At 36.2% G+C, this 288,358-nt stretch overlaps 2 protein-coding genes across 3 annotated transcripts; one reads left to right on the top strand and one right to left on the bottom strand.

Annotated features, from left to right (window-relative positions):
- Window positions 1-61,554: 61,554 nt before the first annotated feature.
- On the bottom strand, window positions 61,555-262,333 carry LOC128858506 (uncharacterized). 2 transcript variants are annotated; one of them, XM_054094858.1, is made up of 5 exons: window positions 262,028-262,333; window positions 177,742-177,845; window positions 160,129-162,842; window positions 119,205-120,315; window positions 61,555-72,386 (listed from the first exon to the last, which is right to left on the bottom strand). In XM_054094858.1, the coding sequence occupies exons 3-4, from the start codon at window positions 162,245-162,247 to the stop codon at window positions 119,312-119,314; spliced, it is 3,123 nt and encodes a 1,040-aa protein (XP_053950833.1). In that variant the 5' UTR covers window positions 162,248-162,842; window positions 177,742-177,845; window positions 262,028-262,333; the 3' UTR covers window positions 61,555-72,386; window positions 119,205-119,311. The 2 variants fall into 2 exon arrangements, with proteins under 2 accessions (XP_053950833.1, XP_053950834.1); XM_054094859.1 differs by having other exon boundaries at window positions 262,116-262,333.
- Window positions 262,334-266,269: 3,936 nt separating this feature from the next.
- Window positions 266,270-266,881, top strand: LOC128857607 (40S ribosomal protein S12-like). The gene has a single exon (XM_054093358.1). The coding sequence runs from the start codon at window positions 266,318-266,320 to the stop codon at window positions 266,879-266,881; it is 564 nt and encodes a 187-aa protein (XP_053949333.1). The 5' UTR covers window positions 266,270-266,317.
- Window positions 266,882-288,358: the final 21,477 nt, after the last annotated feature.

The following is a 288,358-nucleotide window of genomic DNA, read 5'->3' as shown; positions in this document are numbered from 1 at the left end:
ATTCCGCTTTTTCTTTAACTATTTGCGATATATTCTTTATTCTATGTCAGCTACTTTTGATTTGTTTTCCTCGCTTTCATATTTTATTTCATTTGCGTGATTTCAATGCTGAATTACAGCCAATATATTATATAATGCGACAAAGTTCCACACCACAATACCAGTCGCTTAATGAAAGTGAAAGAAAAATACAAAGAGAACCCTCCCAAACCCTCCCACACTTTCAAATGTGGTGACAACGGTTGGTTAGTCTACTTTGTTTATTACGCTTAGTGGGTGCGTATGTGTTTGCGTCTTTATCCCTGTTATCTTCACTTTATACCCCAGCAGCGCATTTAACGACCGTCACGTTTTGACTTTGATTTCATCTTCAGGTTTACAAGTAGTTAGATTGAAGTCACGAATACCACCAACTATCCGCCTTTGATATAGAGCAACAACTTCCCTCACCATTGCAACTTGAACACGCAGACATATGTATATGTATGCACATAAGGGCTGCATCAATAAATCAGGATGCTTCGTATCATCTGTTTGCCGCCCAGCATTTCGGTTTCTTCTTCACTCCGACACCGCGCTCCTATCGTGCCACTGTCGTGCATATCAAGTACATACATACACCATCTAACCATCGTAACCATGTGGCTTAATGTGTCGTTCATCGTAGTAGAAGAGCCATTCACAGCAGGTGCGACACATAAATGCATACGTATGCACATCGAAATGTATTTGGTCTAACCTCAACGTCAATATGTGGCTTCGGAATTGTCATTCCAGTTAACTGGAAATGGAGTTCGATGAGGCTAAGCTATTTGAAATGAAAATATCACCATGAATGAGACGAAAAATTTAAATAGAGCCACGAGTATTACGTATTTAAACTCTTTTATAAATACCACAGAATTTGCATCTACTCAGCCCCAAGGTGATAAATTCGAAGCACTGAGAAATTGAGTATGTGGCTGCAAGGCGATAGAAATTTAACAACTCGAAGTACCTATAACTCCTAAAGAAGTTTAAAGAATTTAATATTATTTCATAGCAGAATAATTAGTCATTTCAATTTGTTACTTTAGACTTAAATTGGCTTATATTTCTAATCATTTAACAAAGCAACGATTATAACTGATATTCACCACTGATCACTATCATACTGCTCTAGGAAATTTTTCAAAGGGTCCGAACTAAAATGATTTAGGGAGCTCACATAAACTTATGTAGCTGAAGGGTAAAATAAAAGTAAAATGAACGACTTGGTTGGTTGTTTAAGTGGTGATTCGTCCAGAATTATCAACTTGTTTGACGGTTATTTACAGAATGTCAATGTATTCAGTATGTGCGGTTCAGGAACATTTTCAGGTTGTTGACATCTAAGCCGAGACTCTCAAACAGTTCGAGACTCTCCAACAGCGGTTTGCCAAGGGTTGACATTCTGTCCTTCCATAAGGCAGGGCATTCACTGTGGAAATGCCTTCCTTTTTCTCCGGTTATATACAACTGGTTGCTTGTTCTCTGACAGACCAAAAGCCAGTTATCACTAACGGCAGTAAGTCGTTTCATGTTTATCAATGTTGACGATTGCTTAAGGTGGGCAATAACGTTCTGCTAATTTTGCAATTCGTCTACTCTCCATCTACAATCCGCAATTTGGAGGTATTTTAGGGAAATTATATTTTTGACTACACCTAATGGTGTGAATACCGATCCTATCAGATATTTATTCATGGCAGATTGCCTTCTTTCCAGTTCATTACCTTCAATGCTCCGATGTTCCGGGACCTAGATTAAGGTAACTTTATGGTTTTCACTCAAGGTGGTAAGGCTGTACCTACTTTTTTCCACCAGTTTAGAGGTTGTTGTGGATGAATCCAGTGCCTGGATTGCAGCTTGGCTATCCGAGAGAATAGCGATATTGCCCTTAAAACAGAAATATACGATTAGTAACCTACAGGCTTCCCCAATTGCCAGTACTTCCGCCTGAAAGCCACTGCAGGTATTAGGGAGACGCACAGATTTTTCAATTTTATGTCTATCAGAATATATATCTGCTCCAACACCACATTCCATCTGTATATACTGTAGTATCGAAGTTCTTTAGTGAGAATCCCTTATTCCTCCCTAGTGGAAAGAGAGGGGCGAAGTTCCTATTGAATGTTACCGTCGGGGCGACGTGGTCAGCCCTCTACGAGGTGTAATGGGTTTGTCGCTTTATGGCATGACCATAAGGTTTTCCCTTCCAGCAAGCCGCTTCATTTAACCTAAATGCACTCATGATTTCCACCTCCTTGATATGTAGATCTACCGGAATAACGTGTGCCAGTACGTTAAGAGCCTCCCTATGACATGGTCTGATTGCACCGACTGTTATTGCACAGGCTGGTCTTTGTATTCTGCCAAGCAATTTGATATTGCATTGTCTTTCTAGAGCTTTCCCTCTAACCCCCGAGCATTACGATACAATTGGTCGTATAACTGCCTTATACAACCATAGTGTATACTTGGGTTGCAGAGCCCATCTTCTTCCTACCATACGTTTACAGGCATATAAAGCGATTTCTGCTTTCTTTACCCGTTCTTCAATGTTTAATTTCCAGCTAAGTTTGGAGTCCAGAATTACCCCTAAGTACTTTGCACTGGGTGAAAGTGAGAGGGTTTGTTCGTTAATATATTTCGTTAATTGGTACCTAATATCAGGTGGTAAATAGCATACGTTTTGTTTTACGCGCATTTAAACTTTAGCCACAGCCTGTAGCTCAAGAGTTGAGCTCGCTTAGCGCCCTTTGGAACACAGTCCTGATCCCATTAGCACCACATCATCAGCGTACGCAATCTCTTTTTCTCCACCTCCATTATGTTTTATTAAGATTTTGCTAATCACACATAACCAAAGAAGTGGAGATAGTACTCCTTCCTATGGAGTACCCCTATGGACCCTTTAGTTATGTTGATATTACCCATTTTAGGAGGGTGCAGAGTTCGTGACAGCAGCCCTGAAGAAAATCTTCTCGGCATGCCTGGCACTGGCTTACATACCACGCTCTTGGAGGATGGTGAGGGTCGCTTTCATCCCAAAGGTTGGAAAAGACGGCTACACCAGCCCCAAAAGCTTTAGACCAATCAGCATGACCTCTTTCATGCTGAAAAGTCTCGAACGACTGGTTGAATTGCGCATACGTCAGAAGTCGCAGAAGGCTCACTCACTCTCTCCATTTCAGCATGCCTATCAGAGTGGAAAATCCTGCGAGTCGGCACTGCAAAACCTTGTTGCTAGGGTAGAGCTGGCCATCGACAGGAGGGACTACGCTATGGGTATCTTTTTAGACATAGAGGGGGCGTTTGATAATGCCACTTTTGATAGTATGTGTAACTCTGCTAGTAGGCACGGCGTAGACCGGGTGCTAGTAAATTGGATTCGTTCGATGCTGGCCCAAAGAATCGTTTCGGTGCGAGCAGAGGAAGATCTGCTGGTGTCATCTGGGGTTAACAGAGGCTGCCCCCAAGGCGCTGTGCTGTCTCCATTGCTCTGGTGCATGGTAATCGATCCTCTACTCACCACCTTAAACGATTCGGGAGTCTACGCACAACCATATGCGGACGATGTTGCTTGTTTGGTAACAGGCTTTTCGCTTATGAACATCTGCAGGAAAGTGCAGAAAACTCTGGATCGGATTGACACTTGGTGCTGTGCGAACGGGCTGTCGGCAAATCCCGCCAAGACTGGTATTGTCCTCTTTACCAGAAGGAGGAAGCTTGACGGACTCGTTCTGCCAAGGCTAAAAGGAGTCACAATCCAGCTATCCAAGGAAATTAAATATCTAGGAGTAATCCTCGATAGTAAGCTCCTATGGAAATCACACGTTGAGACAAAGGCATCCAAAGCGCTGACAGCTTTCTGGCAGTGCAAAGGTGTCTTTGGGAAAACGTGGGGTCTCTCTCCTAGCAAGGTCCTATGGATCTACACGGCTATGATAAGACCCATTATCACTAATGCATCAGTGGTCTGGATGAGTAGACTCTCCCTAGTGGGAGTCAGGAGGACCTTATCGAGACTACAACGCACTGTGGCCATCTATTGCACCAGAGCTTTTCCGACTACTTCAGGCCCGGCACTAGATGCTCTGCTTTCATCCAAGGAGAGGCCTTGAAGGCCATCTGCAGACTGAAACACAATGGGAACTGGTACGGCCCTTGTCCGGCATCGGAACACAGAGAAGGCATGGACATCGATCCAACGATTCTCTCCACGCCCCTTGACTCCATGCCATCAAGAGACGTAGTTGAAAAGACATACTGTGTAGTGCTACCAGAGGCTCAGTTGTGGGAAGACTCAGAAAATGAGCCCGGCAAACACTGTTTTCGCATTTTTACGGATGGCTCCAGGACCGAGCATGGCTACGGCTCTGGGGTCTACGTGGAATCCCGCGGGACAAAACTGCACTTTGCTCTTGGAATGCATGCATCTGTGTTTCAAGCGGAGGTGTATGCAGTTCAAAAAGCGATGAACTTTGTTGTGGAAAAACGATGGAGAGGCAGATCTATATGTGTCTGCAGCGACAGCCAAGCTGCGCTTATGGCCTTAGACATCCCTCCAACCACATCAGGGGTAGTAAAGTCCTGTAAATCCAGGCTGCACTATGTCGGTAGACATTATAGCCTGATGCTAACATGGGTCCCGGGACACGTGGGTATTGCGGGTAACGAGATCTCTGACGCCTTAGCTAAGCTTTGCCACTCCCTTCTGCGGTCATCACAGCCACGGTTAGCAAATGGGTAACTACCACCCACAAGCGAGCTTGGCAGGCTGAGAGAGGCTGCAGATAGACTAAACTGATGTTACCTGTCAAGTCCGATCGACTGTCGCACACCCTTCTGTCATTAAGCAGAGGGGAGTGCAGACGGCTGGTTGGACTGATGACAGGCCACTTTCTGTGGGCAAAGCACATGAAAAGGTTGGGCATCTCAGACAGTGTACTCTACCCAGCTTGTGAAGAGGAGGATGAGACGGCGGACCACTTCCTGTGTGTCTGCCCCGCCTTCGCTCGAATCAGGTTTGAGGTCTTTGGCACTGATGTGTTAAGAAGCGACCATCTTGGCTCCTTGGCACCACAAGATCTACTCAGATTTCTTCGGAGATCGGATAGATTTAAAGAAAATTAAAAGGGAATCCAAGTGTAGTACAATGGACTCAATTAATGTCTGAGTGCTGCACTTCCTAGTTGTCCCGACAAACAAACAAAAAAAACAAAACCCCCATATTAGCTATAATGATACTGGTTTCTAGCATAGAGATGATGCAATTGCTGATACAATTTTCTATTCCTAAGTCTACCAACGCGTGTTGGATAGCATCAGTGCTAACGTTATTAAATGCGCCTTGTATGTCAAGAAAATCTGCTATGGTATACTGTTTGCTTACTATAGATCCCTCTATTATTCAGATTACCTCGTGGGGCGCTGTCTCCGTAGATTTGAAAAAGATCGGATTGCCCATGCAACCTTCTCTTTTGTGACTTTTACATCGGCAAGACTCTGTCATAGCGGCTCCGCCGGAAAATGAGTTTTTAAGAGAAGTTCTAGAGATTCTTCTTCCTTAGACGTCCAAGTACCATCTGACCTCTTGATCTTTGGACAAAATACGGCTGAGCCTCGCAGAATTTCTTGAAGATTTGATCTCTCTTCTGCTCTCTTTCTTGACGGCCCTAACTGCTTTTTTGTACTGCCTCCCGCTTTCTGTGTAGAGTTGCCAATTACCTGTTGAGTAGCTGAGATTAAAATTTGATCTGGCTTCTTCCCTTAATTTCGAGAGCTCATTTCTCCACCAAAAATGATACGATTTTTTGCTATGTTTAATTGGACATTACGTTTTGTAGGCCCTACTGAATGTCTTCTCTAATGTTGTAAGCGTACACTCAAGGTTTTCCGTGAGAATGATTTGGTTGATCGGAATTCTTCCTAACCTATTATTTAATACATTTCGGAACCTTTTCCAGTTGGTTTTTAATCGGTTTCGATACAGTAAGGGTGGATCCACCCTCATATCCAGCTCATAAAGAATCAAGCTGTAATCCGAGAAAGAATTTTTGGTGCGGATCCTTCATTTGTCTACCCTTACTGAACTATTTTCGGACAATAAAGTAACATCAATCACTTCCGCCCATCCCGTAATTTACTCCGTACTAGGAACGGTGAAAGTGGGAATATTACCTCTGTTGCATACCGTCTGGTTAGTACTAATAATATAATTGTTAAAGGACTCACCTCGATCGTTCGTCTCCGAGCTGCCCATAGAGAGTGCCTCCCGTTGGCGTGGCATACGAGTAGCAGGTTTAACTTCTTAGCTTCAAGCACAAGCCGACCATATGCCATGTAGATGGAAGCAAGTATTATGCCGACACGGCTTAGCGGCTTCAGCGGCTTCCACCTCAGCAACCGTTACGTCCTGTGAACAATATGATGGGATTAAAATATATTCAAATGTTTCTTAGCCACGATACAAGATCTTGAGTTACCTTCAATTCCGTTTGTAGAACAGGTTATGGTTATTTCCAGTAAACGCCTTCACCTCGGTGCTCCGCAACCAGGGTTCCTGTATTAATGTGATGTCGGCGTCCTCCTCCAGCAGGGCAACGCTAAGCTTGTACTTTGCAGTCAGCGAGTGTATCTGGACAAACTTGAGACCCATGCCTGCTGGTCATTTTACAGCTTATTGACGTCGTCGAGCTGCTGGTGCTGCTCGTTAACGTCATCATTTTTGGTAGAAGCGACGTCGTCGAGCTGCATGTCTGTGAACAACTCGTTGGCACTGTTAACCTCGTCTTGCTCATCCTCCGGATTTTTAGAGCACAATATCTTGAGTTGCGCTTTCCTCACGCCGAACCGAAGTTTGTTGCCCACTTTTTCCAGTTGCTCGATGCTCTTCTCCGATATTTGGAGAAGGAAGGATGCGATGTTCTTTTGTGAAGCCTCCGCTTTTATGATGCTCCAGTCATCCATCGGAATATTGGGGTCTCAAACTCCATGTTTGGTATCCAGAAGCGAATCCTCGGCCGTCGAGGGATCTCGCTGACCGAGATTAGTTTGAGCCTCAAAACTTTCCCAGTTATTCTGGATCTTGCCAACATCTGTTTGCAGGAAATCAGGGGTGAGCAGATCAGCGCATTTGATCGCCCTGTATCCGCGGACCACCTCCATCGAGTAAAATCCTGGCTCTTGACCCTCCGGGTATGCCACTTTGTGCTTGGAACGCCAGGTAGTCATCGACCACCTTTTGGCACCTTGCCTTATCGGCCGCGTCCTTTGGATGAGTTTTTCTTTCGCTTAATTTTTGCTTATTCTGCTGTGAATAGTCAGAGACCTCTGGAAAAGCGTATACCAGGAGGGGCCTTTTTTACGTTTTGACGCTTTTTGGCATCAGCGGCTGTGGATGGTTGTTTTAAAGTTGATGGCGTGTTATGGCCCACAGCTTCATCAACTGTCTCTTGACTGGAGGCCAAGAGTTCGTCCTCTGAGGAAGCTCCGAGTTTCCGAAGTAGTCCATTTGTCCATCTGTTTTGTCATTGGGTACTTCCGCTTCTATATTCGCTTTGGTTTTGTGTCTGTGCGTTTGTGGATGCTATCCAATTTTTTAGTTTTTTCTTTGTTCCTTTCTGTTTCGTAGGGTCACCTGCACATGTCGTCATGTGCGATAACCAAAGAGGATATCGGGGAAATAACTGGTCAGTCATGGCAGCGTTCCGTACCACGGTAAGGCCACTGTTACAACCTGAGGCGGTGTGTTATCAGAACGGCTCCGTTAGGAGACAGCCTAATTCTTTGCCTCGGCTGCCAAACCCACCCAATAGGCACGGGCCATATCGCACCTTGGATTGAGGGAGTTTTTTAACGAAGTTTACACCTCCGACCTGTGTAGTTCGCAGGAGATGTTCTCCTACTGCCCATGTCTGGAAGTCATTTCCTAATCCTGGAGGCGCGCCCTCTAGGGATAACAAGTTCCCCCAAGGGAATATAGTTTGAATATATGCAAATCGAAAACGATTAGTGAACGTTATTTAATCTCCGCGTTTTTTATAGTTAATAGTACGACAAAATTTAACGGTGAATTAAAAAGTTTGTTCCTCTTAATTATGGTGAAAAGATTTTAAAAAATTTTCTTAGCCTCTGCATAAAATAATTATTATTCTTATAGTTTCGAAAGAATGATAGAAACAAGATTGCGCCCATCAGAGAGCGCCCAACATAGTGCAGTTGCATGACGGAGATGTGAATATGGGAACAAGAATGCAAGAAGAAGAATTAATTACACAAAAAACACACGAATAAATTACACACACAGCGATTATCTCAAATTCGCTGAGAGTAAATTAGCGGGGCTACGATCAGCGCCCCCTTATTGTTCTCTCTGTCGTGACAGTTTTTACTCACCAACGAATCAAGCAATGAGAATATTATTGGCTACTTGCCCTGAGCAAATTTTTGTGAAAGTGTTGAGTAGCCGTTTGCAGTTTTTTGACCATCATTTGTTACACAATTTGCACACCTCAGATGATACTTAAGTATACAATAGGGTGATTGTGATCTCCAGTGAGCAAGCCACTCTGTATTGCAATGATGTGATAAATCGTAGGTAGAGGAAGATGAAAGGGACGAGCAACTCCCTGTAGATGTTACATCTCATCAAGGGATGCAAATCCGATCATAAATTCGGGGGTATACACTTTTGATTACGCTTAATACTTTTAGATTGCAACCGAGGAAGCTGCCAACTGATTGCGCGAAATGGAGCCAAAACAGTTTGGCTAGGAAGGTCCACAATCAGGCACAAGTGACGGGTACAATATACCGTGTGTGCACCTAATAACTGCGTACCTATCATGCGCAGCTGACATTGAAAAATAAAAGCTTCTGGACCTCATCATCAGCTAAAACTGATGACTCTGTTCACACCTGTGGAAAGTACTCACCAAAACAAAGCTAAAATCTCGGAAAATATTAGCAATAAACATGAACAAAAGTAATTAAGGAGAGCAACTAGCGTCGGAATATGTGCAAAATAAGAGTGCAAAAGTTTCTTCCGAATTCCCTATGACGTCGCCGTCGAAATTGCTCTCATAATTTTGCCTCGTTTGACCGAGTCTTGAAATCCATCATCCTTGCATATGAAAATATCGGTTTTACTTGGCTATGAAGGACATAAGTTAGAGAAGGGGGCAGTTAGTTGAATGGGCAAATCATGGCTATCATGCAAGTGCGCTGACATTGAGCAGCGAGTAGAATATTGTAGATTGAAGAAGGGTGGAAAATGAACTGAAATAAAAACGCGCGCTAAAAATGATAAATGAGGAAATCTTGTGACCGCAGTAGGTAGTGTAGTAGGGACATTAGAGAACAGATATGCTTAAAGATACTCCTCACTCCCACATATGCATACGACAGTGATAAAATATATAACCTTGTGGTTTTTATAGCTCATTAATGCGAAGAATGACGGTTTATGGTATTGGCGAACGAAGACTCATACGACACTGAATTTACATATAAAAGCTACTTCAGTTTAACTTTGATAAGTGCATGCTAGTGAGATTCAGTGCCACTTGAAACATTTTTTTTTAAACTATAATCTCGATTTTGCGCGATAAAAAATTTTTCTCAGTAAGAAATTTGCAGCGAAGTAGAATTAAAGGTAAGCTCAAAATATCTGTTCGCATTGATATTAAGCTCCAGAGCAACATATTTGGATGCAATCAAATGGCCGAGGGCATTCAGCTGCTAATGCTTGAAATTAAATTTAAATTTGTGATTTATTTATTAAATAAAAAATAATAATAATAATAAAAAATGGCAGAAATTCTAAAATGAGTGGATTGGATTTTCATCAGTGTACTTATGTCAAACGTAATAGGACTATGAATAAGTTCGTGCGGTTTTTTTTCGAAATTTGAAACTTTATTGACGTAAAATGGTTACAAATTTAATATTCAAAATATTGTCCATCGCTTACTACTACTTTTTCCCATCTTTCTGGCAATTCACGGATTCCCTTTGTGAAAAATTCGGTCGGTTTTGCCGCAATCCACGAATCGATCCATTTATTGACTTCATCGTAATTACGGAAGTGCTGGTCAGCCAGGCCATGTTGCATCGATCGGAAGAGATAGTAATCGGATGGCGCAAGGTCTGGACTATACGGCGGGTGGGGTAGGACATCCCATTTGAGCGTTTCTAAGTATGTTTTGACCACTTGTGCAACATGTGGCCGAGCATTGTCATGTTGCAAAATAACTTTGTCGTGTCTATCGGCGTATTGCGGCCGTTTTTCTCGCAGTGCTCGGCTCAAACGCATCAATTGTCGTCGGTAGACATCCCCCGTAATCGTTTCATTCGGTTTCAGTAGCTCATAATACACAACACCCAGCTGGTCCCACCAGATACACAGCATAACCTTCAGGCCATGAATATTCTGCGCCGACGTCGATGTTGAAGCATGGCCAGGGTATCCATACGTTGCCCGACGTTTTGGATTGTCGTAATGGACCCACTTTTCATCGCCAGTCACAATTCGATGCAAAAAACCCTTTCTTTTGTGCCGTTGAAGCAGTTGTTCGCATGCCATAAAACGGCGTTCAACGTCTCTTGGCTTCAATTCATACGGCACCCAATGGCCTACCTTTCGGATCATTCCCATGGCTTTTAAACGTTTGGAAATGGTTGATTGATCAACTCCCAAAGTTTTTGCAACCTCTTCTTGCGTTTGAGCCGGATCTTGATCGAGCAATTCCTCCAATTCGGTATCCATGAACTTTGGCGGCGCACCCTCGCGTTCTTCGTCTTCCAAGCCAAAATCACCACTTTTAAAGCGTGCAAACCACTTCTGGCACGTTCGCTCAGATAGAGCATGCTCACCATAAACTTCCACCAAGATACGATGACTTTCGGCTGCTTTTTTCTTCATATTAAAATAATGAAGAAGAATTCCCCGCAAAAACACATTATTTGGCACGAAATTCGACATTTTCAAGTGTGGTAAAAATATTGTTGTTTACGCTTCAAATAAAAAACTTATACTGACGTTTGTGCCTTACGACAGTAGCTCTCCAATGAATGTTTGGAAATGTGGATCGATGGAATAATAATCAAGTTACGCCATCTGTTGTAAAACCGCACGAACTTATAAATAGACCTATTATTTACAAGGTGCGGATATGTACCCTATGATTAGCCCTTTCCGACCTATGGCAAATCTAGCCAACCAATTGGTTGTTGGTCCCTATCACTTTGGTCAGTGTAGAAAATAGCTAAAAAGTTTATTTCCCGAATCTTCGGTGTGTCCTTTATTTCCAGGATACGCACAATTGTTGCGTTTCGGCCTGAATACAAATAAAAATCTATAAATAGATATAAATGCACGTTGCTAGAAATGTTAATTTATTTTATTTTTATTACGCACTTTTATTATTTTTCTGTATGATATTTCGCAAAACAATTTTGTCTTTTATTTAAACACAAATAAACTTTACATTTGGTACAAAATAAACGTGTGCAAGATTTACAACCAACACGCCTGCAACATCTTGCTGATGACAAATCATGCTCCTCTGGTATATGATTGTACCTATCAAGCCTCTTATCAATGCATGGCTGTTCAGATGGTCGATATTTTTTAAGTACACTTGGAGTTTCTTCTTCTTCGGTATCGGAGATATGCTCTTCACGTGGCCTTTTCGCAACAGCTATAAGTTGCTCAGCTAATGCTAAACTAAAACTTAGTAAGTCATGAGAATTCGCTCGAGATATCGAATTTATTTTGCAAGGTTCTCTGTACTGTAGCCAAGAGTTGCAGCATGCAAGATCAATAAAATGAATGAAAACTTTCAACGTTCAACGTTCAAACGTAGAGTTTTGAAAAACGAACGGTATGCCTACATTAATTGATCACATATATCTACCCCTCTCATAGACTTGTTGTATTCTCGCACTATCCTTGGAGCCGGTACTTTAGCATACCTCTTTTCCTTTTTTTCCCTGCGTTTTACATTGGAAACGAGCCCGCAACCATAAGCTGATGATGCCAAGATTACCGCTTTGGAATCCTTCCACTGGACCACGACAATATTATCCTCGCTATGACAAAATTCTTCCATATCACCCCTTTTCATTTGCCTTTCATTGGTAAGATGGATGTTTTTTATTCTGTTCCTCATTAGAGTCCCTGTAGCATAAATACCACGGTTTAGTAAAGCCTGAAGGAGTGGTACTGTCGTAAGTATCGGTCAAAAAACACTTTTGAACCTTCTGGAAGTGTTTCAACCAAACGTAAAACGAAGGCTGGACCTACGCCTAAGTTTGTATTCAAAAGAGGTGTCGTCTTTCCTTGGTAGATTTCAAAATCGAGTACCAGCCCTTCAGATGTCATTAATACTTCGTTCTTTAATCCCACTCCTCTAGGTTTGTTAGGAAAGCTTTGTCTCACGGGGCAACGACCAGTAAATGGGATCATGGCCTTCAGCTCCCTCGTCACATTCTCTTTGATCTCCTCTATCGACTGAAATCTCCTTCCACGAAGTGGTAACTTCAACTTGGGAAACAAAAAGAAGTCGCACGGGGCCATATCAGGTGAATACGGTGCTTGCTCGATGGTATTTACTTGGTGTTTGGTCAAATTATCCAGCACAATTTGGGCTCGGAGCGATGGCGCGTTATCATCATGCAAAATCCAAGAATTGTGCGACGTACAGCATCTCTCAAACGCTTCAAAACGGTTAAATAATATCCTTTATCGACTGTCTCGCCCAATGGATGGTACTCATGGTGATCATAGGGTATGTGTGCAAGGGTATGGTGGATATGTACAAGGTGTGTGAAATGAGACTGACCCAGCTATGAAAGAGTGCGGACGCGCCATATACCCAAAGATGATAGATTACAAGGTTTAGCCAATAACTGTGATGAAAACCAAATTCTGAGAGGTACTTTGGCTGCCACGTCCCGGGGGTGATTCGCCTGCCTAATTGTGCCCACATTCACTGACGTTATCGTGGTCTCGGTCTGCATCCTGTGAAATACACAAAATTGAGCAAAACTTCATCCCGTAGAAGACAACTGCTTTCTTTTGGTTCCATACTTGCACAATACATCAGTTTGTGTGGGTTTGTGTTTGGCTGCATCGACACAATGTTGCCATTGATATTTTTATATACACACTTTTACACACATCCGCTTTATCAGTTACAATTTTTCATTGTATAATAAGCCAAAGCCAAAAACCAACAAATGCAAATAGTTCATTTATCTATAATTAACATTATTCAAAATTGTTTTTAAGTTTTTAATCAAAATTGAAATTTTTCTAACTCTAGAGAGAGCAATCAGTTGACACATTTTTTCGGAACAATCCGATTCATTCATTTACCCACGTACACGATCTACGATACTACGTAACTGAATGATAGAGAGTTTTCATTTACATGGGGCTCTCATTAGTTTGATCGTGTCAGCTGACGTAAGTTTACGTTGGTGAGTGAAAGAACCATAATTCTGGATGATCATTTCACATATATTTACACACTCGTCCAGTCAGTCATTGCACAATAGCAACGAAGACTGTGTTGATTTTTATCATATATCACTAATACAATATTATCGTCAGCCGAAATTTGTACTATAATTTCACACATATGCACACAATCGTCCAATCAGTCGCTGTTCAGACGGCAATGAAGTAACATTTTGTGAATTTTGTTCGTATATCACTAAGATATTCTCAGTTTTTTCGTAAAAAACTGATTCATTACCCCTGCTACGTTAGCCCCATCAACTGATTCTGCCCAATTCGCTGAAGACCTTCCGCTTTTGTAAACAAACCAATATAGATGGTCCTTTTTTTTAATTTTTTTTTAATATTAAAACACCTGCTTAAATACTCATGACGTTCCTTTATTGAGCTCTGACAATACAAAGAATGATCTTATTACTTAGATGAAAAATATGCGTAAGGTAAGACGCTTAATGATTTAACGGAAATTCCTTGCTAATTCACCTTTTACAATGCTCAGATCATCTATCGTGTGATTTGCTGAGATAGCAGGTGAAATGAGCGAAAATAGTCTGAAAAAATAATTCACTCTACAGTATTATTGGGGTAGCAACAATTCATAAAGGAATGTGAGTTAAATGCAGAGATGGAATGAGCGTTAGAACAAGACTGATTTATTCAAAATATAAAAAATCTTATCTCACTTAAGTTAAGTGGGGAGAAAGTTAGGAGTTGGAGAGAATGTGGTGTATGAGTGTGGGATGTTGGGGATGTGGAAGTTGGGCAGAGTGAGAATATGTTGTAACAGTAATATATACAAAAAGAAAAGAGAAAATATATCTAACTTGTGCGAATATAGTGCGGATGTAAGCGGGAGCTCCAACGAAAACAATAGCAACTTTAGCGATGACAACAAGAACTGCAGTGATGAGCGAGCGTAAATACGAATTCATTCGCAGTCCCCTAAGGTTCATAAAAAAAATTTGTATAAAGAGAAAATAAATTTTCAGTTCGTTGTAGCTGTGAAAAACAAAGCAGTCCGCGTCCTGAAGGAACAGTCAAAAGAAGACTTCCAGCGCTATTTCAAACAATGAAGGACTCGCATAGTGTGATGTAAGTTTCAAAGATTGGTGTTGAAAGTAATAACGAGTACCCCTGAAATTAATTTGAAGGCAGCACATATTGTCAAGATATAGTTCATTCTATAAAAATACTATAATAATCCGCGTTTCAAACTTTGTACCAGACTACATCGAAATCTCAAAAATTTTAATAAAATTTGTTTAAAAATTTTAGTACGTAATTCTATTGCCCATCAAAGTGTAGTATAACAAAGAGCAAGTTTGACGCCACTCAAAATTTTTTCCCATGAAGGCATTGCGCATTTTCTCTATACATCGAATGTGTATATTGATATACATATGAATTGGGGTAGGTGATTTGCTTTCAAGTACTTTTTTAATTATCTAGTTGACTTTGTCGCTTATTTCTTGCTGCTAAGTATTGGTATTTGCCTTGCATTAATGTGTCAACATTACGTGACTAATCAGTTCAAGTTGTTAACTTGCACTCGGCACTAATTTCTTTATTAGCTAATGATAACTCTTAGTGTTGCACCACTATAAAAAACTTTATAACCCGGTATTAAGGTACGGTAGGGTAGGACGTGCTTATCGATGTTACCACATTTAACATATATGTATAAGTGTATGAATTCAAAATAAAATATTTTTCATCGTCAATCTAGCCAATCGCCGTAACAGAGTGGGCGTATAAGTGTATACAATTCAATAGATAGGCGTTTGGAGAACACTTTATATGTCGGCAAATCTCCGAGTGCATTTCTCACATGAAAAATGTTCTCCTAATATCATCTGCCCTCCGGAGGCATAACACCGCAACTAGGTCCCAACGCAAAACAACGAAAAAATTTGGAGTAGCTGAAATATCTAATAAAGCAAAAAAAATGACGCTATCAGAAGATTTACAACTTTTGTAAATGGATTTGAACGTCAATCATATTTGGCACTTGTGAAATAGGCGACTGCATTATAAAAAATGGAATATGCAGAGGTCAAAATAAAGATTTCCATGAATAAAAATCGTTTCTTTCATTTAGTATAAAGTTATTTAATACCCATCATAAGTCATTTGCACCATTTACATGTAGCGATTCTCATTATATAGTAGCTTTGTTTAGTTCCAGTTCTTTTTTAGCAACAACCATTCTCAAAAACAAATGTTACAATTTAGTAAAAGTAATAATGATACAGTGATTTTTGCAATATAACTGTGTTAATATTTTATGATAAGTTTTTTGAACCAGTTTTTGATGGTATTAGGAGATACGAGTATTCATTATATGCAGGATTTAACAATTTTTTAGGAATAAAATACTAAACCTCTGATGACAATATAGGTCTCTCAATGAACATAGTTACAATAAAATGAGCTCAAGAATAAAATTCTCTTACGTTCAGTGATATTCTTCGCAGTAAAACAATAACTACTCGTAACGATGCCTCGAGTTCCATTTTTTATGTGACCATAGCTGAGTTCTGGTAGGCTTGCTTGTGATGATGCTCTGCCACTGCGCCGTGTGCACTCGCTTGTGTTCCGGAGTTTCAGTACGTGGGTTCGAAAACGCAGCAGCAGAACCAAGCTGCCATCATAACTATCGCCTCACAAGATAAACTAAATAGATTTCAAGCGGAGAAAATTAAAAACTGCCAACATACAGTTCTAAAAGGCCTAGGAATCCTTAAGCCTGGCAGCGCATGCGTATGTCGTGTGGCTGCTCTATACTCGTACCCACACTACCTTGGCTTTATAGATGTAAATAAAGCCCTATTTGATCATCTACACTTCCTCCGCAATCAGACCAAAATTATGCAAATGAATTACTTGCATTACAATATTGACGTGATAACGTCTTATAATTCGATTTAGCCGGCTGCACGCACGAAAAAATGTGTCGTTACCTTGCTCATTTGTCGTTACCTTGCTCATTAGTGTTACCTTGCTCATTAGTGTTACCTTGCTCATTAGTGTTACCTTGCTCATTTGTCGTTACCTTGCGCATTTGTCGTTACCTTGCTTATTTGGCGTTACCTTACCCATTGTCGTTACCTTACTCATTGTCGTTACCTTGAATGAACTGCAAGCGAAAGCGCGGAACGAACGACAAACCAAGCCAAGCAAACGAACGGTAACGATCGACATCTTGCTCTCTCCTACTTAAGTGAGCATATATATGTATGTATATGCGCATACGTACATATATAAATTCACGTATTTGTATTTGCATATGCCTTCTTATTGATTATTATTAATTTGATTTACTTGAAGAATTTAAAATAAAACCAAGTTTGTTAATAATACCTGTTGTTTAAATGTTATTATTATTAATTTTTTTATTATGTATGAAGGAAAAAATGGATGGTATATTAATATTTAACACATACCTTATAAGATATGTTGTATACTACAATAATATATGTATGTATATAAACATGCATATACATATACAATTTCGCGCAATTTTCAAAAAGAACAAATCTATATGTAAAGATGCATACAAATCATATGGACATATCAAATATACGAATCTATTCCGTACGCAAGCAAATGTAAGCTAATGTGCTTGAACTGCAAGCGAGAGCGCGGAACGAACGACAAAGAGCACAATCGGCCCTCGCGTTCGGCAACGTTCGGCATCTGGCTCTGACCTACTTGAGTGAGCATATATATGTATGTATATGTATGTATATGCGCATTTGTATATAAATTCACATACTTGTATTTGCATATGCCTTCCTCCTGTGTGCATGGTAATGAACCATTTCTCTGTTGAGAATAGGACGATGATAGAAAAAGTAAGAAATGAAAGGGAGTGTTTCGAGTGTAAAGTGTCTTGAAAAAGGCAAATCGATGATGGTGCCTCTTAGTGTTGTTGACTTATTAACGTCTGATGCACAATCGAAATTGAAGATATCTTTCATGAATTTGATAAATCTTTCGTCATTTTTCACGTTTGTGTAAATGTAACTTGACCTATTCCATTGCGATTCCATTTACCTCCTCCTCTATATCCATACAAAATATCTATCAAACAAATAAAATTAAAATTTTGATTTGAAAATTGCAATCATTCCATCAATATTTTCTTATGACGTTGTCACGTTAAACTATCGTCAGTAAACCGACTTTACAGACAACCTCTTTTTATTAACACTATCAGAGCATAACAACCCACGTATTCAAACCTAATATATAAGAATATTTCAAACAATGGTGTACTAACATTATTTTGTGGGTGTACATTAACTAACTTAAACTGCCCTAGCTCAACATTTTCTGTAATATATATATGTGGTCATTAACCGAAAAGATCAAGGCGCATATATACGTACGTATGGATGTACATTATTGTGCATAAATAGGTTCTCTCGAACGAAAAAAACTGTCATTGCAAGTTGCTACATACTATACATCCATACATACGTCTACATGAATTTAGATGAGAGAGAGAGAGTGAACATTAATATACAAAAAAAGAATTAGCAATTGCACTTACATATTTTTGGTGTCGATATAGCAGTCCAACGACGCGTGGAAGGTCTTCTCGCTAAACTAATTCACGAGTTTCATAACTTTCGGAATGGATGCAAAATATTTACCCTTTTAATAATATTAATCAAAATGAAAATCTTGTTAAGATCCGACATTCACATTAAACAAATATGTATTGAAAAAATAATATTATGCACCCTTTTTTATTTAAATGTTGTAATTATTCTAGTGTGAATAGACCCAGTGACATTTAGTTATTTAAAATATATCGTGTGGCAACTACTTATTCCAGACGACTTACTACATTCTTCAGCTGAATGGAAACCGTGGACGATAGCTTGAACTAACGGCAGAGCTATTCAAATATTTATGATCTTTTAAAGCTCACTGTTTCGAGTTAAAAAAAAAAGTATATTGTACCGTTATATATATATATATGATTGGCGCTTTCACCCTTTCTGGGTATTTGGCCGAGTTCCTCCTCCTATTTGTGGCGTCAAGGAAGATGTTTTTACTCCAACACATACAGATGCACAACATAACCTTTGAAGGATCAGCATTCTTTTTCGCTGTCAATGGACCCTGGTTTCAACTGGCAGACTCCAAAATTTTTCACTTAGGGTCATGATAATAGACCCATTTTTCATCGCCAGTGACGATGCGATAAGGAAACCTTTTTTTAATATTTTTTTATTTTTTGCAGTTGGAAAAGCATATCACACGTCGCCAAACGTCTCTCGATATCCCTCGAAACCACTCTTTACAAGTTGTATTTGATGCGGCGTGATTACCGTAAATATTGATCAATGTACGACACGTTTCAGCTGAACTTTTCTTTAAAAGGTAATAATGAAGCATAACTTCCCGCCCATGCTGTTTTTTTCGGGACGAACACAGAAATATTTGATGTCAGATAAAAAATGATCTTTACGCTTCAAAGGAATGACAGCTACTGCGACGGGGACCTCGCATATACACCTTCAAATCAGCAGTATATTATTAGAGCGAACACAAAAATACTATCAGCAGTGACACCTCTTTTACGAGGACGGAAACTTATTCCCATACCCAATATAAACATTAAAATATGTCACTGGAAGTTGAATTAAAACGCTTTGTGTACGAGGATGGAAAACAATATTTTAAAAAGCATATTTTCCGCAGTACAATTTTCACTCCATTAAATTTTTATCAACTTCATTTTAGTGTATATGATAAACGAGTCTTAGCTCACAGTATTGGCTTAGTTTTTATCTTTGCAGCGCTTAATTATTCATAGTTTTATTAATCTGTGAATTCTCCGTTTTACAAATCATTTATTTTTAAGGACTCCAAATTTAGGCAATTTAAAATTGCATTCCCAATGTCTTAGGAACTTTTCATACCTCGTATTTTACATGCATTTGCACAATTTTTTATTTATTTTTTTTGAATAAATTTATTGGATTTTGCTCATGGAACATACCCTGTTGTGTAAAAATATTAAAATATTGTATAAAGGTATGTGCATATAGGTATGTGTAGATATGTGTGCTCATGTTATTTCAGTACAGAGAAATTGATTTTCTTTCTATTTTTCTCACTCCCACGTTTAACATTACCATATGGTACCGAAAATAAAAACAGAAACTGGCCGCACAGCTGTGTAAATAGAAAATATTTTTTTTTTTCGTCACCGACAGCAAAATCTGCTTGTTACAATCACAAAAACTTCCCTGTAGGGAAATATCTATTGAATTTATAATCGTTATTTTGTCTTTGCTATTGGTATTCTCAGGAAATATTTTCTTTGAGATCGATTTCTATGTACAGCTGTTATGACTTAATCATTTGAGGAAAACGATTTCTGCGCATGAATTTGTTTAGGTCTGGAAACAGATGGAAGTCACTAGGGGTCAAATCTGATCAATACGGTGGATGCTCCAACAATTCGAACTTTAATTCATGGATCTTAGCCATTCCCAAAATGCTGGGTCTTTTTTCACGAACTTTTTTTCAGCTGGTCCAAAATGTTACAATAATATTCAGAACTTATTATTTTACCACTTTGCAAGTAATCCACAAACAAAATTTCTTTCCTTCGCATCCCAAAATCTGATGCTTACTCCTTCTTGCCCGATTTCTGACACGAACTCTTTTCGAACCCAAAGAACCAGGGCTCTTTGCCCTTAGAACCATCACTTTTTAGCCGCTTGTTTTCATTTAAGATGATGGTGATATACCATAGCAATGAACCCATGCACAAAATCCACTGTATCCTTTCGAAAACGCGCTAAATGTTGATGAGAAAGTTATTTTCAAATGTACACACTTTTGGTCCATTGCTAGTGAATGCAGCACGCATTGTGCCCACAGCTTTCTAAAGGCCAATACTTTAGTCTAAATATTACTTACACTGCCCAATGAGACAATGAGATACCGTGTGGGATGATATGGGTTTCACTAGACAGGGCTAGGGCTAGTATACTGGGGCGGCAGCCCTTGGTCGGGAAAAATCCGAGTCATTCCGGTACGTAGAATCGGCTGCCATGGGAATGTAACCTACTGGACCGGACAGTATTTAGACAGTCTATAAACGACATTCACCGGGAGACAGTTACCACCTTCTTGAGCTCCCGTCCTGTGAATGCCGTAATCGGAGTCCAACCACCACCTGTCGCAGATGAAGAGCTCCACCTTCCCCGTGAGACCCGTGTAACACTGGCACAACTACGTTCTGGATACTGTAGCAGGTTAAACTCCTACATATCCAAAATCGACCCCGACATACCAAACACATGTCCGGCATGTGAAGGTACCCCGCACGACACTAACCACCTCTTCACATGCCCCCTCAAACCGACTCATCTAACACCCCTCTCCCTCTGGACCCAACCTGTCGAAACAGCATGTTTCCTGGGCCTACCTCTAGATGAGCTAGACGAAGACGAACGATGATATGCCTACACTGACAGGGCTACCTATGCTGTTAACAACAACAACAACAACAATGAGATACCAAAGGATTTAACTAAATCTCTGTCACTGGACGATTTACCAATACGATATCCCATATTTTTTTTTACGATTTCTGGTGTTTTCGCTGTTTTTGGAAGCCCTTCACGTGGATCGATCTCGAGGCTTGTAGTGCCAGGATTAAATTCAGCAACCCATCTTTCTAGTGTACTAATTGATGGTGAAAAGTCCAGTACACTTTCAACATTCATTCATAAATTTCCTTTGCTTTAGAGACATAAACGCATTGAGGACGCATTTATTCAAAGAAGTATATAAGTATATTAATATTGCTTTAGAATGAAGCCGACCACACCTTCTTGATTGGCGCGATTACAGAGTAAGCGATTTTGGTTGAGTTTTAGAAAGTGCATCAGTCGCTTCTTCTCTTCACCTGATCGTTCCTAAGGAAAGATATTCCTCTTTTCCTGCTACCACTAGCAGGTACTGTACCAAATATGATATCTTTTGATTGCCCAGCTTGAGATTTCTCTGCAGGGTTCCGAGTGACGATTTGAATGAAGACTAAAATGAAACAAGTTGAAAAGTAGAAAATTCAGTAAATATTCCAACTGATGATGAGCTTGTAAATAACTGTATAATATCTTCTTATTTTATTATTAGAATCGAACTTCAACACATCATTCATAGCAGCATTTTTTGGCAATGCCATATTGCAGGTACAGTTTATATTAACTAGTAAAAACGGCTATGAAACACATTCGTTGGCACTTACACATTTAAAAATGTACAAAACGCACCTAAACTCCTCCCAGACAACTCGAAACGCCGCTTCACGCCTCCCAATTAATGGTCTTATATATTCTCTTTCGTATTGCTTTTAGTAAATATGAGAAAGCGCAAAAGTTGTCAGCATAAAGTATTTATCGCAGTTTTGCATCAGCCTAAACAACCTGAGATTACTTACAGTTGTTTAGTTGGCAGAAACACTAAAGAAAATTTTTAGCTTTACTTAAAACTAGCGAAATTTATTCACTCTTCTGAGTTTTCTATGAACAGTGCATGACACTTGCATTTGCTTAAACTTCTCCTCTTTTACTGTTTGCTCACCGCTTGTTGCGCAGGCAAGGCATTTTCACATTACGTATACGCAGTGTGCTCCCAACAAATCAACTTTGTTTCTACTCAAGTATTCATAAGTAATTGTAGCGGTGCATACAATTTAAACTTTTACTTATTACTACTATTACTCTGTCATTTTTCATTTCCCTTCCTCATCTTCAAGGTGTCTTAGAATTCATTGTAACAGCCACTGCTAATGTATGCCACTTTTTGCTATAAAATGGCATTTTGATCAAGCTGCAACAGTTAAAAATTGAATGAATCGACTGAATTTTAACATCTGCCAGGTTTGATAACACAAAAATTTGTAATAGTTGTTCCTTAACTTTTGCAAGCAAACGTTCGTTAACGCCATAAAATTATCCACGCTAAAATTGAGAGAGTAAAAGGCATTTTAGCCAGCCACCACGAAAACATATGAGCTAAAAGCATGTGATTGAGTTTGTAAAGAAATAAATTTGTTTTGTGGAAATGTAATGTCTTCTTCATGGACAGCAGTGCTCCTGCCCTGCGTCTGACTTGCGTATGTTTGCAATTTGGAGTTTATAATCAGAAACGATAAAATGGAAAATTTGTAAACAAACCCAGTTTTCTACCAGTTTTTGCAAGTGATGGATTATTTTCCGTTTGTTAAAGTTTTTGATTTTTTTCTCCTTGGTAAAGAATTTTCGCTTACGTCTATATTTATCTCTTATCTCATTTGTTTCCTCTTGTTCGATAACTTGTTCCTTTTTCAAAGTTAGCTTCATAAATCTTGGAAAGCTCACGTACTCCTAAAAATGTATTACTTGAATTGTTAAATAAAACTTGACCCTCTCATTTTCATAAGCCTGCAACACGCTTCATATCCAACCATTTCCGGTTAATGGTCTGCTACAATATAGCCAGTTTTTGACAGCAATTCGTTATTGAGGCCAAGCTCATGCAGATGATTCCAAACGATTTGCATTCATTCATTTTTTCGTCTAAACATCTGAACCGAATTTGATTTTTGGCCAGCTCCTTTATCTCCAGCCATGATTTTCCAGCATTCTCTGCTTCCTTAAAAACAGTGTGACGCCATGACGTTTTAGGCCTTCTCCTTTTCCGGCTGCCCTGGTAATTCCAGTCGTGTGCGGTGCGACAGATTTCTCCGGGAGGTTTCCGTAAAATGTGTCCGATCCAGCCACTTCTTATTATTGTAGCGTCTGGCTCGATGTTACAGTATTGATATAATTATGAGTTGCTTAAAGTGTTGGACCACCAAATTTTGCTCCAGCGATTTTTGCTAATCTGAACTCTATGTCTTTCGCTGTCCGAATGGCAGTGTTTTGGCGTGTCTGGAGCTTTATCCACTGCGTGTCATTGGCTCCAGGCGACCAAACAGGCGCAGCAAAGTTTAGAACCGGCCGGCCAATCGCCTTAAATGTCGATAGCCACAATTCTTTGTTTTTGCCCCAAGTGCTGTCGGCAAGCGATTTGAGGAGCTTGTTGCGATTTTTTACTTTAGTGGCAATTGCGGCTGTGAGCAAGCGAGAAAGGTCACTTTGGAGCACAGGCCATCGATGTCATTTCCCGAGGACATTATCGTGCAGTCGTCAGCGAATGTGACCAGGGAGACTCCCTCTGGTGGTTGGGGGAGTTTCGAGATGTAGAAGTTGAACAGCAAGGGTGAAAGGACCCCACCCTGTGGAACACCTTGCTTAATCTTCCTCTGTTTAGATGTATGGTCACGAAAAATCACTGACGAGTGACAACCGCTCAGATAGGTGGCGGACCTCTTCAGCCCTAGCGGTGTGTTGACTGATAAATGTCATATAGTAGCGTGGAATGGTTGACTGTGTCGAAAGCCTTCTTCAAGTCCAACGCTACTAGGACAGTCCTCTCGCAGGGGCGGTTTTGGTTAAGCCCGCGGTTTATCTGGGCGCTTATGACAGTTAGTGCAGTGATGATGCTATGCACTCGTCGGAAACCATGCTGATGTGGAGCTGGGTCCAGGTTTTTCGTGAAGAGTGGGAGTAAGATGGATTCAAGTGTCTTCACTACTGGGGAAAGGAGAGTTATCGGATGATAAGATTCCCCTTGGTTGGAGGGTTTCCCAGGTTTCAGTAGTGGGACCACTCTCCCTGCTTTCCACTTGCCAGGGATGATGTGAATGGCCAAGGACAAATTGAAGACCCTTGCGAGAAATCCTACTCCCAATGGTCCTAGATGCTCCAACATCAGCATTTTCAGTCCGTCAGGGTCAATGGCTTTCAATGATTTTGCTTTATTGATGGCCCCTGAACCTCATCACTGTCGTTCGTCAGTTTGTGCAGCCGTCTGGTGGCACGACGCTTGGTTCTGTCGGCCGGAGGATGCAGCGTAAAAAGTCCGTCGAAGTACAACCGTTGTCGTTGTGTTTCGTCGGGTTCGATAGGGGCCTAACAGTGGACCAGAGCTTACTCACACAAGTGGTGAAATTGCAGGTCTTCAGATGCTTTACCCATTCGGTCCGCTTATGTTGGTCTACTAGTTGCCAGATCTCTAAATTGAGATCCCTTATGCGGGGATCCCCTGGATCGACCTGGCGTAGGTGGTCACGCTCGTTTGCTAAACTGGCTGATTCTGCTGGGAAACCGGTGGGTGCGGGGGACCAAAAGCTGCTGGTTTGTGCCCGCACTGGGGTTGGAGCTGGAGGGAAGAGGATCCGGTGTGTTGGGGGAGTTCTGCTGCTCCGTATGAGACTTAAGGCCTGAAAGGTCTTAAGGTGGCTCCACCCGTTGGACTTGTTGCACCAAACCGAGGTGGAGTTCAGTTGGAGCCGTTTATGGCATACATAGCAATAGAATACCACTGGCACAGGGTTGGATTCGATACCAGCCCCGAAGAGAAGTATTTGGAGTAAGATTGCGGCGAGGAGTTGCTCCTGTGACGTAAGGGGTGGGGTGATAGACTGTTCACAAGATAGGGCTAGTTTACTGGGGCGGCGGCCCTTGGTCGGGAAAAACCCAAGTCAATCCGGTAACGTAGAACCGGTTGCCATGGGAATGTGAACTGTGCGCTGAAAAAAAGAGAATTTTTGTACGGGGCCTTCTTGTAGTCTACTACCACTGTTGGTCTACTAGTTACCACTGGGAATATAAAATACCGAAGAGATAAATAAAAAGATGTTTCCAACATCGGTTGTTTCTCTGTAGGTGGTGCCAGGCTTGTGTGTAAATTTTTGGAAAATCTTTGTCAAATGGGTGGAAATGATTTGTTAGTATTATAAATTGCAAAGTCAGGGTGTGACTTAAATATTGCGTCTATAGCAAGTGATGTCTCCATAGGGAAAATTGGAAAAGTCATCATTCCATCCAAAATGTTACATAATTGTGCTTGCAGTTTTTTCTTCTTATTTTTATTGTTATCCATATCTGTCATTTCTATATTCATCAGCCAAAAGATTCACAAACCCTTCAACTCTGGCAGATGCCTGTTTGTGCATTTGTACTTGTTTTGTAGCTAGGCAACTTAGAATCACTGTTGAAAACAAGTATGTAAGTAAAAATGTATTAACTGTGCCTCACGCATACACTTACCTGTTGGTATAAATAAAAAACCCTCTACGAGTAAGACAACAAGCACAATATGCTGGTACATTGTCATATTCACATCTTCTTATTTATATAGGGTTTTTCAGTAAGAGCGCTTCAACTTTTGAACTGTTTTGAATAAAACACAAACGGTTTGACTTTTTTAATTAATTTTTTTTTTATTATCGAGTTTGAACATATACATTTAAGTATGAAATTCGATTTCTTTTGCATGACCACCGCGTGCACGTTTTACGAAGTCCAATCGTTGAACCCAATTTTCGACCACTCTTTTGCATAAATCGCCCGAAATTCCAGCAGTTTCACGTTCAATATTGGCTCTGAGCTCACAAATCGTCGCCGGCTTGTTACTGTAGACCAATGACTTCACATAACCCCAAAACGGGACGGCTTGTCAAATGGACCGTAAAATGGCCGTAATGCTCTTAAAGTAGCAGGAACAGAACGATTATTTTCATAAAAAATTTGCACGATTTGCAATCGTTGCTCAAGTGTGTAGCGTTCCATGATGAAATGTATACTAATGAAGTTTACAAATGACAAGCGAAAAATAAAAAATATTGCGTCGTTCGCCCTCCCTATCGGAAAAAAGTTGAAGCGCACCTATTGAATAAGCCTATATATATGTGCGTATGTATTTATAGCAGACTGTATGTAAAGTGTTGCAACTTGGCACTGCACCAGAGATGAAACTCTAGTGGCACATACACACGCGTACCACTTTACACACTGCTAACTGTATCTCATTGCCTTGCTCGCGTTGCCGCGATTACTCTCGTCGCAATAGTCCCTTTGGCTGTTGCTATTTATATTACTGCTATTTTGTTGTTGCTCTCTTCCACTTGTAACACATTTGCATTGCAATTGCTCGTTGCGGAGCAGAAGAAATTGCTTAGTACCTGTGGTGTTCAACGTGCATATTTTGAACGCAAAGCAACAACTTTTCGCTGTCATGTCTTTGTCGTTAGCGTTGTCGCCAACCATTTTGAACGCATCTCCTACACCTTCCAATGCTCTACTTCATAGTGCGCTGCTCAGGTCACTAGTTTCTTTTCTCTGCTTCTTCTTCGCATGCGTTCTTTTTTAGTTTTATACTAAACGTAACTTTTTGTAACAATTTGCAACTTTCTTCGAAGAAATGCAGCAGCCAGGGTTTGCAGCCGCTGTAGCTTAACTGTCACTTTGTACTCCTTATTTTTCTTTGGAATACATACATACATACATTTGCACTTTCTTATATGTTCGTATAATGTAGACTTATTGTTCTACCGTTAGGTTGCGCGGCTTTCCCAAGTTGCACTTGTTCCACTTTCTTGTCTACTTTTGCATTTAAAATGTTCTATGAAAATTGCATTAAACTTCAATTTGCTCGAAAAATCGAGTAACGAAGTAATGCGTAGGTATAAAATGTATTAAAACATTCGCGTATGCACTTGAAAACTGAATGCATTTTAAGAGAGAAGCTCCCCACCATTGCGGGGGAGTAGCATTAGAAATGAGGGAATGCACTCAGATGTACTTGCAGATGCGGAAAACTGGAATATCTCAAATAATATCATTTCATATCATTTTTTCGAGAATGGCACCTGTCCACTTGCATACGTACATATCTAACTACATAAAATTTATTAAGAGAGCAAGCATTTTATTTTTGTACGTTGGGCTAGACCAATGTGTATTGAGTTGTTGTTGTTGTAAGAGTATAAACATTCCTCATAAAAGTATTCCCCATACTTGAGTGATAGTCCTTGGCCGATGTGTATGAACCCCCCAGAAGGCGAGCTATGAGCAATTTGCCCACGCAATTTTGAAATTGTGGGATTTTCATTATTTACTGTTAACTTTAGAATAAAGGCTCTTAGTACCGTTAAGTAACTGCTTTTTCTGTGTGTCCACAAGCATTTGACGTAGATGGTGTGCGAATAGATATCAAAGAAAGTGGGTTATCTTCTCTCGCATTTTGCTCAGTGCGCGCCTAACGACGTTAGAGTTTTTTCTCTTTTGTAATTAATGCGTATAACTGGTCCTTATATAAGTTAAGCCACAATAGCCCAGCAGCCACCCTCGTAGATATTTCTGTACTCATTAACACCTAGCAGCATCGCCAACACTTGCAAGGGAGAGAGTTGTTTGGCTGGTATGTTGAGCAGAGTCAGATAACTTAACTTCTGAGTTACTCTGGTAGAGCAAGCAAACGATCAACGGATTCTTATTGGAATTGAATAAGTAATTACTGTTGCGGTTAACAGCGGAGATTGAGTAGGCGGTATGATTATTCTTGTTGGATCGTTTTTCCAATCAGAGTATGGTTGCAATTGGACTACGCAGGTCATACAACGTGAAGTAGCGATTAGATTAATAAATTTAATTAATATAAATAAAAATAATTAAGAGTTTTATTCACTTATACAATTGAATTATTTTCCAACACTATAATGGAACTCAATAACAAGCGTCGTATTATGGCAAATAATACTCAACAAATTGCATCTCGGTTGGCGAAAATTTTCGATGACGAGAGCGAGGTGAAAAAGAATTTTGACGAAAGCGACTGTTAACGTATATGGTAGACACTTATCACAAAAGTGAGTCCAGTGAGTGAGTCGAGAGGGGTTGTAATCAATATGAAAAATAAAGCAAGTAAAGATAAGTGCACAAACGTACACCAAAAAGAAGGGGTTAGGTTATGTAGTGATGGTTTCCCCGAGAGTAGGGCCACTAGGACCAAAGAAGTTTGGTTCATCCTTTGTGATACCATTGCAAAAGGGGGAAAAGAGGTGAAGAAAAAAGGGGGCGCAGAAAAGAAGTGAGAACCAAGAAGCTTAAGTCTTAGTCCCGCACAAGCTGGGCAGCTAAGGAGCAGGTGCTGAGATGATTCCACCTCATCCTCCATGCAACTGACGTAAAAAGGACTCGAAGTAATTTCGAGCATGTATACCTCGCGGACAGCGCCCCGTGAGGATGCCCACGAAATTTGAGAGATGAGATTTTGTCATCCCCAAAATATCCCTCGAACGCCTCCTGTCGAAACGTGGCCAGAAGGATTTTGCGACCTTACATGTTCGTATACTTGCCCAGCGCTCGCTGAGTTGGTGCAAAGCCCATCCTTCCAGGAGTAGAGCGCAGGTTATCAGGCGATCCCGGATCTCTCCTTTTGCAGGCAAACTAATTAATTCCCTGTATAATACCTTGCATCTCATATTTGTATGTGATAACATAAACTACAAGATCAATGAATGTTCTTCTTTCAAGATCGAAATATCATCTTTTGCAACATAAACCTGATATCTCGTCTGTTGAAATGTAGAAACAGAAAAAGGTGAACTTCTTTACCATGGTAAAAATAGTTTAAACAAACAATATAGTTCAAATCTGCAGAATAATCATTCCCCGAACATCACACAATTATTTCTGCACCATTACCAGTTTATTAAATTTTTTGAAGCATTAATCGAAAATATTAATAATTTTATTTATAATCGGCCTTTAACCCATCTTCGGCCGCTACAAGAATTCGACATAATTTTTCCATTTCCTTTTTAGTCAGTGCTTATAGGACCATAATCAAGAAAAATTAAAAAAAAAAAAAATTCTGACCATCGGTGTTTTAGATATGGACTGGTCGAAAAATCGACCGCTGGCCAAAAACCGTCAAATATATTAAAAAAAAAATACAACATTTATGAAAAAAATTTAGCGTACGAAGTCAATTTATTTCGTTTTATTTCAAATACAAATATTTTTTTGTTGTTTTATTGATAAAAAAGTCAGCTTACAAATTTTTATGATAATCATCAAAACATTTAGTATGTAAATGAATATTGCATTTTTTGCAAGTAAAAATAGTATGTTTCTTGCAAAATTTACACCGTTGAAATTTGTTTTCTATGCTTCTTATGACGACATGTACCCTTTCATTGATCCGAGGAAGGTTCGATGGACCTTCATCTCCATGTTCGTTTTCATACTCGTCTTCGTCCTTGTCGTAATTCAATAATTCTGCTGTGACTTTGGAACGAAAATCAGTTTGTGACAGTGGCTTATCTTTTCAATTTTTGCCATCATACAATGAAGTTTCCATGCATTGACCATTGCGTTACCAAGAGCATTTGTCCATATTGGCCACCACCATTTTTTTCCTCTCATACATATTCTATAATTTGCCACCGCATTATCATGGAGATCCACACCACCCATGCCGTGAAGATATTTCGTTAAATAACGGGTGATTTTTTAGCTATTATCTTTTTAAACAGTTGGTTTAAACAGTTGACGCTCATTTCGTGTTTTGTTTCACTGTCAAACATCATTCTTCGACCAAGCTGTTTTTGAGTTTGCCAGCATCACTACAGCGGGTGTTATTAGCCTGAGCTTGTGCCGATTTAATACAACTGTTAAACAATTGGTTTGATACCCTCAAAATTCAAAAATATACATCGAAAGGAAATGGCTTCAGTTATGACACACCCCATATTTGCAATGGAAACCTGTATAGCACCATTTCAAAGAAGCACAATTGGCACGTTACACCACTTTAGATTTATACAACAATGTTCAGCAAAAAAGTTAAAATGATATACAACTTGTAAAAAGCGCGGAAAAGATGGAGCCCCATTTCTGCTTGTGGTACTTCGAAAACCCTTTGGCCTCAGTACAATATCTGGAGGACTCAGAAAGTCCCGGGGACTCTTCGCCATTCAATTTCCACACTCGTAGCTGTGTTTAAAGGTCACACGCGAAAGGCTAGGTTTACCATTTCACCCCATTGCAGAAGCTGTTGGGGCCTTTCAGAGAAGGAGACTGTTAAACACTTTCTCTGTAAATGTCTGGCTTTGCCTGCTAGACGATTAAGGTCACTGAGTGCTCCTTTCTTCGACAGCCTGGGGCAGTGCGCCACCCTAAACCCATCAATCTTCTCCATTACATCAATAGATCTGGCTGGCTTTAGATACCTGCCTGTTGGAGGTCTCATAATGGTATCAAAACGGCGCGTCAGTGCTACTTGGGTACTGCTGGAGTGGTACTTCCATCATTTCACTTACCTACCTACCTAAAACTTTTGGAAAATTTATTTTTAGAAATTAACGGAAGCATAATTAGCACTACTAGAAAGAAGCAGCAAGTCACAATTGGCATAGATGTAAAAAGGTTTTTGTTCAAAAGCAAGATTAATTTGTAAACCAAGCATTTGAACAAAGTTTTCAAGCAAAATCAATGCAAAAACAAAACAAAATTACTATAAATAAACAACTTTTTAAGATATTTACGAGAGTTTTATTTAGAACGAATTTTTTGCATTATTTTACAAAATTTAGCTTCTTTTACCCAATTTGCTTCTTACTAGCATACACAAATTGTGACAATTGTGGCAAGTTTCCAATGGCTGGCAGCCTGTATACATTATATCCAGCATTACAAGGTATTCATTAGAGCGCAAGCAAATGTCATGTAAAAACAAAAAAAAAAAATATAAATATAAAATTAAAAATAAATTAATTTAAAATTTTTACGTGACATTGATTTTGAATCTACATGTGTTATTGTTATTCCAAACGAATAAAAAATAAAATGACCTGCAGTTATTATATATATATATATATATATATAATTGGCGCGTACACCCTTTTTTGGTTGTTTGGCCAAGCTCCTTCTCCCATCCTACAGTTTTAAGCCGACTCTTTCATGGCAGAAATACACTCGGAGGCTTGCCATTGCCTGCCGAGGGGCGACCGCTATTAGAAAAATGTTTTTCTTAATTTTGGTGTTTCACCGAGATTCGAACCTACGTTCTCTCTGTGAATTCCGAATGGTAGTGGTGCAGCAACCCATTCGGGTATGGCGGCCGCCCGCAGTTATTAGGGATGCACACATAACAAACGCTATAAAAAAATGTAGAAAACCATCACAAAAAGTGCTCGAGGAAACCGTTTTATTTCCCAAAGGATACATAACAATCTTTAAATACAAATGCACATACATAAATAAATTTTAAAATAAATGCACAGGCGTGAAGAACTAACCAAAGAATTTGGCGGTACTTTAATATGTGCAAAAACGTGCCAGAAACTCTATTGCAATAAGCCACTCACCTTACACGGAAGTGGCTAGGCTTCTTGTAGTGGTGAACATTGGATCCCCCCTTGTTTAGAGTAGATATGGTGCTAAAGAATTCGGCGCCCATTGGGCTCAACTTTCAATTATGTACACAATTATATAAACCCATTTACTTGAAGCTAAAATTCATCAGGTGGTTGTCCGAATTTGACGCTAAATTTAACTAAACTAACAAAATTTGTTTAAAAATGTTTTTGATTATTAACTTATTTGAAATTTATTTATTGAAAACCAAAACCAGAACAAGTAATAAAAATGAGAGTGAGAGTCTAAAGTCAAAGCAATAAAGCAAAGGGTACCTTTGTACCTGTAAAAGGACTCACTAGGAGCCATGCTACCAGCAAAAAGATCGTTAAGAAATTTCAGGTAACAGTTTTATAAACAATAAGGGTATTTTTCCAATAGGGTTTTTTTGACAGATCACGCGTGACTACTGTCTAACTAAATACATAATTTTTTCAGTATTCAGTTACACTTCATCATGGACAGGCTTACGCCACTACAACGTTTACAAACCGTGCAATTGTATTACGAAAATCGACGCTCTATGGAAAGTGTTCATCGCACGCTCTGGCCAACTTATGGTATTCAGCTATGAGGCCCATTTTGGGTTATATGATTTCGCACCATAATAAACGGTTCTTTGATGGCGGAAATTGAAGCCCGTGACATACACAAAATTTGATTGATTGGTTCTAACAAGAAGGCACTACTTGCCATAAAGCCCGCGAAATAATGGATTTACTGCGTCGTCGTTTCGGTGAGGAATTTATCTCTCGTCTCGGACCAGTGGATTGGCCACCAAGATCGTGTGATATTACACCTTTGGACTTCTTTTTGTGGGGGTATGTAAAGCCTACATGCTTTGTGGCTAAACCAAATTGAGGTATTGGAAGCCAACATTTCCAAAGTTATTCACGAGATACCGACCGAAGTCCTCCAGTGAGTCACTCAAAAGTGGTAAACACCATACATAGCCGAATTAAGGCTTATTCAGCTTACATATATCACATATATATTTAATTGGCGCGAGGGCGTTTGGCCGAGCTCCTCCTCCTATGTTTGTAATGTGCGTCTTAATGCGGTTTTACAAATGGAGTTTCAAGGCAACTCCGAACGGTAAATATTTTTTATGAAGAACTTTTTCATGGCAGAAATACACTTAGAGGCTTACCATTCGAACCTACGCTCTCTCTGAACTCCAAATGGTAGTGGCGCAGCAACCCATTCGGCTAATGGCAAATTGTGTTGACATATCTGTTCAGTAAGGCTTGTCCAGTCATCATAAATCGTTTAGCGCCAGAACAATACTTCCGAATTGTGGAAATTTAGCTACTCCACGGTAAATAGTGAGCACTTTAGTTCCATGATAACTTCATTTGAGCTACCAAAAATTAATCAGCAAAATATCGATGGTGTTTTGTTGTCTATTGACGCCATACGGTCAGTTTTATTGGAAAAGGTAGTCAACAATTGGGCTGATCGAATGGACCATGCAAATCGTAGCCACGAAGGACATATACCGGATATCATATTCAAAAAATAAACGCCATGAAACAATATTTCCGTTTTGTACTATTTTAAGTTCTGAAACCCTTAAAAAAGAACCCGATGTACATAATTCGCGCTTACACCCTTTGTTGGGTGTTTGGTCAAACTTCTCCTCCTCCTATCTTCATGTTGATGATGAAGTTGAGGTTTCATCGAAAAGCATCAACAAACACTCCGAATTTATTTATATGAAAGTGGTCGCATTTGTGTGTGCATATAATACATTCGCACATAGTACTCGTACATTCATGAAGATTTGTTTTTTTTTTACTGCACTGTTCGTGTGTGTTTTCGCGCAACATTTGTTTTGCTATTTCGCGCTTTAATAAATGTCATCGTTATTCCGCACGTCCGATCTTACTTTTTTGGGGTTTTTATTGCACACGCCAACACCGCGATGTCATACGAATATATTCGTAAAAATTCAAACACATAAATGAATATACACTTTAGAATTCAATTGCATTGTAAATTCACAATTTTATTTGTTCATATGTTCAAATTTCATATGCTCTCTATTACATGGCAATTCAGATTAGTCACCGATTCAGAAGAATTTAAGCGGGTAGGTAAAAATATATTTCACTTAAATTGTTTTGATCTCTGCTTGCTTATAAATCTCAAATTTTATATTGGAAGCATTCTAATGGGGGAGGTATAAATGAGACTTTGAGGTCTGGTGTGCGCTTTAAAAAATTTACTTTATTAAAATTTAAAGTATGAATTAAAATAAATCTGGAAAAAAGTATTGGTAAGTTTTAATATAAATGGAATTTCTTAAAAGAATGCTAATGTTGTATGAGCTAACCGAGTTTCACCAAGTCGGCAAATGCTTTTTTATTTTATTTGTTTAAGCAAAGCCTATTCGAAACTATGTCTCAAGGCAAGATCTAAGTCACTCCAATGGATAAGAGAGATAATCAGTTCTACATCACTATCACTATTTTATCTGACCTAGCCAGCGAATCTTTTGGTACTTCAAAGATATTTGGGTCCAAGATGTGTTGCATACGGATTAAGTTGTAAATTATATTTGATGGTACGTGGTCACGTGGGAACCGGTCCATATTTTTTTTTATATGTTGGTAGGATTGTAAGGCACAGATCTGTCACTTTTTAGCGTCATCGCATCATAAATGTCGGCCTGGCCAGCCGGAAATGTAATCAAACAATTCTTGGATTTTGCAAGATGATAACGCGCCATCGCACCGAGCCTAAATTGTGCTGGATTATTTGACCAAACACCAAGTAAGTACCATCGTACAAGCACCGTATTCACCTGATATGGCCCCGTGCGACTTCTTTTTGTTTCGCAAGTTGAAGTTACCACTTCGCGGAAGGAGAATTACATGAATCAGTATTAAATTCTCTTCTATTTCAACTCACAAAATAGATAAACAAAAATTTTTCAAGATTTTTATACCAAGTTGAAGTGAATTTTTTTTTTATAGAAAGGCATTTTTTTCTTTAAAACCTCCAAAAAGTTGAAATTTTGGAATTTCTCTCAGTTTTCTTAGTTCATCTAGAATAAAAAATCATGATAATTAGAATTTTGAATTTTTTGCTTTAGATAATAATTACGAGCTGTATCTTGTACGCCAGTTGGAAACTCCAGCGTTGCAGCGCTCTACTAATTTCTATGTTAAACCTTTTTTTCAACTTATTTTAACCAGTACAAACATTTTTTATACTTTTTAAATGTTCATTAAAAGATAGAAAAAACTTTGCAGTGCTAAATTAATTTTTTCCTTAAAAAAAAATCGCAAAGAGATGCAATTTTTAGACCTCATAAACCAGGTTCCCCCCTTAAACATTCCCGTTACTTTCTGGTCATAGGGTATTAACAAAAGTTTGATAGATCTTTATGTGCTATATTAAAGACCCTGATTAGCACAGTTTAGGTGGTCGTCAACTATTTACCTAGGTTCCGGTTCGTTCTCTTGCTAACAATAAGCGAACGCAGTATTTATGAGAGTTTATTTCATAAAAAAACCCCAAAGCGACTAAGGATCTGCGTAGTATAAACTCACTTTATATCTCTATTAAAGGCACACGACATACCCTCTCGCCGGCATCTTTTAATTTTTCATATAAATAGTAAATTTTCTCTCTTAATGGTCACAAACGCTCCCAATATTTACCACCAACCATACACAAGCCTCCAATAAAAACAAATTCCAACAAATGGGCTAGAACAAGCAAAGAAAAGGCTGAAACATTAGCTGACCACTTTAAAACAATATTTACAAATAGCATGGATAATAAAGACATTGAGATGCCGAACACAATTGAGAATGCAGACCACACATTACAAAACACGACAAAAAGGCACCGGGATATGACCAAATAAATGGAAAAATACTAAAGGAGCTACCAGATACTATAATAAAATACATACGAGACCTCTTCTACGGAATAATTAGGTTACAATACTTCCCAAAAGCATGGAAAGTGGCACAAGTTATAGCGATCCCCAAGCCAAACAAGAAAGCCACTGTTGCTCGCTCGTACAGACCAATTAGCTTGCTGCCCATAGTCTCTAAATTGTTTGAGAAAATACTGCTTGACAGAATTGACCCGATTCTGAAACAAAAAGACGCTATCCCCTCACACCAATTCGGTTTCCGAAAACAACATTCAACTGTGCAACAGATTCAGTAAACAAAATTACAGACGACTTCGATAAGAAGAAATATTGCATTGCCGTGTATTTGGACATCGCAAAAGCTTTTGACAGAGTATGGCACAAAGATCTTCTATACAAGCTAAAAACATTTTACTACTTCACAAATTTAATATCCTTAAAAGGTACATAACTGATAGGCACTACTTCATAAAATACGACGATGAGTGCTCTGAAATCTTGACGGCGACAGCTGGAGTACCTCAAGGAAGCGTACTGGGCCCCATACTATACTTAGTATACACAGCAGATATACCAACGCCAACTACTTGAGGATCAATGATAGCTACATTTGCAGACGACACAGTTTTAATGTCAGCTAACCACAATGAAGAAGCAGCAACAAAAACACTGCAAGATACGCTATCAGCTACAACACAATGGTTTGAAAAATGGGGCATTGAGGTCAATAAAGACAAAACACAACATGTAATATACGCGAAGAGAAAATCTGCAAGATATCCAATGCAAATTAACGGGAAAGACATAAAAATACACTGAAGTGCAAAATACTTAGGCATAACGATTGACTCAAAACTCACATGGAAAAAACACATACTGAACAAGAGAAACGAGATGAAAAACAAATTCCGACAACTCTACTGGCTACTAGGAAAACAATCAACCCTAAGCTTACTTAATAAACAAATGATATACAAATCAATAATCAGACCGACATGAACCTACGGACTAGAAATTTGGGGGACTGCCAGTAAATCAAACCTACAAATCATTCAAAGAAGTCAATCTAAGATGCTAAGGACAATCACAAACGCAAATTGGTACATAAAAAATGACGGCATTCACCGCGACCTCGGCATAGACTCTGTCACTGAAGCAGTAAAAAGAAGCAGCAGTAAGCACATCTTGCGTCTATTAGAGCACAAAAACCATGAGATGAGACTGATACCGGAAATAGAACTTAAACCAAGAAGACTAAAGCGCAAAACACCCACAGATCTTGCTCGTACTGTAATATAAAATAAAATATAATAATATAAAATTATAGAAAACTATGTATTAGTAAAATTGTAACTAAATACCACCAAAGACAATAATGTTCTCTTTCAAAGGGACATTTTAATTCCAAACCCTAACACCAATTACTTATTGTTAATATTAACAGATCGTAATTTATAATGGAAATAAAAAAAAAAATAAAAAAATTTGGATGGATAAAGAAACTTCAGCTACGTTGTCAACGACTAGGGAAAAGGGGTTTTCCTGCATATTTATGTTCTGTGATATCCACTCCAATCACTATTTAGCAGGTGGGCCATAACTTAAGCGCGCTTTGGACGTACGCCACCAGATCTCCATCATTGTTCTTACGTTAAATAGCCTGCATCTTTCAATTTCCTGTAATATGCTTCTATCATAAAGAATTTTTGGGTGTTTCTTCTTCCACCAACATCTCAAGCCCTTCGCACTCACATATTACGGTCTCTCTTTTCTTAATTCATATAATATATTTGCTGTGCCAGCTATAGATATCGGTCGACTTGTGGCAGCGTGTAAATAAAGAAACAGCACATCTGCTAAGGTTTTTGTTACAATTCCAGCGTTTAAATATGTGACATAATTGGCGCGTACGCCCTATTTGTGGCTCGTATCTTCACGTTGTTCAAAAACTGGAAGGAACTACAGTTTCAGGCAGATTTCTAATGGCAGTAGATATCTGCCTGGAAAATGGAACTTTTTCATGGCAGAAATACACTCGGCGGTTTGCCATTGCCTGCCGAGGGGCGACCGCTATTAGAAAACACGTTTTCTTAATTTTGGTGTTTCACCGAGATTCGAACCAACGTTCTCTCTGTGAATTCCGAATGGTAGTCACGCACCAACCCATTCGGCTACTGCGGCCGACTTACCATGTGAAATTAGATATACCTGTTTTGTTTCATAAAAGCCAGTGAAAAATGTATCAGTTGTTGTATCAGAAAAGGGACTGAACTAAAACTACTTATGCATATAAAGGGTGTTGATGGCTTACTAAAAAACAGTGTATTTCCCTATGTCACTTATTAAAGTGCATGAGTCTTACGCCTGTACTGTAAATAACTAAACGTTTACTCTTTAACGTAAAAATAATTTTGTGCTACACTGCGTATGAGTGCTTTTTATTTACGAGTGTTCGGGCATGTTTATATGCTGCGCTCACTTTTGCGTCAATGCGCACGCGAGTTTTGTGTTTATGCTTGCAAAACAGCGCGTGTGTGTGCGTGTTTGCTTATCGGTTTTAATTATTGACATTTTTGTAGGTAACTGAGGAGAGAAAGTGGCTAGCAGGAGGCGAGAATGGCGGCGGTTAACGGCTGGCATGTGCATGCAATGCTTTATTGAAAAATGAGCATTTACGTATTTTTGCAATTTCGCCGCAATTTCCCATAGAAAATTTGTTCTTTTCTCTGGCACTATTTTGTTTCCACCCCCTTTTGTGTTTACCCCACAATATTTTCCATGGCTAATGGCTGTCGGCAACTTTCGCTTGCCGGAAAATACCCGCGAACAGTTTGTTGATGGCATTGCATTGCACTTTACCATACTATGTAGTAGTCAAGGACACGTTGCTGCAGTTGTGGTTCCATTAAAATTGATACGCACAACAACTACTCACACACATACTTCATATATGAGCACAAATGCACAGAAACAAACACTTCCACCACATAACAGCCTTTTGTTGCATTACATATACACATGTATCGGGTGTTTTTTTAGCTGCATGAGAACTCTCCATGAGAATGGTAGAGTGTGTTGATATCTCTGTTCAGTAAGATTTGGCAAGTCATCGTTTAACACCAGAAAACACTTCCAAATTATGGAAATTTTCCTTGAAAGAAAACACAAATCTGTTCGCAAAGTTCATAGAGCGAAGTGTTGAAGAAAATGCCGAAATGTTGATCCGTCGACGTTCTCAACTTGCTGGCCTTTGCCCTTAGACCACGTGGAAAACTTTACACAAGGATCTTAGCTTATGGACTGGAATTGAAGCCAAATGACTGATGATTTGATTGAGCTAATTTACATTCATTATCAAGATTTATAGGATATATCTGTTTTGTACGAACACTTTAAGTTCTCAAGCTCTCAAACAACACCCTTTGTATACAATGTCCATACAGTATAATTATAAGTGCGCAATATATTGATAAAATATTGCAAAATTTCAACTTGTATACAAAAACCAAAAAACAATATAAATGAAGCATTCGTCCTTTACTGTATGTGAATGGAATTTAGAGATATTTACACGCAAACATTTTCAAACGCTTTGAATTTTTTACCGACTTCAAATGCTTCATAACAATAGCAATTTAGTAGGAATTTAGTTTATTTTAATTATCTATTCATTTTAGCTTCAATCAAATTATATAGAACAAAGTATAGATTTTCTATTTCAATACAGTGTCAACAAATTCACGCGTTATATGGATGTGGTCTAACTAACTATGACAAAGCGCGCGTGAAAAATTGCTTCTGGTTCAATTTTACTATGCACTTTTTTGAAGGGGAATACTTCTTTCTAATTAAATTTTGAATAAATAGTTTTCGATTTGTGCTTTAGTCATTTTATAAGTCGCTTTAATTGATTTTTTGTTTGGTTGCTTACCGAAATAAAAATAAAGTGATAATATTGTCACTTTGCACTAAATATACATATTAAAAACAATGATGGTAGATTGGCGAAACAATCGATAACAATAATTGCAACCTACGTTATGTTGTTTTGTTATAAATTACACCGCGTTACACCGCGTGGTCCTATGAACCAAATATACTTTTTCAGAAAGGAGATAAAAACTAAAAATACACGTGTATCGGCGATTTTCATGTACACGTCACAATTTTTTTTTCGTATTTTATAACTTTAAACGAGCAATTCTTGTATGCATATCTGTATATCCACACGATCTCAGGATTAGCTTAACGGATTTCAATGAAATTGGGAACACAGATAGTGTATCACATTTCTAGACTTTTCACCTTGGTGTTGGCACTGTAAATGTTTCACAGGGTTGCTACCTGTTCGAAATTAAAAAAAAAAATGCATGAGATATGCCGATGTGGGTATCAAAAGAAAGGTATTTCACTCCGCATTACAATAGAGATATAAAACCACGAATTTTTTTATTAATTTTATTATATTAAAATTAAAAATTGTTACATTAAAAATTTCAATGCTTTTAAAGAAACTTAGGCCTTTTATTTTTTCCCCGATCTTCGTGCAATTTAAAAAATTCGTCATATGGAATACTGCTACGTCGGTCACGAGCGGCTGTTATTTTAAAATCAGCCGCCACTATATTCCACTGCTTAAAGCGTGATGCAAAGAGTTCGGCTGTTCTGTTTGACAAATTTCATTCTCGTACAAGGTCATTGAAGTCGGCTTGCGTTACTAAATGCGGCACTGCAGTCCCAAGTTCACTGGGTGCTGGTATAAATTCCGATACTTCTGGCTCCCCGCATCTCGCATTCGATGCAAGAAATGTTGATAGCATTGTTGGTGCTACTGTTGGTTCTCCATCCCTTAATTCGGGAACATCATCAAAAATCTCCACTGAAGCCGCTATACGTTCTTCTGGTGAGTATAGAACCGCTGGAATAACCGATTCTACATTAGCGTAGCGAATTTTGTGGCGGCGAAAGTATTGGTGCCCTTTAGTTTGAGTAAAAGTTACGCAAAAGTAGCACATTTCACTGCAGTGCTCCGTACGTGGTAGCCAAATCGTTGGTACAGAGTACTTTATTGTTGACCTTCCATCAGTAAACTTGCATAAATTTCTATAGCAATAGTCGCACACGACTTCCGGAGTATACCACAAGTAAGGAACATAAGCAGTCTTGAATATTTTCTGAAACGAATTAATCACTGTTTTCGTAATATTTTTAAAATTTTTACTTGGTGCGAATAGGCCACAAACGTAACAAAAGTTATTTCGAGTCGGGTACTGCATTTTTCGTAAGATGAAATATACAGAAAGACGTTTTCGCGCAACAGAAGTAAAAACAATTTTCAAAGTATACGTCTCCTAGTAGCGCAACTGTCAGATGATCGGAACTTCCGGAATTGTAACAAACACACAAACGGCACAGAGTGTTATTAAAGGTTAATAAGTTGTTTAAAAATTTGGAGTCCCTTCAAGTTATGCCGAAAATTTAGAAAAAAAAATTTTTTTTTAGAAAAAAAAAATTTAAGAAAATCCGAGAATTGATAAAATTTTTTTTTTAATTTTACATAATAAAAACATTTTCACGAGTCTGCCTGCAGAAATTCAACGCGATTGGATCACGGAAAAAGGGTTAAAAATTGATCCAAAGTTTTTCACACAGGCGGACTACGAGCTCTATATTTTATATATAAAAAGAAATTCTGACGTGTACATGAAAATCGCCGATACACGTTATTTTTATTTTTTCTCCCCTTTCCGAAAATGTATATTTGGTTCATAGGACAGAAAAAAAGTTCGTTTTTGTATCGCAGTGTTATTCAGCCCCACTACAGAAACTCGGAGCAGGCCGCCGAGGAAATGTATGCAAAAGGCGGGAGGTGATTCCAGCGGTTTCGTTCTGGTTGACCACTCATGAAAATAGCTATTAAAATCATGGACATGGTCGAGTCAGAATGGCATGTGAGCACTTGTTCCAATCACCAAGATTTGACCAGGAATTGAAGACCTGGTCATTTTATTTAAGTATCAAAAACGAATTCTGTGGCATAAATGTTTAAATATTCTTACAAACTGTATATCGATTAGCATAAAACTTGAGCTTTTGCAGGCCCTTATTGTTCCTTAGTTATTGTTTTCTCAGTTAGAGTTGTCTTAGATTTAGCTCTAACAATGTTGGCCGATTTATATATTTCAAACGAAAGTTTGATCTTGTCAACGAAACATATAAACATATATTACAATATAATAATATATATATAAACAAATTTCTTGAACTCAGCTGGAAAAACCACCTTACCGCCCGAAAAATCTTGTTCCTATTTAAAAAAAAAAAAAGATACCGCCAAAAATTTCTTCTTCGAAAATTTAACTTGGTTCAGTCATTTCGCACACACACAAAATATCTTTATTCCGAAAGACAAAACATAAGCAGCCTCTGATTGTTCTTTGTTAGTGCCGACAGGCTACATAATTCTTTAGCAGTGTCAATTAGAAGCTTCAAAACGGCAGTTACAAACCTCGTTAAGAGCAACCTTTTTTCCTCTCCCCTCTTATTCTTTGCCTCTTCTCTATTATTTTACTTTTCTGTTATTGTTAATTTTTAGGCCAAGCTTTTGCAAATGCTAATTTAAGTTAGTTTTTGAAATTCAATTGTCAAATTATATTAAGACTTTTGTACTTATTAATTAAGGAACATTTTTTTAAAGAATTTTATTTACACATACATATGGAGGGGGGTATTTAATAAAAAATAGGTACAGTAGAAACTCGCTTCTGACAGTACTCGATACTAGCCCACCTCGATATTTATGACACAATTTATTTCTCATTGCGTACTCAGTACTTACGACATTAGAAAATTTTTGCCTCGATACTTACAACATATTTCGATTTGTCTTTCCCTTTGCTTTTTTTATGTTGTATTTTTGAGAATATACAGTTAGTTACATAAATAAGTATACAGGAGCCTGATTTATGGAATTGTTTGACGCTAACGCTTTCCTTAATATGTAATCAAAATATTTTACACATGGTAATTGAGTACTGGGATAAGCTTTCATATGCGCCTTAATTTAGCTGTAAATTTTAGTTACCGTTATCCACGCTTTGCTTTGTCTTTGATGCCAGCAAAATTTATGTCACGAAAGTTTGTATACAGCAAACGATTTTTCAGTTAACATAACATTTATTTTCACGTATTGATTAAAAAAGTTAAAGCTATTAAAAGGAAATAATTAAAGTAAGTATAAAAATTTAGGGAAGTACGTTTTGTATTAATTGCGACATTTTTAGTAATGGCACCAGGAAGAAAAGAACTTTCTGATGGTTTAAAAAAACTGATTATAAAATATCACAAGGAACATAAATCATTACGAGAAATCGGTCGTTTGATAGATAGGAGTTTTGCTGCAGTTCAAAAGATTGTGAATAAATATAAAAGCGCGGGAAGCACCACTAATAAAGAGCGTTGTGGGCGTCCGCCGCTCTTAAGTCCCAGAGAAATAAGCTTAGTCGTACGGAAAATCAGGACAAACCACAAAATAAGTGCCCCCAAATTGGAATCTGAAGTTGAAAATGAGACTGGGAAACAATTAAGCACCCAAACTATTCGCCGGGTTTTGCATAGTGCTGGTTATCATGGGTGCAGTGTTAGGAAATAGTCCTTCGTGCGTAGTGTCAATCGGAGTAAACGGATTTCATTCGCAAAAGGTCATGAAAAATATGACCAAATGTTTTGGAACCAAGTCATATTTTCTGATGAGTGTAAGTTTAGTTTCTGTGGATCTGATAGCAGTGAAAAAGTTTGGAGAAAAGTTAACGCGGAATTGGATCCAAACAATATGACCGGCACTGTGAAGCATGGAGGGCTCTGTGATGGTTTGGGGATGTATGGCTGCGAACGGGGCTGGAAACATGGTATTTATCGAAAATATTATGGACTGATATGGTTACTTAAATATTTTAAAAGATAGCGTTACGAAATTGGGCGTTGCAGCAACGTTTATCTTCTAGCAGGATAATGACCCCAAGCACACATCCGACATTGTACGAGAGTGGCTGAAAACACCCCCACAGTCCCCGGATACCAACCCAATCGAACATTTATGGGAACATTTAAAGCAGCAAATACGTAAACATTCGATTAGAAATAAGGAACAACTGAAAAACGTCCTTCAAGAGGAATTGAATAAAATACCACCAGCTGTAACTGAAAACTTGGTGAAATCAATGACATCACGACTTAAAGCGATTGTAAAGTCTAATGGTTATCCTACCAAATACTAGGACTTGATTTTAATTATGTTTTTACACAAATTAATAATATGATGAACTCTATACTTACTTTTGAGACATGAATTTTTATAAAGTTTTATATAAAAAGCTATAATTTGGTTGCTTTTTAAAGTTTTGTCATTATTTAGATTAAATATGATTTTTGTATTTCATTCATGTAAATAAAACACAATTTTGTTATAAGTTAGGTTGTTTGAAGGAATCGATTGGGGGAAAATTGAAAACGTATCCGGTGTATACTTACTTCTGTTACTAACTGTAGGTCGGGGAAGTACCATTTATGTCATTCTGACATTTTTTGAGTTGAATCAGGGGTATGAATTAGGGAAAGTACGGTCTAATGCATTTGTTTACGAAATTACAGTTTTACCTTAACTCTTGCACGTTGTGACCTCATAATGGCAAAGAGAAAATTTACGCTGCATACAATGAAGGAAAAGGTGACGTTCTGAATAAATTAAATTCATTAGCTAAATATTTTCACGTGCGTAGAGCAAATGTTTTAAAAAACGAAAGAAAAGTTTATTACGAGATCTGAACCCGGTCCAGGTAAATGGAAAACTCTTAAGATTTCTGAGTTTCCAAAACTGAAAAAGGCGTTGCTCAATTGCTTGCAGATCGATGGGCCCTAAATTTACCACTTGCAAGTGATATTCTCAAAGAGAAATCCACAATTTCGCTAAAGTCTGAAGGCTCCTATGCTAGCATTGATTGGGTTGTAAACTTAAAAAAGGCATGGAATACGATGGCTAAAAATTTACGGAGTAAAACTATCAAACAACATTAACTCCATCAACATATTTTTGGTCGAGTTTAACAAAGCAATTATGAATTTAAGATTGACAGAAGAGCAGGAGAGCAGAAACTCTCGCGCGATAAAACCCTTGTGTGCTCAAAAAAGAAACCTCGGCTCCGTGACATGCGATCAGTAAGCAGAGAATAACGTTCCTTGCTTGTACAAATGCTGCTGGGAATCATAAAGCTAAAGTAATGGTTATTAGAAAAACGCGCGAATCTGATTTCATAAAGTTTTTGTACTGATAAGCCTGTTGTCGACAAAGGAAATAAATGTGATTGGAAGGCTTTAGCCTTGTTTGAAGAGAAGTTACTTACTCAGGAATCTTGATTTAATCCAAAATTACTTAAATAAATAAGGACTAGAGTTCTTTCATGCTCAAAATCTTCCGCAAACGCCACTTCTTCATATTATATTTCTCCATGTCAACCCAAAGAGGGCGAGTTAAAGTGCTACGATGACCCATTATCGGTAATGTGCTTTCCTTCACATTGTACGGCTGTCATACATGGGTCATAACGCTATAAGGCTTACTAAATTGAACTACAAAAACTTAAATTTAGTCATCGCTCCAAAAACTGTTTGAGAAAGTGTCTGACTGGGATTGTGCCGATATCATCATTCTTTTGGAGTTACGATTACAGATAGCTGATGATACATCCAATATTCAATTCATTGCAACTTTGCTTCGGGAACTAGAACCATTGCAGCAAGTCTCACAATCTAAAATTGGGCAATGGATTGTTGAATCTCATTCGGAACCCACTGCTTTAAATAAGGAAACCTGTTACGACGACGACGACACATTAGACGAAGGAACTAAGGACGTGAACTAAATACGAATAAAATTACATCGTAGGAGGCAATATCAGCATTCAGTATATGATTGGGTTGTGCAGAACAAAACAATGCCTGCTTAAACGATGCTATGACGCTGCAGAGGCTTAGAAGCAGTGCGGTACTGAACCAGCGAGCGCGTACAAAGCAAACCAAAATTTAAAACTTCTTTAATGTCAAATGAAACTTATCGCTTTAAACTGCGATAAACACTGCGCTAATTTTGATCCCAGTTTGTTGGTATTTTTTTGTACTTTGTACACCTTGAACACCAAACAATAATAGAGTCACCCTAAGAGTCACATCATAGTAGCACTGTATTTTTTTATTCAAATTCAGCGTTAGGTTTACAGCTCAAGTACGCTCGTCGGTCGGCCATTTCAAGTTGAACTTGCTCACCCTAGTATAAAAGAGCTATTAAGAATTAGTTGACATCAGATTGTTGTCCAAAAATAAGAAGAAAGAAAGAAAGAAGGAATATTCTCTCTCTCCATTTCGTTTTCGATTTGATAAGTGGTACGGTTGACTCTCCATCGCCACTTGAGAAACTTATTTTCAATATTCCTCAGGAACTGATGGCATTTTCTGGTTAGGGATGGTTAGAACTTTATGCTTCCATTGCGAGAATTTAACTCACTTTCAAATACTATTAGCCTTAATTTTTCTTCCACAAAGTACTAAAGGGTTTTCCAATAAGAGGTGTTATTTTGATATTCAAAGAAAAAAGCTATTTTTTAATATAAATGATCGCATTTTTCGGGATGTTGGCGTAGACCTTCGCTTTCACGGGGCCTCAAAGAAAAAAGTCACAAGGTGTTACGAGGGGTGCCTTTTATGTGTCGGGATTTGGCAACCCTGGTGTTGCAATCTGGCAACTGACAGCTGTATCGCAAAGTTTGACATTTTTTGGCTTTTATGTACTCAGAACGTTTTGAAATACCAGCGCTATTTGTGTTGTTTACAGTAACTTAAAAGATTCATCTCGGTCCAAATATGGAATTAAATCGTGAACGTTTTCGTGCGATTATTTTTTACAACTTTCGACGTGGATTAACTCAGCAACGTTGCATGGATGAACTTAATTCATTTTTTGGCAATGAAGCTCCATTAAGGACCAGTGTTTATTGAGGGTATGGTGAATTCAATCGTGGTCGTAGTTCACTCCAAGACGAATTTCGTGAAGGTCGTCGAAAATCAGTTGTTGTTCCGAAAACCATTGATGCTGTGCGCGAACTGATATTGCAAGATCGTCATGTGACCTATCGTGAGATTGAGACAATCTTAGGCATTAGTGGAACCAGCATACATTCATTATTGCATAAACATTTGACTGAAATGCTCAAAAAATACGATCGCGGGGCTTCGAAACATGTCTATGACATCGTGACATGGATTTACTCGTATGTGCCCGAAAGTAAACAGCAGTTGACTGTATCGGTGTTTCAAGATGAGCCAAATCCAACAAAAGTTGTTCGCGCACGAATCACTTCCAAGCAAATGGTCGCCTGGTTTTTCGGAAAAACTGGACATGTCGCAACCATACCACTAGGACAACGCAGAACAGTAAATTCTGAGTGGTACACAACCATTTGTTTGCCGGTTGTCTTCCAAGAAATTAGGAAAACCAATCGCCAAAGACGGATCGCTCTTCATCAAGACAATGCGAGCTCTCACAAATCGGCTCAAACAACTGCATTTGCAGCACCCAAAACATCGAATTAAGGGTCATCCGCCGTATAGTCCTGACTTCTTCTTCTTTTTTTTCCCGTACGTAAAAAACAAACTGAGAGGTCAACGTTTTTCGACACCTGAAGAAGCGGTTGCGGCATTCAGAATGCATGTTTTGGAGGTACCTCATTCAGAGTGGCAAAAGTGCTTCGACAATTGGTTCAAACGCTGCAAAAGTGTATAGATCTTCATGGAGAATATTTTGAAAAACAATAAAGTGATTTTCGATGATTAAAATTTGTTTTTGTTCTCTAATCCCGACATATAAAAGGCACCCCTCGTAAATCACAAGATCTCGGTGGCCAATTGTGATCAGTTCTTCGAGGGATAACACGGGCGGAAACTTTTCCCGTAAAAGATCATTAGTTTCGTTGCTTTTCCAGATCAATACAATCCAGTTCCGGCCATACAAAATCGTTCATCATCTCTCGATAGCGCAATCCATTCACCAATAACACCTGTTATTGGAAAACGCTTTACTTCAAAATGGTACTATATGAAATTTTTAACTAGATTCTAAGTATTATATAATATTCTTTCTCTGTAAACTGAAAGAAATGGTAATCATATGTGCGCAATACTTTCCGAATGATTTTGATAGTTCCGGCGCATTTTACGAAGAGTTTTTGCGAACTCCGAAAAGTAGTCGAGTTTCGTCGTGACTGCCAAATATGGTTCCTTGACGAATTGGCGGTCTATCTTGTACTGGGAACTCAATATTGCATGGTTTTGTAACTCCGTGAACGGCTGACGATTTCTTCCAACCTTTTATGCAGCCACACTTACCGCCACAGTAATTCGGCGCTGAAGAAGCCTGGCCGATGTAATGGAAGAAAATTGAACGTTTTCCTCTTGTTCACTTACAAAATGACAATTATACTACCAACATCATAAAATACCAGACACTTGTGCTAACGCCTTAAAAATGATGCTTACGTGGCGTTACTGTTAAGATAATTAAGCCACTCCAGCCATCAAATAACCCAGCCATTGCATATTAAGTACATTTTGGAAGTCAACGGTTTGACTTCCTCTTGCGGTAGACTACAAGGGTCGATACTACAAAAACAGAAACGATTGCAGGCTTCTAAGCCTAACATTTCTGCAATTATTGGCAAACTTGAGATGCTAAATCAATAAAGTTGAACATCAATTAATATGCATACTACCGTAAATAGAGAGAGAACAGCTTGCGCTTTTAATAAAATATTTAGTTTCGTAATGTCATTTATGTATCGAGAAAAAAATATATTTGCATACAAATTCCGATCAGCATTTTTCCTATGTTCCGCTTGTATGCGACGTAAAAATTTGCAACCATTTCCTTAGCATACAGTGGATTTGGTAAATAAAACAAAAACAAACATGACCAATACAGACAACAGCAATCGAAATATGTAGCTGCATAACAATCGTAACATGCGAGCGATTTTTCATTTCCCTTCCCGAAATTATGCAACTTCAAATTCACCCGCCTCGCGAGCAGCACTACAACTTTTTCAGAGAAAATACTGCTCAATGATTTTCACTGCTTTCTGTGCTCCGCTTTTTTCTTTTGCATTTAGTTTAGTTGTATCCTTATAGGCACTATGTCAAGTTAAGTTCCCATATACGTGCAGGCATCAGCGAACATCGATCGAACAAAAGCAGGAATGCAAACTTCATTAGGAATATGTCACTGCAGCTTTGCCATTTTGCATAACTAACATTTCAGCTGCAACTTCATTCCTTTTTAGTTCACTTCACTTCGATGTCTTCTCCTTTTGTTTGTATTGAATTTACATACGTAATGGGTATTTATTTGCATATTTCTATTTAAAACTGACAATGGCGCACATTCGCAATTTTTTGCTTTTCAATGTTTTTCCCTACAATGTTGTCTCAGCTGCATCGTGCAATCGATGGCGTGCTGCACAGTTGCCTTGGAACGTGCGTTATTTGTTCAAGCTGCTGTTGCGGATACCACATTGGAAACTGGAAAGGACCCCTTAAACTAGAAAACTACAACCCAAAATATTTTATGCTCTTCGCATTTGTCTCGCATTTTAATGCACGACTGCATCGCTTCATATGTTATTGTTGTAAGCACAAATAACGTGGAACGACAACTACTGCTGTTGCGGTTAATGACAGCAGCGTGTTTGCAAAGAAGGTTTAATATATTGGGTAGGCGAAAAATTCTTTTCGTATTTCTAATCAAACTTCAACTCATTTTTTTTGTATTTATAATGAACTTTTTAAACCAAATATGTACAATACCATTTTGGTCGACCACCTTTTGCCATTTTTTTCTAGAGACATTATTCCATCAGTGTAAAACTTTTGTGGTTTCTCCGCGAAAAACTCTGACAAGTAATTTTCACAGGCTTCTCTTGAAGACAACTCTAATCCATTAAGAGAGTTCTCCACATACCTAAACAAAGGGTAGTCCGATGGTGCAAGGTCGGGGCTATATGGTGGATGCATCAAAACTTCCCAGCCAAGCTCTCCCAGTTTTTGCCGAGTCATCAAAGATGTGTGGCCTAGCGTTGTCCTGATGGAAGACGACGCCCTTTCTGCTGATCAGTTCTGGCCTTTTTTTTTTTGATTGCTTGCTTCAATCTCTTCAGTTGTTGACAGTAAAGTGTAGAATAAATCGTTCGAGCAGGCTGGAGCAGCTCATAGAGGATGATTCCTTTCCAATCCCACCAAACACACAGCATAACCTTTCGAGGCGTCAATCCTGGCTTTCCGACCATTTGTTGAGCTTCACCACTCTTGCACCATGATCTTTTTCGCACATTATTGTTGTATTTGATCCGCTTTCCGTCTCCTGTTACCATTCGCTTCAGAAATGGTTCGATTTCATTTCGTTCCAGCAAAGAATCGCAGATTTTAATTCGGTCCATTAAATTTTTCACAGACAATTCATGTGGTACCCAAACATCGAGCTTCTTTTTGTTACCAGCCTTTTTTAAATGGTTCAAAACCGTTTGATGATGAATTTTTAGTGCCTTGGCGATGTCATGGCAGCTTATGTGACGGTCATGGTCAATCTTTTCCATAATTTCGTCGACTTTTTCAACGACAGGTCGACCGGAGGGAGGTGTATCTTTCACATCGAAATTTCCAGAACGGAAGCGAGCGAACCATTGTTGTGCTACACGAACTGATACAGCATCGTCTCCGTAAACTTCACAAATTTCATTGGTGGCTTGCGTGGCATTCTTCCCTTTTTTATACAAAAATTTCAAAATATAGCGAATTTCTTCATTATTTTCACTCATTTTTGAACAGCTATAACTTTTTTTCAACTTCTTCGAATTTAATTTTTTTTTTTTGGTGAAATGAAGCTTAAAATATCACCTTTCTAACCCCTTATGATATGACACAATGTGATTGGTAGCACTGGGGATAGATGACTCCAACGACATCTATTGACAAAATTCGAAAAGACCTTTTCGACTACCCAATATTTAGTGCTCAAAAATATAAAAATAAAAGAAGATGAGGTATTTGTGGATTACGAACGGTGACTAATTTGCGGTTGTGATAGCCGCTTTGTGCTGCTGATGAAGTTCATCAGATTTTTTATATCAAGGCCTGCTATGTCGGCAGGCGTAAAAAGGTTCTCACCAAGATGCTTAAATCTTAGTCCCACAAGAGCGGAGTAGCTAAGCAGAAGGTGCGGAGATGGTTCCACCTCATCACGCATACAGTTGACGCAAAAAGGACTCGATGTAATTCCGAGTCCCACGGCATGTATACCTCGCGGATAGTGCCCCGTGAAAACGCCAACGAAATTTGAGAGCTGAGATTTTATCATCCTCAGAATATCCCTCGAACGCCTCCGATCTACCTGTGGCCAGAAGGGTTCCGCGACTTTACACGTTTGTGTACTTGCCCAGCGCTCGCTGAGCTCCCATCTTTTCAGGAGCAGAGCGCAGCTTGTCAAGGGGACCCCGATTCTCTCCTTTCGCGAGGACAATACCTCACAAGTTCCTTGTCTGTCTAGTTCATCGGCTTCGCAGTTAGCCTTATGCCAAAGAGTTCGGTTGCAGTCGAAAGTGAAATCAGACATGCCCTGACCAGTTTGGAGTGCACCATAACAGAGTCCTGGCCGCTTGGCTATCGGAGTAGATGTTTACCTTCTTAACAGTTATTTCGCAAGTAAGTAGCCAATCAGCTGCTTCTTTGATTGCGTCCACTTCTGCGTGCAACACACTGCGGTGGTCCCCTAACCTGTCGTAAGTTAAATGAAAACACAATCCACGAAACAATCACAAACTGTAGCACAAACCACAACCAAAACGTGCAAATGCGTAAAAAAGTACCGGCAGCAAATATCAAGCGAAGATTAAAACGACTCACACCGAGTCGTTTAACTACAAGATTTACAAGGCAATTAAAAAAATACAGTTCTTTTATTGGTAAAAGAGTATAACATATCCTAATTGTACAAAGATTTTTAATATTTAACAGATTGTAATAAATAAGAGGATAGTAAAAAAATTTGTTGGTTACCCAAATAAATAAAAGATATGTAATGTAAAAGAAAAATAGCATATTTCACACTAATTTACCTTTCGGGATATAATTCCAACACTTTTCAATTACATACCATCACATAATAAAGTTGAGATGTTACGCAAACAATCAGACCCCGTACTCAGGAATAAAAAGTCGTTCACCTTCCAATAGCGTAATATTTATAAAAAACTTTTCTTTCAGTTAGGAAAAATTGATCAGTGAATATATTCTTACTGCTCTATTAGTTCGATTTTCGGCATCTCAATGTACAATTTTTAGAGAAATATTTCTGGTAACTACTTGAGATTCGATATTTGCTATGCACCAGAAAGTGTAGAAAAGCGAAAACCATTACTGGAATATTTTTAATCTTTTCGACATGAAATTTTAAAGTATATTATTAGAATTTTTCAGTATTAGTTAGTATTAGCAGATATTGGCAGATAATTCAACAAAAGAAAAAAATATAAGTAGATATATTATTGTCAAAATTGTTATTTATAGTCCGGCGTGGTGGGAAGTCCCGGAACAAATAAGCAAATAATCTGAGTTGCGAAATCACATACAAAAGTTTTATTACAGAAAAGATGTTTGTTTATCTAGCAAAGTATTTATTAATCATCAACATCTATTTCCCCCCTTCAAAGAAAACCTTCATTCAACCATAGCGTTAATAGTTGGGTATAACAAGAATCTTAGTAAAGGGCAAAGAGTAAGGTGAATTTGGTTGTAAAATGAAAAATCTTTATTTATTCTTGTAAATCAATTTCATCCCCTTCAAAATAATCCCCTCTCGATGAAATACACTTATGTCAACGATTTTTTCAATCCCCGAAACATGTCAAATAGTCCATTTCCGGTATAGCCATCAGCACCTTCTTCGAATTAGCTTTTATCTCCTCAATCGACTCGAAGCGCGTTCCCCGGAGTAGTCTCTTGAGTTTTGCGAATAGCCAGAAGTCACACGGAGCCAAATCAGGCGAATACGGTGGTTGCGGAACGATATGCGTGGAATTTTTGGCGAAATGGTCACGAAGAACGAGTGCAGTGTGAGACGGTGCATTATCGTGATGCAAAGCCAAGAGTTGTTGGCCCATAATTCAGGTGGAAGGAATTCATAGTGCACCACACCACGAAAATCGAAAAAAAAACTGTCATCATGACCTTTATTTTTGAACGACTTTGACGTGCTCTTTTCGGTCTGGCCTCGCCTCTAGCATGATATTCGGTTGATTGGTCGGTTGTTTCAGGGTCGTAAGCATAAGTTCAAGTCTCATCTCCCGTAATGATGCATTTGAGCTTGTCCTGATAGTCTGAAAGAATTGTTTCACACACATCAACGCGACGACTTTTTTCCAAGAAATTGAGAGTTTTCGGTACCAAACGAGATTTGACTTTTCGTAGGCCCAAATGGGCCAAAATGGTTTTCACAGATCCTTCTGATATTCCGATCATATCAATAAGGTCTTTAACAGTCAACCGACGATTTTTAAGCACTAAGTCCTTCACTTTATTGACGTGTTGGTCATCTGTTGACGTCGATGGTCGTCCGGAGCGCTCCAAGTCATCAACACGTTCTCGACACTCTTTGAAGTCTTTGTACCACTTATAAACATTTTTCTGCGACATGGTCGAATCGGGAAATGCCTTCTGCAGCATGCTAAACGTTTCCGCAGCCGAAATTTCACTCCGCAAACAAAATTTGATGGCACTTCTCTGCTCAATCAAATCAGACATTGTAAAAATCGAAAAATGCCCTCTTGGTCGTTTGGTAAACACAAGCGTAAATATTATATATTACTGATAATGACATTCACATGAAAGTTGGCCCAGATGTTATTAACAGTGCTGCCAACTCATGAAAAAAATAACTAGACCGAAATTTTAATCCCGCGAAGTTTGACAATATAAATTCACCTTACTTTTTGCCCACAGTAGGGGTCATTTATGCAGTGCCAACACCTGCGAAACATCCAACTGTTTCCTGAAAAGACCTGATAGGGTGGTAGTAAAATTTCTTTTCAAAAAGAGCAGAGAGCTACGAGCATTAATTGCACTGATTACGAGGCACAATCCTTGGGGATGACATACTCGTATGGTCAGCATAAGCATCATCGGTGATCCACTGTGTGGATCCTCATTTAGAGGATCAGGATAGTAAGAAATATTTTCCCTGCCGCTGCACGACTTTCGCCAGACTCAGATGATAGAATTTTCGGTAGAATACTATATACAGGGTAAACGATATGAATTACCTATTCAAAACACCATAACTTTTTGTGTGAAATTAGTTTTTATTGATTTCCAAGAAAAAATGGTTCAAAAATGATTACAATTTTAACATATATTCACTTTAGCTCGATATGACCACCTTTTGCCTTGACTATAGCCTTCAAACGGTCAAAAAATGAGTTGCATGCTGCACGAATGTGGTCTTGAGGTATTTTGGCCCAATCTCGTTTCAGCGCATCCATACTGGCATATTTTTTAGTCCTCACCTTGCTCTCCAAAATGGACCAGTTGGAGTAGTCCATCGGTTTTGCGTCTGACGAATTCGAAAGTCATTGTGTGGACGAAATGAAGTGTGGAGCATGATTCTTTAACCATTCGTGGTTCACACGAGCTTTATGAGACGGTGCCGAGTCCTGTTGGAACGTCCAAGGACTACGACCGAAATGTTTGCGTGTCCACGGCTCTAAAGCAGCTTCTAAAACATTTTCCCGATAATAAGTCGCATTCATTTTGACACCAGCCTCGATAAAAACGATTGGAGAGCGTCCATCAGCGGTCACTGCGGCCCAAACCATTACTTCGATGGGAAATTGCTTCGAGTGGACATACGTAGGCTCAAATTCTCATTTGAGCGTTCGGTCAGGTAAACACGATCGTTTTGAGTGTTTATGAACTGCACAATTGGGAAATTTGTTTCATCAGAAAACACAATGTTAGGAAATTCGCCACGTTCGTGCAAGCGCAACAACTCCTTTGCTCTTTCGCACCGAACTTTTTTTTTGCTGGGGTGAAAGATCGTGTGTTTTTTAGAACTTGTAAGCCTTGACTTTGAGCTCATATTTCAATACGCGTCGAATGCTGTCTTGCGATATTTTCAGTTCTTTGGCCATTTTTCTTCCACTTCGACGTGGATTTCGTTCAAGTCGAGCCTTCACTTTCCGAACCATTTATGGCGTTGTTTGCGGTTTTTTTTTTTGGTCCACCTCCATAGCGGCTTGCAATACTACCAGTATCATTGTAACGTTTTGTAGTGCGATACACAAACATTTTTTCACTTTGAGGTGACTGAGCTCACGAACAATGGCTGGTTGTGATTTTCCAGCCAAATATAACGCAATCACACTATTACGTTTGAATTCCATCATAGAAAAAAAAATTCAACAAAACTGAGACGCAAATGCTTTTGACGTTGATGTCATGAGCTGTTTTACAGAAACAAGCAGTGTGAAGTTGCTAACACTTCATATCGTTCACCCTGTATTATATTTAAAATGGGCGATCCACATTCTCAATGCAAATTTTTGGGTTGGATGGTTTGAGAATAAGCAAGCTAATTCTCTTCCCTTGAATAACTGTTATGATTCATAAAACAATCTTTGAAGTTTGCAGAGGAGTAATGAGTCCCCAGTTTTCCTGTCTTTTACATCTTTTCTCTTGGCTTCAGCGCAATGCTCTTGGTTAAGTATGGTCTGAGTACCTGAACAAATTTGCGAGCTATCCACAGTTCTTTTTCATTTCATTCCAATCCTTCATCCAGACATAACATACTTCCGCCAGCGCTTTCTCAATCCTCATAGAACAATTGTAGGGCGCTTTTTGGTGTGGTCTTGACTTCTTCATCCGATGTGGTCTTTATTCTTAAAATTCTTGGCTTCAAATTGAATACATCTCTGCCATTTAAATGCATTCGGTTATCAGACTGAGACAACTTTAGAGAACAGCAGCTTTCATTCCTCAGGGCACCAAAATTAAGCTTGTTAAAACACTATTCGTGTCTATAATATTATATCATATAGCGAGTTGGTATATGGCTACTAATATACAGCTTCCATGAAGAAATTACAATTATAAATTCATAAAGAAGTCAGATATGCAAATCGGAAATGAGAATTTGACCACATTTCTGAGTTATCTATACAAATTCGAAATTGCCTACTAGTCCGAATTATCTAATTATTCTTATATAATTCACTCACTGAAGTTACAGGCAGATGTATGAATTTTGTCAATGCTTGTGCTGTTTGAAATCAAATTATTTGTGAGAAGCTATTAAATATGTGAACACATATGATGACGCGATGGGCGTCGAGTTGTCACCGTTGGTGCAGCCTGGATTCATCATTACACACCAAGAACTAAGCAACAATCAAAACAATGGATTTATCCCGGGGAATCTAATCCAAAGAAGGCGAAGACAAGCCCATCGGCCAAAAAGGCCATGGCGACGATTTTTGGGATGCGAACGGCATCATCCTCATGGATTTTTTAGAAAATAGAAGAACGATCGCTGAACAATACTACACTACTAATACGTAAAAGAAGGTGCTCTTTCACCATAATAACGCACCAACACATTCATCCGGAGTTTTCGCCGCCAAACTGCATGAATTGCGTTATGAATTGCTGCCGCACCCGCCGTATTCACCCGATCTGGCTTTCTGCGACTTTTTCTTGTTCCCTAACATGAAGAAATGACTCGCGGGAAAAAATTTAGTTCAAACGAGGAAGTCATCGCCGAGACAGAGACGTATTTGGGAGAGTTCAACAAATCCTATTTTTTGGAGGGCGTATTGTATTTTTCTAAACGGGGACTATGTTGAAAAATAAAAAACTAAAAAAAAATTAAAATTAAAAAAATGGTGTCTTATATTGAACCCCCGCCGCCGCTTAGATTAATTGACGGTGTAGATGAAGACGCAGGTTTGGGATTTCGGAAATGGAAGAGGCACGCGTGAAACCGAGGCAATTGGAGGCATATGCTGCAGCAGGCGAAAACTCGACCAGGGAGGTCCAGCCAACAATCATGCTGATGCCACAAATAAATTACATGCTAAAGAAAGAATATAACTTATTTTTTATAATTAAAAGATTGTCTTCATGTAGAGTAAAAGTGACTTCAAAGTAGCAAATCATCCACTGAAATCTACGACTAGTTTTGTAACGCAAAAGAGTGAAACAATAAAAAAAGACAAAAAAAAGTGATAAATCAACACTTATTTTATGTTGTATTTCAATTTATAGTTTAGGTACCATATTCGACGGCAAATTACATACACATGCCCCACAAAGTCTGCGTTCACCCTACAATAACTTTTTAGTGAATGAAACACACAACCTTATATGTTTAAGTTTCAAAAACAAAAATAAATTTCAAGATTCCTCACATAAGTTTTTAGATAACGGTGAATAATGGATGTAACAAGTAAATAAAGCGACCATAAAGTCTGCGTTCAGTCTTAAAGTCTAATACAAAAACATGATATGCTATATGCAAAAATGAAATCTAATATTTAGTTGGATATCCACGTTGCTTCAGAACTTCACTCAACCTATTTGGCATTGAACTTCTAGTTTCTCTGTTTCCTCTGCTGTTATCTTCCTCCATTCTGCCTGCATGACACCCCGCAAAACCTCTTTACTAGTAATCACTTGCTGACGAATTCTTTTTTCCAATAGATCCCACAGATGATCCATGGGGCTAAGATCTGGGGACTGTGGCGGTGTTTTAAGCTGTTTTGGGGCGTTGTACAAGAGCCAAAGCTTAACGATCTCGGCTGTGTGCTTCGGGTCATTATCTTGTGGAAACCAAAATGTTCTTGATAAGCCGAGATTTTCTGCACTTTGCTTTAAATTCCGTTTTAGTATGTTCAAGTATCCCCATTTATCCATTGTCGAATCAATAAATTCTAACTGACCCACCCCATTTGCCGCCATGCAGCCCCAAACTATAACCCCGCCACCTCCGTGCTTAACCGTGCCAACAAGACTTTGCTTTTCAAGTGCAGTTCCAGGCTTTCGCCAAACAATTTAACGGCCTTTTATTCCGAATATACAAATTTTACTTTCGTCTGAAAATATTACTTTTTTCCAGAACTCGGGAGGCTTATTTATGTACTCATTAGCAAACTGAATGCGTTTACGTCTGTTCACAAGAGAAATGAAAAACTTTCTTCGGGCGACTCTACCACGGTGTCCAGCTTGACGTAGAACTTTTCTGGCAGTTTCAGCGCAAATACTTTTTTTAAATGTTTGATTTATGTTTTCAACTAATTTTGAGGGGGTTAACCTTTGCCAAGTTGATTATAGAACGCTCTTCCCGGGTCGATAATTTTTTCGGACGCCCTGACCTGGGCTTAGATGTAAAAATTCCAGTTTACCGAAAATTTGTTACAACTCGCTGAATAGAGGAATACGTTCTCCCAATAGATTTTCCAATATTTCGGAAACTTTTTCCGTCTTTCCACATTTTTATAATTATTTTCCTCTCAGAAATGCTTCTTTCTTTTCCCTTTCCTTCCATGTTCTTTAATTATCTCCAGTTATAAATAAAATGTTCGACTAAGCTTTGTTAACATTCAGTCGAAGTAATGCGCGGTCAAAAATTAATATAAACAAGGAAAAATATCTTAAAGTTAACGGTATCATTAAAATAAACAGGTTGAACGCAGACCTTTTGGTGTCACATTTACATGCTGGTGAAATTATTTTCCTAAAAAGTGAATCTTGTTTTTTTTTGTCCTTGAAAGCTGGGAATGTAGTGAATAAACAAATTGTAAAGATTTCAATTTAATCATAATATTCTATTTTGTTTTTAATAAATTTAAGAAGGCTATTCGGGTGAACGCGGATTTTGTGGGGCATGTGTATATATGTATGTACATTTGTATATGAAAAACAATAAGGTAAAGGGTTATTCAATAGGTGCGCTTCAACTTTTTTCCGATAGGGCGGGCGAACGACGCAATATTTTTTTATTTTTCGCTTGTCATTTGTAAACTTCATTAGTATACATTTCATCATGGAACGCTACACACTTGAGCAACGATTGCAAATCGTGCAATTTTTTTATGAAAATAATCGTTCTGTTGCTGCTACTTTAAGAGCATTACGGCCATTTAACAAGCCGTCCCGTTTTGGTGTTATGTGAAGTCATTGGTCTATAGTAACAAGCCGGCGACGATTTGTGAGCTTAGAGCCAATATTGAACGCGAAATTGCTGGAATTTCGGCCGATTTATGCAAAAGAGTGGTCGTAAATTGGGTTCAACGATTGGACTTCGTAAAACGTGCACGCGGTGGTCATGCAAAAGAAATCGAATTTCATACTTAAATGCATATGTTCAAACTCGATAATAAAAAAAAAATTAGTTAAAAAAGTCAAACCGTTTGTGTTTTATTCAAAAAAGTTCAAAAGTTGAAGCGCTCTTACTGAAAACCCTATACAAGGGACGCAGGGACACCATCTTCCTTTCATATGTACATATGCATGTATGCCCAACTAACCTTGACTTATTTATTCACATGTCACAGCACATCACATTCCCACAAGAAATCAGATACACATGCCCACTAGTGAACGAGTTTCTTCCTAACAAGTTCAAAAACAATTCTGCACTAAAGCCCATGTAGGTGTGTATGTATATATACCCACTTCAACTCCTAGCATGCATACATACACACATACCTACTTGCCTTCTAAGCTTCATACATTATAATTGTATTCATATGTAACTATCATACATCCATGCACGTTCAAACACACATGCATATATGCGCGAGCAAAGCGCTCCCTTCTTGCTTCCGTGTATTTTTGTCTTGCACCAGTCAATATACCGAATATTGCACTTACAAAAACAAAATACCTTGATTGAGGCAAAAGGAGCAGCAAGCGCAACGCGAAGGCCGCTTTGGCACCATGCATTCCAAAATGTTCTAGAACACAATAAAAGCACAGCGCATACACTTCATGCCTCAGGATGTGTATGTCGTCCAAGCCCAGAATCTATGCGTAGCGACTACGAAAACAAAATACATTCGTAGACGCAGTCGCAGCGGCTATGGTTCTTTTAGTCGCGACGGCGCTGAACAATTTAGAATATTATGTGGTACAAAGAGGTTGTCTGTAAAGTCGGTTTACTGGCGATAGTTTATCGTGACAACGTCATAAGAAAATACTGATGTAAGGGTTGCAATTTTCAAAACAAAATTTTAATTTTATTTGTTTGATAGATATTTTGTATGGATATAGAGGAGGAGGTAAATGGAATTGCAATGGAATAGGTCAAGTTATATTACATTTACACAAACGTGAAAAATTATGAAACATTTATCAAATTCATGAAAGATATCTTCAATTTCGATTACCATGCACACAGGAAGAAGCCATATGCAAATACAAATATGTATGTGAATTTATACACATATGCGCATATACATAAGTACATATATATATGTTCACTCAAGTAGGACAGTGCCAGATGTCGAACGTTGCCGAACGCGGGGGCCGATTGTGCTCTTTGTCGTTCGTTCCGCGCTTTCGCTTGCAGTTCAAGCAAGGTAACGACGAATAAGCAAGATAACGACGATTGAGCAAGATAAATATATATATTAGGTCGGGTCGATTTGTGGGGAGGCAAAAAAATCGCCCATTGCTCTGTGAAAATCGTATTCTAGGGATTAAAATAAGAAACTTTGCCGAAGGAACCATACCTCTAAAACGAATTCTGATGTCCCCCAATTTGGGTCGGACTTTTATGGTAGTTTCTTTTGTGGTGAGGCAAAAAAATCGGCCATTGCTCTGTGAAAATCATATTCTAGGGTTCAAAGTAAGAAACTTTGCCGAAGGAACCATACCTCTAAAACGAATTCTGATGTCTCCCAATTTGGGTCGCTGAATATATGTATATAATATTTGGATTCCTAGAATACGATTTTCACAGAGCAATTAGCGATTTTTAAATCGACCCGCCCTAATATATTATGTATATATATATTAATTGGCGCGTACACCCTTTTTGGGTGTTTCGCCGAGCTCCTCCTTCTATTTGTAGTGTGCGTCTTGACGTTGTTCCACAAATGGAGGGACCTACAGTTTCAAGACGACTCCGAACAGCAGATATTTTTATGAGGAGCTTTTTCATGGCAGAAATACAATCGGAGGTTTGCCATTGCCTGCCGAGGGGCGACCGCTATTAGAAAAAACTTTTTCTTAATTTTTTTTTTTTGATTTTTCACCGAGATTCGAACCGACTTTCACTCTTCTGAATTCCGAATGGTAGTCACGCACCAACCCAGTCGGCCATGGATGGATATAAGACATTATCACGTCAAAACAAAAACAAGGGAGACGTGAATAGCCTAAAGTGTATCTAAGATATATATAAGGTATAGCTCTCTCTCTCCTTTTCCTCTATTTATATCTTTTTTTTCTCTCGCGGAACGAAAATGCCCAAAACTTTGCATGGCCTTGAAAGCTTACTCTCCATTCTCGCTCGCCCATAGATGCCTAAGGAGTTTCACTTCAATAAAAAAAAATTTGTTTATTACTTACCTTAAAGTTGACGCCAAATCTAGCTTAGAAGTTTTGAAATAAAATGCGCTCGTCATATTTATTCGAGGAAAATATACTGTTTATTCGACTTTCAATTTCAATGCAATTAATTTCTTTCCATATTTTTTTCTTACATGACATACAGATTTTATTTAATTTTTTTGCACTCACATGCAAAAAATGTTCGATAAACTTTTTCCGCTTACATATTTATTAGTTTTTACTTTAAATATAATTAATTGTCACCTAAATTTCATTTATAACATAAAATTTACTTTTACCACAATTACTACTAAATTGTTTATTTTTTTAATTATTTAATTATTATTATTTTTTTATTCTCCTGAATAATTGTTTTTTGCTGATTTATTGACTATAGTTACAAAACTTATGTTCTACAATTTAAACACGAGTACAGATGTGTTTTCTATAATTACATTACAATAGATATAAGTATGCAATAATGTGTACATATGTACATAGATATACATAAGTATATGTATATATAATATAGTAGTTATGTACTTTCGCTTGCGTAGGTATTTACGTAAGTCTTTAGTCTTTTGAAGTGGTAACTATTGCTATGAATTACTTCTAAATTACAACTAAGCTATGGGTGATGCGATATGAAGCTAATTCTAACCGGTTAAAATATAAACAGCAAATTATAATAAAAAAAAATTTATAAGAACAGAACATTGCTTTTTTCTAGTTTTTCTTTTATTGTAAAATTAAAAGCTTACATAAATATTTTACTTATTAGCTTAGCGAAAGTTTAATATTGATAATAATCAAAATTTAAATTAATACCGCAGAAATAAAGCTTTAGCTGCTGGTGGTTTTGGCTTAACTCTTACACCTCATGGCGTAGAATATAATATACAATGGAATTTTCATATTTACTACAAGGAAAAAACGGTTTATTGTTAAATATTTATTTTACTATATCCTCTAAAAAAATATCGCACTGTGGCAGGATTTGAATTTTCCGATTTAATTAAAAGACTCTTCTAGGCCATGAAATTTATTTAAGAAATCTTCACTTCTGATAGCCAACATAATTCCTTATAAATGAATGGGAAAGCAAATATATACTTACTAAATGCTTGATAAATTAAAAAAATTAATAAAATACAAATAAAATTAAAAATGTTTCCTTTGCAAAGATTCATCGCATATTTGGTTTTTCTTGTAAGTATAAAATTGAATACTTGGATTTATCTACTTTATATTGATTTCCTTTTATTCGAACAAATATTTACTTAAAATATATTTTTCTATATTCCATAAATTTATTTTACTATAACTAGACTTAAATGTACGTATATTATATATATATAATATATATATATACATATTTAACGGGTGGGCCATATAGCGTTTGCTTTTATTTTTTGCCACCTATTTTTTTGAGAATGGTAACACAAATGTCATGTCAAATGTGCTCGTAATTTACTTACAGGTTTGACATTTACGAAATGGGACGCTATACGCTTGAACAAAATTGGGAAATATGGAAAACCTATTTCCAAAGTGATGAGTCTTCTTCTTCTTCTGTGAGAAATTTGAAAAAAAAATTCCAAAAAAAAAGATTTGCCAACAAGACACTTTGTGGATCAATTTGTTAATCGTGTTCGTGAAAGTGGATCGTTAATGGATAAAACAACACGTGAACGTGCTCCTACAGTGCGTACACCCGAAAACTCGTCATCGTTCTCAAGAATTGAACATTTCACGCTCTTCTTTAAGGAGAATTTTGCATAAAGATCTCGGTATGAAAACTTACAAAGTTCAATTGGTGCAAGAACTGATGCCTAATGACCATCCAATGCGTTTACACTCGAACTTTTGGCTACCGTTTTTGAATTCCGATATCAATTGGCCACCTCGGAGCTGTGATTTAAGCCCGTTGGACTATTTTTTGTGGGGAGCCGTTAAGGACAGATGCTATGCGAACCATCCAGAGACGATTGATGCTTTAAAACACGAAATCGAAGTTGCCATTCATGAATTTGGAGCCCAAACAATCGAAAATGTGCCTAAAAAAGTGGGTTGATCGAATGGCCTACTGTAAAGCCAGTCGTGGCAGTTATTTGAACGATATTATTTTTCATTCATAAACGACAATGTTCAATCTTCAAAATAAAAGAAAAAAGTTTGAAAAAATACTGATTAGTTTTTTTTTATAGCCGAATCAAAAAGCAAATTTTACGTGGCCCACCCTGTACATATACAAGTAAGTAAGGATATGTACATAACGAGTGTTTTGAGGTGCACAAAAAACTTTTGATAGGCATACCTATAAAACCAGCTGACAAAATGAACACACCCAAGGGACGTTTAAATATTTTCAAAATGTATTTTGGAAATCAGTAAAAATGTTTAAATTGTTAAATTGCGCTTCTCAATGATTCTCATTTCAGAGACTGTGGAAATAAGCAAAATTTTAGCAGAGTGGAGTGACCAGTAAATGATTCACCTCAACTAACTTATTTAGTGTGAGTTGCAGGTATCAGTGGAACTTTTAAAAACTGAAGATTGGGAGCGCGACAGACACGTGATTCGCGACTTTTTGATTCAGGTCTATAGCGCGTGCAACCAATCACATATCGCGTGCAAACTTTGGTTACTCTATCATCTCCAGAAACTGATCTGAAACTGTAAATTCGTTACTTAAGTCACGTGCTTTCACACTTTTTTGTTTGCAAAATAAGTCCAGTTGGCAAAAGTGGTATCACCAATCGAGAGTGTAATGTAAACCGAATTATTTATAAATATTTTATGTACAAAATACACTAAAACGTTACCAATTTTATTGGTTTTTGTAAATTATTTAAAAGCAAATTCTTCAACTTTAAGAAAACACCCGTTGTATATGCTATATCCGTATATGTATGCAGACATAAATAATTAAATTATTTAAATAAGTGTTTTTTAGATTTCTATGTTCAAAATTTATATGACTACATTTTTTTATATCTTTGCATGGATTTTATTTTCAACAATATATACATACAGTAATGTTTTTAAAGGTTCGATATTCTATATACAATAATATAATTAATTTGAAATAATTCTTAAATATACATTAAAACAATTATTAAATATATATTTGGCCAGCAATGCATTTTCCTCTTTTTGTTGGCTGGCCAGGCTTTAGCGCAAACTTTTAGAATTGAATTCTCCAAATTCTCTATCATTTTTTATGCGAGATATACCTATTTTATATGCCTTTCAAAATCTCGTTTAAATTAAGGGGTATTCCTATATATTAAAAGGAATAGATCCTGGAAAATCTTTACTTGGTTGAAATTTCCTTCGAGAATTTAAAAGCTCCAAACTAATGGCCCACGCCCCGACGGAAGAGAAGGACGATGCGACCAAAGATTCTTTCTATGAGCGCCTGGAACGTTCCTATGAGCGCTGCCCCCGCCACGACATAAAAATCGTGCTTGGCGACTTCAACGTCAGGGTGGGCAAGGAGGGAATTTTTGGTCCCACAGTCGGAAAATTCAGCCTACACAACGAAACATCCGGTAACGGACAGAGGCTGATCGACTTCGCCGGGGCCCGAAACATGGTAGTCTGCAGCACCAGATTCCAGCATAAAAAGATACACCAAGCTACCTGGCTGTCCCCTGATCGAAAACCGCGAAACCAGATCGATCATGTTGTGATAGATGGAAGACACGCTTCTAGTGTATTAGATGTACGTACGATCCGAGGACCCAACATTGACTCGGATCACTACCTTGTTGCAACCAAACTGCGCACGCGCCTCTGTGCAGCAAAAAACGTGCATCTACCTACGCAAAGAATGTTCGACCTCGAAAAGCTGCAATCACAACAGACAGCCAGAAGATTCGCCACTCGACTCTCACTCCTGCTCTCAGAGAGTACTGCCCAACAAACCGGAATCCACGAACAATGGAGCAACATTTCTCGTTCTCTACGTACCGCCGCCGAAGAAGAAATCGGATTCCGGCGAGCCCGAAAAAACAATTGGTACGACGAGGAATGTCATGCTGCCGCAGAAAGAAAGGATGCCGCCTATAGAGCCACGCTGCGATCGGGCGCAACGCGAGCCATGTGGGATCGCTACAGAGAGCTGAAAAAGGAAGAGAGACGTATTATCCGACAGAAGAAACGAGAGGCCGAAATACGTGAGTGCGAAGAGCTTGAAATGCTGGCCAACAGGAACAACGCCCGAAAATTCTACCAGAAAGTTCGGCAGCTTACAGAAGGTTTTAAGACCGGGGCGTTTTCCTGTAAGAACAAAGACGGCGAACTGGTGACCGACGTACAGAGCAATCTTAAATTATGGAGGGAACACTTCTCGAACCTATTAAACAGTGACAGCTGCGCATGTCACCGAGAAAGTGAAGATCCCGATACCCCAATCGTTGACGACGGAATTGTCGTTCCGCTACCCGATCATGACGAGGTGAGAATAGCGATAACGCGGCTAACGAACAACAAAGCCGCGGGCGCCGACGGACTGCCGGCTGAGCTATTCAAACATGGCGGCGAGGAGCTGGTAAGGTGCATGCATCAGCTCCTATGCAAAATATGGTCGGATGAAAACATGCCTGCCGATTGGAATTTAAGTGTGCTCTGCCCAATCCATAAGAAGGGCGATCCTGCAATTTGTGCCAATTACCGCGGGATTAGTCTTCTAAATATCGCCTATAAGGTTCTAGCGAGCGTATTGTGTGAAAGGCTGAAGCCCACCGTCAACCAACTGATTGGACCTTATCAGTGTGGCTTCAGACCTGGAAAGTCTACCATCGACCAAATATTCTCAATACGCCAAATCTTGGAAAAGACCCATGAAAGGAGAATCGACACACACCATCTTTTCGTCGACTTCAAAGCTGCATTCGACAGTACGGAAAGGAGTTACCTGTATGCCGCGATGTCTGAATTTGGTATCCCCGCAAAACTAATACGGCTATGTAAGATGACGTTGCTCAACACCAACAGCGCCGTCAGAATTGGAAAGGACCTCTCCGAGCCGTTTGATACCAAGCGAGGTTTCAGACAGGGTGACACCCTGTCGTGTGACTTCTTTAACCTGATGTTGGAGAGCATCGTGCGAGCCGCAGAACTTAATCGCTCAGGCACAATTTTTTATAAGAGCGTACAATTGTTGGCGTATGCCGATGATATTGACATCATCGGCCTTAACAACCGCGCTGTTAGTTCTGCCTTATCCAAACTGGATAAAGAGGCAAAGCGAATGGGTCTGGTGGTGAACGAGGACAAAACGAAGTACCTCCTGTCTTCAAACAAACAGTCGGCGCACTCGCGTATCGGCACCCACGTCACTGTTGACAGTTATAATTTTGAGGTTGTAAAAGACTTCGTCTATTTAGGAACCAGCATTAACACCGATAACAATGTCAGCCTTGAAATCCAACGTAGAATCTCTCTTGCCAACAAGTGCTACTTTGGACTAAGTAGGCAACTGAGCAGTAAAGTCCTCTCTCGACGAACAAAACTAACACTCTACAAGACTCTCATCATGCCCGTCCTAACGAATGGCGCAGAAGCTTGGACGATGACAACATCCGATGAAGCGACGCTTGGAGTGTTCGAGAGAAAGATTCTGCGTAAGATTTATGGACCTTTGCACGTTGGCAACGGCGAATATCGCAGACGATGGAACGATGAGCTGTATGAGCTTTACGACGACATAGACATAGCGCAGCGAATAAAGATCCAGCGGCTACGTTGGCTGGGTCATGTCGTCCGAATGGATACAAACGCTCCGGCTTTGAAAGTATTCGATGCGGTACCAGCTGGTGGTAGCAGAGGAAGAGGGCGGCCTCCTCTGCGTTGGAAAGATCAGATGGAGAAGGACTTGGCTTCACTTGGTGTGTCCAACTGGCGCCGGTTAGCACGAGAAAGAAACGACTGGCGCGCTTTGTTAAACTCGGCCAAAATCGCGTAAGCGGTTATAGCGCCAATTAAGAAGAAGAAGAAACTAATGGCTATTTTCCTTAGTCAACAGCAAAGTCACGCGATACTGTTTTTATTATTCTATGAAGAACTTTTTGGCAAAATCATTGGCTATGTGGATCAAAGAGATTATCTTCATTGCAACATTTTCATGTGTGAAGTATGAAGCACATCACAGCACATAAATATGTGTCCATGGTGGAATTATACAGGTGGAGTAATGAGAGCAGTACGAACGATTTTACTGCACCTTGTTGGAAGTGTATAAACTTTCTAAAAAGACTAAAGAACAGAAATATGAACAATTATTACCCGTTTTGTCTATTAAATATGCAATTCCTTGACTTTTTCCTAAAATAAATATGGGGTTTCCTTTACCAAGATCGAACTTTAATCAACGATAAATAAATAACTCGAACTGAAGTTTGAAGGAATATTGCATTTAATGATTTTAATTAAAATTATTTAGGAACCTGCATTAACACCGATAAAAATATCAGCCTTGAAATCCAACGGAGAATGTCTCTTTCCAACAAGTGCTACTTTGGACTAAGAAGGCAACCGAGTGGTAAAGTCCTCTCTCAATGAACAAAACTAATCTCTATAAGGCTCTCATCATGCCCGGCCTATCGCATGGCGGCGCAGGAGCTTGGACGATGACAACATGAGGCGTCCTTTGGAGTGTATGCGAAAAGATTCTGCGAAAGATTTTTGAACCTTTGCACGTTGGTGACGGCGAGTACCGCAGGTGATGGAACAGTGAGCTGTATGAGCTCTACAACAACATAGACATAAAATAAAATAAATAATTGGCGCGTACACTTCTGTTAGGTGTTTGGCCGAGCTCCTCCTCCTATTTGTGGTGTGCGTCTTGATGTTGTTCCACAAATGGAGGGACCTACAGTTTCAAGCCGATTCCGAACGGCAGATATTTTTATGAGGAGCTTTTTCATGGCAGAAATACACTCGGAGGTTTGCCATTGCCTGCCGAGGGGCGACCGCTATTAGAAAAATGTTTTTATTAATTTTGCTTTCACCGAGATTCGAACCAACGACCTCTCTGTGAATTCCGAATGGTAATCACGCACCAACCCATTCGGCTACGGCGGCCGCCTAACAACATAGGCATAGCGCAGGGAATAAAGATCCAGCGGCTGCGTTGGCTGGGTCATGTCGTCGGAACAGATACAAAAGTATTCGATGCGGTACCAGCTGGTAGTAGCAGAGGAAGAGGAACGGCTCCTCTGCGTTTGAAACATCAGGTGGATAAGGGCTAGGCTTCACTTGGTGTGTCTAACTGGCGCTGATTAGCACGAGAAACAAACAACTGGCGCGCTTTGTTAAACGCGGCCAAAATGGCGTAAGCGGTTATCGCGCCAATCAAGAAAAAAAGGAGGAATTAAAACAGGTATAGAATGAAACTCAAACTCGTCGTTAAGCTGCACGTTTTCGCTGGGGTCTCTTTGCCTCCCCACTAAACTTCACTCTCGTCGCACATTCAAAATATTGTCACCTTGCAGCCATTCTTCACCTTTGAACTCCCACATAAATATTTATCACTTTTAGGGTTACAGAAAAAATTATCTTTCGAATTAGATGTGAGCTAGTCAATTTAGTGAATTACTCTTGTATTTAGTACTGAAAAACAAATACTATTGTAACAATATCAAAAGGACTTTGAAGCTTTTCAGCGAATGTTACAAAAAATAATTTGTAGAAACTTTCTTATAGAATTTCACACTATTAAAAGTAATATCATTTTCTAAATCCATGGAATAATTATACCAATTTAAAGAATTTAATTCACAGAAACAGAAGAATCAATTGCGAGTCCTGATAATGGGAACTTTCGAGCGTGAAGACAGTTCAGAGTTGGAAGTATACATATTCTCGCATCCCAGATAAAAGACCTTACTGCGGCTTAAAAATACTCTAAGACTTTAGTTAAGAAAACTTATCAAAAAAGGGAAATTAGTAAAAAAGATTTAACAAAATAATCCCATAAGACTCACAGAATGCGTAAACAAAAACTTGATCATTTCATGAAGCGATGCACTTATCTGCAACCAGAATTTCACCACATGCACTTATACGCGTCAGAACTATGCAAAACAAAGATTGCATTTTTAAACAGTTGGTGTAGTTTATTTTATTTCAAAATCCTAAGGAAATCAAAACACTATCTTTTCCTAGGAAGATGTCTCAACACCCCCAGGGGGTTTCCAGCATAGGCCCTAGCGATCGATAGACAAGGAGTCATTACCACCAGAGATTGCCGTTTTGAGCGCCGCAAACCAGAAACCAGACACGCCAGAAACCTATTTTTTTATATGGAGTAGCAATAGCACCTACAAAAGCTACGCAAGATTTGTAATAATGACTGCCTATGAGATGTGTAATGAAGAATATGGAATGACAAACTGTAAGTACGCTCTAGTGAAATAAATAACAATTAACAGCTTACTGGAGCCAGTCAAGTCATGGTATGAATGATAATTCTCATAACAGGTGGCGCTAAAGTAATCCTCCTATCAGAAAATGCTATACATTTTGCGATTGGCCCCTAATGTCAGTTCTGTTTTGACATTTGTGTAGTAAACACATGTGAAATACACGTTAATAAACAATGTTACGCTACACTGCTCCAGAACGCGGAATATTGCTGACTATTTATTTCACCAATAATCGGTCGGTGACTTTGGCACAACGTGAATTTGGTCGCAGATTTCCCCGCCGTCCAACGCCTACTGGTGAAACACTGCAACGTTTAGCCGCTCGCCTCGAAGAGACTGGCACAACACGAGATGCTGCCAGGCGTGGCAGACCCCGGAGTAGCCGTTCTGCAGAGAATATTGCTGCTGTAGCCGAGGATGTCATGAAAGCGCAGTCGACATCGACCAGACGACGTGCCACGCAAATGGGTATCAGTCGACGGTCTTTACAGCGAATTTTGGTACAAGATTTGAAGATGTTTCCGTACAAAGTCCAGACGGTGCATCACCGCCAATCGCGTCTAACATACGCTCAAGCCATCCTTAATCACCACCAAGAGGAAGACGATTTTTCATCAAAAATAATCATGAGTGCTGAGGCCCATTTCCATCTTAGCGGGCACGTAAATAAGCAAAATTTACGCTTCTGGGGCACTGAAAATCTGCGTGTAACCCACGAAGAGCCATTACACCCGCTCAAAGTCACTGTATGGTGTGCTGTTTTCGCTGGAGGAGTCATCGGACCTTTTTCTTCGAAAACGTCGCGGGCCAAACGGTTACTGTGAATGGTGAGCGCTACAGAGCAATGGTCAACGAGTTCTTTTTGCCGCAACTTGATGAATTGGGATTGGAAAACATGTGGTTCCAACAGGACGGTGCAACGGCACACACTGCCCGTGCCACAACCGATATGCTGAAGGATGCATTTCCCGGGGACTTGCACTGGGCAGCAAGATCGCCTGATTTGACCGCTCCAGACTTCTTTTTGTAGGGCTTTTTGAAGTAGCGGGTTTATGTCAACAAGCCTCAGACTCTTGCAGCTCTTAAAGACAATATCCGTCAAGAATGTGAGGACCTATCGCCGGAAGTTTTGGCCAAAGTGATGGAAAATGCCATAAAAAGGGCTCAAATGGCAATCAACTGTGGCGGCGGCCATTTACCTGACATCATATTCTCGGCTTGATGTAAAAAAAATTAAAAGACCAAATAAAAATAATCCACAAGAAGAATCAAAGTTTTTCATTTTTTTTTTTAATTACAGCCAAAAAACATCGCAAGGTTACTTTTGCGCCACCTTGTATAAAAGCGTCCTTCGAGTTGGCATCCATTTGCCACAATGAAAAGGATGAAATAGTACAATTATTTACACATAGGATTGATAGCTAATGCATCTTCGTAAAAAAAGAGGTGAGTGGCGAAATTTCTGCATTTTAAAGTAAACTCGCAATGCCATCCAGAACCTTCATTTCTAGTACTCATTTCAAGGGTATGAAGAAAAGTAGGTACATAAAAAGTAACTGGTGAGATTGATTTTCGGATTAGATGTTAACGATTACATTTGTTGGTAGCTAATTGATATCATTATGATGTGTTCAAAACACAAGACTAATCTTCATATTTCGCGGTCTACGTACATTCGACTTTCGATTATTATTTTTATTTTTATGTTGGTACACTTTTGTCGAAGATATGTTCAGGGTTTCAGCAATATAGACGGTCTAGTTTGCTTGTGGGAGACATAAATAAGACAAGTGTTTTGCGTGTTCGGCGATTTTCTGCTATCGACTCTTGGCTCTTCTGGACTCTTCCATTGGGACGATTGGGCTTTGGTTTCGATGTCATAACTCATTCGTGACCAGCTATAACCCTTTTAAGCAAATCTGGATCATCGTGGATGTTATTCAACAATTCCTGCATAAAAAATACTAATTATCGAAAGTTGAATGTACGTTTGAAGATTAGCCTTATTTTTTGAACCCACCTTGTATTTTGAAAAGAGAAGTATTTTTGAGAACATAAGGAAGTAATTTTTAGCCATGATTTTTTCTAATGCGAAACTACCCCTTAAAGTCAAATTTCTTTCAATTCGATGGAATTACTTTCTATGCGACACAATTTTTTTATCTTTACTAGTTACATTTTCTGCTGGGATTTATAAATACATAAACAAACATTTCAAATGTATAAAAATAATTCAAATAAGATAAGCATTTCTATACTGAATATTGAATAATGACTTTAAGATTTACTTTGTAAAATTGTTTACAAAACAAAAACTTCGATAACAATTTTTTTAGAATTTCATTGTGACACCCAAACCTTTACGTGCACAAAATATTTATATTCCGATACAATTTACAGTAATTCGTTTCCATACAATTTTTATCCTTCCGGCGGCGTTGTCTAAGAAACTCAGTTCGCAAATTTTCCATATTGCATAATCAGCTGGACACCTGTAAAATATTTTATATTTTGTAAATACGAATTTCCATGAATATCTAAATTAAAACTTAAGTACTAAAATGGAGTTATGATATTAATATATGTATTTATGTATGTAAATGACTTTCTTAGCAGATAAGCTTGACCTGTAATATATATTTTAAAAAATTAATGCTCAGAAGCACGTCATCAACGTGACACTTATGTAATGAAAGAATTCAGTATTTCTTAAAAATAAAGTCAAATGAACGAAAATTAATTGTTGCATCATCCCCATTACAATTTCAAGTCACCCCGCATTTTCGAAATATTTTCATCTTGTTTAATGATAGAAATGAGTTATCTGGTTCACTTCATTTTATATTCTCAACTGACGTTTCCTTAATAAATAAAAAAAAAAAAAATAATTGGCGCGTACACTTCTGTTAGGTGTTTGGCCAAACTCCTCCTCCTTTTTGTCGTGTGCATCTTGATGTTATTCCACAAATGGAGGGACCTACAGTTTCAAGCCGACTCCGAACGGCAGATATTTTTATGAGGAGCTTTTTCATGGCAGAAATACACTCGGAGGTTTGCCATTGCCTGCCGAGGGGCGACCGCTATTAGAAAAATGTTTTTATTATTTTAGAAAAATGTTAATAGGAGTACTGAACAACAAAAAAAAATAACTCACGCTCAATTTCGACCCACCCTATTGGAAAACTGTTGAAAAATAAAGGTCGATTGTGGATGGATATGGAATCAGTTGAGTTCGATGAAGGTATTGAAGATTTTAGTAGTGGTGATCTTTTGGTGGATTTACAGGAGCAGGAATGTCTTCTTTATTGAGCACCGAGTTGTGGAACGGCAATATAACCCTACGATTGGCATCGACTTATGGTGGAGCCTGACCTCCATTTAGAGGAGCAAATGAAAATAAGCAACCTGATTAAATGTGAAATGCTACGATCGAAAAGTAAAACGGCACTTATGTAGGTGTCGATTGTCAAGAGTTGAACAGTCCAATAAAGTAATATCGGCGGAGTGGACTTAATAGTCGGTCTAATAGGGCGTCACCACATTCAAGTTAAAGCTCGATATCGAATAACACGACTTTTCATTGCCTGGCTTTCCTAAAATGTAAATAAGGAAAAACAGTGCAAGCCCTGCTTAGCTTCAGAGCTATTTACAATGTTTTTGTCTCAAATATATTTTTTGATTAGTTTTTATTGACTGAAACCGGCAAGGCTGCTCTGTGGTGGACTTCACTTTTTTCCATTGTTAGCCCAGTCATATTAGGGGTTTCACCTATGACTGTACGCTGCGCACTCTTCGCGTACTACCTCAAAAACGGTTGATCGTATAAAAAAAAAAGTTAAAGACAAAAGTTGTAGAGAATTTTATACTCTACAACTTTCATAACAGGTAAAAATATCATTTAAGCAGTAGGAACCGAGATATTCGCCAAAAATCGTTTTTTGTGACCTTTGACCTTCAATATCTTAAGACGCGGACACAATAGCATTTGTGACTTTTCAGACAATATTTAGTGCGACAAAACAAAGGTTTTTACCAATTTCCAGCTTATTATCTTTCATTCCGAGGATGACCCTTTTTTTACCTAATTTCACTGGGCTATGTAGGCTTCAAAAAACCAAAAAGCATTGGATAATGACTGACCTTTGACCTTTGGACCTTTTTTGGTCCCTCTTACACTAAAAAGATAACAACCAGACTTTTCCTTCAGGATCTCAATCGTGCCTGTCAGAGGGTTAAGGCGGATTCACCGTTCTTGTCTGGACAACTTTTAATTTACTCTTACCATTCTTTTGTCGGAGAGGGTACTGCAGTACAGTTCACCGTTCAGTTCGGCACATTTTATTTTCTTGTGAAGGCAGGTACACAAAAAAAAGATAATGGCAATCCTAACCAACAAGTCGTTCCAAAGATGATAGATTACTACGTTTGGTCAATCAGCTATGCTGAAAAACAAAATTGTGCGAGCAACTTCTATCGCCACGTCACCTGGTACTCATCAGTCGAAATATGCTACTCTTTCAATCGGCAACGAATCAACATAAGTGAAAACTATGTTAATTTTTTTCATATGTCACCAACACAATCTGAGTTTTTTTCTAAATAAGCCGCTGGAAGAAAAGGAACACTAAACAAAAATACAGCCTCTAAATATATTTACTATACTCCAATAAGCAAATAATTAAATTAAAATAATCACATTAAAAAAATGTATTATTATTATTTTACGAGTATTCAAAATATGTACGTAGTATAAGCAGAAAATTTGACCAAATGAAAAAAATCTGTCGGGCTCAACACTTGCTGAATAGTCATTTTGTTAATGAGCCTTATCTCTATATTAATATACAATACAATATATTTCAACTGCTTTTAGCATAAGTCGGATAAGTTTTTCGATTTAAAAAAGTTCGCATATATTATTATTATTATTATTATTATTATAGAGTTACTCCATCTCGGTAGGGTTCGCAAATACCGGAGATAACATGTGTCCTGGATATCGGTATCAAGGGACAATGCTCTGTTGTTTTGTGTTACGATGTAGTAATGTTGTAGAAATGTAAAATTTTAATAGATCTGGTTTAAAAAGGACCTTACTATATTACAAGTTTTCAGTATAACGGCTTTTTGTATTTGTGCGTGCGTTTTTTCGTTTATATTTATTGATTTTAGGTTTTGTATGAAAGTGTTGTGCAATATTCCTGTTGCTGAAATAATGATTGGTACTATTTTCACTTCATTTTGTTTCCATATGTTTTCGATTTCTTGCGCAAGCTCTATGTATTTTTCAATTTTTTCTATATATTTGCTGTGTATATTACTGTCATTAGGGACACTTATTTCAATTAACTGTGTGGTTTTTTCTTTCTTATCTATTATTGTTATATCTGGTCTATTGCATATTATTGTCTTATCAGTGTATATGGTTCTGTCCCAGAATAGTTTAAAGTCCTCGTTTTCTAGTATGGTTTCAGGTGTATATTCATAATATGGTGCTGTGTCATTGGTTAAGTTGAGAAATGTGGCTATTTCCTTGTGGATGATTTTGGCTACTGTATTGTGTCTTTGTGTGTATTTTGTCCCAGCGAGCATTGGGCATCCCGCTGTTATGTGGTCTATAGTTTCTGTGTATATGTTACATTTACGGCATCTGTCGGATGTGATGGTTGAATCTTTTATTATGTATTTTCTGTAGTTTCTTGTGGCTATGATTTGGTCTTGCATTAAAATGATGAATCCTTCTGTTGTAGTCCTTCTGCTTGTAGATCTCCTTTTCTTAGCCACGTATATGTGTTTTGCTGATCTATGTTGACATTGTTAACTATATGTGGGTGTTTTCCGTGTATTTGTTTTTGTTTCCATGCTGCTATGGTTTCCTCTATTATATGTTTTGGTAGAAAAAGACTTTGGTTGTTGAGGTTAAGGGGCGTTAGTTCTTTGCCTGCTAGTACTATTGCTTTATGAAGGGAAGTGTCTTGGTTGTAGAAGTATGTTCTTAAGTTATTTATTTGGTTGTTGTGCAGCTGATGGATATCAATAAGTCCCCTTCCTCCATTTTTTCTGGGTATTATTATACGCTCTTTACATGAATGTGGGTGATGTTTATTATGTTTTGTTAATTTCGTTCTTGTGCCTATCTTTAGATTTTCGATATCTGTATTACTCCACTTGATTACTCCAAAAGAGTATGTTAACAACGGTATCGCATATGTATTCATGGCTTTAAAAAGGTTTTTCGAGCTCAAGTAGCTTTTCAGGATCTTATTTATACGCGCTAGATACGCAGCGGTTAATTCTTTTTTAGTTGTTGTATGGTATATTTTTATATTTTGTTTAAAACCTAGGTATTTATAAAACTCATTATCTTCCATATTTAGGAGAGTTTCATTATTTATTGTTTCTATTGTGTTTCTGTCCGTCCATTGTCCGCGTTCTATATGTTGGGTTTTGCATTTATCTATTCCAAATTCCATTTTTATGTCTATAGTAAATTTCTCAGTTATTTTTATTAATCTTTGTAGTTCTTGTTTATTTTTCGCATATAGTTTTATATCGTCCATGTATAATAGGTGATTTATTTTGTGAATATTTTGTTTTTGACTTTTTATATCAAATCCATATTTTGTTTTATTGAGTATGTTTGAGAGTGGATTCAGACATATGCAAAACCAAAGCGCACTTAGTGCATCTCCTTGAAATATTCCGGTTTTTATTTTAATTGCATCTGTTGTTATATTTATGGATGGGGTTTGTAAAAGTATTTTTGTTGTCCAGTTTTCCATATTTATTTTAAGGAATTGTATTTATTTTGGGTGTATTTTATATATTTTTAGAACTTGTAACAGCCAGCTATGTGGAATTTTGTCGAACGCTTTTTTGTAGTCAATATAACATGTATGTATATTAGATTTCGTCGTTCTTTAAGGGGGGAAGCTGGTCTAGAATTTTGAAAAAATCGAAAAATTTTTTTTTGTCTTAAAAGGTGCTTTAGGGTCTTAGAAATAATATACCAAATGAGGGATGCCAGCAAAAATGTCTAAATGCCCAAATTTTTCATTCGACGGCAGTGCCTCGCAGGTATGCCCCGAACGCTACTTACAACTTTAAACGCGTTTTTCTCGAAATCACTTTTTTTAAACTGGCCGAAGACATAACTCGAACAAATCTTTACCGATTCTTACGAAATTTTGACAATACATTCGAAATACCTTTCTCCGGAGACGTACGTAGGATTTTTTATTTATATGACATAGTTTTTTTTTTAATCAACAATTTTATGTCGTTCTTTATAGTGAAAATTGTAACTTTTTGTTCAAACGTGCACCATTTCGCGAAAAAACAAAATATCGAAAAAATCCTACGTACGTCTCTTTCTGTTGTTATATAGAAACTAAAAAAATTTTATTTTTTGATCCAGGACAAAAACTAAGGAGTTTACGTCTTCGGCAATGGACCCACTAGAGTCCTAGGCGCCTTAGGAGAACTGCTGGACAGCGGCCATTTTGAAATTAATTCAGACGAAAAATTTTGTATTTGTACCATGAAAGCTATTAAACCTATTTCACAGATTTTCGATTGATTCCTTTGTTGAGTCAAAATAAATTCATAAAATATGCCCATTTTTTGCGCTCTAGACCAGCTTCCCTCCTTAATGGCTTGTTGTGTGATTGTTTGGTCTATTATTATTTGTTCTTTATAGCCTTGACTTTGTTTTCTACATCCTTTTTGTTCACTTGTTAAAATGTTATTGTATTGTTTATTAGGTGCGTGTACATTTTTTGGGACATTAATGATGTGATAATTTTGTAAAGAATGGGTAAGCATGTGATTGGTCTGTAATTTGCTGGATTATTGGTTTGATCATTCTTTGGTTCAATAAATGTTATTCCTTGAGTAAGAAAAGCTGGTAGAGTGTTTGATTGGTTTATTGTATCGGTTATTAATTTTAGTAATATAGTCTATTGTGTGTCGATGTTATTGTTTTGTACCAATAGTTGTGGATGTGGTCTATTCCGGGATATTTCCAATTGTGTGTATTTTTGATAGTTCTTGTAAGTTCTGGTAGGGTCATTGTGATGTTTTTTTGTGTTGGGATAGTACTGTGTGTTTCTTCTTCCTCTTTTATCCATGTGTTATTGTTATTATGTTCTTCATATTTGGACCATATATCTTGCCAGTATGTTTGTATTTGCTGTTTTGTTGGAGGACTTATGTTTAATTGATGATTGTTTTCTGTTAGAGTTTTATAAAAGGTTTTTTCGTTGTACTTAAATATTATATTTTGTTTCTTCCGTTCGTTTGATTCTTTATATTTACGTAGCCTATATGCGTATACTTTTAATTTTTGTTTCAACGTATCCAGCGTGATTGGAAGGGATTCGCTCTTCCCTGTCAACCGCTTCAAGTGTTTGGTGACTTTCTTCGATGTATTTCCTCTATTGTATTGTGTGATTATTGCTATGTCTTTTCTTAATTTATTGATTTTTGTATTTAAGCGAGTTTGCCATTTTGGGGCTCGTTTTCTGGTTATTGTGTGTTTATTGTTGGATATTTTTTGTTGATTTAGTTCTATTACTGTTGTTGCGACTGTGTATATCAATGTTTGGTATTCTTCCAGGTTCTGTGTTTCTTCTAAATATGTTTGGTTGTCCGTTAGATATCGATTTATATAACATATATATGTGTTCGTGTATTCTTTAAAAATTAATTTTGGAAGTGAAGGTCTGGTTGTTGGGTCCGCATTTTTCCATTTTATTGTGTTTGTCATTAGTTTGTTTTCTATTTCTTCTGTTGTGTGGTGTGTGTTTGGGACCGGGATAGTACACTGTGTGGGATCGGCCATTGATGTGTTGTTATTATTTATTATATGTTACTTCGATTGCTTCGTGTTATTTTATTATTGATATTGCACGTGTTTGCGTTGGTTGTGTGTTTAGGTGTGTTGTTGCCTGTGGTTCATCTAATAAAGACTGAGTTTGTGTTGATGGTGGCTTAAAGTGTGCTACTACTGTTTGTTTGATGTTTTCAATTTCAATATCTGATAAACGCTTGTTTATTATTATTATTATTATTATTATTATTTATTGTTCGACTTTTTTAAAATAAACATTACATTTCATTTTTAATCATTAACATTAGAACGTACGCCAGTGACACTAGGTCGTTTGTCGGAAGAAAAAAGAAAAAAAAAAACAAAATCTTACATTTTACATATGTTAATTACTATGGTACTATGTATTGAATTCGTTTAAAATTAATTTTCTATATTCTATAGCACCAGTGATGAACTTAAATAAGTTATTATATCCAGAAGGGTCAATACCATTTAAAATGTCTATGATTTCATCTCGTGGTGGTCATTTGTCTGATGCTATTTTCCACTATTAATGGCATACCTTCCACTTCATAATGAAATAAACATCCGATCATTTATATTAAACTTTTCTTTGAATATCAAAATAACATCTGTGTTTGGAAATCCCTATATAATTTTTCAAGAGCTACTCAATTCAATTTTGCGATTTGTATACTATTTTGATGTCACATTTGTGCACACAGCTACAAACTAGCTTTCCTTTCCTTATTTTCTTCATACTCTAGCTTCCTACGTAGTAGAGCAGTAGAGTTATCATTTCCACTTTAGTACCACCTCAGTTTTTCTTTCTTACTGCAACTACTTTCCCCAACAGAGCAATAGCCTTTTGCTTACTCTATTTCCCTCATATTCTCTCTTCTCTCCAACTATGTTATCCCCAACGCTGCTGTCAATTATATTCAGATTTTCAACTGCCAATGCGTGTCACACATTTTTATGTTACTTTTGGCACAATGTTCCATGTAAGCGCATTCTAAATTTTTACAAGATAACCAAAAAACGTCCAAAAATTCACAGCACACCAAATTTGAATTCAATTGTCAACAAATGTTGCAAATGCGGGCGCAATAAAGTTCCTGCCCTATCTTTCGTTGTGATAGTTGGGACTGCTGATTTGGTTTTTACTCTCCGCCGCGTATCTGAAACCCTGGCAAAACGGTGCATCAACCGTTGCAGAATGAAAATCACATGGAATAAACCTACAACAAAAAAATTTTTTTTCCATCAGTGTATGAGTTTGTGTGTATCATTGCTGCTGTTTAGCAACCACAGCTGTGTACTCTCTTTTAGTGTCTTCTTGACTTTTACTACTGCGGCTGCAACTGCTTCTTGGTTATTATCATTGTTATTATTGTTTGTACTTTTGTGATGTTGTTGCTGCTGTACCCTTCAAATTTCTAATGCAGTGGACAACAAGATGTTGGCAACTTATATGATGCTTTAACAAATCCCTATTGGAAGACATGCATCCGCATGCACATGTCTTCTGTGTGCCCGCATGAGAAAGATCCTATTTTCCATTTCTCCTATTTGCATTGTTGCTTATGTACTTTTTGCCAGCAATTCGATTGTCATTTGAGCAAAGGGAACCGGCTAAAAAAACATTAAATGCCACATTTGCCAGCTCCGCTGCATATTAAAGCCCCCTCCTAACCCTTTTTACATTTCAATTCTCTGCTTACCCGACTTTTTGTCTCAGGGTTCGTTTTGATTTTTCAAGCAGCAAATTCAATTCAATTTAAAAGCTCATCACCAAGTCACGGAGAAAAATTTCCATTTCAAGTGAGTTTGCTCGATGAGAAAACCGACGAATCTATATATGTATGCATGTATGTATATGTGTGTCAATAAAAGCTTGTGTTGTAAAACTACTTTCTTGACTGTAACGCAGTTAAATTTTTTCTGCAATCCTTAACACCCGAATTGCTAGCAATTGATTAACTTTGCTCTTTGCCATGATAAGTGTTATTAGATATTTAGATGAATCTATGCGTATTTGTCACTCACAAAATACATCATGTAGGCAGCCATTGACAGTCATTTAGGGGTCAAAAAGAGAAGTGCATAAAGTAGATTTCAAGATACAATGAAATGAGAAAGAGGCAGCATTTTTTTTATTGTAGGTATGTAAAAGGAAATTGGATAATTGCACAAAAGGTTTTATTAATTCCAGTCTGTAATTTACCAGAGCATATTACTGTGGGCAAAAAGTAAGGTGAATTTGGTTGTGAAATGAAAAATCTTTGTTAATTCTTGTAAATCAATTTCATCCCCTTCAAAATAGTCCCCTCTCGATGAAATACACTTATGCCAACGATTTTTTCAATCCCCGAAACATGCCAAATAGTCCATTTCCAGTATAGCCATCAGCACCTTCTTCGATTCAGCTTTTATCTCCTCAATCGACTCGAAACGCGTTCCCCGGAGTGGTCTCTTGAGTTTTGGGAATAGCCAGAAGTCAGACGGAGCCAAATCAGGCGAATACGGTGGTTGCGGAACAATATGCGTGGAATTTTTGGCGAAATGGTCACGAAGAACGAGTGCAGTGATGCAAAAACCAAGAGTTGTTGGCTCATAATTCTGGTCTTTTTAGACGAATTGCTTCACGTAAACGACGCATAACGCTCAAATAATATTCCTTATTAACATTTTGGGCGGGTGGAAGGAATTCATAGTGCACCACACCACGAAAATCGAAAAAAACTGTTATCATGACCTTTATTTTTGAACGACTTTGGCGTGCTCTTTTCGGTCTGGCCTCGCCTTTAGAACGATATTCGCTTGATTGGTCGGTTGTTCCAGGGTCGTAAGCATAAATCCAAGTCTCATCTCCCGTAATGATGCATTTGAGCTTGTCCTGATGGTCTGAAAGCATTGTTTCACACACATCAACGCGTCGACTTTTTTCCCAGAAATTGAGAGTTTTCGGTACCAAACGAGATTTGACTTTTCATAGGCCCAAATGGTCTTTCAAAATGGTTTTCACAGATCATTCTGATATTCCGATCATATCAGTAAGGTCTTTAAAAGTCAACCGACGATTTTTGAGCACTAACTCCTTCACTTTATTGACGTGTTGGTCATCTGTTGACGTCGATGGTCGTCCGGAGCGCTCCAAGTCATCAACACGTTCTCAACCCTCTTCCCTCTTTGAAGTCTTTGTACCACTTATAAACATTTTTCTGCGACATGGGCGCATTACCAAATGCCTTCTGCATGCTAAACGTTTCTGCAGCCGAAATTTCATTCCGCAAACAAAATTTGTAAAAATCGAGAAATGCCCTTTGGTCGTTTGGTAAACACAAGCGTAAATATATTACTGATAATGACATTCACATGAAAGTTGGCCCAGATGTTATTAACAGTGCTGCCAACTCATGGGAAAATAACTAGAGCGAAATTTTAATCCCGCGAGGTTTGACAAATAAATTCACCTTACTTTTTGCCCACAGTTGGCTACTGCAGAATCCCTTCTGCCAACAAATGCTACTCTGAACAGAGTAGTCTTCTTGGATAAACAAAAGTCACTCTTGATGGGTTTCCCATGATTATGGAAATTCTTATAAGTACTTTCGAACGTGACGACACTTGGAGTACTCAAAAAAAGAGGGTTTTCATGACTTCCGTAGATTAGGGATAGGGCAAACATAATTCAAAAAATTTTATTACAGATGCTCACTTCGCTAAGTTATATTGTGCCAATGTGAGTGCCACAACACTTTCGAAACTATGAAATACAATAAGTTAAACTATAAATTTACTATCTCGACGGTCATCTGTATGGCGTACCAGCTATATTGAGGAATTCACTTTCACATTCCTTTAACCAAATTTATATTGTCTTCGATAATAAAATTTAAGGATTTCCATGGTTTTCATTGAGTGCCTCAGCACAGTAACTTAATACGTTCCCTGTCCGCTGAGCCACATATGGTTCAGGAAACGTGCGCCTGATAAGCACTGATACGTTCCACAGGTGTTTCATGAACGTGCAGAAGCAAAAATGTCCCTTTACGCTCATGGACCATATGTGTTTGAGGTAGAAACACCCTACATCCGTTTTTTTTTTTAATTATTATTATTACGAAAGCTATGACTACAAAAAAACTAATTATTCAAAAAACGCTGTTGGACTTGTCGGTCAATTTTGCATTTTTGTATTGGGACAGGGAACGTGTTAATATATGCACAGTAACCAGTATTAACTATTTGAAACAGTCAGTAACTTTCAAAATGCTATTAACGCTTTTGAAAATCTCTGTGTCAAATTATATTAACATTTCTACAATATTAACTCAATTCAGCCACTGGCTAAGTCGCTGAATAAAATAATAATATTTTTGAGATACTTTAATGCGCATTTCCTGTACTTTGACTTCCCTATTTCATAGCCCGCTGAGGCCAATACACGAATATTGGCATAATGTGTTAAGTAGCCAAAGTTTTGCGCCTATCGTTTATGTACTCTAGGAAGCACAGAAAATCCTCACAAAATCAAACAAAAAAAAAATAGATGAAAGCAAGTTGGAATATGAGATATAACAATAGACTATCTTTTCAAAAGTAAATAAGAAATAATATTAAAACAAATAATGTAAGAAACTTAAGCTACAGAAGACGTGCCTCAAAATTTCGGCGAGTATTTTTATTTAATATGCAAGCTGGGGCTGGTGGAATAAAAATTAAGTATTCCATTCAGATGAATAAAATATGCGATTTTAAAACATTTCAACATTTAACCTTCAGTAAACAACAAAAGTAGAGAAATTGCTTCTATCTTCGTTTCCTTCTTTCAGTTTCATGTGCCACTCTCTCCTTCCACATTTTTATTCATATTAGTACCTACACACAAAACTAACAATCTTCTGATACCGTTGGTCGCTGGCAGGCCACCGCAGTCGTAGAATAATAGCTACTAGACAAAGGAAGGCAATACCCTAGCGACTGTGCGCAGCAAAATTTGCAGTAAAAGTCAGGAAAAATGAACAGTCAGTCGGCAGACGGAAATTCACTTACATTCATACATACGTAGTATTACTTACGCGCACACTTAGTGTCACGCCCACACAGACATCGCAGGTTTATAAATTAAGGAAGATTGAAGGAAGTTTATTTGAATTTTTCATTTATCTGTTCGTATATATACGATTCACAGGCGCTTCGTATCTACTTTTTTTATTACAAACGCCAGCAAGTTTATACATTAAGTTATTTTTACTGTCTCCCACCTGTTTCCTCCGCATGAAGCACATTCATCATGCGATTTATTCCTTCCTCATATTTTGGTTTTCTGGCTTTCGAACTTCTTTCGTAGTTAACTTCTATTGCGATTTCTATTTTCTGCTATGCTGGTACTATACAATGATTATTTAATGTAAGCATTCGACGTGCCATTGCAAAAGGTGTTTCAATAAGACCGATTACTTTGAAATTGGAAAGAAACCTATGCTTATTTAGAAAGTTTTGTTGTTTTCTTTGCAATGAAAAGTACAGACATACAGGTTAAGTATCTTATAAGTCTGATAACAGGTTGCCTGGCAGAGTGTGAAGTTCTCATACAAGTAAACATGATTCAATTCAGCTCAATTTCGCCATGTGCTTTATTAGCTTATGCCGCGTCTAGCCCATTGTGAATGGGATGCAGTTTTTAAATTTTAACCAATTTTGATGAAATTTCGTTTACGCATTTATTTTAGCTGTAAAAGAATCCATTTCTTTTCGTTTCATAAAAGATTTCGGGTCTTTAATTTCTTCTTATCGGTTCATTTGTCTTTTGTTCACTAAGAAACACACTCCCGAAATAAGACGAATTGTCCCGCTGCCACGACAACCCCCTATAAAATTTAATGGAAGCAAATAATAAATATGAAGCAACCGTCTATGTTTTGCTTATATATAGTAATTTAGATTTCCTTCTATGATTTCGTTCATCGAAAAATGTATGATTTTCAATAATTCTTTGGTAGTCAATTGCTTTATTTTACAAAAATAAAAACATATTGTAGCATTAATACATCATGTTTCGACTTGTAGGTAGGTAGGTGAAATGGTTGCAGTGCCAGTCTGGCACTCCTCAAGTAGCACTAAAGCGCCGTTTTGATACCATTATGAGACATCCAACAGGCAGGTATCTACAGCCAGCCAGAGCTGTTGATATAATGCAGAAGATTGATGGGATTTAGGTTGACGCACTGCCCCCAGACTGTCGAAGAAAGGAGCACTCAGTGACCTTAATCGTCTAGCTGCCAAAGCCAGAAATTTGCAGAGAAAGTTTTTAACAGTCTCCTTCTCTGAAAGGTCCCCACACCTTCTGCAATGGGGGGTGAAATGGTAATTCTAGCTTTTCCGCGTGTGTGCCGATCGTCCAGTGACCGGTAAGCACAGCTACGAAAATTGAATGTCGAGGAGTCCAAAGGACTTTCTGAGTCCTCCGTATATTATACTGGGGCCAAAGGGTTTCCGAAATAGCACATGAAGAAATGGAGTTCCATCTTTTCTGTGCTTTCCTGAGAAATAATTTGTACAGTTCCCCTTTAACAACTGTCAGCGGGATGCCGATGACCGGTAGGAGGTCTATGAGGCCAATTCTACGTTCCTATGTCCTGGAACCCAGATCAGAGAAATGAGATTTGATCTCCTCTTTACAGGAGTTTACTAGTTTTGTTCAGCACCATGGCATCGTTAGTGCCTTGATCGCGGCTTGACTATCGGAGAAAATATTAATATCTCCCTTGCTTCCGCATTCCCTAAGCATTTTGCATTCCTGCAGGGTCGGAAAGACTTCTGCTTGAAAAACACTCGCAGTATTCGACAGTTGAAAGGACATAGATAAATTGGCTGATTTAAAGAAAACCCCTGCTCCCCTCGAGATTTCATCTTGGAACCGTCAGTGAAGACAGAGATGCAAGCTTCGGTGCAGATTTCACCCCTCGATCCAATCCTACCGATTTGGAAAGATTGCTCTAGCACGACCCGCAAACTCTAGTTTGCGGATAGAGAGATATGTTCGAAGTTCGGAAAAGTACGGTGTTAACTGCCGACTTGACTTCGGCTTGAGTTCGGGCTGTATGTTATTTATAATGCGTTTAATTTCGTTATTCAGCTCTGGCATTGTGTTAGTCTTATTGACATAGACCATATTTTCCATATAGACTTCAAATCGCAAGATCTCTCACACACTGTGTGTTAAGTGGCACCGTTCTGCTGAAACCATCTCTTTTCCATGACTTTGTTATCTAATTTAGGTCATAAAAGTTGTGTTATCACCTGTGGGTCCATAATTTTTTCTTGATCGAAATGTTGGTTTTTAGTACTCCAAATGTAACAGTTTTGCATATTAACGTTACCGTATAGGGGAAAAGTCAACGTTCGTGAATGCAATGCGCGAAAAGCACTCCTTGCAGAACAATCACTTTCATAAAACGTTTAGATAAATGTTATGCTTTGTGTGCTTTATCGCTCATTTACGTCTCTGCATCACCTTTTAGAAACTTCCCTGCACTCATTCACTTACTGGAAAACTGCATATTAATACTATTATAATCGATAAATAGAATTTTTCTACATTGTCGATTTGAAGTATGGAACACTAATTTATAAAAGTAAATGTCATTAGATTATATTAGTGTAGGATTGCGCAAAATATTTTTCTTATAAACAAGTCTAAATATTCTTAACGCATATATAATTAAGTATCTTAATTGTTGTACATTACTTCGCGCCAGTGCATAAGAGGGATCGGAACAGGCATCCAAAAAATGTGTGATATTTGTGGACTCAGTATCAAATGCATTAGCAAATCTGTGGTTCCAACTATCGCGTTAAGGTACTATGCGCGCCGAAAAGAGGAACGCTCTGGCCGATCGCCGTAAATATCGATAAAATAAAGAAAATCGTCGATCCGGGCCGGCATTTAACTCCTTATTTTATTTTCCAAAAACTAAATATTAGTCATATTGTAAAAGATAATTAAAACTTGAGTTCGGAGGCGTGGACGACGTGTCTCCGTGCATAAAAACCCAAGTGACAGAAAATTTCTTTTCTAATGGCGGTCGCCCCTCGGCAGGCAATGGCAAACCTCCGAGTGTATTTCTGCCATGAAAGAGCTTCTTATAAAAATATCTGTCGTTCGGAGTCGGCCTGAAACCGCAGGTCCCTCCATTTGTGGAACAACATCAAGACGCACACCACAAATACGAGGAGGAGCTCGGCCAAACACCCAAGAAGGGTGTACGCGTCAATTATATATGAATATTAGGCCGGGTCGATTTGTGGGGAGGCAAAAAAATCGCCCATTGCTCTGTGAAAATCATATTCTAGGGATCAAAATAAGAAACTTTGCCGAAGGAACCATACTTCTAAAACGAATTCTGATGTCCCCCAATTTGGGTCGCACGAAAAATCCAACTTTGACCCATTTAGAGTGCTCAAATCGAGTCCAAATGTATGACCGACCCCCACTAACTTTGGCTGGCCGATCCACCCATGCCAGTGGCACACCACCTGGAACTCCCCTGGGGGGTTCCCCATACAATCATTTCAAAATATCACCATTTTTGGCCATTACATGAGAAAAGAAACTAAAAAGTTCGACCCAAATTGGGGGACATCAGAATTCGTTTTAGAGGTATGGTTCCCTCGGCAAAATTTCTTATTTTGATCCCTAGAATATGATTTTCACAGAGCAATGGGCGATTTTTTTGCCTCCCCACAAATCGACCCGGCCTAATATATAGATATATGTATACATATGGCAGGTGAAGATCCTTAGTAACATACTCATTTCCTTAATAGCTTTCGAAGTAATACCTTTAAGTTCCAAAGAATTACTGTTTTCATTAATATTTAACCTGATTTTATCTTATAATTCAATAATTTCCAATTAATTTTATTTGTATTCATTTATTTATAAGAAATATAATTATGAATAAATATTTACTTTACGAAGGGCACTAGTAGCTAAGACTATCAGCCAACTTAATTATCATTTACATGAAGAAATTAAAACATTATACAGTAGGTTCTGTTTTTATCCGGCTTTTTTTTATGCGGTTTTGAAATAGTGCGGTTTTTTTTAAACTAAAAAATGCATGTCGACCTATCGGGAATTGTACACATAAACAAGATTCTAAACCAGCTAAGCAAAAACTCATCACAGATTACATCAGAAATGCTAACCCTACAAGTATAGAACCGCGCTAAACGAATGCGCACATGTGGGTATTGTCTGATTCTATTTCTGACGTAAATTTTTTTTTCGATTCTGACGTTCCTTAAATAATGATATAATTTTCAAAAATACAATATTTTGTTTGTGCGATTTTATTTAATTATTTCAGATTCATGCGGTCTATGGAACGTATCTATAGTAATAATATGGGACTAGTGCCCTTTTTTATGCGATTTTATTACATTATTTCAGATTTATGCGGCTTTAGCATTTGAAACGTATCTATAGTTTTACTATAGAACTAGTAGCTTTTTTTATGCTGTTTTTTTTTTATGCTGTTTCTTGCGGAACGTATCTACCGCATAAAAACAGAACCTACTGTACTTCTTATCGAAAATACTTTTTGTCGTCTCACGCGCAATGCATAGGCACCGGCTTCTTCTCCATAAGTCTTTGAGAAATTGATAATCTGAAATCAACGACAACTACAAGTAAATGCAAATATCTTAAGATTATTTGTCATATACATATGTATTAAACCTAAAAAGAAATCATCAACACACTGCCATTGTTTGTGTTAATTAAACAATATGTTTATCATCATCTTGGCAGGTTCTGGGAGTCCTAACGTAATTCACGACATAAATACATGCGTGATACCCACGTCTGAACTACGCTGAACCATTTGAGATGCATAACAGAGATTTTCTTTCAAAGCACAAACAATTTTATTTCGATTGTTCAACTAAATAAAAGAATTTTTGGTACATATGCATACCATTTTTGCTGGCCTTTTTAAAATACTTTATCAATTACATCTCATTCAAATAATTAATTAAATTTCTTTTGAAATATAATATCCTTTGCATTAAATATCACAGAAAGACTGTATTTATCTCCTTTGAGTTTTTGTCTGCATCACCCTTGTCTATGTCTAATTAGCAAATTCTTTGTTTTTACTGCAGAATCGCTTAGCAAAAGGGTCAAAGAAGGCACAAACAAAGGTATACTAAAATTGACTGATACGTATTAACAAGCGAAAATATTTTGAATGGCGGGTGATATTTTTTCGTCCCAATAATGTTCTTTTAGTTTAACTCTTGCTGGTTCGCGTGAGAATTCCAAAAAAGCTGATATATTTTCATGTATATATAGTATATAATTGGCGCGTACGACCTTTTTGGGTGTTTGACCGAGCCCCTCCTCCTATTTGTGCTGTGCGTCTTGATGTTGTTCCACAAATGGGGGACCTTCACTTTCAAGCCGACTCCGAACGGTAAATATTTTTATGGGGGGCTTTTTCATGGCAAAAATACACTCGGAGGTTTGCCATTGCCAGGAAAGGGGCGACCGCTATTAGAAAATGTTTTTCTTCATTTTAGTGTTTCACCGAGATTAGAACCGAAGTTCTCTCTTGATTGCGAATGGTAGTCACGCACCCACCCATTCGGCTAGGACGTTAAATATATTGGGTAGTCGAAAAAGTCTTTTCGTATTTTGTCAATAGATTTCGTTGGAGTCATCTATCTCCAGTGCTACCAATCACATTGTGTCATATCATAAGGTGTTAGAAAGGTGACATTTTAAGCTTCATTTAACCAAAAAAAATTAAATTCGGAGAAGTTGAAAAAAAGGTATAGCTGTTCAAAAATGAGTGAAAGTAATGAAGAAATTCGCTATATTTTGAAATTTTTGTATAAAAAAGGGAAGAATGCCACGTAAGCCACCAATGAAATTTGTGAAGTTTACGGAGACGATGCTGTATCAGTTCGTGTAGCACAACAATGGTTCGCTCGCTTCCGTTCTGGAAATTTCGATGTGAAAGATGCACCTCGCTCCAGTCGACCTATCGTTGAAAAAGTCGATTAAATTATGGAAAAGATTGACCAGGACCGTCACATAAGCTGCCATGACATCCCAAGGCACTAAACATTCATCATCAAACGGTTTTGAACCATTTAAAAAAGGCTGGTTACAAAATGAAGCTCGATGTTTAGGTACCACATGAATTGTCTGTGAAAAATTTAACGGACCGAATTAACATCTGCGATTCTTTGCTGAAACGAAATGAAACCGAACCATTTCTGAAGCGAATGGTAACAGGAGACGAAAGGTGGATCAAATACGACAATAATGTGCGAAAAAGATCATGGTGCATGGGTGGTGAAGCTCAACAAATGGTCGCAAAGCCAGAATTGACGCCTCGAAAGGTTATGCTGTGTGTTCGGTGGGATTGGAAAGGAATCATCCACTATGAGCTGCTCCAGCCTGCTCGAACGATTGAGTCTACACTCTACTGTCAACAACTGAAGAGATTGAAGCAAGCAATCAAAAAAAAAAAAGGCCAGAACTGATCAGCAGAAAGGGCGTCGTCTTCCATCGGGACAACGCTGGGCCACACAGATCTTTGATGACTCGGCAAAAACTGGGAGAGCTTGGCTAGGAAGTTTTGATGCATCCACCATATAGCCATGACCTTGCGCCATCGGACTACCATTTGTTTAGGTCAATGAAGAACTCCCTTAATGGAGAAAAGTTGGCTTCAAGAGAAGCCTATGAAAATTAATATACTTGTCGCAGTTTTTCGCCGAGAAACCACAAAAGTTTTACGCTGATGGAATTATGTCTCTAGGAGCAAAATGGCAAAAGGTGGTCGACCAAAATGGTACATATTTGGTTTAATAAAGTTCATTATAAAAAAAATTAGTTGAAATTTGATAAGAAATAAGAAAAGGCTTTTTCGACTACCCAATATTTACACCATTGTGTGTATGCCTGCGCGGCATATGAGCGGCAGGCTTTGAGTTACATTCCCTTTGCCGGCATTAAAGAACACAGACACAAGAAGGGTGCCAGTGCCAATTACATATAATATATATATATGACTTGACAGACAGTGTTTTTTGGTGAATTTGACTTCTCATTAAAGTTGGAGAAACATTTTTGAAGAAAGTTAAATCAAGAACATCAAATGTATTGAAGGAATAGATAGGGAATACCAACATTTAATATTACAATATTTTTTTTTTGCTTTCGTATATTCTGAGTTGTTCGAGAGCGCAGCAAAAAGCCCTGTGTTTCATCATTGTTTGAGGATGGCCTAATAGGCATCCGATACTTGTATGATTCAAACTATATGGGGAAAAACATACTAATAAGTATTAGAAACCTTTATATTCACCATTCGGAAAAAGTGCGAAACTGTGTAACTTTCTACCTGTATAAAAAATTATCAAATTATTTAAAAGAAAGGAGACATAAGATTATGGGCTACAGACATTATTAAGTGAGTATGTCCGCCATATTGTAAAGGTTGCATGCCATGCGCAACCCCAAGCTCTTCGTACACCTTCCACAACATGAGGGATCCACATACAAGGTACGGTAGTGGTAGTGGAGGTTTCGGCTACGCAGAAAAAGAGGGAGCTCTAGTAAAGCCACTGCAAAGTATGTATTTAGTTTGCACATAATCATGCTCTACAATACGCATTCACCACGCTAAACTCATTTCTAGCGGAAAGTCGAGAAATAGTGTACCGTATACAACTACGAACTCTGGCTGAGACACCACCAAATTGAGGCTATTCAACAGAACACTCATTAGCCGCAAGGTGTCTCTGTGGGAGCATGAAAAGCATGGAAAGAAATAAGAAGCATGCCTTCAATGAATATTACATGAATCTGAGAAAGAATGGATAAAATCAGAACAGATTATTTGATTGATTTGAAAAAAAAAGATACAAAATTAAATGTAATTACTCTACTGTGTCGAATGAAGCAGTAAGAATTAAATTCCAGATATCTTCCTTATATGAGCTAAAATCGAAAAAGGCCGCTTTCGACCGCATCTCACATTATTATTCAGACGTCAGGAAAGTTAGTTTTTTTAACGATGTTTATATCTCCGACCTGTGTGGTCCGCGGGACGTAATTCATATATCTCCTACCACCTACATCTGAAAGGCATTACCTTATCCGCCACCTGGGGACGCGCGCTCTAGGTATAACAGGCTCCCCCATAGGCCTCCTCCGCTCTATGCTACGACTAGGAACGACATTAAATTGTAACGTTACATTAGTTTTCTTATTCAATTTATTGTCGAAGAAATAAAAAATTGACAACTGACAGTGACAGTTTTCACTTGCAATTGATTTCACTCAATACAGGGCCAACAAGTTTAATTTTGTTACGTAGCATTATTTATAGCCTATGCCTTTGCAATACAGTGCAGGCTAATTAACAAAATTAATAATTTGTAAATAACTCGCTTTTAAATTGAGAGCGCCTAGCAAAAGGCACTAACACCTATTTTCTCTTTGTCAAATTTTAAGCTGCTCGGCTACGCAAAAAGCCGTTTGGTTATACTGTCAGTTCCATCAGAACTGAGGACATCGACTGGAGTAGCTAAACACAATCACAAGAAGATACTAAAGAAAAATTATACACAGCTGCCTATAACTTACCTTCGGAGAGCAATTAGAGTATAAAAAAATGGCATTCGCACTATCAGACTACTAATTACGCATTTCCCGAATTTTTCCCCCCTCACAGACTGCACAAGCATTTCGCAGAAAATAGTACAGCACTCGCTTTTGTGCAATGCGGAGAAACTTTTGCAATTCCACTTCGATAGACTCCGGGCAAACGAGCTTGGGTTTTGCATCGGCGGATGTTGCGCCTCTACATGCACAAATGCAGTCGCTTTAAGCATCGACGCTTTTTGAGTCTATTGCCAGCAACAAAAAGTGACCCAGTTTGGCAGATACTCGCTACAAAAGTCTAATAGAAACATCATCAGCAGTTCACTTCGCTTGATACACAACAGCAAAGGAAATATCAAAAGCAAAAGCATTCTTGCAGCTCTCGCCGTTTCGCACATCTAATCATAAAGACATACACACATGCAAATGCAAACGCATAAGCGAGTACGAGTACTACAACCGCAGCTAGACAATAATAGTTAGTAGCAGGATACGAGTCAATGGCTGGCGCTGCTAAATAGTGAGAGAGCTAAAGTGAAATATCGGAGTAAATAGTGACGCTATCGGAGTAGAATTTTGCTATGCTTGAGTGCATCAATGACAAATCAGCAGTTCACGTTGCAATCGAAATGTGCAACTATAGTCAAAACTCTGCAGATGACCATACACATTCCTACAAACATACATACACTCGCAATTGCACAGGAGCACTCGCGCATTGGAATAACTTGCATACTCAGCTGAACTGTCCTAAATATGAGCGAACAGCAGATGCAAATGCACTCATGTATATGTGCGTAGATAAGCGTCTGTAGATGTGTATTAAATACCGGAATGCAATCGTTAACAAAATGTTTGCCTGTTTGCTGCATGTAGCGGGGTGCAAAGCCTGAAACAAAAGCATATCGCCAAGTATTTAGAAGAAGCAAACGGTTATTGCACACTGCGGTTTTGGAGTAAATGATTTTATTCGAATATTTTTTATTTGCTTTTTTCGATCTTTGTAAACGTGACTATCCGAAGAGAAACTAACTGAACCATTTTTAGTCAACCACTATTAAAAAAGTCAACCAATAAACTTTGGAATTGATTGATAAAGTTTTTTTTATGAAAATACCAAACATTTATTGAATGAGACACACATACAACGGTGTTCAAAATAATAGATTCCGAAGGACTACCAAGTTTTAACTTTTTTATATGATGGCTTGTGTACGTTGGCGAACACGCAATGCTGCTAGGCCATTTTCACTTTGTTATCTATTTTTTAACTGGGCATGCAAATGTTTATTTATTTATTATTGATCACCTTATCTATATATATAAAAATTCAGCCGTTTTACGCGTTGTGATGAACTTTACGGAGAATGGCTCAACCGATTTTAACCAAACTTTGCCACATTGAAGAGACACATGTGGAGAAGGTTTGTATTCTGAAATTTTAACAATCCGATACCAGGGTCTCGAGAAATAGGCCAAAACGTGGACCCGGGTAACCCTAGGATGTGTTTGTATAATATGGGTAGAGGTAGGTTTTAGAGTGGATTTTGGAACAGTGAATAATTTCTTACGAAATTTGAGAATTTAATGTGAAATCCGAATGTTCAAATGAAATTATGTTTTGTGGATTTATTTTTTCGGTTCATATGCGATAAGCTACAACACACCATGAGTGAAAAAATGGTAAAAAAAAATAAAAAAACAAAAGAAATTGTTAAATGATGCAAAAGAAGAGCACGAAAAATGCGTAACTTTGATGAAAAAATTAATAGTCTTATCATGCAAATTGTCAACAATTTTCAGAAGAAAAGAGATGATTTAAGAAAATCACAACAAAATAAAATAATCCTGACCATGTGGACTTGGGCTTTTAAACACATATGCATCGAAAATATAATCCACAAAATTGAAAAAAAAACATGTTTTAAAATCTCAGAATACCATAATTACAATCATGTTTATTACAGTACAAATGCCAAGACAATCACGTAATCATATTGGTCGTTCGACAAATAATAATAGGCGCATGAGAAATGCCCGCAAATGCCCCGAAATGAAGTAGTCAAACGATTGACGAATAATGTTATCCAAGCAACTATTTTAATTGGCAAATTCAAGAATGAAGACGTTCTAATACCAAGAATTTCGATGATTCCACCTGAATCGCCATTTGAATTCAAGCGTTTGCAACTGCCCATTCGTTTAGCATTTGCAATAACTATCAATAAATCACAAGGGCAAACTTGCGGGATGAATTTAGAAGAACCAGTATTCACCAATGGTCAACTATACGTTGGCTGTTCACGTGTTGGGAAGCCAACAACATTATATATTTACTCAAAAACAAATAGAAAAACAAAAAATATTGTGTATGCCAAAGCGCTTGAATAAAGAATAAAGAAATAAATAATATGAAAACCATATATTTTCTGTTCTAAACCATATCTATTCTATTTTAGTGTGCCCAGCGAAGCGGGCCGGGTTTGCTAGTTTTTAATATATATTTAATACCAGTAGTATGTATATTCCGGACTACAAGACAATATCAAAAATGTTAAAATTTTAACATTTTTATCATTTTAACTCAAAAATTTAACATTTTTACCATTTAACTCATTTTTTTAACTTACAGTTACTCAAAATTTTAACATTTTTTAACATTTAACTCATTTTTTTAGCTTATATTATCTCAAAAAATAAACGTTTAAATTTTGATGTGGGTCGATGAGTCCAACCCTAAATTATAGTTACTCGTAGTTAATATTTTTAAGATATTAAAGATATCTATTTTTGATGTACTAGTAATCAATATTTAGGTTGGTACAGTTAAAATTTTGTGTTGAGTCGATGTCTATTAAGTGAAAAAATGTTAAAATATTGATTACAAAATATTTAAAGTAATCTATTCAAAAAAAAAAAAAACAAAAAAGGATACATTTATTTTTTAAAGTACCTTTCAAAAAAAACGACGAACTCCTCAAAACAAGAGTCTTTGAGTCAGATTTGAACTTGCAACAAAATTATTGTTATAATTCCAACTGCTTAACCAACTCATCTAAACATCATATTCTGAAGTAATGTAATTACAGCTGAGTAGTATGCAAAGCAAGCAATGCTGATCTTATCAACATTGCTCACAATCTATAAATAGAATAAGCATAAGCACAAGCCAAAAAAAAATGAAATACTGTTGAATACGAGTCACAAACTGCAAGATAAGCATAATATTTGATAAGCTTTTATACATCAACACATGTTTCGACTCTGTCGAAACCGTTTGACTTTGTCAAACATGGTTACAAGTGCAGTATGTATTTAGCGTTAGAAGAGGGTGGACGCAAAATAATTGAAACTTCAAATTTGAACTCTTTGAAGTTCAAATTTATAAAATTTACCCAATATTGGTTCATAACTTAAATCTCTTATTAAATATGTTATTGGATTAGATGGATAAATTTTACTAATATAAAATATTTCTCGAGTCCAATTATTTTTATATTTGTTTTCAAATTGTTTTTTATGTGATTGAATTCTTACTTTTTCTCCAATTTTAAAAACTGGTTTTTCTAAATTGTTTCTATTAATTTTAAAACAATTATCAAAAATTAATTGTTCATTTTTTTCATTTACTTCACATGGTTTCATACCAATAGTTCTATGTACATCTTTGTAATTATATTCATATAATATTTTATCAATTACATCAATCCAATTAGTATTTTTCTGAATTTCAAATCGTATTTTTAGTTTTTCATTAATGGTTCTATTAAATCTTTCTACAATTGATGATTTCTTTTCACTAAATGTTTGATACATGTTAATATTGTATTTATCTAAAACTTCTTGGAAATGTTTATTTAAAAATTCTTTACCAGAATCTGTATGAAGTAATTTTGGTGCACAACCTGCTTTTTTAATATATTAATATTTAAAAATGCTTCAGAAGTTGTTTTTCCATCTTTCTTTTTTAATGGTTCTATATAAGCAAATTTAGAAAATGTATCAATTACATTAAGCATATATTTGTATCCTCTATTAATTCTAACATTAACTGTTGTCATAATTAGTAAATCTGCTGCCCATAGTTCATTTATGCCTTTAGTAATAATTTTTCTTCTTTCAAAATTTTTTCTTACTGGTTTATGCAACTCTTTTGCTATTTTAAAATCATTATTTTTAGTATCAATAAATTCATCTTTATCCATTTCAAAAATATTTAAAATGTATTTTAATTAAATAACAATGATATCAGATAAAGTTTTAAAAGAATATATTAAAACACAAAAAGACTTAAAAAATGAACTTCAACAATTTAATTTAAACAAAGTAATAAAACAAGAAAAAATTAATGAAGATCTTCAAGCAATTATTCAACCATTAAATCAATCAGTTATTAATGTTCACAATTTAAATGATAGCTTTAAAAATTTAATAGTAGATTTAAATCAATCAAATCAATCATATAAAAAAACAATAGATGGACATTCACAAAGTGAACATGTTTCAACGGAGTCGAAACCGTTTGACAATGTCAAGCAAGTTTCCAAAAGAAACGACACTGAAAGTGAATATACTTCCAAAGGAAACGATTCACAACATGAATATAAACCACCTAACAATAATGTGAATTTACAAACTAATGAATTTAACGAAAAGCAACTATCACCAATTAGAAAAACAAACAAACAAAAATTAGTTGAAAGTACACCAACAACTAGCACAGGTTCACGGAGCGAACAGTTGACTCCATCAACATCAAAAGACGCTCTTTTGCGTAGTGCAAATGAAACGTTATCTACACCAGTACAATTTATTTCAGACAAAATTGGAAATATGGCAATGAAATATTTAAATTTAAATAATTCTGATATGAAATTATGTGACAATATTTTTGGTCTAAGATCTGAAGATGGAAAAGATTTATGGATTGGTAATACTGAAGTAAAAATTAGTAATAATGATATTATTTTAAGTAATAAAACTTATAATGGAACAAAAGGGTTATGGGAATTAATAACTTTAAAAGAACCATCAACAGCTGTAACAAATAATGATTTACAAAATTATGAAGAAATTATATTATCAACATATGCTTACATGCAAAATAATGACAAAAGTTCTAAACGTATTAAATCTAGCGTTGGAAATAAATATATGAATTTTATTAGACCAATATTGATTAAAAATAAAATTATAAAAGAAAAAGTAGGATCTGGTTTAAATTCAAAAAATAATCTTTCAAAATCATTACAAAATTTTAAAATTAAAACTAGTTTACCTACTGAATATGTTCGTTTTGCGAATCGTTCACAATGTGAACGTGTTTATTGGAATGATATTAATGAATTAAAAGATAGATTAAATTTGTTGTTAGGAGAGTATAATGCAGGAAATGATAGTCCAGAAATACATAATGAAATTATGAATATTATTGAGGAACTAAGAGAAGAAAATATGTTGACTCTCTCCGAAGGAAACGTATTAACTGTTTAATTAAATTACATATAAATTTAAATAAATTAAAAAATTTTTTTCTAATAAATGGGAATTGATAAGTTTGGACAAAAATCTTTTTCAGAAATAAATTCATCTAATGAATATTCTCTTAATAGAATAATATCATTAGAAAATGAAGTTGAAGAAATTCGTTCAAATAGTGATCAAATGAAAGATATTATTAGTAAATTAATGGAATTAAATCAACTACTTCAAAAAGAAGTTGAAAAACAAGAAAAAGATAATGTGGTAGCTTTTGGTGTTGTATATAAAGAAATAGAACAATTAGAAAATAATTTAAATCAAGATATTATTAACATAACTAAACAAGTAGATTTTATAGAAACAAATACTGAAAATTTTAAAAACAGTTTAGAAAAACAATTGGATAGTTATTCGGAAAAACAAATTTTAATTGATAATTATTTTAAAGATTTAGTTTTACAAAATAAAGACAATATTAATCAAAATAATATTACTAAACAAAATGATGAAACTAATAATAAGATTGATAAAAGTATTCAAGTAGATGAATATATAAAACAATTAAATATTGAAGAAAGTGAAACAGATATTGAAGAAAGTAAACTACAAATTGAAACAAATATAATTCAAAAATAATTTAAAAAATTCATACATATATAAATGATAAACAAAAATAATAAATCAAAATAAAAATTCAAATATTCAACATCGTTGAAATATGTTCACATCATATTTCATTTGAAATTAAAAAAAAAAACTTAATCTAATATAATTAATAATTTAATGTATAGTAAATAGGAGGGGTTCGTTTTAGTTACCTACATTTCCTATTTCATAATGTCCCCAGGGTAATTTGTAAGTCTTATTTAACTTATCGTTATCATTATTATTCAACTTTTTATTGAAATAAAACTTATCATCATAGGGTGACAATCCTATTTTATTCTCTTCTGTAGTATATAGTTTATTATCATATGATCTAATATTATGAACAGTTTCATTTTTATTTTTTAAATTAATTAAACAATTCTTATAATCTTCAATTGTTAACTTTTTAATATTATTTTTCTTTATTCCTTTACAAACTTTTTTATCACAAACATCGGTCTTAAATGCATACATTTTACTTCTAAGTCCACAAAATTCTCTAATTGGTATTCCATTATATTCATCTTTAAATTTTCCTGGTACTTTTTTATTAATATTAGATTTTAAATCTTCAATTGGAAAATTATCTATATAATCACTGGTATCATAATTATCTAGATCATCTTTCATTTCAGAATAAATATCAAAATCATCATCAATATGTTTACCTTCAAAATAAAGAATAAATGAATCAGTATCTGTTCCTAATAATTTCATTCTATTACCATATTTAGTTTTAAGTTGTACATACATTTTAAACATTAATAATTTTGATAAATCTAAAATATTTTGACCTCCAAAGATAGGTTTATTTAATTTAATATTTGTATTTTTACCAAACACTACACACATATTATGATCTATTATTTTTCTTGATTGATATGTATTTCTACTTATTAGTTTTCTCATAATTTTTTCAGTTTTAACTATTCTAACATTAAGTCTATTTCTAACATTTTCCATTTGCTTACCATATACACTATTATTCATAAGTTTGAAAAAATCTTTTTCAAAATCGTTTTTAGCTTCTTTTCTAAGTGTTGTATTTTTTTCAATATAATTTTTTAACCATGCTTCTTGTCTACATTTAATACCTCTATGAATTTTAGTTAAAATTACACCATTATTTAAATATTCTTTTAATAATCTTATATCAATTATATAATTTTTCTTTGGTAACAACGTACACATTAATTTTTTAATTTTATCATTTGGTTTACTACCAATCCCTTTATTAATTAAGTCTGTTTGATTTGGTGATAAATCTTCAAATAGTGGAACATAATGATGAGGTGCTGGAGCATAATCATTATAAAAGTTGTGTAATTCCGGAGGAATACTTATATCAACTTCTAATGTATATCCAATATTATTATCATCAAAATCTTTATTTAAAATATTATCAACATTACAAAAATATTTAATTTCATCTTCATTTAACCATTCATGATTACCAACACTTAATTTTTGTGACATGGCCCATCCATATAAATTATTTGCATCTAAATATAAAATATAACTTGTTAATTTTTTAGAATCGTATATACCTTTAAGAGAAGCTTCCTCTTTACTTAATTTATAAACTTGTTCTACAATATCAGCATGTTCCTTTCGGTAACCGTTGACATGGTCAATATGTTCACTCTGTGAACCGTTTCCTTCGGAAATGTAATAATAACAATTATTAGCTTTAGCATAGTTATGTGCAATTTGTGATATTCCACCTCTAGTTCCATTTTCATAAAATTCATACATATCTTGATCTGTTAATAATTCTAATTTTTGTTTGGTTAATTTTAAAGCAGATGAATTACTTAAATGTGGTGAACTTATATAATGTATAGGATCTAAATTATAATTTTTAAAACATTCTTTTCTAAAATTATCAAATACATCACTTAAAAGTATAACATCTAATTTCAAATACCAGTTATGATAGTCTCTAAATGTTTTACAATTAAAATGTTTCCAAAATTTATTTGCAAATTTATAATCGTTAATATTAATATTTCCATTTAATGATGAATTAAAATTTTCAAGATTTGGAAATTCTGTTATACTTAATTTTTTATAATCATCAATAAATTCATATGGATATACACCTTTTCTAAGTAAATAACATTTATCTTTCAATGATAAATCTTTAAAAACATTATTAAAGTTTTCTAAATGATCAAAATTAATAGGTTTTATATTTTTAGTATTACAAACTGAACAAATACTACAAGCATATATTTTATTCTCAGTATTTTTACCAACTTTATAAGATACATAATCTATATTTCTTATTTTCTTACATGTTACACAATATATATCATTAACATCTAATAAATTTTTAACAGCTTTATCTAATGAAGTATTTATAAATTCCATTGAATCTATAAATCTTAATTCTATTTTTTCGACAACTGTATATAATTCTAAATCTGTTGAATTACAATTACGACAAGTGTTTCTTGTCTTTAAATTATATTGATATTTACATTTTTCATTTTTACATTTTAAATATTTAGTTTCACCTACAATAACTGGTTTTTTAATTTGTTTAAATTTTTCAGTACTCGTTGCTAGAACACTAGTTTCAGTTTCAGGATGAAATTCATCTAAATAATAGGTCTATTTATAAGTTCGTGCGGTTTTACAACAGATGGCGTAACTTGATTATTATTCCATCGATCCACATTTCCAAACATTCATTGGAGAGCTACTGTCGTAAGGCACAAACGTCAGTATAAGTTTTTTATTTGAAGCGTAAACAACAATATTTTTACCACACTTGAAAATGTCGAATTTCGTGCCAAATAATGTGTTTTTGCGGGGAATTCTTCTTCATTATTTTAATATGAAGAAAAAAGCAGCCGAAAGTCATCGTATCTTGGTGGAAGTTTATGGTGAGCATGCTCTATCTGAGCGAACGTGCCAGAAGTGGTTTGGCTTTAAAAGTGGTGATTTTGGCTGGGAAGACGAAGAACGCGAGGGTGCGCCGCCAAAGTTCATGGATACCGAATTGGAGGAATTGCTCGATCAAGATCCGGCTCAAACGCAAGAAGAGGTTGCAAAAACTTTGGGAGTTGATCAATCAACCATTTCCAAACGTTTAAAAGCCATGGGAATGATCCGAAAGGTAGGCCATTGGGTGCCGTATGAATTGAAGCCAAGAGACGTTGAACGCCGTTTTATGGCATGCGAACAACTGCTTCAACGGCACAAAAGAAAGGGTTTTTTGCATCGAATTGTGACTGGCGATGAAAAGTGGGTCCATTACGACAATCCAAAACGTCGGGCAACGTATGGATACCCTGGCCATGCTTCAACATCGACGTCGGCGCAGAATATTCATGGCCTGAAGGTTATGCTGTGTATCTGGTGGGACCAGCTGGGTGTTGTGTATTATGAGCTACTGAAACCGAATGAAACGATTACGGGGGATGTCTACCGACGACAATTGATGCGTTTGAGCCGAGCACTGCGAGAAAAACGGCCGCAATACGCCGATAGACACGACAAAGTTATTTTGCAACATGACAATGCTCGGCCACATGTTGCACAAGTGGTCAAAACATACTTAGAAACGCTCAAATGGGATGTCCTACCCCACCCGCCGTATAGTCCAGACCTTGCGCCATCCGATTACTATCTCTTCCGATCGATGCAACATGGCCTGGCTGACCAGCACTTCCGTAATTACGATGAAGTCAAAAAATGGATCGATTCGTGGATTGCGGCAAAACCGACCGAATTTTTCACAAAGGGAATCCGTGAATTGCCAGAAAGATGGGAAAAAGTAGTAGTAAGCGATGGACAATATTTTGAATATTAAATTTGTAACCATTTTACGTCAATAAAGTTTCAAATTTCGAAAAAAAAACGCACGAACTTATTCATAGTCCTATTATTTTAGAAATAATTTTGAATCATAACCTTTTAAATTATGAATAATAATTGGTAAAAATTTTGGCATCTTTAACTTTAGATTACATTTATTACATAAAGCCATTCTATATTTACCAGTTGTATGGTCATGATCCCAACATTTTTTATTTTCTTCAGAAAATGGAATATCACAAATTTCACAATTGTTAGTATTATCAAACTTTAATATCGATTCTTTATCCTGAATTATATTATTCAATTTTCTTACTTCATAATAATCTTTAGCATATTTTATTAAATTATCTAAGAATGATTTCAATAGCACTTTTCTATTAGAAGTATTCTTTGAAATATATTGTTTGTTATAAGTGTTATAAATACCATAACTATTTGGAATGTGTTCATGAAGTAATATTGTATTTTTACATTTGCCAGATTTTTTTTTATTAATTTTTTCCAAAGTACATTCAAAATCAGCATATAAAGTATATGGATGAAATAATTCTGCACCATTAGATTTATATTTTAAAATATTTTCACCCTCTTTAGGTAACTTTATATTTTGTATTATATTATTATCATCTTTTAATAAATAACATGTTTTTATATGTTCTTCTAATTCATCAGATTTTTCAAAATGTTTAAAACATTTATTACAAATATGTAGATGTTCATGCTGATGATGAATTTTACCACTTAAAAATCCAGATAAATTTTTAAGTGGTACAAAGTGAGATTTGTATGTTTCTTCTGTAATATTTTCTTCTATATATATAATATTAACATGTTTTTTTGGCAAACCATTAACGAAATTACGAAAAGAGTTACTTTTATACATTAATTGAATTTGGTAATATTCATCATCATTTTTTTCTGAATCATAATGATAAAAATTCATGGTAATATTAAAATAATCTTCTAATTTTTTAACATTTTCTTCATTAATTATAAATGGAAATTCTAAATTTAGATTTTTAAATGTATCATCATTTTCTAAATCTTCAAGATATTTTTTATATTTTGTTGGTCTTTCTGGATGAATTTTTAACACATCTTGATAAATAGAATATAAGATACAATATAAAATACATTTATTATCAGTATTTTTAATATTAACACAATTTCTATTAGTAAATGGAATATATGATCCAGCAAGAATTTGAGACTTATCTCTACTAATATGTGTTTTTACTATTCTAACAAAGCTAGCTGTAGATCCTTTTGTACATTTTTCTGAGAATTTATTATTTATTTCCTCTATCATTAAATAAAATTCTTTTGTATAGTTTAATCTATTAACATAATGTATTTCTGATCTATACCAATATTCATAACTTTCTTTAATTTTATTAGTTTTTTTATCAATAATCACAATATTTACCGCTGTTGCTAAAGACACTTTAAAATTACTATATTTTTTAAAACCTTTGAAAAAATATTTGAAACAATTTCTTTTTATTAATTCTAAATGTCTTTTAATATTAAATTCTTCATTATTTGTAAACTCTAAATCAGCAACCATATTGTTAAAACATGAACCATTTAATTGTTTTTCTTGAATATCAATAATATCAAAATCATAATCATCAAAATTTTGAAATATATTTTGAATAACATCATTATTATGCTTTTCTATTAAAACATTTATTATGTTTAATAAACTATTTTTATTTTTATTATACCAATATTTTGGCAATTGAAAAATATGTTTATTTGCTCTAATATATTTTTTTAAATTTTTTAAATTTTTAGATTTCAATTCTTTAATATTAAATGGATTCATTTTTATTTGGTTGATATTTTTACTTAATTTTTCCTTATTTATATAGAAAAATTTTTTTTAATAATTTAACTTCGCACCTCAAACATTTTAATACTTTAAATTGTGATGTAAATACTAATTAAATTTATTTAACTTAATTAGAAATTAATTTTTATCAGAATTTTTTTCATTATTTTCTTTATTATTAATATATTTAATATGAAATTGAGATTTTAAATGACGTTGTTTATGTGGAAGAGTATAATTTACACCACATTCACACTCTACGTTTGTAGTTCTACTTGGTAATGAGTTACGATATGCGAATTTTTGATTGTAACATTTTTTACAATACCCCTTATTCAAATTAGAAATAGTTGTTTCTTCTAAGCATGAAAAACATATTTTTTTACCATCTATAATAGATAAACATATTTTTTCACCATTTATTATTTTATGATATAATCTTTGTTTTGGTATGTTTCCTTCGTGAATGGTTTCTTTTGAAAACATAATTTCACTCATTATTTCCAATTTATTAACAAATATTTTTTTTAAATTTATGTTAACTTTGTTAACTATTTTCTTCGAAAATATCAATTTACATTTCTAATATTTAATCTTATACTAATTTTTTCTTTTCTAAAATCAATGAAATTATTATCCTGATCAACTATATAAATAGTTATATTTCTAATAGTATTTGTATTTACTGGATAGTATATTAAATTTGTAGGTATTTCATTTATTTTTTCACCAGGTTTATCATTGATAAAAAATTCATGAATAATATTTGTTTGTTTATTATTTTCATAACTACCTCCTACAATATTACATTTTATTCTAATAGAATTAACATTCATAATATTTACTGGTAAATCAGATGATACTAATGTATTAGGTTGAATAATTTGTTCACTAAATCCTAGTAATGAAGCTATGGAATTTTTTTGTGTAAAATCAATAATATAATCACTTTTAATTTCAACTTTTAATGTTGTCATATTTGGTTTAATAGTAATACCCTTTATTTTCTCTTTTATAAAATTGTTTATATCATTTATTTCATATGAACCAGTTGGGAATGTAATTATTTTGTTAACACTGTTAATTGTTTGTAAATTATCTTGTGAATCATTTCCTTCGAAAATATGTTCACTTTGTGAACCAATGACAGAGTCAACATAATGTAAAATATTATTTTTTAATTTTTCAGATATGTTCGGTATAGAATTATAAGTAGAAAAATTAAGCAAACACATTTCAAAATCATGTTTAACTTCATTTGACTCTGTTGAAATATGTTTATTATCTAAAATTATTGGTTCATCAAAATTACATGAAATTATTGAAGTATTTCCATCTAATGATATAGTCGGCATTATTTAATTAAGTAAAAATTTTAAACATAGATGACCACAAATTATTTCATTTATTTCTTGATCAATATTATTATTAAAAATTACAGTATTTTCATTAGTTTTGAAATATTTTTCTATTAATATTGGTAATTTATTTATAGCAAAGGAATCATAGTAAAAAATATGATTATTATATTTTTTATATGCTACCCAGTGTGTACCATTACCATCATTATTATCTAAATTTATTATTCCACATTCTTTATCTTTTATCTTTTCTGGTAATCTATCTTTCATGAATACACCCCTAAAATTTGCTATATTAAATTTTCTAGCATATTTTTTTAAATCATAATTACTTAATGGTTTAATTGGAATTAATTCAAAATCAAATTTTTTTTAAGTAACATACCATTACCAGATTTTTTAAGTAACATACCATTACCAGATTTTATATTTTTTTCTTCTAATGCTTTATTATGACGTATTTTTTCTTCTAATAATTTATCGTTAGTTTTTTTATCATTATATGCTCTATATAATGTTGTTCCTGCAGTAACTGCAGCTCCTATTGCTGGAATAAGTGGTAATAGTGCTGGTAAAAATCCGCCAATTTTTTCATTATTAAAACTTTGTAACTGAGACATAGATAATTTTAATATAAAAATTTTAAAAGTAGTTTTATTATTATCTAAATGTTTTTTTATTGAATTAATTTGTTTTCTAGTTAATGGTAAATATGTTTCATTCATTACACTTTCTTTAGTTCTTTGTAATTGAATTGGTTCTAATTTTATAGTAATATCTGTTTTATTTTTCATAGCATCATAAACTTGTTTTTGTTGATCCTCATTTAGAGATATTGGATATTTAATATATCGTCCACATTTTGGAATAAAATTAATTTCATTTTCATTTGTATTATGTTCACTTTGTGAACCGTTAACAGAGTCAACATTTATCAATTCTTCAGTTAATGAATTGTGAGTTGTTAAACCCATACCCATTTTTCTTTTAAATTTCATAGCATTAGTAGTTAAATATGCATTTACTTTTTCTGATAAACTAGCATCTTTTGCTGAAACTCTTGACCATGCTTTATCTTCTAAAATTTTATCAGCTTCATGTCTTTTCTTTATATCGTTACTTTTAGAATATGCAATATCATGTTCTTTAGCTGCTTCATCTAATTTATTAATTGGATGTATATCTTTTTCAAGTTTTAATTCAAGATTAGTACCAGGTCCTAAATAATTATATCCTGGAGAATGTAATTCAAATGGAAGATTATTTATAAGATTATTTATAATACCACTACCATAATATCGCACCATTTATTATAATAGAAAATGTGATGTATTTATTTATTTATTTGGATAATTATTAATCATGAACTGAAGGTAAACTTGAAATATCATCATCAACTTTTTTATTAATATTAGACAATTCGTTTTTATTTTTCTTATTTATTTTAGTTACATTCTTTAAAAGTTCCTCTGTTAAACTATTTGATTTAGTCTGTCGAGAATTGTATTCATTTGTCGAGAATTGTCGAGAATTGTCTTCTTTTGTCGAGAATTGTCGAGAATTGTCTTCATTTTTAGTGTTTTTGCCAATAATTTCAATACCAAGTAATTTAAGTCCATTATTAAGAGAATCGCGTGAAATATGATTTTGTTCGCAAAATTTTACTTTAGTTAATTTTAAAGTACTAGCTTGTTCTAAATAATTAATAGCTAAATTTCTTTCTCTAATTTGTTTAAGTTCTTTAGCATTTTTTGGAATATGAATATTTTTTGAATTTCTAAAACTTTTTGTTTTCCCTTGTAGTGATACAAGTGGTGAAACAGTTCTAGTAGAAGGGCTTGGACGATTGTATAAATTAGTTATATTCTTATACATTTTATTAATTTTAATTTATTTATAAAAAAATTTTTTAAAATAATTATATTTTTCTTAGTGTTTCAATATAAAAAAATATTAAAAATTTTTATTATAATAAATGTCGAATATACATACAATTGAAGAATTTAAAACAAATACTGATGTGCCTATCTTGAAATTAAGAGGATCTAGTATAAAACTATTAAATAAAGAAGAAATAGAAAAAGAGGTTAAACAAACACAAGAATTTATTAGGCAACATAAATCTCAGTTTAATAATAGAAGTGGTTTTGTTCAATGTTTAAATGATGCACTTAAAAATAATGATCATGTATGGCATGAATATGCTGTTTGTATTATGAAAAGTGTTAAAAATATTAAAGATTATAATATTGAATTACATTCAGAATCAAATAAAATATTAGTAAATGAATTATTAAATGAGAAAGCTATATTAGAATTTAGTTTAATGAGTTATGAAGAAATTATTGGCAAATTAAATGATGATATGTATGAGTTACAAGTAAATTATGATATTCTTGAATCAGAACATAATAACCTTATAAATAGCATTGAAAATAAAAACGCTGCATTAGCTGAAAAATATAAGAACAATTTTATTAAAAGACAAAAAGCTATTGAAGAATCTAAAACAATGAAGATTGGACTAGTAAATAAAAAAATTACAACACAAAAACTCAATGATTTATTGAAAAGTGTAAGTAAAATGAAATAAAAAAAAAAATATTGTTAATAAATGAATACTTGTGTTAATATTATTCCATATCAAAATGATTGTATATCACAGTTATACATAATTGATGCTAATAATAAATATAATGGAGGATGTAGATGTGTCATAATGGATCCGTCTTTATTAAAATTAATTTCTATTGTAATTTTTATTGTAATTGCAATTCTTATATTTTATGCAATATATTTAGATATACAAAAAAAGGTAATTGAAAATGAATGTAAAAAGATTAACAAAAAAAAAAATATTAAAAATATTTAGGATTTTTTCTATTGCATTAAATGAATAATTGTAAAAACAATTTTGATAAAAATAATCAATTATCAAAAATAGATTTTATTATTTCAAATGGAATAGATAAAATAATGCAAAATGAATACATTTCAATGGTACTAATTATTATTCTATTAATAATGTTTTTTTATAATTTGATAAGACAATTAAATGCAAGACTACAATTATTTTAAACATTGGTTTCGACCTAGTCAAAACATATTAGTAAATTTTTAATAATATTTTTTAGTTAAATAAATGAAAGAAGAAAAAGGTATCGAATCTTATGACTTTTATGAACATTTGCCATCTAATTCTACACTATTAAATGAATATGGAAGACCAATAGAAATAAATATTAATAATCAAGACATTAAAACGTTACCATCAAAAAGTTTACTTAATATTAGAGGTCAAATTATTGCTAAAGATAAAGATGGTAAAATATTAGATAAACTTAATCCTGATAAAATAAATTTTGTGAATAATGGTATAATAAATCTGTTTAGTAAAATTACATATTTTATTAATTCAGTTGAAATTGATAAAATTGAAAATCCTGGAATAACAACAACAATTAAGGGCTTAGCATCATTTTCTAATGATTTATCATTAAATAATGCTGGTTGGCAAATTGTAAATAAAGGTAGTGTTTGTAATAAGAAAGGTTATTTTTCTGTTAGCATTCCATTGTGTATATTAATTGGGTTTTTTGATGATTACAAAAATTTCATTTTTAGAATTAATCAAAAATTAGAATTAATAAGATCAAATGATGATACAAATTGTTTAATTATTGATAGTAGTTTAAGTGATCATACTTTTTCTATTGATATTAATCAAATTATATGGAGAATGCCTCATGTTAAATTTTCAGTTGAAGTTGATCATGAAATTAATAAAAAAATTTCAAATAATACAAACTTTCAACTGTATTTTCGAAATTGGAGATACTATTGTACTACTGCAATTCCAGCTGTAAAGACTTATACCTGGAATATAACATCATCTAGTGCTAAACCTAGATATTTTCTTATTGCATTTCAAACATTAAGAAATCAGAATAATTATAAAGACAATAGTAAATTTGACCATTGTAATTTAGAAAATGTTGTAGTTAAATTAAATACAAATAGATATCCAAACTATGATATGCAACTATCTATTAATCAAAATAAATTTGATACATTATATAATATGTTTCTAGATTTTAAAAATTCATATTATGGTTCTAGTATAAATAATTTACCAATAGTTAATTATGATACATTTTTAAAAGAATATCCAATAATATGCATTGATACATCTAAACAGAATGAGGTAATTAAAGAGGCTGCTATTGATATTAAAATTGAATTTAAATGGACAGAAGATTTTCCATCAAATACAGTCATTCACTGTTTAATTATTAGTGATGATAGTTATTCATATAATCCACTAACAAATCAAGTAATGCATGTTTGACTTGTTTTTTTTTAATTTTTATAAAATTTAAATTAACTAAAAATTAATTGAAATAAATATGTAATTAATTATATTAATAGATTAAAAAAATTTGTCTAAAATTCTAAATTATGGATGGTCATTTAAAAGTTACTAAATTAAATAATAAAATTAAATTAACTATTCAAAATTTTGATACTCATAAACCAATAAAAAGATTAAATGAAATATTTCCGAATATTATTAGAGCAATTATTTGTGGACCAAGTAATTGCGGAAAAACAAATGTATTATTAAATATATTATCAAAGATTTATTATTCTGATATAATAATTTGTTCAAAAACTTGCTATCAAGAAAAATATAAATTTTTAGAAGATATGATAATTCAATTCAATAAATTGTGTGTTAAAAATGATTTGGAATCTAAAGATATAAAATGTTTATCAATTCAATCTCTACCAACACCTGAAAATATTAAACCATATTCTGTAATAATATTTGACGATATCTCTACAGAACAACAAGATAATATTGCCAATTATTTTGCTTATGGTAGACACAATAACATTTCTTGTTTTTATTTATGTCAAACATATTCAAAAATACCTAAACAATTGATAAGAGATAATGCAAACTATATAATTTTATTTAAACAAGATAAGACTAATCTGAAACACATATTTAATGATCATTGTAATGATATTGATTATGATATTTTAAAAAATATGTGTATTCAATGTTGGAAAGAACAGTTTGGATTTTTAGTAATAGATAAAGAACAAGAAACAAATGATGGTAGATATAAAAAAATGTTTGAATTTTTCTTTACAATATAAAAAAATGTTTGAATTTTTGTTTGAATAAGATTTTTATTTTTTATTATATCCAGTTATTTTGGAAATCTTTATATTTTTCATTTTTTTCATCAAAAACTATATCTAATATTTTTCTATATTTATATAATCCATCAATGGTTATATCTAAATTTTGCAATTTTTGGTATTGTGTTACCAAAAAGCCTATATAACGTAATTTACAAGCATAGCTTTCGCTTATCTTAAATTTTTTATATATATCTTTCATAGTTGTATATTTACATTTTACACCAATTTTTTTATAACCTTTTTCTAATTGCAATTTTCTTGCATATTCTTCTAAAATTAATCCTATTGTACAATTTATATAAAAAGTATTTTTCTTATTTTGTAATAATAATTTATTAATTTTATATAATTTTGTAATATTATCATCAATACTATCTTTTTGTAAATTTTGTATAAATTCATTATCAATTTTAAAATCTAAACCAACTGGTTTAGATTGGTTTACACGTTTTGATTCCAATAATTCTTTTAAATCGATGAAATCAAATTCTCTTTTATCTTTCTTATAATTTTTTTTATCTTTTTTATCCATAAACATATTATCCAAAAAATTTTTATATTTTTCATTTTTTAATTTTAGGCCATTGCCTTCAAATATATATTTTTCTTTTAGTTGATTAAAAGAAGAAATACGTTTTTCTATACAAAAACTGGTGAAGGTTTCAAGATCTTTAAAAAATTTTTCCCCTTCTTCATCAAATCCATCCTTGCTTTCATCGAAATCCATACTTTCTTCTGAAACAAATAAATAAATTAATAAAAACTTAAAAAATTACAAAAAAAAAAACTTACCAGCCATAGTTATAAAATCTTTTTGTTTTGTTTTTTTTTTTTTTGCGTCCACCCTCTTCTAACGCTAAATACATACTGCACTTGTAACCATGTTTGACAAAGTCAAACGGTTTCGACAGAGTCGAAACATGTGTTGATGTATAAAAGCTTATCAAATATTATGCTTATCTTGCAGTTTGTGACTCGTATTCAACAGTATTTCATTTTTTTTTGGTTTGTGCTTATGCTTATTCTATTTATAGATTGTGAGCAATGTTGATAAGATCAGCATTGCTTGCTTTGCATACTACTCAGCTGTAATTACATTACTTCAGAATATGATGTTTAGATGAGTTGGTTAAGCAGTTGGAATTATAACAATAATTTTGTTGCAAGTTCAAATCTGACTCAAAGACTCTTGTTTTGAGGAGTTCGTCGTTTTTTTTGAAAGGTACTTTAAAAAATAAATGTATCCTTTTTTGTTTTTTTTTTTTTTGAATAGATTACTTTAAATATTTTGTAATCAATATTTTAACATTTTTTCACTTAATAGACATCGACTCAACACAAAATTTTAACTGTACCAACCTAAATATTGATTACTAGTACATCAAAAATAGATATCTTTAATATCTTAAAAATATTAACTACGAGTAACTATAATTTAGGGTTGGACTCATCGACCCACATCAAAATTTAAACGTTTATTTTTTGAGATAATATAAGCTAAAAAAATGAGTTAAATGTTAAAAAATGTTAAAATTTTGAGTAACTGTAAGTTAAAAAAATGAGTTAAATGGTAAAAATGTTAAATTTTTGAGTTAAAATGATAAAAATGTTAAAATTTTAACATTTTTGATATTGTCTTGTAGTCCGGAATATACATACTACTAATACCATCAATAAATATCATTTCAATGAAAATATAAGAGTGCAATATAACTTGCTTCGCAGAATTGCTATATAAAGGAGTGTATAAAAATCCACGTTATTACCAAAGTCGAATAGATATAACAAAGAAACAAGCAACATAACAAATAAGATTAATTAATTATATTCATCACACTTCTCTTTTTGTTAGACTATGTTACAAGCAGACGTTGGTCTAACATTGCGCTAAAAAGTCCAGGCAAAGATTTCTTCGAATTGAACTGAGGCGCTATGAACTCTTCGTATTACATTCCGATCTGAACTTTTCTTAAAATACATCTGTATAAGGAGATCAATTACAAGGTTTTGCAACATAACTCCTTCAGTTTTACGGACATATACCCAGTAAGATTTGGTAGTTCATAGAGCATTGGTTGTATCATCGTTCCGTTGAAAGACGTACGCCATCGAGTCATGCTAACTGAATTTTTAGTTCCCAAAATTAGTCAGCTAAACATTGAGGGCATTTTGTTCAAAAAGACGGCGCAACTTGCCATACAGCGCCGCTATTGCCGCCATACGTAGCTTCGATGGACTTATAATATCAATGACATTAATTATCTACTAGATTAAAACAAAAAAAACATCATCCCAACAATATTTCTGCTTTGTGTTATCATTTTAAGTTCTCAAGCTCTTAAAAAACACCCGATAGTACAATAGTAGCTACATAAGGGATTAGGGCTGAGAGAGTGGTCTGTTCTTAAGTCTTACCCTATTTAAAATGTTTTACAACTATTCTGCGTGTCACAACACCCATGGCAGCGACAATGACACCTGTTTGGACATGCTATGTTTTCTTCATCCAACGCCAAAAAATTCAAAATTTTTTTTTATCAAATTGGTACCACAAAAGTTTGACGTGGGATTTAGGATTGTTTCCGTATATTTCGAAATAATTTACAAAATAAACTTAGAAAAAAAAATTCTAAGCAACATTTAAACAAAATTTTAATGCGTATTAAAATAACTTAAAAACAATGGTGAATAATGTTAATTTTAGATAAATGAACTATTTGCATTTGGTGGTTTTTGACTTTGACATAATATATAGGATGGGCCATGTAAAATTTGCTTTTTGAATCGGCTATAAAAAAAAAACTAATCAATATTTTTCCAAACTTTTTTTTTTGTTTTGAAGATTGAACATAGTCATTTATGAATAAAAAATAATATCGTTGAAATGACTGCCACGACTGGCTTTACAGTAGGCGAATGGCCCAACCCAATTAACCCAATTTTTAAGCACATTTTCGATTGTTTGGGCTCCAATTTCATGAATGGCAACTACGATTTCGTGTTTTAAAGCATCAATCGTCTCTGGATAGTTCGCATAGCATTTGTTCTTAACGGCTCCCCACAAAAATCAGTCCAACGGGCTTAAATCACAGCTCCGAGGCGGCCAATTGATATCGAAATTTCGGCTGATTATTCGATTTTTAAAAACGGTAGCCAAAAGCTCGAGTGTAAGTTTGGCAGTGTGACAAGTTGTATCGTCCTGTTGAAACCAAATGTCGTCCATGTCATCCTCTTCAATTTTTGGAAACAACTCGTTGAGCATGTCACGGTAACGCTCGCCATTTACTGTAACCGCGGCTTCTCGCTCATTTTCGAAAAAAAATGGCCCGATGATGCCGCCAGACCAAAAACCGCACCAAACAGTGTTTCGTTGTGGATGCATTTGCTTCTCTACAGTAACGTGTGGATTTTCTGAACCCCAAATCTGACAATTTTGCTTATTGACGTAGCCACCGATGTGAAAATCAAAAAAGAAGAAGAAGACTCACCACTTTGGAAATAGGTTTTCAATATTTCCCAATTTTGTTCAGGCGTATGCGTTCCATTTCGTAAATGTCAAACCTTTAGGCTGGTGCCAGCAGTAGACCCCCCCTCGCAACACAACTCTCGGGAAGCAAAATCTGCCCTGTCAAAAGACAAGCGGATCTTGCTGTCCCTGTCACTCCAGGTGACACGGAAGCTCCGGGAGGAGTAACACCCACAGCAACGTCGGCAGCACCGGACCACATGGCTCAGCCAATGGCTCCTGGTGCCGGCCCTTTTGACACTATCACTGTCCCGGGTAGTACCCACCCCCGGAAGCAAATAAGTGCCTCAGAAAGGTACTATCGTACCAGGCGATCCGCCTTCAGAATCCTGGAGAGACTGAAGGACATCAGACTAGAGGACCTGACTGAGGAACAGTCAGACTCCAAGGCGTGGGCTGAAGCTTTCATCACCGAACACCGGGAGAAGGCCAAAATAGACTCTGCGCAAGGCAAACGCAAGCGATCGAGTGAAGGGGCATCGGCTGTAGCCAAAAGAACTAAGATGCTCGCCACTCAGACGATAAATGTTACGGCAAAGAAGTCCTTCGCGGATATAGCGAAAGAAAGCTACATACGGGCGGTGATTGATCGCAGTTCCCATGATGGTGCGATCTCTCAAGAAAACTGGGACCTGATAAACAGGAGTCTTTGGAAGGTGTACAGGGACATCCTGAAAGAGAATCCAGGACCTCCACCCAGCTGCTCGGATGCGGGATGGTTTCAATCCCGCGTCAAACTAATAAGGTGCGCTGATCAGCGATCCGTAGACCTCTACACCCTGGCGATTAATCGCATAGGGGTACCTTGGCCGGGGGCTCGTCTTGATGTCGTTCCTCGAGAAGACATTCCCAACCGGCCAAGATCGAGAGCCTGGATACCAGACTTCCATACTGACACAGAGGAAGTACTGGAACACATTAAACTAGGCAACCCTGAGCTACCTACCAGCGACTGGAAGGTAGCAAAGATTGGCGAAGTGGACGGCAAAAGAAGACTAGCAGTGATAATCCTAAACGAGGAATCACTAGACCCACTCACCAAAAGAAACTGGAAGATAAACTATGGCTTCCAATCACTAACTCTCCATGTCTACAGACAGGATGTAGCTAATAAGAACACCTCCACAGGAAATACGACCACATCTGCAGAGGCGAACGAAGTCACAGACAACGATGAGGCGGCATCCAACTCCGGCATGGTTGGTGAACTCTTTGAAAGGGTCACCTTAGAGGATATGGGAGAGTACTCTGACCTCTCCGCTATGGAGGATGAGGAGTCTCTCCCCCCTACATCCGATGAAGAGAACGCCAACCAAACCGTGGTTGGCTGCCCTTCAATAACGCATACAAGCGATGGTGAAGGTTATACAAATCAATCTTCACACAGTAAGGCGGCCTCGGCCGCACTCATCCTCCGTCTCGCAGAAAGAGAAGAGGATATAGTGCTCATCCAAGAACCATGGGTCATAAAAGATCAGGTTTGCGGTTTGAGCAATAAAGAATACAAATTGATCTATGTCACTGACAAAGGTAAACCCAGGTCGTGTATACTAGCAAAGAAATGTATTAATGTTTATTTACTAATACAATTTAGCGATGCGGATAATGTCATCATATCGGTGGAGTCCTGCGGAAGGACGATATGGCTTGCCTCCTCATACATGGCACATGACGCGGAGCAACCACCTCCATCACCGCTCATAAGAAGTGCAACTGAGCAAGCATCAAGATGCGGTACCCCATTCATACTGGGAGCAGATGCAAACGCACATCATCATGTTTGGGGTAGTTCAGACACAAATGCATGCAGTGAGTACATTTTTGAATTCATTATGTGCAACAATCTCTATATTAGCAATATAGGCAATACCCCTACCTTGTCTAAAGACAACTCCTTTTCAGATCATAGGTACCTAATGTACAATATTTCATTACCAACTAAGAAGTGCAAGCCGGTCATAAACCGCAGACGCACAAACTGGGGCGTGTTCGAAACCACACTGGCCAGCAAACTCCCTGGCGCGACATACCAAATTGACTCCGAGCTACAGCTCGACACAGCGGTTGACGAGATAACCTCGGCATTTCAACAAGCCGCGAAAGCAGCATGTCCTCAGAGAACAAGAAGAGGCAAACCGAAACCTCCTTGGTGGTCCACTGACATAGCAGACCTTAGAAGGGAGTGTAGAACTATGTATAACGAAGCGAAGAGAACTAACTCAAATTTCATCATTTGTGCAGGATAATCGCCTACTATCTCCACTACAATCTGGCTTCAAACAAAGCCACAGTTGATCGACACCAATGGTTAAAATACTAGAAGATATTAGAATTAGTTTTGACAATGGTGACTTGACCCTACTTTGTTTACTTGATTTTTCTAATTTGACGCAGTGGATCACAAATTGTTATGCTTGAAGCTTAAACACTATTTCGGCTTCAAAGACAGTGCGGTGAAGCTCATGGCCTTGGTGACAGATCGCAGAAGGTTAAGACTAAAAAATTAACATCTCAGTCTGGATACGTACGCACTGGTCTTCCGCAAGGGTCTATCCTTGGTCCACTTCTTTGTCACTATGTGAATGTCCATGCGTATGCTGATGATATACAATTGTACTTGTCCAGTCGTATTGCTCTCGTTGAAGATTTATGTTTCAAAATAAACAGTGATTTGTCTGCTATTTCTGTGTGGTGTAATGAAAACTCTTTATGTTTGAACGCATCAAAGTTATATGTCTTAGCTAACAGGTGGCACTAAAGTAATCCTATAGCTATGCTAATGCTATAAATTTTGCGATTGGCCCCTAATGTCAGTTCTCTTTCGTCATTTGTGTAGTAAACACATGCGAAATGCACGTTAATAAACAAAGTTACGCTACACTGCTCCAGAACGCGGAATATTGCTGACTATTTATTTGACCAATAATCGGTTGGTGACTTTGGCACAACGTGAATTTCGTCCCAGATTTCCTCGCCGTCCAACGCCTACTGGTGAAACACTGCGACGTTTAGCCGCTCGCCTCGAAGAGACTGGCACAACACGAGATGCTGCCAGGCATGGCAGAGCCCGGAGTAGCCGTTCTGCAGAGAATATTGCTGCTGTAGCCGAGGATGTCATGGAAGCGCCGTCGACATCGACCAGACGACATGCCACGCAAATGGGTATCAGTCGACGGTCTTTATAGCGAATTTTGGTACAAAATTTGAAGATGTTTCCGTACAAAGTCCAGACGGTGCATCACCGCCAATCGCGTCTAACATACGCTCAAGCCATCCTTAATCACCACCAAGAGGAAGATGATTTTTCATCAAATATAATCAAGAGTGGTGAGGCCCATTTCCATCTTAGCGGGCACGTAAATAAGCAAAATTTACGCTTCTGGGGCACTGAAAATCCGCGTGTAACCCACGAAGAGCCATTACACCCGCTCAAAGTCACTGTATGGTGTGCTGTTTTCGCTGGAGGAGTCATCGGACCTTTTTTCTTCGAAGACGTCGCGGGCCAAACGGTTACTGTGAATGGTGAGCGCTACAGAGCAATGATCAACGAGTTCTTTTTGCCGCAACTTGATGACTTGGGATTAGAAAACATGTGGTTCCAACAGGACGGTTCAACGGCACACACTGCACGTGCCACAACCGATATGCTGAAGGATGCATTTCCGGGGCGCCTAATCTCCCGTTTTGGCGATTTGCACTGGCCAGTAAGATCGCCTGATTTGACCGCTCCAGATTTCTTTTTGTGGGGCTTTTTGAAGTCGCGGGTTTATGTCTACAAGCCTCAGACTCTTGCAGCTCTTAAAGACAATATCCTTTAAGAATGTAAGGACCTATCGCCAGAAGTTTCGGCCAAAGTGATAGAAAATGCCATAAAAAGGGCTCAAATGGCAATCAACTGTGGCGGCGGCCATTTACCTGACATCATATTCTCGACTTGATGTAAAAAAAATTAAAAGACCAAATAAAAATAATCCACAAGAAGAATCAAAGTTTTTCATTTTTTTTTTTTAATTGCAGCCAAAAAACATCGCAAGGTTACTTTTGCGCCACCTATATTTTATTTACTAGATATGGCTTTGACATAACCGCCTTTTTTATTTGACTAAGCGAAACAGCTGCATTGAATATTTATTTAGGGATAGGAGTTATACTCATGCAAGTCTACTGAAACCGATAATGGTGTTGATCCTTTGGTTTCTGAGCTAAAGTTCCCTTTGAGCCTAAGAAACTTTTACTGTTCCTGCCTCTAAGGAAATAAGTACCAATCAGTTTCGAGTCTAGAGGATTTGCGATTTATATCTACTCTGTTAACTGAGCATCTTGCAATGAAAGTATAGTTCGATGATTATGCCACATTATTTTACGGCTATACTCGTACTTCAGTGGACTGAACGAGCAAAACAATTATGGTCGCAAGTGCATTGTACCTCACACCTTCAAAAGTAGTTTTCTTTGTTGTCAATAAAGTGGCAAGCGAGACTCTAAAGCCAGTAACGATTATCTGGAAGTCTGTTACAAATACCGCAGATGCTTACAATCTATTAAAGTTAGGACGTATTGGTAATGATCCAGAAAATGAAAAACTGACAAGTTTATGAAGAAAGAATCTAAAACTTGAATTGGCGACTAAACGCGCACAAGACATGATTGGTACTACAACTAACAGCAGGTGGAGTAATATGGAAAACTGCACAACATAGCGTTAACTTTTAACCAAAAACATTTCATAATAATATCATTCCAAATTGTTTATAGATAGGGTACCTAACTACACAGTTTGCTACAAATTGAAGGTATGTAAATATTTTATCATTTGTTATATTCCCAACATAGATTAGTTTGACTAGATAAAACAACCTTCTTTTATAAATTTGCTTTTGCTATTCACTCACCTTTTCTTTCCAAATTATTGACCGCCTGTGGTGGCCACCACACCTCAGAGCGCCGCTTAAAGCAGCCGCCCAATGTTCTACCTCAGCACACCCGGTTGCGTCGATGATCAAAGTAGTTGTCGCTGTGGCGCCACATTGCTACCATAGCCAGTTGTGGTGAGGAATTGCAGTGATGAGGATGCTGTCACAATGGTCTGACGTGCACCGTCACCCACGCCACTACCACCACTAGTATAGTTGCTGCCGCCCAATGCCTCCCGATAGCCAAGATCTTTTGTCGCATTCATCTGCTCATTGTTCTGCTCGTTGTTTATGCTGGTGCGGCGTTGTAACAGCTGCAAACCACTGGCTGTACGATGTGCAGAATTGTAAGGTGGCGGAGGAGGTTGACGGTACTCATACCCATAATTGTTACTGTTGCTATGTCCTGTTACAGAGTGTGAGTCGGTGGGTGTACGCGGCGATAGGGCGACTGATTTACTATGTCGTTGTAGCGTCGAAAAGCCACTTTCCGCCTGTGGCGTCGCGACACTTGCGCCCACAGTTGTCGTTGGCATTGAACCAGTGCTGGTGAGACCGATGCTGGTCGTCGTTGCCACAACAATCGCCTCACCTCGACGCAAAGTCTTTTCGCTGGGTTTGCTTGCGGCACCATACCTGGACTGCAAATACTCTTGCGCATTGATATTATATTTACTTTTGGCCACATTGGGTTGTTCATGCAATGTTTTTTGGTGTTGTTGTTGTGACATTTGCTGGTCATCGTGTAGATTTACTGCCCTCATTGGTTTTATCGGACTATAAAGCTGTCCTTGCTGATTGCTGGCCGCATTGTTGGCATGACCATTAATGTTACTGTTACTATTGTTGACTGCTTTGTGGGTGCTGTACGCGGGGAGAAGGTCTGGCTGATATTCGCCGGTACGTCCTCCACCGCCGCCCAATTGACCCTCACTACTCTGTAAGTCTGTACGCCACTTGCTACCACCTACACTACCGAGGCCACCTTTGCCGATAGGCGACATGTCCAATGTTGTTGTTGATGTTGCACTGAGGAGACGATTTATTTCAACTGCGGACGGTCCATGCGGGTATTTGATGTGGAGCGTATCTGGAGAAAAAATAATACAGAGGAACATCAACACACTTTCAGAGGCAAAGCTGGTGTATCACAGCCATTCAGCAGTAATAGCTGAGTGGGTAGGTTTGTTTGAATAAAATTGTGCGCAACGACTCCAGTAGGAAACTCAAGCAACGCACAGTAAAATAAATTAAACCAACCATAATATTAGCCTCATAATGTACCGTTGACACTTATCTTCATATCCCTCTCACCTTACCACAAGCGTTTCCTCAACCTCTATCAGATTTAAAAAAACTCAGTTCCCATTCATTGTAAACATATCCTCCCACACTTTGGAACGCAATATTTTATTTGCCTACATTTGCATGCGGACATTTATTGTGGCATCTCGTTAAATATTATCTCGTTAGTGTTAAAGTATTTGTGTAAATATTTACTACAACAGTACTACTGCGAACAGTATTAACACAACATTGTACAGCGTCGACGTTCTAACAAATTTAATCAGGAATTTAATCGGCAGCACTTTCGTGCGTGCACACATTCGCATAAAATACTGTTTGCAGATGTCATCAATCTGCCCATCTCCTCTTTGCACCTTAAGGCATTTGCTTGTGTTTAATTAGTGTTGCTGGTGTGATTCAAATACTGTACAAATTTACTTAGATATAATTCTTCTACATGTAAATATTGTATTTGTATTCAGAAGCTTTAAATTTGAGTACTTTGCTTTAATATATAAGAATTGAACCCAAGTGTCCAGAGTTTGAGCTAATCCAGCTCAGGAATCTCAAATCGTAGTACATTTTATCTGGGCGCTCAAGTGGCCTACTCACCTTCTTGTTCATAAATATTACGTGAAGTGAAAAGTTGTGAATGTTTTCCCTAATTTCTCTCAGAACGGATATTAAATACAGGGCCCGCCATCTATCGTTACGGATTTGAACTAGGTATTATTTGAAGAATGGTAACACTTAGCTGTCATCTGATTTGACAGAAAATTAGTTTTATTCTTCCGCTGAACGAAAATGGTTGTGTATACGCTTAACCCATTAAATCCCAACCTTATATAAAACAATTTTTTTTTAAATGCGTTTATAAAACGTTTATTGATACGCACGAGCTTATCATTATCACCATTTCTTTCCTCTAAACTTTATATTGTAAGTATTCAAAGCTTGGTCGTGGAGGTCAACTCCTCCCATTCCTGAGTTGTATTCCGCTATCAACTTCGGCTGATGGGCATTCACCTTACGCCTCTCTTGTCTTGACCATCGTTTGACGGTATGTAAAGGTTCAATTCTATCAAAGTTTGTTCCCACTGTCACAAAAAGTATTACTGAGTCAGAACACCTACAAAATTTGATACAAAACCACTATTCAAATAAATCATTATGATAAACTTACATAAAATCAAACTCTCCTCGTTGCTTCTTTTGTAGTTCTTTGTTCGTTTTCAGAGGACATTTTTTGGTCCGCCGTTCACGAACAGTCCCAGTAGCCTTAAATCCTTGTTCTTTCAAAATTCTAAGAAGGTCATATGACGTAAAGAAGTTGTCGAAAAATACGATGTGATCGGTCGGATGTGGAATGTTTGCCAAAATCGAGGACGGCCCTTGAACCTAATGGGAGACTTTCTTTCTAACGTTCAACCGTTTTCGCACCGCAATATGTGTCGAACTCATACAAATAACCACTGCTACTCGTGATCATCCAATTTTTGAAACCAAAACGAACTGGCTTACCTCGTATGAATTGTTTTGCGGAATGGCTTCCAAAATACCTAACCATAGATTCGTCAACAGACAGCTTTTGGTGCATATAACCAAACTGACAAATTTTTTTACATAAAATTTGAGAGAGTGGTCTTATCTTTGCCATTTTATCGCTAAAATCTAAATTAGAGTTATCAGTAAGATGCAAAAACTGTTTAATTTCTTGAAAGCGATTTCGCGACATATTGTTGGCTATAAAAGGTGTTCTGGCATCTTCATCCATTTGCCAATACATGCGTTCTCTTGGCATTGAGTGATAGCCGCTATAGAGTAAAATTCCGATAAAAAATTTTAAGATCCTCCTCATTGAAACAAAAATCATGCTCGTTATGCTGCAAGGCATATATTTTCGTTTGATCGATTATTAATTTTACCACCTCATCGTCAAAAATTGTTTCAAAAACTTCAACTGGGTTCTTAGTTACCAATAAAGAACACGCTTCAAGTTGGGATTGTTCGTAGAAATGCGTTTCTGGAATTTGCGCCCTTGTTATTCTCTTTCTCCATTTTGGATTTAGATATTTGGCAACTTTTGCCTTTTTTGTAAGCTTGCAAGTGGAATATCATCATCACTGTCACTGACACTGCTCAAAAATAAGTCAACTTCGCCCGGAACATCCCTTGGAATATCATCACGCAATTATCCTCTTCAATGTCCTCCCCATCTGTGTCACAGTGGGTATTGATTCAATATAGTCGGTGGCTGCAGAAAGGTTGTGAAACCTCTTTCCGTAAAATTTTTTTACATCCATTACCAAATCTACATGAAATATGCACACAAAATATATGTATATGAATGTTCCCACTGTACCCATGCGAGTACACTAGAATTTAAACCTACCGAAATGCACTTTTCCACAATTTTTTTCGTTTTTTTGGTATAAAGTATACAAATTATATGTATTATGAATATTACAACACTGAACTTTTTCCGTGATAACTTAGATTTTGTCAAACAGAGAGCTTATTGCAAACTAAACCATGAAAAGAAGAAAAATAGCAAACATGCACGCAAAGACAAGTGAATAACGGAAAACGGGACTCAAAAAAAAGAAGGAGGAACATGTGTATTCCTTTTCGACATTGCTCTGTATCATAAAGTGGCGAGTACATTTAAAAATTTGTAAGCGTTGGATTTTGACGTCGTTTCGAAAAAGATGTTTTTTCTGTACTCAAGCGAGTACAATGGGATCAAATGGGTTAAAGAACGCTGGGAAATATTGCGGCATTATTTTGAAAATCATGGTAATGTTGCAGAATGTGTACGAAAATTACGTACGGCAATGGGAAGAAGAAAAGCACCGAATGAAGCGTATATGCGTTACTTTGCGAAAAAAGTAAGAGAAACTGGGTTGCTTATTGACAAACCAACGCGTGGCCGACCAAAAACCGTGCGTACGCCCGAAAATATTGCTGCTGTGGCCGAGAGTGTTCGTGAATCACCAGGAACATCAGTTCACCGTCGTTCTCAACAATTGGACATTTCGGAGACATCATTGAGACGAATTTTGCGTAAAGACCTTGGGTATGGTAGCCGAGGCAGCCAGATGAATGAAGTTGTGCTCCATCATTAACCGGAAGAATTGTACTTCAAAATAAAAAAAACAGTTTGCTACAATAGTTTTTATGAGGAGCCGATTCATGGTAAAAATACACTCAGTGCAATCATTTCCATAGACTCGGGATATGGTTAATCGACTCCTGTCGTCTTTGCGATCAATTCCCAAAAACTCCAGCACATCTTCTTCTCGAATGCGATGCCATAGCGAAAAGAAGGAATAGACATTTCGGCCTGGTACTGCCACAAAAGGCACCTACACTTAGCTCAACGCAGCTCCATCTTAGGCTTACCTAGAGAACAGCGTTTAGTCGAGTTATTTTGATGAGTAAAGAGCTCCTTGAATTACTCGACTATATTCTATCAAGAGGTGTTTCATGCTCGTGGTTTCGAACGGGGCACTACCGCAGCAACAAATTCGGCTACGGTGGCTACAGATTAGATTTTGGGCAGTTATATATTTCTATTTATTTTATTGTACTTCTGCTTGGTAGTTATTTTACCACTTCCAATTTGATCAAGTCAAAGCTAGACAGTTTCTTTTTAGCTGTTCTATTTTTTATTACATTTCGACAATTCGCTTATAGCCATTTATTGTCTTGCTCGGAGGAGGTTTATAAGCTGTTTGATTTGCATTTGATTGACATTTCTTGATTAAGCCTTTATGAACTCTTTCGCTCCTCACCTTCGTATTATTTGGATTTTGTGCATTACCAACTAAAATGGCGGTCGTCGCGCCGAAGCCGAAAGGGTTGGTGCGAGATCACGTCCGTAAAAACACCATATGATAGAAAAAATTGTTTCTAATAGCAGTCGCTCCAAGACGGGCAATGGAAAACCTCCTCATAAAAAACCATCTGTCATAAAATTGTAGTTCACTGCATTTGTCGAAAGCCATCAAGACACACTCCACATTTGGGAGTGTCAATCATACTTTATAGCATATTATATATTATATAAATATAACGGTACCTCTTTTTATCAACTGATAAGTGTAAATGATATTTGTTTATTGATTCATTCTCACTTAATTATTTCTTCACTTAATTCTTATTGAGATAATTTTTTTCGCTATTATTAGCTGCTATATATATGTATTACTGCTACTAAATATTAGCTGCTGCTATTTGCCGTTGCTAAAAGTCTTCGCTTTGTAGTTGGTGTACATTTCTCCGCTGCTTAGTGGATTGGTTTGTTTGTTTATCGATACGATAGAAGAGTACGAAGAAAACATCGAGAAGAGTACGAAGAAAACATCGAGTAAAGAAACTAATTGGTTTAGGAAAAAAATTCCAAAAATTGAAAGAAATTTTCCAACAACTGTTTCGCTAATGTTTGGACAAATCGAAAAATGATACGAGTTGATGTCTGAAACTAACCGGATTTGATCATCATCCGGATTAAGCTACCCTGCAATAAAAATATTGATGAGCTCTGTAGCTCATTGACTTACTTTGGGCACTAAATTGGTCTGGCTGTCAAAATAAACTCCTACCCCTTTTAGTGATGTTCAATGGACCTCCAGTGGACATTCTTGGTATTAAATCGGCAGTAGTGAACTTGGGCATGATATATACCAGGTCTATACTATCAAATAAAAACATACAAATAAACCACTGCCACTATTTTTTACAGAAATTAAACAAAAAACAACAATAAAGAAATATTTAATATAACTTCACTGCTACAAACCAACGTAATTGATTGAACCCCCACATCATAAACTTACCATCGCTCAATGTAGCAACTGACCAAAGTATGGTCATACAAGGAACTTTTGCACTAGAGACCCCCTATGCGTTAAATGTGCTGGAAAACACAAAACACTTGATTGTACTGTGACAAAAACACACAAGTTAAGTGTGCTCTGTGCTCAGGCAATCACATTGTCAATTACAAAGAATGCGAAATCTATAAGGCTTTCAAAACACAACGTTTCCCAGCTCTACGCCATAAACCAAATAATGTCCACGATCCTGCTACACAGGCTTAAAATGCCGTTTCACACGAAATCAGACCTGATATCAGCTATGCCGATACAGCAGCACAAAACCTAGTCCAGAAACCAAATAATGCAAAAACACACACTCGCGTATCTACGCCAACACCGAGTACGGCTATCTGTAAAAACTCCCATTAACAACAACCAAAACGATGAAATGGGAGAAATAAAGGATATGATAAAGCAGTTAATTCAACAAATTTCAAACATATTGGGTGTAATAAATACTTTGCTGATGACCCAATTTGGCAAAACTGGAGCAAAAACTTACAATCCTTGTCTGGAATGCAAACGGATTGTTTAACCACGCTCATGAAATAAAACAATTCCTTAGCGACAACTTTATAGACATATCACTTACTTCAGAAACGCACTTCACACAAAAACATTGCTTAAAAATTTCGCGATACACACTCCAATACAATACAATAATTACAAACCACCCAGACGGCACAGGGCATACTGGAACAGCAATAATAATTAAAAATACCATGAAATTCACAGAGGTGGGTCACTTCAAAAAAGATTATATCCAATCTACAAATATTCAAATCAGTGATGGAAGAAGTGTATTCACAATCTCGGCACTTTACAGCCAATCTGAACACCAACTTTTTTGGAGAACAATACTTACAATTTTTTAATGGTTTCGGTGATACATTCATAGGTGCCGGAGAATTTAATGCAAAGCATACAATTTGGGACTCAAATAAATAAAAAAAGGGAAGATCTCTTACAAGCAATCCAATTTCCAGAGGAAAACACATAAGTAAAAGAGATCCAACATATTTGTCCATTGACATAAATAAAACACCTGACTTATTCGATATTTGCGTCGTAAAAAACTTTGACTGTCATCTTTTCAAAATAAAAAGCCTGCTCGACCTTTCATCTGCGGGGAAAAAGTTAGTAGGGCAAGAAAACCTAATAAACTTACAAATGGAAAAACTGACTGGGAATCATTTCGTGATTATATAGATTTAAATCTACAATTAAGCATTGCTTTAAAATCTAATGCTGACATCGAAAGCTCAATAGTTTACATTAATGACATCATACAAGAAGGAGCTCATAAGTGAACACCTTACCTTAAGGACATAATCCACAAAAACAACGCTAACTGTCCTATGATTAAGAAACTTGTTTTAGAGAAAAGAGAACTTACAACTTGGCAACAATGCCGGTATCCCCCAGATACTAAACTAAACAGAGCAACTAAAAACCTACAACAAGTCTTAAAAACAAAATCCGAAAATGGCATCTCTAACTATTTAAAAAAATTATCAGCAACAAAGAAGCTAACTACTCAATCTGGAAAGCAACCAAAAAGCTTCTAAACAAAACAATTCACCAACCGCCTATAAGGAAGGAAAACGTAAACTGGGCAAGAACGAATGAAGAAAAATCAACAACACTAGCAGACTATTACGCAGAAATATTTTCAAGCTCTACAACTCCCACTACCTTCCCGTTTGAATCAGGGCGAACTCATTTTGAAGATTATAAATTAAGACTGGTGACCGCACGAGAAATTTAAAAAAAAAATAAAGACTGATATAAAACCAAAAAAATCCCCTGAATTTGACCAAATCACACGACTTATATTGAAACAACTACCATCTCGCGCAATAACCTACATATGCAACATATTTAACGCTATGTTTAGGCTTAAATATTTTCCGAAGGTTTGGACAATAGTTGAAATAATTGCTATTCCCAAACCTGACAAGGATCCAGCAACAGCATCATCATTTTCATGTCAGCTAGATGCAAAGAAATTTTGGTTGGCATTCATTTGGACATAGAAAAAGCATTTGACAAGGTTTGGTACAAAGAACTGATCACTAAGTTAAAACTAGTGCTTCCTAACAATATATGCAAACTACTGGAAAGTTTCATAACGGATCGACATTTCTACGTTAAGTTTAACGAAAATACCTCATCGCTCCGAAAAATTACAGCAGGAATTCCACAGGGTAGCGTTCTCGGACCACAATCTACACAATCTTTACAATCTATACACTGCTGACATACCAGTGCCCACTGAAGCAAATGCAATGTTGGCTACATACGCAGATGACACAGTTTTACTTTACGGGCATGCAAGCTTAGCGAAGGCTACAAAGAAGATGCAACAAACATTTACCAAAACCTAAGAATGGTTCGACTCGTGGAATATAGCAGCAGGTTATATACACAACAAAAAGGAACCTCATACCAAGAAACGTCACCATAAATGCAGCTCCTATCCCTATATTCTTATCTGCGAAATACCTAGGTACACATCTGGATAGCAAACTACTATGGAAGCATCACATTAAAAATAAGAGGGACCAAATCAAAACTAGATTCAAACAGCTGCACTGGCTGCTAAACAAAAACTCACCTTTGTCCTTGTACAATAAAGTTTTAATCTACAAAAAAATTATAAAACCTATCTGGACTTACGGAATACAATTTTGGGGGACAGCCAAAAAATCGAACACTCATATTATACAAAGACAGCAATCTAAAATTCTAAGAATAATAACTGGGGCGCCCCGATATATCTCAAATCACGACTTACACAGAGCACCGGGCATTACCACCATCAAAGAAGAAATAAAAAAGGTCAGCAGAAAGTACCAGGCATCGATAGAGACACACTGCAACAACGAAGTAAATGTACTTCCTACACAAGAACTCATGCGAGCCCGTCGGCTCCAACACAAACGACCGATCGACGTTATATAAATCACAATCTTAGAAATATAACGCAGCTGTTAAAAGAAATCGATCCAGTATCTATGTATCATGTATAAATGCTCTTATAAAGATTGTAATTGTTATTATTATTAGAAGGCCTTTACGCACTGCGACCAGAGCTGATCTATTGTGAAAGGCCTATTTTTGTAACCCTAGAGTTTTAGGCTTTTTAAAAATTTTAGCACAATTTTGGGTTTGTTGTTCCAAAGATTGCATGGAGATACTACGATACCACCAAGGTGATGAAGTCTTTGTCTGCCCAGCGCAGGACATTCACAAAGCACATGTTCTGAGCTTTCTATGTCCATTTCGCAAAAGCGGCAGACATTGATCTCAGATAGACCAATATTATTTAGATGATACCTCAGGCTGCAGTGACCTGTAAGATATCCTGTTAAAAGACGCAGATCTACTCTGTTTAGAGAGAGAAGTTTGTCAGATATTCCTTTGTTGGGACTTAGGAATAGTTTGGCTTGACGCTGACCGGCACAGTTTAGCCAGTGTGCAGCAAATTTTCTTTCTTCCCATTTCCTAAGGAATTCATTAATGTGGCCTTTTGTGAGTCCACAGAAAGGCTCAGGACCAGTAAGTTGCGTATTTGCTCCTTGCTTTGCAAGGTCATCAGCCATTTCATTTCCCTCATGTCCTTCATGTCCCGGAATCCAGCCTAGTGTTACTATGTTGAGGTTCCCTAACGTGTTGAGAAGGTTTAGGCAATCATTTACCAATTTAGAGGTGATAGTTGTTGATAGAAGGGCTTTTAGAGCCGCTTGGCTATCTGAAAGTATATTATGTAGATGTGAGTACCTCTCATTTTCCTGCTAAGGCATTCTCTCACACATACACATGGTAGAAAAGGTCTGCGTTCACCCACTGTTATAAAGTATTAAAATAATTTAACGTGTTTATCTTAAAACTCTCAGTTATTTCTATTCACTTATTTCAAAGAAAATTATTCGTAGAGGGTATGAACAAAATTTTTTGGAGTTTGAGCTGCGTCGTGTTCAGATAACGGGATTGTAGTACAGTTTCTTAAATAGGCTGAGCAAAAAAAGTGTGCGTTCATTTCGAATAGTGACGATTATTTGCATGGCAATTACGTTAAATTTAATTTTAAATCATTCATGTAGTTGGCGCGGTTAAGAACAAATCTAAAGAGGGAAAAATTCATATTAGAAATTCATTTTTTGTTACTATGGACCAAAGGCGAAAAGAAATAGATATTGGTGAAAAGAAAATCATTGTAAGTTTATGACAAAATAGTAAGAGCTATCGGGAAATCGCGAAAATTGTTGGGAGGCAATACTCCTCGGCCCAAAGAGTGATAAACAATTTCAAGCAAACGAGTTGTTTGGAGTCTATGCTTCGTTCTGGGCGTCCAAAAAACCTGACGGAAAGAGAAGAACGCAACATAACTATTCCTGTGAAGTCTAATCTACGACTAACAGCAAACCAAATTTCAAGAGACATAGAAGTAAAATACCAAAAGAAAGTACATCCAGATACAGTAAGAAAAATTCTAAAAATAATCGGATTTCACGGCAGAGTGGTCCGAAAAAAAAAAATCGACTTAAGCGGATGGCTTTCGCCAAGGAATACGTAAACAAGCCACCAGAGTTTTGGAATAGTGTGATTTTTTCAGATGAGAGCAAGTTTTGCATTTTCGGGATAAAAGGTCGTAAAATTATTTGGAGGAAAAACGGAACGGCACTTGGAAAGCAAAATCTGGTACCTACGGTAAAGCATGGGGGAGGAGGTGCCATGATATGGGGGTGTATGGCTAGTTCGGGCGTTGGAAATATACAGTTTATTGAGTCGATAATGAACAGACATAATTATATCGCGATATTTTAAAAACGAATTTGAAAGAAAGTGCAATCAAACTGGGACTCCGTGAAAGATTTGTTTTCCAACAGGACAACGACCCGAAACACACAGCAGAGATTGTTAGGTTGTGGTTGTTGTATAATGTTCCAAAACAACTTCGCACACCCCCACAATCACCTGACCTTAACCCCATTGAGCACTTATGGGACGTTCTAGAAAAAAAAACGCGCTTAAAGAGGAATGGGAAGCCATAAGTCCAGATATAACAGCCAAACTAGTTGGATCAATGAAAAGACGCCTTCTAGAAGTCATAAAAAGGCGTGGATATCCAACTAGCTATTAGTTTTAAAACATTTCTATGATCTTAAGCCTTTTATTTTATTATTATTGAAGTGAACGCAAACTTTTTCCGTTTAGTTTGAATGGCCTTTTTAATTTTATGTGATCTCATTTTAAATTTGATTTTGTTATTGGTAGCGAAATATGTGTGATAGTTACGTTTAAGTGGACTAAATAAAACTCATTAAAAAAATTTCTGAAATATTTATTGTTTTGAACTTTTTCTAATGCAAAGAATATTTGCATAGGTGAACGCAGACTTTTTCTACTATGTGTATTTCAATGGCATGCATTTCTGCCTGGAATATTGTTGGGTAGAATCCCATCGGAATCAATTTTTTGAATTTAGGCCCATTGATTCCTGCCCCTGTTCTACCATTTTCCAATTTGGACCCATCAGTAAACCATAGCTGGGAGCCAGGTTTGAAAGTGATAGAGTTAGTTCTCCAGTCTGTGTGTTCATTAATTATAACTTGGAAGATCCTGAAGAATATTGGTCTAAGAATGGTCTAAGAATGGGACTATGTAGGAAGTCTTCTAAGATCTTTAAATGCCCTTTCATATCCCCTTTTTTAAGTTCAGGTATACCTTTTAATCGTAAGGCACTCGAGCGCGCTTCCCTTTCAATCAAGATTGGAAGCGGTGGTATGTTCAGGAGCACACCCAATGCATCCGTGCGACATGTTTTCATAGCCCCTGTAATACCAACACATATCAGGCGATGCAGTTTGTTTAATTCGTTTACTGCTTTTCTTTGCTTCACCTTGGGCCACCATGCTAAGGATGCATAGGATTTAGTCCCCATGTCTTACCAAAAAGCCTTGTACAGGCAAAGAATGCCCTTGTGGCTTTTGAAGTAACTCTCTCAATATGGGAATTCCACATAAGCGTTTTGTGAAGACTGACTCCTAGATAGTTCGCTTCTGTCGAGAGTTGAAGTGTTGTTCCATTAATGGTCGGACATATGAGATATATGTTCCTTCTCCTAGTAAACGTTACAAGTGCTGTTTTGGATGGGTTAATGGAGAGCCCTTTTTCGTGCACCATTTGTTATTATTGTAAGGGCTTGCTGCATGCGATCCGAAATGATTTCCTCATACCAGCCTAATACATAAACTACTAGGTCATCAGCGTAATTGTTAATTAAATGACAAATACGTTACTTTGGGGAAAAAATCGCCGCCAATTATTAACATGAATTTATGCATGTTTAAGAGAATCTGTATATACAGATAAAAAAAAAGTTTGTTTCGGGAATAGAAAAAGATGATAAGGAAAGTTAATTTTGTTATGCACAGCCAAAAGTGGTAATTTTCTACGGTTTATGTGTGTATGTTTCCAATGCATAGTTGATTGTTAGTTCGCTTTAGTCTCGGGCTATTCAATGTACGTAAGTAATGCGTGGATTAGGTTCATGTAAGCAGTTTCAGTTGCATAACATTAATCGAGTATAAATACTTGTCATAATGCACGAGCGCATGCAAATATTCAACTGTTTATGCAGCGGATAAACCACTAGCATTGCGAAATCATGCAACTGTATGTTCATTCGCACAGCAACTAAGAACCTAATCTAACATTCTGAAATCTCATTTGACAGAAATTGTATGTATTATAATTCCACAGCCAGGGGGATTATGATGGTTCGCTTATTTGCCTTTGTAATCGTTAATAACTTTGTTGTGTAATGCTAATGTGGTTCACTAAGCTCGTACAAAAGTTTTCGGGCAACAGTGATGTCAAAATCAATTACTGCCAGCTGGGTGCAAGGCGAAAACAGGCGCTTTTTTTACCGGTAATTGGGTGTCTCAGCACACTCGCATATTAGGACTAAACGTAGTATTGTTCAGTAATTTTAAACTAAATTTCCAAAAACGAGCGACTTCAGTAGAAGCGATCTATACCATTTTGAGACTAAGATAAAGTGTTGAGAAGGGCAAGAGATCATTAAAGTTATTATATAATTATCAGAGGTTCTAGTGAGCGTATTGTGTGAAAGGCTGAAGCCCACCGTCAACCGATTGATTGGACCTAATCAGCGTGGCTTTAGACCTGGAAAGTCCACCATCGACTAAATATTTACAATACGCCAAATCTTGGAAAAGAGCCATGAAAGGGCCGTTTAATACCAAACGACGTTTCAGACAAGGTGACTCGCTGTCGTGTGACTTCTTTAACGTGATGTTGGAAAGCATCGTACGAGTCGCAGAACTGAATCGCTCAGGCACAATATTTCCGGCACAATATTTTATTAGAGCGTACAATTGTTGGCGCATGCCGATGATATTGACACCATCGGCCTTAACAACCGCGCTGTTAGTTCTGCCTTCTCCAAACTGGATAAAGAGGCAAAGTGAATGGGTCTGGTGGTGAACGAGGACAAAACGAAGTACCTCCTGTCTTCAAACGAACAGTCGGCGCACTCGCGTATCGACACCCACGTCACTGTTGGCAGTTATGATTTCGAGGTTGTAAAAGACTTCATTTATTTAGGAACCAGCATTAGGATCGATAACAATGTCAGCCCGGAAATCCAACATAGAATCTCTCTTGCCAAAAAGTGCTACTTTGGACTAAGTAGGCAACTCAGTAGTAAAGTCCTCTCTCGGCGAACAAAACTAACAATATACAATGCTCCCATCATGCCCGTCTTAAGGTATGGCGACGAAGCGTGGACTATGGCAACATCCGATGAAGCGACGATTGGAGTGTTTGAGAGAAAGATTCTGGGCAAGATTTTTGGACCTTTGCGCGTTCCTGACGACGAGTGGAAAGATGATCCAGCGGCTACGTTGGTTGGGTCATGTCGTCCGAATGGATACAAACGCTCCGGCTCTGAAAGTATTCGATGCGGTACCAACTGGTGGTAGCAGAGGAAAAGGAAGGCCTCTTTGCGTTGGAAAGATCAGGTGGAGAGGGACTTGACTTCAATTGGTGTGTCCAAACGACTGGCGCGCTTTGTTAAACTTGGCCAAACTCGCGTAAGCCGGAGGGGACCACGACCATCAAGGCGCACACCACAATGTTGTTCCACAAATGGAGGCACCTACAGTTTCAAGCCGACTCCGAACGTCAGATAATTTTATGAGGAGCTTTTTCTTGGCAGAAATACACTCGGAGGTTTGCCATTGCCTGCCGAGGGGCGACCGCTATTAGAAAAATGTTTTTCTTAATTTTGGTGTTTGACCGAGATTCGAACGAACGTTCTCTCTGTGAATTCCAAATGGTAATCACGCACCAACCCATTCGGCTACAGCTACTTTCAGTTAATTTTGAAAATGGTCTAAGTCAATTCCAACTTTAAAAACAACATTTCCATATGAAATTCATACACAATTTAATATTCATAATGAATTTCGGTTAATCAAGACTAACAAAATTCTAAACCAAAAGGTCGCATAATGTAACAAATTTTTTTAATTTATTCTAATCAATTCATTCAAATCTTGAAACAAGATATATATGACTCAGACCACTTTCACTGTCTATTGTCAATAGAGAACAAATTTAAAAATTACTGAAATCTTTTAAAATCTTTTTAAATTTACTTCCTCAAGCGCACACAACAAATTGTTAGAATAATTGACGACAATATCCAAAATAAATAAGTTGCTTGGCATGAAATTGCTCTAAGATCTAATGAGCTGGCCTGTGCTTCATACGCTGAAATTTACTTCATGTGCTGAATTACCTTCACTACTCTAGGCAAGGGAAAGACAGCAATATTTCGTGGGTAATATAAACAAATAGTCTGCCTTACCTTCATTCAAATTCAAACCTATTTGACAGGTATGTGGACTGCTAAAAGGATGACTAACGACGGACTCACCCAAATTTAAATTCAAAAGGATAAATACTAAAGATTCCACAGTGGAAGTGTTCTAGGTTGATCCACTTCCGGGTCTGCATTTGTAATAAAGCAGTTCTCTCTGAATTTCTATAGGCGTAGGGTGCTCCTTTTTGCCCTTGCTTTGCGAAACATCGTATTGATCGTATTTTCTACAGTCACCCGCAATGAGCTTCGCTAAAAAAAATGCCGATTATTCAAATCTACACAAATATTTTAAAAGGCATTCAAATAGACGAGTAACGTTTAATTTTTTTTAATTAACCGAATAAAACAGAAAGTCACAGAAAATGTATTTGCAATCAGTCAAAGGAGAGATGGAATTTCCAATCACCGTTTATGCGAAGAATTGTGAAAAATGCAAATTACTAAACTGCAAAGAAATATTGCAGATTCAGTATCTCACAATCCCACTTATTCACTAGCTCTCTCATGGGCTATGCCTGTCTGTAATATTAAAATCCATTAAAGGCCGATTGCCTATGTGGTTGCTGGTTGGGTTGTTCAATTCATACGCTATTTAGCTGCCGCAAAAACGCCTTATTGCCGTTTGCAAGAGACTCCAGGCTGTTTCCAAGTGATTGCAAATTTTTCACAAAAATTTTTTTTCGAAATTAAATGCAAAATTATCATGAGCAGTTGAAACCAACATAAATTTCGAAGTGCTCACATGGACCGGGTACACGTGCATACATACACATTAGGCCGGGTCGATTTGTGGGGAGGCAAAAAAATCGCCCATTGCTCTGTGAAAATCATATTCTAGGGATCAAAATAAGAAACTTTGCCGAAGGAACCATACCTCTAAATCGAATTCTGATGTTTGTTAATTAATTTTTTCATTTACATATGTTCTGACTAAATAAATTTCTTAAGAGAAAAAATAGATATTGCTATACAATAAATAAATAATAAATATTATATTATTATAAATAAATAAAAATAAAGGAAAAACATAGCCATTTAGCTGATTTTTTCATGTAAAGGCCAAATATGGAGATTTTTTTTAAATTGGGGGACATCAGAATTCGTTTTAGAGCTATGGTTCCTTCGGCAAAGTTTCTTATTTTGATCCCTAGAATACGATTTTCACAGAGCAATGAGCGATTTTTAAATCGACCCGCCCTAATACACATCCATATTGTAGTTGAAAACAAAGCACAAACGCGTTATTTAACGCGCAGTAAATTGAAGGATATTTTTCAGCGCAAATAGTCTTTCTTCTACAAATTTATAGCCATGCATGCACATTGCTATAGACGCACCTCCTGCGTCCTCCGTTTTTTGCTACCCACTGTAACATGAAACACCAAAAAAAGGTCGAACAGCAAGAAAAGACAAACCTCCAAATGTATTTCTCTCATGAAAAAGCATCTCATTAAAAACTATTTACTGTTCGATAGAGGAAAACCTGTAGGGCCTTTTGTTTTCGGAACGCATATCAAACATTTCGTGAAAAGTTTGGCCTAAACTCCTTTCAAGGAGGTATTCATCTGTCGCTTTATTATTGCTATTACAATTACAAATATGTACGTACATTTAGTTGAGCAGCTATCCTCAGCTCACATGTATTTACCCATGTATGGGATTCTTTGAAGTGCATTGAATTCATTGCAAAAGCAAAAAATGTAAAAGAAATAATAACTCGGTCCAAGCGTGAAAAACTGGCGCATACAACCGCGGTGAGAATAAATCAAAAATTTAATGAGCTATAAAAATAGCAATTTTAACGCGAGAATAAAGCAGAAATTTTGTGATGTGAATAAAGTCAGGCGGTGAGCCCAAAAACCAGCAGGATATAAGTGCGGTGTCTGTGTGCATAGGAGCACTGGCATAGATTGCTGCCTGAATCATTTGTTTCACCAACTCGTTGCCTGCTTTGTTGGCACATAAACTATGCATGCAGAAATCTTCTGGATTTTGGATTGTAGAGCAGCGCCTGGCAAATGGAGAGCAGCACGCGTATGCAATTTTTTGGTGCTGCTTGGATTTGCTGGTTGTGCGGGTTAACCTCTTGAATTCTATTCACCAAAACAATAGCAACATCAACAAATAATAATAATGGCAAAATGAAAGTATCAAGAGATTGCAGAGGCAACAGGCAGTCGACTCAAGATGTGTAAGACTACACACAGTGAAGCTTTTTGGAAAATCCAACAAACATAAATAATGGCGGTAATTCCACATGTTTGATAAAGGAAAGCACACATTTTAAGGGTGAGATATGATTTAATGTAATAGAATTCCAAGCAAAGAAATGAAATCACATTCATCGTAATATTTTTTTTAGATTTGAGAAAAAGAAATTAAGCTAATGCAAAGTGATAAATTTTCATGCAATGTATGTAAAGCAAAATATATGCAGTAAGCTCAAATTACCAATGTCTTTGTAAGCAAGAAATAAAATTAACAAACCTCACTTTCTCTTGCTAGGAAGAGCACCAATTCCCATCATTTATAGAACAAGATTTCATTCATGTGGCTGTCTCGGCTAGAATGGCTTGAACGAGATTCGAATTAAGGATTGATATAATTTGTGGATAATCCCCCGAAGATCGGCAAGCCACAAAAATATTTGCAAATGAACAGTTGGCAGACAAAACATTGAAGGGAAATGTTCGCACACAAAAGTTATTCAAGTGTAAAGCGTCCACACATATATTTCTTTCATCGAGTTATGAAGGAATCCTTAACCCTACAATAATAAGATGCTTTCGTAGTACTAATGTAAGGCACGTAAACTTTACTATTCAGAATTTGTTATATGTATGTGGATGGGGCAAAGTTTCAAGATGCAAAATTTCAGTGGGAAACGGTGTTTCGAACTTATCGCATTTGCAGATAAATTATTTAAACGTCAACGACGCATTTAGTTGCTTTAGATAAATGAATTCTTATTTTAGCTTTACTCCATCCGAAATCAATCATCGATAAATCATTTCGGGAACGCTTTTATTCCTTTAAGGAAATTCAGTTCGCCAAAATCGTCGGTTTTCACTGAACATCACAAGTGGCAAGAACTGCTAATGGTCTTCCCAAAGTGACAGGTGATTGGCGTATATTTGTTCGACTGAACAAATAATATATTAGCTAAATAAAAGAGCATCATTTCGAGAATGTTCGGGTTAAAATTTTATATTATTCCTAATGTCAAGATAAGCAGTCACTGCAATTGTAACATAACACTGTGGAACAAATTCAGGTTAGCAAAAATTAGGTCCATTCTGAGAGTGGTGGGTGAAAATAGAGGCGAAATTAGAAGACCCGTATCGCGCCGTTTTTTTATGTTAGTTCGAATTTTTTTTTAATCGGCCTTCGAAGTTCGAAATCGGAGCAAAATTGTTTATATGGTTTTTTTGGCTATAACTCGTCGACTAATTGATATTTTTTCAATCTGTAAAAGCCAAATTATTGCTAGAGACCTGTGCAACAATTACAATTTTTGAAAAAATTGATTTTGAAAATTTTTGTGGTACTTATGAAACAATATACTGAAAATCGGCATTTGACTGCAAACTTCGAAGGCCGATTAAAAAAAAATTCGAACTAACATAAAAAAACGGCGCGATACGGGTCTTCTAATTTCGCCTCTATTTTCACCCGCCACTATCAGAATGGACCTAATTTTTGCTAACCTGAATTTGTTCCACAGTGTAATCGGAGAACATAAACTTCAATACATACACGTTCTTGGACTATTATGTTTTATTCATTTGACATTTTAGGGTAATTTATACAACCTCATAGAAAGTGCGGCTGCATAAAATAAACTGAACTGCATTACGGTATGATATATAGGAGTATACTTACATTTTTAAATTTTTGAAAGCCTTTCCGAAATGACTGTTTCTAAATAATCATTCATTACTTTTTGTGCTCAGCCCGTCATAAACTAAATTGACGGCGCCCTGATCCAAATTATAACAGTGAAAATTCAATTTAGTAATAAAGTGAAAAAATGTAATTTCTAACGTAGCTTATTTCTCCACCTCATAGATTTTAATCCATGTATTGGAAAATAACTAATTTTTATACATTTTTTCTGCTATTGAATTTATTGCGTAAAAATACAATATGTTTTTTTTATTTTAAAAAAAAAATTATTGAAGAAGTTATGTACCATATGTCGCCGTCCTACAATCTGAAGCCCTTCTTCCCTTCAGTTTTTCTCACTGTATGTCAACACAGTGGACGAATTTGCAGCCATTTATCCTACCCCATGTAAAATTCTCATTTTCCGGGGTCTTAATAGAAACTCGTCTCCAAAAAAGAGCAGAGGTATTGATACCCAACCTGCGAGGCTAAACTTTGAATTATCTACGACTGTGACTGAACAAAAAATAATAAGAAATAGAAAGGAGCAATGGCCCAAGTATGGTTTCAAACATGGAACTTCGGGACACAGAGAAATCTTTAAGTTGCTATCGGAGCAGTATCCACTGTTTTTGGCACCTAAAGATGACCTGATACCCACAGTTTCATTTGGAAGGAAATTTGATGTCAGATTTTCTTTGCGTGAGCAATGTAGTAATCCAGAATGCATGCAGAGAAGTTTGAGGGATATTTTCTTTACCGATGGGTCCAAGAATGAAATAGGATCTGGAGCCGGATGGTACTTAAACGATAGTAATAAGTATCACTACGCTATGCGGGAAATGGCAACTGTTTTCCAAACAGAAGTTTTTGCCATCCTGAAAGTAGCCGAATGGATAATCGAGAGGAGATGGAGCGGGAAACAGATTGGAGTCTTCAGTAACAGTCAGGCTGCATTGAAGGCCCTGGAGAACACGAAGCAAATCTCAAAGATTGTTCAAGAATGTAAAAAGAAGCTTAATTCTGTCGCAACACAAAACAGGTTTGTGCTTATATGGGTTCCGGGACACTCCGGTGTTCAAGGAAACGAAATTGCCGACGAATTGGCCAACCGTGGATCAGCGGTGCCCCCACAGTGGCCAGAGCCAATAATCGGAATCAGTTCCGTAGGAATCAAGAATTCGATCAGCGATTATGTAGGCAATCTACATAAAAAGCGATGGTCCGGTCTAGAACGCAGCAGAACTGCAAAGTGTTTTGTGACAAGTCCGAACAGAAAACTGTCAAACTTTCTACTAAAACTTAGAAGGAAAGACATTCGGTTGATGGTCGGCATCATTACAGGACACAACCCATGGGGCCAGCATATTACCATCATTGGAATCATCGTGGACCCAGTATGCCTGTCATGCTTGGAGGAGGCGGATAGCACTGAGCACTTTCTCTGTGAGTCTCCTGCCTTTGCTAGAGCACGGCTACGAGTATTGGGTTCCAATGTCATGAGAATGAGTAATATTCGTTCTCTAAAACTGGAGGATATTTACAGATTTGCCAAAGAATCTGGAAAATTCTCACAGGACTAACTATCTCTATCTCTGTCTCTATTCTTTCCTATCTCTCTCTGATACTCTTCTCCTTCCCTCCGTGACTATCTACCCCCTTTCCAGAGCTTTAAATACAATGGGCTCTTTAGCCTGAGTGTTTTAGGAGCCACCAAATCTCCTGGTGATCCTTGGCTCGACCTTTTCAAATTTCAATTTCAATTTCATGGGTTTCAAAATTTAATTTTTTTGTTTATCACTCGGAAGTGATTTGCCTTGTTTTATAATTTTTAAGCGCTGACTCCGCATCCGGTCTCCAAAATTTTCCACCACTTCAAAGTTTTGAGAGAGAGGTACTCAAATATATTCTTAACATTCTGTAAATAGTAAAATGCATAAATAAGGCTTTCCTTAAATTTGCTCTACAGCCCCTGAAATTTTAGAATATAGTTCCTTCCTATGCATTTCGTCTTAATTTGATAAATTTAAAACATTGGGAAAGCATCTACCTTACCGCAAACTCTTACCTGATGCTTTCCATTTCAATTCAACTACTTCAATTTTCAACTACTTTTTTGCAATTGTTTCCACATGAAGTCATTTTGAACCCAAAATCATTAAAATCGGTTCGTTTTCGACTAAGTTGTGGGCATTTAAAAAAAATGTTTCTTATATAATTATTTAAAAAAATGGAGTTTGAAGCGAAAAAAAAATTTGCCGATAAATATTGAAACAATTTTTTTCAGCCGAACAAAAAAGTACGTGTCTCATTATTTTGACCAGGGAGCAACATATTTGAGTTACATCGAAATCGAAGAACATGTCCCGAATAGCCCGGTTGAATTGAAATGAAAAGCATCACCTTTAATGCTTTTCAATGTGTCGTTGATTGTTATTGTCTTTTGGAAGTGATAAGTTTTAATTTTCCTAAGCGTCATTTTCAGGTCTGTTATACTTTTTATTTAGCAAAAGTCGAAACAAGATTTACTGAAAATTCTAATTGGCAAGATTTATTCAAGAAGTCAATATTTCCGATTTCTCAATGACTAAACCACTTTTTTATATCTACTTCTCTGGATTGAAAATACCTTCACTAGCAGTACTAAAACTATTACTCTACTAACGTGTAAGAAATATAGTTCACAGCCGAAAAAAAAATCATCAATCAATATCAGGTCATTGTTTTTAAATAACTTTTTTACTAAGTAAAACTGACGTTAAGTTATTGAAAATCGTTATTTTGACCTTAAGCGCTCCATGACTTGTCTCGTTACTGCAGTTGTCTAGTGTCTCACAAGTGACAGATATGATTGAGGTACGATTGAGGCCACTTGCAAAAACTATAAAACTTCCGACAGGGCGATTAATTTCGCGGCCCCTTGTGAACTTAGCCTCTTCTTGAGCGCAGTTATTTCAACATTTGCCATAGAATGATTTGGAGTCATAATATTTTAGAACGGGATACGACTACTTATGCTCATCATGCTCCTACACTTAGAGCTTATGGAGAACTGAATTTGATTTCAAATAAATTTGACTTTCCTTCTCCTAAGCTTAAGTTTACATTACTTTTGAATGAATTATTTAAAACAACTTTTTTGTATAGCACCGATCTATTTGATATACTTTGTAGAAAATGTTATATTCGTAATAGAGCAATAATTAAATAAATAAATGATTATGGCGCGTGAATCAATTTGCATTAGATGGAAGCAAATCAGCCTCAATTTTCAATAATTCTCGAATGACATTTATAACTGTTTCATTTGCGAAAGATAGCGAAATTGGTTCACCACGAATTTTCCCCCTAAATTGTGTAAAATTACACGGTGTAAAAAATGCTCGGCGAACAAAAATCCACACAAACCAATTCAGTATTTTTTGGTGGAAAAGGTAATGTTTTGTAGTGTAATTATTTAGTCCTCAAAATGATGAATTTTATATTGCAATGTAAAAGCAAGGCCCATCGGCATTTATGGCGAGCAAGCTGACACGTGTACCTGTAGAGCAGGCCTGCAACGCTGATTAATTGCTCTTTGGCCATATTGATGACAGAGGAAATAGTGAATGTTTCAATAGAATAGGTAGACTGGTAAATTTCGATGCCAGTATTTAAAAATGTGAGAAAAAATAAAAACTGGTACAATTTTTGAGCCAAAAAAAGTAAAGACATTTTCGTCCGTTTTTGGCTGAAGCCCAAATAAAATTAACGTAACTTTTGAACCTGAACAAAGCCGTGCCCGAAGTTCAATTAATCGCAATTAGGTTAATGCATTTTTATCCATTTATATTTTTAATTAGCAGGGTTCGTGGTTTGTATTAGGGCCTTTTCAGTTCCTGATTGCAGAAAGTGTAACTACTTATATTAATTGCTTTGGGTGTTTATTGTTCTTATTATCTATAACACAATATTTCTTCAGAATTCTTTGACGTCATCTTTGTGAAAATGTGGAATGCGAGTATGTTGAAATATTTTTAATAAATTTAAATTTAGTCTAAATAAGTGTTGTTTTAGAGGAAAAGTATTGAACAAATAAAGTTAAACTTTAATAAAACAGGTTTTCGTTATCATTTAAATAAGTGAAGTTTAACGTGATTTTTTATAAAGTACGTCAAACCTACTAACTACTCATCGAAACTTTTGAAGGGCATTCAACATCCCAAATTTATTTATTTATTTATTGGCCCCTATTATGAGTTGTATTCGATCTTCGATATTCGCTGGTTATCGAAGATCGAAAATCGAATGTCAATTTGGTATTATGAGCGGTGCAACCCTATCGAAATTTTCGTTGTTTACCGAATTTAGAGTCGAATGCAATTTTGATTTCGATCGTGTAGCGTATAGTGGGAAAACTTGTTAAAGTGTAAGTTGTTTGCGATTATTTATGGTTTTATAGTAACCAAATAATAAATATATACTAATTTTGTTAATATTATGCAGGGCGAAAGTCGTGAGTACCAAACAACAATTAGAAAGGCGAATCCACAATTCGCAAAAGGGATTTGCACCAAACTTCAAGCAGCAAAAAAATGGGAGGAATTTACAACGGAGCTGAATTGCTTGGGACCACCAGTGAGAACGGCAGCAAAATGGATTAAGCTTAATAATGGTTTTTTTTTTGTGATGTTTATAGAAATACATTTTCATATTTTTTTCGAATGACGAATAATTGAATAAAGAAAATTTATAACAAAAATAAAACAGAAAGTGTGGTGTAAAGGTTTATATTTGATACTTTTTAGATTTTTCTATAATATTCTCAAAATTTCATTTCTTATGTTTTCTAATTCTCCGTTATTTGACTCCACTTCAATATCTTCAGCATCATCGTACACATTGGGTTGAGCAAGTCCTAGCATACCTTCATTACCAATACTCAATTGGTACGATCCCTGAGCACAAACTCGCAGAACTGTGGCTAGCTTTAAAATATTTGGAATCAATTTGGCTCGGGTGCACTGCTGCAACTGGTTTTCTGTACTGGACAGTAGGTTCACAAACAGCTCTTTAGATAATCTAAAGTTCTTTAAAAATCTGTAAGGAAATTTCTGTAATATTAAGTACGTCAACACATTTTGAAAATTCTAAATTTACTCAGTGGAAGCCATTTCTAGGTGGTTGGATGCGTCCCTCAACCGTTTTCTACTTCTAGCTAGTTCCACTAATCTTTCATCGTCCGATGAATCGTCGAACCACAACTCCGTTGTACTCATTTTCACAAAAAATACTTTTTCTACCTTTTAAAAATAATGTTAGCAAAGAATTTCAACACAATCGGTTTTTCTTTTATTTTGATTTGCTGTATCAGCTGAGAAAAAATTATCTATTGTAAATGCGTCGAGCGATCGAAATTCACAATAGTCCTATTCTTCAACGAATGAGCACCATAATACCAAATGAAAATTCGTTCGATCAGCACTTTCGACTACAGTCGAAGATCGAATGTTGCTCATAATAGGGGCCATTGTCTTTGAATGGCCAAAATCGCGTGAGCGGTTATAGCGCCAATTAAGAAGAAGGATACATTCTTACAGACTATATTAAGCTAATGTACAATAGTTTAGTAGTTACTAAGAAATTAACGATTTAAGATGATTGACTAAGATGCCATACGGCCATGTAAAATCAGCACCAGAAGAATTGAAAAACATATTTAAATCTTCACATGCCCTAGGAATCGGAACATTCACCCCATAGTTGGTTCTCGAGAAGCCAATTTTAAAGGTTTCGTACTGTCGGAGCCTCATATTGGGTATATTAAATTGAATTTTACTTATTGTAAAAGGGAAGGACAATCAATAGATCCAGAAATGATACCAATAATAAATGACATGATCGTCTGCTATCAAGTGGTTTTAAGTCAATCAATAAACATCGAGAGCGGTACGATGGTACAGGTTCAGAAAAGTTTAAAGATCGGAGCGCAAAACGAAGAAAGACTTTCTGAACTCTCAATCCAGAGTGCGTAGAGCGCTCTAAATTCGCTCCTACTCGTTCAAGCTATCACCAAAAGAAATAAAACTCATACAAAATATTATCTGAGTAAATCATTGAGAGGATCTATTTAGCGTAAACTCCTCAAACACTTTTATTACTCATTTGTTTGTATACAAAGAGTGCTGGTCGTTCTGTGAGCATTCGCTTTTTTCTCATCCCCCAAGTTTTGTAAATGATGCGCTCTTTATTTGAGCTCAAGTTTATATGAATTTATCAATGATAAGTAATTTGATATTCAATATTGTCCTTTTTTGCATTGCTCAATTATAAATATGCATTTCGAGCATACCCTAACCAATTTCTGCTTTATTTAATGAAAGTAATACTTTGCGAGAATAGTGAAGTTTATTTCATTTATTTTTTTTTTAAATATAAATAATAAATAAAACTTATATGAAAATAAAAATTTCAAAGAATTTCAAAGAAAGATAGTAAAAGAAAATTCATTAAAGTTGAGGTTAATTGAATTTAATGAAAGTCGATTAAATAATATTATTTAAGACTGATCGTCGTTCAGTTCGTCAAAATCTGTACTTTTGAATAAACTTTCATTCAATTTGATAAACAGCTAGAAAATCTGCCCAATTTTTACACTTTTTACACACGCGAAACACTTGCAAACGAAAACTAGCCACCATTTTTAAATAATCTGAGAGGAGAGAATAAGCTAGCGAACACTCAATTCGGTTGATGCTTTCAAAGAGCGCATGTTAAAAGAATGTCGAAAGAGGAATGTTAATACATGATTTTTTCGCTCTTTCAAAAAATAACTGATGCTCTCTTGTTTGGTTTTAAGCAGAAATGAAAAACTCAAAACAAAATGCATTGAGTTGAGTTTTTATCAGCTGAATGAGGGATATTTTACTCATCAATGATAAGTATTTACGAACTCTGTCTCAATCCGATTAGACAGACCTACTTGGTACGATCTCCAAATAATAGCGGCATACTCTAATCTTGATCTAACAACAAAAGCACAATACAATGTTTTGGGAGTGTGTGGGTTGGTAAATGCAGAATAATTGCGGCGTACGAATGCTAGCATCGCGTATGATCGTCTTAGGACTTGGTTAACATGGCTGGAGAAATTCAGCTTAGCGTCGAAAATAACGTCTAAGTCTTTAATTTCCTCAACGCATTGCAAAGGTAAGCCAGCAATACTATACGAAGTATGCAAAGTATGCAAAGTATTGTTTGATTTAGCATATTTTACGTGAAAGCATTTGCTAATATTTAGTGACAAATGGTTTAAATAGCACCAGTTTCGGACATTTTGCAAGTCGGTTTGCAACTTTTCAGAGTCCCTAACACTGTTAATCACCGCAAATATTTTAAGATCATCAGCATACAACCAGTGTTCAGCAAAAGAAAAGCAAGAATAATAAAGAGTATAAAGAGAAGGGGGCCTAGAATACTTGCCTGTGGGACACCAGAGGATGCAATAAATGCACGGGATGTCGTATTATCAACGGCTACAACGCAGTGCCTGTTGGGCAAATATGATTTGATCCACGACAAAAACGGGGAGTGTATACCCAATGATGCAAGCTTCGACAAGAGTATTCGGTGCGATTCTTTGTCAAACGCCAAATTAAGTGCCTAAGTACGTGTTAGGCTCATAAAAAATTGTTATTGACCAAAAATTATAAAATTTTCACAACTTCTTTAGTCATGGGCTTAAAAGGATAGGCAAAATGCCAGTCCAAATATTAAAAATAAAACATTTTAGGCATTATGTACGCTCGTAAGTTAAATGAAAAGCCTTAACACTTTGCAGATTTAATACCCCAAATTAGCCCATTGTAACTACAGATGTTTGCATGTATGTGGGTACTAGTTACCTATATTTGTTTCCACTGGGAAGGGCTGAAAAATGTTCTGCAGCGGAGGCAATAGCAATCCACCAGCTAACGTGCTACAATAACACACACATTTAAGCAATCCAGCGATCTCTGTGCGAGAATGCATATTATAAATTATGCAGAAATATGGCAACACGGGCCAGGCGAACCGCAACACTGCTCAGCACAAGGCAACGCCTCTAGCACTGACGGAGTTGTTCCCGTGCTCTGAGTGTGGTTTCTGGAACTCGCAGCCCATATACTCGTACATTCATACTTATGTATATATCCATGCCGATGCTACTGACTAGCTACTGGTGAGTACTGCAATGGTCTTGGCAAATAGCAGCGCACAAACAATTGCGGGCTAGAGCAAAGCTCCGCTTGTCATTGTACTTGTTGTTCTTGTTTTTGGGGTTTGCAAATACATTTCTTTGTGAGCCAGAAACAAAAAAGGAACATCGAAAAAGCAGAAGCAAAAACATTATTTCAAAGAAGTCAGCAAAAATTGCATAAGCTGTTTGCTATGTGTTTGTGTGATTTTTATTCTCCTCCTCGGAAAATTAGATTTAAATATTGCAATATGGGTAAAAAATTTGTATTCAAAGCATTAAATATACGAAATGGAATTTATGATGAGTAATGAGGCGAAATGTGGCGAAATAGCAAATGGACATGCTCGGAATGATTTTAAAATATTGAATAAAATATAAAATAAGCGTGTGTGTGTGAAGGTGCAATTGCACGAAATGTGGCACAAAAAATTAGCACCGTGTATGCAATTTCATGGGATTCTTCAAATAATATTCAAATTATTCACAGCTACAAGCACAGCTTGTATGGTATTTTTATTTCTAAGTATTTCTTTAACGATTCTACTCACACACAGTGACCATTGTAGACCAACACACATACCAGCATACAAATGCGCGTAAATTGGCAAATTTCTTATTGCAGGCCGTAAAAGTTATCGCCAGGTTGATTGTAAGTAAACCAAAAATAGCCACCCGCACCTACGCACAATAAAAATGGAAACAAAAACGAAAACGAAAATGAAATAGAATGCCCCTCGTTTTAATGGACACGATTAAGCTGAATTATTTGAAGCATTTTAACAATCTTAGATTACGTTTGTTTGTTAGCACCCTGGTGGTTGTAGGAATTATTCGTGATTTCCTCGTTTTTTCGTGTTTGCAGCGGCCAGAAAACACACCCGCCCACCAATGTATCCAGAAAAATACTCTGTGAGGTTATAAAAATATCGCGAGCAGGCCTCAGTTCCTTCTATGGAATGTTATCCTAAATATTAATAACTTAGCAATAAATCCAATTCGTGTGTTGTGTTTTGTTAACATGTAATAACCAGCTGCTTGCCGGAAAATGAAATGTAGGCGCGTGCTGGGCATACCAATAGAATTTTCGCATCGTAAAATTACACAGTGCCGTTATTTACACTTGACAATTCAATGCACTCAGTTAATTTTATTTAAAGAAATTCACTCTTTCAATACTCTTTTTGTTTAAAAAATAGTCGGAATTTGTATTCTAAACGAACCCTCTGAAGTATTGTATTTTTTTTTTTTTCAGGATCACCACATCTAACAACTGTTTGCGTTTCAATTTTGAGGGTAAGTTGAGATAAGAGTTTGTCTGCATTTTTTAAATATTGGGTAGTCGAAAAAGTCTTTTCGTATTTCTAATCAAACTTCAACTTATTTTTTTTATATTTATAATGAACTTTATTAAACCAAATATTTCAGTGTAAAACTTTTGTGGTTTCTCGGCTAAAACTGCGACAAGTAATTTTCACAGGCTTCTCTTGAAGCCAACTTTACTCCATTAAGCGAGTTCTGCATTGACCGAAACAAATGGTAGTCCCAGCCAAGTTCTCCCAGATTTTGCCGAGTCATCAAAGATGTGTGTGGCCTAGCGTTGTCCTGATGGAAGACGACGCCCTTTCTGCTGATCAGTTCTGGCCGTTTTTTTTTCGATTGCTTGCTTCAATCTCATCAGTTGTTGACAGTAGAGTGTAGAATCAATCGTTCGAGCAGGCTGAAGCAGCTCATAGTGGACGATTCCTTTCCAATCTCACCAAACACACAGCATAACCTTTCGAGGCGTCAATCCTGGCTTTGCGACCATTTGTTGAGCTTCACCACCCTTGCACCATGAACTTTTTCAAACATTATTGTCGTATTTGATTCAGTTTTCGTCTCCTGTTACCGTTCGCTTCAGAAATGGTTCGATTTAATTTCGTTTCAGCAAAGAATCACAGATGTTAATTCGGTCCATTAAATTTTTCACAGACAATTCATGTGGTACCCAAACATCGAGCTTCTTTTTGTAACCAGCCTTTTTTAAATGGTTCAAAACCGTTTGATGATGAATGTTTAGTGCCTTGGCGTTGGCATGGCAGCTTATGTGACGGTCATGGTCAATCTTTTCCATAATTTAATCGACTTTTTCAATGATAGGTCGACCGGAGCGAGGTGCATCTTTCACATCGAAATTTCCAGAACGGAAGGGAGCGAACCATTGTTGTGCTACACGAACTGATACAGCATCGTCTCATTATTTTCACTCAATCATTTTTGAACAGATACAACTATTTTTCAACTTCTCCGAATTTAGTTTTTCTTGGTTAAATGAAGTTTAAAATGTCACCTTTCTAACACCTTATGATATTACACAATGTGGTTGGTAGCACTGGAGATAGATGACTCCAACGACATCTACTGGCAAAATACGAAAAGACTTTTTCGACTACCCAATACTAACAAAGTTTTATATGAAAACCATTGAAAATGGTAACGATATCTTACGGAGGCTCAATTCAAGATATAATGAAAACATGAGTTCAAACTGACTAATAAATCTATGGAATAAATAAATTATGCTCATAATTAAATTACAAACTTACATTTAAATAAACTGAAGAATTGAGTTCAATAGTACAGATAATTCTTTCTTTCAAACTGAGAAATCAAGCATAATTTGAAGAGTGTTGCGAAGAATTCTTGGAGATGCAAGAAAATTCATACTTTGAATCAGAAATGAGCAATCAATGACATATTTAAAATCAAGAGAGCAACTAGCAATCGTCTGCTTCTTAAAGACTTCAAAAGCAAACGTGATGTGCCAGATGGGATACAATTAGAACTCTTTAATGACCTTAGTACATATTTCAGAAATACTTTTTGCTCACGTTCGATCCTGTCATTACGAACTTGTGGTACGGCTTCCACATAAAAGCCGAATATTTCAACCCAGAGTGCAGAAATAAAGTAAATAAATATTTCAAGGTATAAGGGTGCATACGTCAAATTTGAGCTATTAAATCACAAAAAATCTAAGACAATATAATTGTGACAAGATGAAATTAATGTGACTATTAAATGAAATACGCATGCCAACAACCTATTATTTGGATTCTTTAACATTCTGAAGTACAATATTAAATATAATATGGGAAGTATGAAAAATATTAGGGACTTTGGAAAAAGTGATATGATACAATAGCATTTCTTGATATTTAAAGAGAGTCGTGATTTGCGACAACACATAACAAACTTGTCTAAATCTGCTTGAAGCCTGCATACATCAGTTGAATTATTAAAACCGCAAAAAGTTCTAGGCCGTTTAAGCATATAGCAAAAAATTTGCGAATGAGAAGCAATTACTGAAGTCGTTGATAAGCAAAAGAAAGAAAACTTTTTCCCGAGACACTCCAGAGCAAGCAATGAATGTTTGAGAGGATATATCATCACTTGTGACCACGCAACGTCTTCTACAGAAATACGGTTTTACCAACTGCAGGAGAACAGAGTGAAATTGAAATCCAAATGACATTGTCGATAATATCAGGCCAGCCCATAAGTTCGTGCGTTTTTTAAAAGTGGTTTTAAAATTAATAAAAAAGATGTTTAAAGTATTTATCAATCAATAATATATTTTCCTTCATTATTTACAATGTCTTCCCAACGTTTAGGCAAATTTTTAATTCCCTGCTAAATACTTTACAAGCAAACGGGTGGTATAAATACGAGTAGCTTAGATCGAATCGTACAGAGGTTGACAGTTTGACAGGCTCCGGTCGTTTATTCACCGCTGACACGCGTAAAAACATCGAATAAATTAAAAAAAAACTGTACTGAAAGCTTGTAGTGGCAGCATCTGGTAGATAGATAGAAAGTTCAGAATTTTTTGGTCAAAAAACATCCCTATACATGATTATCGAAGGTCACCAATGACGAGATAAAGGTCAATGAAAACTGCAACGAATTGAACTGAGAACACAGGTCTACATATAATTAGTGATCGTTTTTCAACCAAGATCACAACTATCCCATTCCTAAGTAAAATCAATCACCGAGTCCGAAAATATGTATAATTCTTTCCTGTTATGAAGATTTCGAGATATCGCCAAATAACAGCTTTGGATTAAAGAAAAATGGTGGATCATAAAAATTCTGAATGCAATGCAATACTCGATCAAACAGCTGATATATAAATTCGTTCGTTCAGGCATTCTTGTTCATTAAAATTAAACGTTTTCACGATGTTTATAAAGTTCTCGCTTATTGAAAAAAATTTTGTGACCGCTTTATTTAAGTATTGGATGGTCTGGTTCTTGGATTTTTTAGCTGTAAAATAGTGAAGTCATAAGAACTCTGTTTATTTTACGAGCCAAACACCAAAACGCTCTACAAAGCACAATGGAACATATAAAAACATTCGGTCTCATGGAAGAGAAAAGAAATAATTTAATTTCTACCGTGGGAGTTGAAGTCCCAGTAGATACTCGTATGAGTATAAAAATGTGCTGTCACATTCAGCCGCTCTTGCGAAATCGTGACTCTTAAATACACTTCCTCTTTCTTGACTAAAGCCAAATATTTGATTGTGAGTTGGAATAGAGCCATAGAGTGATTTAATGTACAATAGGTAAAATAAATCTAGAACTAAGCTGCTTTCAACACTTAATTAATCAAATTTTATCCTAATTTTTTTTTTTATTTCCTTATGCCTACTCTTCCGTCCTCTCAAGCTGCTATGGGAACAGTTTCTAGAATAGTTATACTTATACTTATACTTATACTTATACTTATACTTATACTTATACTTATACTTATACTTATACTTATACTTATACTTATACTTATACTTATACTTATACTTATACTTATACTTATACTTATACTTATACTTATACTTATACTTATACTTATACTTATACTTATACTTATACTTATACTTATACTTATACTTATACTTATACTTATACTTATACTTATACTTATACTTATACTTATACTTATACTTATACTTATATATTCGGCAGTGCATCTTTTCAGCACAGTGGCTTTGAAAACTCTTTTTGACCTTTTACGGCAAAGATTTACTGCCACTGAATTTTAAGGACTCGTAAATCATCTCAATAATTTTTTTTTTTTAATTTACTATAAAATTATTTTCCACGCTCGATATATTATCGAGAAAAATTATGGGGGAGTCAAGGAGTTCATTTTTATATTTTAAAAATCTAACTTAACTCAAACGAATAAACGAATCCAATAATAGGAAGGTGATATACGATAATAAGCTTCAACGCTAAGTATTTCGGACAGCGTGGGATTGGGCTCCTTTGAGTAAAGTCATTATTTGAGCTTGCTTCCCAGCATTACTGTTTAATTTTTGACCAACAATTGCGTTTCTTTGTTGTTTTTTTTTTTTTTTTTGAAGTAGTAATAAAATTCGGGAAAAGCACACCCATGAGCACTTACTTAGGCATATTTCAGACATAGGATTTCGCAATGAGAATCTGTCTTGACGAGAATATGTATCAGGCAGCTCCACAAGTATTTTACTTAGATATAACGACATCGGAACTTGTTGTTATCACCACTGACAGATCAGGATATCCAACTTTATTGAGATCACTCTAACGACTGTCATTACATTTACATAAAATGAGTTCATATCCAGACAAAAAAATGAACTGTGTGAAAAATAGCTTGTACAATGAATAGTAAACAAATAATGTAAAATGAAGCAACAGAGATGCCAAATATATAAAAATAGTGATTACAGCTCGGCCTCCCCTGACAGAAACACGACCCGAATGAACCAGCTTCTTGACCATCATCGGCGTGGTCACCATCATCATCAATTTCAGGGAATAAGGCACACCATGTTTTCATCTTGGGTGCTGTTTCAATTGTACTGTATTTTCTTTGCGAGCGTTGCATACCTTCGATGATATATCGGTCGAATCGCAAGGCTTTCTTGGCTATGCATGGGCACTTGTACTTTAGCTGGAGTTTTCACGATTCGCCTGTTGCTGGCAGTTGAGCTTCTATAAGGATCCCTCCTCATATGGCATTGGTTTCCTTTGCCTAGCGTCGATTTCGGCCTTCCATGTAGCTCTAGTGACGTATTGCTTCACTATGTCGCCCATTCTTATGTATGCCAATATATTACTTGCTTTCAGTGAACTACCAATTTCTAAAGCACTTCTTCCAATTGCCATGGCTCTGCATCTGCCACATTCAATTAAAATCCTTTAGTCAGCACGTCGATTCCATACATCATCAGGAGTCCTTTATAATTAGAATTTTTCTAATCGAAAAAGAGGCCAAGAGGAAGCCCGAGCAAGCCGAAAAATTCTCAAAAGCAAGCCAAAATTGATCAATATTGCAAAACGCACACCTAATAGATTTTCTGTCCTGGAAAACGAAGAAAGTGAACCAATTATCCCTAAACTTCCTAAGCCGCCACTAATGTTTGTTGATAGAGTTACAAATATATCTACCCTTATTAAATTGCTAACAGAATCAGCCCCATCCCATTGGCACTGTAATTTGCTGAAGACACGAACAGCAGTTATAGTGAATTAGCGCTCACACCCTTTGGTGACCAATTTGCCGAGCTGCTCCCCCCTATTTTTGATGTGCGCCTTAATGTTTTTTTCCACAAATGAAGGGACTTACAGTTTTAAGCCGACTCCGAATAGCAGATAGTTTTTTATGAGGAGCTTCTTCAATGTATTGTTATTGTCTGGATTTTATATAATTTTCTTTGCATGGAACTAAGTAGTATTTCTATTCAAAATATGTTACATGGCATGGACAGTTCAAAGTGCCCTTAGCGCCCCGGACATTTTGTTACCACTGCCTACCAGCAACTCCGGCACAATTTCGCACCGGAACGAGTTAGAAGTGATTTTATTTGAAGTGAAAAGAATTGCAAGTGCTTGTGAATGTTTTCAATTTGTTTTATATAAGTACATATGCACTTTCTTCTTGTAAATGGAAGATAAATTTAAAATTTGGTAATTCACCATGACATCTTAAGCGAAATCATGCTAAAAACATCTGGCTCCGCAGCGGAGCCTACAGAGTTGCGGAATAAATGACAGATGGATCCGTAGCGGAGCCTCCGAAGCGCTAAGAATTAAATAACTTAAGATTGGAGTTGTGCTTCAAAATTTATGAAGCATTGCAAGAGCTGGAATGAGCTTATTTCTATCAAAGCTTAGTTTTTGAACGAGTATTTTCTAGACAGTTGTAATATTAAGCCAAGTACATATAAATCAAGCAAAACCTTCCCTTTGCCCTTTCCAAGGTAGCTTTCACAAAGTTTTTAAACTTTGCATATGTATATACAATATAAAATATTTATTCCATTCCACGAGAGCAATTACACTCTTCAATTTAATAACGTGTTGATTAACCTCATTACCCACTAATTACTTGAGTTTGAGGGCGAGTGCTTGAAAGTTTGCTGACGCATCGAAAATAAATGCAAATTGTTTTCATTATGAAGAGACGAAAACGATTGCGTTAATAGCAATTTATTGTACGTAGGTATGTACGTAAGTGGTCTCTTAGGCAAGGCAGACAAAAATAATGAACTAAATGCAATCCATCTCCTGCAATTCATCTCGTCGCCGGCACCTTGGAATAATTACCAAGGCACGCAAGAAAATATGAAAACACAGAAGAAGAGGGTGATGAAAAAATTCACATCTGCGCTCCATTATTTGAGACATTAAATAAATAATATGATTTTTTGTTATAAGTAATATCAGTATTCTGTGCTTCTGCATTCACGAATGTGAGAGCGATATGTTATTGTTTGCAATTTCACGTTGCCACACCCAGTACACCGCAACAGCATTTCAGAGCAGCAGGCAAAAAGGGAAACAGTAAAAAGTGCCAAAAATACATCCAACCTTGCTGTTTTTTTACAAGTAGGGCGTGGCAACAGTGAAAACATTTTCATTTTCATTACAGCACTTCCACAATTCGCAACGAGAATTAATTACCATATTTATCATTGAGACAATGACGTTGCCGGACTTTCAAAAAGGCTGGAGAACGCTTATATGTGTGTATATTTGTGTGGTGTGAGAAGTGAATTGTTAGGTGCTGGAGGGGTAAGAGCGCAGTACGAATAAATTGGCGTGAATGGTCACGCTATAAACGAAGGATTTACGAGAAAGCCACCAACGACAACAATGATGACGACAATTATCACATCAAAGTACGAGACTCAGCCGCAAACGTGAAAGATCCATTACGCATGCAATAGTAATAAACTCTGGGTGGCAAAATACCACAACAGCAGCTACAATAATAAAAAAAGTAGTATAACGGTACACAATGAAGGCTAATAAATACATATATGTATATGTGTATATATGTAAATATATATATACGAGGTGTGTTCAAAAAGTATCGCGGGTTTTGAATTTTCGCAGATTACGTTTATTCGAATTTCGATTTCTTTGTGGCGATATGTTGGCTCTCATGTCTCTCACTCTTGCCGACGAGTTCGGCCATTTTGAATGTTCAGTTAATTGTCGACAGCTGCTTTACTTGCACGTGTTTCGGCTCGTCTTCGATTTTTACTTATTCAAAAAGAGGGATCAAAGAACCTGTACCAAATTTTGTGTGAAAAACGAAATTAAGTGCGCGGATGCATTCCGAATGTTGACTGTGTCATACGGAGAAGCTACTTTGGACCAAAGCAACGTTTATCGGAGGTACAAAATGTTCTCAGAAGGCCGGGAAGATGTGAACGACGAAAAGCGTTCCGGACGCACGAGCACTTCAACAACAGACGAAAAAATTGATGAAGTGAAGAAAACGGTATTGGCTAATCGTCGAATCACCGTTAGAGAAGTTGTTGAGGACCTAGACATATTGATTGGCTCGTGCCATTCGATTTTTTTCAATGATTTGGGCATAAGACGGGTCGCCGCAAAATTCGTACCAAAACTGCTCAATTTCGACCAAAAACAGCATCGCATGAACATTGCTAATGAGATGTGGGACTCTGTCCGCGATGACCCAAATTTGCTCCAGAGGGTCATTACTGGTGACGAATCATGGGTTTATGGTTATGACGTGGGAACGAAGCTCAATCATCTCAATGGGATCTGCCGCACGAACCAAGACCGAAAAAAGCGCGCCAAGTTCGGTCGAATGTAAAAGTTTTGCGTAACGCTTTCTTCGATTGCAGGGGCGTTGTGCATCATGAGTTCTTGCCACAAGGTAAAACGGTCAATAAGGAATATTGCCTGCAAGTTATGTGCAATTTGCGCGAAGAAATCCGCCAGAAGCGCCCGGATTTGTGGAAAGACAAAAGTTGGCTCTTGCATCACGATAACGCCCCTGTTCACACATCTTTGCTTGTGCGCGACTTTTTGGCCAAAAACAACACTCTAATGATGCCACTGCCACCGTACTCCCCAGATCTGGCCCCCTGTGACTTTTTCTTGTTCCCGAAACAGAAGAGGCCCATAAAAGGACGATGCTACGCTACGATTGACGAGGCAAAGACGGCTTCGAAGGAGGAGCTGAACAAAATAAAAAAAATGATTTTTTGAAGTGCTTCAAAGATTGGAAAAAACGTTGGCACGAGTGCATAATATCTCGTGGGGATTACTTTGAAGGGGACAAAAAGATATTAATGAATAAATAAATAATTTTTGAAAAAAAACACAAAATTCGCGATACTTTTTGAACACACCTCGTATGTATATATATATAGAACAATAAATGGAATAATATTCCCGCTCAAGTGTTAGCCATCAGGAAGACGAAGGAGGGGAAGGGCACAAAAGAGGTTAAATAAATAAAGCAGCTAAAGGTTATGTAGGTTGAAAGCAGCCATTATTTTCTCTGAACAAAAAAAGTTCTTGAAAAAACAATTTTTCAAAAGTGTGTGCAACGTTCAGTGGACGACAATTTAGTTACTACGAGAGTAATATCTAATTAGATTGACATTTTGAGTAGTGGTGCCCCTTCCGCAGACTTTATTTTGCCATAAGAATTTAGCTTACTTGTATGTTGCACATTTCCGTGGCTAACGGTAAGACTTTTGTACATTACTTTCAATAACGGTGTAGCCGTTTCGGTGATAGCGGTGATTGGTATCCATCGAGCTGCAATTTGACATCGTTAAGGTTTCATTGTGAGCTACTGTCTAACATTGAATTATGCCGAAAATTTAAAAATTCTTCAGACCCTTAAAAACAATATTGTTGAAATTATTGTCGAAATAATAGCCAAAACCATCTGAAATGCCAGAAGATTCGTTACTACAGAGCTGATTGTATTATTTATTGGGAAAAGGCACGTATACTGACCAGATCAATATCTAACTGTGTTAAGAAACTAGTTAACTTATACCAAATTTGGAGTGAATTGCAAAAAAATGCGAAAAAAACTCAAGAAGTGTTTGAACAGCGTCGAAAGGAGTTTGTTTCAATCTTAAAGAATTTGTTTGACATTGCACATGCCGATGCTCTTCAATCGATTAAAATAAATAAAGATAAGATCTTCTTGCAGCGCCAAAGAGAACCAGGTCGGCCCGGTCACTTAGCCGGAGTGTACAAAAAACTAACAAACAAAGAGGAAAGGACGCGTCTTAGAATCATCGAGGAGGAAAAGCGACGTGCTAAAAATTTTTCATCCTTAGCCCCATCAACATCATCTTGCGAACCACCACTAGAAAAGTCCTCTTCTGATTGTGAAATAATAGAATTAGAAGAAATAGGCCCAGCGCAAGAGAAGCCTCCTCTCAGCTCGATAAAACTTCTATGCGGAAAAATATCATAACTCCCAAGTTAGTTGCCGCATTAGACAGGTGTCAGTTAAGTGTGAGGGATTCTGTCTTTATAATTGAAGCTACTATTGAGGCTCTGGGGCACAATACGGATGAATTCCCTATAAGCAGGTCCTCCATCCATAGAGTTCGTACGGAAATGAAGCTATAAAATTTTTTTTTCAAAACAAGGTCCCGGACACGATAACTGTCCACTGGGACGGAAAACTGTTGCCAGCTCTAGATTTCCATAAAAGTAAAGAGGAACACCTACCGGTAGTTATTACATACGATAATAAAGAACAAATTATTGCTGTTCCTAAATTGGATAGCTCGGCAGGAAGGGAACAGGCAGACGCAGTTTGGGATGCTATTACGAACTGGAACCTTGAAGACAAAGTGCCGATTCTCTGTTGTAATACTACGGCTTCTAACACAGGCCGCATAAATGGAGCACGTGTGCTTCTCGAACAAAAACTGGGTAGAGCAGTGCTTATTTTTGCTTGCCGTCATCACGTTTACGAATTAGTACTTAAAGGCATGTTTGAAGCGAAAATCAGTCAAGTAACTACAAGCCCAGACATCCCATTATTCAAAAAATTCCGAGAAAACTGGAAAAATATCGATCCCGAGAAAAAACAAAGCTGTACGGAAATGTTTTAATGTTTCGAAAATTGACAAACTGCTATAATTCTACAAAACTGAATTAACCAAAGAAATCGTTAGAGATGACTATCGCGAATTAATTGAGCTTTCAGTTATATTTCTTGGCGGAGATTCAGAGAAGAAATTTAAGATTCGGCACCAGGTGCTATGCACCAGGCTCGATGGATGGCGAGAGCCATTTATTCGTTAAAAATATCGTTACTTAGCTCTCAATTCAGATTTCAAACAAGGATAAGGCAGCTCTGTTGGACGTATGTCTGTTCATCGTGACATCCTACGTAAAACCCTGGCTCCAATTTATTTTAGCAGTAAAGGCGCCGTATCAGGATTTGTGTTTTTTGAAGGCCATGAAAAATTACGAAACAATAGGCAAAAGCATTTCAAAAGCAGCTTTGAAGAAGTTTTGCCAGCATTTTTGGTATTCTATTCTGGTTTTATTTGATGATGATGTCGATCTAGAAACTAAAGTAAAAATGATTGCTAACTTAACTATAGAAAACCCAACAGCCCACAATAAACGTTACATTGCATCGAAAGAAGTGGGGCCCACTTTTTGGTACGTTAATTAAGCTTGGATTTTGTTCTATGACTAAGTTTGCTAATAGGTATAATTGATAACTGATGTATCTATTTTAATTTCAGAGAGAAACATTGATGACTTCGTCTCTGTCAAAAGCAAGTTCCTGTTTAATCGACTACAAATTGCCGACAGTTTTCTGAACAAGTGCCCCTCTTCGTGGTCAAATGATGATTCGTTTCTACAGGCTAAAAAGAAGCTGCTAGGACTGAAATCAGTTAATGATACGGCAGAAAGAGCGGTTAAGTTAATGCAAGACTTCCATGGTTTGATCACTGTTCAAAAGGAGCAAAAACTGTTCAAAAGGAGCAAAACAAAGCCTGGGACACCCTAATGTATATATATATATATATACTAGTACAGCGGTACAGTATTAGTCAATTCAGATTTCATAGCCTTTCTCAAAAGGAAGTACCAGAGAATAAAAATGCTATAGAATCAGTAATTTTTTTTAAATTTAATGTGGACAGGGTGTTATATTAATTTTTGTAAGCAAAAAACTTTTAGAAAATCAGACGTAATATCAAACGAATGGAGGGAAAATTAACCATAAAAAATAAAAAGTGGGATTTTTATCTGATCTCAACAATATTTATTTCGGGTCTAAATAAGGTGAGGAGCACAGTTGTGCCAAGTTTTATTAAATCGGTGTCGAGATGCGCGCGGGACACTTTTTCAAAAGTTTACTACCGTTGTTCTTATTTTCTTGGGGTAATCATTTGTAACCAATTTTGAGTGAGTTTTCTTCATCTACTTGTATAACAGAGATGTCGGCCATCGTAGCCGAATGCGTTTGGCCACGACTGCCATTCGGTTACCTCGGGTTCGAAACTCGAGTAGACAATAAAATCAAATGATATAAAATTTTTTTTCTAATAGCAGTCGTCCGTGAGTAGGAAATGACAAAACTCATATTGTATTTTTGTCATGAAAACAAGCTTACAAAAAACCGTCTGCCGTTTGAGAAATCCAAAGCAAAAGTGGTTTGCTAATAAAGACGAATGCATTACTTAAGGGCTTGGTTTTGTTCTGAGACCATGACCACAAAAAGACAGAAGGTCCTACATCGAATATTTTCTTTTATACTCGCCAATGCACAAATTGCCATAAATAATACCTAGGAACTGTTTCAAAAACACTCCAATAGCCGCCGCTTTGTATGTTGTCAGGGTCACTAATTCTGTGCTAAGCTACGTGGCATTATTAGTTACTCAAAAAGTGTGTGTTTTTATACTTTTTATACTTTGAGTTAGGACTTTACTCCACAACTACATATGTATTTATTCAGAATCGGCACTTGTTGGCAAGATAGAGCCTGTATTGGACTTCGAGGGCGGTATTATTGAGAGCGGTGACCGGTTCGTCATCCACCCTCCTACACCATCATTCTAATTTACCTCTCTTTCAAAAAAATATTTGATTTATAAAAGATATTCTACTAAATAAAGTTCTTTATAATGCAAATGCATTCTTAACTGAAGTGGAGAGAAATACATGGATGTGGGCCGATAGCCTTAAGTAGTTAGTGGTATTAACAATTATATTTCTTGTAAATATAACAATATAAATAGGTCCAATGTTCTGTAATCGCATTCAAAGAAAATTTTAAAATTTAGAGATAAAGTGTAGAAAATTTAGCACACATTCTCATTCCCTACACGTCGAGCGCACTTTCATCTATACTCTAGTCACTTACCTTCATTGCTTCGCTCCAAGTACATCTTGTCCGTATGCGGCCCTCCTCTGTTCACACCAGTGCCATCCACGGCACCACCGCCACCACCACCGCCGCTCCTTAGCAACCCACCATTATCCATCACAGTTGCAGCATGTTTTATCACCTCGGTGTATTTCCCACAAGCTCCACTGCCCGGACTACTTTTACCTTCCAACAAATCACCATTCGCATTTTTCTTCTGCAAATGATGCTTATATCCGCTCACTGTGTCCTCAATACCGAGCACCACATCCGTACCTCCAGCCAATGTAGTCGTTGTCGTGTGATGACCATCCATGCCGGGCGTCAATTGGTCTGCTACGTCGAGATGATGATGATGATGCCGGTGATGTGTGGGACTCATTGCCTTGAATCTTTTGTAAATGCAGCAGGTGATGAGCGCCAGAAACACTGAGACACTGAGTAAGCCCAGTGCCATCAGCGAAATCACAATTATTAAATTTCCCTGCAGCAGCAGATCGCGAGGAGCAGACCTTTGTAGCAACAAACTCATTTGCACTGTGTCCTTGCCACCAGCATTCTCTGCAGAGCAAGTGTAAATTCCTTCATCGCTCTTCTCCGCGCCAACAATTGTCAGACGTGAAATAAATATATCACGGCCAAATTCTTTTTCCTTCGATTGATCATCACGCAGCAGTTGGATATGCACACGTTGCGCTTGACCACTGCCACAACAACTGACACCATTGGCGCTGCTAGTGGTGACGGCATTGATACCGCTGCTGGTCGAAGCGCGATATTGTTGTCTATTGAAGTCCCAGGCTATCAGTGTATTCGGCGATGCGTGCACGCGACACACCAGCGTGACATTCTCTTTTGAAGTATTGATAGAAGCACCACGAGCGGGATAAATTATACGCGGCTTGCAAGCAAACGCCTCAGGTTGATCCTCAACCCACAGCATACCACGCAAATGCACCGGATAATAGCAAGCAGTGGGCGGTGTGTAAAGATTTCGTTTCAGCACAAAGTCGCGAAATATCTGTAGCTCGCATGTGCAATTCCAGGGATTTGAATCGAGTGAAAGCGCCGTCAGCCGTTTAAGCGACTCAAAGGACTCCTTACGCAGAAAGCTTAGCCGATTGCTATCCAAATATATTTGCGACAACAGCGGTACGTTCCCGAACGCCTGCTGGCCAATGCGCACTAATCGATTGTGCTTCAATTCGACCTTGTGCAAGAACTTTAGGTTCTGGAAGACGCCATCGGCGAGCGACTCCAGCAAATTGCCGTTTAGCACTATGGAACGCACTTTCACGAGGCGCGAAAATACGTTAGCCTGCAGTGTTCGCAGTAAATTGTTCGATAAATCCAATTCGATAAGAATCTCCAGTTGAGTGAATGTGCGTGGATCGATTTGCTGCAGCGTCGCATTGCGCATGAAAAGTTTATGTAAATTATGCAAATCAGCGTTTAAAAAGGCATTCTGTTCCAGTATGGCCACACGATTGAAGGAGAGATCGAGCACTTGCACTTCGTTGCTCAGATTTTCCGGCACCGCATTGAGGGTGAGATTCTTACAGTCGGCGGTCTTCTTCCCCGATTGCCACTTACACAGACAATCCCCACAGTCCATTAACCAGTCGGCTTGCACTTGTGGAGGCATTGTGCAGCAAAGGAGGAAAAGAAGCAGAACGTGGAGCTGCAACGGTACGAAATTCAGCTGTGGTGCACACGAAGGTGGATACTTGCCCGTATGTGGTGCTCTATAGGTGATATTTGTTGTTGCGAGCGCAGTTAGATTTGCTACAATCGCTCTTGGCTGCTTCCTCGCAGTTTCAACTGTTTCTGCTAGGCCAATAGATATTTGCTTTCTACACTCCTGCAGCACCGCTAAGCGCGCGGGCCCGTCGCTCTCTCGCTCAATTTGTCGCTGCTGCTGCTGCTGCCGTTGCTCTTTTGCTTGATGTTGTTGCTTTTCTGGCTTCTCTTGTGTGTAATTGTTTTCTCGTCGATCGTTGTACTTTAGTCGTTGCTGCCCTTTCTGTATCTCGCCGTTGGCTAGGTTTTCGTTGGTGTAGTTATTGTTGCTGCAGTGTTGTTGTTGTTTTTGGCGTTTATTGCCGTGCAAAGGCATTTTTCCTGTGCTTATACATTCGTTTCGATTTTACACTCACGCACAACAACAACACTTTGTAACCACATTCGCAGTCAGCCACATTTTGCGCTCAACTTGTTATATGAATGTGTGCGGCAGAATAGGTGGCAACACAGGATAAAAGTGCGATGGCATCGTGGTCTGTCGAGTGAGAGCGTCTGTCGTTGTTGTGATTGATTTGCAAATCGTCCGATGCTAGAGTTATCGCCAAGTGTTGTTTGTTGTTTAAGTAATTTCCTTTTTGCTTTAATTGCTTTTTTCGGATTTTACTTGCTTTGTAGTAATTATGCTAGTAACTGCAGGTTATTCATTTAAACAATGGATGCTTTCACTTGATGTGTTTCTGCTGCTTCTGTTGTTGCTGCATTTATTTCCGTGGCCGTAGATATGCTGACTTTTTATGTACACAATTATGTAATTTCAGCTTACTTTTGTTGATATTTTTTCAGCGAGTAGTCATTTTCATAGGCGATTTTATAAAACTTTATTTGTTTTGAACATATCTTTTCAGCAGCCAGAGCGAACTATTACTTCTTCAATGTAATTTACTTCGAGCTCATCTCCGTTAATTTCCCTGCAAGAGAGAAAGTAAATTTCAAATAAAGTTTTATTATAATGATTTTATAGCTAAAGTCTTTGATTTTAATTGTTTGCGTGTTTTATGTCCAAACTTTTATATCCTCCTCGTTCCTCACGTGCAGCCTACTGGACAAATTTTAAATGCTCGTAGAAACGTTTTTAAAACAGTTATTGAGCTAGTGACCATTTGTATAGCCAGCTGCACATATTGTTTGTACTAAAATGTAAACACTTTTCTCAAAGCTGGTCATACTGTAAAATAAAGCACATTGAGTCTCATCACCTGAACGAAAAACAGTTTTATTAAAGTAGTAAGCCAAAATATTTCAAATTTTCAAAATTGTGAAGCAGAAAAAATCGAAATAATATTTAATATTATTGTTTAAACTACAGTTAACAAGGTAATGTATAAATTCTTTCAATTACTTTCTTCTAATACCGTTACTTTTGGCAATTTTTCTCATGACCAGCCAGCTGTACATTTGTAAGGTAGTAGTATAAATATGGCAAGTAAACTTTCAGAGCAGCAAATTTTCGATATACTCTTAGAAAGTTAATTGTTGAGGGAATGTCAGATGATGAAGACGATATGGAGGAGCAAATTGGGCTAGATTTGGAGGAGGAAACAACCTTATAATTATTTGTTGAAGAAGAACCTTCCATACCCGAAGTTCTGCAGCAAACACAAAAGAGAAAATTTAAATGGTTTTCAAAAAACTTTACCAATTCTTCTGATTGTCCTGACGAACTTGAATGGGATGTTGAATATAGATAGATATGGACACCTTATAATTATTTTTGTGAATATTTCAACGACGATTTCTGGAGTTTGGTTTCAGAAAAAAGTAATATTCACGCTCATCAAAACAACAACCGTTTAAACGCAACTCCTTCTGAGTACAAAAAGCTTGTAGGAGCTCATATTATAGCGGGGTGCATGAAAGTTCCAAGGAGGTATGTATTACGACCTCAAATAAAAGTTCCAGCTATCACCCAAATCCCTAGAGATCGATTTTTCAAGTTGAGAAATGCCATGCATTTTGTTGACAATATGTCAGTTACCGAAGAGGATAAAAAAGATAAACTTTGGAGAATTCGACCAGTACTAGACGTTTTGTTGGGAAAGTGTAGATCGATACCTAAGCCCAATAAATGTAGCATCGACGAGCAAATGATTCCATTTTCAGGAAAAACGAGTCTTAAACAATTCGTAAAAGGTAAACCAAATCCAGTGGGATTGGAAATTTTGTTTTAGCATCGACTGATGGTTTGATACTGGACTTTTTTATATATATTACCAAAGGGCAAATACATGGCCCGACGGAAAGCCTGATAAATATTTAGGAATTGGTGGTACGGTGGTAAAAAAACTTTCACCTCAATAAAAGTTGTGAGATATACATACATTGACCGCTATTTTACCTCTATAGCTATTCTCGAGTATTTGTTGGATAAAGGTATATTTGCAACAGGTACTATTCAACTTAACTGAGTGCCTAAGGAACTTCGGGCAAAGTTATCGAACGACAAAGCGTTGTTAAAAAAGGGAAGAGGTAGCTTCGAAGAATTCATAAGAGAAGATAATAAAATGTGCGTTGTTAAGTGAATGGATAGTCGCTCTGTATTAATAGCTTCAACATCGAGGGGATCACATCCTCTTCAATCCGCTCGACGATGGGATAAAGTAGGCAGAAAATACATCAACATCGATTGTTCAAATGCGATTTTACGTTATAACCAATGCATGGGAGGAGTAGATTTAGCGGATAGGTACATCTCCTATTACAGGATTGCTATTCGCACCAAAAAGTCGCCTTTAAAGGTATTTTGACACTTTGTCGATGTCGCTGCATGCAACTCGTGGATTTTGTATAAAAGAGATAAATATGCATGTGGTGAAAACAAAAAAAATATCATGGATCTTCTTGGCTTCAAGTTCTATATCGCAGAATGTTTAATTGCTGATGCTACCATAGCTAAGGAGGGAGAGTCCTCATCAGATATAGAGTATGAACCTCCGACAAAAAAAGTTTAAAGAAAAGTAAAACCGTTGCCGCCGAAAGATGTACGCACAACGCAGAATAGACATTTACCAATTTGTGCCGTCTCTGACAAAAACGAGTTTATGCGTTGCCGTAAAGAAGGATGCAATCAAAAGACTCGTTTTAAATGCATTTCTTGTGACATATTTCTGTGCATCAATACCGATCGGCATTGCTGCATGGAGTTTCACTCTTAAGTGCTCATTATTGTTCTATTAATACTAGAATCATTTTATAATACCATTTTAATTAACTTGGTATTGAAAGTTTACACTTTTTTATGAATTTAAAAGTAATATGAATTAAATAAAATGAATGCTTTACGTTTTTGGTATTATAACGTTTTTTACTCAACTTAGTTACAAATGTTCAGCGGGCTGCACCTGCAATATATCATAATCCTTTCGTCCTTCATATACTTGAAACAAATTTTTTCTCTTAATTTTGAAGCTGTAGTTATAAAAAACACTTTTTTAAAGAAAGTGAATGCTTTTTTTTCTCGGGACCGAGGAGGATATGATACATTTTTTTCCTCTTAAAAAAACAATATTTAATATACAGGGTATACCATTTAAACCGCAATAATACATATTTTTTTTTATAAAAGGCATCTCAAGACTCAACTCAAAGTGAGTTTCTGAAGACTTTGTCACAACATTAAATTTTGAAATATATTTGCTACGAATTTTAAGTAAAATATGACTCAAAACTAATTGAAAAACAATCGCACAACTGCGCAGACTTCTGGTAACCTTTCGTCGCACAGTGTGACTTTTTTCACTTTTAGGATGCCAAAATTAATAACAGCCAAACCAATGGAGCAATTCATTTCAAATTTTGCAGTGTGGTTGCAGATACCTAAATCTGGTTTGAGAATAAAAATGGGCGTAATACGCCCACTTTTTCTCCTTGCCCACATATAAGATAAAATTTCACATAATCATATTTTCTACTTTAAAAGCATTTTGCAGTGCCAATTTAAATACAAATTGTTTAGATTTCTTAACTTTAGCTTAGATACTTATGACTAATATTTAAAAGATTTCATTCAGCCCCTGGGCACCTTTTTATACTACATTATACTGCTCAATGAAGGAGAGAATCACAAATTGTTTCAATGATAAATATGTCACTAATCTTTATTTTATTAATAGTAAGCCAATAAAGAGTTTCTAAGGATTAAACATAACAAAACATAAACACTTATTCGAAAGTAATTATTCATAATACTTCTTCCTGGGCCAGCAAAGCAATTACATCTTGAGGCAAAGTCCGGCGCTTGGTTTTCGATGGCTTACGTAAGCTGCAAATGTAGGGATCGGATGATATTAGAAGCCTGTGCAATAAATCCTCATTGGTTTGAGTTCGTGAACTTTTCATTGTATACCATTCGCGATAATTTCTGACATCTTTATTTCTCGATTCTTGCGCTTCTTCGGAAAGCTGACCAATAGGAACCATGCATGACGATATTATATGTCTTGAATGGAACAGTATTTTATGCAGACTGACTGGCATATTGTACCACTCATATTCCCTCAAATAAAGATCGCGTGTGTCTCTCACGTATACCTCAAAGACCTCAGCATTTATCTGAAATTCACACCCTAAGCAAGACAATATGGTGAAAAGCCTTTTTAAGAGACATAAGTTAATGCCTGTAATTGTAATGTCTGCAGTAACTTTTGCATTACTAAAAACACGTCGTGTTGTGTTTCCGTCATTTGTATTGCCAGATTTCTCTTTTGGCATATCAATTAAAAGCCCAGTTTCGTTTCTAAATCTGCTTTGAATGCTTTCCTTCCTCTGTTTCAGTTTTTCCTTATTTTCGGCGCCTCTTACACACCATGTCCTTAGTTCCAACCGATATGCAATGTGCAACATACACTCCATGCACCATATCCATGAGTGAAGTGGTGAAATACCAACAAAGCGCTAAAATTATTCATATCCTTCGCTGAAGCACCACATATATAACACGCTTGAGATGAGGTATATGCTGAAAGTGCATTACATACTTTACCGTCAATCATACACAAAATTAGTGTACTAGTAACTTTAAAGTTTAAATTTTCCATCTTAATTATTGTAGAAGAAGATTAGAAATTTGGTCTTCCACAATCTTTACTTCTCTCACAATAGCATCTCGCGTTTCTTTTTCAAACAAAAATTTAATGGGACGGCAATATCTGGTTGATGATGGAACAGGGTTCCTCCTACGTTCATTAACTAGAGTATACATTTGGAGAAGTACGAGTGAAACAAAAAACATGCTGCTATCAGATTGATTTTCTTCGCTGCACTTTTGCTTATACCGTTTTTGCTCCGAGCCATCGCAACCCCATTTGAAAGTCACGAAAACTTCTTGAATACTGGGAATCGACAGCAGTACTTCTTTTTGTGCGTTACACAACCTTTTTATACTATGATCAATAAGCGCTTGCAACTCAATTCCAGCATACGTTTCGGTTACTGTGATTTTTTCTGGGTAACATAAAGCTTTGGACTTTTTTATGCAGTTATACGACGGATATAATTTGGGATTTATTTCTTTTGTATGCTGTCTATGCATATTATAGTCATGAGTTGAATAATTTGCATCTATTATCAGCGCAAGTGCTTGGTCTGGCGATAAACTTTTGTTGCGCTCTTTCGAAAGTCGAGATTTTTTCAACACAGTACCTCTTGACGGTGAAGACAAACACAGCTCTTTAAATAATATTGTTCGCTATTTGATACTGCTAAAAGACTCTTTGCATTTCTTTTCTTTGTGCGAAGAGAAGAATCGGAAAACGCCACATGGAACTCGATGGACCAATATAAGTTTTTCTCAGTAAAATATCAAAAATAATATTAAGCTATAGCTGTTTTAGTGATATTTTACTGAGCGGATTTGTATCGATAGTAAAAACTTTATAATCCTCTTACTTACCCCTGAAGTACAAAATTTTTGAAATTTAATCAGCAAATACTCAATTTTATGAAATTGATACTTATTCGTATTATATCTTTTGACAAACTTCACAGCGATGTTCGGATAATAAATAAAAATTATTCAATTGACGCACCGGCTTGTGTTTGTAAGCGGTTATCTTTCTTAAAACTATAGTTTTGATAAATTTTGAGTACACTGTCGTAAAATTTGGTCATTTTTACACAACATACCGAAAGAAAATCATTTTCGCAGACCTTTTTTTTTTTAATTTTGGCATCCTAAAACGATAAAAAGTCACAGTGTGCGTCGTCGAGATTTTGTCGTTTAACTTTAAGTTTATTTTAGAGTATTTACCAAGGACCGAAAATAATCATTGTTTTTAAAGCTTCCATGAAAAAAGTCAAAAGCTTTCAGATATCGTAGAACAGTTTATATTTACGGTATTTATGTACATACTTTTTGTATTTTTTTTAATCTTTTACGCATATCTATTGTATCAAAATTATTTTTAACAATCAAAATCGATTTTTGATTAGTCGCTCAGAAATGGAGTAAGAACCCAAAATCATTTTCTTTAAATCACAAATTTATTTGAAAATTATTTCGTAAAGCGAAAACAACACTTGACAAATGGATTTTATTTTCGACAAAATAAATATATTTGACCTGGTCTACGAAAAGGTACCTTACGTGCGAAAACAAGTTTTCAAGAAAACAGCAGTTAAAGTTTAAACTTCTAAAAACCCTTGTAACTCTTTTAAATATTAATATTTTTCAATCCGGTTTGGCTTATTTTCTTAAGCATAGATCGCAATAAAATCACAGAAGCTGTGAAAAACATTTTTTTAATAAAAATAAATAAGAAAAAGTTAATGCAAATCGCATTACCGATAAAAGAATTAGCACCAAAGAAACGAAAGGCAAATGATAGTTTAGATGTTCTCAAACCTGAAGCAGAAAAAAGTCCATCTTCTTTACAACCAATACGTAAAAAAATCCTGAGAAAGACGGCGACGAAAAAAAATATAAAAACTTGAAAAACGTAAATTTTTGTGCATAATATTTTATAATAATGTCGATATATTTTCATTATTTTAGTTTTTAAATAGAATCAGTTTTTTTGTACATGTACTATTCCTTCTCTTCACTCTGAAAAACCTTTTAATAAACTTGTCAAAAAATCAAAGACCCTAAAAATCCCCGACTAAAAAATTTCAAACGAATCCAATGAATTTTGCGTTTCGAAAACCATATTGGATCCATCATGTAGAATCTTTTAAATTTGATATTGGATTCGCAATTAGCGACACCAAAAACCCCTAAATAACGAGTTTAGAAAGGATTCGATGCATTTTTTAAAATTTGTCCGCCATATTGGATCAGCTATTTTGATTTTTTTTAATCTCACAACAGATTCGTAATCAGCGACCTCCAAAACCCCCGAGTGAAAAGTTTCTAGCGGATCTGATGCATTTTGAAAAAATATGTCCCCCATATTGGATCCGCTATATTGAATTTCTGAAATCTGATAACGGATTCGTAATCAGCAACGCCAAAAACCCCCGTGTATTCAATCTTAAGAGGATCCGTTAAATTTTAAAGAACATGTCCGACATATTGGATCAGCCATTTTGATTTTAAACCTCGCAAACCCCCGAGTAATAGTTTTTAAATATTTTAATTAACTTTTGATGTTGAAACAATGCCACAATTCGTGACAAAAATTTTGACAAATCCTTAAAAACCATCATTTATAAAGTTATGAATACATTTCTTGTAACAAATTTTTTGAAACCAGACTTGAGTATCGTATTCATTACACCTCAGACTGTCCTGGAATGGTTCAGTTTTTAATTTGCACAAATTATTGTCTTGGTTATTCTAATTTGTATCATGACAAAAAAATCAGTCTTTTTCGTACTTGTACTTTTATTTTTTTTTACATTTAACAAACTTCTAAACAAATTATGACTTTCTGGTTTTCACCATTTTTAAGAGCCTTTCACACACTATTCGAATCAACAAAAAAGTGAAAAACGATTTTTTGACACGTAAGGCACCTTCTCATAGACCAGGTCACATATATGAATGTACTTTCTAGACAATACAACAAAACTCAAAAATTTATTTTTATTATTTCAATTTTAAACTTTCAAAATGATGATTGAATATAAATTCTTTTGATAAATCTTTATTACGTTTTTTATTATATGGTTGTTTTCGATATACCGCGTTGTATAACGACCTCAATATTCAAATCGTTAATTTGGAGCCTGAAATTTTCTAGCCTCCTCTTCCATAAGTCGAGTATCTTTCCGACTATTCCCAAATACATTACAAAAGCAGTTACGCAAACAGTAAGCCTTTCGGGGTTTGATTAGCAAAGTGTGGATCAATAAAATCTGCCTGGATCCAACAATGCCAGGGTGATGCTGTTGCTATTTTGAATTATATGCAGTTCACTGTGGCACCTAGTACTATCGCTTTACTGCTGTTGAAAGTTCGAACTTTTATAAATGCAATATTTACCAAAATATTATCATTGACCATCGTAATACATGTATTAGGGTGCTTCGAAAATATATTTGACCAGACACTCTCTCTCAAATTTCCGGGAGTAAAAACGACCATAATACCTGGGTTTGGCGCGTAGTATTTTATTCCGTCTCTGAACGACAAATAGTTATTTTACGAAGCTTTTTGGTAGGAAGCACTCGGAAATCAGCTGCTTTAAAAAAAAGATTTTAATGATATTTTATTGCAAAGCTACTAGGTTCCAGCCATGCTTAAGGAACTGTACTATATATATACTCGTACACTCGTTTTTTGGTTTTTAAAAAGTTGTCTGCCCCATTATACTAAAGCAATGTATTAATAATTCCCTCTGGGGCATTATTTTGGCACGATTTTGTGTTTTATTTGTTTTTTGTTTCTTGAAATAGAAATTAACGAATTAAAATAAGAGTGTGGTTTAAAATCAGCATCTCAAAATGTGTTGCTAACGCAGGGGCACAATGGCTGCCGACCCCTAGATGCCACTACATAGCCAACAACATTTTATTAAGATTTCGCTTGACTGAAATTCGTATATATGTAAAACAACCTTTTCCAAAAATGTTTCAGAATTCATGAAAGTAACCAAATATCGAGGTCTCATATTTTTATACAATTGTGAAAAAGATAGGGCTTTATGAGAAGACAAGGCCCCAAAAATTTATTTCATGCAAAAACTGGTTATCCACTTTTCTAAATCGTTGTTAATAATTCCGATATCCTTTTATGCCTTGCTTTCGTAGCTTTTTTATAATACATTATTTACTTTTAAGCCATCTACAGAAAGAAAAATATATATTCTAATAGAACGTAGCAAAATGTAAACAATTTATACTAATTTATAAGTAGTATACTAATTTATAAGTAGTAAATATGGAACTCTCAATGGATTTTTACTCAAAATTTAAATATTGGTTTAAGAAATAAAAAAATCAGTAACTACTGTAGCATAGGAATCTCCAATTCTAACCAAAATTCCTTACATACACGCCTCGTGGCAGCCAGCACAGCGATTCTTTTAACCACCAGGGTGCTTAGTATGCATCTGTATTTTCCTTTGACTGTATCACAGACAACACAAACAGCCAACAAAGTAAAAACAAACATTGCGAAAATTCCTGTTTTTGTTACTGTTTTGAGCTACTATACCCCAGCAATGCGTCTAAGAGACAGACACATACGCGCACAGAACCGCACTATTTCGCTTTCAACTATTTTCATACTTCAACTACTTTTGCCACATTTCTTTTTGTTCTTCTTCTGAGTTGCCTTGTAGTAGCTCGATTTTTTGTTTTCGCTTTTCTTTTTGCTTTGTTGTCTATTTACGCGCTTAACTTTGCCTCACTAGTAACCTACATGCGAGCCGCTTTTACTTTATTTGAACTCGCTGGCTGCCGTAAAGAATTGTTTGCTTTGGCTGTCGGCTGCCTGTTTAGTTGGTTACTCATACGCCATGGGTTGCCTGCTCCTTTCTTAGATTGACAAGTAGACAAACATGCTTGTTATTGTCGCCGGTGATGTGAATAGCATTGGTGCTGAGTACGGAATGGCGCAAGCCAAATGTGCCACTGCGTTTCGATTTTTATTTTTCTTTCGCATGTTAAGCCATTCAAGGGGCACAAAGCGAAAACACGAGCGGTTAACGACTTGCGACGGTCTAGCTGATACTATCAACAAGCTTTTGTGACTGCGTTTGGCACAAATTGTAATTTAACTGAGAAATCGAGAAAAGTTTGCTTTTCATTTCATCCGCGATTGCCGTACGTTTCACTATACGTTTTACTGCACAAATATACCAATATTTTTCTTATATTTAGATCCGCTTCTTCTCTCAATTTGAATTATTATTTGCCAATGCTAAAATCAAGGGTTTTCCAATAACAGGTATTATTGGTGAATGGATTGCGCTATCGAGAGGTGACTAACGATTTTTATGGCCGGAATAGGATGGTATAGATCTGGACAACGTTTATTTTCAACAAGACGGCGCTACGTGCCACACAAGCAACGAAACCATTGATCTTTTATGGGAAAAGATTTCGGACCGTGTTATCTCTCGAAGAGGTGATCACAATTGGCCACCAAGATCTTGTGATTTAACACCTTGTGACTTTTTTTTTGAAAGAGAAGGTCTACGCCAAGAGCCCAGGGTTGATTCAAGACCTCAAAAATGGAATTTGTGCGGCTATCGAGGACATAGGGCAGCCATTTTCCAATTCGGTTATGGAAAATTTTATGAGAAGGATAGTGTCCTGTACGCGTGGTCGTGGTAGTCATTTGCCTTATGTTATTTTTCACTATTCACGGCTTACTTTCTTCTTTATAATGAAATAAACATCCGATCATTTATATTAAAAAATAGAATTTTTCTTTGAATATCAAAATAACACCTCTTATTGAAAACCCCTTTATTATGCCTTTAAAACTTTCTCCACGATTTGGAACATTTTCTTCCGATAAGAATGGTCGCTTAGATGATATTCGATAACATTTTTTTACGGAAGGCCCGGAACCATTACACAGTGGAGGTTGATTTAGCACTTCCCACAGTTTTTAAGATTTATTGCACTGACATGTATGCCAAATAACATGAAGGTGCGTGAAATAGCTGGGAACATATGAGGAATAGTGATTTCCTCTCAAACGCGGACGTTGTTCGCCTTTTTTTCCGGAAGTACTTTATGGCCCTTGGCCGTTGTTAAAGGAAAACTGCACAATTTCTTTCTTAAAAAAGTGCAAGACAGATGGAGTTCTATCTTATCGTGTACTGTCACAAAAAGACTTTGGCCTCAGTACGACAGAAGCAGGACGTGTAAGGTGTTGGAGATCCCCAACTATTCAATTTCCAAACTCATAGTAGTATTCCCCAGCCACTGGGTGATCCGAACTCAAGCTTAGACCTCCGTACAACCTACATTGCAGGGGCTGTAAATTTGTTCAACATTTCTTTACACCATTCGACACGAGTCCTTTTCAGGCAATTGTCAACTTTGCGGTATCCAACGAGAACAAATCTTCCTGATCACCAAATATTGAATATATGATGATCCAAATAATGCCCAATGACTCAGTTTTGTGGTATGTCATATGACGAACTTGCGTTATCAGTTAACGCTCAGAATCGATTGTTTTTGACAGAGAAATCGTTTTTGGACGGCCTTCACGATATTAATTTTGAAGGGATCGACGGTCACATTGGCACTTCTTGTGCCAGCGCTTCGCAGTGGCCAAGTGTAGCGCTTCAACCCCAAAAGTCAAAGTAAATTGATCAATACACAGCTGTATTCGATATTCGTGCTGATGATTTGTGTTTTAAGTGGTGCTCTGAGAACAAATCAATAAAAACGACCAATTAAGCTCTAAGTTGGGATTCCACACATAGGTTACTCGACAAGTACTGTAGAAAATGTGTGCGAAGTGAACGAGATAGCAACAATTCAAAAACAACTTAATACCGTTTTGGGCAGCAGGGTGGTGGAAATACAGAGAAAATTAAAAAAACTCCAAATTGAAAACGAAAACTTAAAAAATAAAATCAAAAATGTTGAAAACATGTACACGTAACGAGATAACTGTGCTCAAAGGTTGCTCAAAGCATTTCAGGAAACTCGTTCGGTGAAGGATAGAAAAAGGGTATACAAGTCCTTGTACGATGTGTTGAGAATATTGTTCCTGTAACGCAAGGTGTTGCTAAACAACTTGAACATCGATATCTACACATACTCACTAATTAGGCTTTCATGAATCGCTTGTTTGACAAATTTTACCTTTAGACGTGCTTATGGTGAACATTTAAATAATGTCACGTTTCACATACAATTGTTAAGGGCCATATTTTGAATAGAAATAGTGAAATCCTAGCCCGTGTTTTTTGAAAGTTCCTTCACATTATTGTAAGCTAGACTTATATCACATTTTGAACTGCTTAAGGGAGAGAAATCATTGAAGCGCTTTGATGCTGGCTCGCCCTTATGGACAAAATTATTCTAAGCTCCAAGAAATTGTGCACTCTTGGCCATTATTAAAAAAGATGGATTTGTATAATGATTAGCGGTGTGTATCAAGACGTTCATTTAACATTTTGACCTCCTTCGACTGTACCCCTTTCATAAGAATTCTCAATCACTTTTTGATTAGTTGTCTGATTTCGACTACTACGCTTACTAGGAATATCAAAATCCCTTAGTTTGGTTATCTTTAAATCATATAAGAATGAGTTAATAAATGTTACATTTAAATTTTAATTTTTAGCTATTCATTACACAGGTCACCAAAAAAAAAAAAAAATCTGCGGCAATAATTTTGTTAATGGTTTTCATTAGCACTTGTATTATATATGTATATTGAGTATGAAATTACATTTTTTGAATTGACTCTGGTTCTTGAGATAAACGCAAAATTAAAAATTACTAAAAAAATTTAAAGTGCCCTCCTACAGTTGCACTAATTTGATTAAACCTAACTACGGTTTCGTTATCTGTTTGCATATTTAGGTACAACAATTTCACTTATTTGCTGTTAGACTCAGAAGTTATCAGTTAGTGTCATTTTTCAGTTTTAAAGAAATTGTTGTCTCGAAAATATGAGTTCGTCACGAAAACCTTGTGTTAAAGATTGCAACAGTTTTTGTTATATATGTGGCAAATTTTGTTCACAAAAGCAAAGAAAACAGATCACAGAGTTTGTGAAAACAACCTACCAAGCATACTTTGGGGTAAAGTATGTACAAAAGAATAAATATTGGGTGCCCAATATTGTGTGTAAGTCTTGTGTAGAATCTTTGCGATACTGGAGCCAAGGAGGACGTAAAGGGCTTCAATTCGGAGTACCGATGATGTGGAATGAGCCAACGAATCATTTTAATGACTGTTATTTCTGTGCAGTAAAAGTGAAAGGTACAAACCGTTTTAAGAAACAGAATTGGGTTTATCCTAACATTAAATCAGTTAGACCCCCAGTATTGCACAGTGACAATTTACCAATTCCTGTATTTACAGGGCCATCTTCTGCTAACTGTAATGACATTGAAATGTTAGAGAATTCTGACAATCAAGCAAGCAGCAGTGAAAGCGAGTTCGAAGAAAGTAGTTGTATGAAACAAGGATTTTCGCAAGCAGAGCTTAGCGACTTGGTTCGTGATTTAAATTTATCAAAAAAATCTGCCGAAATTCTTGCTTCAAGACTAAAAGAAAAACAAGGTCTTCAACCTGGCGTTACCATCACATTCTTTAGGACCAGAGAGCAAGAACTTCTTCCTTTCTTTCAAGAAGAATACAAGCTTGTATTTTGTAACAATGTTTCTGGTCTGTTAAATTGTATGGGGCATCCTGAATATAATCCTGAACATTGGAGACTTTTTATAGATAGCTCAAAAAGAAGTCTGAAATGTGCATTGCTGCACAATGGAAATAAATTTGCTTCGGTTCCAATTGGTCATTCAACGAAACTAAACGAAGAATACCAAAATATTACAATAAAATTGTTCTAGAAAAGATTTCATACGCCCAACATCAATGGTCAGTATGTGTAGACTTAAAGATGGTGAATTTTTTATTAGGTCAGCAAGGTGGGTGTACTAAATACCCCTGTTTCATATGTCTATGGGATAGTCGCGCAAAAAAAGAACATTGGACTAGAAAGGTTTGGCCTTTGAGAGAAAATATGGAAGTAGGAAAAGCAAATGTGGTTCATGAACCACTGATAAGCCGAGAAAATATTCTTCTTCCACCACTTCACATCAAGCTTGGGCTAATGAAACAGTTTATCAAAGCCCTTGATAAGACCGGTGACTGTTTTAAATATGTGTGTCAAAAATTTCCGTCTTTAAGTATGGAAAAATTAAAAGCAGGTGTCTTTGATGGGCCGCAGATCCGTACTCTTATAAAAGACATTGAATTTATAAACCATATGTCACAAATTGAATCTAAAGCATGGCTAAGCTTTGTCTTAGTAGTCAAAAATTTGTTGGGGAATCATAAGGCACCAGATTACCAAAAACTAGTTGATGAAATGCTTCGAAATTTCTGCAGTTTAGGAGCTAATATGAGCATTAAATTGCATTTCCTTCATAGCCATTTGGAAAAATTCCCGAAAAACTTGGGCGATTATAGTGAGGAACAGGGAGAACGGTTCCACTAGGATATAAAAATAATGGAAGAAAGGTACCAAGGTCGATGGGACTGCCACATGATGGCAGACTACTGCTGGACCTTATTAAGGGATTGTCCTAAGCAAAACCATAACGGAAAAGCCAACAGAAAAACTTTTTTGTAATGTTTTTAAATTATTTAAGTGAAATATATTAATTTTTAATGAAATATATTAATAAAAATATTTTTTTAGTGCATATTGGTATTTTAATACTGTTTTTTTTTCAGTGAAATAGATAATAGTCTTTATCTCAAAAACTAGAGCCAATTTGAGAAATCTAATTTTTTTCTATTGTAGTATTCAGCACACTAGTCTCACACAGAATTGACTTAAACCAACCCTGCCGCAAAATGACTGTTCCCCAGTGTTTTTACTTTGTATTTAATGCTTTATTTCAGTTTTTATTTTATTTGTATTTTGTTAAGTTCCTTTCATTAGACAAGTTTTATGATTAGAATAGCAATTTGTCCGACTAGATTCCTTTATCTGTGAAGTGTAAGCGGTTTGTTTTGGAATATGTCAGGAAAAAATCCTAACCTCAAATAAGCAACTTCACGCGCTTGAACACATGCACCCATACACATGTTTGCATATGTTTACACAAAGTAAACAAGCAAATGTGTCTTTTTAACTCATTTTCGAAAACGTTTTTCACGTTAATATCGCGTTTTTGCCATCAGCCTTTGCTGACACATTTTTGTAACACATACACACACATACTCGTATATGCATATGTTTTTCTACTCATTCACTTTTTAAATATTTACACAAGCACTAAGCTCCGTTTTCTTAGTTTACTTTGCCACTTTGCTATTTACTTACATTTATTTCCTTGTACATATTTAACTTTTCTATTTTCTGTACTTCAGTTTTGTAAATCACTTTTCTTTGTACAATTCGAAGCAGTTCTTATTCAACTTTTTTATACTTTTTATTTGCTCCCTTTTCAGCGCTCTCATTAAAACTTAAGCCTGCTTCTTATATGCAACTTTTCTTATGAGTGTTTTGTTGTAATTTTTTAAGTTGTTTTTTACATGCTTCATGCACCACTTGCACTTCCACTTTGTTGCCGAAGTCTTTTGCTGGGATCTTCAAGTGGTTTACCCTCCCGGTCGGGCACATTATTCAACTCGTGTGTGTGCTGGCAATAATGCGCACAAACGTACGTTTATACAAGTACATGTTTTTAAATATACGATTGTTAATATACATACATATTTACGCCTGTACATACATACACCCACAGAGACAAAGTTCTGCCATGCTTGGTGGTATTTCCACCGCAGTTTCCGGTCTTTTATTTACAGCTTGGTCCTGCCTGCAATAAAAGGTAAGTAAAACAAAGGGAAATTTTATTACGTTTTCAATTGTATTGTCTTTTTTTCATATACATTAGGGCAGTTAAATAGAGTTCAAAGCATTCGACTAACAAAATTATGGGTTTGTCAAATGTGTCACTCTCAACAAAGCCAAGTAAATTTGCCATTAGTGGCAGCAGATTTAACGTAACGAGGCAATAGTGCAACAGGTAAATAGCGACAATATGAAGAAACGTATTCAACGGCTTTTTATTAAAATGAATGAAACCCCGTAAAAATTTACTTTAAGTTATAATTTTCATTTTAATTTTGATTACACAATATTTCACAGGTATACTTTATTTTTTTACAATACACTGATGACAGAGAAGGGTGATCAAAAACATAAAATAAGTCATATAAGTGCAAAAATACTATCAACAATTTTAATAAAATATATATATTTCCGATTTGCACAGTGTCTAAAACTAAATAGACCCAAAACTTAATTCAATGCGACTATCATTTGTTATATATTTGGCCAAGTGCGTCTTGTACGTCCCGATGTTGCCCAGCGATATCCCATGAGCTTTGAACGGCAGACGGTTTTTATTATAAATTGTTTCATAGCAGAAAGCACTCGAAGGTTTGCTTGCGAAACGAATTGAGCTCATTGCATGAAAGAACAAAAATTAAAAATACAATTGATATTTTAAGTCCTCCTTACCTTGAATTTCATATTTTTTGGGGATATACCTATTAATCAGATGCTTGAAGAAATATAAGAAAATATTAAAACGAAGATTTTACCAACCATCGGCGATTCAAGAAATAGTGAAGTGAATATACTTATTCACTCGTGGCCCCACAGTGATATTATACTTATACTTGTAGGTATAATAAAACTAAGAAAAGTGGTATAGGAGAAATTTCCAATACACCCCCAAAATCTCATTTTATGACCGTAAAACCGTTTTTCGTTAGGTTGATGTGAAGAATCACTCCTAACTTCGCCAATTTCCATCCGATTTCGAATTTTTTTTTTAGTTCGAAAGAACAAAAAGAAGCCTTTTTGACAGTTTGACTGACGAGACTGTAGACGGAAGTATTTAGAATTTTTTTATTTTTTCTCTATTTTTTCGACTTTGACATAATTTTTACGATATTATCCGATATTGAGGATGTTTTTTAGTACACTACGGTTATAGCAAATTTAATTCTGCGTCGAATGAGCTTTATTTGACTGTAATTGAATTAAAATTAATAGAGTTGTGTGGGTTTTAAGATTTTATTTTTTTTTTACTAATTTGGTATGTAGGTATAGCTTACGCATACAGTGTTATCAGCAAATTTTTTTTAGGCATTTTTTAAATTTTAAAACTTTGTTTCGCATATCAACTGTAGTTTTTTTTTGATTTAGGCAAGTGCTTCTATTTGAAATTGAAGTGCAACATATGGACAAATGAATTTTTGGTAAACAAATTTTAATTTATGGAACATTACGAGTATTTTCTATTTTGTACATGTTTTAATTGTCAGAAAGATTTCGTAAGTTAAACCGCAGTAATTGGGAAACAAGTGCCAAAAGTGAGGTGGTAAGGTTTGCGTGGCTACGAGTGTATATATAAGTATTATATAGCGGTACAAAATCTGTTGCCATGTATTCTGTTTGCATACACTTTTTATAGAACATCTAAGAAACGAATTTTCCCTTAGTGCAATGAAATCCCTATTTAGAAGCTGCAAGTTAAATGTAACACTAAAAACAAGCTGCAAGGCACCTGTTGTCGCTGCTTTAAATAGTTAGACTTAAGCCAACAACTAGTAAATAAAATAAGTATTTTTTGAGCATTTTTTAAGCTTTTCTAGACAGTGGTTACACTATTCTTGGAAGCTGCATCTTAGTGTAAAGCGTGGATGAGGAGAGAATATTAAACGCATCTTCTGATCAGTCAGCACTTAGTCTCGTCAGATATGTACATAAATCTTAGTTAAGGCCCGATGTAGTCCATGCATATATGAGTATATATAGTCTAAATGTACAAATATAGGTTGGCCAAAAAGTCTTGCGGTATTTTTATTGAATTTTCAATTGTTCATAAAATTGGTTATAATAAGGCGATTTAAGTCAAATATGCGCCGTTTTGTTCGATGACGAGTTCCCAACGAGATGCCAACTTCATAATGCCCCTCTTATAGAAGCTCGCTTCCCTGTTGTCAAAAAACTCGGAGAACCAATTTTCACAGGACTCTCTTGTGGACAACTTCCGACTACCAAGCTCGTTCGCCATGGACAGAAATAGGTGGTAATCACTTGGTGCGAGATCCGGACTATACGGTGGATGCAAAAGAACCTCCCATCCGAGCTCCCGGAGCTTCTGGCGCGTCACCAAAGATGTGTGTGGCCTGGCGTTGTCCTGATGGAAGACAATTCGGCCTCTGTTTATCAAAGATGGCTTCTTCTGCATGAGTGCTACATTCAAGCGGTCCAGTTGTTGGCAGTACAGGTCCGAATTGAGCGTTTGACCATAGGGGAGTAGCTCATAGTGGATGATTCCCTGCCAATCCCAGCAAACACACAGAGGAACCTTCTTGGCCGTCAATCCAGGCTTGGCCACCGTCTGGGCAGCTTCACCGCTTTTCGATCACGACCGTTTGCGCTTCACGTTGTCGTAAGTGACCCACTTTTCATCGCCAGTCACCATCCGCTTCAAAAACGGGTCGATTTTGTTGCGATTCAGAAGCGATTCGCATGCATCCATACGGGCAAAAATGTTTTTTTGCGTCAAGTCGTGTGGCACCCATACATCGAGCTTCTTTTTGAATCCAAGATTCTTCAAATGGTTTATAACGGTTTGATGACTCATGCCCAACTCTTGGCCGATGCTACGGCTGCTACTATGCCGGTCTCTTTCGATCAATTCAGCGATTTTATCGCAATTTTCGACGACAGGCAGAAAGACACAAAAAAATTATTAAAACTTTTCTTAAAATACGCCTCTTAATTTTTGGGCACACCCTGATGCGGACGTATACTTTATGTATGCGCGTAAAATCCGAAAATAACAGCATTGCTTCTTTAAACACTTGCTGACTTTTATTATTTCTATTGTTTTTATATGAGTAATGAAATTTAATTTTTCATAAACGACAAAGTATTCTCATGCGGGCATTCACATAAGGGGCATTTATGTATGAAGGGTGTCTTACGAAAATGTGATATAAAAAGCGGCACGATGATTGAAAAATATTAAATGTTCGTGTAAAAAAAAAGACAACTATCGCATAGTTTCGAGTGCTCTTGGCTTTAGCAGCTGCATTTGAGTATTTAGTTATAATTCGGGAGCTGGAAGGAGGAGACTTTTCTTTAGTTCCACGTTTGGTTTGTATTTTATGCGAGTTTTTCAAAAGCAGCTTTTTTAGTATCAACATATAGATGAGCGGCTTAAATTAAACGCAATGTACCAGTACTAGTTTTACTGCTTTCAAGGCAATGACAGAAATTGAATGAGTCGGGTGGTCACTGGGGGTGAAAACTCGATATTTGAGTATGACCACGTGACTCATAAACAAAGCCAATGGTGGATAGAAAGGGTGGACAGGGGCCAAAGAAAGTGAGAAGGCTATGTTGGTAACTTTTCTGATACTCAAGGCTTTATTCATTGTTTAAGTGTTCTTGCTCGACAGATCTATGGTGGTGTCCTGGAGCAGTTTCAGAACAATGTGCCGTTCAGTAGGCAAGAGTTTTGGCGAATAAAGATTTTATAATTTTCTGAACGCACACTATAGCCCTGATATGGCCACCTTTTCTTATTCAACATGATGAACAATGAAGAAAGGTGGTCTGCAAAAGGTGCTTCTCATCGTGGGGACAAGGTTAATCGTTCCAGCATAAAATAATCCTCATACATTTTTAAGCTATGTTACGGAGGTCAAGTCCTTGATTGCATTTACTTCCGAGTCATTCCGTTGAGGAAACCAAATGTCGTAACTATTCCACTTCAGGAACGTTATTTTGGACTAGGAAATTATTAATTTTAAAAATATAAAACAAATAATATAAATTTAAAAATGTGCCAAATGACGACGCTATAATTCCATTTTATTAAAAAAAAATACAGTTTTTTGGAATAGTGCGCGTAATTATGAAAACCACAGAGATGCAAACTCTACGTACTATATCAGGGTAAGCCATACTCGTTCACCAGCGAAACAAAGAGATAAGGATTAAAGATGTAGCAAAGTGCAGCCAACAACACCACAAAGAGTGGAACCGGCATTTCACAAGAATGACTGACGGGTGGCTTGCGAAAGCAGCAATACTAGAGAAACCGAATGTACCAAGACCGCGAAGTAGACAACCAAGAATATAGGATGAGTGCTGGACTTCCCGACAATGTTTAATTTTTACAGTTAGTCCAATGTTGTTGTAGAACAAGACAAAGTCCTAAATAAAGTTGAAAAAGAAGAAGATAGCAAAATAGAGAGCGGCCGACCTTTAGCTTCGGCCATGAAATTTCAGTTCGGTTGCGATTCGTCCAAAGTCTTTGAACTTTGACCAAACATTTCTTAGAGTTCAATAATAATACTGGCATCAAAACCCACATTGTTATGAAATATGCTTCTTCATCGAGTGGGGCTAGATTTATGTACCGTTTTTGCTTTTTTATTAATAAAAGATTATTTAAAAATCATCGCTTGTTTATGACTTGGACCCTCTAAAATGTTCGGTTCGGCCTCGGCCTAAATTGGTCGAAATGCAGTTCATTTCGATCTCGTAGATCGTAGTTCGGTAGTTCGTTTTCAATAAAAAAAGCTATTCATCCAGAAAAAGTTTCTGGGACTGACTAAAAATAATGTAATTTTTTCGGACTAAATTTATGCGTTCACGGCAGCCAAATTATTAAATTGTTCCCATATTTAACTAACAATCTAACTGCTCTTCATATATCATATATCTAAGTATGTACCACGTATATGGACCTCGGGGATTATTTTATATTTTCTAAACTGCTTTAACAACTCTATAGAATACAATTTCCTTATTATATTATTTTATTTACTCAACAATTTAGTGACGGAAAATATTACGTTAAGAAAATATATAAACCTAAACAAAGCAAGACAGACCAAGAGAGAAGAAATATTTTAAGCCCAAATACCAGTAGCTAAGATTAATCTTATTTATTTTTTTTTTTTATTTAATATATGGAAAACAACAATAAATTATTATTTTACAATAAAAAAAAAGGAGCACTAGCTGCCAGGGCTTACGGCTCACTGCTCTAATAAGATAATTTTTTTTACTACAAAAGTTAAGCTATTAGAGAGTTAATTTTCTAGAAACGATTATTAGGCACTATCGACACATGAATTAAAGAAATTAAGTTATGTGGGAGGTAAATTCATAGGATATACGGAAGAATATTTACATAGATGTTTAAGTAAAGAGACTTATGGTTTAAATCAATTTTCTCAGATCCGCTCTAATTAAGTAATCTGACATTTTCTCAATGTTTTCCTGAGAAGGAGTCTTTAGTATTTCCGATGGAAGATGGTTGTTGAAACTTGTGTTCCTGAGATTCATAAAATGCGTGCAGTCGTCCAACAGGTATTTAACTGTTAATGTTGACAGGGTGCAGTAGGGGCAGGGAGGTGGCCTCTCACCAATTAAAATGTGGGAGTGTGTACCGATTGTGTGTCCAATACGGAGTCGGATGAAGGCAGTGATGTCCTTGGTACGGCATATGAAGGTTTATCTTATTTGCAAGTATTTAAATAATCAAGGGTTAGCTTAAGCTGTAAACAAAAAAAGTAGACCAAAACAGAAAATCCATCCATCAACAGGAAAAACAAATCATGCAAATCGTAATGCATAAAAGTGTAACAGGAACTCCCCAGTGCGCACACCAAACGTCCGATAGATCAACCATTAATAATGCGTCCAACAATAGCAACATTTGGATTACGTAATAATAGATTGAAAGAAAAAAAAGCATTGAAGGGTACAAGAATTTGAAGTGATATAAGCAAAGTAAATACCAAACGCTAATGGCACACGAAAGTAAAAAGATTGAAAGCAAAATTTAAACTGTCAAACTCGACATTTACAGGTAATTTATTTAAACGAAGTTTTCATCTGAATCTACACTCAGAAAACATTCTATCGTACATTATACGAATTGCGCGTTAATTTTATTATTTTCCAAATTCAACTGATTAGAAAGCTTAGAGCTGTAGGTATATTTCCAATAAGCCGCAAAAGTAGAATCAAAAAGAGATAAACTATGAGGAATGGCTTTTCACTGAATGCACGAGCTATATCCGCTTAAACGCTTTCAATAAGAGTTTCCATACCTTCTGAACTGAGCCCACAAATAGACTTACACTAAAACGTAATCACTTTTACTAATCCGTTGACCTCACGATAGTGCAAATGATTTATATCTAATGACGGTTAATTGCCACAATAAAATTTAGTATGGAAGTGCGTATGTGTGCGATTAACATTCGTACAATAAATACTATTATATCTCAATAATGTCCCACTCAAAAATTCTTTGGCAATTAACCAAATGGCCTTAACCTCAACCAAGGAGTTCGAAAACGCTATAATTACAGTATTTTGTAAGTCCAAGAGAAATAGGCGATAATTTCGCCACTAGACAGCAGTAGAAATCATTAATCACTCTAATTAGAATTTGATGATTAGTTATAAATTATGGGAAAATTTCATAATTATTTCTATTGAACTAACCTTGACTTTCGTAGTATCTACCCGGGTATATCAAAATGCTTTCAGCATAGTTATCCACAACATTTTCCAATAAGAATTATAGTAAAATAATCAATTATAGGCGGCCGCCGTAGCCGAATGGGTTGGTGCGTGATTACCATTCGGAATTCACAGAGGGATCGTTGGTTCGAATCTCGGTGAAAGCAAAATTAATAAAAAACATTTTTCTAATAGCGGTCGCCCCTCGGCAGGCAATGGCAAACCTCCGAGTGTATTCCTGCCATGAAAAAGCTCCTCATAAAAATATCTGCCGTTCGGAGTCGGCTTGAAACTGTAGGTCCCTCCATTTGTGGAACAACATCAAGACGCACACCACACATAGGAGGAGGAGCTCGGCCAAACACCTAACCGAAGTGTACGCGCCAATTATTTATTTTTTTTTAATCAATTATTGTAGTATAGTATGTAGTTTCTTTTCTTAAAGGTCTTTTTTTGTACTTTTTGTGTTTTTTTTTGTTTTTGTTTTTTTAAGTATTCCAGTTGCATCCTATATTAACATCTGTAGCATCTCGTTGCAGTTCACCATTACCTTCAAAGAAATCTTTGCAGTTTGGAAAAGAGGTCGGACTGTTTAAATCTTCGGCCGCATTTTTCGAAAACCTTCAAATTGGCCTTTTACCAGCGAACTCATAATGCTAAAAGTTGTGCCAACTGGCGAAAAATGAAATCACTGACGACACAAATTATTAGTTTACTTATACGAGTACCATTTGGTGCATCCTTGCCATTGAAATGCCATTCATGGGCGCAACTGCAACCGCAATTGGGCTCAATATTATTAATTTCCTTAGTTATTTCAGGGTCTGAATAAAAATATTAGTCGTGAGGAAAATATTCGTTATGTACATGCTTTTCTTCCGCATCATCTTATTTCAAAAATACTCTTGTCTATCCTCATTAGTCAATTTAATTAGAAAAAACCAAAAATATGTATGTTGGACACAGAAGCTTGCAGAAAAATACTTGGAAGCTGGTTTTGCTGAATTTTTATTTAAAATGATTTTGCCTATTTATTTTAAAGCTTTTATACATCACAAAAATATATGATGACAACAAATGACATGGATTGCGACTCTATTTTTAATTTATCGCGGTTGATATTTTTACAGAAGGATCAATTATTATGCAATTCCAACAAATTTGTTTGTAGTATAAGATATTTTTAGTTCCTGCCCATAAAGTATTCTATATATTAAACAAAACAGGTTATTATCTAGCAGGGTAGATGCCAAAATGTACCAAAACTTCTTCATAAATGCGGAGGTAAAATTTTTTAGATTTTTGAGTTTTCACAAAACAAAAACGCCAATAAAAGTATTTTTAAGGATTTTTTTTATTTTAATATGCTAATAATTTGATTTTATTTTACGTATTTGCTTTATCCGCTACTACTTTTGAAATGTTGTTTATCGAATCAGATGTCAAAACATCAAAGCCTCATCAAATTTCGGACACTTCACTACATTTTGCCTGCAAGTTGTATGAGGACAAGCGCCGTGTGTCACAGCAGCGCAATCAGGTACGTTTGTTCTTTGATTTTTGTTCAGTAATCTCAAAAGCGTTTGCTCTATTCGAACACTTTTTATAGTAGCTATCTTTTCGCATGCATCTATATTTGAAAAGTGTTGAATGCAACTTTGAAAAGAAAATAATATACAAAAAAGTATTGAGTGCAATTAATTGTCGTCAGGAACCAAAAAATGCATGTATTTAAATGGCAACAAGTATTTACAAAGGCTTCACATAAAAACCACTAACCATTTGAAAACAAGATAAAATTAACTATTCGTGAGATAACTTGAAAACACACACCAAATAAGGTGCAAATTTGATTTGAACATCATATTCGTGTATTCCAATTTGTTTTCTTAATTTTTGCAGTTCACTTGGTTACCCTGGAATTATCAAAACTGAAAAACTTCCTACTGGGCATGTACACGTGCCACCATAAGCTCACCAATACATACATATGTGCATATGGGCATACTACTCGTATATATAATTCAGCATATTGTATAAATAATTCAGAACAAATATAAGGGAAAACTAAAATTAAGGATAAACACCAGACTAGATAAAAGTTCTTAATTATGTATTACGATGGTTGTATGGAGAGATGGCATATGACAATGTCATAGTAGTAATGGTGTAGCCACTTTATATAAGCCGTGATAGGTTTTCGCCTAACTTCTACTGGATATGGATATGCATATGAATAAGAATATGAATAAATATGAAGATAAATATGGATATATATATATATAAATATATATAAATACATATATACATACATAAGAACCTAGAAAATTTCTTCACAGGGCATTACCCAAAAACTACAGCCCCATTTTCACATTTTTTACACCGTTGGAAAGCCTATGGATTGTTGTTGGCTTGTGTTTAACGTGACGTAGGTAGCAATGCTCTGTGACGTATGTCGCATGAGTATTAAGACAAATATTTAAAAAAAAAATCTATTCTAAAACTAATTGCTTTTATGGTATAGCCACCAAAATTTTATTGAACAACTCATCAAAACAAAACACAAATCTAATTTTAATGGGAAGAGAAACAAAAAAAGTTTGAAATACTTTAATTAAAAAATATATTTAAATTGGTATTGCCACAGAATTTTTATTAGAAAATTACAGCGTGCCAACTAATTCTAAAGAAAAATTTTTCGTTAATAACACAATTTTATAAGAGGCTAGTATATAGATGTATGGCAATGTATGCATTAACCGTTCATTGAGGTTCGTATCTGAAATGATACAATTCGTTAGACAACGCGTTCTTCGGGGTTTTTTTTTATTTATTTTGGTATTACAGTTATTTTCAGCCACTTTTAAAAGAAAAAATTCCAAGTAGGCCATGAGAAATTCAAAAATTCCATACTTTGAGCTATGACTCATGATTCTGTCACATATGGCATTTCAAATTATTTGGTGCTACGGTGCACGGCTTTCGTGATTGGATATTCATTGCATATTCACGTCGTTTCTTATTTGTTGAAGTGTACGTAATGAATACATTGTTTTTTACATGATCAAAATTAATATTGATAATGCCTCAAAAAAGTTGCACGAAAAAATATATTTTTTTAAGTCAACGAAGGAACGAAGGAAGAAGTGAATACGGCTGAAAAATACAGATGGACTATGCATAAAAAAAAATAATCGGTGGACTATGGCGGTATTTTTTTTTCCATAATCTATATTTCCACATCAAATAAATAGATAGAAATATGTAATTCGCCTATTCGTCCTTGCGTTGGACCTTTTTATGGCAGAAACACACTCAGAGGTTTGTTATCTTCTGCCGAATGGCGATAGCTACTAAAAACACCTTTCCTATCATTTGATATTTCATGCTAACAGTGGGTTTCGAACCCAAGCCCAACCGAATGGTAGTCACGCACAAAGCTATTCACCTACGTTTAATGCTCTGCTGCGTTTAATGTTTATAAATAATATTGCGATATATGGGATAGAAGTCGATCCAATTAGAAGCAAACTCCAACCACACAAAGCGTATATGCTTCCTTCATGACTTGGTAATTTCGTTGACAGACGTATGGGAAAATGGAAACAAGTCCGGAGTAATAAGTGAATTGTGATGCTGAGCCATCAAAAAATAAAGAAACCGAAAGTCCCAGAAGAAAAAACGCAAAAAGTGTCAAAAATTCTTTCATTCTGTAAAAAATAAAAAAATCAGTACTTACTACTGTGGGCAAAAAGTAAGGTGAATTTGGTTGTAAAATGAAAAATCTTTATTTATTCTTGTAAATCAATTTCATCCCCTTCAAAATAATCTCCTCTCGATGAAATACACTTATGCCAACGATTTTTCCAATCCCCGAAACATGCCAAATAGTCCATTTCCGGTATAGCCATCAGCACCTTCTTCGATTCAGCTTTTATCTCCTCAATTGACTCGAAACGCGTTCCCCGGGGTGGTCTCTTGAGTTTTGGGAACAGCCAGAAGTCACACCGAGCCAACTCAGGCGATTATGGTGGTTGCGGAACGATATGCGTGGAATTTTTGGCGAAATGGTCACGAAGAACGAGTGCAGTGTGAGACGGTGCATTATCGTGATGCAAAAACCAAGAGTTGTTGGCCCATAATTCTGGTCTTTTTAGACGAATTGCTTCACGTAAAAGGCGCATAACGCTCAAATAATATTCCTCATTAACAGTTTGGCCAGGTGGAAGGAATTCATAGTGCACCACACCACGAAAATCGAAAAAAACTGTCATCATGACCTTTATTTTTGAACGACTTTGACGTGCTCTTTTCGGTCTGGCCTCGCCTTTAGCACGATATTCGCTTGATTGGTCGGTTGTTTCAGGGTCGTAAGCATAAGTCCAAGTCTCATCTCCCGTAATGATGCATTTGAGCTTGTCCTGATAGTCTCAAAGCATTGCTTCACACACATCAACGCGACGACTTTTTTCCAAGAAATTGAGAGATTTCGGTACCAAACGAGATTTGACTTTTCGTTGGCCCAAATGGTCTATCAAAATGGTTTTCACAGATCCTTCTGATATTCCGATCATATGAGTAAGGTCTTTAAAAGTGAACAGTAAACGTTTCCTGAGCCGAAATTTCATTCCGCGAACAAAATTTGATGGCACTTCTCTGCTCAATCAAAACAGACATTGTAAAAATCGAAAAATGCACTCTTGGTCGTTTGGTAAACACAAGCGTAAATATATTACTGATAATGACATTCACATGAAAGTTGGCCCAGATGTCATTAACAGTGCTGCCAATTTAATCCCGCGAAGTTTGACAAATAAATTCACCCTACTTAAATAGGATATTCCTATGTTGCAGACGGAAATAAATGCGCTCGCTCGTTGGTGCTGTAACTATGCGATCTCTTTAAATATTAAAAATGTTTTCATGTCACTTTCGCCAAAACTCAAAATGTTTTCAGTCATCTTATAGCATTGATAATACTATACTTAAATCTGTTAATGAATTCAAATATCTAGATGTGATCTTTGACTCGCATTTTTCATTTAACAGTACTTTTAACTTCATTTTATTCACTTCTTACCCAATCTTAGGTTTTATACGGCATAAAAGCTCAATATTCTCGGACCCCTACACTCACAAATTACTTTTTACTTCCTTTGTTCGCTCTACATTAGGATATGCAACATTTATCTGGAGGCCTTGTCACCTATTTACAATTGAGAGAATTGATCGTGTACAGAAGGTGATCCTTAGATATGCTCTCAGGTCGTTAAAATTCTCAAATCAATTCTCTGTTTCCGCTCTACACACCTTCGACTTCATTGCGTGGGATCGTTGTGTTCTTGTAAAAAGGTTGGATAGTTCTTCAAAACATCTTGGCAGCTGACAGTAATAAAGCTTTTTGGCAAATTTTATTCATCAAAACTGCATTCAAATTGGCGGTAAACGCAAATAAATGGTCAAATCCTTTTTCGGAGAAGTAGCCCCAAACCCGAACCTTACCTGGACGGTTAACAGTTCGTTGAAGTTTTCAATTATCAGCAGTCCACCAAGTCCGACATGTGAAACTATTCGCCCAAAAAAAAGACTCATTCGTGAATATTACATTTGCCTAATTCCCTTATGAAATCACCTTAGCCCAAGCAATATTCTTCAATGCACTCTGGAATTTGAAGTCTTCTGCACCCAAACGTCCTCGGATCGTGTCTTTGGATGCATTAACAGCCATTTTCCATAAAACTGCTTCAGCATCTGTTACAAAAAAAAAACAATTATCTCTGATCTTGCTTTGGAAAGGGTTATTTTATTTTTGCCACCTCCGGGAAATTCATGAAGATTTTAGCTTAGGTGTACCAGTAGCATATCACCCATTTATTTATGAAAAGCAACGCACGCTTTCTAAATTTCTCGCAGAACTGACAAATTGCACAGCGCATATTGCGAAAAGGCTGCACCTATTTAGCGGCATTTAATTTTAGTCCAAGTTTGAATTTTGCCGATCGCGCTTCTATTAGACAGACTGTAAATATATAAACATGTATTTAAAAAAAGTGAAAATTGGCAAGTAAGTTTCTATTACCATAGGTATTAGGCCGAGCTCCTCCCCTTATATCTAGCGGGCACTTGATGTTATTCTACAAAAGAAGAAACCTACAGTTTTAAGCCAACTCCGAACGGCAATTGGTTTTTTATGAGGAGCTTTTCCGTGGCAGAAAAACACTCGGGGCTTTGCCAATTCCTGCCGTGAGTCGACCGCTGCTAGAAAGAACTTTTACTTTGGTGTTTCATTCACGGAGATTCGAACTTACGCCCTTACGAATGTTGGTTATGAACCAACCCACTCGGTGACCGCAGTAGAAGTAAATATTTATAATAAGGAACAGAATGATCGAGAATTTCACAGCATTGCTGATCGGAGGTGGCGAGTGGAAACTACTTGCGTTACGACAATACAAATCTGGTCATCCTACAATCTGAAACAGACGAAAACCCTTATAAGTCTTTCGAAACACGAACTAAGGCATATAATATCTCTTATCACCGGTCACTGCCTTTTGGGCACTCACGCACGTCGGCTCGGGGTTCCTCAAAACGACCTGTGGAGATATTGCAAGGACGAAGATGAGGAAGTGTCGAGCAGGCATTTGCTGTGCAGTTGTCCCGGCCTAGCCAGAAGTCGACTCGTTCTTCTAGGCTCTCCAACAATTGACACTACTCTCGGACCTGAAAATCGAATCTCTCATTGAATTCTCGAATCAAATTAATATCTTGGACCAAAATCTATAGTCAAAATCTCGGTTAGGTGGGGAAATCATATAATATAATGAGCTCTAGCGCAACACAACGGACCCAACTTGCGGTCTATGTGGCAGTCCGATGCGGGGTCACCCTTAAACCAGCCAACAGAAAAAACAACTTAAGATAATAATAAATGTAAACTAAAAACAACTATTAACCTTCCCGCTTCACAAATTTAATATTAGTAAATAATTTATTAAATGTATTTCATATTATATGCGTGTAAGTGTAGTCGCGGCAATCAGCTAGTGTATATATAAAAATGATTATGGGGATAAAAATAATTATAAGCATTAACATTGATCAGCCAAAACATTTATAGAAAGTAATTTATAAACAGGAATTTAAATTTATTCTTTTTTTCACTTAAAGTAATTGCCTGCATTCATGAGTTAAATTTAGAACTAGTCCCTTCAGTGCCATAAGTCAAGCAATAAAGCTGCTTTGCTCTACATAAGTTGCATATATACTTATGCATATGAAAGTATTCATCACACTAAAATTTCTAAAACTAGTTAGCCAATAAATGCGACGCCGAAACTAATTTAATGTTGGAAATTCAGCCCAATTAGTTCGGGAATGCCCTTTCGCATCTGCAAGTGATGATCCGATAGCAACTTAGCACTTTTGACTTAGCAGCGACAGAGTAAAATCACAGGAGAAAAACTTAATATCGTATAAGTTAAGGAATCAGTGCGATTTAATTGCAAAAATCTCCTTCACTTCCACAAAAATCTCCACATCCCCAATTGTGTTTTTTTCTTTTGCTCCTGAAGCAGCAGTCCAAAACAAGTGTCAAATTGTCATGAAAACGTAATTTGGAATTCTCCAGACGTATACGCAATTACTAAACGATAGCAATCATTTCGCTGGACATATATTCATTAGGTGATTGTGGATGTTTGGATGTACATATGTGCGCGTACGTGTGTGTATTCCCAAGTTGATGGGTTGAAGTCATGAGCTAACACGCAAAGTTACAACGCAAAGCATATGCCTGCAACAGCAGTTACATCAAGGCCAACGCACTAAACAGCTAGAACCAAAAGCAACTCGGAAAGTTGTGGCAAAAGTCAATTTGAAAGGCGGTCGAGTGTGAAACCTTTGGGGAAGGAAATAAACTAATCATTGCTAATGCCGGCAACCGCACAACTCAGAGCACAAAAACGAACGGCAGAGAGCAGCCGTTGCTCAACCGAAAAGCAACTGTAGTTGCAAAACCCGCAGAAAAGCTACATACACCTACTCACCTTATGTTATTTGTACATCCCGGCTAATCAGAAGTCAACTGATTTGCAAATTTAATTCTGCCAAAGGGAGGATTCTGAGTTTTTGTAAATGAGGTCGATTCCCGTATAAATATTAACATGGACAGTGCTTTGGAAGGCACATTGTGCATTTGTGTGAACATCAGTAAATTAATCAAGAAAAAAGTATTTATAGTAAAAGGTTCCAACCTGTTTTAAAGGTTTTGAAGGTGAGTTCAGCAATGAAACAAAAATAAAAATATTGCTTATATTTATTTGTCCTTTTTTTGGCGATATTTCGGCTTCAATCAGTAGTCTGTTGCCGGCTCCGACAGAATTACTGAAGATGGCTTCTAATTGAGGTAAAACGATAGACAAAAAAAGGACATAAATAAAAAAATTTAATTGGAACGGCATGATATTTATTGCGAATGCTATTGCCCTCTTACAAGACGAAATCGCGAACTGAGTCTTACCGGCTGATTTGCGCATGATAACCATTTACCAGACCGAGCACGAACGGAGAGCGAAGCGCGATGCGAACGATGGTGTGGATCGACCCTAAGAGAGTGGCAAGAATTATACTGTAGGCAAAACGTAAGGTGAATTTATTTGTCAAACTTCGCGGGATTAAAATTTCGCTCTAGTTATTTCTTTCAGGAGTTGGCAGCACTGTTAATAACATCTGGGCCAACTTTCATGTGAATGTCATTATCAGTAATATATTTACGCTTGTGTTTACCAAACGACCAAGAGTGCATTTTTCGATTTTTACAATGTCTGATTTGATTGAGCAGAGAAGTGCCATCAAATTTTGTTCGCGGAATGAAATTTCGGCTGCGGAAACGTTTAGCATGTTGCAGAAGGCATTTGGTGATTCGACCATGTCGCAGAAAAATGTTTAAAAGTGGTACAAAGACTTCAAAGAGGGTCGAGAGCGTGTTGATGACTTGGAGCGCTCCGGACGATCATCGACGTCAACAGATGACCAACACGTCAATAAAGTGAAGCAGTTAGTGCTCAAAAATCGTCGGTTGATTGTTAAAGACCTTACTGATATGATCGGAATATCAGAAGGATCTGTTAGAACCATTTTGAAAGACCATATGGGCCTACGAAAAGTCAAATCTCGTTTGGTACCGAAAACTCTCAATTTCTTGGAAAAAAGTCGTCGCGTTGATGTGTGTGAAACAATGCTTTCAGACAATCAGGACAAACTCAAATGCATCATTACGGGAGATGAGACTTGGATTTATACTTACGACCCTGAAACAACCGACGAATTAAGCGAATATCGTGCTAAAGGCGAGGCCAGACCGAAAAGAGCACGTCAAAGTCGTTCAAAAATAAAGGTCATGATGACAGTTTTTTTCGATTTTCGTGGTGTGGTGCACTATGAATTCCTTCCACCTGGCCAAACTGTTAATCAGGAATATTATTTGAGCGTTATGCGTCGTTTACGTGAAGCAATTCGTCTAAAAAGACCAAAATTATGGGCCAACAACTCTTGGTTTTTGCATCACGGTAATGCACCGTCTCACACTGCACTCGTTCTTCGTGACCATTTCGCCAAAAATTCCACGCATATCATTCCGCAACCCCCGTATTCGTCTGGTTTGGCTCCGTGAGACTTCTGGCTATTCCCAAAACTCAAGAGACCACTCCGGGGAACGCGTTTCGAGTCGAATGAGGAGATAAAAGCTGAATCGAAGAAGGTGCTGATGGCTATACCGGAAATGGACTATTTGGCATGTTTCGGGGATTGGAAAAATCGTTGGCATAAGTGTATTTCATCGAGAAGGGATTATTTTGAAGGGGATGAAATTGATTTACGAGAATAAATAATCATTTTACAACCAAATTCATCTTACTTTTTGCGCCTTATATTGTCTAAGCAAATTATATTTAGTTCGAATCAGTCTTTTTTTCGGTGCGTTTCCTAGCCGTGTTTTGTTAGCGGAACGGGACGGGCATTATACCTTTTTGTCTGCATATGATAATTGAGTTATATAAAGAAGTGACCACCCAAAACTTAAACATTTTGAAATCTTCCCGATTTTGCAAAAATCAAAAAAAAAAAAAAAAAAAAAAAAAACTGTAGCTAAGATTACGTAATAGAGTAAAGTCAAGTAATAGAAGATTTGAGCCGACTTATACAAGGTGACGTCAAATGAATCTTCAAACATTTTGTTTTTTTTTTTAAGATATAAGAGACCTACTTCAAAAGGAAAAAGACAAAAAACTTAGCAATTATCTCAAAAATATTGACGCAACAAAATCCTCAAACTACACACTTTAGAAGGCGATGAAAAAAGTGGTGGGCGCCACAATACATTTACCACCAATAAAAACAACTAAAGGGAAATGGGCCCGAACCACTTCAGAAAAAACAACGGTCTTAGCTCAACATTTTAAAGATACTTTTGAAAATAATAATAACGACATAAATCTCACTTATGCAGCAAACGAGAATAAGAAGCAAATTAAATCACACTTACGGAGATAAAACAATTAATAAAAACTCTAAAGAACAATAAATCGTCTGGATAGACCAAATTTCGGGAACAATTATGAAGCATATGCCTGACAAGGCAATAATTTATCTAAGAAATATTTTCAACGCTGCTATAAGTCTCAAATATTTCCCTAGTACCTGGAAAGTAGCTGAAGTTATAGCGGTCCCGAAACCTAACAAAAACGCTACACTAGCGACATCATATCGACCAATCAGCCTACCACCGACAATATCAAAAATTTTCGAAAAAATATTATTTGACCAGATAAATCCTATTATAACAAGCATGAATCTGATACCCCAACAACAATTTGGATTTAGGAAAAACCATTCAACAATCCAACCGATTCATAGAGTAGTTCACAAAATTAATGATGACCTGAATAAAAAAAGAGTGTGCATGTCCATATACCTCGACGTAGCTAAAGCTTTTGACAAAGTGTGGCACCCTGGGTTACTCCATAAATTAAAAACACAACTACCTAATGACTTTTACCTTATGCTTAAGAGTTACATCCAAGACAGGAAATTCTATGTTAAATATAACGACGCATGTTCACACATTCAACCTATGAACGCAGGCATTCCCCAAGGCAGTGTCTTAGGACCAACATTGTATCTATTGTACACGGCTGATCTACTGGAACCGAAGTCAGAAAACAGCATGATTGCAACATTTGCGGATGACACAGTCCTCATTGTATCTCATAAAGATATATTACAAAAGTCGCAAAACAAAATTTACAAAACGAATTAAATGTGACATTAAACTGGTTCAAAAATGGAACATCGAAATTAACGCTGACAAAACAATACAAGTAAACTACACAAACCGAAGGACAACCATTGAACCAGTTAGCGTTGGTAATTCTGACGTGCATATTGATACCAAAGCGAAATACCTGGGTATTACGATCGACTCGAAATTAAACTGGCAGGAGCATATAAAGAAAAAGCGAAATGAAGTTAAAAATCGTTTTAAGAAATTGTACTGGCTACTTGGACCCCAGTCCAATCTATCATTGCAAAATAAAGTACTTATTTATCGAACGATAATTGCTCCGATCTGGAAATATGGAACTGAGATTTGAGACACTGCTGCAAAAAGTAATAAAAGTATACTTCAACGAGTCCATAACATACGTATACGTTGGGTATAACGTCTATTGGCGTAACTGAAACTGTTAATTTCAAAATGTCATAACTTTTTTTTTAAAAATCGTATGGGAGGTTGAATTAGTTTTAAAGGTTTTTTTCGAAGATTTGGGGCTTTATTGTGAAAAAACGGTACAAAATATTTTATTCGAAGTATCGGCCATCGCTAGCTACAACTTTCGCCCATCTTTCGGGCAATTTCCGGATGCCGTTTCTCCAAAATTCTGGCCGCTGCTTGGCTATCCATGACTCAACCCATATTTTGGTAGCCTCGTACGAGGAGAACCGCTGGTCCGCCAAATCGAGACTCATATGCCGGAACAAATGATAATCGGAGGGAGCTATGTCTGGACTATACGGCGGGTGGGGTAACACTTCCCAGCCAAGCGTTCCAAGGTATTTTTTGACAGGTTGAGCAACATGCGGCCGAGCGTTGTCATGTTGCAAAATAACCTTGTCGTGCCTTTTTACCGTTTCCGGCCGTTTTTCTTTCAATGCCCGGCTTAAACGCATCAATTGCAGTCGGTAACGATCCCCCGTGATTGTTTCGCCCGGTTGGAGCAGCTCAAAATATACGACGCCGACCTGATCCCACCAAATGCAGAGCATGATTTTCTTGCCGTGAATATTCTGCTTGGCCGTCGACGTTGATGCGTGGCCGGGCAAACCCCATGATTTTTTGCGTTTTGGGTTATCGTAGTGGATCCATTTTTCGTCGCCAGTCACCACCCGATGCAAAAACCCCTTCCGATTTTGTCGCTCGATCAGCAATTCGCACGTAAAAAATCGCCGTTCGACGTCGCGCAGCTTCAACTCGTACGGGACCCAATGTCCTTGCTTTTGGATCATTCCCGTCGCTTTTAGACGCTTGCAAACGGTTGATTTATCAACGCCCAATGATTCAGCAAGCTCTTCTTGGGTTTGGCACGAGTCCTCGTTTACCGATTCCCCCAATTCCGCGTCCTCGAACTTTTTGGGCTGGCCAAGACGCTCCTTGTCTTCGGTGTGAAAATCACCACTTTTGAATCGTCGAAACCAGTACTCACATGTTGAAATCGACGGAGTATGGTCTGGGTAGGCCTCCTGCAGCAATTCACGGGCTTGGGCTGTATTTTTTTTCAAATTGAAGCAGAAAAACAAAGCTTCCCGCAAATTGCGTTTCGACGGCACGAAAGTTGACATACTCGGAGCACGAAAACACTGCGTTGTTTATACTTCAGCGAAATGACAGATACTGATAAACAAAGCCTAGGGATGAGGCTTTGTCATGAATATATATTCAGTATTGCCAACGCGATAAAGTGATAAATAGCGCCATCTGTGTGTCACCTTTAAAACTAATTCAACCTCCAATAATTTAAAAAAATGGGTTTTAAAGCCAAAGAGTTGTACTATGCGACCTTTTCGTCGAAAAGTGAAAAAAAAAATTTTCTATCCCAAAAAAAATTATCAAAAATGGCTAAAATGGCCATTTTTTGACCTTTTAGGCTTCATTTACCAAAAATCCTGACGTGATGGAGCATTTTGAAGGTCAGATTCGTTTTCAGCGCATAAAAAACTACAAGAAACAAGTACAGCCATTCTAGAAACTGAAAAAAGTTAAATTTCGCAGGCCTGTGTTATTAACGCACACAAATCCTATGATGAGAAGACTACCAAATAAAGAAAAATCTATCCAAAGTCGGCTTAACCGTCAAACACCAACAGATCTTGCAAAATCGATGTAATCAATTGTCAACTAATCGTATATGTCATTGTTTGTTAACCACTTGTTTTTAAATAATATGTATATTTCTTCTATATGAGCTTGGGGGCATTGGCCCTTCAATATCACTCTCATTCCATCTTGTTGTAAATCAAATTACTTATTGTCTAACGACAGGTGTAATACGAGTATTTTATGGAAGAAAAAAAAAAAAACGATTTTGTTTTTGAATAACTTTTTTATTGAACTTTTAAACTAACTTTTAAATGATGTTGAGTAATGGAAATATTTATTTTGACTTGTACGCGCTCCAATTCTTGTCTGTTGCAGCTGTCTAGTTCACAAGAGTCAAATATGATTAACGTACATACTACACTATTTGAACAAATTATAAATCTTTCTATATAGTGATTAATTTTGCATAGCACAAACATAAAATTTCCATAGCATGTATTTTTCAGAAATATATGAATACTTCACAACCAAAAATAATTTTAGTTTAGTACTTCACCGCACAAATTTAATGTATTATACATTTCCTGCAGATGCCCTCCACTTGATAACTTTTATGCTTGTTTTAGTGCGTAAGCTGCAAAAATGCATTCGAATTTTAAGGTTGGTGGTCACAGCAGCTTGAATGGCTTCAAACGATTCAGTAGATACGTCTGCAAACGGACGATCCTCTTGGGTGACTTATTTATTTTAACACATTGGGTGCCATATCGCACGATATTGTACGACACCTAATATTCCATGGGATGCCACGCCGCGTACGACAAGGCTTGCTTCACATTAGGCTTTATCGTGCGCTTTCATGTAATACTTCATGTTTTTTTTTATGTTAGGAGTAGGCTGATATTTGGTCCGATTTTCATAGTGCTATGATGACTGTTATGATTGTAATTCCATTAAATGTCATGTCATGTTGTACAAAAGCGTGTGACATATAAAAAGGGTTATACAATCTGAAATAGATCGGGGTTCGCTCAGAAACCGATATATACTACTTTCACACCGCTTTCAATCTATTATAATAGCTTAAAATTGTGTAATACTTGTAACAGTGTTCAGGGACACCCAATCAAATAAAGGGTTAAAGGGAAGAAATTATCGCTTTGTTGTTATGGGCCAAACATCTAACAGAGGCCAACATACAGACTTCATTGCAAACAACCAAGCAGACAATCAATGTATGTATGTATGTATATATGTAAACGACAGCAGCAAATGCAAACCAGCGATATGAAATTACGCCTCGGGGTCGAAAGCTAATCGGGCGAACAGTGTCTCATTTCATTTGCTGTTTGCTTTCCCTATATACTACAGCAGTTAAGCAAACTTTTTCGAAAATTATAACTACACAACCAACCAAAAAACCAGCTTTGTAATAATCACGCACAAAGGTAAGGACAATTAACCCACAACACACAACCACAATCAAACTTCCCCGAGCGGCTCACTCTCTGGACCATTAAATTGTGTGGGATAAACAAATCGACGCCCACTTTATTCACTCCCTCGAGGATAGGTACATGGTATAACAACAAAAAAATTCCAATTCAAATGCAAAAAATGGCAGCAAACAATAGGGCGGTTCGAAGGGCGGACATCGGCTGACAAACAGAGTATTTGTGTTATCTTCTGCGCCGCAGGATACACGCATAGGAGCAGGATACCAACGCAGATTGCTCTCGTTCCATCTATCCCTTTATCAACCAGCTTTTTGAGCTTGGTGTATGCGTGTGTGTATGTGCCTGCATGGCAAGTATGTGTGCCCTGGTGTCCTTGTCGAATTAGTTGACTATTTATAGGCTACTTATTGTTGCCTTTATGTTGGTAAGTATATATGTATGTGAGTGTATGCATGTGTGTGTGTCTACGGCTGTGGCCTACAAAGTTCGCCCTCGATAGGAATGTTAATAAAACCTTTGGAAATTAGGCTACGCCCTATGTCAAATAAAAATCGAATTCAGTCCTCAAACAAATGGCCCAACAATGGCGAGTGATGGCCGACCTTCAGGCAAATCACATGTTGAAGTGCCTACAAACAAACCAATTCAAGTTAGCTACATCACTCCATACACGTTTATTGCATCAGCTAGCACCACCTCATCGCTCACTGTTTGCCGTACAAACCTCACAGGCACTGTTGTTGGAAAGCAAAAAATCAAGGCACACACATATTCTTGCTTCAATGAACCTGACACTAGGCCACTGATCAATCAATGATTTCTCGTTATTGATGACTGTAGGCGGCGAAGCGTAGTAATACGCGCATTGGCGGGACTTCTGATTGAAAAGTACGGAGTTATTCGGCCTCAAAATTTACAACCAAACAAAAATGTCGCTTACATGTCGCGTGTATGTTTTTATGTGTGCATGGAGCCTCAGTAGTTGTATGCCATCTCCTGCTATTAATATCTAACTTTCGATGTGCTAAGGTAAATTCCTTTTGGATAAACAAAATGTGGCAAAAGGACTCGATTTTCCTCCGATCCTCAGTCCTTTCGCCCAAAAATTGTGATTAGCACTTACGCACACCCACACATGCTGCTGAAACACACTTCTTCAAACGCACACAAATGCAAGCATTCCTGATTTAATTAAAAATTTCCGAACTCATTTCTGACATACGCAAAGACCCACTTATACTAAAATACAAGTGAATATGTGTGGACGTAGACGCTTATATGCTCCCATATGCTCGTACATTTTAGTATATATTTTGTTGTGCATTTGGCATGTATGTAGCGGCAAGTGTATGGAAACTCGAACAAAACTACAACAACAACCTTGGCCTTGCTTTGTGCTGTGCTGCCCTGATGTAGTTTTTTCGGCTGTCAAAGCATACTTTCGGTCGAATAATATTGTAAACAATGGTCTACTCTCCAAAAGTGGCAGCTTTTTAACGCCAGCAATGAAAAGGGAATTTGGCACTTCTAAGTTGTTAATTGAAATTGAAATTTCCACACATGTGCCATGAATTTTAATGGATTTTAAAATTAATTTTAATTAAACTTATTACGTTGAAATTTTCAAAATTTTTCCAAAACCAAACATCTTTTTTTTTAATTTTAAATATTTACTCTACATAAAACGAGGAATACATACAGCTTATATACATATACAGGGTCATCAAGTTAGAGCTCATTTACTCATATGATAAAGATACAAAGTTTTAGTAGGAAATCATTACTTCTAATATAGGTAATGTTCGCTTTTTTAAAGTGAAAAGCAAACAACTCCTGTATTGAATTGATATTTAATTCAGATACTTTATATTATACGACAATTAAAATAAATCAGAAGTACAAAATGAAATTAAATAAGAAAAAAAATACACTTCAGACAAAAATTAAGGGAACAGTAAAGTTTCCTAAATTTCTTAGTGATTTTTGTGAAAAATGGTCTCATGGAGTTCCGACGAAGAGCAAATTGAAGCTTTAAATTTCTAGTTTTATGATCTTTGAGCAAAAATTCTTTTCATTTAACGATTATTTTGTAATCGTCAGTTAAAGGGCGACACAAACATTTTCGAAATTTTTTCGTTTTTTTTTTTTAATTGCGCGGGCTTCGCAAAATTTTTCCGACTAAAACTAGCCATACAGTCAACTAGTTTGATTACTTAGCTTCAATTCGCTTTTTTGGAATTCTCGCTACGATCATATCTCTCTGAGATATCCGCAAAACGGATATACGAAAAAAGACCAGTTGAAATTTTTTTTTTAACTTAATAAGATACTAATAAAAAAATTTTTTTACAATTTTATGTAATACTAATGTTTAGCCAATGTTTCATAACAATGCACTTGTTCCTGTAATTCTTTTGTAAAATTGTGATCCATCTGTCCGGAGAAACGTCTTCATGGATCGATTTAAGAATTTACAGGATTATTAGTGTAATATTAAACTGTAAAAATCCCTGGAAACATGAGCCCGTACATTAATATTTGTAAGTGAGCGATAGATTTTCTGGAAAACCGTAAAAGGGCGTTTTTTTGTGTTCATTTCAAAGCAACGTTAAGGGTAAAAACAAAACTTTTCTCAAATAATTAAACTAGGATCTTATAGGAAATTTATTTTACTTTCCAAAACCATTGTCTCATTTATTGTGCGGTTACTAGTTACTGAGATATCAATGATCAAAGATAAAAAGGAATTTTTTCATAAAATGCGGATATCTCAGAGAGAAATGATCGAAGTGAGAAATCGAAAAAAGCAAATTGAAGCTAAATAATCAAGCTAGTTGACTGAATGGCTAGTTTTAGTAGGAAAAATTTTGCCAAGCCGGTGCAATTAAAAAAAAGAAAAAAAATTTCTAAAATATTTGTGTCGCCCTTTAACTGACGATTACAAAATAACCGTTAAATAAAAAAAAATTTTGCTCAAAGATATTAAAGCTAGAAATTTAAAGCTTGAATTTGCTTTTTGTCGGAACTCCATGCGACCATTTTTCACCGAGATATAGGTTTTCAAAAATAACTAAGATATTTAGGAAATTTTTCTGTTCCCTTAATTTATGAGAGAAGAGTATTTTTAATTATTAAGCCCTCAATCATAATTTTGGTTTATTTATTTAATAATCTGAAATTTGTGTTCTACGAAAAAGTGAACGAATGAACGTTCTCAATTTGGTCACCACTTAAAAGCGACGGGCGGCTGCGCGAGTTACGTACCATCACGCCACCACCCTATCTATTTATTTCTCTTTTTTGAGTTGTGACAGTATTGTCTTGCATTTGATGAAATTGGAATCATACACCAAATTATTTAAATGCCAAGATACTAAGATTTCAGAAATAAAGGTTCCCACCAAAAGATTTGCTTAGTATGCAAAATTACACCGACACGTTTTTCGCTCAATGCAGTTATGCTCTCAATAAGCATAAGGTACTGCATAAAGTGAGCGCAAAACAGGTGTCATTAGAATTAAGGAAATTGTAAAAAGTCAGTCTGTAGATTCACAGCAACCAAGAAGGTTGAATTTGTTTAAAGAATAAAACCGTGAAAAATTAAAATTAAATTTAGTGTTTTAATTTAAGTCTAAAGACTTACAAAACGTTAGTCGCGTGTACCGAATTTCCATGGCTTTCGTTTTCTCGTGATTTAGTTTTAGTCCTTCATTCAGTGAGGTTAAAAACCGATCGTCAATTTTGTTCTGTATGCCGGTATGTTTGACGGAGAGAAGCCATATATAATCAGCGTAGGCTGATTTTCCCTTTAATGCTGCTTGTTAGTATATCATCAATAACAATTAAAAATAACAAAGGAGATAATAGGCAGACTTGCCGCACGCCAGCACTGGAGGTAATGCTTTCTGACAGATTACCATTATCCAAAATCTTGCATTTAGTTTCGCTGGGTTCCATCGAGCGTGTAACGTCCCATGTGCTGTTCCGAGAAACGCAATCAAAAGCTGTAGTGTAATCGACAAAGGATAGTTGGAGGATTGTCTGCCGCTCTTAGCTTGATCTCGCATTTTTTTTGCTCATCTTCTTTCCTCAATCAGGCGCCATTTTGGCTCCCTCATCTAAGGTTTGGGTGACTTCAACGCCTAGATCAACAGCAACAACATCAGATTTGAACGCATAATGGGTAAACATGCACTTGGCGACTTAAACAGCAACGGAACTTTCTTGAACTCTGCCGCTCATTCGAATTGGCTATCGGCGGCTCCATTTTTATTCACAAAAAGAGCCACACAACAACCTGGCTTTCGCGCCATAACAAAACAGAAAATCAAATCGACCATATATGCATTAGTCGGAAATGGAGCAAATGTCTGTTAGATGTCAGAGTGAAGAGAAGTGAAGACATTGGTTCGAATCAAATATAAGTTAAACTTATAATTTACATATTTCATAATGAAAAAATATATAATGTTGCTTATAGTTTACACCGAAAGAATATTAGAAAACACTTAGAATCTAATTAGACAAATAATTTAGTAACATTTTTAATTAGTATTTTGTGGAAGGAAAATCTAAGCCAATAAAATTTGAAAGCATATTAAATTCGCGTACTGCACATCGTAATACTGAATTCTCTGCATCTATGGTTTGCCATTTTTGCCCTTAATTTCTAGCTAAAAAAATTACAATATTAAACTTTTTTTACAGCCTTTCATTCGATACCTTTGAATATCTTATTATTCGACTGAAGTGTGTGATAAATTGTTATTTTGTAAATAAAATTCACTTGGCAACAGTACCAAACCACATACTTTCGAAATAATTTTTTTTTTTAGATTAGCCTTAATAACCTTGCGGTAATATGTGTATATATGTTTAATAATAAACTTCTTTTTCTAATATAAACATGTGACAATACTCAGCTAAAATTAAAGGTATAATTAAACCATCTACGACTCACAGGCTTTCTAATTTTCTAATTTTAAAAACAGAGCAATGGTTTCTAGGTGGTGCTACTTCGACGACATTTTTATGTAACTACGTTTGCTTGTATGTAGAGATATGCCAGCGTCTATGCGTTTGCAAATGTCAATTCATTTGGTGGCATATTCGATAGAATTACGGAATAACTTTCTATAGGCAATTTTTTGCGAATACGCATTTTATTTTTGGAGTCTGACTTTTCTACTAATTTATTCACATAAACAGAAAATGTTTCACGGGTGTTAAATTTCACGATCTTGGAGGCCAAATTGTTGCAGAATTGTCGTGAAATTGTTCTGAGTGTGAATTTCGTTTGCAATAAATTGATTGTTTCGATGGATATGTAGCATGCCGCATCGTCTTGCGCGGCATGTCGCCGAAATGCTTATCAGGAGTAGGCCAAAAAATGTTGTTAACAATATGTTGTTAAATGTCAACATTTCCAGCTGAATTTTAATCTTCGAGACTTTCCATCACGCCGGCTTATTTTCCATCGAACGGCTGCTTTTATCTCTTATCCTTATTAAATTGACGCACATTTTTTTTTCAGCCTCCAACGATGTTTTCTTTGCAGCTTCCACAAATATTGTTGATCTTCCAGAGCGCTTTTTTTAATTAACCTCACACTAACTGGTTTTGAATTTAAACCAATATTCGCACTTCATATTCTGCAAAACAAACGACATCGTTCAGCTGCTTTGTTCTCAAATAGTAATATTTGCCACCACAATGGACACGATCGATATCTAAAAAAATATGTGTGTCATATTGCCCAACCTATAAAAACCCATACATAGATGACCAATTATATGTCGCTATCGCATTTAGTATAGCTGATTAATAGAAAACAATACTCAGTAATACCCAGCTCACATTACGGCTACGATGAATTAGTCCGACTTCTGAAGTATCATTGACTTGGGCATGCGAGATCTAAGAAGAACCCTTTTCTAGGGAAGTACGAATATATATTGGTGAAACTTCAATCAAAGAATTCATCAATTGAGAACTGAGATAAAGCAGTAGAAAAATTTAAAGTAATTCCTGTTGCAAGGGTGACGGTTAATATGGTGTTAATGCAAGAAGCAGTAGGAAATGCCAAAACAAAAAATCTTTATCGTTCTCAATTCTGAGACTCAAATCATCGAATGATTTAATTCGTTTGCAGTTTTCACAAATTTTAATGCAAGGGCTGAATTCTCTTAGAGAAGAAGCGACATTCAAGATAATTGTTCTGATATTGAGCTCTATTACTTGCGTATACAAAATAAAACTCCATTCTCACTGTTTCATGACAAAGCGACTAACCTTTATAACGTATAAAAAAATGGTGCGAAGCAGTTATGTAGTTTCCCGATGTCCGTTTTCTTAATGAAATTCTTAATGCTTAAATTTTCCAAAATGCCTCGAGGTTTGGTCATTTGCTTATTTAATTATCGTTGGTCCTGCATTTTTGAGATCGATTCAACACATGACCCATCATTAAGGTCCGGGAGGTAGCATATGCTTATCGATACTACTCTTGTTATGAGTAATTGGAACCGCGAAAGACCAAAACGAAGGAAAAGTTTTTTTCTAATAGCGGTCGCCCCTCGACAGACAATGCCAAGTCTCCGAGTGTATTTGTGCTATGAAAAAGCTCCTTTCTGCCTTTCGGGGTCGGCTTAAAACTGTAGGTCCCTCCATTTGTGCAACAACATCAAGACGTACACCACAAATAGGAGGAGGAGCTCGGCCTAACACCCAAAAAGGGTGTAAGCGCCAATTATATATATATATATTAAAGCTATTTTGCTTACGTATTGCTCATTCTGCTAACATAAATGAGTATATGAGAGCATAAAAAGATGTCGAAATATGCAAAGAAACCGGTCATGATTGGAAGGTATTTGCCGATTTTCAGCTAATTGGCTTAATTATTTTTATTAGAAAGTACTCCAAGTTAGGTTAGGTAAAATAGAATATGGGTAAAAGGGGAAAGAAAGGATAGAGATGGGGCTATGTTTGAGAGCTATAGAGAAGGCGATGACTGCTTACGGTTCTATTAAGCTCTTCATACTACTAATGAAATTCATCAGGTGTGATATCTAAATCTTCCATATCCGTAAGTGTACCAAACCGAGCGACGTCGTCCGAATCTCCCTGCGGCGAGAACAGGACAGCTGTGTAGAAGGTGCTAATATGAGTCCACGTCATGCTCCAGATAGCTGTTGCAGGAAGGACTCGAAGCAATACTAAGTCTCACCGCAGGGGTACCTAATAGACAATATACGGAAGATGAATTCGAGAACTGTGACTTTATTAGCCTTAGAAGTTCAATCGAACGCCACCCATCTACCTGTGACCAGAATAATCTTCAGACTTGGCACGTTTTTGCACTGACCCGGCGCAGTCTTAGTTCATGGGAAGACCACCTTTCTAAGAGCAGACGACAGGTTTTAAAGACACCCTCTCATTCTAATCCTAAACTAAATGATAATAATAATAATGATTTAATGAGATCTCGAATTTAAACTTTTCAGAATTTTAAATTTCAAAGAAAACATTTTCTGTGCTATTCTTGCTCTATCTTTTAGTTTAGTTAGACGTAAATTTGTATTTATTTCCATTATTCTTTAGTTTTAGTAGTCAGCTTGAAATCGTGCTTTCTTGAGTTGAGTTGAGTTCTGGGTATTTAATATTTCCTCGTGAGTAAAGGGAGCTCCTCCTTCAGAATACTCACAGAAAAGTCACTACGTTTAGGTAACCCTGCACCAGCTCATACAGAGTATCTTAAAGCTTAGTACTTTATGTTCTTTATTAAAGAATGGTCAAGGCTGAAATGAGTATTTTTGTTATCATGAGAATTATATTTATATCATTCGAGATTTTAAACTTAAAAAAATTAAATATGTAAATATCTTAATTCGAGTACCTTTAAGTTGATATATCTTTTGCTTTAATCGGTTAAGAGATTCACCAGATTTTACAAAACTTTATAATCTATCTTCTTTTCTTTAATCCCAACTTTAATCAAAAACTACATGCGGATTTTGGGACTCAGCACCCAATTTTTTTGCATGGTCTTGTTCTTGTTCAAAAAAAAAATTATTAACTATTCACTCATCGTTTGTTTTGATGTTATTCTGTACAGAGAAGGACCATGCCACCTTCAAAGGTTTTTGCCAGGCCATAGTCAGCTGCGAGACCGGCTATGTACTAAATGTTTCTATTTACCAACGACAGTTGTAACGGCATTTGTGATTGTTAAATTATCTGTTAAAGTAATACATTATACTTCCCAAATATAATTGCTAAGGTAATTGATAATTATTGTTGGTTGTACTAAAGACCTAATGTTAGGTAAAAACGTTGCCGATCAAATCCTTTCATTAACTAATAAATATCCATAGAATTGATATCAATAATGAAGTGATGGAATAAACAACATGACCATCAATTCTAATTATTTTTAAATGCGTAAGCCACATAAATGTTTATTGCTTGGGCAAAATAAATACGATGTCTCTTTGTAACAATTAAGGAACTAGAACACAAAACAACGAATAACAAATACACTCGTATTTATTCGAGTACACATATTACAACTTGACAGTAAGGCGCACGTAATTACTTGAAAGACAATTTTCATATGTAGAAGCAAAGGATATTTGCTTGATTTTACAAAAAAACTAGAAATAATACCATTAGAAAAGCGCACTCATTGAATTTGGCACCTCTATAGGACACACTTCGGTACACAATGCTTACGAGTAGAACTATTAACGTCCATTAAGTACTCTACGGCAAATTTCAAAGAATAAGCGCTATAATTTGTAAATCCAAATGCGGTAGTCCATACTACAAGGAAGCAACAAAATATAAGGCATATTTCAACTACAGTAACAACAATAGCCTAACGTCCAGATAGACAGACGGAGAGTTCGGTGAAATGCTATATACAAAACACAGTACATTCTGTTTTTATGCGGTATATACGTTCCGCAAGAAATAGCATAAAAAAAGCTACCAGTTCTATAGTAAAACTATAGATACGTTTCAAAAGTGCTACGAACCGCATAAATCTGAAATAAAGTAATAAAATCGAATAAAAAAGGGTACTAGTCCCATATTATAACTATAGATACGTTCCATAGACCGCATGAATCTGAAATAATTAAATAAAATCGCATAAACAAAAAATTGTTTTTTTGAAAATTATATCTTTATCTTTAAGAAACGTCAGAATCGAAAAATAAATTTACATCGTCAGAAATAGAATCAGACAATACCCGTCTGGTCTGGATGGTGATGCAGGCGGTTCCATACTTGTAGGGTTAGCATTTTTGATATAATCTGTGAAGAGTTTTTACTTAGCTGGTTTAGAATCTTGTTTATATGTACAATTCCCGATAGGTCGACATACATTTTTTAATTTAAAAAAAACCGCACTATTTCAAAACCGCATAAAAGCAGAATCTACTGTAATGTGTCCTCGTATGTACGTAGTCATGGGACACTGAACAAAAGAATTTCTTTCTTTGTAATAAAATAAACAAAGGTTAAATCTTTTAACCTTTCGGCATAAGGGAAGAAAGCAAACGTAAGATTAAAACATGTTTAAGGATTAGTATTTTACCGTAAAAATTTAATAAATAAAGTAAAATTAAGGCGTAAAAGTCAATAAGTACGAGGGCGGGTCAATAAGTCCATGACTTTTTGTATTTCTGACCTCTTTACTGAAAAAGAAATACTGCTCCTGTCAACAGGCATCTGTCAGTTGACTCCTGTCAAAATTTGAACGTGCTGCGTCAGTTAGTTTGTGTTTCACAGCTACCTTTATCAGACTACCCAGTAATTTGAGCAGAAAATGGAAAAAACTGACTTTCGTGTGCTTATTAAGCCGATTCACCCTTAGAAACCCACTGTTTCGACTGTTGTTTGGGCACGGTTACAAAACGGCGCAAAAACTCCTCCATATTGCGATTAAACAGCACCAAACCTTCCTGTGAAGTTGTTACACGATTGCGTTTGTGGTCGACTGTGAATTACTGGGTAGTCTGATAAAGGTAGCTGTAAAACACAAACTAACTGACGCAGCACGTTCAAATTTTGACAGGAGTCAACTGACAGATGCCTGTTGACAGGAGCAGTATTTCTTTTTCAGTAAAGAGGTCAGAAATACAAAAACTCACGGACTTATTGATTCGCCCTCGTATATGGGACAAAAGTAATATTAAATCAAATCTAAACAAAACAATATACAATAGAATAACAGTTAATAGCTTGTATGCCCTCCATAATTTATCGCAACTGATACTAGTCGTCGATTTTTTCCCATTCCCTTTTTAATAATCCAATAGGCTATTAAACTGGCGTCTTTATAAACTTACTTGCTAAGAATGCTTCAGAGGTTATCCATTAGATTTGAGTCTGGACTAGCTGCGTGCCCTTCAGCACAGGAATACTTTTCGACGCGAAAAACACCTTTATATGCTTAGCGCTATGGATTGTAACATTGGCCTGTTGATACATCCAAGCCTCACCATGAAATTCTTTGGCAAAATTATGCAAGACCTCTATTTAAGGTCTGACGTTGATCAGGCTGATGTTGACGTCTAGCGTCAATCTTAGTCTTTGGACAAGTTCTTTTAATTTTCTCATATCCATCAGGAGTTTTCAAAAAGTTCTGTATGATATTTTTGGATTGTAGGACATTTGATTCTAGGTACTTGTGAATGGTAGTCACGCACCAGCTTAATAAATATTATATTTCAGTTGGGGAATGCTGAGGTCGCCTACTTGATAAAAAAGTACAATTTTGTCCCTAGTCAATCAATCCTGGGAAAAGGCCAACAAACATCTGGGAATTAACTCAGTTTTAGTTTACTATATTTTAACCTTATCATAGCATAGTAATTTAAGAAATGTTTAGTGTTATCGTAATACTTAATATTAGAATTATAAGAATTACGATATATATCTATAAACATTTTTTTTTATTTATATACATAATTGGCGCGTACACTCTTTTTGGGTGTTTGGCCGAGCTCCTCCTCCTATTTGTGGCGTACGTCTTAATGTTGTTCCAAATAGAGGGGAGGGACCTACAGTTTTAAATCGACTCCGAATGGCAGATATTTTGTTTGTGAGGAATACACGCGGAGGTTTGCCATTGCCTGCCGAGGGGCGACCGCAATTAGAAAAATGTTTTTCTTAATTTTGGTGTTTCACCAAGATTCGAACCTACGTTCTCTCTGTGAATTCCGAATGGTAGTAACGCACCAACCCATTCGGCTACGGTGACAATTATTTTATTTATGGCTACCATAATACGCTCTGTTAGCCCACTTAGTGCGTAACGTTATTATTTAATAATTAAATATTATATTTATATTGAAAATAATTTCTCTAACGATGAAGCCGACAAATGAGCCTTTAATAGCCACGCAGTCATAATGACCCACATTCTTACATAATAACAGGGGCAATACTAATGTCCATATAAAAAATTCTTACTTAACTCATTCGTCCGCAAAGGGTCACAGATTAATATTATATATAAAATTAAATAAAATACAATGCCACTTCCCGTAAACTTTCCAGTAGCTTTCACAATCACATAAGTATGTGATAGGCTTGAAAAACATGAAACCTGTGCATAATTATATACAAGGAATAATAAGAATAAAACAAGTGTATACTTTTCTTCCTAACTGAAACGCCTACATATGTAGTGAGACAGTTTCAGTGAGAGGAAAGTTTTTCAAAAACACACACGTAAAATTCAGAAAAATGCATGACATTTTTATTTAAATCGATAGTACAGCCCATACAATTTAATGTTTGAAGATTATTTCATGCAAATGTTACCGCGACTGCGCTTCAAATGGTCCATCCGCGTAGTCCAATTTTGGCATACTCTTCAATGTTTCGGCCGGTATCTCACATATAAATGCTTTAATGTTGTCTTCCAATGCGTTAATTGAAGCAGGCTTGTCTGAATAGACATAGTTCCACAAAAAATAATCTAAAAGAGCTGTATCGCACGATTTGGGTGGCCAATTGACAGGTCCCGAACGTGAAATGAAATGTTCACCGAACTCGCCTCTCAACAAGTCCATTGTTACGCGTGCTGTGTAGGATGTGGCACCGTCTTGCTGAAACCACATGTCATGCAAGTCAAGCTTTTGCATTTTGGGCAAAAAAAAGTTGGATATCATTTCACGGTAGCGCTCACCATTCACAGTTACGTTACGATTCGCAGCATCTTTGAAGAAGTACGGTCCAATGATACCTCCAGCCCCTAAACCGCACCAAACTGTAACCTTTTATGTATACATTGGTATTCTTCGGGCTGAGCTTCACTTCAAAATCGACAATTCTGCTTATTTACGTACACACTGATCCAAAAATGAGTCTCGTCGCTGAACACAATTTTTCGATAAAAAACGGATCTTCGGCCAACTTTCCAAGAGCCCATTCACCAAAAATTCTGCGTTGCGGTAGGTCATTCGGCTTCAATTTTTGCGCCAGCTATATTTTGAAAGGCTTCACACCTAAATCCCTTCGCAAAATTTTTCACGTTGTTGAGTAACAGAGGCCCAATTGCTGCGAGCGGCGACGAATCGATAATTGATGAATTGATGGTCATCATTAACACTGGTCGATACAGCTGCGATATTTTTTTCAGTTCGCACTCGACATAAGGGTGTTGGTGGTTTGATGTCCAATAATGTAAATTTGGTTCTAAATTTAGTCACAATAGCTCGAATAGCCGCTTCAGTGGGTCGATTATATATATATATATAATTGGCGCGTACACCCTTTTTGGGTGTTTGGCCGAGCTCCTCCTCCTATTTGTGGCGTGCGTCTTGATGTTGTTCCACAAATGGAGGGACTCCTCATAAAAAAATATCTGCCATTCGGAGTCGGCTTAAAATTGGAGGTTCCTCCATTTATGGAGCAGCATCAAGGCGCACGCCATAAATAGAAGAAGGATATATAGATATATATATACATATAATATATATATAACTGTAAGCTGGGGTCTATTAAACGGATTTGAACACACTCGAGCTTGACTTGTTTACAGTAGCACAGAAAACAAACTATGTGACATATCACGCTGAAATTTGCCATGTAAGCTTATAACAGTCCTACCAAAAAACAAAAAATGTATTTTTGCCATATGTCATCCGCGGACCGGTTTATCGATAACGTCTCGTTCATATTTAAGCAGAAGGTATAATCTTAGTTGTCGAAGATTGAACTTTCTGAGTCATTCAAACAGAAGAAAAATGCATGGTATTATTTGGTTTATTATATCTTTTATCTTTTAACATGACATCCAGGCATCTAAATGATAAGTCCATATTTCACATAAATTATCAGAGAACAACTTATTGCTTGAATGAACGGACTCATAAGTATATGTCACTGTTTAATGGTGCAAATAAATGTTAAATCAACCAGAGAAGATTTGAATTGTAAATATTTCAAAAATTGTATTCTAATATTTGTAAGACTAAAACTTGAAGTTTTCAACTCCAGTAGAACAAATAATTTGTGAATTCTACGTTTGTCGTTGTTAAAGATTGGATTAAGAGGAAGCATAGATTAACACAAGGGGTGTTAATGTAGTAGTGAAGCGATTATAAAGCGTCTCCTATTCAACAGTCAACCTCTCCTACACGCTGGTACATCTTGTCGATAACAAACGAGGCACTGACGACAGAATATGGGCGGTATAACCCTATAACTACTTGGCTGAACTCCAGCCCCACTGACGTAGGGCTGACAACCCACTCAGCGGAAACTTATTGTCATGAAAGCTACACGTTTCTGCTTTTGTATTTTATTTATAATACGTACATACATATGTGAGTAATTAAATCCAATTGGAAATGTTGAAATAAAGCAAACTAAAAATACATTTTTTTACAAAATTTATATGCAATCTGTATCATCAGCCCTATATGTAAGTATAAATTTAGCTCACTTGTGTTCAGACGAAAATAAATCAGGAAGTAAAATCCACAACAACTACAACCACTATTTTTCACTATTGCATTTCAAATGCCTTAACTGTACCACTTTATTTCTAATGGTTAAACTGGCACCAACTTCAAGACATCCAAAATGTATTTATGTCCTCCCTTTCACTTGAGTTTGTTTGGCCTGAATTTGGTGATTTTGGCCTGAATTACATTAATTTAAGCTAATGATTATACAACACAACGACACGAAAAACAAAAAGTTAACCCAGTTGTTATGTAATTAAATCTCTGTAATTCGTAATAAAGATGGCATTGTGCCTAGAATTTCGACCTAATTTTTTGTATTGAATTCGATGTTAGCCATTGATAATATATTGTACATAGAAAAAAACCGGTAGCAGTTACACAAAACGTAGATTAAAAGTCGTAAGTAATTAGTGAAGTGGATATTTTTTTATTCATTTCATTTACTACTTTTAATTGAATTAGTTCATTTAACCATTTTATCCCAAAAATATTAATAATATTCTTACCTAGTGTTGACAAATAAAAAACGAAAAACTGAAAACTCATTTGGGCAGCTGAATTACTATTCGAAACTCAGTGAGTAACTATAAGTTTTCGATACTAAGGGCTGTACATGATCGACAAAAAATGTATCGGCCTCATTAAGATCTACTAGTAGACGTACCGAAAGAATTGGTTGAAAATTACCAAATTCACGCCCTGCTCTTGAAGCTTCGATAAACCGCCGATTTTTCTGGCAGAATTTTCAGCCTTTTTTCCTATCAGCCATCATCTCAACCTCTTCATTCATGTATTTCGGAGTCTTCTTTCTTGCTGCGGATAATATAATATATCTTACTTCCTTCTTCAACTTTCGGTAGCGATCCCATACGGTTCCCGTTGCGCTTGTTTCTAGCGTGGGCAGTTCATTAGTCTTATATCTTATCTTATCTTATACCTATATAAAAATGGAGACGTTTTTTTCTGTTCGTTAGTCGCCGATTCACGCCTAAACGCATTCACCGATTTGAATCAAACTTTCACAGATCATTGGTATTGGTCCATAGATGGTTTATGTGAAGTTTTAAAGAAATCGGTAAAAGTATGCGTGCGTTGTGTAAGTGTGAAAAATACAATATTTGCGTGGTTTCCCTTATACGGACATTACGTATACGCAATGAGAATGCCCGCAAATGAATAGAATATACACAGGCATGAATAACATTGTTTCGATGTCGAGTGACGTATGCGACTGTATTATTCGTAACGCAATAGTTGCCCTCTCCTTTCTTTCCTTTTTATGCATGCGTGACACGACATCAAAGCACATTGCTTTTTTTTTAAACTGAAAAAATATTTTGAGCTTCATTTGAACGTTTTATGATTTAGATAAAATAAAAATTCGTTAAATATATTTGATTCCATTAATAACCATAAGCCTGTATTTTTCGAAGTTCAAAGTTTTTGGACAAATATTGAAACGTTTACTTAAATTAAATGTTAAATACATATATATGTATAAATGCGTAAATCTAAAAGTTTAGATGGATTTAAAATATACGAAATTATTCAGCGGTTGAATCCATACATTTTTTTGAAATCCATCAATATGGATCGACAGTCGCCATAAATGTTCTTTTAAAAAATAATTTGATGGGAGCTCGAGTATTAAGATCAGGTTTCTACTAGTATAACTTTGTTCATGGGTTTGCGTAATTTTTTTGTGGTGAAAGTCTAAAACCAAGAAAAGAAAACGCGAAAGCCGACGAGCAAAATGTAAAAAATAAATCCTCCTGTATGTATATATACTCGAAAAAGTTATGCTAACACTTTTTTCATGCATTTAGGTAGACAATTTTATATGGGCAAACGTACGTTTACTAGATAAATGCCTAAGAGCAGGTATAACTAAAATAGCGCTCTCAGGGATTTCTGTTACCATACTTCTGTAAATTTCATGCTCCAAGTGTTCGAGCATTGGTATAGAGCTGAAGACAAATGCTCAGGATATAATAGAAAAATTCATATTTACTTGATTTCACATAGCAATATTATCATTGTTAAAAGAGAACAAGTTTGTATTAGGTAATAATTAAATAATGCAACCTTATGTGCTGCTTTGACGAGTGGAAAAACCAAAATAAATAATTATATTTGTATGTGTGTTTAAAAGAGTTGGATTATTTTGAGAGTGTAAGCAATTTCAAAGCCAAAGAGTAGTTGCACCATTAAAAAGTACCTGAAACACATTTTCATTTACCAACTAAAATAGCAAATATGAGCAAAATATGTACTTTGTTCAATTTTCTTCTGTTGCCAACATTCTGAAAAACGTGAATTCACCGCGGTGCGATACAGAAACAAGAAGACAGCGACAGCGCGCAGAGGTTTAGAGCAATAATAGAAATTTGTATCAAACAACGCATTAAATAGTTATTTTAGTATACTTTTGGTGTTTACTTATTCAAGTAAATGCATGTATTAGTTTTTCTTTAAGAAATTTTTCTAAAATTTCCAACTTTTCTTTTATGTTTTCTAAAGATTACTTTATTTTTGCCAAAGAGCAACCTTGCGTACAGAAAATTGTGTTATACTTAAAACTTCACCACTATAAACTTGGTAAAGGTAAAGGACTTTCACCACAGTTTGTTTACTGGATATACTGAGGTCAACACAATCAGCTGTATCAAAACCATTTGGTGAGTGGTCAACAATTTTAAAGTGTGTTTCTCATTGTTGTTTTGTTTTTTTTGGTAAAAAATTTATAAAAATAAAATATATTGTGCGTAAAATTTTAATAATTAGTGAAAATAAAAAAACGGTGGTTTCGTTGTTGTTGTTAGCGATTGTAATGCACATTGTAAGTTGTTCATGTTTTTTTGGTTAAATTCATTACTTTTAAATTATTTTGTTTTAACTTATTTGAAATCAACTTATGCGGCCAAAAGAATTAGAAATTTAATTTCAACAATAGAAAAAGAAAATAATATTACTTATATTTTCATCGCTTTATTTTAGAAATGCCACGCCCGCGAAGAAATGATATTGGTCGTTCGTCACGTAGAACGCAAAATAGATCAAATGAAAGGCAAAATCAATCACAAGAAGAGCGAGAAATTCAAAACCAAAATCAAAGGGAACGTATGGCCAGATCACGTTCAGGCCATTCACCTGAAGAACGATTAAGAATGCAAGCGCATCGTGCAGCAAGAAATGTTAATGAAAATGCACAAAGACGACAACAAGCAGCACGAATCAATGTTAATATTGATTTGAACGGTGCTGGATTTCAATATAACAATGCCATTGATTATAGTTTGCATAAATTTGTGGTTATTGGCGCAATGGACAAAATATGTCAATATTGTAATGCAGTGAAATTTAAAACTGAACCTCCTGGAATAAGGAGGACAATCGACAAGGACAAGGACAACCGCTGGAATTATGCGGAATTGACTTAGCATATCCATGCTTCTCCCACGGACAATTATATGTATTATGTTCACGTGTAGGAAAGCCATCAGTTCTGTTTATTTATTCCACAACACAAGGGCAAAACAAAAAATGTAGTTTACGAAAAGGCTTTGCGTTAGTTTAAGTTTAAAATTGTCATTAATTTTATATTGTAAAAAAAGAATAAATACACATAGAGTGAATTTAAATCGAGTGTTCATTATTCATTTCTAATTTTGATATGCCTAGCGAAGCAGGCAGAGGGTCCGCTAGTTACCTCTAAAAAGAATAACAAGTATTTATAAACTTATTGGTTTGGACCGGCTCGCGCTTTACAAACACGCAACATGTTTCACCTTCAAATCAGTCTTGAAGAAAAAATCGAATTTGTTTACCAAGTGCAGATTAGATGGATAGATTCGCTAAGACAGTGAATAAATTGATTTTCATAAGACACGCGCTATTTATCATTTGTATTAATTATATAACGATTGTGAATAGCAATGAACCCTGCGGCACTCCATTCTGAGGTTACAGCTTTACTCTACTAGCCTCTAGTACCAAGAATAAATGCATTAAATTTATAAAACACCCCTTCAATACTTGTTTGTATTTACTACAAGTAATGCCCTTAAGGGGGTAGTATGGTATTTTTTTTTTTTTTATTTTTTTTTTTTTTTTTTTAATTATTCTATAACATCTTAAGATTATTGTGTGAAAGTTTGAAGTGCATTAGAGTAAAATTGACAAAGACACAAAGGATTAAGTATCTACCTCTCCAACCGGATTTCACGCTGTAAAAATCTTCACAAATCTTTAAACGCGTTTTTCTCACACTTGCCTTTTTTACGGTCGGTGTCCACTGTAGATTCATATCTACTGCACCGATTCTTTTCAAATTTGGTTTTTTTGTTTCTTTACTTTATTCACGAGGTAATGACGTCGAGTTTTTTTTTTTTAAATTTTGTCATATTTTAAAACAACAAAGTTTTCAAGTTTTTTTTATGAAAAATCGGTGTTTTGACTTCAAAGCGCTTTAAAAAATTTAAAAAAAAAAAAAAAAAAATTCGACGTTGTTACCTGCGAAACTCTATTAGCTGATGAAATCAATTTGGTTTTTTGATTTTAGTTGATCCAGTAATGAGTTCTGAGGGACACCGCAATAAAACTTTTTTATGAGACGTCCGCGAAGATTCATTTCTTCATAAAAATCAATGAAAATTTCACACAATATTCTTTAAATATGACTTTATAATGAAGTAATTTTAAAATTTTTAATAAATCAACTGTGTCGACAAAAAAAATTTCGAAAAATATGCTTGTTTTACACCGAATTAACCATACTACCCCCTTAAACTGATAAAACACTAATTGCTCAAAAATGTATGCCAACAAAAACTATGGACGGAATATTTGATATAAAAATCTTACTCCGTAATACTTTGATTGCTCAAAATATAGAATTTCTGCACCATGCCATAGTGAAGTATCGTAAGGCGAAAATTCGTGCCAACACAAGTCTCCGAAGTGTGTTAACTAACAACCAGTCCCAAGTGGAATGGCGCTACCTGTTGTGCGATGTTGCTCCGTAAATCGAAGGGCCTACAGTTTTTCACCGCCTCTGACCGGCAGATGGTTTTTTATGAGAAGCTATTTTTTTTTGATGACAGAAATACAATCAGATGTTTGATATTGCCTGCCAAGGGAGACTGCTGATCGCCCAAAACACGTCGTCGAAAAACGGCACTATTAAATTCAGGAAGATAATCACAAACATGATTCAAACACATTTCTCTTTACATACTTTGATTATGCAGCCGATAACCTAATTTGTACGAAGTTAAAGTCAAATCTTAAATAATGAATAAAATAAAATAAAAAATAATAATAAAAAATAAAATAAATAAGTAAATATTTTAGAAATCATTGTGTACTTAAAGGTGCATTAAAAAATATGTATACCTAAAATTTGTGACTTCACTGATTTAAATTGATTTGTTATGCCAAATCAATCAATTATTGTTCATGTCACATCTAATATTCGCCATCGTAATGGACCATTCCTCGGAGTATAACCTGTGTAATGCATTTGCATTAAATAGACTGCAATTTGGGTATGCATAAATACATATTTTTGAATGTATTAAAGTAAATTTGCTGAAACAAACAAATTCTGCGCAAGGCAAAGAAAGCAAGGCAATTTTTGAGACAGAAATATACAATAGAATGATACTTTCAACATAAAGTGCATGTTACCTGAGCAAACATATATATAGGTATAATGTGATCTCTCTAAGTGTGAAAACTCGGCTAAGTAAGGTTGGGTTAGACTAGACAGTCCGCTCTGAAAATGTACACTCGGGGAAGGCAGAGGGCTACCATGGTGACCAGGAAAGATTTCTGATGTCATATGTGATCTACTTGGGAATGTATTTTGATCGACGTCTCACATGGAAAAATCATATTAAAGCTAAGCATCAACAGCTTAAAAATAAAACCAAAAGAATGTACTGACTACTTGGTGGCAAATCTATATTGAAGCCTATATGGACCTACGGTATACAGCTTTGGGGAACTGCTAGTAAGTCCAATGTGGAGATTTTGCAACGCTACCAGTCAAAGACCTTACGAACACTTGTTAATGCACCTTGGTTTATCACAAACGAAGCCATACACATGGATCTAGGTATTCCATTTGTTAAGAGAGAAATCTTAGTATATTCTAAGAGATACATTGAACGATTGTCAAATCATGTAAACACAAATGCTATTTGCTAAAAAGAAAAAATTCTATAGTTTTCTATGTAGTTTTGCACCAGTGTACATACCATGCTGTCATTAGGTAATAAGATATCTTTTGCTGAATATCTGTATTCTAAGATAGTAAATAAAGTATTTCCATTTAAAAAAAAAAAATATGTGATCTCTCTAAGTGTGAAAACTCGTGTGAAAACTGTGCAAGTCCAGAACTCTAGAAAATTTGCTTCAAAGCGCTTCTCTTAATGAAATTTGATAAGAGAAGATGCCAGTTCCATCTTAAGTGTGCACTTTTGAACCGATTTGACAGATAAAAGTATCGTCCAAAACAATATAGTCTATGATGTGTTCCGAATTTATCTTCGTAATTTAATAGTGACTCAAGCTCTGTTTAAACTAGAGGTATGACCATTGCTCAGCACCAACAGATTCTTAGAAGCCCTGCAATACGATAAAAAATATCAGCTAGGTAAGGATTTTCGCGATACGCTCATTAACTAGGACGAAATTTATAACTTTAAAAAATGTGCGCTGCTTTGCAAACTATAAATATATATATAATTGGCGCGTACACCATTTTTATTGGGTGTTTGGCCGAGCTGCTTTTCCTATTTGTGGCGTGCGTCTTGATGTTGTTCCACAAATGGAGGGACCTACAGTTTCAAGCCGACTCCGAACAGCAGATATTTTTTAAGAGGAGCTTTCGCTTTTTTTTTGTTCTGCAAACTGCTAACGGAAAATGTCACAGTGTCCATCCTTAGTCCTCGTAATAACATCAACCAAGTGCGGGCAGTTGCATACCTAAAAATCCTAGTAGTTTATCATCTTAAAAAAATGGTACTATCATATAATTTTTATAGCATTTTATTCGTTTTCAGCGGGAAAATGTTTAAATGGTGATAGACGTAATGAATTAGTAAGCCTTCAAAACAAATTTTTCTGAGTGGCTCCTTTATAATTCACTCTAGTTGTGCTGCGGCGGCTTGGTTATCGCATCACGGAGCAGTGGATACATCAGGTCATATATATTTACTTTTTTGTGATTGCAATGACATTAATGACTCATTGCTGCAAGTATAGACTATTATAGAACTATTTTCTGGAGTCAACACAACATTAACACATAAGTTATATAATTGTATTTTTCATAATTCCCTCTCCCTACCTGCCATTGTCTCCTAGACAAGAGCTATAGTCCTTGGAGACCTTTATTTACGTAGATATCAATCAATAAACGAAATAACATAAAATCAATAAAAAGTTGTTAACAAAACTTCGTTCACAAAAGCATAACATTTCGATATTTTCTGGCATAACCACTTTCACAGGAGTTGGAGGGAAAAAGTAAACCCACAAAACTAACGAACGCAGCCCGATTAGAGGAAGTAACCAATTGGTACAGCTGATATAATAAATTCAATCTTATTAGCAAAATATTTGTTAAATACCTCGAAAGCCATTTCGATTTACCTAGAAATAATTAAATATGTGCATATTTATGCACATGCAATACTTCTATCAATACTGCTTCGATTTCACTTGATTTACTTTTGTTTCCAATATTTACATCTACTTATGCAGAAGTTTATTTGACTAAATTTCTGTTGAATTTCATCAAAAAGTACATACATACATACATACTCACGTTTTACTTCCCTACTGGAAAATGCTAAGTCGACTGTTAAAGTAGTTAACGGTTAGGTAATGGTAAAGGAAATTACATTTAGCGAGCGTAGCTGTGGGTGTTACAAGCACAGGGTTACCGGGAAAGTGGACAGAGACTTTAAGGCATTTTTACTTATATAGGTCATAGCCGATAGTCCAACGATAACGAAACTTCTATTCCAAACACTCTCTGCTTAGCACCTAGCATAATTTAAATAATTAAAAGAGGTCGGGAGACCCCCTCTTTGAGCATTCCTTACTATCTTTTAATCGTTCGTGTTAATGGCTCGTGTTAGTTTTTGGTCTCTGCTTGTGAACATGGCAACGTATACCAATGAGGAATACGCAGAAATCCGAATATGTTGCGGACTCTGGAGAGGAGTGTTTTGATTTGATTATGAGATAGCAGTCTTGTGACGAACTTTAAGCGTTTCGATTAATATAAATAGGGACAAATTTAGAATTTTAAATATATCTATACATCTATACTAATATTATAAAGAGGAAAACTTTGTTTGTTTGTTTGGTTGTAATGAATAGGCTCAAAAACTACTGGACCGATTTTAAAAATTCTTTCACCATTCGAAAGCTACATCATCCACGAGTAACATGGATTATATTTTATTTTGGAAATAGGGCTCGAGATATGGGTCAAAACGTGGACCCGGGTAACCTTGGAATGTGTATGTACAATATGGGTATCAAATGGAAGCTGTTGGTGAATGCTTTAGTCCAGAGTATTTTTCATGCCGCTCCGTGACTAGGGTCTCGAGATAGAGACCAAAACGTGGACCCTAGAATGTGTTTGTACAATATGGATATCAAATTGAAGCTGTTGGTGAATGCTTTAGTCCAGAGTATTTTTCATGCCGCTCCGTGACTAGGGTCTCGAGATAGAGACCAAAACGTGGACCCTAGAATGTGTTTGTACAATATGGATATCAAATTGAAGCTGTTGGTGAATGCTTTAGTACAGAGTATTTTTCATACCGCTCCGTGACTGGGGTCTCGAGATATAGGTCAAAACGTGGACACGGGTAACCTTTGGTTGTGTATGTACAATATGGGTATCAAATGAAAGCTGTTGATAAGTGCTTTAATACGGGGTAATTTTCATACCTATTGATGACTAGGGTCTGGAAATATATGCCAAAACGTGGACCCGCCGTGTCTTTGCACCGAATTAAACCAAACTTATGCACATTGTTAAGTAAGTATTGAAAATGGGTTTCGTAAAGTTTGGTTGTAATTCGGAGCACTGGCAACGGGTACAGCGTTCTTTTGAGCCAGCCATAATGTCGCTTACTTTTTTAACGCTTGGGGCGGAACTGAACTGTCAAATTGACAGTGTGAGTTACAATGTGTCAATATTTCTTTCTGATTTGGATGCCATAAGGAAAAAACGTAAGTGCAACATGTAAAAATTGTTTGTGAATTTTTTTGGAGTGGATTTTGGAACAGTGAATAATTTCTTACGAAATCTGAGAATTTAATGTGAAATCCGAATGAAATTATGTGTTCGTGGAAAAAAATTTTTTTTTCGTTTTTTTTTTTGAAAAATATAAATGCATAATGGTTAAAAATGCACCAATGCTTAATAAAACATATAAATTGAAACGAAAAATTCATGGATGATCAGGAAAAACGACGATTGTTTATTCATATGCGTTGATTTGAAATTTAAAAACCATCTTCTTTTTTCCTGATTTTCAATTTATATTTTATATTTACTCAAAAACAAATAGAAAAACAAAAAATATTGTCTATGCCAAAGCGCTTGAATAAAGAATAAAGAAATAAATACAATAATATGAAAATCATATATTATATTTTCTGTTCTAAACCATATCTATTCTATTTTAGTGAGCCCAGCGAAGGGGCCGGGTTTGCTAGTTAGTTATATATGTAGTAAATGTTTTTATTTACCAGTGGTAATTATCAAAACTGTCAATGACAAACCTCCGAGTGCATTTCTGCCATGAAAAAGCTCCTCGTACCGTCCGAAATCAGCTTAAAATTGTTGGTCCCTCCATTTGTAGAACAACATCAAGACGCACGCCACAAATAGAAGGAGGAGCTCGGCCAAACACCGAAAAACCGTGACTTAAACTTACCTGACGACTTGTTGTTTTATATTTTGTTTCTTCTTTTTCTTACCTAAAATCACTACAGTTAAAGTTTTATTCCCAATTAACACATTATACCCTGACCGTCTGTAGCAATAAATTGTAGAAATCCACCATAAAAGCGAGCAAATTAATCCATTAAATTTTCACGTTGTACAAATCGTTCACCTTATTTCACTGACACAATCAATAAATATTCCGCCACCAACACCACTTTATTTCGAGGCCAGTGATGTGGGAATAATTTAAAGCAAATGATTACCTCGATTATAGATAACAAATTGTTTTACTCTTTCAAGTTTGTAATTTGTAGCAACCCATCAAAGGGGTGAAGCATACCTGCGTGTCTGAGCCGCCAGGACTAAAAGCCAGCAAGCATTTCCTGTTTGCAGGGCAGCTTAGCATGCCTTAATTTGCACGCGTAGTGGGTATGTATGTATGTACATATATACTATATATTTATATATTTACTGAACGTGCACACTTAAAATTTTGAGTGAAGATGGGCATATTTTTTAAGACTTATGTTGACTCGCAAGCGCGAAAAGATAAATGGCTAAAATGAGTGGTGGTGTGAAGAAAAGGCAGCGTCGCAAAGAAGCGGCTAAATAAATTACACGCGTAAATAAACAATGAGGGAAAAAGGAAAGGGAAACAATTGAAGAAGGCGGAAGGGAAGAAAAATTGGCATACAATTTTCGAAGGGTTAAATCAGAAAGATCGTATATACGCAAGACAATTCACAGCAGGCGAAGAATTGAAATGTTGAGAGATGAAGGGCTGTGCTGGTTGTGCGCGAAGAAGCCCCAACTTGAACACGAAAAAGCAAGGGAAGACGCTGACAAAGCAAACTTAAGTAGGACTTCTGGGGCAAAGTAAAGAGCAGCAAATCTCAGAGAATCAATTAGGAGATGATAAGTTAAGTGGTTGTCCTGTAAAACAAATAAAAATATGTAGATTAAGTATTAGAGGAAAATTAAATAGTGCAGCAAAAATAAAAGGGAATAACCAGGTTAAAAGTAAACGGCAAAAAAATGCTGAGCTCAGTGTTAGCTCATATTTTGTATAAGAGATTAAATGTAATAAAGAAGCTCCACTTACGGCTATATTAATATTTTCGTACGATGTACTAGAAGGGGTAACTTATGTAAATAATACAATATTTTGCTTCTGATTCACCTGAAAATTATTGAAATCTATTTCATACAATTATTCACTTGAAAGAGTTCCGTTTTAACGAGGAAAAGAGCATTTTATTTTATCTTCTTCCTTTTACAAATGCGTTTTTCAAATTATTCAATTTTAAATGTTTACCATTACTTTTTGAATTACGGCAGTGAAACATTAGAAGCAGCAAATATGCGATTAGAGCTTAGCACCTAACTGCGTAACAGTCCAATGTAACATTTTTGCTTGCCGGCAATTATCTGTCAAAAAGTCCGCACACAGCTTGAATGAGACTAACTAAAATTGAATGGCATGGCTTACGTGACGAAATTTCACGCCGTACGTTAAAAAATGCAGTATTTTATTTCCTTTTTTTATGAACGAATTAATTGATTCAAGCACCTTTGCCAAGAATAACACGTTACAGTATTATGTCAGGAAAAACTAAAAAAGGATTATATTTTTAAGAGGTTTCAAATCGATAAGCTTAAACTAAACCTATAAGCAGATAAAGGTTTTAGAAAATTAAATTTAAGAAAGTTATGAGCTGGATTCCATATTATCGAATCGTACTCAAGTTTTGAACGAACCAGAGGATTATAAAGGATTTTCCAAGTATAGGCATAGTGTAAAATCTTTCGCATATCTGCCCAGAAATGCATGTTACCATATGACTGGTATAAAATACTATAAGTTAGAAAGTTTTGCTCATTTTTCCTTTTTTCAAACAGATGATGCAACATATTATGAAACAAGTGACAAATTCAAGCGTGAAATTATGAAATTTTTCAACCGAAATAAGAGGGAGTTTGGTCACCTTTAGGAAGCATGTTACTTTATGAGACATCGATCACTATAGCCACCTACCGAGAAAATTATAGATTCATTTTCCCCAAACTAATATATTAAAAGAAATAAGGAACCGTAGGTATTTGGCCAAGAAAAAAACTCTTAAACCTAACCAAGTTTTTCCTGCCCTAATTACTTTGCTCTAATTACTTTTGCTCTGTGGACAAAAAGTTAAGGTGAATTTATTTGTCAAACTTCGCGGGATTAAAATTTCGCTCTAGTTATTTTTTTCATGAGTTGGCAGCACTGTTAATAACATCTGGGCCAACTTTCTTGTGAATGTCATTATCAGTAATATATTTACGCTTGTGTTTACCAAACGACCAAGAGTGCATTTTTCGATTTGTACAATGTCTGATCTGATTGAGCAGAGAAGTGCCATCAAATTTTGTTTGCGGAATGAAATTTCGGCTCAGGAAACGTTTACTGTTCACTTTTAAAGACCTTGCTCATATAATCAGAATATCAGAAGGATCTGCGAAAACCATTTTGAAAGACCATTTGGGCCTACGAAAAGTCAAATCTCGTTTGGTTCCGAAAACCCTCAATTTCTTGGAAAAAAGTCGTCGCGTTGATGTGTGTGAAACAATGCTTTCAGACCATCAGGACAAGCTCAAATTCATCATTACGGGAGATGAGACTTGGGTTTATGCTTACGACCCTGAAACAACCGACCAATCAAGCGAATATCATGCTAAAGGCGAGGCCAGACCGAAAAGAGCACGTCAAAGTCGTTCAAAAATAAAGATCATGATGACCGTTTTTTTCGATTTTCGTGGTGTGGTGCACTATGAATTCCTTCCACCTGGCCAAACTGTTAATAAGGAATATAATTTGAGCGTTATGCGTCGTTTACGTGAAGCAATTCGTCTAAAAAGACCAGAATTATGGGCCAACAACTCTTGGTTTTTGCATCACGATAATGCACCGTCTCACACTGCACTCGTTCTTCGTGACCATTTCGCCAAAAATTCCACGCATATCGTTCCGCAACCACCGTATGCGCCTGATTTGGCTCCGTGTGACTTCTGGCTATTCCCAAAACTCAAGAGACCACTACCGGAAATGGACTATTTGGCATGTTTCGGGGATTGGAAAAATCGTTGGCATAAGTGTATTTCATCGAGAGGGGATTATTTTGAAGGGGATGAAATTGATTTACAAGAATAAATAAAGATTTTTCATTTTACAACCAAATTCACCTTACTTTTTGCCCACAGTAGTATGTGACCAATTTGCCAAGAATCTCGTCGGATATGCACATTTTAATTAAAAACAATTTTAAGTTAAAATACTCGTAGTACGATTTCATATGGTTACGCGGACATACTGGTATACTCTTAATATTAAACTTTGAGTATCGTCGTCAATACACCCCAGGATTAAGAAGACCAAGTTTCTATTACCCTTGGAAAAACGCAATTTAAAAACTATGTAATCAAAATGTTTAGCAGGGGCTTTGACCTCAAGGAATTCAACTTAATGAAGTATTTCTCCAGCGAACACCACTGATACTTAAAGTAGACGATGAGGTTATTTGCGAAAGGTGCCAAGGAATTAAATTAAATGTTGAGACTAAATTATCTTGTAAGATGGAATTAGTTGGCATTTGTGTGAGTACCGGGACTGAGTTGGTTTGAAAGTCACGAACTGTTTGATGAATTAGCGAATGTCAATTCTTTGAAGCGTTCAATTAGACCAAAGCCAATTTTGGGGTCAAACTTAGCAAAACCAGCCTGTGTGGTTGGTTGGTTTAAGTGGTGATTCACCAAGAATTCAATTAGCGCACCCGCATCATTTTATTGCTACATCCTACTAACAAGTTAGACGGGCTATTCCTAAACGACTATATCCAACCTATGCGATTGAGAAACTTTACACCGTTATTTATGTCTGTAGCAGCCAGCTCTTTGAGATTCTCAAAAAGTGGTTTGCCAAGAATTAGCAACCATAGGGCAGGTTATTCACAAAGGAAGGGAAGATAGTTTCTTATTTCTCCGGTTGATTAAAACTATGACAGTATGAATTTTAATGGAAACACTCAGGGTACATCAAAACTCTCATTAAGAAATCTTATAAGAACTCTTAGAACTCACTAAGTTTATAACCTAAGACTCCAGCAATAGAGCTTTCATGATGGTGGTAACTCTTAAACATGATGCAAATCACGCACGAAAAAGTTTAACTCATTTCCGTATTTACTATCGCAAGTGGTTTCCCATAACTGGAAACCCTAATTTAACCTAATAACGTACGCAGGCAACTGGCCACAAATGTTGCGGCGGATTACAATAATGTCGCTGAAACTACACGTTAATAGCCATTTAGACAACATTTATTTATCACCATTTATACATATTTACATATACGCGACCTGCAAAGAGAACAAACACGCATTCGTGCCCGGGTGCCTCACCACATGCTATATTAATAAACGTTAAAACCGTTACGCACACGCACATGCGACAATGCCATTAGGCAGATTAAAATACACCAGCCGAATGGAGCAGCAATCTGTGTAAAAGCCACAATAAAAACAATGCAACTGATCACAGATAGACTACGTTGTCATAGACTGGCAACAACAGGTTGGGTGTCGTTTATGGCTTTGACCGGTTACAGGGGATTGTGATGGAAATTGGTTGTGCAAATCTAACAGGCAATGCTCGCACACAACAATTTAATATAACCACAAAAATGCTAAAGATAATTATGATGCAGAGCAACAACAAGAAAAGAGCCCATGCACTCTTTCCCCAGCGCACTCACCTACACTTCCACAACTTTGGGCTCAAATGAGTGAACGCAATAAATGCGAAATGAAAATAGAGACAAACCTTAAAACTAGTTCAACCCGTGCAAAGGACTACAAATATACGAGGTGTGCTCAAAGAGTAAGATGTCTTTTAAAATTTTGTCGATTTTAGATTTTTTATTATTTTATTATTTTTTCATACGTCTCAAAAAAAGTTTACAGCTATCAAAGATATATTAAGTTTGTTTTTCATAGACACAAAAGTTGGATGGGTTTTGTTATACTCGGCGATTTCCTGCTATCGAAAAAATGAATCAAAGAATTTGTACCAAGTTTTGTGTAAATTACGCTTGCGCTCCGAAATATTTGTAATGAAAAAAATATTTTTATTTATTTATTTATTAGAAATATAAGTAGAATTATAAATAATTACAGGGCCGTCGAGGTAAATCCGGAAAAAATTTCGAAAGCTCTGGTGCAGTAGCGTTAAGTCTAAAACCGCTGATAAAGGGACATATTTTTAGTGTATTGCTTCCTGATTGATTGGAGTGCCGGAGTAAGTGCTAGTGAAACGATGAGTCGAGAGCAGGACAGAAGAGCTGCGATACTAGAGCCACTTCGCGCCGGAAAAAGCTCTAAAGAGATAATTGAGTGGTTTGGTCACAAAAAAACGCAACCCTGGATGGACCGCGGGGCTGCTGGAAGAGAATATGAGTTTCAGCAAGATTCCGCACCTGTTCACAAGGCAAAGAAGACTCAGGCTTGGCTCCAGAACAACCTACCCTACCACTGGTCACCAGATTTTTGGCCACCTTCAAGCCCAGACTGCAATCCTCTTGATTATTACGTGTGGGGCACAGTTGAAGCAAACGTTAACGCGAAGCCTCATAACACTAAGGACGCTCTGAAGACAACCATCAAGGAAGTGATGACCACAATGAACAAAGAGGAGGTAGCTCGCGCATTTGGGCGCTTCAGATCCCGGCTGGAGCAGGTAATTGCACGAGATGGAGGTTACATTGAATAATTTTCAGCTATGATATGTGTACTCAGATTATACAAAGTTAAGTGCAAATAAAATTATTTTTGAGTAAATATCCAATAGTTTTTTTTTTAAGTTCAACATTCCGGATTTACCTCGACGGCCCTCTATGAAAAAAAAAAAAATAAATAATTGGCGCGTACACTTCTGTTAGGTGTTTGGCCGAGCTCTTCCTCCTATTTGTGGTGTGCGTCTTGATGGTGTTCCACAAATGGCGGCCCTGTATATTACGTTGTGAAAGGCGTAATCTATATTTATAGGTGGTACACGCTATTCCAATATGGCCGAGAAGAAGCAATGATGAACCTCATTCAGAACGCCTCAACATGTCAACCACAGTAGCCAACGACAGTGACGAAAACTCTTTTGGAAATTCATCGAATCGCTATTAAATAAGTTGCTGTGGATGTTGCCCTATGCTTTGCTTAGTTCCAGGCAATTTCTTTAGTTACTTTAAACCCGAGTCATGCGTCAGCCAAGTTTGTTCGGAAACTGCTTAGTACTGACCAGAGAAGTGCTCACACAAGCATTGCTCAGGAGCTGTCAATGATGATCCTGATCAGCTCTGGGCTCTCTCAAACTTTTTCCTGCACCCAAAACTCTATGAAAGAACGAAGGAGCCCAGGATAATACTATACTACAAAGTGTTTAGAAGTGCTGCGAGGTTTGGAAAAAGCGTTGTCCTAAGTATATCATACCGGAGGGACTCATGTTGATGGGGTCAAATAGATATTGATAAAAAAATAAATATTTTCTAGAAAAATAAAAAGTTGCCTTACTTCTTGAACACTCCTCGTATATGTATATAGAGCATTACCGCATATACCATATACATGAGTATTTATTTCATATTTGCCATATCTATACTTTAATATGGAATAAAGATCTAATAAGAGCACAAATACTCACATGTGCACTTGTGTGCTGTTTATGGCAAACGCACGCAAATATTACATTCTCGCCTACATATATACATATGTACATGCATATGTTTTCCTTGTTTAAAATACTCCCTGCGGTTTTTAATCATACAACGCACTGATAGCCCATATGCAGATGGCCCACACATCCGTGCAAGGACTTTCTCATTCGTCGGAATGGAGTTGAGAAAAATATTCATATGCGAATATATTCTTTCACCTGTCATCAAAAATAAACTGCGATGTTAACAAAACCCTCAGAAAAAACAGGAAAAATCAGCTAGACACATAAGTATGAAAAAGAGCACAGCCGTCTGTTAGGCCGGCTGACAAGCGGAAAATCTGGGCAGGCGTGCAGACAGACAAATAGCGGCACAAGCACGCCTAAAATTGGCGCTGAGCAGATTTGGCGTCAATGTATGTACGAGTATGCATGTTGATAGCCGCAGAGGAGGTTTATTTAACCATATATTTTTTGTTGGATATATGAGTATGCGTACCCTCAAATAGGGCGTTTCAGCTTGAATTATCGTCCAACTATTATGCAGATAATATTTCGCAATTGTTTAGGAAAAGAATGGAAAAAGGATAAGAAGCAATGGTATTTTCGAAAAGAGTTGCACTCAGTATAGAAATCAACTACTATTTAATCACCACATTTTTCCAAGCTAAGCTATATAAATATAAGATTCCGTTCGAAAAGTATCCCGAATTTGTGCGTAAAACGGGAAAAGGTTCAATTACCCTTGGCAACCCAATAAATCCGATCAATGCTACTTCCAGTTTTCAAAACATTTTCTATTGGCAGAAACTGGAATCTGCACATTTTTCTTTATCGCCCCAATCGCTCCGAAACGTTTTCCGCGAAAACATAGCTTGAGTTGTGGGAACGTATTCATGCGGCAGGAACACCTAGCAAGAGGAATGGCATTAACTTTATTCTTGGTCAAATATATATTCGACCATTCATCTGGATGATACACAAATTAGCACATTAAAAGGGACAATGGTTTCTGCTAATGGCAGGCGTGAATTTCATTAACAAGATAGTGTTGACAATCGACAGCAGTTCTAACTAGACTTCAATATGTACAGAAAAATGTTATTGCGCGTCTTGGGTTCCTGGAACCTGTAAGTTTTTACTCGGCACACAATTATGCTAATCATCTGTTTCCTTCATATAATTACTTGCACCCTAAACAGCAAAAGGACCCCACCAAACAAACCCTTCGTCATTCCTCTTCAAATGTGACGGAGAATTCTTTGAATTTCCCGAAAATTCTTTCACATTTAACTGCTCCACTTAACTTGATAGTCATTCAAATAAAACAATTTTTCGAGCTTCTAAATATTTTACGTACTATACATTGCTAAACTTTGTGAAATAGATTTTATGAACAGCTAAGAACTAAATCGACCTAAACCAATACACGTTGAGCTACTCAAAGCAAAAGCGTGTGAAAGTAAAGGTCGCCTGTGCAGAGAGTTATTCGCTAATAACACGCGCATGACATTATAACACACACATACCACCTTGATCAAAAAGCTCCCGGAATACATTCAGAAAATCCAAAGCACAAGTTTATTCCTTAAAAGTGATATTATCGCCTTCAAAGTATGATACTTCCCATCATCTTTAACGAATTATACCAGCGTTTGATCCAGCTCTCGAATCTGCTGCAACTCTATTTGCGGTATAGTCATCAGAGTCGTCTTCCATTATTTTATTACTCACTTTCGGCTGCTAAAATGCACTACCGGTAAGCTTTTTTTGATTTTTTGGCTGGATCAAACAGAAAAATATGAAGATGAAAAATAGATGGTACTCGTTTCGATCCTGATAAAAAATTCACGGATCAGTTCGAAAACACATGCTGATAATGGTGACACTGTGCGAAGTTGCGTTATTAGGGTGCAAAATCCAAGATTTGTTTTCTCACAAATCCTTTCTTTCTTGGTTAACTACTTGAAATAAACGTCAAATAGCACTCAAATAATAGTCCTTATTAACAGTCTGAGCGTGACTGAAAAAGTCGTGTTTTTTTTGTCTTAGTTCACTCGCCTGATATCTGGATGTCTCTGTCGTGCTTATAAGCCCATGTCTATGCAGTAATGATGCTTTTAAAGAATATTGAGTCTGATTCACCCTCGGAAATCATGTCTTGGGCGATATCAACGCCGCCCGTCTTTAGCATGAAAAAGGTCCTTTGGGAGCAACTTTGTAGCAGAACGGCGCAAGCCTAATCATTAACTACAATGTCCTGAACGGATCCATAAGCAATATTCAAGTCCTCTGCCTCATTGATCAACTTTTATTTTATTTAATAGATATTTTCATCAGTTTGATTTGCCACTATGTTTGACATCCTCGATGGGCTCACGACTCCCTTCTGAAACTTTCGTGACACTCGTATGCGGCTGTTTTCTTTAGAGCATTATCACCGAAACAGTGGCCCGAAATTTCAAAAACTTTCGCAACATCGAATGCATTTTTAACGCAAAATTTAATAGAAACTCTTAGTTGCAAATTCAAATCCATTTTGAAAACTGCACAGGGAGATTTATTCAATTAACTTTGATAAATGTCAGGCAATGGCGATACAATTTTGATAAGAATGTCAAACTAACTAAAAACACAGAACTCAAATCCGTGGCCTTAGAGTGGCACCAGGCGGTTGTTCCGGGAACTTTTTGTTCAAGATGGTATACAGACTGAACTGGCCATACACATAAGAACACATACCTACATTCAACGCACTGACAATAGCGGCTAGCCAAAAACCTTTGTGCCACATTGCTGTATACATGCATAGTGAGATATAATTATATGTGCATGTGCACATGCACACATACAAGTAAACCATTATACATATAACGTATCCCACGCGGTGACCCAAAACTACAAAGAAGTATATAGTTGGGTGTGCACAAATACATTTCCTGGTATACTTACAGTATTGTGCACGTATATGTATACACACATCCATATATAGCCATGTGTTTATTTATATATGTAGTCCTTATCTTATAACGCGAGCATTAGGAGCGTGCGTGAAAAAAGGTTACCATTTCACGAAAATGAATTTTAGGCACGCACGCCCACCACTACTTCTACAAAACATAAAAGTTAGTATATTTTAAGCTTACAAAATTAATGGAGAACACAATGCCGTCAGCCTATCATTATCTAAACTTTCGCCCTCTGTGATATTATGTAATTCCGAAGGCATGCGTTGATGATAAGTCCGCTAGCAACAAATTGCGGTGCAAACAGCAGATGAGATTTATGTATTTCGAAAGAAAGTTGAGAGTTTGTAGAAAGTAAGTAAGAAAAAGTAAGATGGGTCGAGCGAATCAACACTTTGTGCGGAAGGATATTTTGTACCAGATAATTACTTACTGGTTTACTATAGTCAATAGCGGCGTGGACCGTGTTGTAAAAATAACTGTACAATATTTAAGTTGGCCTGTTATGCTATATCAGAATTAAATTTCTATTCTTGCAGGTATCAATGGCTGAGGTTTTTATGCAAGTATAGTATATTAATTCGGTTGGTATTTTTAACTCAGCGATCCACAGCGCTATCTTTGAGTCTTACGAGTCTTTAAGATGTGCAAATAAATGCCACCTCTATTCTGAAAAACACAATAGCCTACTGACAAATTTTAGCAACCAGCGTATATCCGTGATAAATACTTTTTATTATATATAGGTATATATTGGGTAGTCGAAAAAGTATTTTCGTATTTTGTCAATAGATGTCGTTGGAGTCAGCTACCTCCAGTGCTACCAATCACATTGTGTCATATCATATAGTGTTAGAAAGGTGACATTTTAAGCTTCATTTAATCAAAAAAAAATTAAATTCGAAGAAGTTGAAAAATAGTTATAGCTGTTCAAAAATGAGTGAAAATAATGAAGAAATTCGCTATATTTTGAAATTTTTGTACAGAAAAGGGAAGAATGCCACGCAAGCCACCTATGAAATTTGTGAAGTTTACGGAGACGATGCTGTATCAGTTCGTGTAGCACAACAATGGTTTGCTCGCTTCCGTTCTGGAAATTTCGATGTGAAAGATGCACCTCGCTCCGGTCGACCTATCGTTGAAAAAGTCGATGAAATTAGGGAAAAGATTGACCAGGATCGTCACATAAGCTGCCATGACATCGCCAAGGCACTAAACATTCATCATCAAACGGTTTTGAACCATTTAAAAAAGGCTGGTTACAAAAAGAAGCTCGATGTTTAGGTATCACATGAATTGTCTGTGAAAAATTTAACGGACCGAATTAACATCTGCGATTCTTTGCTGAAACGAAATGAAATCGAACCATTTCTCAAGCGAATGGTAAAAGGAGAAGAAAAGTGAATAAAATACGACAATAATGGGCGAAAAAGATCATGGTGCAAGGGTGGTGAAGCTCAACAAATGGTCGCAAAGCCAGGATTGACGCCTCGAAAGGTGATGCTGTGTGTTTGTTGGGATTGGAAAGGAATCATCCACTATGAGCTACTCCAGCCTGCTCGAACGATTGATTCTACACTTTACTGTCAGCAACTGATGAGATTGAAGCAAGCAATCGAAAAAAAACGGCCAGAACTGATCAGCAGAAAGGGCGTCGTCTTCCATCAGGACAACGCTAGGCCACACACATCTTTGATGACTCGGCAAAAACTGGGAGAGTTTGGCTGGGAAGTTTTGATGCATCCACCATATAGCCCTGACCTTGCACCATTGGACTACCATTTGTTTCGGTCCATGCAGAACTCCCTTAATGGAGTGAAGTTGGCTTCAAGAGAAGCCTGTGAAAATTACTTGTCGCAGTTTTTCGCCGAGAAACCACAAAAGTTTTACACTGATGGAATAATGTATCTAGAAGAAAAATGGCAAAAGGTGGTCGACCAAAATATAAATATAATATAAAAATTATATATATTAATATAAAAATATATATATAATATAAAAAAAATCAGTTGAAGTTTGATTAGAAATACGAAAAGACTACCCAATAATTGGCACGTACACCATTTTTGGGAGTTTGGCCGAGCTCCTCCTCCTATTTGTGGTGTACGTCTTGATGTTGTTCCACAAATGAAGGGACCTACAGTTTTAAGCCGATTCCGAACGGTAGATGATTTTTTATGTACGTTGGCTGGGTCATGTCGTCCGAATGGATACAAACGCTCCGGCTTTGAAAGTATTCGATGCGGTACCAGCTGGTGGTAGCAGAGGAAGAGGGCGGCCTCCTCTGCGTTGGAAAGATCAGGTGGAGAAGGACTTGGCTTCACTTGGTGTGTCCAACTGGCGCAGGTTAGCACGAGAAAGAAACGACTGGCGCGCTTTGTTAAACTCGGCCAAAATCGCGTAAGCGGTTATAGCGCCAATTAAGAAGAAGAAGAGAAGATGATTTTTTATGAGGAGCTTTTTTATGGCAGAAATACACCCGAAGGTATGCCATTGCCTGCCGAGGGGCGACCGCTATTAATAAAAACGTTTTCTTCATTTTGGTGTTTCACTGAGATTCGAATCGACGTTCTCTGTGAATTATGAATGGTAGTCACGCGTTCACCGTCTTTTTATTAGTCAATATATTTATAATTTGATTCAGAACCACAAGTTCCCATGCTTTTCCTAGTTATTATACGAATCATTTATATAATTTTTAAAAAAGTTGTTTAGGGTGGTTGTAAGAGCATTTTAATAAATTCATGACGTTTTCCCCATAATCACAAATGCAGTTTCACGAAGAGTGCAACGAAATACTTTTCCTCTTTTCTAGAAACTCGTGCATATCTCTAGATCATGCAGGTCAATATGTTTGGGCGATTGCCATCTTTTGTTGCACAAATCTTCAATTGGGCTGACACAGAACTAGATACCCGGTCAACTTGTGTTAGATAATTGTCTAAGAAACCCCCAATTCCATTTCAATAATATTGGCACGCAGTTTTTTATTATCTAAAAACAAATTACACTCTTTTTCAGTGATTTCTGGAGATAATTCGCTTTATGCAGGACTGGGTATTTCATCGTCAAAAACAGTTTTTCTTCGGGATTCAAATCATTTTATATCCTTTAAAATATGGCTTCGGAATGGTATTTACATGGTGTTTGTTCAAATATTCAGCACAATTTGGGCTCGATGCGATGGCACGTTATCGTCATGCAAAATCCAAGAATGGTTCGCCCACATTTCCGGCCGTTTGCGACGTACAGCATCTCAGAAACGCTTCAAAGCGGATAAATGGTGACAGATGTGTGTCTTACAGTCCTACCAACATAAGAAAAAAACATGGACCGGTTCCCGCGTGCGCAGTTCGTTTAAGTTAAACATTCCCAGTACTTTTTGATCATGTGGTAAATAATCTTCCCTACCGTAGTTGAATGGGGTGGCGCGAGACTACCATTCAGAGGTACACAGGTTCGAAATCACGGGCACGAATAACCAATTGGTGGAAAAAGTTCTTTCTATTGGTGTTCGCTCCGCGGCAGACATTGGCAAACCTCAAAGTATATTTCTGCTATAAAGAAGCCCCTCATAAAAAACCATTTCTTGTTTCGAGAAGACATTAGCCTGTAGGTTGTTCCACAACAACATTAAGAGGCACACCACAAATAGAAGGAGAAGCTCAGCCAAATATCTAAAATGGTGTAAGAGACATTATATATACATATGTAAATAACAATCGATGCATGATAGTTGAAGTATTTGGTGAATTTCCGTAAAATAATTATGAAGTTTAAAAAAGTCAATAGCAACATAAAAAGCATACCAAAAACTCTACTTGAAGTCGTTGACGCCGAAATTAGTATCAAAGTGGAAATTTTTCCTTTCTTAACAAAGAGGTCAGTTTGTTTGGCTTCTTTTCAAATTTTTTTCCTTTTTTCTTAAAAAGATACGTTTGTATATAAAACTGCCTAGCGAATGGAATGATCTTTGTTTTGCTCAAAAAGGATACGAGTATTTGTTGTAGACTGCGTTAGAGTTCCATTTGGTTTGAATTTCTTCAATGGCATAAGAAGAAATATTAAAACAAAACAGTGGTAACACAGATTTTCAGCAGTATGTTAAATCGTGGGAAATATACTAGACAAAGTGCGTCAATTGATTGCACCGGTTTTGTTGCTGGGAGATCTTTTGTTTACAACCGCGCTACTTTTAGTGAGGATTGCTTTGAATCTTTTTCGTCTAGCTTTCAATAAGATTGTATTTATACAGACTTCTCAAAAGTATTCGACAAAGTTTCTCACAAATTCTTAATTGAAAAGCTAGCTTATCTTGCATTCTTTCGGCATTTGTACGAAGATTAGCCTCATACCTGTGTAATAGACATTTTTGTTCTGTCAACTGATTGAAGAAACTTCTAGCTTATTTGCTCCATCTTTAGGGGTACCACAAGGTATTTCCCAGGCACACATTTTTACTTTTTAGCAACATTATTTGTAGTACCTTTTTTTCGTTTTTGAATCTTCATCTTTAAGCAGATGATTTAAAAGTTTTCTCTGTAGTTAAAAACAATTCACATGCAGCTAGTTTTCAAGTAGTACCTAAAGTCTCGCGTCTCTTGGAGTTTTAGCAAAAGCTTTCGGGTGAGATTATCATAGCCATTATATATCCATCAATCGCCTGGAGTGTAACAGTGAGATTAAAGGCCTTGACGTGATGTTTGATGAAACTTTTTTTAATTGACATTTATTATATAACACCAAAGGTGGGATGCTTGGCTTTATAAGGCGTCCCTCCTCTAAATTTGGCGAACTACACATACACCTTTAAGTTATTATTAACCTCAGTGATTTGGTCTCATTTAGAGTATACAGGGCTTATTTGGAGATCGTCTAATCAGAAGGTCATAAATAGACTATGTCACGTTCAAAAAATCTTTCTGCTATTCGCAGATTGCCTACCGACGTACTTCTGCTCAAATATGAACGAGACTGATTTAATAAAACACAAACGGTTAATTATTGTTCAATTTTTATTTTATCTCCTTCAAAGTAATCACCATTGGAGGCGATACACATATGCCAACGTTTTTTCCAATCATCATAGCATTTCTGGAAGGCCGATTTCGGTATGGATTTCAGTTCCTTCTTCGAATTCTCTTTTATAACTTCAATTGTCTCAAAATGTTTTCCACGGAGCGGCAACTTGAGCTTGGGAAACAGGAAAAAGTCACATGGAGCCATATCAGGCGAATACGGTGCTTGCGGAACGATATTAACATGGCGAGCATTTGATTAGCGACAGTTTTGCGTTTTTCTTTTTGAAGAAAATTCAACAATTTTGGAACAAGACGCGCGGACACTCGTCTCATGCCCAAGACATCATGAATAATAGTATGATATGCTCAGCTCACTAGTTATCTCTGTTTCGGTGACACGGCGATTTCAAGCACAATTTCCTTTACTTTTCCGATATTTTCGTCGTTTACTGATGTTGCTGGACGACGTTCATGAAGCAAGTTTTCAACCGATGTACGGCCCTCTTTGAACGATTTGTACCACTGGAAAGCACGTGCACGCGATAGAGCAGAGTCCCCATAGGTTGTCTGCAACATTTAAGGCGTCTGAAGCCAATATTTTGTTGGAATAACAAAATTTTAAACAAATTCTTTGTTCAACTTGTTTACAGTAGCACAGAAAACAAACTATGTGACATATCACGCTGAAATTTGCCATGTAAGCTTATAACAGTCCTACCAAAAAACAAAAAATTTATTTTTGCCATATGTCATCCGCGGACCGTTTTATTGATAAAGTCTCGTTCATATTTGAGCAGAAGATATTCTTCGCAACTAATGCTCTTAAATATAAAGCTTGTTGATAACCGTAGATCCGTATTTTGCCCGTATTTCACTTCTTCTTCTCTTCTTAATTGGCGCGATAACCGCTTACGCGATTTTGGCCGAGTTTAACAAAGCGCGCCAGTCGTTTCTTTCTCGTGCTAACCGGCGCCAATTGGACACACCAAGTGAAGCCAAGTCCTTCTCCACCTGATCTTTCCAACGCAGAGGAGGCCTTCCTCTTCCTCTACTACCACCAGCTGGTACCGCATCGAATACTTTCAAAGTATTCACTAATGACGTTATTAACAGTATTGTTGATTATCTTTACTTATTATAACGAAATATATTGAAGGTCCCCAAGCGATCTCTTCGCAATTTTCTTCCATTTTATCTTAATGCTAGAGCACAATGTGTCCTTACCAATGCTGTACTACATGATTTTTTTCTGCCAGAGTTAAGTTTTTTATATCTCTCGAATTCTTACTTTCAATTGTTTTTTTTTTTCATTTTAAGTATATTTGATATTAGGAATTATTTGTAATCGTTATTTTGTACTACACACAATCTGTTATTAATTGATAAACGAGATATTCTGAGCAAATAGCACACTCAAACAAACATTCACTTTATCTTTAAATGTATGTACATATACCTATGTCTATAGACTAGCACGAAGCTTCGACTACCCTATTTAAGTCTGATGTCCACAAATAAGAGCAAAAGGTGACACATAAAAATTCATACATTCTAAGTATTTGATATAAGATCTTATCATATTCATTGGCATTAAAATAGGTAAATGTATATATATGTATACGTATGCCTGCACGTTTCCCATTTAAAAGTGACATCATGTACTCGTACACTCATCCTACTTTCTTCAGTTTTGTTTCTTTTCCAATAAAATTTTCGCACTTGACCTTTTGAATGAAAAAACTTCCACAGACTTGAGTGCAGTAAAAAGGATTCACAAAAAAGCTTTGAAAGTAATACCAGCTATTCACGCCTCTCACTTCGAAAACATTTTCATGGAAGGTAATTTTGGGAAAATCATAATTGGTATGTCCCCTTTGAAGATAAATTGTGGACAAATAAATAAGAAAATGGAACAAAATGTAGCAACATTTTACAAATTACACAAAATATTACAATGCAAACATACAGCACGAGAAAAAAATATAGCCCCTCAACATTTCGACCCGTCTTGACTATTTTTATTTTCTTTTTATTGTTCATTATTTTCTTTTATAAAACTATAGATGTATATAACTGCCTAACAAAAAATAATAATAATCTAAATTTCACACTTTCGACAAATATCAAAAAATTGGACAAATTTTAATATGATGAAGTACAAGTGTGAAGTCTCTAGACTCCTTTTGATTTTATATAATTTTTTCCCGTGACGATGCTATGCATTTCCTCTATATAACGAACGCACGATATTTTTTTATATGAGAAACCAGACTCAGCGAAAGAAATTACTAAAAATCAACGAGTATTTTTAGCCACCTTAAAACCCATTGTATTTCACTACAATTCTATGGGCTATAAAACTTCATACCCAATTTTGTGGTATGAATCCTGGTTTTAAAACTTGGTAAAAATTTGTCAAATTTTAATAAATATTACCCAGAGCTGAAACATTTATCAATATGGTCTTTATTATATGATGATCTCTATTTATTATAAAAAAATTTCAAATTGGCCAATAGTCAAAACTTGTAAAAATATATATTTTTATCTTCCTTCTTGCCCATTATTAACTGGCAAATTATTTTATACTTCCAAAATACACAGCGATTGACTTGAATAGGACCACGAATGTAGCAATAAATTAATGTTATCCCCTTTTAAGGTAATTTAGGCATATGATTGTGTTAAAACTTTTTGAAGACATTTATTATTTAGAGAAGGTAAACGATGAAAAATATCCTTAGATTTAGAATATGCTTTTTTCCACATTTCATTCAACAAATGCGGACAATTCTTACATTACTTGGCTAGAGGTAGTGATAGGAAACCCTTGTGTGGACAAGAGCATTATATTTTTTTACAAGGGAGCATTCTAAGCCACTATTTTTCAAATTAAAAACCGTACAATTAAATTCAAGTTGAAAATGGCTCATAGTAAAGCGTTAACGGTTGAAAAGAAGCCTAAAACTTGTGCCTACGACAAAACATAAGCCAGTGTGTTGATTAGTTCATTTGGAATTACTTAGAAAAAAAAGAACGGTAAGGCAAAAATAAGAAAGAAAGACAAATTTTGACCACAAGATCCGATGCAAGTGTTTCCTATGCGGAAATGAAGGTGAAAAGTAGCAGTGAGAGTATATTTAATATACCATTAGGGGAACTAAAGGGTTTTCCAATAAGAGGTGTTATTCCCGTAAAAGATCAATGGTTTCGTTGCTTGTGCGGCACGTAGCGCCGTCTTATTGAAAACAAACGTTGGTCAGATAAATACCATCCAATTCCTGCCATAAAAAATTGTTAATCATCTATCGATAGCGCAATCCATTCACCGTAACTGTTGCTCCCGCTTCATTTTCGAAAAAGTAAGGTCCAAGGACTCCGCCGGACCATAAACCGCACCAAACAGTAACAGGTTGAGGATAGAGAGGCTTTTCAACAATAACTCTTGGATTTTCTGAGCCCCAGATCCGACAATTCTGCTTGTTGACAAAGTTCGATGGAACTCCGGATACTTTTCATGATTTTCAATGACCCAATCAGCAAAGAAACACCTGTTATTGGAAAACCCTTTATAAATGAGGCACACAATTTAAGACAAAAAAAGTTAAAGGAAATTCTCCTTTCAAGCTCCAACGAAAGACAGTTGAATTTTTGCAAAAAAAAGCGGTTGCATTTTTGCAAGACTGAGTAGAAGACAATAGATTAATATATATGTATATATATAACTGATTTTTTTTGAGGAACTTTTTCATGGCAGAAAGACACTCGGAGGTTTGCCATTGCCTGCCCAGGGGCGACCGCTATTAGAAAAAACTTTTTCTTAATTTTGGTGCTTCACCGAGATTCTATCCTGCGTTCTCTCTGTGGATGTAGTCACACACCAACCCATTCTGCTACGGCGACCGCCAATAGATTTAGCGTACGAAAAAAAGTTCAACCTCGAAGAGTCTGATGGATTTAATTGTTATTTCCAATTAAGAAAGCAAAACATTGTCATCTGTCATCACAGCCGAGAAGGTGGTATTATGGTTTGTGATGCCATATGGTATTATGGAGCTAAAAATCTGAAATTTCAAACCACTAAAACGAAAGCTAATTCATATAAAACTATTCTACAGAACAGTTTTTCTAAATTTAGTGGCCTATTTGGATTCCTCTACAATGGGCTTTCCAGCAAGGCAATGCTCCTCTTTACATAGAAAAGATGGCTAAAACTTTGATTAGCGAACACACTCTAAAGCGACTGCTATAGCCACTATATTCACCAGACTTGAGTATCATGAAAAACGTCATCCCCACACATTAACTAGGAAATGATGCAAATCTGGACGCCAATTTGATGATCGAGAGTGATAGATTTCTGCAATATAATCGGCTTGTTCTGAGGTGCATCTACATTACTTATCGAGTCTATATAATTCGCTTCTGAATAGAATTATGGAGATAATTTCAGCTCACAGCGGAAAAACGAACGAAATATTATTAAAAGCGAACGAAAATATTGCATAAATAAAATTCTAAAAAAAACTGTTTTCAACTTATTTTTTTTTACTATTTTCACTTCCATTTCCATCTGTCCCTATGCTACTACATAAGTGACCCAAAAATGAGTCTAACTTTTTCCCAGTTAATTGGCAAAACGCACAAACTGACTCACGTTCAGGACATTGTAATTAATGATTTGAATTTGCGCCGTGTTGCTGCAAAGTTAGTCCCAAACTTGACTTTCATGCAAAATGGTTGATATCGCCCAAGGCATGATTTCCGAGGCTGAATCAGACTCAACATTCATCAAACACATCATTATTGCAGGCGAGACGTGGGCTTATCAGTACGACATGCAATCCAGACATCAGCCGAGTGAGTGGTGAGCTCCGAAGGAACCAAGACCAAATAAAACACGTCATTTTCAGTCGAAAAAGCGATCAAAGTGGGGCTCATGGATTTTATTGTCAGGCAGTTAATTAGAACTATTATTTGGGTGTTATGAGATGTTTGCATGTAGGAATTCTCCAAAAGAGAAGTTTGTGGATTTGCAAGAAAACAAGTCGTGGATTTTGCACCTTAATGACACACCGTCGCACAGTGCCACCATTATCAGCATGTTTTCGAACTGATGCGTGAATTTTTTACCAGAAACGAAGCGTAAAAAGGTCAGTCAACCATTTAACAATTTATGCGCCCGTAACTCGCTATCTCAGCACTAGAATCAAGGACAAAACTTCTTATTTTTGTTTCGGCATTTTTATTTTAAATGTTAAAAGTTTGTTACAATCACATTTTTTGTAGTGCAAGAATCCTGTGAGGGAATTTTTACCTGCGACGTAATTGGACTATTACAGCCAAGGAACGAAATTCATACAGTTTTTGGTCTGGAAATTTTATTTCTTATTATTACATTTGCCGTTCGGAGTCGGCTTAAAACTGTAGGTCTCTCCAATTGTGAGACAACACCAAGACGCACACTACAAATAGGAGGAGGAGCTCGGCCAAACACCTAACAGAAGTATACTCGCCAATTACTTATGCATTATTATTTTTATTATTTCTATTGTCTACGAACATTTTATTGGAGTTTACTCCTTAAGAAACGATATATAAGGCCCATGGTATGAAAAATATGGGTAGTAAAATCGTGTGAATCACCGGAAGTGTACGCTGACGGAAGTGACGCGTTGCCCTTTTTCTATATTCTAGTGAGAAAAAGCACTGCCAACCTTGTGGCGCTACTTTGTTGGTGCAAACTTGTAGGAAATATATTTTCCTTGTGGGTGCGAATTTCCAGTGAGAAATAGCACTGCCTGCCATGTAGCGCTTGGTTGTTGGTGCAAACTTGTAGGAAATATATATTTCCTTGTGGTTGCTAATTTCTGGTCAGAAATAACACTGCCCACATTTTGGTGCTTATTTCCGTTTCCTATCTAGTGCTTGTGCGTTCGTTGAGAACCTACATATACCAGTGATACGTCTGAACCTTTGGAGGAGATTGTCTTCAAAAACCCTTACAATGGTTCATCTGCCAATTACACGCCAATGAACTACCGCTTAGACATTTGTTTGAATACATTGATGGCTCTACGTCTGAAAGCTTTAACGGTGAAATAGAGAAAAAATTGAAGGATTGTGAGAAGCTTTCTTTCGTCAATTATAAACCAATTATATTCACACTACCAGATATATCCAGTGAAAAAGATTTAAGTACGGATCAAAAATACCTATTTGATATTTGTAGTGCTATTATATTATAAGTGGACATTGCAACGACAGCTTAAAAAAGAAAAACCCCAAAAAATTGTTCATTCCAGGTGGCTTACTATAGCGAATAGAATAAATAAATTTATATTTTTCCAGTACTATAGAAAAGGTCTTCATTTACTCCTTTTGCATATTAAATATATTTTTAAATATCACGGTAATCGTTCTTAAGGAGTAAAGGTGTAGAATTATTCGCAGTTATTTTTAAGAAGGGCTTTTCTTCTTCATTTTTTCTTCAAAGCCAAGTTTTGAACATTTCCCAAAGTTGCGTTAGGGTGATTGTTTGACTTCTCTAGGTTTCTTGGTGTCAGGACTCAATCAAGTTGTTATTGATTTTATACAACAAGACTCCGATTGTGGAATCTGCGTATTCGCTGCTGCACACATTAATTTGGTAAGGTAGCTGCTTCTCTTTTATTATAATTGAAATTTAAATAATATTGTGTTTTTTTTTATATCATTCACCTGAAAGAACATTTCAACGGAGATTTGCAGATAAATCGCGCAGATCTGGATTTAATTTTATTAAGGGGGGAGCCTGGTTTATAAGGTCAAAAAAATTAATTTTTTTTTTTTTCGTTTTAAGCGATTCCTAATATATTTCAGAATATTCACACAAAGTTACAGAGCCTAATTCTCAATATTTCCGTAGATACAAAGCCAAAGGTAGGCGAGCGTTAGGTAGTTACGCTGTGACCGGACAGCTATAGGACAAACTTTATCTTCTTTTCTCGACTTTTCATTTTTATGATTTCTTTGAATTGGCGTACATGATTGAAAAAAAGTAATGAACCTTTTGAAATGAATCATAGCTTGTTCCCTTCAGTATTGAATTCTCTTCTATTTGAACTAACAAAATAGATATATTAAAAAATTGTTTTCAAGATTTTTATACCAAGTTGAAGTGAGTTTTTTTTTATAGAAAGGCTTTTTTTTCTTTAAAACCTCAAAAAAGTTGAAATTTTGGAATTTCTCTCAGTTTTCTTAGTTCATCTAGATTCTAGAATAAAAAATCATGATAATTAGAAATCCATTTGAATTTTTTGCTTTAGATAATAATTACGAGCTGTATCTTGTACGCCAGTTGGAAACTCCAGCGTTGCAGCGCTCTACTAATTTCTATGTTAAACATTTTTTTCAACTTATTTTAACCAGTACAAACATTTTTTATACTTTTTAAATGTTCATTAAAAGATAGAAAAAACTTTGCAGTGCTTAAATAATTTTTTCTTTAAAAAAAAATCGCAAAGAGATGCAATTTTTAGGCCCCTTTAAACCAGGCTCCCCCCTTAAGTTTTTAGCACAACAATTGGCATAAATTGGATTAATTTTAAAAGTATATTTGTTTTTCTGGCAATAAAAGTGGAATTTAAAATTGTGAACTAGTAAAAAAATCAAATCATATCCAAATCAAAAAGTTTTTTTTACAATTTTTAATTTAATAATTTATTTTTACTTTGAAAATAAAACAACTTTAGGATCTTTCTCGTCTGGTTCAGCACAGAGAGAGGGGCATAAGTATCAAATTTCATAATTTATAATCCTTTAAGCTGCCACTAATACAATTTTCTACAACAGCACGCTTCTTACACTAATGCAGTTTTGTAATATACACCACTTTGTGTGTTTGTTCATCTACCAGATTTGGCACGTGGCCTTAGCCGCACTCACAGTCGCTTTTACACCGCCTGTATGACAATCCAGTCCCACCCAGCTTGCATACCTTAAGGCCCCACAGAGTGCTACATATACATGTTTTTTTTCTTTAATTATCACTGCGCTTGCACGGCTTGCATGTTGAGTTGCTGCTGTAGTCATTACATAGTTAATTTTTTTTCGCTGCACTGTTTTATCCGCAGAAAATTTTCACAGCTTGCTTGGCGGCAAATTTCTTTTATTTTTATTTGTTTTCCTTTAAAACTTTCACACTTTTTTCTTACGATTTAGGTATTCATGCTGTAACTTTATTTTATTTTTAGCGTGCATGTATTTCACTCTTAAGCCTTACATCCCTTTGCCGACTACAGCCACATTTTGTCTACTGCTGCGAAAAACTTTTACATTAATTGAAACGTTTTCAGTTCTTTTTTTTTTCTTCTTTGCTTAGGTCACCTTAATTTTTTGTTTCTGTAGTTTTTCATTTACTGATCTCCCCCCCCCCAACCTTTACTTATTCTTTGCGCTTTTCGGCCCGTTTACTTATCACTTTTACCCATTAAATTTTCGCATTACGTTTTGGATGAAAACGCCGCTTTGCACATGAAAACGATAAAGAAACAACAATATTTTGAACTTTAAAAACTCTTGTTTTTTAGTAAACTCTGCATTAATTACTTTTAACTAACGCCTTGGAAAATAAGAGTTTTCTACCTTTGAGCCAGTGTAGTGTTTTTTGTATGCGACTCATCATCAGCATACAAGACTGTGTTTTTAAACTGTTTCACTTTTCTTATTTTATTGCCTACCAACACTTCAGGAACATTATTTTTCAACAAAAAACACTTGTTTCTCTTTCTCCCTCTTTTCCTTGCAAGCCATTTTTTGAGCCGGAAACCGCTTTTCCCTTTGGCCGCTGTAAGTTCTCAACTCTCTTTAGTGCTTACACATTTCACTCCATTAAATCGCATAGTACTAAAAATTTCTCTGAAAACTTTCCGGTATGGTCATTTTGAGTGCATGCCTCAAATGCACACATACATACATACTGACTGAAATCTATCTTACATTTTCATGTACTTCCTACAAACCTAAATAGCTGTCTTAAATATAATCGCAGTTGACCTAGTACATGCAAACCTACTCTTACTGTTGTTATACTCTTTCGTCCCTTCCTTTCTTCTCCTTTTCTATTCTAACTAAAACTAAATTATTTAGAATGCGAACTTTTCAAAGCCTGTGCATGTTAAGTTATACTCATATTCCAGGTAAGCATTTTATGTTACGGAAAACTATTTTGTGAAAATGGTTTTAGAAGGAATGATATTTCAAATAGTTTATTTCAAAGTTTTCGTCCAAAATATTACCAAAAATACATCCATTTCTGTGTTTTTTTACAACCTCGGATTCATTGAAGATGTCAGTTAATATGATAGCCATTACTATGATCAAAGTATATAAGTTTATGCAACAACCCTTAAATAAGCTTGTGATCAGTCTGGATAAAATAAGAGCCCTGCGACTAAGATAGATACAGAGGTAGCTAGGTTTTTGTAAGAAATTATATCGGGTATTTTCTTAGCTGAGAATTATCGTTATTGATAACTAAGGTTCGACAGCTGAGAATGGCAAAGTGTCATGCTGACTTAATTTCTGTTTCCAAAAATTAATCAGCTAAGCATCGACAACATTTGGTGCCACCACAAGACGGCGCAACCTGCCTTACAGCAGAATGTCCTTCAGTATGTCGGTACAAGCCTTTTGGATGGCCTCTACGGACGCAAAACGTTTTCCTTTCATGGCCAAATGTAATTTTCTGAATAGGTAAAAATCACAGGGAGCCATATCAGGCGAATACGGTGAAATATTGATGGTAAAAATGTGATTTCCAGTCAAAAAATCAGTCACAAGAGTGGGTCGATGAGATGGTGCATTATCATGCAATAAGTGCCAGCTTCCTCCGTCGCGGTATTCAGGGCGAATTCGACGAATGCGATGCAACAAACGCTTCAAAACGCCAAGATACAAAATTGCATTGACGGTTTGGCCCGTTGGCACGAACTACTTGTGGACAATTCCTTCGAAATCGTAAAAACAAATGAGCATTGACTTGATTTTTGAGTTCTCCAAACGCGATTTTTTGGGTGGTGGCTCGTCTGGGGCCTTCCATTCGCATTTTGACGCTTAGTTTCAGGTTCATGTTGGAAACACCACGTTTCATCATCAGTTACAATGTTGTAAAGGAAGCTTTCTTCTTTTCTCACCCCTTTAATGAGGTCTTTCGAATGTGGAATTGTGAGCAAATTTTGGTCTTGAGTTAACTTGTGCGGAATGAAATATTAACAGACCTTTCGTAAGTCCAAACTATCAGTTAAAATGCGATAGTTCGATGTATTGGAGATATTCAAGTCCGATTCCATGAATTTCAGCGATGATTTCAATTCATTTTTGTTAAATTTACTAACAATTTCTATGGAGTTTTCGGTAATTACTGATTTTAGGCGGCCTGTATGTTCATTTTCATTTATTTCCTTACAATCATCTTTCAAACGTGTAAGCCACTCATGAACTCTGGCACGAGATAAACAATCCTCGCCATCAACTTTTTCCATCAATTCAAATGTTTCGGTAAACGTTTTAGCGATTTTAAAACAAAATTTGATATTAGCTCTTTGTTCGAAACTAATTTTTGTACCGATGACACAAACATGTTGACACTTTAGACGCAATAACTTCGCTGCCACTAAACCGAATGTAACCAAGTCTTCATTAAAAGTCAGCTGGGGATGTAACTTCCAACGCACTAACTCATTAAAAAGATGGGGCCATCGAAAACATTTTTATGACGCCAGTTTTGTTTCTATTGAAGTTCACCTTGTATGTACTCTGATCAGGTGCCCGAACTCTAATTTCATAAGCTCCTTTGTGTTAAGGCCGACAGCCCCTGATATGTACCTATAAAGTAGAACACATTACTATTAGTTTATCCGAGTCTTGTCTAAAATCCGGGAACTGGAAATATACGCGTCTATGCAACCGAGTATTTTTTATTTTACTATTAAAACACTAACATTCAAAACCTTAAAAAAGCGTACATGGAGAGGTAAAAGATTCTGCAGAACTATAAGTACAATTACAGAAATATAGAAAACTTAGAAGAAATAGATGCAAAGTGTACTTTTAGGGATTTTCCTAAAAAGAATGAAGAAAACGTGATTATGACTGTGAAAAGGATCCACTTGCATAATATGGAAAATACGACGAAGCCTGTAAGATTGCGGTCAGCACAGTTTTCCACTGAACTCACTGTCTAAAGAACATACTCTTAAATTCATTATCGCCTGTAAGCATGCAGCAAGTTGCGCTTTTGTTGTTAATTTCATTTGCCGAGCAGATCGCGCTGCTCTCAAAGGGCTTATAAAATGATAAACGTATTTATTTGTCAATCTTCGCGGGATTAAAATTTCGCTCTAGTTATTTTTTTCATGAGTTGGCAGCACACTTAATAACATCTGTGCGAACTTTCATGTGAATTTCATTATCAGTAATATATTTACGCTTGTGTTTACCAAACGACCAAGAGTGCATTTATCGATTTTTACAATGTCTGATTGATTGAGCAGAGAAGTGCCATCAAATTTTGTTTGCGGAATGAAATTTCGGCTGCGGAAACGTTTAGCATGTTGCAGAAGGCATTTGGTGATTCGACCATGTCGCAGAAAAATGTTTATAAGTGGTACAAAGACTTCAAAGAGGGTCGAGAACGTGTTGATGACTTGAAGCGCTCCGGACGACCATCGACATCAACAGATGACCAACACGTCAATAAAGTGAAGGAGTTAGTGCTCAAACATCGTCGGTTGACTGTTAAAGACCTTACTGATATGATCGGAATATCAGAAGGATCTGTGGAAACCATTTTGAAAGACCATTTGGGCCTACGAAAAGTCAAATCTCGTTTGGTACCGAAAACTCTCAATTTCTTGGAAAAAAGTCGTCGCGTTGATGTGTGTGAAACAATGCTTTCAGACTATCAGGACAAGCTCAAATGCATCATTACGGGAGATGAGACTTGGATTTATGCTTACGACCCTGAAACAACTGACAAATCAAGCGAATATAGCGCTAAAGGCGAGGCCAGACCGAAAAGAGCACGTCAAAGTCGTTCAAAAATAAAGGTCATGATGACAGTTTTTTTCGATTTTCGTGGTGTGGTGCACTATGAATTCCTTCCACCTGGCCAAACTGTTAATAAGGAATATTATTTGAGCGTTATGCGTCGTTTACGTGAAGCAATTCGTCTAAAAAGACCAGAATTATGGGCCAACAACTCTTGGTTTTTGCATCACGATAGTGCACCGTCTCACACTGCACTCGTTCTTCGTGACCATTTCGCCAAAAATTCCACGCATATCGTTCCGCAACCACCGTATTCGCCTGATTTGGCTCCGTGTGACTTCTGGCTATTCCCAAAACTCAAGAGACCACTCCGGGGAACGCGTTTCGAGTCGATTGAGGAGATAAAAGCTGAATCGAAGAAGGTGCTGATGGCTATACCGGAAATGGACTATTTGGCATGTTTCGGGGATTGGAAAAATCGTTGGCATAAGTGTATTTCATCGAGAGGGGATTATTTTGAAGAGGATGAAATTGATTTACAAGAATAAATAAAGGTTTTTCATTTTACAACCAAGTTCACCTTACTTTTTGCCCCCAGTATACACTGCGTCCATACTACAATCATGACGTCTGTACAGCCGATTTGCATCACCAAGCTCTTCTTTAGAAATGACTCCACAAAGCTTGATAATACTTTATTCATTCAATACCACACAGATGCGGGCTAAAAAGCTCCACAAATAAATCCGTAAAGGAGTCCACCCAGAAGCTCCAGTATTATTCACTCAAGCCTAGGTTCTCCCACTCCATCTAATGCTAAACACTTACCAAAATACCATATTTGATTATAAAAATCAAGCAGGAGCAACAAAGGAAATGAAAATTACACTCAGCTTGAAAGAAACAGTCAAAACGCAATTAGGTTATTCAGGCATAGTCTTTATCGATGAAATTTGGCATATCAAGCAGAGTCAAGAAATAAGTAAGTTTAATGGAATCGCAGCAGAAATATGTTGGACCCAGTAAATTTAATACCGCAACTTATAAAAGTTTCAGAAAGTATATGAGGCCTTCAATAAATTAGTTTGGGGAAAAGAAATCCATTATTTTCTCAGCAGATGGTTTTAGTGATCGATATCTCGTAAAATATCCATCAAACAATTTACAGTTTATGCTTGTTGTCAACATTACACACAAAAAAGAATCGTTTGCTCTTTTTCGTTTGTTCCATTCAGTTGTGAGTTAGATAGCGTTACCAAAGAAGCCAACAAAGAGAAAATTCGGTAGATTTTACTGTTTTTCTTCGATAAAGGCGAAAATGCAAGCCAGACCGTTGAAATTGTGCACAGTGTTTATTAGGCCGGGTCGATTTGTGGGGAGGCAAAAAAATCGCCCATTGCTCTGTGAAAATCATATTCTAGGGATCAAAATGAGAAACTTTGCCGAAGAACCATACCTCTAAAACGAATTCTGATGTCCCCCAATTTGGGTCGAACTTTTTAGTTTCTTTTCTCATGTAAATACCAAAAATGGTGATATTTTGAAATGATTGTATGGGGAACCCCCCAGAGGAGTTCCAGGGGGTGTGCGACTGGCATGGGTGGATCGGTCTTCCAAAGTTGGTGGGGGTCGGTCATACATTTGGACTCGATTGGAGCACTCTAAATGGGTCAAAGTGGGATTTTTCGTTCGACCCAAATTGGGGGACATCAGAATTCGTTTTAGAGGCATGGTTCCTTCGGCAAAGTTTCTTATTTTGACCCCTAGAATACGATTTTCACAGAAAAATGAGCGATTTTTAAATCGAACCGCCCTAGTGTTTATGGTGTCGGTACTGTAACAGCTACGTTACGTGCAATTTTGGTTTCCTCGATTCCGTTCACGCATTTTTGAAACTAAAGGTCGATAAAACAGTTTTAAACCATTTGCGCAAAAATGTTTCGTAAAAATAATTGGTTTCCTTTTCCCCAAACGAATATTAATGTGTGGACTATCTTATTTTGCCCCTTTGACATTTGAAGACGTCTTTCCCCAAAATTTTTATTCAATAAAATGTTATTTAAACATCCATATGCCTAAAATAAACTAAAAGAAAAGTACTGTATGAAAAATGTACATTCCTTTTCCATATAATTTCTATTCTTCCCGCTCATTTGGCTGAATAAAATAGTAAAGCCGTATATTTTTATATATTTTTTTTAATTTTTGAAGCCATTAATAAGAAGATAGAGTAGCCTTAAAGTCAATTTAGTAAACTAACAAATGCTGCATTACATTTTATTTTACAGTCCCGTTAACGGATTTGTAAATATTTATATTCTAAGACATTTCCTTAAATTTTTCTTCAATTTCAAATAACCTATTCAACTTCGTACTTCACTCTCCCGAATGGCAACTAATTTGGAATCCATTATGAATTACATTGCCATTCCAAGCAATTTAACACGCACAACAAGCCCATTTTCATGGCCTGAGCTCATAAGATATTCAAGTGCTGAGGCGGTACAAACCAAAACTCACACACTAACAAAGGCAATGCGCAAAGGAAAAGCTAAAATTAGTCTGCTAATCTGCGCTCAGTGCCATCCACAAATGGCGTTAATCTTTTTCTTTTCTTTTTTTGTTTTTGATTGTCTTTCTGAAATGTTCTATTGTAAATTTTACAATGTTACACGCCGCTGCACTTGGCCTGGTTTTTTGACGTTGCACTCAACCTTTAACTGATTGCCATTTTCGCACTTAGACAGCTTCACGCAAACATGGGTAGTTGTGTATTTTACACTCGCCTGTATGAAACATTTCTCAATCGCATGTTGACCTTCATGTAGACTAGGAATTAGCGGTCTGCCTTTAGTGGACGCTACACCAACCAACAGTGGAAAGCTTGCCAAGTGTGGAAAAGTCACTGAGTTGAGTATAAAGGCAAGAGATTGATGTGGGTTGTCAGCGGATGTTCATTTGACATGGTAATTAGCATATAAAGCGTGTTGAAATCGCACCGAATTGGTACTTTTCCTCTTTACAAATTTACACATTCTTTTTTTATAAACTTTAATAAATACAATTTAAACGTAGTATTTACAATATATGTGACCGGATCTACAATTTCATTTCCTTAACCCATATCTTCCCACTGCCCCATTTTAGCAAGAGTGGGTAGAGTTACATTTTTTACGTCTTTCCAGTTAATCTAATAGTGCTTGACAGTGATTATGCTCATTTGTTATTTTTTTATAAATCTTCGAGTTTTGTGAATTTCAAGCAACATTACTCATTATTTACAATTATAGTGAGTTTTTTAGTGAGTTATTGGTTACGTTATCGGGTGGTGTTATGAAGAGGGTGATATTTCATTTTTATATGTGACTTTTGTAAGGTTATATTGAATGCCGCATTTGAGGTGCATTGTAAATAGGAGGCGCCACGATAGTTTGTTTTAATAATTTTGTTTGGTCGTTGTTTTTACGTTCTTAGAATTATAACTTGTGTTCTTTTCGGTAAACTTTTTTTGCTGACATTTTTAGCATGAAAATGGTGATCTGAGTAACAAAGATAGTAAGATGTAGTAGACATTAAAAGTCTTACGCGCTGCTAGTTGTTGGCTGAAGCTGAGGTTCGACGTACGGTTCCATCATCAGACGGATTTCAATACTCTCTGATGTTATAAAGAAGTGAAGGAACGTTGCTGAACGTCCAGCAAAGAAAGCAAAGACTATGGTCAAGAGGAAAAAGAGACACACAAATGTAATAACAAAACCTGAAAAAGACACCACTACTGTACCTGAGCTCATTTTAGACAAATACAATCCATTAGAGTTTTTTAAGATGTTTTTTGATGGCAAAGTAGATATTGGGACTACTAGTACAGAAAAAAATGTTATTGCCAAAGAACACGTAAATTTTAGACCCACCATCGAAGAAGTAAAGAATATTGTAGGAATTTTACTTCTGTCTGGTTTTAATAGTACATTAGGTTACAGATGGTATTGGGATGAGAGTATTGATACTTAACATCTTGGAGCTGCTGTATGCACAAGCCGTAATCGTTCTGAAGAGATTCCACGATTTTTCATGCATGTGATAACAAGTCAACCACCCGATGACAAATTCAGTTAAGTAAGACCTCTTTGGTGCATCTATTGTTGAGTCTATGGTGCCTTAGTTTGGTAAAAACGGAACCAACCATTCATGGCAAGCCTATACGCTTTTGATACAAGATTTAGTAACTTTGTACACGATTAGGTTACCTTATATAGCGAACCTTACCAAGGGGCTAAAACCGGCATTCGATAAGACTCGATGGAAAGGATCACTACATAATTAGAAGCGAATCTCAAATTTGGTGCTTTAGTACTGCAAGAATACTAAGTTTTGATGGCATAAATCTGGGGTGGGTTTGTATCAACATTGCTCTCACTATTTCCACACAACGAAATAATGATTTTTTCTGACTAGTTGCTTTTTTCATTTCTTTGTTTACTGATTTTATATAATTGCTTTTAATTTTTATTCACCCCATTTGACGTGCGGCCCTGAAATACAATTTCAAAAAACTCTTAAAAAATAAAACATATTTATGTCTAATTAAATTTTTGTTTTTATGTTATATACACAATAAAAATTGTTTTTATTTGCCTTGCAAAAATATGGGTTAATGTCGCTGGCACTGTATCGGCGAAAGATTATACGTGAACCCACCTTTCGGTTGACTCGGTTTCGATCTCTTCTGTGAAAATGGTAAGTCACTGAGAAATTTTTTTTAATAACTACAGTTATTTCCATCTTTACCATCTTAACTACTTAGCAATTGGATAATATGACTTTTAAGTGAAACTCGCATAAAAAATTTAAAATCTGTCACTATTGTCGCTCTATATAGAAAGTGAAAAATTCATTCCTACGATCTGATGTGGTGCAAAAAATATCTGAAGAGTTTTGATTAAATGAAAGTAGCAGATTTTAGTCGAACTCTTAATATTATATAATATATATATATATATATACAATTGGCGCGTACACCCTTTTTGGGTGTTTGGCCGAGCTCCTCCTCCTATTTGTGATGTGCGTCTTGATGTTGTTCCACAAATGGAGGGACCTACAGTTTCAACCCGACTCCGAACGGCAGATATTTTTATGAGGAGCTTTTTCATGGCAGAAATATACTCGGAGGTTTGCCATTGCCTGCCGAGGGGCGACCGCTATTAGAATAAATAACACCAAAATTTTGGTGTTTCACCGAGATTTGAACCTACGTTCACTCTGTGAATTCCGAATGGTAGTCACGCACCAACCCATTCAGCTACAGCGGCCGCCGTTGTTAAACCTTACAACAACAAAAAATATAAGTTTGCTTTAATTAAAACTTTAGTTATACCTCACAATAAGAAAAAGCTTTTTACACATTTGCGGCATCAGACGTGATCAGCGTAATCAAGAGATTTATTCGTAAAGTTACAGTCAATCGATTTACTGTCGTACTTCATCAAGAATTATAGAATGTGTAATAGTTGGGGTATTAACAGGATACTGTTTTATGCCACATGAAATTGCGGTTGATTCAGCATAGCACGTAACAAAACCATCTGGAGCGCTTACCATGTCAATTAACAGCAATTTGAAGATCGCCAAGTATCTGTTTTGTATATATACTCTTCTGTATATTTCGACAGCATGTATCAAAAATTTATTAAAACCGGCTAAACAGTGCATTGTTACTGGATCTAAGACCTCAGCCTGTACACAATCCCTTGGCATAACCACGGACCAGTTGTGGTGCTAGTGAGATCAATGTTGAGCAGCCAAGTTAAGCTAGTCTCACCTATACAATCTACACTTTTCAGTTATTAAACATTTTTTTTTAATTTTACAAACTCCGCCTGTAATAATATTATACAAATTAAGTACATGGTTGTGGAGATATACATATGAATACTCGTATACGGACGAATGCTTAATATTCAGATGCGCCACATTTAAAACATTTTCCAAATATATTAAATTTTCTAAAATACAATTATCCAAAAAGTTAAGCTACAGATTATGCAAGGAATTGAGCTCTTTTGCATGAAAAATGGGGAAGTTATTCAGCGAAAACATTTACTGGAAAAAACATTTTGTGCAGCTGCTCTATACACGAATACATATTGAAGCATTTATGAATATATTTCGCTTTCAAAAATTCTATCGATCCAGAAGCAAGGCAACTCATATAGAAGACCTCAAAACACTTTAGGCTAAATTAACTTTCCTGATTAACAATGATCTCACGCTTATCGGGATCATCAAAATACTGAGCAGTGACACACAAGAGGATCCAGGGTACCCTTCGCAAAACCTGCCGCGTGTAACCAAGGAGGATATTGGGATTCAAACCCTCCTCTCCGTGTTTAGAAGACTTAAAAGTAGCTTTTGAGGAAATTCAGATGAAACTAAATCTTTGGCATAAATGAAATAATTTCTAGTAAGTTAGATGTAATACCAGAATCAAAAAATTATGTATTCATGCCATTAGAGCAGATTGGTTTATAATTTCTTTTAAATATCGTAAATGAATGTGTGACTCTATTTCAAATAGCATTTTTTAAGTAGTTGTAAAGAGTGGTGGTCATACACATTAATGAATCAAAAAATAAGAGTTTACCCAATCGTCTTTTCATTTAGCTCTGTGGCCTCATTCAAGTGAATCAAAAATTATCACTCCTCATGGCAGGAGAGAGAAGATAATTTTTTTAACAATCAGCTTTTTCAGAGCTAATTGGCAAACAAATATTTTTGACGACTTTGAAGTGAAATTTGGTAAAAACACAAGTGGAAAACAGTTATATATATATAATATATATGTAATATATATATATATTTGGCGCGTACACCCTTTCTGGGTGTTTGGCCGAACTCCTCCTCCTATTTGTGGTGTGCGTCTTGATGTTGTTCCACAAATGGAGGGGCCTACAGTTTCAAGCCGACTCCGAACGGCAGATATTTTTATGAGGAGCTTTTTCATTTGCCATTGACTGCCGGGTGGCGACAGCTATTAGAACATTTTTTTTTTAATTTTGGTGTTTCACCGAGATTCGTCGAAAATAGTTGGTCTTAACTAAATGAGAGGGAGTGATAAATACGAAAGGAATGGAAAGCATTTTTGAGAGGTTTTTTGAAAACAAGCCACATGTCGATTCAAGTTTTTCTTGCGACTAAATATATTATTTATTCTTTATTCATTCTATTATGATTTGGATTTAATTAGTTTTCATAAAAAAATGTTTTTTTGATTGTTTGTGATTCAGTTATTTTTAGTTTTGATTTAGTTTATTTTTTTCTTTTTGATTTAGTTATTTTTTTAGAACATTTTTGATTGAATTGCTTTTGTAGAAGCCAAAAAATATTGATCGGTAGCCTGCTACCGTACGTTACTACACAGAATACTCTGTTATATTTTAGCACTTATTGGGGAAACTCCTCATAGTTTGCCTAGCACTTAGAAATAATTATATCATATAAATAAAAAAGACGTTCCGAAGAAGCATAAAATAAATTATAGGAATTAGCATTTTTTAGGATAAAATTAAATTAAATTATTTCTGTTTTCAAGCACAGCAAAGGAAACAAGCGAATGCAACCAATAATACTATAATAAAAGCAGTGAACCACGAAATTTTTTGATTAGCTGTCTATATTTAGAATAATTGTGCTTTGTTTATTGTGTGCGTTCTCCAAATTCTATTTTCAACCGAAACAAATCAAAACGGTCATCCGGACTGAGAACGAAGCTATGTCGCATTGGCCAACGTTTTGAAAACTATTTTGCTCCTTAACATGGAGAATGGACAATGCAAGAGGATGTAGAATGTAAGACAATGTAGAAATTTATAGAGATCATAAAAGAGTCAATATTTGTATTTGAGCTATTTTAAACATTGTGATATTTCGTGATTGGTATATTGTAAATTGTACATATCCTTCAAATGGTATACTTATATGGCTTACTAAGATTTAAGATGAGTTTTTATGCACGAAATGCACTGCCTTTTTAATTGTATTGGCAGCTGAGAGGCGACCACTTTAGAAAAAAAATGACTATAATATTTGAATATCCGAAGAGAGGACTCATCCAAGCATTTATTGCCTCTAAGACACTCACGAGCATTTTCGGTTTGAAGACTAGTAATTTTTGTTTTTGTTTTTGCTAATTTATTCATTGAGAAAGTTTATTTGAAAAGTTACTCCTTTCAACGAGTATAAACACCAACGCAATAATATGGATGTTTTTACTTTATTTCGCAGCTAAAATAATAAAAAAAAATATAATAATATGGCAGGCATCCAAGAAAATCCCTTCTAGACTGGAATGGCGTCAAGAAGATCCATCACCCAAAACAGCCGTTAAGATCCACACAAACGGATCTAAAATAGATACCGGCTTTTTATCAGTGAATCCTTTAAACTACCGGATCACTGTTTATCAAGCGGAAATAAACGCTATTCATGAAGAGATAAACAGAGCATCATCAGCAGATATCTGCATTCTATCAGACAGCCAAGCTGCCCTACGGGCTCTGGATGCATTCCAAATAAAATCAAGGAGTGTCTTACATTGTCGTCAATCTCTTAATGAAACGACTGAATAATATCGCATTATCTTACGCTGGGTTCCAGGAAACTGAAGGGCTGACCAACTTAGAAGAGAAGGTACCTATATGCCAAACATAAATAATTTTATGGGGGTACCTCTCGCAACTTGTAAGCTTCTTATTATGAATGCACTAAACAATTCTGAAAATCAAAGATGGATTAGAGCCATTGTGAAATTGCTAGGCAAAAATTGCCAAGGCTAAATCTATGTCTATCCAAGAATATTGTAAAATTGTTTAGACTTCAAATTAAGATCTTAGTAGGGGCCCAAACAGGATATCGTCTCATTGGGAATCACGCAAGGAGATAAGACGCTTGCATGCATGCTTTCTGTCGTAGCTGTAGGGATGAGGAGGAGTTGGAAACAATTCCACATTTTTTTTGCACATGGCTTTAGGTAGGAGCCAGAAGCAGGAACCGATATTTAAGATCCTAGTTCTTAATGAATATAGATAGATAATATATATACTTTAGGTATCAATAAACTTTCACACTTTGTCCAAAGATGAGGCTGGTTCAATTTGGAAGGGGTTAATATGTAGCCCAGCCCTTGCGGCTCACAATGAACCCATTTCGTGATCTAAGTGGCATTGTTGTGTCTATGTGCGATCCGGCTGCCAAACCTAACTTAACCTAACCCACTGCAGACATGCACATACATACACACACACTGTATAATCAAATTTTAACGAACAATGAGTTCATGAGATACCTCAGGCGAACATCAGCACTAATGTAACTTATTTGGTATCGTAATTTCGCTTTCTAACATAGGAGTTTAAAATGACTACTTTAATATTTTAATATGAATTTCAGAATAACCTTTTTGATAAATTTTTTTTTTTTGATTTTGAATTTGTATGTAGAAAATAAATGAAATCGGTAATGATAACCCCCTCTGATGAATTGTAATTTAAAATAAGCTTTAGTTACTGACATTCTTTACATAGAGACCAAAATCTTTGTAAATCAGCCAAATAAATCAATCGAAAATAAATTAGTAAATAATTTCACAATAGATCAGTTCTGGTCGCAGTGCGTAATGGCCTTCTAATAATAATAATAATAATAATTAGTAAATAAATAAAAAAAACTATCTTGAGTGATGTTAATATTTATTTCGCCCTTTGCACCCTCCATTGCTTGTCTCTTTCTACACGGCAGCTGCCTAGTTCAGAAGTGTCAAATACGAAGAAGTGTCGTACGACGCAACTTGCACAAATTATAACAACTTCCGATAGGGTGATTAACTTGGCGCCGCCTTGTATATGTTTCACCACTCTTAGCAACAAATTCGTCTATATGTATTGCGTCTGTAACGACTTTAGTTTTACCACATCACCAAGCATAATGCATTAATATTTCCGCATTTTTAAAGTTATTGGTCCACATTAATCGTGGTCCACGTTTTACTAATCTGTAAAAGTACAAAATCACTTTGTTATTTAAAGTTATTCTTCAATCCCAATTGTTTTTTGTCATAAATTTTTATTATTTTTCTTTTTATCCTAATCGTTTATCATTTTCAGCTTTTGTAGCATAATACCATAAAGTGTAAACATATCATTATAACAAATTATTGCATACTATTTATTATTTAAGTAGATTTATTAAGTCCCGTCATTAGGATATCAACACGATTTTAATAATCTTAAAGAAAATCGGTATCGCTCTTCTCCACTCAGCGGGTAAACGCAGAACACAAAAATATTTGAGCAGAAGGAAGAGGTGAGATTTTAACCTAAATATTTTAAATTTGAAGAAGAATGAATCTCAATTCAGAACTTTTTCACAGCTTTAACTTATTTTATATATTTTTTTAACTGTTTAAACTTGCGTATACTTTTGTTCCTTTCTTACAATTATTCATTTTTTATTTATAATTTTTAATTTTAACTTGATTTACCATTTTGCTCATTTTTTTAGAGTAAATTTTTGGTTTTATTAGTTATTTACTCATTTTTATATTTTTGTTATTCTTCCACACATTAGATGCTCATAACCGCACATATATCTATATAATATACATAAGTATTGCGATAAATATTTTTGTTTTGAGTCACTTTTTGCACTCGATTTCAACGTTCACTACAAAGAATCGTCCAACTGCCGAATGCCCATCTCACATATTTTTATTTATCGACTACTTTTAAATACTTCACTGTTTTTATGCAACATTTTCCGGTTTCCCATCTGAGCGTCAACGAAGCGGAACATGTGAATGACAATGGCGTAACGCAAAACCCCACCTAATCACTAGACCGTCACGGTTAGCGCAACACGGGTTATTACTTTTGTGGTTTCGCGTAGTGCCACAAACGAAAGCGCCAAAGCAGCAAATAGATCAGCAGCAACAACAACAACAACAACACTCCAATTTTAAACCACTAAACCGACAACACAAAATTGGAGCAGTGGCCATACGTATTTCGACTACAATCATCACTTTGAGTTCGATGGCTGACTGCTCTTGCGAAACTGCGATATGAACCTTAACTCAGATTTAGTTTGCGAAAAATATTGGAAACGACAAAACCAAAACGACACGGTTAAAATTTCATCTACGCCATCTGTTGCTCTGTCTCTGGCGACTACAATTTTTTTAGAGGCGACGCCAATATCAGCTGTTATTTGGCAAAAGAAGAATCGCCTTTGAGAAAGCTGAAGTTACAAATAATTTTCTCACACCTAAGCATGTAGTAAGGGTGCCAATTTATTTCTCTATAGCTTAATGTTATTATGGCAACTGTTTAGAGAAGAGAAAGAGCCATATCTATCACATCATAGAAACTATATTTACTCAGCCAATTGCGATAATTGTAGCGCCCTGCTCTATTCAAACTAATTATGTGCATATGAACAGATGCATAAATAGTTTAACGATGCCACTGTGTTGTTGTCATTCCCAATGCGTTCATTACTCCATATTATTACTAAAAGCATTAACTATTCACGCTTCAGGAAGTTTCGGCTCATTTCTACCTTCAGTGTAGAGCAGCGGCTGTTCAAAAGCGATGATTTGGTGGCAAAAACAACAACAAGTTCTTAAGGTTCTTTCTGCTTTTGTGCTTTTACCTACATATTATATTTTTTTGTTTTTTTGTTTTTTTTTTATGGCTCATCGACTTGCGTAGAAAATTAGTAATAACTCTAAAAGTATTAGTAGAAACTAAAACATTACAAGGAGAGGAAAACTAAGAAAACAATTTTTAAAACAATACTTCACAGCCAAAATAACGCGCACACACCTTGGTATTATCCTTTTCCCACGCACACTCATTCATTTATTTACGTATGTGTATAAATATTTTTTTGCTTTTCTGTTACTTGACGCACTTCAGCTGAATCTACTGCAATTTCCTGCCAAAGTTTGGCCACTCTTCCGCTCACTTATGTTCAGCTACAAACACACACACAATCATAATGCAGGCGCACGTTGCCACAACTAGTTTCCGCTGTGCGCGTCCTTACACTGATTCGTTTTTCATTTACACGCCACGTTTCTCGGTCGCTTGCGATTTTTTCGCGTGTTTGCCAATATATTACCGACAGCAGCAACGTTCACGTGGAGACTGTTTTTGCAATGTAGAGTCGGGCATGTTTTATATCGAGACGAAATGAAACGACCAATCGACCAACTTAACAAGCAAACGATTGTCAAAAGCAGCCGAGTGCGCAAACAAGCGAGCATGCAAAAGATTTCGGCCAAAAAGGCAGTTAAGTTGTGAGGCTTCAGTTGCCACACTTTATTTAGTTGTGGCACTGCTTGGTCGACATGTAAGTTTTTCTCTTTCAACCGATAGCCAAAATGACAATTCTCTTTATATTTACAACTTTTCATTCTAAATGAGTTGCGTGCGCTCTGAACGGACGCACATTATTCTCATTATTCTCACAACACATAATTCTCTCTACTTGTCTCTTGCTCATGCGTTCGCCTAGTCGATAATGTGGTCGACCTTCGGCAATTTTTGTAGACTTTTCCAAATCGCTCTTGAGCCAGACGTTGCACCTACTGACTCCCTTCATGTCTTTTGGGATGTGTTGCGCGAATGTGCCATCGTTCTGTTCAAAGTACATTTCCTCTTTTTTGCCAGGCGGACAAGCATGCAGCCAGTCTGCACCGCTCAAGAATCAGTGCCAATATGTCAACACGTTCAAGAACATGTTGACATCTTCATAAGTGCTAAGACAGCCATAGAATTAGTTCCTTTACATGGCCACTTACAATTTATAAAGTCGTATGCATTGAACACTCACACACACCCATACATATATACACTACACAGAATGTTGGCGTTTGACACTCATACCGGCTTTTCCCTGCTTGATACTTGATCCTGTTTCGGATGACTGGGAAATCTCTACTTAGTGACAATTTATGTACACGTAAAAATATATTTAGATACATATATGTACTATATACTTATACTTCCACACAAACTATTAGACGCGGCAAGACACAGCCAATTTGCTGCCGACAAGTATTTTCCTTTTTCAATTTTTTTACTTTTCATACACATTTCGTATACGAATATTACTACCTTTCACTTCATTTCCCATACGTCGTACCCACCACCCATTACTATTGCGTTAATATTTGCATATTTGCATATAAACAAATCCAAATTTCCCTTCTAAACGTATGTATGTAAGTAATTTTCCACATTCGTTGATTGAGAGTGGCAAATCGATACGCATTTTGAATACCACACATATTTACATATGGCGCAAAAGTAACCTTGCGATGTCTTTTGGCTGTAATTAAAAAAAAAATTAAAAACTTTGATTCTTCTTGAGGATTATTTTTATTTGGTTTTTTAATTTTTTTTACATCAAGTCGAGAATATGATGTCATGTAAATGGCCGCCGCCACAGTTGATTGCCATTTGAGCCCTTTTTATGGCATTTTCCATCACTTTGCGCCCGGGAAATGCATCCTTCAGCATATCGGTTGTGGCACGTGCAGTGTGTGCCGTCGCATAGTCCTGTTGGAACCACATGTTTTCCAATCCCAATTCATCAAGTTGCGGCAAAAAGAACTCGTTGATCATTGCTCTGTAGCGCTCACCATTCACAGTAACCATTTGGCCCGCGACGCACACCATACAGTGACTTTGCGCGAGTGTAATGGCTCTTCGTGGGTTACACGCGGATTTTCAGTGCCCCAAAAGCGTAAATTTTGCTTATTTACGTACGCGCTAAGATGAAAATGGGCCTCATTACTCATGATTATTTTTGATGAAAAATCATCTTCCTCTTGGTGGTGATTAAGGATGGCTTGAGCGTATGTTAGACGCCATTGGCGGTCAGCAGCTAACAGCTGATGCACCGTTGGACTTTGTACGGAAACATCTTCAAATCGTGTACCAAAATTCGCTGTAAAGACCGTCGACTGATACCCATTTGCGTGGCACATCGTCTGGTCGATGTCGACGGCGCTTCCATGGCATCCTCGGCTACAGCAGCAATATTCTCTGCAGAACGGCTACTCCGGGGTCTGCCACGCCTGGCAGCATCTCGTGTTGTGCCAGTCTCTTCGAGGCGAGTGGCTAAACGTCGCAGTGTTTCACCAGTAGGCGTTGGACGGCGAGGAAATCAGCGACGAAATTCACCGACCGATTATTGTTTTAAAAATATCGAGAAATAAGTACACATCTTCACAAAACTTAAATTAATTATTATGAAAACTAAAATCTATACAAATAAAAAGGTATAAGAAGAATGTTAATATATTTCAAATAACCAACTAAAATTTGTGGTGTTAGTCTTTAATTTGGAGCTTTGTAATTTGTGCTGGATCCTCCTTTGATTATAACTTGTGGAAGTCGTCGAGGCATCGATTTGATTAAGTTTTTTATGATATTTTGATAATTTTTTGACCATTAACCATTAGTCGCTCTTCTAGGGCTTTGAGGGCTACCAAACTGTCTTCCATTTATGAAAAGCGATTGTGAAAGTATTGGCCATACATTTTCGATTGGATTTAGGTGCGGGTTGCAGGCAGTCAATCTTAAATTGGAATTTTTTTCGATACCAAAAACTATTTTGTGCCTCTGATTCATGCTTTAGGGCTGCATTTGGCTGCATTTTCATGCTGAGAAATCCACATCCAAAGAAGTATTGGGTATGGGAATTAGTTTCCCCCCTCGTTAAAGAAGTGTCGCTGCTGGTACTATTTTTGTGTTCGCTCTAATAACATATTGGTGATTTGAAGGTGTATATGTGAGGTTTCGACCTTTTTTATCTGACGCTAAAAATGTCTACGTTCGTCCCGAAAAAACAGCATTTGAAGGAAGACATGCTTCATTATTACCTTTTAAAGAAAAGTGCAGCTGAAACGTGTCATATATTGATCAATATTTACGGTAATCATGCTCCATCAAATACAACTTATCAAGAGTGGTTTCGACGCTTCCAAAGTGGCAATTTGGACGTGAATAATAAAGATCGCGAAGGGGCACCGAAAAAATTCGAAGATACTCAACTACAACAATTATTGATATGTCTAAAGAGTTGGATGTTGACAGATCAACCGTCGGTAAAATTTTGCACGCGTTGGGAAAGGTCCAGAAAGCAGGTAACTAGGTGCCACACCAAGTGAAGGAGAGGGACATTGAAAAACGTTTGGTGACGTGTGAGATGCTTCTTGAACGGCAGAAAAGTAAAAGGTCACTGGCGATCAAAATGGATCTATTATAATCATCCTAAGCGTCGAAAATGTTGGAGCCTGTCAGCTGAACCTAGTCCATCTACAGCGAAATAAAATATTGACGCTTCAAGGGTTATATTGTGCATCTGGTGGGATCAGAAGGGTGTCATGTTTTATGAATTCCTTAAACCATCTGAAACGATCACTGACGATCATTACCGACTGCAGCTAATGCGTTTGATTCGAGCTCTCAAAGAAAAGCGGCAGGAATGGGACGGTAGACATGACAAACTGACAAACGCCAGGCCACACGTTGCTAACTCGGTCCAGAAATATTGAGGGACTGAATTGCGAAATCCTGCCCCACGCGCCGCATTCCACAGACATTGCACTTTCGGATTGCGGGAACAGTTAGATTTATTTAATTTTTAATAAAATATTAAAATACTCAAAAGCTTTTGTGATATTTTTTATAAAACATCTTCGAGGTGGCAGGGTATCAAGACTTCTGCTGTACACTGTATGTAATTATATACTTATATACAAATATTTTAGGTGTATGAGATATGGAATTTGTGAAATTTAGTCTATTGATTTCATATAAATTAGAAAAAAAGGTCGTAAAATATTAACGAAACTTTTATTTTGGGTATCTCCTTCCTTTTCGGCAATTCGAGTTTTATGAATTCGAAAGCATTAATTTAGGTTCTCTCTCCAAAAATTACAGTTTGGGAATTGTGGTGTTGATGTTTATATCATTTATTCGTATGCTGAGTAGGTGGGTCACTCTATTTGCTGAGGTGCATACACATTTTCATTTTAACAGATACAGGCACCCTTTCTTTCCGGTTGTCAAAAAGTGTAGAGACGACTGATCTAGTTAAAAATGGCCGACGTTTATGTTGATGTGCCCTCCGCCGCTCCAGTAATTGGAGACAAAATGGGCATAAATACCGCTCTGCAAGAGGTGTTGAAGAAGTCTCTGATCGCTGATGGTTTGGTTCATGGCATCCACCAAGCATGCAAAGCTTTGGACAAGCGCCAAGCCGTTCTATGCATCCTCGCCGACTCAATGGATATCGACCTGTACAAAAAACTTGTAACAGCACTCTGCCACGAACATCAAATTCCACTTATCCGTGTGGATTCACACAAGAAATTGGATGAATGGTCTGGACTTTGCAAGATTGACAAAGAAGGCAAACCACGTAAAGTTAGCGGATGCGCTGTTGTGGTTATTAAGGATTTCGGAGAGGAGACTCTTGCCGCTTTTGCACACATACAAAATGAACTCAGGGATTACACCTTCATATACACAGACGGCTCCCAAAGCAATAATATGATCGGATTTGGCGTAATTACCGAAAATGAAAACTTAATAGTATCCAACCTAGCTGCATACAGTACAGACTACTCTACTGAATTAATTGCTATCATGTCATTCTGTTAATATAATTAGAAATAAAAAAGGCAAATTTGCAATTTGCTCCGATTCACTTTCATCTCTCGATGCCTTATCCAATATCGAAAACAATGATTACTATCCCAGTTCTATCCGTAGTATTTTACAAACAAAATACCCAAATATTTTACTGATATGGTCCCCGGGCCATGCCCTTATAAAGGGTAACGAATTTGCTGATAGCACAGCTAAATACGCCACCATAGCTCCTGTATTAACAACTACTAATCTAAATGTTAATGATATAGCTGAATTTCTTAAGAAAAAATTCATAAAACAATATAAATCTGAGACTTGGCAAAAATGCTCAACTTGGTACAAAGCGCAAAATGTTAAAAGGCTTGATTTAAGCAACCTCCTAAAACACGCTAACCTTTCAGTTTCTAGAATGGATCTTGTTAACGTCACGCGAGTACGTCTGGGCCATTCAAAATTAACCCATAATCACCTTATCGACAGCAATGCCCCCAGAACATGTCAGTTTTGTAACTCCACCCCGATCTCCATTAATCACGTTATGTCCGAATGTTATCCCTTCAACTCACTAAGAAACCATATATTCCATAACACTGATCCCATTCAAGCATTTCCAACCCCACAGTCGATAATATTAAACAAATTATAGCTTTCTTAAAAATATCAAAATTATATTGCGAAATTTAAACAAACATGTCGAATAAATATATTATAGGTATCTCCTAATTTATAATGAAATTCTAAACGACGCATAAGCACTTAGTATAGTAGTAGTAATTCTTTATTTATTTATAAATATTTCATCTTACATTTCAATAATTTTTACAATAATTCATTTAAATATATAAATACATAAAGAAAGAAATAATAAATTCGTGGCAATAACAATGTTGTATGTCACAACTCAAAAATTAAACTCTGCAATAAGAAAATTTCTATAGCGTAAGGCTGAGTATATAAAGCAAGTTAGTATTTTCCAATTATGGCCATTAAGTATATCTATTACTTCTGCTTCATTTAGCTTCTCTGCGTTTAGGTATTTTGTTCTGATCTCTTTCAGTACCGGACATCTAAGCACTTAGTATTAAGCATATGCGCTCACCAAAAAGAATAGATAAAAATAAGTGGTCATTAAATAGAAAAAAAATATTAATTTGATTGAACTTTTGATTGAAATTTTCAGTTCTAGACAGAAAGAATCATCCCGTTAAAATTGTTTCATTGTTTTTATTCATTCATCGAATTCATCATTCATATGAACGCAATACCTCCTGACGCCAGCAATAAAAAACTCGATATGTTTACCATAGAAATGGATATTAATTTAAAATTTCATGTGGTTCGCCATAGTTTAAAAGGCAATGATTGAATTAAACTCAACTTAAAATATATCACACTATAAATATTATTAAATTAAAGTTTTTTTAAATGTTACTACTCTCAAACTATTATACCTGTTTCAAAAATCAATCAAAATAGCGTTGGAAAAATAAATCTTTGACAGTGACAACAGATTTAGATAAACTTTAACGCATTGCCAACTGAATTCCATTAAGGTTGGTAAATAAATAACAGATTTAATTGAATATGATTGACAACACAAACAACCACACTATTGAAATCGACTAAAATAATAAAATAAATTTGCCGATATGTTCAACTTTTGTTGACGACCATTTGTGTTTTAAGTTGTTCTAGATTTGTCGGCAATCGGATTCTCATCGGTTTGTCTGTTTAGCTTTGTGGTTAAATGTGTTTAGAAATGTAAACTTTTTTGGAAAAAAAATGCCTAAAGCTGCATCGAAAATAGTGAATACGAGAATTCGTGTGTTGGATGCGTATAAAACTTTGGATTTTACCGCACAAAGTGATAAATGCATAATACGCATGCAAATGCCAAATATTTGTATGTATGCGCATAAACGTTTGGTTTTTGCATAGAAATGTAATATTGTAGTATATGAAATTTCAGTTTCAAGCTGACGTAGGATATATGACACTTATCTGAGAAAACTAGATGTGATCTACGAAAAGGGGGCTTAGGAGAGATTGTGAGATGCGCCTTCACATGGTGGAAACCAGAAAGTCATAAAGCTTAAAAGTTTACTCAAAATGAAGAAAATAAAAGAAATGGACGAAACGAATTTTTTACCTTTACCAGATATTTTCAATTACAGTTATTTAATTGAAATTTTATTGCCCTAAAGAATTGAGTGACATTTTTATTTCTTTTATCGTAACGTTTGATAGACTAAACATTTTTTTGTCATTCCGTTCGAAGAGAAAATAAAAAGCACCGATGGTGTATCGATTCTTTAGCAGGCCATATCTGTCATTATGCTGACTTATTTTTCGTACTAATTTTTATATTACCAAATATACGAGTGATATCAAGAATGATCAGAGAGTGTGTGTCGTCACGTGTGCCAAGTTGTGCAGTGTTGCCAACCATTTGCTCTTCACAATAATGCGAAATTTTTTAAGTTTGGTTTTTTTTCTTTTTTTTTGTTTCTTTTTGTTTTTAATTCAAAGCTAGCGAAACTATAAGTTAAAAAAAAACTGTATTCTTAAACAAAAGAGTGTTAAAAAAGGACACTCTGAGAAGATATTAGTGCTAATGCAAATTTGTTGATTCTTATAAAGTTTGATATTTTGAAAGTGCAAATTTAATTTTTTGCTCCTTTTAAGTTAATGCAAAAATATTAAATGTTCTTCACTCAACTCTTCTTAACATTGAAAACCTTTTTACACATTTTAAAAAGCGTTTGAATTTACTGAATGCGAATTAAAACCATATTAAATCGTTTCGGCCGGTCCTAAGTCCTTATTGGGCAATAAGGCATCAAGAGGTGTATTCATAGTATAAATAAGCAAAGCACTACCAGAAAATACTGAAAAAACCATAACGACATTTTTACCTTATTTTGTTACATAACCTCAAATATAGCAAAAAAGTCGTTCCCTTAACAAAAGAGTTTATTTTACCAAACAAAACTCATAAATTAACTTGTACATATCCATAGCACATTTATTAAAAAAAAACGTACTTTTAAAGACAATTTGTCACGCATACAAAGTTCTCTAAGTGATTCAATAAAAATTTGGTGTTTTATTTTCTTTATATGGGCATTTGAGTGCGTTTTTATTTCCAAAACTAGGCAACACTGCAGTAGCGAGAGAGAGATATGACTGCTGAAAGCAGAAGAACACCAAGAACAACTGCAATCGCGGGCAATGCGACCAGATGTTAAATAAAACTGAGTGCATTATTGAACTAGTTTTTAAAAAATTTATATTTTACAAAATTATAAACATTACTTCTAATTAAGACAGGCTAGAAAATGTCATGAAGAAAGAACTAAAACTCCAAGACTAAATAACAAAAACAAAAAGCTAAATCAAGTTACGGAAATGGTAATCTGGCCATACTGGTGCTAACACCACGTAACTCATTGTCAAATTCGCTGAGAGCAAAGTAACGGTACGACGATAGGCGCCATCTCATTATTCTTTCCATCATGGAGTGATATAACAGTACCAGTACAACTGGAAATAATATTTTTCCCCCAATAATTTTCATGTATTTCCCATGTATTTTTATTTTATATTTCATATGCATATGTAAATTCGTTCAATAATGTGTGTGACTAATTAATTAAGACACATTTTTTTGAAAATATTCGTTTTTATTCATCAACATAGTCCCCTTTTAGGGAGACACAATCATTCCAACGCTTTTCCAATCTTTCGATACCGCCTTTGTAAAACGATTTTTCTTTGCCTTCAAAATAGGCCTCAGTTTCGGCGATTACTTCATCATTTGAACCAAATCTCTTACCACATCTTTTTGACGTCTGCGAAGAGCCAGTAGTCGCTGGGGGCCAAATCTGGAGAATACGGTGGATGGGGAAGCAATTCGAAGCGCAATTTGTTCAATTTTGCCATTGTTTTCATTGATTTGTGACACGATGCATTGTCTTGGTGGAACAACACTTTTTTCTTCGCCATATGAGGCCGTTTCTTTGCGATTTCGTCTTTCAAACGCTCCAATAACGCTATATAATAGTCGCTGTTGATGGTTTGCCCCTTCTGGAGATAGTCGATGAATATTATGCCATGCGCATCCCAAAATACAGACGCCATAATCTTGCCAGCCGACTGCTGCGTCTTTGGTCGCTTTGGGCGGCTTTCACCGGCTGCATGCCACTCAGCAGACTGCCGATTTGACTCTGGAGTGAAATGGTGGATCCATGTTTCATCCATTGTGATGTACCGACGCCGATGTGAAAACTCCGAATTATTGCGCGAAAACATGTCCAAACAGCTCTTTGAATCATCGATTCGTTGTTGTTTTGCTCCGGACTGAGCAAACGCGGCACCCATTTGGAAAACACCTTTTTCATACCCAAATGTTCGTGTATTATGGTATGTACACTGCCTGCTGATATCTTTAGAATGTCAGCAATCTCCCTCACTTTCGTATATGTATAATATTGGCAAAGCAAATTTTAGGTAAAATATTATATTTATAGTAAAGCATTTCACTTTGGAAGAGGCCTCGTAATAGGGGCAAAGTTAAAGCAATTTGATTTGACTGTTATTGACTTCAATGAATATTAAAAGTGTAAAGTTTTGTGAGGAACATTGAAGCCTATCTGTTCGAGAATTTCCGACCATTGACTGAACCACAAATAACATCAAAAACAAACATCAAAGATTATAGGGAAGAAACTTCAGATTTATCAGCATCGAGCCCTGTAGGATGGTAAGGGATGAGAAAAATGAAAAAAATGTCATTAAAAACTCACATAGCACAAAGATACAATAAAATGTAAATTCGGTGAAATAGTTGAGTGAAATTTTAATGAACTTCCATAAGTAGGTACTATTCTTCTCAAAAAATGGCAAATTCACTACAATGAAGCTACTTCAAAAGGACTTTAACTAAAGAACAAACTTATTTCTTGGCAGATGATGACTTCTTTAAACTTAAATGAGAATAATTCTCAACTAAGAAGAACTTAAGAAGCGAAATTATCATTCTCACCACTAATACCTGAATTTAACTTTAATGTTTTATTGTCACTCTCTGAAATGCCTATCATTTCACTTCCATTACCTTTTCGACACGAAAGGGTATCCAAACCATAAGGCAACAATCAAATTGCCACACGTTTGCACTTTCCGCCCATCAACAATCGTGAGCGGCAGAAGTGCCACATAAACAAAACAATTGTAGAAAATTAGGCGCGGCCGAACTGACAAGCAGCAAAGGTCATCTGTTTACGTAACCTCTGCAAAGGCTATTAGAATAACTACAGGTTTTAGTAGGTTGCTGAAATTCACAGCAAACATATTTCAAGTATTTCAGGTGGGTGGACGCTTGCCCAGTTAAGCTATAGCTGCCATACAACTATGAGCCTACATACATTCATGTTTATTATTGTGGTTACTTCAAAGTATCAGGTTTAGCGTGAAAGCTCGTAAAGGCCAACTAAAAATTGTGCTTATTTGCGAAGCGCAGAAAATAACTTTCTGTTTGCGTGGAAATTTTTTGGCTAGCAGAGTTGAAGCGCATTTCCGGCGATTCGCTCCTTTGCCACGTGGCAGCTACTAGGCTACAAAAATGCTGCTCTTTTTGGGTAATGTAAATATATATATATAAATATATATATATGTATGTGCGCGTATGTATGTAAAAATGTAAGTATGGTTAGTTTTATCAGTTTATTGCCAGTTTTGGGGCTTTTTTGAATTTGCTTTGCTCGCGAAATTCCCGACGCATGTATTTGGTTTATATGTTGATGCTATAGGCGTTGCCGTTGCTGTTGCCGTTGGTGTCGTCGACTCTGTGGTTGTTCTGCGGCTTTAATGGTTTTGTGGTGCGGCACAAGCATAGAAATGCTACTTAATATTATTTTTGTTTTAATATTTGGCTGACTGGCTTTAAGGAATTCCTTATTTGTTGTTGTTGTTTTTATGCGAAAACCACTTTCCACGCGCCTTTTCTTGCACCGCAACAATTTTTATGACAACGCATATTACTGTAATTTCTGTTGTAGCAGCATTATTGCTGTCCCCCCTCTCTCCGCATTCGCTGCTATCATCATCAAAGCGATTCTTGTTGTTGTATGCGAGGCGTGAAATATCTTTGCTGTTGAATTAATTCACCACTGACATCAGCGACACATATCAGTACGCCAATTTGCTGCTGCTGTGGCTGCTGGTGGTTTTTGTTACCCTGTTTGTCATGGATGCCTACTAAGGCGATTGGTAGCAACCATGCTAATGAGACTGTTCTAGCTGCTGGTGGTGGGCGATATCATGCCATGTTTGGCTGTATATTCGTGTCAATTAGGGTGTCATTCTAGCAACACGAAGCTGCTTTTCGGCCTGTTAGCTCCTCTTAGCAGGTTACAGTTATTCTTCCACGATTTACAAAATACCTACTATACATATATTCCTATTATTTCCCACACTGTTAATTTTTGTGTTGGTATTTACTAGCATTTTGTGATAGCACAGATCCTCGTGGACCCCTATATTACTAACGCACTGCATACCTTTTACTTTCACAATAATTTACTCACTCTTCCCCACTCTCTTCTTTTACCTTTCCTGGTCCTTACATTAATTCGATACTCGCTAATGAGCAACCACAAAACTGTCATACATAACCGGCTATAAAGTGTCACACTTTATTTGGGACATTTGCATTTTTAGCCCTTCGCGGTTCATAAACACTTTAAATTTCAGATCTTTTTTCATGCATTGAAACTTTCTTTGCGGCTCACCACAAATGTGATAATGAACCGTCCGTTCAACGCCTACAGAAATACAATCACATATTTAGGAGGTGACAGGTGAAAAGCTTTTCATTTAAGCGAATAACATTTTCCAGGTACCGAGACTTTATGGGTTTTTTTCATGTAGTTTAAATTGTCTTTTATTGCAAGTACGTGTGTACATATATCCATGCAGTACATATGTACGTATATTTTGTACATATTTTGTTCATTTGTAACACTATTTAAGTTATTTCTCTTTTCTGTTCTCTTTCGGAAAGAATTGGCAATGCGAGTCAGTCGATAAATAGGGCAATGTAGTAGCATCTGGAGGATTGCCTTGCATCGAAATGATTTAATCTGCTGCATTTTTGCGTAGTTTTGGCGAAGACAAGAAATTACAATATTTTAAATTGATTATAAATGAAATAACAAATAGAGGTTGTATAAAACCTCATATAAATATATATATATATATATATATATATATATATATACTGTTATATAATTTGCGCGTACACCCTTTTTGGGTGTTTGCCCGAGCTCCTCCTCCTATTTGTGGTGTGCGTCTTGATGTTGCTCCACAAATGGAGGGGCCTACAGTTTCAAGCCGACTCCGAACGGCAGATATTTTTATGAGGAGTTTTTTCATGGCAGAAATAAACTCGGAGATTTGCCATTGCCTGCCGAGGGGCGACCGCTATTAGAAAAATGTTTTTCTTAATTTTGGTGTTTCATCGAGATTCGAACCGACGTTCTCTCTGTGAATTGCGAATGGTAGTTACGCACGAACCCATTCGGCTACGGCGGCCGCCTCCTAGTTGAGCTAAATATGAGTTTGAACCATTTGCTGCTACCGAAGGCTGTCCTATTTTCGACCTGTAGTAACGTGGCTAATATTCAAAATTATATATTAGCTATCATGTTTCTCTACCCAGCCGAGATCGATTAGGCAATGCAAAACTCTGGGTAATAGCGCCTCAACTTATTCATTATAGTAATTTGGACCATTGGCCAATAAAGCAAAACCACTCGCGGAAGTTTAATCTCGCCGTTTTTGCCGTACGGGCCATAGATTGTACAAAGCTTCATCATTCAGTCTACAAGCTAAAACGATAACTTGCTTATTGGGCACAGACCTTTTGGTGCTAGACTCGAAGTCTTCACATGACGTATTACATCAACTGCAGCAATTGTTGAAGGCAGAGGTTTTTGAACACTTCAATGCCCAAAGTGAAAAAGTTTAACGCGTTCTTTCTCGCGCGAACTATCAAAATTGCTAACAAAGCCCAAATATACTCATAATTTTTTTAATCTAACACCATAGGTTAATTTTGGCTCCAAAATATATATATATATATACAATATATATTATTGGCGGTTCAGCTAGCTATTGGTTCCAGCCGGGAACAATTAGTTAGTACACTATATTATTTCATTTTTTCACATTTCACATTTTTTCAAAAGTATTAACCTGTCCTTAGGTTCTGCGAATGGTTTAAAAAAGAAATTTTAATAAATATTTTGTGGACAATGTGAATGTACGTATGTCATATATGTTTATATTTATGTGTATAAATAAATACCTATATGGTACACATATAAGTTATTAGCGGAAATTTCCAAAGACTGATATTAAAACAAAAAATGGTTTCATTTAATCCAAGATAATATTTTATGAAGTGATTTTTAAATTTAAAACCGATCGTGAAGTTTCGCCAGTATGAAGCTACTATGTTAATAGTAGTATATCAAAATAAAATCTTTTGCAGAAGAAATGTCACACATTCAACTGACAAAAAGGAAACTTTAAACATATTTCCTCCTTATTTTGCTACGCTTTGCCCACGTTAGTATGGCGTTTAGGCCTCCAAGTCACGATTATTCATATATTATATTACTAACTACATTCCTGTTTTGAAAAAAGATTCTTGTCGTTGGTGCTGGCATTTCCCAGTAGCTGCTGCTTTTCAATACTAGCTCGAATTTCATATCAATACACATAAAGCTGGTACTGTAGCAAAGGCTAAGCCTCCTCTGGACACTTCATTCACCCATGCGATAGTAGGCTCATTGAAAACAAGTTCCGTCAATTCTAATTCTTATAATTCTTATAATGATACTTGCATTTCTTCACCTCCTCGTATTCCTCCGTAATGTATCGATCTCGGCTTAAGCGATATATCAGAATGTATTCCACGCCATACTAGGCCGGGACATACCGATACAAACTCTTCATAGAGTTGTTGCTCGTAAGCAAACCATTTTGAAAATGAATTTTTTTTCTATCAATTTTAGTTTTCCTCCACTTTACTTAAAATTCATATAGGTACTTAGCAACCCAGTGTCTTGCTAAGGGAGCCGGTTTGTCAAGAGGGAACGACATAACCAATTTCGAGATCTTTCGAAATTAAGTGCATGGCTACACTATTGTAAAGATAAACTCTAACCAAAACACAAAAAGCAATAAGCTAGAAATATTCATAATTGAAATCAAATTAGAACAAACTTATTTTCAAGGGTTTATATACGGCGGTCGCCGTAGCCGAATGGGTTGGTGCGTGACTACCATTCGGAATTCACGGAGAGGACGTAGGTTCGAATCTCGATGAAACACCAAATTAAGAAAAACATGGTTTTAATGGCTGTCGCCCCTCGGCAGGCAATGGCAAACGTCCGAGTGTATTTCTGCCATGAAAAATCTCCTCATAAAAATATCTGCCGTTCGGAGTCAGCTTGAAACTGTAGGTCCTTCCATTTTGTGGAACAACATCAAGACGCACACCACAAATAGAAGGAGGAGCTCGGCCAAACACCCAAAAAAAGGGTGTATGCCCCAATTATATACATATATATACTATATATATATATATATTAGTAAAAATATTTATTTGGAAAGGAGCTTCATGACCTCCGAAAGCTCCTCTCAAAAAAAAACCACTATATCTCTGAAAACCAGATATCGTTATAGTATTTTTAAATCTAGTAATTAATCGAGGAATGCAATATACATTTTTTTGACCAAATGGCGGTTTCTAAAAATATATCGATTTTAGATCAAAATTTCGACCTTAAATTGTTTAGAAAAAAATTTGTATGGGTGATAAAAAATCTTCTATTAATTACTAAAAAATATATTTAAGAAGCTCGTGTTTAAATTTGAGACTAATCGGTTTAGCCGCTTTCGAGTAATGTTGGCCATCGTCTTTGAAAAAACGCGTTTAAGCTCCGGCCTTGTACTTTTAAGTACTCGGAAACGCCCTTTCGAAAATATTCACCGGGGCGATATTAAATTTTCTGTGTGTATTCCTAAATATTGAGAATTCTAACTGTATATAACGCCTCAATTTAATATGTGGGTACTATAAGTATGTACCGTTGTAAATATTATATGTCACATCGTTTGCATTATGGGTCGTATGGAATCAAAAGGATAAATTTATCAGCAAACAATAGCACATTTAATTCATGAAAGCTGCTATTTCCACCAACAGCTCAGCATAAGTTACACAGAGAGTGGCACCAACAACAATACATTTACCAGTGTAAATTCGTGACATTGTCACTGGTACTGGTGTTTCAACTGCAACGCTGCAAAAAAGTGATAAGTCCGAAAGTTCGTCAGTTTAAATATGCGCTTCCACTTTATCTTAGCTTGACGCTTTTCGGCCAACTTTACGCTCGTTTCAATTTCTTTCACAAATGTTGTGCTCTCCCATTACGCAACGCGCTTTTAGAAAGTGCATAATTTTCAAATGAGCCAAAACACAAACAAAAAACGACCTTTGGTATTTTTCACTTATCTTTTACTTTCGTCGTTGGCGTTGGCGCTAGCGTGATAATACACAGTCACACAGGCACATGAACACTTTAGCATCGCCACATTTCCGCTTCCGTTTTCATTCCACCTTTTTTGGCGAAATTTTCACTTAGATGCTTCTTTATGTATATGTGTGAGTATCATTTGCCATCTCATCAGTGTCGTATTGCTTGACACCCCGTAATTTCTGTCTAATTTGTTGCTGCCACTGCGTTTCGCAGTGTATGCAAGAAATGAAAGCAGCAGCGTGGAAGCAAGCTGTGAAAAACTGAATTTTTAAATGGAAAACTTACTGTGAAATTTCAAGTACTCACCTACTACTTTTCTCTGTCACTATCTTACTTCCCTGTGTCTCAAGGCTCATGGCTCAACCTGGCGCTAGCAACCCAATTTATTTGTTTGTCCGATTGTGATTTCTTTGCATTCTTTTGAGCAAATCACTTCATTGTCGTAGTTTTTTGCAAGTGATAGTGATTTTGTATATTTAATAGGCTTAGCGGATGAGCCGCACCCAAGCTAAATAGCGAGCGCGCAATTGTGGTGCTCCCCCTGCTTCACAGTGTCAGCAATTGAAATGCTCCACTATTTTTGCCACTTGCAACGTTTCTGGTTATTTGTGATTTGCGTATTTGCTTGTTACTGTTGAATGAGTTTGTTTGCCTTTTGTCGGAATTTCACGGTGTCTTTAACACGATTCCATTTATTCCATTCTGGCAGCTGACAATCGCCAAAAACCATTTCAGCTCCCACACCATTCAACCTGTACGCTCACATTGGCAGCTATTTTTCAAATTACAACAAATTTCAATAATACTGCATTTGAAATTAGACAACAGGAGCTGTGCTTTACTCGGCTAAGCTCTTTTTTGTGTGAAGCGTTTGTCTGTGATTGAATGCAAGTTATTTTAGTTCTGAATTATAAACAATTACGTTAGTAAAATGTCATATTTCTCAAACTGACTTTTCCTGCTCATTCGAAATTATCTAAAAAAGTTCAAATGCAGCCGGGGATTAACTTAAATTATTTTATTTGTATGCTTCTCAGAAATTGCTGCATGAAATCCATAAAATTTTAGCTGAGACTTATTTGTTTGTGACAGTTCAGTGATATTTTTGAGAAAACCTCTAAGAAACTCAATTAAACGAAACTGAATCACGTTCAATGAGAAAATGCGTAAGGAGAGCTATATTCGCTCGGAACCGAACATCATAGGAGTATACCTATGCACATTTACAAAAAATTAATTTGGACTGACTGTTAAAATTTGAAATCAAACAAACTCAGAGGCAATGGGGTAAATTAAACAAATCAAACAGTGGCAATGGGGAAAATTTAACAAATCAAACAGTGGGCGAAGTTTTTATCCAAACCAAAAACTGTGGGCAAAAAGTAAGGTGAATTTGGTTGTAAAATGAAAAATCTTTGTTTATTCTTGTAAATCAATTTCATCCTCTTCAAAATAATCCCCTCTCGATGAAATACACTTATGCCAACGATTTTTCCAATCCCCGAAACATGCCAAATAGTCCATTTCCGGTATAGCCATCAGCACCTTCTTCGATTCAGCTTTTATCTCCTCAATCGACTCGAAACGCGTTCCCCGGAGTGGTCTCTTGAGTTTTGGGAATAGCCAGAAGTCACACCGAGCCAAATCAGGCGAATACGGTAGTTGCGGAACGATATGCGTGGAATTTTTGGCGAAATGGTCACGAAGAACGAGTGCAGTGTAAGACGGTGCATTATCGTGATGCAAAAACCAAAAGTTGTTGGCCCATAATTCTGGTCTTTTTAGACGAATTGCTCACATAAACGACGCATAACGCTCAAATACTATTCCTTATTAACAGTTTGGCCAGGTGGAAGGAGTTCACAGTACACCACACCAGGATAATCGAAAAAAACGGTCATCATGACCTTAATTTTTGAACGACTTTGACGTGCTCTTTTCGGTCTGGCCTCGCCTTTAGCACGATATTCGCTTGGTTGGTCGGTTGTTTCAGGGTCGTAACCATAAATCCAAGTCTCATCTCCCGTAATGATGCATTTGATCTTGTCCTGATAGTCTGAAAGCATTGTTTCACACACATCAACGCGACGACTTTCTTCCAAGAAATTGAGAGTTTTCGGTACCAAACGAGATTTGACTTTTCGTAGGCCCAAATGGTCTTTCAAAACGGTTTTCACAGATCCTTTGATATTCCGATCATATCAGTAAGGTCTTTAACAGTCAACCGAGCACTTTTGAGCACTAACTCCTTCACTTTTTTGACGTGTTGGTCATCTGTTGACGTTGATGGTCGTCCATCACCACGTTCTCGACCCTCTTCCCTCTTTGAAGTCTTTGTACCACTTATAAACATTTTTCTGCGACATGGTCGAATCACCAAATGCCTTCTGCAACATGCTAAACGTTTCCGCAGCCGAAATTTCCTTCCGCAAACAAAATTCGATGGCACTTCTCTGCTCAATCAAATCAGACATTGTAAAAATCGAAAAATGCACTCTTGGTCGTTTGGAAAACACAAGCGTAAATATATTACTGATAATGACATTCACATGGAAGTTGGCCCAGATGTTATTAAGTGTGCTGCCAACTCATGAAAAAATAACTAAAGCGAAATTTTAATCCCGCGAAGTTTGACAAATAAATTCACCTTACTTTTTGTCCACAATCTTAACTAGTACCAATGCATCAGAGAGGGTGATAGACCCCAAGTAACGCCCAGCATTCTTTTACATGCGTACAACGCATTACTGGCCTTCTTCACCCTTTTCTCAACATTGTGCTTCCACAGCAATTTGCTGTCCAGTATTACTCCGAGGTACCTCGCATGATCTTTGAGAAGTAGTTCGTTGCAACAGATGACCAACACGTCAATAAAGTGAAGGAGTTAGTGCTCAAAAATCGTCGGTTGACTGTTAAGGACCTTACTGATATGATCGGAATATCAGAAGGATCTGTGAAAACCATTTTGAAAGACCATTTGGGCCTACGAAAAGTCAAATCTCGTTTTGTACCGAAAACTCTCAATTTCTTGGAAAAAAGTCGTCGCGTTGATGTGTGTGAAACAATGCTTTCAGACTATCAGGACAAGCTCAAATGCATCATTACGGGAGATGAGACTTGGATTTATGCTTACGACCCTGAAACAACCGACCAATCAAGCGAATATCGTTCTAAAGGCGAGGCCAGACCGAAAAGAGCACGTCAAAGTCGTTCAAAAATAAAGGTCATGATGACAGTTTTTTTCGATTTTCGTGATGTGGTGCACTATGAATTCCTTCCACCTGGCCAAACTGTTAATAAGGAATATTATTTGAGCGTTATGCGTCGTTTACGTGAAACAATTCGTCTAAAAAGACCAGAATTATGGGCCAACAACTCTTGGTTTTTGCATCACGATAATGCACCGTCTCACACTGTACTCGTTCTTCGTGACCATTTCGCCAAAAATTCCACGCATATCGTTCCGCAACCACCGTATTCGCCTGATTTGGCTCGGTGTGACTTCTGGCTATTCCCAAAACTCAAGAGACCACTCCGGGGAACGCGTTTCGAGTCGATTGAGGAGATAAAAGCTGAATCGAAGAAGGTGCTGATGGCTATACCGAAAATGGACTATTTGGCATGTTTCGGGGATTGGAAAAATCAAAAATCGTTGGCATAAGTATATTTCATCGAGAGGGGACTATTTTGAAGAGGATGAAATTAATTTACAAGAATAAACAAATTTTACAACCAAACTCACCTTACTTTTTGCCCACAGTAGTATAGTGCGAATTTCAGTTCAAGCATAATATTTTACATTTTTGCAAGCTAAAAAAAATGAAATTTGTTGTTGCTCTTTTGAAATTTTACCAATTTGGTATTCAACATGGATTTTCCATGGTTGTATGATTGTAGGATTACAAATATTGAAAGCCCATACAGATAAGGGACTATTGCTTGAGGCACAGATATCTACGTAAGTGACGTTTCCATTATAGATTTTTTACAAATGTAGCAGCTAAAATAAACTGAGCTGTTTGCTCGAAACCTTGCACAATAATTTATTTTTAGTGCCATTCTGAAACCAATCTAAAGCCCCATCACCTCAATCAGCAGCCAACTACTCTGCAGGGAGTGTGCCGAGCAGTGTAACTCATTTGTATAACGCAAAACCCTAAACAAATTGTTCGTTAGTTACTTATATTAACTAGTTGCAATGAAAACAAAATAAATAATAAAAAAATGTCTTAAAGAAGCATACCGAACTTTTCAAAATTACAACAAATACTACTCTCCTGTCATCATACACCTGCATACAGGCTACATAAAATAGCAATAATCTAAAAATTATAACAAAAACCCTCAAATGAAACGAAAGTTAATCAATCTATACCAAATTCGAAATTCTTTCGATAGCAAAAATGCATAAAATATTAGAAATAAATTTACGCATCGATAGACTTTCATCGCCACTATTTGCTTAATGCAGCACAAGCACAGGGGGGCCCATATGCGCTGTAACACAAAGTTACAAAGCCTAATTCTTAATATTTCCGTAGATACAAAGCCAAAGGTAGACGAGCGTTAGGTAGTTACGCTGTGACCGGACAGCTGTAGTACAAACTTTATCTTCTTTTCTCGACTTTTCATTTTTATGATTTCTTTGAATTGGCGTACATGAATGAAAAAAACTAATGAACCTTTTGAAATTAATCACGTTCCCTTCAGTATTAAATTCTCTTCTATTTGAACTAACAAAATAGATTAAAAAAAAATTTTCAAGATTTTTATACCAAGTTGAAGTGAATTTTTTTTTATAGAAAGGCATTTTTTTCTTTAAAACCTCCAAAATGTTGAAATTTTGGAATTTAGTTCATCTAGAATAAAAAATCATGATAATTAGAAATCCATTTGAATTTTTTGCTTTAGATAATAATTACGAGCTGTATCTTGTACGCCAGTTGGAAACTCCAGCGTTGCAGCGCTCTACTAATTTCTATGTTAAACATTTTTTTCAATTTATTTTAACCAGCACAAAAATTTTTTATACTTTTTAAATGTTCATTAAAAGATAGAAAAAGCTTGCAGTGCTAAATTAATTATTTCCTTAAAAAAAAATCGCAAAGAGATGCAATTTTTAGACCTCATAAACCAGGCTCCCCCCTTAAATCGTTGACAATATTTCGCTTTTTTTGTCCGAAAGCATTTTCGTCCTATTTTTTTCAAAATTCTGTCCGACTCAATATTAATATGTAAATCACTTAGGACACTATTATTGGCGTTGTAATAAATCTGGCAGTGTTGCAAAACGACCAAAAACTAAATAAAGTCCGAACCTTAGTGTATTCACTGAACATAGTGTTATCCAGAAAAACCATTTAACGAATATCAAATGGAGGATAGGTTTCATTTTATCCAAAAAAGTTAAAAAAAAACTACTTTACAGAGAGGCAATACAATTATTTAGGCATTCTAGAGTTTATATGAGGTACAAACGATTGTAATGGGTTTGGGCAATCTCAATGACATTGGTGTTTTTAGACCATTCATCAATGTTAAATTGAAGTTTTCTGGGAAAACATTTGTTTAAATAGGAGTGCTTCGAATTCTTAGTAGTCCAATATTTGCATACAATTCGGATCTCTTATTGGTATACGAAGCATACAACGTCACAATAGCGCACCAACCAGCAGTATCTAAGAACCAACGTTCCACAATTCATTTCGACCACAAAGCATTTTCAACATATTTTTCTTTTTTGCACAATAAAACTCAATAAAGCATTTCGCAATGTTGTAGTTCAATTGGCTCACCCTATACTTGTATATTTGTTTATCTAAATGTATCCCCAATTAATTAGAGCACGCAGTGATGCGTATCTATGTATTCGCGCATAGTTGGCAACTGATACCTCAATGGTTGAATAAACGCGCCCGCATTCGCCAATGCTGCCGCGCGACTGACCGCAATGGCCTTGAGCAGCACAAAAGTTATGTTAATGAGAATGGAAATAAACACAAAGCTCGCTTTTTTTATACATACATAGATTTTGAGAAACAAAAGTAGTCAACTCCCACGCGCTACAATTCTCCAGCAAGGTTACTTATAGAAATACAAACAACCTGGAAAATAATAGCTCTACGATGACCGCTTTGGTAGTAGCAGCTCTTAGAAATAATAACGGCATCTAACTAGGTACCATATGCATGAGCGTGTATGGGAACATGGATATTTCAGCACTTAATAAATAATAATTGGCATCTTCCTATATTACTCAAATTGAAATCTGTAAAAATGTCAATTACAATAATGCAAGAGCTCTCTAAAATGGGACTTAGTCGATAGGGAAGCCGTAAAATTACTAAAAGACAATTAATGGTTTTTCCAGCCACGGTATAAGCGCCAAAGCATTTTCTGCAGTAAACATAGCATTTTTGTATTTTTATGTAAATTGTATATTTTTTTTGCACAGCCCAATCGGAGAATTTTCAACGTTTCAAATCATCATTTCCCTCTGTATGGCTTCAATTGTTTAAAAGTGTTTTCCAAGACCTTAAATAGAAATTATCAGCAATGTGGACTTCTTCTTCTTAATTGGCGCGATAACCGCTTACGCGATTTTGGCCGAGTTTAACAAAGCGCGCCAGTCGTTTCTTTCTCATGCTAACCGGCGCCAGTTGGACACACAAAGTGAAGTCAAGTCCTTCTCCACCTGACTTTTCCAACGCAGAGGTGGCCTTCCTCTTCCTCTGCTACCACCACCTGGTACCGCATCGTATACTTTCAGAGCCAGGGCATTTGTTTCCATTCGGACGACATGACCCAGCCAACGAAGCCGCTGGATCTTTATTCGCGGCGCTATGTCTATGTCGTCGTAAAGTTCATATAGCTCATCGTTCCATCATCTGCGATATTCGCCGTTGCCAACGTGCAAAGGTCCAAAAATCTTCCGCAGAATCTTTCTCTCAAACACTCCAAGCGTCGCTTCTACAGATGTTGTCATCGTCCACGCTTCTGCGCCATACGTTAGGACGGGCATGATGAGAGCCTTGTAGAGTGTTAGTTTTGTTCGTCGAGAGATCGTTATTTGAGAGCAGGAGTGAGAGTCGAGTGGCGAATCTTCTGGCTGTCTGTTGTGATTGCAGTTTTTCGATGTTGAATATTTTTTGCGTAGGTAGATGCACGTTTTTTGCTGCACAGAGGTATGTGCGCAGTTTGGCTGCAACAAGGTAGTGATCCGAGTCGATGTTGGGTCCTTGGATCGTATGTATATCTAATACACTAGAAGCGTGTCTTCCATCTATCACAACGTGATTGATCTGGTTTCGTGTTTTTCGATCAGGAGACAGCCAGGTGGCTTGGTGAATCTTCTTATGCTGCAATCTGGTGCTGCAGACTAGCATGTTTCGGGCCCCGGCGAAGTCGATCAGCCTCTGTCCGTTACCGGATGTTTCGTTGTGCAGGCTGAATTTTCCGACTGTGGGACCAAAAATTCCCCCCTGGCCCACCCTCACGTTAAAGTAGCCAAGCCCAATTTTTATGTCGTGGCGGGGGCAGCACTCATATACACGTTCCAAACGCTAATAAAAGGAATCTTTGGTCGCATCGTCCCTCTCTATCGTCGGGGCGTGGACGCAAATTAGCGAGATGTTAAATGTGGGCTGACCCAGTTCAAATTCCTGGTGATTTGCATTCGAATTTAAGAACGTAAGGCTGCAATATTTGTTATAATTTTACTGGAGCCGTCTTGCTGGCATAGACCAAAACAAAATAGAATGAAAAAATTAGTATGCAAAAAAATAAAACACATAAAAAATCAAATAAAAGTAAAAACAAGGTAACAAAAAAGAATTAATAGCATTTAGTTAAATTAAATAATAATATCAAAATAATACTATATAATAAAATATGATAAAACATAAAAAAATAAATAAGATAAATATATAAACAATTTTCAATAAATTGAAACAAAATAAAATAAAATCAGTTAAAAACAGTTAAATGAAACAAACTTAGTAAAAAAACTGGAATAAAAGGAAAGACGAAATAATAAAAAAATTAAATGAAATAAAATAGAGAAAAAATCAAATAAAAATAAAAAAAATAACTAAATAAATAATATAAAATTTAATTAAGGCCCTCGCCTCATGTGAAGTGTTTTTTTTCTTTTTGGGTGTTTATTTAAAAGCCTGTAAAACGTAAATGAAAAAAGATTTTTTATTTTTGTTTTTTTGGCCATACAGCTCGTTCAAAAAGTTGTGAGCCTTTAAAAAATAGTCTTCACACGGGCAATGGAGACAGATATAGCAGATTCTACTGAATCGATTTTGATGAAATAAAATTTAAATGACGTAGAATTGATGTCATTATTGTGTAAACTACGATCATTTGGAAACAAATTGTTTAATATTTTTTTCGGACCTTTAAAGTAAAAAAGAGTAAAACAACGGGTTTTCATCTTTGAACGTCCGCTATTCTGTCAAATTTTATTTTTTGTTAAAAATCGTAGTTCATGCGATAACGACATTAACACTGTATTTTCGATTTCAGACACCTGTGAGTTCCGGAGACCGTGTTGCCAGCGACCTACCTTTTTTTCGAAGACAATTTTTCGAAGGCTGACGATTTTCTGAATCAGCCTCGTGTGGCCAAAAAAAAAAAACAATTTATTTTATAAAATACTGAAATCAAAAATAAAACACCTTTTACGCTTTTAAAGAAACACCATTTCAAATGAGGCGAGGGCCTTAAAATAAATAATGCAAAATAAAATACGAGGGGTGCCTTTTATATTTCGAGATTAGAGAACAAAAACAAATTTTAATCATCGAAAATCACTTTATTGTTTTTCAAAATATTCTCCATGAAGATCTATACACGTTTGCATGCGTTTGAACCAATTGTCGAAGCACTTTTGCCACTCTGAATGAGGTACCTCCAAAACATGCATTCTGAATGCCGCAACCGCTTCTTCAGGTGTCGAAAAACGTTGACCTCTCAGTTCGTTTTTTACGTACGGGAATAAAAAGAAGTCATTCGGTGCCAAGTCAGGATTATACGGCGGATGACCTATTAATTTGATGTTTTGGGTGCTCAAAAATGCAGTTGTTTGAGCCGATGTGTGAGAGCTCGCATTGTCCTGGTGAAGAGTGATCCGTCTTTGGCGATTGGTTTTCCTAATTTCTTGGAAGACAACTGGAAAACAAATGGTTGAATGGATGAATTAAGTTCATCCATGCAATGTTGCTGAGTTAATCCACGTCGAAAGTTGTAAAAAATAATCGCACGAAAATGTTCACGATTTAATTCCATTTTTGGACCGAGATGAATCTTTTAAGTTACTGTAAACAACACAAATAGCGCTGGTATTTCAAAACATTCTGAGTACGTAAAAGCCAAAAAATGTCAAACTTTGCGATTCAGCTGTCAGTTGCCAGATTGCAACACCAGGGTTGCCAAATTGCGACGTATAAAAGGCACCCCTCGTAAAATATTACAAACTAAAATACAATAAAATGGATGTAATTTCATTAAAGATAAAAATTTAAACAAATAAAATGAGTTAAAAAAAATGAAATAAAATAGAGAAAAGACAGTTAAGTTAAAATTAAAAAATAAGTGGAATGAAATAGATTAAAAAAATTACATGAAATAAATTAACTAAAATAAAAGAAAATTAAATTAAATTAATTTATGCAACACAAATCAAATAAAAAAAAAAGAAATATTATAATATCACTACATTTATAAAACAAAGTCGCTTTTTCTGTCCCTATGTCCCCTTATACGCTTAAATCTTTAAAACTACGCAACGGATTTTGATGCGGTTTTTTTTTAAAGATAGATTGATTGAAGAGGAAGGTTTATATCTATATAATGTGAAGAAATATATAAAGGGGGCGTGGCAATCGGTCAAAATGTGGCAAAAAAACATAATTTTTTTGTTTTCACGGCCATAAATCATAAACGAATCAACCAATTAAAATGAAACTTTCTTGAAGTTTAACTTTGAAATATTTACTTTCGTTCTGCATCAAAAAAAATAATTGATTTATTTGTTATTTAACCAAAATTGTTTAAACAAAAGCAGGTCTTTTTCCAAAAAAAGCTGTTTGTGTGTGTGTTCGCTGTCAACCGAATGAAGCAATAGGCGTTAAGCGATAATCTCACCACACCTCATTAATGTTGAATTACATCGTATGGTGACGTATGTATGTATGTATTAACGAATCGCTCGCATTATTTCATTTCGGACATATGTACATATGTATCTATGTATGTACTGAATTCCATGTAATTATATGTAATATACATACAATTTTACAGCGAAATAAAACGCTATTTTCAGGTTCTATATTAGTAAATCGCACATAATTAAAATACAGTTTTTGAATAGTTTTTATTGATTCGGAGCGCGTTTAGTTTGCTATCAATTCCATACAATAACATTTTTTTTCATTTACTTTTTACAACTAATAGCTTATTTTCGAAGCGATTTCAACAAATGGGTACAACATTAATCCTTATCCAATTAAATATGTACCTTAAATACATTGTCGTTTTCATATAGATCTATGTATATGGCTCTTTACAGCATATAATTAAAAACAATATTTTTCAAGATATTACAACAGTAATTAGTAATTGAGATCTACCGGAAAAATTGCGTTAGCTGTTGCGTCATCCGGCATTGCCGCTACTCTTTTGGAAAGAGTCTTTTGGAAAGAGACCGAACCACACACTCTACAATGAAGCACCCGCTGAAAATCGGCACCGATGATGATAACAGCGTCTGTAGTGTTTCTAGACAGAGCAATACAGGAAAATTGATGCGTGACTGCTCATTAATAGTCTGGGACGAAGCTACCATGTCAAACAAGACGTCTGTGGAAGC

The sequence above is a fragment of the Anastrepha ludens genome, chromosome 3, assembly GCF_028408465.1.
Source record: "Anastrepha ludens isolate Willacy chromosome 3, idAnaLude1.1, whole genome shotgun sequence".
In the NCBI taxonomy this organism is placed as follows: Eukaryota; Metazoa; Arthropoda; class Insecta; order Diptera; family Tephritidae; genus Anastrepha; species Anastrepha ludens.
This window is presented reverse-complemented; position numbering and strand designations above follow the sequence as displayed.

Excerpts from the sequence above, each read along its gene's own strand:
- LOC128858506 (XM_054094858.1), bottom strand. The coding sequence starts at position 162,247 with ATGCCTTTGCACGGCAATAAACGCCAAAAACAACAACAACACTGCAGC. Across the intron at positions 120,316-160,128 it reads CTTGGAGCGAAGCAATGAAG|ATACGCTCCACATCAAATAC; the intron begins GTAAGTGACTAG and ends TTTTTTCTCCAG.
- LOC128857607 (XM_054093358.1), top strand. The coding sequence starts at position 266,318 with ATGGCCGACGTTTATGTTGATGTGCCCTCCGCCGCTCCAGTAATTGGA.